This window comes from Colletotrichum jinshuiense, chromosome 9 (genome assembly GCF_051148585.1).
Source record: "Colletotrichum jinshuiense chromosome 9, complete sequence".
NCBI lineage: Eukaryota > Fungi > Ascomycota > Sordariomycetes > Glomerellales > Glomerellaceae > Colletotrichum > Colletotrichum jinshuiense.
This window is the reverse complement of record NC_139316.1, coordinates 3,956,013-4,175,588: the sequence shown is the minus strand read 5'-3', so window position 1 is coordinate 4,175,588 and position 219,576 is coordinate 3,956,013. Positions and strand designations below refer to the sequence as shown.

At 50.3% G+C, this 219,576-nt stretch overlaps 41 protein-coding genes across 41 annotated transcripts; 16 read left to right on the top strand and 25 right to left on the bottom strand.

Annotated features, from left to right (window-relative positions):
- Window positions 1-16,451: 16,451 nt before the first annotated feature.
- EsH8_IX_001077 (uncharacterized protein) lies at window positions 16,452-17,634 on the bottom strand (the record flags this gene model as incomplete). Its single annotated transcript, XM_083267413.1, has 2 exons — window positions 16,452-17,209; window positions 17,268-17,634. 2 exons carry the CDS (start codon window positions 17,632-17,634, stop codon window positions 16,452-16,454), a joined length of 1,125 nt encoding a protein of 374 aa, XP_083130978.1.
- A 2,384-nt stretch (window positions 17,635-20,018) lies between these two features.
- On the top strand, window positions 20,019-20,998 carry EsH8_IX_001076 (SDR family oxidoreductase; the record flags this gene model as incomplete). Its single annotated transcript, XM_083267412.1, has 3 exons — window positions 20,019-20,302; window positions 20,379-20,560; window positions 20,619-20,998. 3 exons carry the CDS (start codon window positions 20,019-20,021, stop codon window positions 20,996-20,998), a joined length of 846 nt encoding a protein of 281 aa, XP_083130977.1.
- Window positions 20,999-23,937: 2,939 nt separating this feature from the next.
- EsH8_IX_001075 (uncharacterized protein) lies at window positions 23,938-25,638 on the top strand (the record flags this gene model as incomplete). Its single annotated transcript, XM_083267411.1, has 4 exons — window positions 23,938-23,968; window positions 24,027-24,374; window positions 24,430-24,835; window positions 24,912-25,638. 4 exons carry the CDS (start codon window positions 23,938-23,940, stop codon window positions 25,636-25,638), a joined length of 1,512 nt encoding a protein of 503 aa, XP_083130976.1.
- Window positions 25,639-29,127: 3,489 nt separating this feature from the next.
- On the bottom strand, window positions 29,128-29,541 carry EsH8_IX_001074 (uncharacterized protein; the record flags this gene model as incomplete). The annotated part of the gene is made up of 1 exon (XM_083267410.1): window positions 29,128-29,541. The coding sequence occupies one exon, from the start codon at window positions 29,539-29,541 to the stop codon at window positions 29,128-29,130; it is 414 nt and encodes a 137-aa protein (XP_083130975.1).
- A 3,711-nt stretch (window positions 29,542-33,252) lies between these two features.
- On the top strand, window positions 33,253-33,989 carry EsH8_IX_001073 (uncharacterized protein; the record flags this gene model as incomplete). Its single annotated transcript, XM_083267409.1, has 3 exons — window positions 33,253-33,497; window positions 33,563-33,633; window positions 33,922-33,989. The coding sequence occupies 3 exons, from the start codon at window positions 33,253-33,255 to the stop codon at window positions 33,987-33,989; spliced, it is 384 nt and encodes a 127-aa protein (XP_083130974.1).
- A 9,624-nt stretch (window positions 33,990-43,613) lies between these two features.
- On the bottom strand, window positions 43,614-44,164 carry EsH8_IX_001072 (uncharacterized protein; the record flags this gene model as incomplete). Its single annotated transcript, XM_083267408.1, has 4 exons — window positions 43,614-43,655; window positions 43,732-43,879; window positions 43,950-43,987; window positions 44,066-44,164. 4 exons carry the CDS (start codon window positions 44,162-44,164, stop codon window positions 43,614-43,616), a joined length of 327 nt encoding a protein of 108 aa, XP_083130973.1.
- Window positions 44,165-55,175: 11,011 nt separating this feature from the next.
- EsH8_IX_001071 (uncharacterized protein) lies at window positions 55,176-55,919 on the top strand (the record flags this gene model as incomplete). Its single annotated transcript, XM_083267407.1, has 1 exon — window positions 55,176-55,919. One exon carries the CDS (start codon window positions 55,176-55,178, stop codon window positions 55,917-55,919), a length of 744 nt encoding a protein of 247 aa, XP_083130972.1.
- An 18,294-nt stretch (window positions 55,920-74,213) lies between these two features.
- EsH8_IX_001070 (uncharacterized protein) lies at window positions 74,214-78,100 on the bottom strand (the record flags this gene model as incomplete). Its single annotated transcript, XM_083267406.1, has 7 exons — window positions 74,214-74,446; window positions 74,502-74,627; window positions 74,683-74,860; window positions 74,916-75,313; window positions 75,373-75,511; window positions 75,559-77,760; window positions 77,810-78,100. 7 exons carry the CDS (start codon window positions 78,098-78,100, stop codon window positions 74,214-74,216), a joined length of 3,567 nt encoding a protein of 1,188 aa, XP_083130971.1.
- A 4,983-nt stretch (window positions 78,101-83,083) lies between these two features.
- EsH8_IX_001069 (alpha/beta hydrolase) lies at window positions 83,084-85,972 on the top strand (the record flags this gene model as incomplete). Its single annotated transcript, XM_083267405.1, has 4 exons — window positions 83,084-83,801; window positions 83,854-83,976; window positions 85,096-85,619; window positions 85,940-85,972. The coding sequence occupies 4 exons, from the start codon at window positions 83,084-83,086 to the stop codon at window positions 85,970-85,972; spliced, it is 1,398 nt and encodes a 465-aa protein (XP_083130970.1).
- Window positions 85,973-87,137: 1,165 nt separating this feature from the next.
- EsH8_IX_001068 (alpha/beta hydrolase) lies at window positions 87,138-88,550 on the top strand (the record flags this gene model as incomplete). The annotated part of the gene is made up of 1 exon (XM_083267404.1): window positions 87,138-88,550. One exon carries the CDS (start codon window positions 87,138-87,140, stop codon window positions 88,548-88,550), a length of 1,413 nt encoding a protein of 470 aa, XP_083130969.1.
- Window positions 88,551-90,092: 1,542 nt separating this feature from the next.
- Window positions 90,093-91,464, top strand: EsH8_IX_001067 (phosphatidylserine decarboxylase-domain-containing protein; the record flags this gene model as incomplete). The annotated part of the gene is made up of 2 exons (XM_083267403.1): window positions 90,093-91,371; window positions 91,415-91,464. The coding sequence occupies 2 exons, from the start codon at window positions 90,093-90,095 to the stop codon at window positions 91,462-91,464; spliced, it is 1,329 nt and encodes a 442-aa protein (XP_083130968.1).
- Window positions 91,465-95,783: 4,319 nt separating this feature from the next.
- Window positions 95,784-97,364, bottom strand: EsH8_IX_001066 (uncharacterized protein; the record flags this gene model as incomplete). The annotated part of the gene is made up of 6 exons (XM_083267402.1): window positions 95,784-96,326; window positions 96,379-96,822; window positions 96,875-96,942; window positions 96,995-97,031; window positions 97,082-97,101; window positions 97,157-97,364. The coding sequence occupies 6 exons, from the start codon at window positions 97,362-97,364 to the stop codon at window positions 95,784-95,786; spliced, it is 1,320 nt and encodes a 439-aa protein (XP_083130967.1).
- A 3,114-nt stretch (window positions 97,365-100,478) lies between these two features.
- Window positions 100,479-104,240, bottom strand: EsH8_IX_001065 (uncharacterized protein; the record flags this gene model as incomplete). The annotated part of the gene is made up of 4 exons (XM_083267401.1): window positions 100,479-100,835; window positions 100,894-102,281; window positions 102,368-102,994; window positions 103,325-104,240. 4 exons carry the CDS (start codon window positions 104,238-104,240, stop codon window positions 100,479-100,481), a joined length of 3,288 nt encoding a protein of 1,095 aa, XP_083130966.1.
- A 1,353-nt stretch (window positions 104,241-105,593) lies between these two features.
- On the top strand, window positions 105,594-106,964 carry EsH8_IX_001064 (uncharacterized protein; the record flags this gene model as incomplete). The annotated part of the gene is made up of 2 exons (XM_083267400.1): window positions 105,594-106,645; window positions 106,715-106,964. 2 exons carry the CDS (start codon window positions 105,594-105,596, stop codon window positions 106,962-106,964), a joined length of 1,302 nt encoding a protein of 433 aa, XP_083130965.1.
- Window positions 106,965-107,544: 580 nt separating this feature from the next.
- On the bottom strand, window positions 107,545-108,945 carry EsH8_IX_001063 (cytochrome P450; the record flags this gene model as incomplete). The annotated part of the gene is made up of 1 exon (XM_083267399.1): window positions 107,545-108,945. One exon carries the CDS (start codon window positions 108,943-108,945, stop codon window positions 107,545-107,547), a length of 1,401 nt encoding a protein of 466 aa, XP_083130964.1.
- A 2,234-nt stretch (window positions 108,946-111,179) lies between these two features.
- EsH8_IX_001062 (cytochrome P450) lies at window positions 111,180-113,040 on the bottom strand (the record flags this gene model as incomplete). The annotated part of the gene is made up of 4 exons (XM_083267398.1): window positions 111,180-111,553; window positions 111,614-112,456; window positions 112,527-112,775; window positions 112,851-113,040. The coding sequence occupies 4 exons, from the start codon at window positions 113,038-113,040 to the stop codon at window positions 111,180-111,182; spliced, it is 1,656 nt and encodes a 551-aa protein (XP_083130963.1).
- Window positions 113,041-113,817: 777 nt separating this feature from the next.
- On the bottom strand, window positions 113,818-115,535 carry EsH8_IX_001061 (uncharacterized protein; the record flags this gene model as incomplete). The annotated part of the gene is made up of 4 exons (XM_083267397.1): window positions 113,818-114,009; window positions 114,062-114,170; window positions 114,230-115,353; window positions 115,410-115,535. The coding sequence occupies 4 exons, from the start codon at window positions 115,533-115,535 to the stop codon at window positions 113,818-113,820; spliced, it is 1,551 nt and encodes a 516-aa protein (XP_083130962.1).
- Window positions 115,536-121,134: 5,599 nt separating this feature from the next.
- On the top strand, window positions 121,135-129,405 carry EsH8_IX_001060 (uncharacterized protein; the record flags this gene model as incomplete). Its single annotated transcript, XM_083267396.1, has 12 exons — window positions 121,135-121,811; window positions 121,868-122,315; window positions 122,372-122,440; window positions 122,499-122,622; window positions 122,676-122,788; window positions 122,859-123,315; window positions 123,381-123,836; window positions 123,909-127,042; window positions 127,100-127,399; window positions 127,456-127,530; window positions 127,593-128,420; window positions 128,476-129,405. 12 exons carry the CDS (start codon window positions 121,135-121,137, stop codon window positions 129,403-129,405), a joined length of 7,611 nt encoding a protein of 2,536 aa, XP_083130961.1.
- Window positions 129,406-132,501: 3,096 nt separating this feature from the next.
- On the bottom strand, window positions 132,502-134,018 carry EsH8_IX_001059 (beta-glucosidase; the record flags this gene model as incomplete). The annotated part of the gene is made up of 2 exons (XM_083267395.1): window positions 132,502-133,873; window positions 133,921-134,018. 2 exons carry the CDS (start codon window positions 134,016-134,018, stop codon window positions 132,502-132,504), a joined length of 1,470 nt encoding a protein of 489 aa, XP_083130960.1.
- Window positions 134,019-136,703: 2,685 nt separating this feature from the next.
- Window positions 136,704-138,487, top strand: EsH8_IX_001058 (major facilitator superfamily domain-containing protein; the record flags this gene model as incomplete). Its single annotated transcript, XM_083267394.1, has 2 exons — window positions 136,704-136,970; window positions 137,036-138,487. The coding sequence occupies 2 exons, from the start codon at window positions 136,704-136,706 to the stop codon at window positions 138,485-138,487; spliced, it is 1,719 nt and encodes a 572-aa protein (XP_083130959.1).
- Window positions 138,488-139,028: 541 nt separating this feature from the next.
- EsH8_IX_001057 (amino acid permease-domain-containing protein) lies at window positions 139,029-142,501 on the bottom strand (the record flags this gene model as incomplete). Its single annotated transcript, XM_083267393.1, has 4 exons — window positions 139,029-139,575; window positions 139,643-139,936; window positions 140,923-141,320; window positions 141,374-142,501. 4 exons carry the CDS (start codon window positions 142,499-142,501, stop codon window positions 139,029-139,031), a joined length of 2,367 nt encoding a protein of 788 aa, XP_083130958.1.
- A 1,056-nt stretch (window positions 142,502-143,557) lies between these two features.
- Window positions 143,558-147,764, bottom strand: EsH8_IX_001056 (uncharacterized protein; the record flags this gene model as incomplete). Its single annotated transcript, XM_083267392.1, has 3 exons — window positions 143,558-145,960; window positions 146,014-146,059; window positions 146,131-147,764. 3 exons carry the CDS (start codon window positions 147,762-147,764, stop codon window positions 143,558-143,560), a joined length of 4,083 nt encoding a protein of 1,360 aa, XP_083130957.1.
- Window positions 147,765-153,817: 6,053 nt separating this feature from the next.
- Window positions 153,818-154,660, bottom strand: EsH8_IX_001055 (SDR family NAD(P)-dependent oxidoreductase; the record flags this gene model as incomplete). Its single annotated transcript, XM_083267391.1, has 2 exons — window positions 153,818-154,013; window positions 154,083-154,660. 2 exons carry the CDS (start codon window positions 154,658-154,660, stop codon window positions 153,818-153,820), a joined length of 774 nt encoding a protein of 257 aa, XP_083130956.1.
- Window positions 154,661-155,912: 1,252 nt separating this feature from the next.
- Window positions 155,913-157,200, bottom strand: EsH8_IX_001054 (fasciclin domain-containing protein; the record flags this gene model as incomplete). Its single annotated transcript, XM_083267390.1, has 3 exons — window positions 155,913-156,192; window positions 156,264-157,032; window positions 157,089-157,200. The coding sequence occupies 3 exons, from the start codon at window positions 157,198-157,200 to the stop codon at window positions 155,913-155,915; spliced, it is 1,161 nt and encodes a 386-aa protein (XP_083130955.1).
- A 1,942-nt stretch (window positions 157,201-159,142) lies between these two features.
- EsH8_IX_001053 (FAS1 domain-containing protein) lies at window positions 159,143-160,388 on the bottom strand (the record flags this gene model as incomplete). The annotated part of the gene is made up of 3 exons (XM_083267389.1): window positions 159,143-159,397; window positions 159,461-159,778; window positions 159,834-160,388. 3 exons carry the CDS (start codon window positions 160,386-160,388, stop codon window positions 159,143-159,145), a joined length of 1,128 nt encoding a protein of 375 aa, XP_083130954.1.
- Window positions 160,389-161,435: 1,047 nt separating this feature from the next.
- EsH8_IX_001052 (BAR domain-containing protein) lies at window positions 161,436-162,885 on the bottom strand (the record flags this gene model as incomplete). Its single annotated transcript, XM_083267388.1, has 4 exons — window positions 161,436-162,275; window positions 162,344-162,459; window positions 162,527-162,697; window positions 162,759-162,885. 4 exons carry the CDS (start codon window positions 162,883-162,885, stop codon window positions 161,436-161,438), a joined length of 1,254 nt encoding a protein of 417 aa, XP_083130953.1.
- A 5,439-nt stretch (window positions 162,886-168,324) lies between these two features.
- On the top strand, window positions 168,325-169,818 carry EsH8_IX_001051 (phospholipase D-like domain-containing protein; the record flags this gene model as incomplete). The annotated part of the gene is made up of 1 exon (XM_083267387.1): window positions 168,325-169,818. One exon carries the CDS (start codon window positions 168,325-168,327, stop codon window positions 169,816-169,818), a length of 1,494 nt encoding a protein of 497 aa, XP_083130952.1.
- Window positions 169,819-169,905: 87 nt separating this feature from the next.
- On the bottom strand, window positions 169,906-170,661 carry EsH8_IX_001050 (ThuA domain-containing protein; the record flags this gene model as incomplete). The annotated part of the gene is made up of 1 exon (XM_083267386.1): window positions 169,906-170,661. One exon carries the CDS (start codon window positions 170,659-170,661, stop codon window positions 169,906-169,908), a length of 756 nt encoding a protein of 251 aa, XP_083130951.1.
- A 683-nt stretch (window positions 170,662-171,344) lies between these two features.
- EsH8_IX_001049 (uncharacterized protein) lies at window positions 171,345-172,808 on the bottom strand (the record flags this gene model as incomplete). Its single annotated transcript, XM_083267385.1, has 1 exon — window positions 171,345-172,808. One exon carries the CDS (start codon window positions 172,806-172,808, stop codon window positions 171,345-171,347), a length of 1,464 nt encoding a protein of 487 aa, XP_083130950.1.
- A 2,051-nt stretch (window positions 172,809-174,859) lies between these two features.
- Window positions 174,860-176,558, bottom strand: EsH8_IX_001048 (uncharacterized protein; the record flags this gene model as incomplete). Its single annotated transcript, XM_083267384.1, has 4 exons — window positions 174,860-175,210; window positions 175,268-176,033; window positions 176,088-176,192; window positions 176,248-176,558. 4 exons carry the CDS (start codon window positions 176,556-176,558, stop codon window positions 174,860-174,862), a joined length of 1,533 nt encoding a protein of 510 aa, XP_083130949.1.
- A 982-nt stretch (window positions 176,559-177,540) lies between these two features.
- EsH8_IX_001047 (M20 family metallopeptidase) lies at window positions 177,541-178,755 on the top strand (the record flags this gene model as incomplete). Its single annotated transcript, XM_083267383.1, has 1 exon — window positions 177,541-178,755. One exon carries the CDS (start codon window positions 177,541-177,543, stop codon window positions 178,753-178,755), a length of 1,215 nt encoding a protein of 404 aa, XP_083130948.1.
- Window positions 178,756-179,037: 282 nt separating this feature from the next.
- EsH8_IX_001046 (M28 family metallopeptidase) lies at window positions 179,038-181,329 on the top strand (the record flags this gene model as incomplete). The annotated part of the gene is made up of 4 exons (XM_083267382.1): window positions 179,038-179,941; window positions 179,999-180,197; window positions 180,265-181,111; window positions 181,165-181,329. The coding sequence occupies 4 exons, from the start codon at window positions 179,038-179,040 to the stop codon at window positions 181,327-181,329; spliced, it is 2,115 nt and encodes a 704-aa protein (XP_083130947.1).
- A 6,547-nt stretch (window positions 181,330-187,876) lies between these two features.
- Window positions 187,877-189,569, top strand: EsH8_IX_001045 (ammonium permease MEP2; the record flags this gene model as incomplete). The annotated part of the gene is made up of 4 exons (XM_083267381.1): window positions 187,877-187,975; window positions 188,046-188,365; window positions 188,499-189,176; window positions 189,230-189,569. The coding sequence occupies 4 exons, from the start codon at window positions 187,877-187,879 to the stop codon at window positions 189,567-189,569; spliced, it is 1,437 nt and encodes a 478-aa protein (XP_083130946.1).
- Window positions 189,570-190,406: 837 nt separating this feature from the next.
- EsH8_IX_001044 (3-oxoacyl-reductase) lies at window positions 190,407-191,354 on the bottom strand (the record flags this gene model as incomplete). Its single annotated transcript, XM_083267380.1, has 2 exons — window positions 190,407-190,599; window positions 190,780-191,354. 2 exons carry the CDS (start codon window positions 191,352-191,354, stop codon window positions 190,407-190,409), a joined length of 768 nt encoding a protein of 255 aa, XP_083130945.1.
- Window positions 191,355-192,938: 1,584 nt separating this feature from the next.
- Window positions 192,939-193,876, bottom strand: EsH8_IX_001043 (sterol desaturase family protein; the record flags this gene model as incomplete). Its single annotated transcript, XM_083267379.1, has 2 exons — window positions 192,939-193,491; window positions 193,563-193,876. The coding sequence occupies 2 exons, from the start codon at window positions 193,874-193,876 to the stop codon at window positions 192,939-192,941; spliced, it is 867 nt and encodes a 288-aa protein (XP_083130944.1).
- Window positions 193,877-195,681: 1,805 nt separating this feature from the next.
- On the top strand, window positions 195,682-197,133 carry EsH8_IX_001042 (metal-dependent hydrolase family protein; the record flags this gene model as incomplete). Its single annotated transcript, XM_083267378.1, has 1 exon — window positions 195,682-197,133. One exon carries the CDS (start codon window positions 195,682-195,684, stop codon window positions 197,131-197,133), a length of 1,452 nt encoding a protein of 483 aa, XP_083130943.1.
- A 645-nt stretch (window positions 197,134-197,778) lies between these two features.
- EsH8_IX_001041 (uncharacterized protein) lies at window positions 197,779-198,861 on the top strand (the record flags this gene model as incomplete). The annotated part of the gene is made up of 1 exon (XM_083267377.1): window positions 197,779-198,861. One exon carries the CDS (start codon window positions 197,779-197,781, stop codon window positions 198,859-198,861), a length of 1,083 nt encoding a protein of 360 aa, XP_083130942.1.
- A 536-nt stretch (window positions 198,862-199,397) lies between these two features.
- Window positions 199,398-199,815, bottom strand: EsH8_IX_001040 (uncharacterized protein; the record flags this gene model as incomplete). Its single annotated transcript, XM_083267376.1, has 2 exons — window positions 199,398-199,462; window positions 199,548-199,815. The coding sequence occupies 2 exons, from the start codon at window positions 199,813-199,815 to the stop codon at window positions 199,398-199,400; spliced, it is 333 nt and encodes a 110-aa protein (XP_083130941.1).
- A 598-nt stretch (window positions 199,816-200,413) lies between these two features.
- On the bottom strand, window positions 200,414-202,120 carry EsH8_IX_001039 (Ytp1 family protein; the record flags this gene model as incomplete). The annotated part of the gene is made up of 4 exons (XM_083267375.1): window positions 200,414-200,812; window positions 200,866-201,711; window positions 201,793-201,870; window positions 201,962-202,120. The coding sequence occupies 4 exons, from the start codon at window positions 202,118-202,120 to the stop codon at window positions 200,414-200,416; spliced, it is 1,482 nt and encodes a 493-aa protein (XP_083130940.1).
- Window positions 202,121-205,124: 3,004 nt separating this feature from the next.
- Window positions 205,125-206,829, bottom strand: EsH8_IX_001038 (major facilitator superfamily domain-containing protein; the record flags this gene model as incomplete). Its single annotated transcript, XM_083267374.1, has 4 exons — window positions 205,125-205,160; window positions 205,220-206,148; window positions 206,214-206,460; window positions 206,560-206,829. The coding sequence occupies 4 exons, from the start codon at window positions 206,827-206,829 to the stop codon at window positions 205,125-205,127; spliced, it is 1,482 nt and encodes a 493-aa protein (XP_083130939.1).
- A 7,226-nt stretch (window positions 206,830-214,055) lies between these two features.
- On the bottom strand, window positions 214,056-215,807 carry EsH8_IX_001037 (1,3-beta-glucanosyltransferase GAS1; the record flags this gene model as incomplete). Its single annotated transcript, XM_083267373.1, has 3 exons — window positions 214,056-214,750; window positions 214,810-215,641; window positions 215,727-215,807. The coding sequence occupies 3 exons, from the start codon at window positions 215,805-215,807 to the stop codon at window positions 214,056-214,058; spliced, it is 1,608 nt and encodes a 535-aa protein (XP_083130938.1).
- Window positions 215,808-219,576: the final 3,769 nt, after the last annotated feature.

Here is a 219,576-nt window from a genome sequence, read left to right as displayed (position 1 = left end):
CCCTAACCCTAACCCTAACCCTAACCCTAACCCTAACCCTAACCCTAACCCTAACCCTAACCCTAACCCTAACCCTAACCCTAACCCTAACCCTAACCCTAACCCTAACCCTAACCCTAACCCTGGTGTAACCCTGAATGGCCTTAGGTCGGCCTTGGGCTGGCCCTGGGTTACCCCTTAGGCTGGGGTTGGACCTAGCTTTAGGCTCCTTCTGGTTAAACCTAGGGTTGATGTCGTTCCTATAGGGATGGCGTTCCTATAAGGATGCCAGATGGCGTTCCTATAGGGATGCTAGAGAGGCCTAGGTTTAGCCTAGGTTTTTAGGAAAAAAGAGTAAGAGACCTAGGGTTAGCCTAGGTTTTCTAGAAAAAAGATAGCCTAGGGTTGGCCTTAGGCTGGCCTAGGTTTTTAGAGAAAAAGTAGAAAAAAAGGCAGGTTGACCTTAGGTTAACCTTAGGCTAGCCTTAGGTCTTAGAGAAAAGAGAGAAAGAGGGGAAGACGTCTAGAAAGGGAGGCTGGAACCTAGGGTTGACCTTAGGCCACCCTTAGGTTAACTAGTTTCTACTAGTTCTCCCTTTATTAAGACACCCCCCCCTTATTCCAACTAGTACCTACTAGTTCTCCCTTTAGTAAGACACCCTCCCTTTATTAAGACACCCCTTTTAAACAGCCTTAGGCTGGCCTTAGGCTAGCCTTAAGTTGACCTTAGGTTGGATTTCTCTTTTTATTTAACCTACCTTTTATCTCTTATTATTCTACCTTTCTAACCTACCTTCTTCTCTTTATCTCTTTACACCTTACACCTTCCCTTTATACCTTCCCCTTCCTCTTCCCCTTCCCCTTCCCCTTCCCCTCCCTCTTCCCCTTACTACTTACCTTGTTTTTCCTTTATCTCTACTATTTATCTTGGTTTTCCCTCCCCCCTTTCTACTACCTTATCTTTCCCCCCTTATTTATCTACACCAACCCAACCTGTTTAAGTCTAGGTTGAAATATATAAAAGCTGCCTATAAGGTTGCCTATATAAATCTCAAACTAGGCTAGTTAGTCTCCTATTACCCCCTCTATTCAACCTACCTTTTATTATACTGTTTTCCACCAACTAAGGCAACTACCGCCTTTCAACCAGCCCGTTAAGGGCCTTACAACCATAACTTATACCTGCCCTACTTGTAACGGCAGCTATACAGCTATATACGAGCATATCCGGAAAAAACACCCAACCGAAAGGTATACAGCCTTACAGCTGCAGCCACTAGGCCTCCAACCGTGCCCTACGTGCGGTGTAGCCTGTAAAAGCAACCACGGTGTTAAAACCCACCTCACGTTGGTCCACAGCGTCCAAGGCGCCAGCCAGACCTCTACTTTACCTAGAAGGGGCTCTAGAAGGCCTACCTTACCACCACGCTTCCAACCAGCCCTCCAACAACAAATACAACAACTACCAAGACCTCTAACCTCCTCTATACACCCAAGAGGCATAAGGAGCAGCTATTGGAGTCCCGATTCGATTCGACAAGGTCTACCACAAAAGAGACCAGCAAGAACCCCCTCACCAGGCGTAGAAAGGAGTACGAGACGGCCTAGAGATCTCTCCAGCTTGCCTAGAGAGATACCTAGTTCGCCTATAAGCTCTTTTCCATCACTAGACGCTCTTATACAGTCTTCTAGACCACAGAGGACCGTTACACCGCCTATACTCTCACCTAGAGGTCTAGGCGGCGTAGCTTCACCTACACCTCCACCATGTGGCCAAGGGGACTTTACAGACCCTATAGAGCTTAGTGATTCAACTGAGACGCCTATAGGGTCCCCACAGAGCCAGGACAGCTGCCAGGACACCCAAGAATCAACAACCAACCAACAAGATAAAACCCAGCCCTCTATAGAGCCTATAGAACCAATAGAGCCTATAGTTTCTATAGAGCCTCTAGATTCTATAGACCCTATAGACCTAACAGGCCTAATAGGCCAACCCAACCAACCGGAAGAGCTAGAAGAGATCCTAGAAAAGGCGGCAGTTAAACAGCTGTTAGCCTTCTCTAGAGTACCTATTCCGGAAAAACGCCTACACGCCAAACAGGCCGTCCTTTTCACTAAGGCAGCAGAAAGGCTGGCTGCAGCCTACCTTAGGCAGCCTAGAGAAACCCCTCTACTACACCTACTTATTCTACCTAGAGTATTAGGTATAGGCCTAATAAACGGCAAGCTGGCCCAGACGTTAGCGAATTTTCCAGCTATAATACCGGATATACCAACAGACTTCCAGCTGCAACTACAACAACGACAGCAGCAGCAACACCCAACCCAACAACAACAAGAGTCTAACCAACCACAACGGGCTAAAATCCTATTAGAAAGGGGGGTTATAAGTAGGGCCTCTAGTGCTCTACTAGACTCTACGCCGCTAGCTGCTATCAACTAGGATACAATTCAACAGCTTAGAGATAAACACCCACAAGGCCAGCCTAACCCCTTTTTACGCCGTACGCAGCCAACAGCAGGCAAAGCCATCACACTAGACGACCTCTATAAGGCGGTTAAGTCTATAGGCTGGGAAAAGGCCCCAGGCTTATCCGGCTGGACTAGAACCCTTATAGATACAGCAAGGGGTAGGCCTAGCTCGCCAGTCGATAAAGCACTACTTCACCTCGCCAACTCTATACGCCAAGGGACAGCCTAAGGGTCCCACCTGCTGTATGCCTCTAGACTTATAGCTCTAGAGAAGAAAGGAGGCGGCGTACGCCCTATTGCTGTAGGCGAGCTACTATATAGGATAGCCCAGAAGGCGAATCTTATAGCCAACTTCAACGACACAATGCTTCTACCTAACCAACTAGGGGTACAAACCCCAGGCGGTGTAGAACCAGCTGTATTTATACTAGAAGAGGCTATAGTAGGAAGAAACAACCGGAATTTCAAGAGGGTCGCCTCTCTAGACCTCTACAACGCCTTTAACGCTATACAACGCCCGGCAATAGCAGCAGCTGTAGCCCGTTACGCACCAGACCTCTATAGGGCAGCAGCTTGAAGCTATAATAACCCTTCTATATTAGCTCTAGAAGACGGTACTATACTAGCTTCGTCTGAAGGCGTACGACAAGGGGACCCTTTAGCCCCTCTACTATTCTCACTAGCCTACCGCCCTACATTAGAGCAACTACAACAAGACCTTCCAACAGCTACTATAATAAGCTATCTAGACGACACCTACATCCTTACGCCGGATGACGACAACCTTATTATACCTATAGTGGAAAGAACCTTCTAACAGTCACCATGCCAGCTTAATACTACTAAAAGTAAAGAATACACAATGTGGGACCTACAACAGGTGGGCCTAGAGATTCTAGGCACCTTTATAGGCCTACTAGATAGTAGAAGGGCCTTTCTACAACAGAAGTTAACAAGGCTGCTAGAAGCTCTAGACAGCCTAATAGACCTCCCAAGACAACACGCCTTTCTACTACTACAAGGTAGTATACACCTGCTACTACGCCACCTACTACGCCAACTACAGCCAGACGGCCTAACCGACTTGTGGCGGTTAGCAGACGCTAGGATCCAGGCGGCAGTTACTAGAATAGCCTCTAGAGGGCCTAGCCAGACGCCGTCTCCACACGCAGCAGTAATAATAAGCCTACCTATACGGATGGGTGGCTTAGGCCTACCTCACCACGCTAGTCTAGCTAAGGAGCTATATATAGCAGCTAAAGAGGCAGCTAGAAGGCAGATTAATAAGATCTCACCCAGCCTAGCGCCTCCAGCCAACGCTACAACCCTTACAGCAAAAGGGGTCCTACAGGCAGCCTACACCAGGAACCTACAGCAACTACAAGCAAGACTTAGTCAAGTAGAAGAGTCTACTAGACTAGAAAACGCTAGCTACTTAGGTAGAAAGTGGATTCTAATACTTCCAACCCAACAGCAGTTTAAACTATCGGATCGAGAGGTTGTAGAAGCTATAAGAAACCGCCTGCTGCTGCCTATACAGCCTATACAGCAGCCATGCTCCTTTTGTGGGGCCCTACCGAAGCTAGGGCATCAAGACGTCTGTCGTGCAGCCCAACGAGGGTGGATCCAACGCCACAACCTAGTAACCCAAGCCTTATATAAAGCAACATCTAGTAAAGGTCTACTAGGCGCGGAATTAGAACCATTCATCCAGGTGGCTACTGCTACAACCACCAGCCTAAGGGCTGATTTTGCTTGCGACGTAGGCGGCGGAAAGAGATTCTACGACATACAAATAGTAGCTGTTAATAAGGATTCAGCTAAGGAAGACCCCTTTTCAACCCTATCGGAAGCAGCACAAGATAAGCAGCGTAAATATAGGGTCCTAAGGGACTTCTTTACCCCACTTATCTTTTCAGCTGGAGGGCTGATGGAAAAGGATACAGCAGTTGCCTATAAGGCTATACAGAAGCTAGTAGGGCCGATAGCTGCCTCTTGGATGGACTGCTCTATTAGTAGGGCCCTCCTAAAGGCAAGAACAGCATCAGCAGCCTCTATTAGTGAAATTAGACCCTATAGGGCTATAAGTAACTAACCTACCTACTACACCTACCAACCTACCCCTACTACTACCCCTATTTAAACTATTACACCTACATCTTGTTAAAACACTACCCTATACTATAAACCTATATAAGGAGGATTAAATTAGCCTAGCGAATAAGCTCCAGATAGTCAATCTAACCCTAATCTAACCCTAACCCTTTAACCGCCTAGATATCGTTTATCTTATACTAAGTACTAATGTATATAGAGGGGATAAGGTTGGATTTACTATACTTAGCGTACTACTGCTCTATAATAAGAAGGAGATTAGCTTAATGAATCTAAATCAAGTTAACTAAGGGGATGTTGTATAGAAGAGCTAAAGGAACTCTACTACTGTTAGTACGACGAGTGCTATTAGGAAGGCAGGCTCTATAGCTAAAGCGGTAGTAGAAGTTGTCGTTACGGAAGCAACAGTTAGCAGTAGTCTCGTAATACAGGCAGTTAGAGTAGGTATTACTAAATTCATTTAGAAGGGAGACGTATTCCTAGAAAGAAGCTATAACTCAGCTCTAATCAGGCTTAGCTGGATTAACTAAGAGAGTTTGCTAGTAGTCCTTACAGTAGTAGTAAGGAACGGAGTTGCAGCTGCTAAAGGCGTAAGTAAGAAGAGTATAAGAAGCTTGCTGGCAACCGTTAAGCTTCCAAGCAAGCAGGCTGAATCCACCCTTATAAGTAACGCTAATAAAGATGCAACGCTTAAACGTGCCTGATTAGGAGTATTTCTTAACGATAGACTAAGCGTACTAACCACCTGGAAGAGCCTGCTAAAATGCAGATGCAACGTCTGTATAAGTCTGCTTCTTAAGAACGATATTAGCAAACTAGACCTTAGTATAGAGCTTACTGTATAGATCTTCCAGCTTACACTAGATGAGGGAAGTAGTAATCTAGACCTAATTAGCTCTATCTAAGTCGAATAGTATAAAGGGAACTTACTAGAGTTATAGTGGGACTAATAGGGATAAAGGTTGTATTAATAGGCTTATTACAAAAGAACTACAGGAAGGCTGCTTCTTTAGGAATACGTTAGTAATAAACAACCTTACTAGTCTTATAGGGATGAGATATATTTACAGTTGTATATCTAATTAGGCCTGAAGTTAAGGAAGATGTAAGAATTTCAGCTAGCTGCTAAAGAAAGGTCGTTTAGAGTAGTTAGTAGAAGAAGGAAAAGTTGGAATTAAGAATTAAGGAAAGAATCTACCCTTTTATTCTCTAGCTGGAGAAGAGAGTAAATTATAGGGAAGATTTAAGATGGTAAGGGAGTTGCTTCCTTTATTACCTAGTGACTTTACTTTTAACCTATTTACTATAGATGCCTATAATTAGATAAAAAAGAGGAATAATTTATAGGCTCCTTCTGCCTAGTTACTAAATTACAACCCTTTTTAAGATCTATATAAGTAGGGACCTTTTACTCTAGTCAACCTATCCCTCTTTTTAACTATATAATAATTCAACTAACTAATAGAGCAACTAACAACTAACAACCGCTTAATACCTACAACTATTACACTTCACCCTCTTAACTTTTTCTTCTCTTTTCTTTATTTTACACCTAATTAGACCTCCCTTATTACCTCCTAATAGTAATTAGTAATAATTACTCCTTTCTAGAAATAATACTACTTTCCCTATCTTATACAACTTACACCTACCTACCTATTATATCTTAACAACCCTCTAGTAGAGACAGTACTCCCTAGGATTATAGAGTTACTCCAGGCGTCTTCTCGTCTTATAGAACCCCTACTATTCCTAATCCTACTACACTTAGCTTTATAAGAGGTAAGCCTAAGCTAGGTAATAAATTAAGTAATAACGAACTTTTACCTCTACTAGACGTTATAGTTACGCCTAATTACCTTAAAGCAAGCCTAAAGCTACTAGTTTAGTAAGAGAACGCCCCTCCTACTATAGAATAATGTTAGATACCTAGTTAGGATGGCTGTATAAACTTCTAGAATGTAGGATATTTAGAGAGACTTATCTAGTTTTACTGTAATACTAGACGTAATAGTAATTATACTTTCCAGCCTAATTAAAACAAGCTGCAGCTAAAGGACCTAAAGAAATTGTAATATCTCTTACTGAAAGAGACTAACCTATTAGCTGGACTTCTAAAGCCTGTTAGTATACCTATAGATCTCTATATGCCTTAGAGGAATCCCAACCCTAGGGAGAATAGTAATGCTCCTGCAGCCCCCTAGGTGATTCTTAATAACAGCAATAGCATAGTATAACTTAAGACCCGCTTCCTACATGCATCTATACCCAACCTGCATCAAGCTGCCCTCTACAACATGTAGGGACACCTGATTAGGTGTAAATAGCTGTAGATAGACAACCTAGAGGCGGCTGTATACTTAAGCTTAGCTAATAGAGATATATTCTTTTTAACTGTAGTTACTAGCACCTAGTTAAATAATCCTACCAACCTATTTCTATAAGTATACGTAGCTAATAGGAAGATAGTCTAGAAGAGCAATATAGTTGTATTTATTACAACCTATAGCAACTATTTTACTAGGCTGGTGGTTAACTAGTTAAGTAGAGGGGTTTTCTAGTATAACAGCTAGTAGAGCTCTAAACGGTCTAAAATAAGATTCTACTTTAATATAAACAACCTATTTAAGTAGTATAAGTAGATTAACGCTCCTTTTAACCTAATTAGGTGTATACAAGCAACTGCTAGCATTATAGCAGGACCTTAGCAGCGAGATAAATAGTCCTGTAGCCTCTATATAGTTGAGTAGGTTTAGGCTCTAGGCTGAGAAGGCATACTAGACTTTACAGACTCGCCTATCTAGGCTATAGTGTAAAACATTAAGCCTATACGACAGCAATAGATTAACTAGATTATATTAGAGTTCTATACTAACGTTAACTAGAGATAAAGACTACGCCTAGAGCCCTATATAAAGATTAACCCCTATACTTAGAAGTTCCTTAGGGACGCTGCAAAAAGAGCTATAGAATTAAGCTAACCTAATCAGGCAGACGATAAACTCGTTATTTAGAAAGACATCTATAAATCGTCTCTACAACTTAAGCAGTAAGGACCTTTTAGACTAGTGAATCCTCTAGCTCCTCTACAACTATAGAGCTAATCCCCAGGCCCACCTCAGCCTCTAGTTCAGCTGCCGGCTCTAGTACACCTGACGTACCCTGCCTGCCCTATCAACCTAGGCGATCTTACTAACGTATCTTCTAGTGCGTATATAGTTAATAAAGGAAAGCACAGGGTGCTTGTAGAGGAGTATATACGCCTGATTAGGGTTAGAAAGGATAGAGAGGATTACGGTATAGTCTGAATCAGTTAGTACTCTAAGGAAGAATAGGTAGAGAGATTTAACAACCTATTTAAGGTTGTAGCCTCTAAAACAGCTGTATAGGCGCCCTTCTTGCTGCCTACACGTCGGGAGGATTAGGAAGAATTAAAGCGATAGGAGGAAGGTCTTAAATAGAATAATTATATAGACTAGCTTCAGCGCGAGGAGGAACGCAGAATGCAGCAGGAGCAGCCTACTAGCCGGTATTCTCTACGCTAATATTGAATTAGGTTTAATTAGATATAGTAGGATTAGTTTCTTTAGTTATTTAGTAATTGTTTTAGGCGTTTAGGAAAATAAATTAGGGGACGATTAGAATAGGGCGGGGTTTAACCCACGCAGCCCATGCAGACATGTAGACAGTAGGGCTACTTTACCCCTAACTGCATTACCATCCTGTCTTTTCCTTAGTTATTAGCAGGTATTTAGACCTAATTAAAGCAGATTAAGCCTGATTAGATATTAGCAGACACTATTACACTAATACTCCTTTCTTTATGTAATCTAGAGATCTTCTATAAATTTACTTGTATGTGCGTGCGACTGTAGTAGAGGTAACCACTAAGCAATAAGGTAAACTCTCGACCCTCCCCGTACAGCCTAGAAAGTGTGATTATCTGCTTAGAATAGGCCTGATCAGGCCTATCTCTAACAGACAATTAATACTTCTGTTGCTCTGCGGACGGGAAGTCACTCTATGGTAGGCGGAACCTAGGGTGTGTAGTAGTCGCTGGGTGTGTTGTGGTGTTTTGCATCCATCCATCCCTACTATTCCACTTTAATATCTATATAGGCCATATGGGTTAAACCCCGCCTTATTCTACTATTAGCTATTAAAAGTATTTAGCTATTACTAGACTATCTAGTTTAAGTTGCTAATAGCAACTAAAAGAATCCAGCTATTAGCTATTAGGAGTATTTAGCTATTACTAGGCTGTCTAGTTTAAGTTGCTAATAACAACTAAAAGAATTTAACTATTACCTATTAAGCACTTAGCTATTAAGCACTTAGCTATTAAGTATTTAGCTATTAAGCATCTAGCTATTAAGTACTTAGCTATTAAGCACTTAGCTATTAAGCACTTAGCTATAAAGCACTTAGCTATTAAGTAATTAGCTGTTATTAGGCTGTCTAGTGTGTGTTGCTAATAGCGACTTAAGAAATTTAAGAAATCTCTAAGTCTTAACCCTTTCTACCTGTATTAATAGGTACTATAGTATATAGCTTTATCTATTTTATCTATTTATCTATTTATCTACTTATATCTATTTATTTTATTAATCTAGACTAGAGGAAGAGGAGGGGGGATTAACGTTACTTATAGGTAAGAGACGACGGTTGGCTGGCTTCTACCTTTACTTAGTCTATACGTGTTAGGGATATAGGTGGATGATATAGGGTAAGGCGCGTTAACCCCCTACGGTAATCAGCCGAAAAATAAGTCGGCAAAACGTATAGACCATCATCACCATTTAGCGGGCAACCCTAGACCCCAACCCTAGTATTCGGCTAGAATACCACCGCCAATAGCGCTTAGCCTAGGTTGACCCTTTACAGCTATAAGATAGTGATAAGGAGTTGACCCTTTACGGCCATGAGATGGAGATGGGGGGGGCAACCCTTCACGGTTATAGGATGGAGATAGGGTACCAACGGCTTTCACGGCCGTAAAGGACCGCTCCTTACCGGTTGTAGTCGCGCGCGCGCGTCGGTCCCCCCCCCCCCCGCCCCTTTACGGTTGTAGGACGGGAAAAGTAGGGTGGGGCGCGCGGGCTCTCGTCTCATCAGACGATAAGGGGCAAATTGATTACGTTATAGCCCTGATTCGTGGGGTAGACGCCGCTAAATGTGATAGGCTCGGTGAGGATGTAATCACGGAGGATGAGAAACCTGGCGGTTTTCCAGATGAAAATTCCCTTTGATTCGTGAATGCTGTTAGAGCAACATAGTTCGGCGGGTAGTTGGATGGATTGACTTCTAACCAACTGAAGGGGCTCGGCAGTCTTTCAGCCAGCGTCTTGAACCGCTCGTTCGCTATACCGTCGTCATCGACGATTCGGGCATCGTACCCGGTGTCACCGCCCCAGACGTCAATCTCCTTATAGTCGCACCTTCGAAGACGCCGATTCACTGCAGGCTCGGGCCCCATGATCGCTAGTCACTCAGTCGCCGGGCTCGTAGGTGATGAGGCTGAAGCTCAGGAAGTTGTTTAGGGGCTAAAAAAAGGGTTTCCTCCTTGCTGGTGTGGTGATGGCGTAGGCCGAGAACACCACGCCCGCGATTCACGAATGGCGGGCTTTCTCTCAAAGGACATTACATGGGGTACCGTAACCGCCGGGACTCCACACGAGTCTATTGCACATACGGTGCGTGCTACGTGTAACCCGAGATCAGGCGTAGCTTCACCAATGCTTGATTCGTTGCCACCGTTCTCGTGGTCACGTCTTGTGGAGATTGCGAAGGACCATATGGCGACGTACATCCCGGTTCCAGCGAGATGCGGATGAATATACCAATAAGGGAATGCTACATCCCCACGTTGCGAGGGCCCCGTTTTCAAGGACAGATGGGCAGGCGTTGCGATAGTCAATCAGGCTGCGCTGTCTAAATATAGATCAGGCTGCGGCTTTCCAGTATAAGAAGCTTGTCGCCCCCCACCAACAAGATTTGAGGCTTTTTCATAGCCATTCTAGCAGTCTTTTCTTTCGCCGGTGCCGGCGTGCCCCCCTTTCCAATATGCGTGGCTCTACCCTCAGCCGCTGGCATTGGTTGATTGCCCTCATCATCGTCGCAAACGTCTCCTTGGCTCCCGCACAGAGTCTATTATTTCAACAGTTCTTCCCAGGATGGGATGGTCTCATAAAAGATGCCCTCAAAGGAGTTTGTTCCGGGCAAATGCACAATTACACACAAAACCCCAACGATCAACCGAAATGGGACGTGGTTGACTGTATACTTGAGGACTTCACGGAGACACGAAAAGGAGAAGCGGCAGCCGCTGCACTCACGCTGGGTCTCGCTCCAACGGTTCTCCAAAACATTGGGCCTAGCACATCCGAGACGAGCCTCTTGTTCACGCGTCGGCCTCTTCTTGCTTTGCTGCTCGCCATCTCGTCACCCTGGCCGCGCAACCCGGACGACACCATCTTCACAACTGCAGTAGACCCACCGATCCCGGTGGAAGTTTTCAGGGGATCTCTTCGTTGGTCTGAACCCATGGTGTTATTAGTTGAGTATGCTTTGGCGCTGGGTGCGGCTGCAAATGTGGCGTTACTTGCATACCAGCTCGGCCACTGGGCATTCTTCATGTCGGCGAACAATGTCAATGACCCAGTGTGGTGGACGTACTGCTCATTTCTCATTCATTTGATTGGTATTCTCGGAATATTTCTACGATTCAAGTTGCATGAGTCAAAAGGAGACCATGATTTGAAGGACAACTGGTTCCAAAGATGGTGTTCTCACGAGTGGCGTTCAGCGGCTTACAAGGAAGAAAACAAGAAAACTGCCGAGTACAACGACAAATGCAGCAGCTGCTGCAACAAAAACAAAAACAAAAACATTAACCACAGCAACGACAACAATTGCTGCTGCAGCTACTGCAACAGAAACAACAGCAAGGCCGGATTGCAACTCAAGGAGAGGGAGGGGAAATTTTGCATACTGTTATCAGTGCTTGCAACGTGGGTTCTGTCAATTGCACCGACGTTGCAGGTCATCATGGGAACAATCATGTTGTCTGGGTCGCTGCTTACCAACCAGGCTGATGCCCGCAACTGTCTATTCAGATACGTTTGCAGTGCAATCGTTGCTCGCGCTCTGCTCTCATTCGAACTCGCGTATTTGACGCGCAACGTGGAAACTCGAGATCCAAGGAAGAGCTGGAAGATTGAAGCGCAACATGGAACGCTGGAACTCGAAGAACTGAGAAATCACGGAAAACCCGGGACAGGACTTTCAGATTCACTCTTCCACAGATCAAGATGAGCAAAGGTTTTGGTCCAAGCAGACTTTTCTGTCTCCTAGGAAGAGTTCGGGGTTATTGTAGAAGCAACGGTATTTAGTGAACGGCTAGGTGGGTTGGCTAGTCTTGGAGCGACTGAAGAAGTCTGACAGCTTGTCTACCTGCTCCTTGAGCGGCTGACCTATGGTTTTCGGCGTTTAAGATTCTCTGGTGCCGCCATGAGCTTGTGGTGGCATGGAGCATATTTCTTGGGTGGCTATGATCATGTCGTTGGTCTAGGAGGGAACAGGAAAGAGTTTAAACCCGGTATTACCTACAATATAATGCAGGCTTAGTTCAACTACGGCCGCAAATTTTGTTATATATACCATACCAGGTGCGTGCGAGATGCTCACTCCTCGATTGTTCAGTCAGTGAGGGTGGTCTGATATGGGTGGAGATCAATAATTATCTTCACCTTTCTGCGGCGAGGCAGGGCTGTGTAAGAGGATCACTACGCAGACGCCTACATTCATTGGCTATGACCCATTTTTCTTGCCTCTCCTCCCCTCCTTTCCCTCCTTCCCTTCCGCTTCTTCTGCCCTCTTCTCCGTTCTCGGTATTTCACAATCTTACAATCTTCCCGGCACCACAAGCAAAGTGTTGAGCCGAAGCGAATCTATTGTCAATTTTGGAGCATCTTTTACTACTTGTTATCCTCTCTCGCATTGAGTTGAGGCATGTTATGCTGCCGGCCTGATTCTGCGGCGACCGTCACCGGTCATCATGGAAGCTTTAGGCGTCGTCGCTAACGTCATAGCCGTTGTCGATTTGTCGTTCAAGCTCGGGGTTCTGTGCGGCGATTACATTAATAAGGCCCGCAACGCGAAAGACGACATACAGAAGCTGAAGGCTGAAAGTGTCGCCTTGAGTCGGAACATCTCACAAGTCAAATACCTCTTAGATAGAGGGAACATAGATATAAGCCAGAAGCGTCAGCTAATAGCATCGGAGAAGTTCAGAGACGATATAAAGCAATGCGAGCAGCGACTTCAAAGGCTAGTAGCGAAGCTTGATACTAAGTCAAACACTAGCCGACTAAGGGTCATTAGCGAATCCCTCAAGTGGCCTTTTACAAGCAAAGAGGTTGAGCAGACGATCATTGACTTGCAAGGATGGCGTCAGTCATTCGCATCAGCACTACAGGTTGACCACTTGTGAGTCATTCTTTATACGAGCTACTTAGGCGTACAGCCAAAGGTTTCGCTTGTCCATTCAAGTAACAAGACTCCTACTGACGTGTACTATCTAGGCATATTACATTACGAGTAGAAGACAAGTTAGACTTCAATGGTCTTCCTGCCGCAAAAGGAGCAGCCTTTGATGATTATGACAACGAGCCAAAGCCACTTTGCCACCCCGAGACAAGAAGAGACTTGCTGCAACAAATCATAGACTGGGCTAATGATCCAGATGGTAAATGCGTTTTCTGGCTGAGGGGCTTTGCGGGTACTGGAAAATCTACGATCTCTCGGACCGTCGCACGATACTTCGCCGAGCAGGAACAGCTCGCCGGGAGCTTTTTCTTTGACAGGACTAGCAATGAACGCAACAGGGCCGACCTTTTCGTCACTACAGTTGCTAGGCAACTCATTTGAAGAATACCTAAGCTAAGGGATCCGATCATGAAGGCTATACAAAAGGAGCCTGATATACCTGGGAAAAAACTTCAAACACAGTTTGATGGACTGATCTCGAGACCGCTGAAAGAACTGAAGTTTGATGGACTCTTAGTCCCAACGCTTGTCTTCGTTATAGACGCGCTAGATGAATGTTACACCGAAAACATTCAATCCCCTGGACAGGATAGAAGCCGGATGCTCCTTAAGGAGCTTACCAAGTTAGCAGCCATTACGGAAGTGAGTCCGAGTTTTCCTCACCAGTCGGCTAGAGGTTCCGATTCGCTTTGGGTTCCGGGAAGATGTATCTGAGGGCTTGCATCAAGACGTGGCGCTTCACGAAATGCCACGCTCCATTATCGATCACGATATTAGAGTCTTTATAAAGACTCAGCTTGAAGAGATACAAAATTCCTACGGGATTTCGCAGGACTGGCCAGGAGAAAGTATCGTCAAACATCTTGTTGACACTTCTACTCCTCTCTATAAAGCTCCAAGCTCAAATATGGCCCAGCAGTGCGCCTACAATACGTTCGTCCCTCTATTTTCGGCCTTAGTGTACATGGTTAACTGGCACCAGCAGCTATCCTCAGATACTTGCCATGATTCCGGAAACTCCACTAACGGATTGCAAGGGGGAAGCCACTCCAACTCGGACAGCCAACGCCAGAGCCAGAGCCTTCACTCCAGCAGTCATCACGTCTGTACAGTCAACCTTATGCCTCTACCACGTATTTCAACAAGCAGAGTGACTGTATTAGTGGGTGCTTGTTTACTTGTAGTGTTTCTTTACTAAGTGGCTTTACTCTATATTAAGTCTGGTTGGGCTTTGATGCGTGAATGTCTCACTTTCCCATCAAAAGACAAATTTTCTACAGTCATTAGCTTGAGCAAAAAACCCTTAACCAGAAAGACAGTGCGAGTCCTAAATGGCTCGGGATTAGAGCTACAGACTGGATTAGGCCTTACCAATACAGACCTTACCATTAGGAGACTCGGTGCTATCCCACACATTGCTCATGTGACGTATATTTACTTTATTGGTAAGAGGTCACTTCAAAGTTCAACATGTATATTCACGTTCACTAACATAGAGTGGGCAGCCTACAACCGGTCACAACACCAGTGAGGAGAATCTAGTGAAGACCAACTCGGCATTCGTTAGCAATGCTCTAGTGGCACCCGAAAAGCTATACCCAAATCTGGAATTCGGCAACTTGCAGCCAGGCGGCAAAGTAGGCAAATACTTCAATATATATGTGAAGCTTCTGCTAACTTCATATAGGGTCACGGTACTGTTGGCTACGGCTGGGCTCCAGCGCCTTGGAAAGAAGACCTCCCTCGCATGCTGAAACTGTTGGATTACTCAGACAGAATACAGGGAGCTGGCTAGCAGCAGCAGCCGGCCGCGGCAGCGGAACCTGGAGATCCAACCTCCGGGCTGCCAATAGTGATATCTTCACTACTGCTGCTGCTGCCAACCTACCTACTCTTCTACACACAAGATATACAGAGAAGAATACAGTACCAGTTTGACCCTTTGATTACGTTCGATACTCCCGTACGGGTAACCTGTGATTCCAACAGAAACCATTTGCATTCAAGATTTTCTACTACGCACAGTATGACGTGGTGGCCAAACACGCAGCAACTAGCAAGTGGAAGTGGGCTGAGATTAGACCATCCTTCCTTGTAAGTGTCCGGTTGAGTTGCGCTTCTCGTTGACTAACACCAGTTGGTCCTAGCCCGGGTATGTATCTCAATTCAACGCAATGAATGTGGCACAGTCACTGGGGCCATACCTGTCATTTTATCGGTCCTTTAATGGTGACAGTGCTACTTGCCCCTTTCCTGAAACCCAGCAGTCTTGGGTGGCACTGCACACCGATTCTTCTTAAGATCTGATTGCGCGTTTTCACATCCATATCTCCTTGGATCCAGATGAAACTAACGGGCGTTCATTCAGTATAGGTGACGGCGACCCAGTTTCCTGGGAGATGAAATGGCCACTAGTTTATGAATGCTTTAGCCTTGAAGGTGTTGGACCGTCAGACCGAGTTTCTGGTCAGCTTTATAGTAAAGATTGGCTAATGGCCTAAAAGAATTTATGGCCGAGTTGGGTTGTAGAGAACGACCTAAACAAAAGCGCCCTAGAAGATTTCTAGTGGGTACCCTTGCCACCACCCTCTCAATGCCAATTAGAATTGATTATGATTTGATGTCATCTCGCGATATTGGTTTTAAGGAGACACTTGAGCCGGGAAAGGGTTATATTATAGCGTTTAACCGACTTCAGGAGGCTAAGCTTTTGCTATACAGATAGTTTGTAAATCTCTACTGAGACTTATTATTTATTATAGTCGTCTTTAATAATGTTTTAGTTTGCTGTTTAGGTGACTATACCTTTTATTTAGAAACGACACTGTTTCATTCGCCATCTAAAAGATTTCTATGTATGTTGACCCCAAGCAAGAAACCAGCCTTAGCAAAAATATACAACACTAGGTATTCCATGATCGTCATAAGAGAGCAGACAGGATCCCTAATTCTCTAGTAGGTATAGTTGTGTGTATTATTGGTGGTAGCAAATGTAACTTAAGTACTGATATAAGGGATTTGTACTGCCATAGGTCTAGCCTTCAGCTAAGTTAGATAGCACCCAGGCTAGACAAGTCATTTCTAGATCACCCTAAAAGCTTTCAAGGCCCTTTTTAAACTATAATAAGACAAGATTAGTACCAGCCACGAGATGAGGTATAGCTCATCTTTAGATAGTTACATGCTACCTAAAAGGTGAACTGTAATGTTTTTGTATCCGTTCGACTATAATTCAAGTTAAGTAAGGATTACACAAGTGTTGCTTAAAACCCGAGACAATTAGTGGCTTAGCACATTCACACTATGCTATTTGAGATTCTCTAGATCAAATCGAATCAGAACCGAATAACAACCTTTGTTTCCTCCCTTCTTGTAAATCTTTGGTACGCATCTGGGGCCTCCTCGATCCCAACCACACTACTGACGATGAAGCTTGGTCTTGCGACTCCCTCTTCAATAAGCCTTACAAGCTCTGGTGCCACCAATTTAACATCAACTGGACCATTTCTCCAAGAAAGTCCCTTGTAAAAGAATTCTGAGATGGGAAAGTCAATAGAGGAAGGAATGTCTATCCCTGTACGGCTTTCGCTAAGCCCATCCAGGTTCTCATAAACTCCCACTCCACCCATTCCACCGTTATATCCGGTAACAGAAATCATGTTTCGTATGACAATGTCAGTCTGAATATGAAGGGTCGCATTCATGGCCTCATAGCCCACTGCATCTACTGATCTTCGAACGCCGTTTGGCTCCAAAGCTAGAATTTGTTCCACAGGATCAGATGCAGTGAAATCGATAGGTACAGCACCAATAGAGGCTGCTAGTTCCAAACGTTCTGCAACATAGTCGACGACGTAAACTTTGGAGGCACCGCGAATCATGGCGGAGTGGGCAGCGAGTAGTCCAACAGGACCGGCGCCGAAAATTGCAACTGTGTCGCCAGTTTCGAACCCAGCAAAGTTGAGAGCCGTCCAGCCGGTAGCAAAAATATCACCGACAAACAGGTAATCGATTTCGCGGGTGGCGTTGAGGGTATCTGAGTTCGGGATTGGGATCAAATTATAGTCCGCATGTGGGACACGCACGTACTCGGCTAGAGATGAGCTTCAGCTTGATGTGTGTCCTATAGATTAAAGAATCGCAAGACTTACACTGAGCGCCGCCTAACTGTGTGGCGTACCATTCCATCTCTGCAGGTGTCATTTTGAAGGTGGCATTGTGAACTCCGTCGGGAACCACAACGTAGTCACCGACAGATATATCGCCGACGGCATTGCCGATGTACTCGACAATACCCATGGCCTCATGACCAAGACTCCAGGCAGTATCTTGTCTCGCGGAGTACCCATTGGTGATATGGAGGTCTGTTCCGCAGATACCAGCGTAACGGACGCGCACAAGAGCGTCCGTGGGGGCTTCGATGTTAGGGATAGGAATATCCCGAATCGCAACATTTTGCAACACTCCTTCCCACATGACACCACGCATAGTGGAATTAATCAGTGAAATAATCGACATGATGATGTAAGCGATGATAATCAAATGATAGACGTAAGATATATAGTGGTGTTTAGCGGTTGGCGTAATTTGAATTCGCCAACTCGGGGGGCAACTGGGAGCATTTTTTATATTCTGTAACTCGCATGCACTGTGACCTACAGTGTCTCTTTTTACTCGTGCTTGCACTTGCCGAAATTGGATTGAAGTTGATCGTCAAGTGACACAAAGTGCCAAGTAGGATTAATTAGATATGCAGTTTAGACAATAATTGACATTTAGCGTTACTATGCAGTGGGGCTCATGTTCAAGGCGGCAGAAGCGTCAATCTTTCCAAGTTATCATTAGGAGCACTGCTTTCTGCCAACTCCCCTTATCTCATTAAGCATGGTTTGGTACACTAATTTCAGGGTGGTGACGCCAAGAACTAAGTAGTAAATCCTTACACGACCTCAGCTTTGTGAGGGACAAGCTAGAAGTTTATTGAACTTGGCATCTCAACGCCATTTGAAGGACGAAGGGAAATGGAGTATATGCCGCAATTGCGAGCACACTGTTCATTTAATCCACACAACGAGTCTCTTTGGGGGGCTTAGGCTTAGAACTTTCAAGGTACAAGTCACCTTGAGAATTTTCGTGATATCGAGGTTGGGTTTGTGCCTCTACATGGGCCCTGGGAGCTCAGGCCGTCGTTGACGAATGAGGTTTCTGCTTGGCTTAAGTGCTTTACTTGTTTCTTTTTTGCTAACGACCTGAGCTGACGCTTAAGCCCGCTATCTCCTTATGCTCCCAAGCCCCAGCATCGCACTCGGTGGTAATAGTGCGTAATAGCAGCCAAATATGACGTCAATAACTAGCACACATGAGATAATCAGCCCATGTACGCCAATGAACCACACGATTATGTTCAAACAGGGCAACAGGGCATGCCTAGTCACATATAAACCTTAATGTCCCAATTAATTGATCCCCGTACGTGTGTCCGTAAGTTCCGGTTCCGTTGTAAAGCACCACGTATCTAGTTGGTGTACCCACAGTCCTCCCCCGGTGCGCTCGGCTTCGTTTGTTTGACTGACCATTCTCCACCACTGGAGTTCAATGTTTCATAAATCATGTTTGTGTGGTTCTAGTTGCATTCTGCTGGGTTTCTATGTGGCTGTGTGTCTCTCTATCTGTCTACCATTGTTGCCGTCCCCAAAATTGACCCACGCCTAACTCAGAAAAGTCTCTTGTTTCCTAAGCCCTTGCATTGCATCATTCATACACCTCGTCCACCTGAATTTGGTGTCTTGTCTGTTCTGCATCAATTCAGAAGTGATCTAGACAATGAAGAAATTGAAAGATTCATGTTTTATCATGTGTAAGTTTCAGCTAGATGGAGACAGTTCTTCACTCAGAAAATAGCAAATGCAGTCGTAGAAGGCATGGGTAGTCGATGTTTGCAACACAACACATTAGTAAATTTGGTATGAGTTCACTTGGCGACAGACAGTTTGATCACAAGATAGACCTTAGTAAGGTACGTTCTTGTTGACGGCTACGTTTGGGCTTGATTTAAAGGCCTCTTTCTGGATGGGGACAGCGTAAATGAACCTGATCACTTTCGTAACTGTTCTGGGTTGTTAGTCACATCGGCTCTGATAGCGTCTACTTCGTCCACGGCCCAGGCCAGAGCCTAAGATTAGCACTATGTCACAGAATCAAGACAGTGCACTATTCCCTAATACGCAAAGATGTGACCAGGGCCGCTGACGGGGGGGGGTTCGGCTTGAGAGTTTCGATACTAGGGCGGAGTTAATAGATTGTCCACTTTAAGTATCAAGCAGTGGTTTTTATTGCGGTATCTCCGACTATCGGACTACATGAGCGTAAAAGGCCATGTTTGCAGCTGTCCCTGGTCCCTGAGATACATGCAGTTGAAAGTTTACGATGGTCATTGTGTATTCCACTGTTGTTATAATTTTCTGAATTTCTGAAAAAAGCTAAATTGACAAGGGGAAAGTCCATGAACGCAATTACCAAATCTTAGTGACTGGGGACGAAACCCGTTTCTTATCAGATAATTCTGGAAAAGCACCAACCAAGTGGCTACATATCCCCTCGTCTACCACAAGTACCCAGGTCACTAGTTCTGCATAAACTAGACAAACCCTGCATGCAGAAAACTTCGCATAATTGCTGTTCCTATTCATATCTCCGTTATTTCCATGATTTGTCCTAAATCCGCCGACTAACCTTTTTTTGTGTTTGTGAAGAGAAGCTCGTTTCTGAGTGACAAATCAGGTATTGAACTTGAGCTGCCGTTGATATAAATTAAATGTAACGTCGTTAAGCCTTCTCCTTTGCACCATATTAGACACTCATTTGTTACCTCGCATTACGGCTAACGTTTACAATCATATATCATGGCACCTCTCGTCTGGTTGATCACTGGAAGCACTTCCGGCTTCGGTGCGGAATTTGTTAAAGCTCTTCTAGCTAGAGGAGAAAAGGTCATCGCTACAGCCCGTGACACTTCAAAGATTAAACACTTCGAAAAGGACGGAGCTGCTGTGTTGAAGCTGGATCTCATCGCCAGTCAGACTGATTTCAACAGAGTTGCAGAGGAAGCCATCAACATCTACGGCGGAGTTGATGTTTTGGTAAACAACGCGGGATACTCTCACTTTGGGACCATTGAAGATGATAGGTACGACTCCTTCTATGGAGCAGCTGGCTGATAAATTTGAAGTCTCAACTGACATGGGCGTTTGGGAATTGTATAGCCACGAGGATTGGTCCAGGGTTTTTCAGACTCATGTTTTTGGTCCCCTTGGGGTTACACGCGCTTTTCTTCCCCACTTCCGAGAGAAAAAGTCAGGCACACTGGTTTTCATTGGGTCTACCGCTGCCTGGGGAGGAATCCCGACCCTTGGAGCTTATTGCGCGTCCAAGAGTGCTCTCAGAGGTAAGAGTTCACCTACACTTCATCCACGCCAGGGTGGGGACATACTAACCGCTGCCAGGCGCTGTCGAAACACTTGACCTTGAAGTTCAGCCACTAGGAATTAAGACCATCCTAGTTGAGCCTGGTTTCTTCCGAACCGAACTTCTCAATGCGAATAATACGGTCTACGTCGATACCAAGATTGACGAGTACAAACCAATCGTCAACAAGCTTTATGCTCAATTTAAGGGGGCGCACCATCAGCAGCCTGGGGATCCTGCCAAGGGTGTTGCGCGAATTATTGAGGTCGTTAACTCTGAAGGGGCTCTGTCGAGCAAATCGTTTCCTTCCAGTCTTGCATTAGGGCCCGATGCTGTCATTCAAATTCGGAAGAAATGCACTGACACGGTGGAGCTTGTGGACAACTGGAAGGATGTCTCTGCAGATACGACCCTCTGAATGATTTAGTTGCAGCTGGCCTTGGCATTTGAGTTTTGTTTGAAAATTCCAGATATAGCAAAACAGGTTGCCCCAATGTCACATGTCGTAGATGAGAAATGCTAGTAAAGCAGCTTGACGGGGAATAGTCGGAATATTCTTACAGCAGGAGTTAGTTGGTTCGTTCAAGACATAGTAACCCTATCAAGTGCCAGATGACATCAGCACATTACCTCTATCTTCTGGGTGAAATATTTACTCTTGTTATTGAGAAAGGAGTCTACTCCGATGCATTTGTGGGTCGGTCCGATGGAAACTCGGAATCTAATCCGTATGGGGAGAACTGGATCACTTAGTGGAACTCGATGAATTGATGCCATTCAGCAGCCTATGATATAAGTGCTACCCCAACACAGGAACAAACTGTGCTTGCAGGTTCTGATGAGGACCTGGTATTTGCCAATCTTGGTGATGGATTTGACTAAATTAGTCTTGTTGGGAGATTGCGCGCCGCCATGACGGCCGCAAGCTCCTTCACGTGTTCAGCAACGAATTCGAGACCGAAGCTTGTGGAGCTCCTTATAATCAACCAGACGAGAAGTACTATGTCGTGGGTGAAATGACAAAAATAAAAATTTGTGATCTCCGATTGGACTCGTAATATTAGGTGAGCAGGCAACGTCTGGAGAACGTCGAGGGAGGGAAGTATAACTCTCCTGAGTGTAAAAGATAAGCCCTGATAAAACCTGGTTGCATGTTTTGCTCTATTCCAGATTAGGAAAACAATCAAGCCATGCCGCTAATTACTAGCGTCGCGTGTTAGAGCATCCTATCTTTGTAATGTGGGGCAAGGAAGGTTACGGGACGACCCTATCTACCCCTACCCTGGATGCATCGGTTACAGAATGACCTTCCAAGCATTTGATTGTTTCCCTAAAGTAGTAAAATGTGGGTAGTGGCCTATCGCATCATAAGAGTTGCGCTTAACATTCTTGGAAATCACCTAATTATGACGTGTGCTGGGGACACGAAGTTAGAGGTTGGATGGAGGCAAACACGTAAGCGCGAAGCTTGTTGCATTACCTTAATAATAGCAACTTGTCGTAAGCTGCTAAGATGAAAGTAAATGGTACTTTCACCATGGTGTTGCTTTTAGCCAAGGGATGTAGTGAGAATCATACACTAAAATGACGAGAACTCTTTAAGCGTGTGTTTAACTAAGTGAACCTTGGTGCAGTTGTCTATTCCAAGCCAGCATACATAAAGTCAGCTAAAGCGGCGAACGTGTTCACCCATTGTCCGTGGGGATATGAAACAGAGTTTTTAAAATGTGTCCGAGACAGTTATGGAAGTTAATTGCCAAGATAACAGAACCTTTTACCTTTCTAGGAAGCGGCAACGAATTTATTTTTCGACTTCGTTGAATTCTCTTAAAAAGAAGGTCATTTTCATGAATCTTGTTGTAAAGTTCGACAGAGGGTACTCTCTTTGACCCATCAAGACTTTTTGAAATGAAATGTTTTAGGATTATGTCTGCTGGCCTTATAATTAAAATGGCCCAAGCAATCAGCATGGCAGACTATGCACCAGCCTGCAGTGTAGACCAAGATTTCAAGCTCTGGTACAGAGAGTACGTCAGTATCAATTCAAATGTAGTACTAATACTTACATGTTGTTTTGCGCAGACTACTCAGCGCTTTTGAAGATCCGGCCGCAACAGACCGTGCCACCGACTTTTTTGCACCCGGCGGCGCCTTGGTCATTCTCGGTACGAGTCATACGGGCAGTCAGGACATCTTGGCTGCTCGTGGAGCCTTGCTGCCTGCTGACGGCTCCGTCCATTGGAATGTAAGTATCCGTCATTCCCAATCATAAACACCAGCGGATCCAGGCAACTGACGTCGTAAAGCATTTTCCAAATAAAACCGTGGTAGCTTCAGAGACGCCGGCGAACAAGTCGTTCGAAGTCTCAGGTGTCTTGGAGATAACTCTCCCCGCAAATGCCAGCTGCTCAACGACGTAGTAAGATTCACGACGCTTAAAAAGACCTCAGAAATTCTAAAAGCGTATACGGACGTACTGACACTTGCTCTGTAGTTTCCAAACGCTCTTCACCGTCGAGAAGAACTTAGCCACTGGGAAAGCGAATCTCGCCCCACAAGGTGGCAGCCTTGTCATCTACAATGGATTTTCTATCAACGCCACCGACGACCCGTGTATCAAAGAGCTGGACAATAATTCTTTTTTACTTTCAGTTCAGTCTGAGTAGGGTAACATGTACTTAGTCTTTAAAATCATGATAATCCTGTGTATATGATGAATTTAAGGGTGTTTTTCACGAACAATCTCGAATCCATCCGCCAGCATCAATAGCCGCTGTCTGACACTGGCGTCGTGAAAGCGTAATATTATCATTTTGTTGATTGCTTACTAAAGCGCTTTTCTTTGACGCTTACCTCTTCAAATCTGTCCGGGTCGTGAGACATTCTTGTGCCAGGATGGATTCAGAGCTGCTAGTGCGGTACACCTCTAAGTTTATCGATGAAGGGATCGTGCCGCGAGTATTGCAACATTGTGATTTCCTCAAAAAAAAAAAAAAAAAAAAAAGAGTGACAACAGCTTTTACGTGGCAGAGAGGTGATGGTGGGGCCAACATGGCGAGAGTTTGCACTAGGCCGCAAAAGGTAAACAATTAGATTCTTGGTAAAACTCTAGCGCGGGGTCAATGCTTCATGTTCGGGCTTTAAAAGGAAATATCCTTTTCGTCCGGGTCCCGCATATCCACGTATGTCATCTCTTCCTCGATTGTTTTCCTAATCTGGTTATTGAGGCAGTGTGCCCCATCTTAACCACTACCTACTCCTCTAGTAACAAGTTGTGACTTCTGGACAGACCAATCGTTCTGAAGGCTTCAAAGTTGTTCTAACTAGCGTTTCGCTGGCCCATGTGCTGCAAACCCCATGTCTGCGTCATCAGCGCCCCCGCTTACAGGTAGAACCTCATTCAGGAACATAATGCATAGCAAAGAATGACACTGACTGGACCAAAGCGGGAAAGGGTTTTGCTTTTGTGGCAACAAGCGCTGATGGTCAACCGGCTGCTGAAGACCGTAAGCTTATACGAAGTCATGTCATGAGGGGAAAGAATACCGGTAAACGAACCGTTCCAAGTCGACCAAGGTGGCATAATCCTGCAATGCCCATTTTTAAAGATCGTTCACATTACCTCGGTATTGGTAAAGTGCAGCCTGAACATTCTTGGGAAGATCAGACAAGATGCGAGTATGTTATTGCCGGAACCAGATACCCAGTCCCCGTTCCTCACGGCACCAGCTTCTTCGCCTTCGTTAAGTTCCCTGAAGAAATCGATGGCAGTGCGCGCAACATGCTATGCACATGTGAGTCTCTTACCTTACCTAGCAGCTACTTTAGTTAACGGGTTCTTGTTCTTAGATTTTACCTTTCTGAAAACCAACATGTACCCGATTGCGAAACACTCCCGCCCTGAGGTTACCAACACCTATTGGTTTCACTGGACCCAGCTCGATGTAGCCTATCTTCACGCCATTCTCTACACAACCTCCTTCTTTCTAGATAGTATAGTAGGAATAAGGAGTGAAAGAACAAATTACCACTTATACAGAACAGTCAGCGAGCTTAACAAGCAGCTCAGTAACCCGGAGACTGCATTGAGCGACTCAACAACAACCGTAGTCATGTTTATGGTCTTCATCGCCGAGTGCTTTGGAGATATGGAGTGTGCTCATATGCATATGATGGGCCTTAAGCGAATCCTTGAGCTACGCGGCGGCTTAAATTCGTATTTCAACAAGCCACTCCTTCAAGAAAAGCTTCGCCGGTAAGTAATCAGCCTTGCATGCGCCGCCTTCTTCAACAGTATATATAAATAGGGTCGCTGACGCTTATGTCTGAAGGGCAGATTTGATATACAGCATGTGCACCGGCTATAAGCCGGCATACTCCCAAGACACTTCATCCTTCGGGTCTGCTGTTTGTGAATCGGACGAGCTTATTACGGTCAGGTCAGCGGACATATCCCGCTTTTCCTACTCACGCACTCTTCTCCGCACCTTGGACAGAAGATTATACAACATCGTCAAAGATATCCAAGGTCTCTCACAGGTGATCAACGGTAGTAATAACTCTGGTCAAAAAATATCAGAGATGACCCTCGAGGAGCTTTTAACGTCTGTCCAGTCACGGCTTCTCATGCTTGACTTCAGTGTGGGGAATGTTCTTGCAGAGATTATCCGACTATCACTCCACGCTTACTTGACAACCATATTCTGGAGTTTCCCTGGTCTAAAATTTAATTACCCACATCTGGCCACCCAATTCCGACAAGCTTGTCTGGCCTTTTCGCCTACGACTGCAGGAGATAACTTTCTTTTCGCCTGGGCCTTGATGGTCGGCGCAATCTCTGTGTTCCACGGCCATGATCAAGACTGGCTTCTGGAAAGATTATACCCCCTCATAGGAAATAGTCTAGGAACTATGTGGCTTGAAGTAAAGCTCAGTCTAAGTCAAGTCATGTGGATTGGAAGTATTCATGATGGCCCAGGAGTAGAGGTCTTTAGTCAGTATCTTAGAAATAACAGAGGAGGCACAGCCATCTCGTCAGAGGGAAGCTGTAAGGTTTAACAACTGGCTAATACATAATTGAAGCATCCAATATTATAATTTTCGCGTTAATAAGATACAGAGCAATGGCCATGAACGCATGGCGGCTCTTATACAATCCGGTTGACTACCCATAATGACCTACGGTGCGGCAGCAGTGAATATTGTGCATACTATGATTCGAAATATCAAGGTCAACGTAACATACGTGTGCATGTAGATCATCTCTAACTGTACCTAACATTTGCTGTTGGCGACCTCACTAAACTCAAATATTGATTCCAACGCCGAGGCGAATCCACATAGGTCTAGGCAATGTTAGAGTATCTAGAGACGGTTTCTAACATATGTCACAAAAAACATGTTGATGCCTAGATTGATCGAAACACACTACTAATGACATCTTTTTGCCTAAGGGGCAATAACACCAAGGCCGCCGAGTCTTGGTTTTATGATTGCAATGCGGATTGGAAGTGTGCAAGCTCCTAAGGCAACTGCATTGATAACATGCGCAGGCTAGATAATCAGAAGTCGTGTCACGAACTACTATTTAACAAGTGTACTGAGGTTAGTGGTTACAGACACAAGCAGTCCTTGTGTGGTGGTTCAGAGTTAGACCGCGGAATTTTTTAATGGAGCGGATACAATTTGACTTGCAGTTGAATGAATTTAATTAAACTGAGGTCTAATGTACGTTAAAAGTAACATCTATTTTCCCCAATTAATCCACTATCTTACTGGTATTTGTATTATTTAGTTAGGTTGGGTTGTTTCCTTTTCATTCTCCCGACTTCTCCTTGAAATCTGTCTCGGTCAGGTCGGCCGCCTCAAACGGCGGCATACCTGTGCGAACAGGAATGTCTTCGACCGCCCTCTGGGCTAGCATAAATGTCTTTGGTGTGCCCTCCATGCAACTTGTTGTGGCAGTGTTTGGCACGGATTAGCGATGTGTTGAGAAGACGGCCATTGTAGAGTTGCTCTAGCTGGCGATTCGGGTTACATCCGGGCTCCGTCGGTCCCGTCCACAACTAAGACTGACTGTGGTGGCACCGCACTATCCAACACGTGTCGACCTTACTCTAAGCTGAGAATGAAGCATCTTTTATCCCTCTCCCTGTTCTATTCTTGCTTCTCTGCTTCGTTGTGTGAAGCTGTGGCCTGGCACAACTCCTTAACTCGTAGGGCATCGCGTGTGGAGTCTATATTGGCTAGGCGAGGGACCCGGTCAGCCGTTGATAATAATACCGAGCAAGAGAGCAGCCGCAAGAGGTCGTCAGGGTGTGAGTTGCGGTTGCTAGTATGCTGGCTCCCGATGGTAATCACAGCTGTTCTTCATGTCGCACTAAAAATGCGAAATTGTGTAAGTCTCTGCTCGGACGCATGAAGACACGCATCTCCTGCCCCCTGGGTCGGTCGGCCAGGTTGCGTTACTAAACCGAGTCAGACAAAGGGATTCTAAAACGCAGCACAATCAAAATCCGCCACAACTATTAAAGAAGAAAAGCACTTGACTCCGGGGCCCTATATCATATTAATACGTTCTAACTCCTCAGATTCAATCTTTTCCTAATCATTTTGCGGACCTAATCATCGTCCTGGCCTGTAGCTAGCAATAATCCATTTCATACTCACAGCCGTTAAAACCAAGCGATTTCTATCAACTATGCATCCTCCCATGCTTCGTCGCCCGCCGGTGCAAGTCGTGATGATAAAATAAAAACAATAAACACATACAACACCAGGTATTCGCTGGTCGTCACCGACCCAACTACTAATCCGGCCCTCACTGGCTTATCTATGGGAGAGCGGACGGGATCCCGAGTTCTCCAGTGGGTATGGTCGTATGTGGTAATATCGCATCACAAACTTGATTATACCCCTAGATTCCAACAACCGTTTCAGGCAGATCAGATACCATTGAATGAACATGTGCAAAGATGCTCATTTCTTCCTACAACATCGTTCATATTAGGCCCATGTTGGAGAAGAAACCGCCTGGTAAGCACCAGGGTTACCTACAAACACGACTGGCCGCATCCTCCCCTAATGATCACGAAATGGTACATCACGATGTAGTACATGCTGCCCGCTGCGACCTTTATCTTCCGGCTCAGCAGGGTGGCCATCCAGCTAAAATTGATCAGCAGGGTTACATACACCCGACCCCTCGACCTTAGTCACGTCCAGCTCTCCATGCCTACGACAACACCAACTATGGTCAACCCTTTTTTGCTGCTTTTTGACATCTCGCCGACGCCAGCTAAGTAGACAAAGTTCCACCCGAAGGCGTCATTGATACAACTCTTCGGTAATGCGATGCCATTGTCGAAAACCCGAGCTTACTCGTCAATGATGGCGACGCGGAATCCCCAGAAAAGGGTATAGACTATTTGGCCGACGATGTTATGAACCCGACATCACCGCTTCAGTCGCTTATATAAACTAAGACTTATCCGTTAGCTCTTTCCTTTCAGTTCCGTTTGATTCAGTTAACGATAGTAACAGTCATTCTTGGTATTTTTGTCAACCACGACGATAACTTCCTGCCTCGGCCTCGCCGCGAGCGACTATCAGTCGTCGGATCCTCAGCCGTGCCCCATCATCCCTGCGTCACACATCGTCTAGTCAAGCGGCTCCTCGACGGGGCTAGGTTTAGACAAGAGCGGAGACTCCGGATCTTACTCTCGAAGCAGCACAGCATCCGTGCCAGGCCTTTTCGGCGATGTGTGACGCTATGACGACATGACGGGAAATAAACTAGCCGGTGCTGCTCAATCAGATCATATATATACGACAGCTACGGAGTTAGTGCAAAAGTGTGTTGCGTTGGCGGTCAACGTGTTGGTCCGTCTCAGCCACGCAGCCTACGACAGAGTCGCAGTACTTCAAGCCGAACTGATATATGTTCGAGAACAGCTAGCCTACACCAAGACTTCAGAAAGGGTAGTATCCCAATGACCACAATAAGATTAGCAGCATGTGCCATGAGAAATCGCAAGGCAAGCCTATGGACGACATAAGAAGGGTCAAGGGTACAGCAGTGGGTGCAACGGTTTTCTAGCCTACAATCATGACTTCACTATGAGACCCGTAGTAAAAACAGTAACAAGTCCCGAAAGCGCATGCTACCGCGCCGCCACGTGGCTCGCTGGTCGGATGATATCACAATATTGGCGCGAAATATTTTTGTGGGTGCATGTTGGGCACAGCACAAAATGTGAATCAAGGCTGACTGCCGTGACGTCCAAAGCAAAAGACTCAAATCCAACGGCGATGGGATGTCCGAGACTCAGCTGGCATTTGTATTTTTCTGTCCGGTTTATAGCAACCTGGTGTCTTTCCTGTAACCTCTCCGATCTTCGGCATCATTCGTGACCTTTTGTTGACCATGTTAATTAAATAGTCAGTGTTGTAGTATTCTCAATCGTTTGAAAGCCCTCACAAATAATCTCCATCATCCCTGCCTGCCAAGCTAAATGACATTTTGTAGACGATTTGCTATTTCCCTACTCAAAGTTCCTGGTTCTCGCCGGCCGCCTCGGTAATAGTGATGTCGTCATCCTGCACATCATCGCCCTGCATCTGCTGGGCGGGGGCTTCCTCCACAGAATCGGCCTTGACCTTGGCCTTGGCCTGGATGGCGCTGGGCTTCTTCTTCAAGGGAGTCTCGGTCTCGTCGTGCTGGCGCTCGTCGCCTCGAGCCTTGTTCTTTTGGCCGCTGATGGGACCGGCTCCCTTCCTGCGAAGAGGTATCACTGGGGTGCCGCTGTCGCCCGTAATTGCTGCGTGGGAGAACCAGCCGTGCTTGTTAGTGGCAGCACTGATGCGCATTCGTGCAGCGTTTGCAGAGGCAGCGCCAATGTCCTCGGCGAGCGCGCCCATGTCGATGACAGGACGGTCGATTTGACGCAAAATGGCGAGCATCAGGTTGACCTCGGAGGTGTTGCAGCTGTGGGCAGTGCCGGTGGCGTCCGTGACTGCGAGTCTTCTTGGGAGGCATCACGATCGTCCGCTTTGGGTAGTGAATAGTAATGTCAGTGGGTACCCGGAGAGGGAGCATAAATCCCTTGATGAAAAGATATTGAGATCAGATAATTATGATCCCAAACATGTACTTACATTGAGTACTGATGAGTTGTAATGGAACGTGGTAAGGCAGGACTCGGAGTGTAGGGTCGCGTATGGTATTGAAAAAGTTGAAGTGAAAGAATCAGGTTGAGGTTGAACTAAAATAGAGGATCAAGGTGAACCGAAGTGGAAGAGACAAGTTGCTTCAGGAAAAAGCCAGAAATATTGTTCGTCTATTCTCAAGGAAAGAAGTAAAATAAGGAAAAAGGGCAGGTACAGACCACAAGGCTCAAATAAAAGCGGTTGGTCTCAGTATTATACGACTTGTGCATCAGCACGACATGTGAAGATTCGGTGCTGGGTGCATCACAGTCTCACGCAGGGACTTTCTGCTGTGAAACGACTCCGTTAGAGGTTCTATACCAAATGGCCTAGGCAGTCTGAAAAACCTGATGACACCGAAGTCACAAAACTGAATTGAATAGGTGTGGTTACAATACAGTAGAAGTCAATGAGAGTGATTTCCTTGAGAAGGTCTTTCAAGTACCTCAGGTATCAGTAACAACCGGATCAAAGACATTTTCAGCTTTAATGGCAGCGCTCAAGTGCATGGCAAACAAAAATAGACAGCTACCTTATCAGCATGGAAAACGCTTCTGGTCCTTAGAGATTGAAGGGGTTTCAGACATCACTGCCATCATACAAGAATGTGTTGCGTTGCCCGCCAACCTCGTGGGCCCGACTTATGCAGCATCTTCCGCCATAACGGCAGCCAGTGGAACGTCAAGTTATATTTTTACAGGTAGAAAGCTCTATAGCATGCTATTCTCGTACGGCACCTACCGCTGGCCCACATATTCAGCGCTTCCACCAGCAACTCCCAACCCTATTTATAAGAACCGAGGTAGGCTTTACATTCCAGGGATGGTAGCCGGAATCTCTCTATTTATACTCTGAACTTTCTAATAAGAGGAATATCAGACACTGGCAAGCCCCAATCTTTAGAATGTGAAAACTCAGCCACAAATGGTGGGATGCAGGGTTGGCAGGGTATCCCATCTTAGGGTACAGTCTCTAAAGGTAAGATTCAAGCTTACAGAATGCTGTTTTTAGGATTCCACTCCGAAGAAACCCCGCTGGCGGGATTTTAGGGACCTGAAGCCATCTCCAATCTAGTAGAGAATTCCCACGGCCAACACGGCGAAATGGACGTAATTCTACAGAACGAACACTCAATGTGTTGCTGTCTGGCAATCATTACATCCATCCCGTAATTTCATCCTTCAAGAATTCTAAGTGGATATTAACGAGAAAGCAATCGTCGACTTCTCTAGATAGTCAGGACTTTGAACAAAATTTCTCGCTAACGAATTTTATATAATTGTCGAACTTTTCTGGAGATGTTAGTGGTGAATGCTTTTCTGCACTATAGGTCGCACACGCCTGTTGGTATCATCCTTCACATGATTAATACTAAATAAGACTATCAGGTGACTCAATCGTTGGATGTAGGTAGTCCGAAAACGACTCACGCCCCTTCAGCTCTTCTTTAGTAAAAAATTGCAAGGAGCCCCAGCTGAGGAGGAAAACTGGTTTTGTTGTAGGTGAAATCATTTTTTCCATGACCTTGCGAAGTCTGTCTTGATTAGCAGAGCAAAAGTATTCTTATTCTGAGAAATCTAGCCCAGTCTTTTTTTTGTCATCGATCAGCCCTTGTTGCTTCGAGGGGGTTTTTATTTTCGCTGTGGGGCTGTTCAAAAACGGACGAGTGATTACACGACTACAGTTTCCACTCGTCAACTACCCGAAGAAAGTAAAAGTTGAAAGGGAATATAAGCTAAGTGAAACAAAGATTCTTATGCTGATCTTATTTGCCTCCGTTGGAATTGTGTGCGAAATTTGCGAGGTCAACCAAGCGGCGACATGCAAGGCAATGGAAGGACCATATTTTACCGTGTCCCGCGCCTGGCGGCGGACGGCGCCCTGATTGGATGGACGCGCATAAGTGCGCGGCCGTCGCCTTTTCCATATGAGACACACTCTTCATTCGCAACACTTATCAATCACTCAACCAGTGAGACCAGGCTCAATCCGGCCACAAACTGTGTTAGCACTGCTTATCTGGCCACCAACCACGCCCAGTTTTCTGGGCGACGTAGAATCCTACTGAGACTATTCCCGAAACCGGATCATGGCGGCCGACATTACCTACCGGGCTTGGCGGGAACGTCTTCTGCAAGCGACCGAGTTGGAGCCTTTGACAGAAAAGGAAACGCTTCAAAGGCATCTTTGGGATTTTTAGGTGTTCTAAGAATGCCCCCAGGCAGATGATTCAAGGCGAAAGTCTTTTCCCTCTTCATACTACTTCACCTCAATTTGCGAAATTTTGCACAGGTTCAATCTCCAGGTATCACGGCAAGTCGTCCTATACCGAACGCCGGCTTATTGACTCGATTATCTTGGCCTCGCTACTGGAATCTCATGCGATATTCAACTTGATAAGGCCATCCGGTTGCCCCTGTCGGTGTCGCTTGGCTTGAGCCTACTCCAGCTCCGTTGATCACCGCCATGCGTTCGACCCATCTGGTCCCTCTCCTCCTTGCTACCTGCACGACGACGATCATCGCGCAACAGCCCTCTCTCCCCAACATTCCAGGGCTTTCTCTCGACGACAACCCGCCATGCGCTGTAAGAAGAGCCGCCATATCATTGACCTACAACTTTGATCGTTGACATGCAGCGAAGATTCCATGCCTCCTGGCTGGCCTCAATCAAGCGAACTGTCCTACGAACGACCAGTCATGTCTATGTCAGGACAGCAAGTTTATCGATTATGTAGATGATTGCATCCTTGTGAGCTGCCCGCTCAAGTACGCGCTGGGTAATGATTTGTTAGACGCTCGATACCAGAGACCTTTGGCTGACAATTCATTTCTAGTTACCAAAAATATCACCTGGACAGTGTGTGACTTTTCCCTGCATAACGAGGGAAAAGAAATAAAAGTTGCACGCATCGTTCTATTCGCCTTACTACCAACCCTTGCGATCATCCTTCGTCTTTCAACCAAGTTCGCTCAATTATCTACTTGGGGTCCCGATGACTACACTATACTTACAGCCTACGTAAGTAAAAAATGGCTTGAAAGCGAAGTTATCCAACATGCTGAATTAGCAGCAAAGTTTATTCTTTTACCTTATGTATCTTTACATATATATTGTAAGGTTATCATCCGATGCTTGATTTCGATTTGGCCGTGAACTGACAGCATTATCAAGTGGGAGAGAACGGAGCTGGGAAAGACCTCTGGACTCTCACTGAACAGCAAATCACCACTTTCTTCAAGGTAGGCTGTAAATCCCATGTTATGGCGACTAATCGTTGCCCTTTCTTCTCCGGTTATAGTTAACTCTTCTGCTAAACAGTCCTTTTACGCCTTGCAAACATTGTACCACGCCTGCATTGATATCACCAAGACATCCATCCTCTTTACGTACCTTCGAATATTCCATCTCCCCGATGAAAAGATCCTCCTGGTGTTGTGGGTTACTCTAGGGGTCAACACCCTGATGGGGCTAGTCTTCATCTTTGTCGGTCTGTTCCAATGCAGTCCTGTCAATCTAGCCTGGACCTTTTGGACAGGCGAAACGACTGGAACGTGTATCAACATCGTCCATATAGCCTTGGCGCACGCAAGTATCAATATTGCCTTGGATATATGGATGCTTATCCTGCCTATTACCCAAATATGGGGCATGAACCTAGGGCGACGCAAGAAGATTGCTGTTATGTTCATGTTCAGCCTCGGCTTTTTGTAAGTGGTTGCCTACCTAATACCTTTTACCTAATAAGCGCCCATGGCTGATTTTATTGTCTCAGTCTCACTATCGTGAGTTGCATTCGTGTCCCCGCTGTTGCGCACTTCAGGGATGATCGACTGAACCCTACTGGTACGTCTACAAGTGCCTAGACTAAAGCAAGTCGTTTAAAAACTGACCGCGTCGATAGTGAGCATGATACCAGCCGTTATGTGGTCAAATATTGAGCTGTATGTGGGTATCTTTACGGCATGTATACCGAACATCCGGCAGTTCTTCGTCAGATTCATTCTCCAGCGATCAGAAAAGAAGATCCGCCTTAGATCGGTTATAACAGGCGGGAAAAGCTCAAATGCCTCTCGAAAGGCAACGTTACCTTCACAGCAACTAAGCGAGCTGGATACAATTGACGAAACTCAGTTTGGGTCGCCCTCACCGCCGGCCAAATCTTTGCAAGTATAGAGCAAAAGGAAAAGGATATTATCTAAGAGTTTTATATCAATCGCAGTTAAGGTGCAGCCCTAAAACTCGGCCACTGTGATTGGTATGCTCACTGGGTGCTGTTGGATTAAATCCCCCCAGGGCTCTGTATTGTTCCGGCCCAAGAATTACCCTGCGGTTTTGGTGCAAGAGTAATGCAATCAGATAGGGGGAGTGACATGTAGCGGCACGGGCGGTTGCAGGAAATAGACCGCCTGCACTGGACCTACGGAACGGAATAACTACAGCGCAAGCCACGTGATGATAAGTCATTGCTGATAAGACGACGCTGGCAAGATCTAAAGCAGCGGAAACACTGGGTTAGCAATTTCCCGTTTTCCTAACAGTAATCGATTTTGACTGGCCAAAAGGATTGAGGACTGGCCATGTTCGTTCAATGAGTTGTGCACACCGAAACTGGAAGGTTTCTGTCGGATCTTGGATTACCGTCGGTGGCGGAGTTAACTATCAGCTAAGACTGGCTGCAAGCGGGTGTGGCTTAAAGTGTCACGCAGGTCGGGGTGGGTCGTCCGCCGGCATCGTAAAGCGACTCTGGGTTTCTTGACGGTGACATGTTTGGGCTGCGACGCGAGTAAGGAAGTTGACACAACTGGAAAAAATCGAGATATATATCTTACACTCAAATATTTTATCAAACAGTCTCGTTTTAACAACGAATGGTGAGACTCTTTTCCGATGGCTCAGGTAAACAATCATGTTGTTTTCTCAAGTTCTCAAGCTACATCTTTAAAGTAACATTACTGCCGTCGTCCAATTGACATCCCCGAATGTCTTCTATAACTAGACTCATTCATTCATATGAATCTTGTCTAAATGAATGACACATGGGAAACTCTGCATACGTTCCTGCAGAACGCGCCGTTGCCTTGGGCGGCCAGTTGGAGAAGGACTGGTCATTAGCTGCTCAGCCGATTCCTATCATGGGGCACACGCACGTTCCTTGTATAGCGCCCAATCCCTGATGTTCTGACAAGATATCCCACAGCCAAATTCCGCCCATGGGTTACTCCGTGTGTACTTCGTTGACAGCGCTCCTGATTCCTTGGCAGAAAACGGTCGAGGTCAATATTCCCACCAGAAGACCGCGTCATTCAGGCCCCCTGAAGCTAATTAAACGCCTCCCCATCGGGTCCCCTGCCCTTCAAGATTGCAGACCAGTTGCAAACCAATCAATGTCGAGGGTTGCATTGTCGCTACTGCCGCCAAGAAATAGAACCATTCTGCAGGGGTTTAGCCAAGAGGCGATGGGTACGAATAGACCGCAAGGCCTCGGTCGCGGTGCGCGGATGCGTCTCTCCGTAGTGGAGACAGGCGTTGGACAAAAGGTCCGGATTTCAAATTGGCAGTTCCGGCGCGCCAACATCCTCGCCGCCAAATGTACACAGACAACGGCTAACGCGGCTGATCCCGAGAGCCCGGTAATAATCAGGGTGTTAGCGGCCCCGCACTATGATGGTTTTGGGAGGTGGGTGTGATCAAACAGTGCAGGGGAATGCCGCACCCTTACGAACTTCGTAAGGCAGCGAATGGGGTTTTCAAATGCGTTTGGTTCAGATGATGCAAAGCACTTCTAGGACTGAGCAGCACGCTGACCTAGATGAAGTAATCCGGCATCATTTAGGTGCGGGAAATGGTTAACTGATCAGAAGCGCAATTCTTCGACTTTCTTGTTTTTACGCATCACTCTACTTCATGATTGAACCTTTTCGGCGTCCCACGTTGTACCTGGATGCATTGTTTTTGATCTTTTCCCCAGTTGGGTGGTGTTGATAACTCCTGCTGCCTGCGTCGCTGGTGAAAATACCACGCGATGACTTGGAGTCGTTTCCAGGTCAATTCAGGCTACACATCCTCAACCACACATATAAAACAAATCATACATGGCCATTCTTTGTGTCAAACCAGCGAGCCCAGACAAGAATTCCGTTTATGGCTGCAATGTGGCATCGCGTATTATCAGCAAGGAAATAGCTTATAGAATATAGAATCCCCCCCCCCCCCCCCCCAAAAAAAAAAAAAAAAAACCAAGCGGAAGTCCAGAATCATGCCATATTCACTTCATAGTTAGGCGCAATATCAGTACCATCACCATTCAAAGTAAAAGTAGCCTTCAGAAAACTACATATGTTGAATATCGCAAGTATGCCTTTCATCCATTAAATTCGAAGCTGCGCTAGGCGACATGAACACAAACCAAAGTTGGTTCGTTTTCCGCATTTCCCGCCAGCAGTTACCATCTTAACCGCTTAGGATTAAGACAAAATTGGTGTGCACAACAATATCGTAGCGGGTTAGGAGAAAATAAAATCGAAGGAGTAAATGCAATCGTCGAAATAAGAAGTAAAGGTTGCTTTCATTAGGATCACTGAACCATCGGACACAATCGTGCTGTTGCGCAGAGTAAATGCTTCCTCCCTACGAGCAACGTAGTGAAATCTGGCTGCGTTAAAACAAGAATCATCTTTCAGCAAATCAGTTCTGTTGTGTTTAATAAATATAAGATTACAAGATACCAAAATCTTAACACTGAGAATAATCGCAACGATACTACGCAATATATCCAAGGACACCCACCGCTCGACTCCACGCGAGTTTGGTGGCTTTGAATCAAAACCTGGAAGCTCCTTGACACTAAATATTCTCCACCGACATCTTACTCTTTATCAACTCCCATTCCCCTTTGACCTTGTGTCCGGATAACCAGTAGTTCCCGTGGCTATCTTTCCCCACAATGATGATTCCATCGGTAAAATTGTACGGCCCCTGAACATTTTGCGCGTAGGACGGAAACAATGGTGTGTCTCGTGGCTGGATAGCAGCAGCTGATAAATCGAACTCAAACATCTTTGCCTTTTGCCAGTTAGAGAACATCATCAACTGCATAGAGCTATCGCCAAAAAAGGGCGGAGCTTTGTTTTTAGTGTCTTGCCGCACTAGAGCACTGTAGGCTTCGACCTGCTCACGAGAGCCTTGCTCCTTAATCGAACGACGAATCTGTGAGGCCAGGTAGCCGAGTGGTTTCTTGAAGATATCTTTTGCAGGCATCAGCGTAACTAGGAAGCCGACACAATTGCAGAGGAAAGGTCTGTTGTGTGGCACAAGATCTCCCAGAACAGGACGCCATTGGTACGCCTGCTGTACAGCAACCTTCAAGAGACATTTGTCAGCATAAAAACTCAAACCCGTAGCGTAAATCACTCACCAATGTCTCAGAGTCTTCTGAAAGGTTTGATAAAGCTAAGCGTGTAAACCAAGCGACAAGAACATCACCCTCACTCAAAAACGGTGTTTCTTCTGTCCCCACAGCTTGACTGCAAAGCTCTGCCAAAGCCTTTTTTCTCAGCTTTGCAAGAAATTCAGCCGGTACGCAGACCATGCGATGTTCTTTTTTACAGATTGCGAGGCGATATGCGTTCTGGAACACCCACGAGACGAGGCCAAGAAGAGCCACACGTCGGTCAGCAAGGACATGAGGAACCGTAGGATTCTTGCCAAGATCATCCAATACATAGTTATCAGGTGCAAGGGGTTCCAAAATGTCATCGCCTTTTCCTCTCAGAGACAGCATCCAGGCTTCTAGAAGAGACCTCTTGGCAAATGCGTCGAAAGCCAAATGAATCCAATGCAGTACAATGACTGTGGAGTTTTTGAAAGACACAACACGAAGACCAAGTTGTGGTCGGTCAGTATACAGATAGTCGTCAAGCTTTGTCGGGATGTTGGGACCGTGGATAAGGTCATGCAAGTCGTTAGGGTTTCCCACAACTGCAGGTCTGCCATCAGACGGCGGTCGGGGGATTTTTGATCCAGTTGGGTGATCTTCAATGATCCAGTTGCTATGATCTACATGATCGTAACCAATTGCTGGACGCGCTTCAGAGAATCTTTCAGGAATGTGGTGTTCAAGCTCTCCCCGACCCTATAAACATTACTGTTAAGCATCGAATTCTTGGTGACACACCGTTAGGAGTGTATCTCACATTTATCCGTAGTCTGGCTCCCAATTTGTTCCAGCCAGGGCGGCTAACAACGCTCTCGAGAGAACTGCGGAGCTTCTTCGCATCCAGTGCTTCGGGGAATACAAACGCCGTGTACATAACGAACGTTTTAAAAATAATTGTGTCATCGAAGCAACCAACTGTAGTGATATGATCGGTCGGCACGCGCTCCGGTGCTTGCGGTGTACTAGCGAAAATGCCAAACATGGTCGTTGCTCTAACTTGCTCCGCAAACTTTGCTGTGAAATATGAGGTCGAATGCGCGATGAGTGCCGGGAACCAGGAAAAGTTATCAAACGGGACTGCAACCACCTTTTTGCAACACTGGGTCATAACGAAGGAGCCTGATTACGGGGCAAACTCCCGATGCGGCCTCTGAAAATGACAGATTGTTGGACGGTCTGAATACCCCTGGTGACCCAAGAGCAAGGTTATGAAAATACTCCACCACAGGTGTGACAGGGCTCCAAACAACCGAGTTGCGCGCTGTTACCGTTGCTCCCTTGTTTACCAACATCCTTGTGGGCAGTTTTAACTGGCTGGTCCATAAAGACTTTTCCCGAGAATGCTTTTCGGCTGCGCAGACAGACCAGCAGGTGCAGAATCCAATAAGCCTACCGGTAGGTCATACGACGTAGCATGCTGACTAGTGCTGCAAAAGAAGGGGGTCACAAGGATTTTTACCCTGCAATCTGTTTATTGTAGGTTCATAGTCTGGCCAAGACTGAAGCATGGAGTCCAGGAATCCTCGATAAATGTTCAACCATTGAGCGTCCCTGGTAGTAACGGGGCTTTACCTCCATTCAAGGTCTTAAAACTCCAATCCTGGCTCATTTTTCGTCTTCAATTTATCCGTTTGTTACTCTATATGTGTTTGAACCAGGTCCTATTAATATGGCGCATTGAGCCATATAGCAGATCACAATATGTTATTCCCGTAACGTCGATCTACATTGTTTTGTGCCTTGTTCTTCGCTTGTGATGCGGATAGGGAGTGCATCCGCAATCTTTTGTCATACTTAAAGTTTTTACTTTCCTCTGAAGCACGCCAGCTTTCGTTGCGGAATGAAGCCACATTCATCTCCAATCGATCTGTCGACAATTTTTGCGCCCGATCTTCATCTGCTGCAGCTATCGCAGGCGGCGGACATGAAACCACCCGTTATTAGAAGCGAAGAGGGCGAGCGCATGTCAGAAATTGCCCATAAAATCCCACAGCTTCCAGTCGGGGATTTTTCTAGAGCCATTCAAGTAGTAGCGTATACTTTGTCGGCTCTATCTACACTTGTTGTTGCCCTTCGAGTTTACGTAAGGCTCAAGCTGTCCGAGTCAAAAGTGGTGTGGGGCTGGGATGACACTTTCGCTGTTATTGGATGGGTACGTCGCCATAATCCTAGGTTTCTATATTTCCATCTAACAGGAAGATGAGATTCCCCTTTGGCCATCAGTTGCTTTTCTAATTATTGCAACGAATTGGGGACTCGGGGCACACGATGCTGAAGTACCCAAAGGAATGCTTATCTACTATCAAATCATGGTCAAGGAGCATATGTTTTACTTTGAAATCATCTATTTCGCCTCGTCAGTAATCACAAAGCTAGCTATGGCTATCATGATTGTGCGACTTAGCTCTGTCCGAGTCTATGCTTATATTATTTGGGGGAACATAGCTGTACTGGGCATCAATACGGCGATCTGCATGGTTATTATGTTCGTAAGCTGCTCCCCCATACAAGCTTTATGGAATGAAAAGTTGTATGTATTCTCCATCCCAGATGTATTGATTGGTTTGCTGACAATATTATAGAGGTTACTGTCGTATTCCCAACGGATGGATGTACGTCAGTTACGCCGGCTCTGTCATCCTGGCTATAGTAGACTGGACATGTGCAATCACACCATTCTTTATAATTCAGGGTCTGCAAATGCCAAAACGTCGTAAGATATCGCTGCAAATCATCCTCAGTCTAGGCATCTTTGGGAGTGCTGCCGGTCTAGTCCGCATGGGATACTACTATGCTTATGATACAACGAAACACCCAAACGAGGCCCTCTGTAAGTACTGTTCTTCATGTTACTCTTCATTACACAACCTCCATTCAAGTATTTACATTAGGATACAGATAACTGGGGCCATACTGTTCTTTGGTCCGTCCTCGAGGCTTGCTTTGGAGTCATTGCTTGCTCCCTACCACCGCTGCGTAAACTTTTCAGCACTTACTTTCGAGGTTCAAAAAACAGGGCTCGTAGTTCATCAAGAGGACTTACCACAGATGTAAGTCGTGTTTAAAAAATCCGGTTTTGTTCACTATTCAACGTTATGCTAATCAGACATTTGCATTTCAGCAAGATCACATTCAGCTTAGCTCACTAGGAGGACAATATAAAGGAGCAATACTAAATATTCGTGGAGCAGAGGGCTCTCAGTGGGATCGACTGGCTGATGAACAATCGACATCTAGCCAAGGAGCAATATTGAGATCAGATTAGTTACTATTGTAGGATGCTAAAAATCCGAACCCACTGTGTATATGCGTGGGCCTTGTCGTATCCCCTGAAAGTCACCTACTTTTCCTTGGTAGCACTATACCATCAGTCACTTCCAGTAGATATAGACGTGTTTAGTCGAAGATTCCTGGAAGTAAAGCCTTTGATGGTGATTTGGTTGATATTAAGGTACACCAATCATTGGAGTTTTAGGTTTGAGTAAACACCAGCGTAGTACAGCCAAACTCTTTTAGTGTCTTGTTGGTGGCGGTATACAGCACACTTTGACTTTTCTTGCACAAGATGCGTCACGGTATCCAGACGGTAGCTGTTTCACCTGGATGCAAGCCACAGGCTCATTTACTTCGGGGTTCAATTCACACTCAATACACATTTCGTGTCTGCCCAGTCAGTGCCAAATATCACTCTCGAAACAGTGATAATCGCTGAATTCATGTGCAGTAGTATAATTAGATCCTTCGGATTATCCCAAACTACAGCTAAGAGAATACAGAAACCACCGACGACAACGGCCGAATCAGCCTCATTAAACATGTCTATTCATTAGATATATTGTCGGCCCGCCCTTCATTGGCCTTGGCGCCGAATTCAGTTACACACTACTATCGCTCACCGAGAACCGCCCCCCGACTACGGAGAGATTGCACTGGGCACCGGGTTTTGTGGTGTCATTTACGCGTTAATAGAAACTCAAAATTTTCCACTCGCAAGTGAGTTTCCCACCTCTGTGGCGCCCAGAGCAGCGGTCATCAGCAGATTTAGGTCTTGTAAGCTGAGGAAGTTCCGATGATGTACTTTGATAAATGATATCATCTCTAACAAGATGAAAATTCGGAGCAGCTAGAGTTTTGAAAATTTACCAATCTATTGCTTTAACTAAAGACAGCTATTAATTCAGGCAGTTGCTTGGCAACAGAATACTATACCAGCAAGTACAAGCCCACAAACGCGAGCAGTACCTCCGTGAGCAACCTGGAAAGATCACGGATCCCATCCGCCAGTGAATCCACCACCAAGAAACGTAGTCTCTGCTTAGCCAGCTGACGCTTCATTCTCTCGCGATCTTGGCTGTTTCCTAGACACAGACAGGAAATTCAGCTCCATCAAATTCACCGTCACCTCACAAAGACAACAGTTGAATCAATCTACTGTTTAAAAAAAAAATGACAACTTATGGAATAACTGACTAGAGAAGGGACTATAAAGTGCGTAGGGTTGGAAAAGCTGTCTTGGAAATAAATGTCACAAAGCAGGATTCCCCAGCGGAAGCAATTCAGGGTTGAAAGTGGCCAAATTAACTAAACTAGGTGGGCTGCGCGAAGCTGGCTTATATACGCCGGCTTCGCGTGGGGCGGCCGGCCGCCCGGCCGGGCGGTCTGGCGGGGCAGAATAATGCACCGCGATCCCGCGCTGCGTTGCGACAATAAACGTACAGAGTTGGTTGACTTACCATTTTTTGATTGTTTTCACTGTTTATAGAGAAGGTTTAAAGCTCTTTAACTCGCTAAAATTCCCTTCAATGACACCGGCGGAGAGAAATAGGACGAATCTAACTGCACAATCACGGCAACGGACAAGGATTTTAGAACAACTAGTGTAAGGGTTCATAAAAGAAAAGTTTAAACAATTACTCTCAGTAAGATATTTTGTAACTGGTACTCAGTCTATTTGAAATGAAGGTCTTCTTAGTATACTTCAGACCTCATGCAAGTCGTGTGAAGCAGCTGCTTTTCAAACAGCTTGGGAGGGCATCGAACAGCTTCAGTCTATTTGAAATTCTTCCCAAAGTTCAAAATCTCGAGTAAATAATTTAAAAATATCTAGCATTAGCCCATCACCATGATCCACTATATCATCAACTGCTGATGGCCGGTGGTAGAAAGCCAGGACTGGAGAAAAGATGATAGCCCTGTTTGAGTCAAAGATAGCAGATTTTGGAGATGAACCCCGCTGAAAGGGCATTCACGCTGTTTGATCACGACTTCAGCAGCATGCGAAATTATAGCTTATCACAGATGCCCGTGTTGGCCGCAGCAAGTGTCACCCTGCTGCACGGGACGACAATCATGCCATTCCTCAGATTTGATCTACTCGCAATCGGGGTCATCATATCGTGGTTACTGTAGACATGCTCTGCTAGTGCGCTGGAGTTGGTGACTGTATTGTCCGTTTCGCACTTCAGCGTGTCTTCTACCCACTTGCTGATGATGAGGTGCGTTTCGATGTTGAGGCAGCGGAGAGGGCCAGTGCTTTAATGCCAAGTATCGAACCGTTTGCGCTAGTGAGTGCAAGGATCATTCGTTGTCGCCTCCGTTATGGTATTTGTGTGCTGTTTTCTCTGCTCTCGGATACCAGCGAACGTCAAGACAGTAACACCAGTGACATGGAATATATCTATAAATATCCCCACCGAAGATCCCAGTATTCAGCTCCAAGCCCGGCTTTACATACCCAGGTATACCTTGTTGGGGAGGATATTGATCCAACCAACCTCATTGAAGATATCTGGCCGAAGCTACTAGGTTTCGCCCTGAGGTCAATGAGTTCTTTTACAATGACTACGGAAACATTCCTCTGCTTCCGTACGTTAGCCATGGCATGAAGCTGCTGCTCAATTATTCTGCCCCGGCAGACCGCCCGCCCGGGCGTCCGGCCGGACCACACGAAGTCGGCGGTCGCCCCACGCGTGTAGATTATCAGAAGGGTGAGGGAAAAGGTGCGAACAAGTAGCGACATCTGCAATGACACATGTACGAGAACTGACTATCAAACGACGGACCTACTTCAATTTGGAAGGACCGTGCTCATTCACTCAGCTCGAAATACGGGTGTGGCTTCGCGTCAAACTTTTCCGGATTTTAGGTTACCAGCGTGTACTCTATATAATACTCCAGCCTGCTCTAATCTGGAAGCACTACTGAGTCTATGAGACTGTATGAAAATAGGAACTCATTGCCAAGCCCTTTTATTTTTTCTAGTTGCAGAATCGAAATATCTCCTCTATCCCCATTCCAATTCTCACAGAAGCTGAAGCTACCACAATTTTCAGGAGAAGCCGGCATATCTGGATTTTTGGTGGTCCCTATGGCATGTAGTTTTCAACTTTCAGTAGATTCTGCAGCGAACGCTCTTGAATCCACTGCCCCACTGTATTGGTAATGTTTATCAGCGTCCTTCTGCCGCATGACACCTCGGCTGGGATTGGAAAGTGAGGAAAGCTTACGTTGGACGCGCAGTTGTCGTAGACGCCATCAATAGAGGTGATCTTGCTAGTACCGGAGCAGTCCCTGTTTGCGTAGAAAGTGCACGTGCAGTCATCGGTATCGCAGCCAGCAATGTTGCCACTGTTGCTGTTGGTCCAGTCATAGTTGCTACAAATCACCCGGTGTGTCAGTATCACAGAGAAGTAAATCATACAAATGGGTAAAGGGCGAGACATACATGCAGGTAAAAGCATCGACGTTGAACTCGACCGCGTACTAATTTCAGACATTAGCCGGTTAGCTTTTCTTGATACTTTGAGATTACCACGTTAGCACTAGTGCTATGCAACTTACGTTAGAGCAGCCACCATCGTAGTAGTACTGGATCTTTGCGCTCTTGGCGGCAACAGAACCAACGGTCGCGAGGACAGTGAGGAAGGTGGGAAGCTGCATCTTGAAGATTGGGTGATTTTATGTAAGTTGTTGAGATCTGAGGATTCTATAGTTCTGGTGTCTATTTTATCTCCAGATCAAGGCGTCGTTCAAGACTTCTTATAGTTATCTGCGAAAACGCTGAGCTACTGCCAAAATCTTACTATTCTGCTTAGAGCAGAAGTTCTACTACAACCCAGCTTCTACCCAGCTTCTATCAGCCCATACAGCAATATTGGTTCTAGACTAGTTCGCTGAGTAACGCCCAGATAAACAAGCGGGTCGCTTGAACAGGTTTTGTAATGACATTACTAGGGAGGGGTTATTAATGGGACATGGATATTATATTGACAGCACAGTCCTATGGCCCGGGCCGTGTCTAAAAATGAAAATGCGCTAATGAGTCAGTCCATCACCTGCAATACTCTATGCCTTATTGGGCCATAGCTTCAATGCAATGAATTAACAACTAGTAATTAATTAAACTGTAGCAATTATCATTAGTGCCGGGAACAACAGATAACCATAAAGGCTGTATAGTTCACTCTTACCCACGACGTATAGTTAATTTTGCATGTAGTAAGAGTTTATCTAATTGATCAAGATTGGTGAATGCCTATATAATTTATTTTGTCACGGCTTACAATTCATGAATGCGGCTCTAGCTGAAACTTTCTGAATGAATTAGAGATCTCTACAAAGGACGTTGCACTAAAGGCTCTCAAAATCGTATATGTGATCAATGGTATTCGCCCTAAGCATTGCTACAAACAGGATCAAGTGTGTATGAGTGGGTATAGGTAGTATCGTGCCATGCTATGTTGTTGAATTTATTACAGGGGCTTAAAAGGTGGAGCCTCTCGATCCCTATCTGCAATTCGCTATCACTACGTAGCAGTCGCTTACTAAATCCAAACTGTTCAAACCCTCGTATATTGGGAGGTATGTGTCAGCGACTTGCGGCCTTCATCAGAGAGTATGAGATGCCAAGGCTAAGAAAATAAATCACCCAATCTCCACCTAACTTTTGATTGGTGTGGAAGGTTGACATATGCCTTGTCATACAAAATAGAAGGCACAAATCAATATGGCAGCCAAGTTGTAGCTGGCACACTAAGAATATGACGCGGTGTCGCCGTTGGGAAGCAAGGGGGGTTGGTTGCATTCTTACTAAGAGCCTTGGTGCGGGAGAATTCTATGAACATGGATATGCTAGGCGCACCTCACTCTAGCTACCTTCCAGGCGGGGCCGCGTTCCTGATACGTTGTAGTTCATGACGTGGTCGTCGGGCTCTTCAGGGATGAACCCCCCCCTGGCACCCTAGTTCCTCTTCCCCCTTGGCCGAGGCGCTGCTTCAAATGGTGATCCATCTTCTGAAATATAATCTCACAATCCCATATTGACACATATTTTCTCAATGCGGCGGTAAAAGTTTACGCCGGGGGAAGGTTTGTGCCCGTTAAGATGGTCAGCCCACCACCATTCTTCACTCATCAAGTGACTAGACGAGTTTAAGATATCCGTGTCCCGAATCATATCATCAGACGCTAAAAAGCTGAAAGTCTGGTTCATTTATCGGATACAGTTCTTGCACTGTTACATCATCAAAATTTTCAAAGATTACCACCACGAAACCAAACTCGTCTTGTCCTATCTACTACACATTTTATCTGACCTGGCGCACTTGTTCAAGCCTCTGTGAAGCTTGCGGAATGCGTTTACGGATCCTGACCAAAACGCAACTTGCACTGGTTTTGATATACAGGTAGAAGCTCGCCGGATATCAACATGGTGTATTTGGGAGCTATCAGTCAGTGTGTCGAAGATAATGAAAATAAGTCGGCGGCGGCAGCAGCAGTAGTGAAGATAATGCTGCGGGCAGCCTGTAGGTGGAATCTCCAGGCTCCGCTGTTGCGGCCACTAAATGATTGCCCGTATTCTGGCCGAGTAATCCTACAGAAACAACACTAGGGCTTTCTCAGAGAGCAAATTTTCGACGACAACAGTGTGGTGGATAGCAGGGGATGGGACTATTGATTGAACTAGGGAGGTAAAAGGAGCGGTGTGGTCACTGTCTTAGCCAGCTAAATTTACATCCATCTAAATAACAGATATGAAACTCATGGACGGAAATGGAGCAGCATGCCATGCTTAAGGCCTAAAAGCCCTCCCCCTTTTCTGACAATTAGAAACTTTTACATCATGGCCAATAAAATTGTGGCCACCGCAAAGGAAAATTAATTATGCGCACCAACCAACATGCTGCGGGCAAAGTAGGTAAGGGAGTGCTCATTAAACCTGGCCTACTAGTCAACCCCGTGGAACCCAGGCAAAAACTGTAGCTGAGGTACGGTCGAGCTACGGCTATTGTGTTTTACAAGCAAGGGAACTCTATAGCTTCCAATTAAAGACATAATTTCAGCCAATTCTGCCGTCACCCGGGGTGGTGGGTAGGTGATTCGGACGGTTCGCCGGTCGGCTTTGGCTGTCTGCTTTGGTATTGCCCAGAGGCAGCCTAGTGATTCGAATGTGTTAAAATGGCACGCTTTCTATTTGTGACAGTTATCTTGATTAAAGTTGGCTGGGCGGTGAAGGCAGCGTATGATTGCCGGCCTTCTCAGCCTGAGTATCCTCAAAATTGTGTAGTCCGTCAATATTTGTGCAGCATCAGCTTAATCCGTAATAGGAAATTAGCTGGGCGGCCCTGAAAATTTATCTGCTATTAGTGTGTTACTCAATCTGTCGGGAAGATTCGGACGAGTAACGTCAACCAAGTCCCAGTCAGGGCCATACAAATGGGGCAAGGTTGCCAATTATTGGACCATTGGAGGAGAAACGTAGCAGTTGATACCTGTATCAAGCTCGCACGAAACCGATCATGATTTGCCGCCTTATCAATCTAATCCTACTGAATACAATCTGCCCAACGAGAGACCAACCCCTTTCACGGTGCCTGCAAAATTTTCCGATGGACCTGGTAGAGGACCTTCACCATTCAAATCCATCTTCTTGCACGACTCTGGCGTCGAGCCTTGCTCTACCTGTGCAGCCTCGCTAGACAGTGGCTTCATGATAAGCTTAGGAGAATGAGAGCGCCTACATCACACACTGCCCCGTGCCAGGTATCTGCCATGAGGTGGTGGAAGTTGGGCTATCCCCAACGAACTGGAAATTCCAAATGTCTAGTGACCTCGATGCAGACCCTTCACAGAATATGCCAGAATATTCACACAAAGTCTAAAAGTAATCACAAAGAATCAAGAATCATGGGAGATAGATATATGTGGGCATAATATAGGTACCCGGACACCTTGACTCCTTGGTCTGTCTGCGAACATGAGCGCTGCGCCAAACTCAAAGCACAGTGGGATTTGGGTTCTTTTAACGACCAGGATAATTCCGTCCTGACATCTATCTGCAACGGCCCACTGGTAATCATGGCATAAGTGCGAGGTCTTGCAGGGGAACTTGACAGCCAGATAACTGAGTTGACAGCAGCTCTTGGAGGTGGCCTTGGCGCCCTAGTCAGAGAGCTGGGAGCCACTTCCCAACCTGTAACACAGAGGTTCTTGGATTATCTTAAAGCCCGTGTGCAGCGCCCTCCCAAAGAGGCCCAACTAAATGAGATCTTAGAAAAGAAATACAGAAAATAGACTTGAGAATTGTCTTGATTCTTTTGATAATGTGACTTTAAAACCAGCAGCAAAAACGCAAACTGCATCAAACCTGCACCCGAAAAAAATCAGGGAATGTTCGCAAAACGCCGCATCCCCAAGGGCATGCGTGGACTTTCAGAAGCCCCGATAGTCAAGGTTCCGAGGGATTATGCTAGTCTGAAAAACATGGAACGCGTCATTCCTCGAAACATGAAACGTTTAAGCAGGGCACAACACGAGACTTTAATCGCTTTACACATCGTTCACGGGGACCGTCACAGTCAGGCACTGGGGATCGCTGGAACAAGTGTGTTCCCGCTTGGCTCCAGCGCATCTGAAGCTGAAATCTTCCTGAAGGCGTCTAATTATTAACCATTCGTGCAGATGGAATGCCCAGAGTAGATGAAATGCGAATATAGGCCGACTCACGATTTACGTGTTCAGAGATGTTGAGGAGGTGAAGAAATCACAGTTTCCTACCTTGCCGCATCAGAGAATTACGCCTATAGGCAGACATACTTGGGGGCGTCTTTCGGGTTTATTGTACCTTTGAGCAGTGCTCACTCCTAGTGGTGCTCCGTAGGCAGATTGATGACCGACTCGACAAGATTACACGTCTCGACGACCGCCTGGGAGACGGGATGGGTATTTTGTCCACGATTCTCGTATTTTCCCGCAACGTGGATGAAACGAGATGTTTCATGGAGAAGAAGTGATTCATTGACGCGGGAATACCATTGTTCTATTACGATGCATTACAATTTGCGATCGCCAACATTGGAGACACCAGGTAGCGTCTTTGCTGAAAGGGCATACCCTGGCCGAGCCATTTTGGAAGGATGTGACAGCCCTGAGGTGCTAAGACTGAAAGTATCTGCCAGACAACGGTTTACCCATCAACTGTACGGTACAACGACGAAGTGGAAGTAGAGGCCAAAAAAGTATGTCAAGGACTAAGCGAGCAAAGATTAGAAGAAAAAAAAAAGTATTGAAGATTGCTAAGTTCCTCGTCTACTTGAATTATTAAGTATCATTGAATTCACAAATCTTTTACCCTGGTATTTGAAACCTCCATTCGTTTAAATCTCGCCTCGTCGTCCTAAACATAACTAGAATGGGATTCCGGAACCTTCCCGACCAGAATCTTGCCTTTTCAATAGCTGTCCTCCTAAATGCCGCCTCTTGTATCGCCGTTCCTCAGAACTTTCCCCATCATAATCTTGCCTTCTTGACGGTTCTCCCCCAGACCGCTGCCCCTTAGATCGCCGCTCCTCAGAAGTTTGTCCAGTGTTGGCTTTAGGCTTATGTTGAGATGTCATAGTCCCCGTCTCCAGGTTGGACTGTAGAGGACGTGGCGTTAAGAGCACCAGAGGAGGATTCATGTCGTCATAGGTCGTAAACCCTGCGTCGGTCTCTCTATGTTGATTCGGTAAAGTCGACTCCCTGACTCCTATGTTCAAATCCATGTATCCCTCAAACACGTTCATTTTAAGGACCTCCATCAGCGGGGCAGCTGCTGGGGGAGGCTTGACAGCGCCCGAAAGCAGCTGCTTTGCAGAATACGGCCAGCCATATAGCTTGTCGTTGGCCCCTTTTCGCTCGGCCATGACGGATCCTTCGAGCGATATTCCGGCAAAGAAACCTTTAGACTTAGAGTAGCTATATATAGCCGCCGTACCGTGCTTGTTGGCTGCGCCTGCAGCCTCCACTGTCCTCCCAAATGGGCCCGCAGCCAAGGAAAGACTACCACCAAAGGCCAGAGACCCTGCCTGTGTAAAATTATTGACCGCCTCGTGACTATTAAGCACGAAGACGAAATCGGTAAGTTCAAAGCCGACTTGGCTTCCAATACCGGTGCCGGCTATGGCTACAGCAGAAGGGGTGCTCCAGGAACCATCTGGCAAACGAGCCACCACGACGCCGCTGCCAAACCTGCCAGATCCGAAAAGACCGGCTTTGAAAACGGTGATAATAGCTAGGCCCTAGGATTTGGTTAGAGCCAATGACACGGTTGATTCTGATGTCATGTACCCTGGCTGTGGACAAAACCTTGGCGGGAATGACCCTGTCTGGACCGAATCGCCTAGCATCGACAAAAGATGTCAAAATCTTGCCGCACTTCTTGCACTCGGCTTAGTGATATTAGCACTTGGTTCAAATGTTCTAATAGCGACTTACAGTCCATAGAAGAAGGAAGAGGGCTGTGAAAACCCATCGCGATTTACGTATGGTCGAGAACTTGAGTATTGAGGCAGTAGGGGTTAAGAATTTGTATGGTGGATGTAATGAATGACTTGAGAAGATCAGGGTTAGTAATTTATGATGGGCGACAGAGCTAACTGTATTTGTAGTTGGTTTCAATATTTCCGTTCCTCTTTCATCATCATGAAGTGATTTCCCTTTCGGAAGTCTAATCGTCCTCTCTTTTGGGAAAGATACAGCGAGCTGTTAAACCAGTCACCCCAGTTATTTGTTACGATGTGAATTCCGTTTTTATAAAGTTGATGATACTTTCTGCATGCTCAGCCACGGAAAAGTTTTGCATAAATCCACAGATACCCCCGAGGTGTCAACCGGGACGATGTAATTGGCGTGCATCTGTCTGTGTGTGTGATGGGCAGACCTAACGAACTGGGCAGGAACAGATTTGGAAACAATAGATTAAACTAAAACAAGATTATCCTTGGGCACAAAGAAATGTGCCAATGAGCAGTGTGGGGGGGGGGGAATCGTTCGCAAAACTAGTTTTTAAGGTTTGAAACGCCGCCAAAAGCGGATTGGAAATCGCGACGACAAGATGACAACCCATCATCCCAACGTTTTTAAGAATTTGACGTCAATGCCTAATGAGATGCCGACGAGCCTTGACACGAAATTTCTTTTTCTTCCCGTGTAACACATACATTTTGGATCATTCTGGTGTAGACACGATGTTTTTTGCGCCCGGTGCATTGAGTCAGTGCCCAATGAGATGCTTTCAATGATCTCTGTACTCTCGAGAGCATGGAACGCCGAGTTTGAGATTTTAGGAAGCCTAACTTAGATTGCGCCTAAACAATTGTCCTTAACCTTAAGCCTGCGCCCGCCCCCTTTAACACTACTTGATTATTGGATCTTGAATGAACACAGTCATTCACGTTTTTGTTGCATTTACAAAGTCTTCAACAATGTTTAACCCACCTAGTACTAATCCCGTGATGCCGTGGCACTTCTGGCGATCAAACTTGATACCGGCCGCTCTAGCCATCATATCTTTTAGTTTGACCTTGGTTCTAGTTCTCTCTGGTCGGCAGGCCGACCAAATGACCGACCTTTATTTTCTCTCGGTACTTCTTCCCAGAGATAGTGGTATCAGTAGAGATATACTAACATGTTCTGCGAAGGTTAATTTACCATCGTTAGTCACGCCCGATACAAATTCGAAAATAGCCCGGTCATTTCTCCCGGATCCACCGGCTGGCATTCCAAATCCATTGGAAGTGCTTAACAACCCTCTATCTGCCATTGGGGGCATTGCGACATCTCTACCAAATCCCGTGGCTGCCCCTAAAAATCCTGCGTCATCGGTTGCAGCCGCAGCCTCTGCCGTACCCGGGCTTGCAGCAGCTCTTCCCGACCCCGCCAAAATACCCGGAGCGATAGTTTCGGGTATTGCGGGGCTGGAAGGGCTGATTCCGAATCCGTCGCAAATCGTCAGCAGTCTGGAATCTGCTGTCCCGGGAGCTGCGGATGTCATTGTCTCCTTGGTTAAGAACCTCACGCGTGACATTGAAGGCGAGTTTAAGGTGCTCGAAAAAGTATGGATAAACGAGATAAGCTCGATATTTAGCATCAAAAACCACTACAGCTTCTACGTGGCCAACGTGTGCATGGGAATGCCGTTAAACCAGACGTCGAGAGGGGCTTCTGGGCCTGTATCAGGCTGTCCAAGATACAGTGACCCTGGAACTGGTAACCATCCTCCTTTCTCCAATCGATCTTCCATTAGACCGTGGGATTGGCCTAACTAGAGAACTAGGGATTGACGGTCTTGTCTCCAAGATACCTACTGAGATATCCCTCGGTGTGGCGAATGTTACGATTCCCTTTACGGGACAGATTGTGGACATGCTGTGCCACTTTGATGATATTATATCAGCGCTTGGGAACATACTAGTTACCCTCTACATCATCGGTCTCGTCTTAAATGGGTTTCTGATCGTCAGCTCGCTCTCGGGCTTTGTCTTCAAGCCTAGAAAATTCAGCATGCTAGCGAACATTTTCATTTCTGTATTTGCGGCTGGATGGCAGACTGGGATTGCAGTAATAACTATCGTTTTAGTGCTTGTGGTTGGAGGCATAATCGGAATGCTTGGGAGGAACTTAGGAATACGTGTTGACTACGGTTCAAAGGCTTTAGCGTTTATTTTGCTCAGTGCCGTCTTCACCACTGGTGCAGGTACATACCGTTTTGCCACTTCCACGAAGACTCTCTTGACTATAATCAATCGCCGGCGAAAGGAAAAAAGTTCGAGTAGAGAGAAGCTGGAAAAGGAGGGAGACATGACTTAATGTTATGGTAAATCTTTTAACACTTAGCTGATTTTCGATGGCGGTTCTGATGAAATACTTGCATTATGTGCAGGAGACATGTTTTGGCGTATTGTATGTAAGAATAGGAGGGTTTGAAGTTGTTAAATTAAGCCTGAGTTTTAATTATGTTGATCGTACTTCGGTTCGTTAATATTGGAAATACTCAAAACATATTCCCAAATTACTCCCTCGAGGCCCTAGCCTGCTTTCCGGTCTTTCACCTGCATTCATGAATGAAATGCAAGAGTAACTACACGAATCTTCACCGTGAGAGGATACAACGACTGGCGTAATGGATATGTCACTCAAAGAAAGACCAAATACATATATGAGTAAAACCTTTGTGCTCTGGTTCCAGCGGTTGACAATTGTCCATGTCTGTCTCTTTAGCGTGAGTGGTGCACGCAGAACGCCCTTGATTTGAAAGGCTTCCCCTGCTAATATTTGACGGTGCTACTGAAGTTGAAGCAATTGGTCGAATTATGTCATTGATGGGCAGAGTTAGCAGGAGTAATGATGGCCAAATCTACCAATGCCGTCCCGCTAGCAAACGCGCCCAATCTAAGCTTCTCTGTTGTAACTGAACCCATTCAACTTCATCCAGTCATCGAAACTGCATCAATCATACACAGAAGGTTGGAAATTAGGTTTTTGTGCACAGGACAGGTCTGGGCCGTGACCTTACGACAGGCTGGAAAAACAGGTTTCGCCCTTTGCCGCTATCTGCGCCTCCCTCCTCTCCCAGGCAAAACCGTCCACCCGCCCACAGACATCCTTTCTCCGCCCTTTAATTTTGCAACCACACTCACACGCGTCATCGTGACAACTTTCAGACCGCTACGTGGTCGAGACATCGCCGGGATATCTTCGTGCTGAAGTGGAGCCTTTCACATTGGCGAGTACGAAGTCTAGCTGACGCTGCCTGGGAAGGCAGGCTGGACTTGAACACCTATAAACAACGGTCGAAAGCCCCCTAAGACATGCTGCAGGAAAGTGCAAAGACATACAGCGGCTGAACTTATTCGTCATCCGTATATGATAAGCAGAATGATTGGCTTTCCTTGGGCTTATCTGTGGTTCAGCGCTTATGCTACTAATTGCGGGGTTGTCGGCCTCCTGCAGTTGTGGCGACAAATAAACGTGTTTCCAGACACACCAAGAGCTCAAGGGAAATTATTTGACGTAATGATCACGTCAGCTCCTAGAGCAAAGTAACACGCTGGTATATTGATCCATGCCATCTTGAATTATCCTCCTATCATCAGTCCCAAGTGTTGACGCAATAATCTGGTGTGTTGCTCTATACGATCAGCCGGACACTGTTGGTCACACAGATAGCAGTAAATGGTTGCTTCAAATCCATGCTACTTCCTGAGAGATTGCAGAATCCATTGCTTTGTTTCTATTGATGAGCTGGGACTCCCTTACAACAGCGTAGGTCTACAAAGGAATTGCCAAGCCATACTGTGTGTGGACATGCAATTCAGCAAGCCTGACCTAACTGTCTAAGCATATTTCAGATCAACTATGGGTTCAAAATTAGCCATTTAATTCAGTGTTGAGTTGGATGACATACAGATAGATTGATGGATTTAATTATGCACATTTCATGTTATTGGTGTTAGGCATCCCAAGATACCAACCTCGCTTTCAGCTTCATGATGTGCCCCAACACAGCTTACTTCAAGGTTGGCCTCGATTTTCAACCAATGAAGTGGCAAGAGCACTGAAACCCCCAACCTCAGCGAGGATCTTCACTACAGATTTCCTTGCCATGATAATCTACCCTCCAAGGCAACAAATATGTCTTATCGACAGGACCCTCCAGTAGGTACGCATGCGCTTGAATTCCATAATGTCTGCTATCACTTCCGGATCTTGCGGCTGGAGAAATTAGGCGGCCTCCAGCATAACCCCGCCTCTGGACTACGTTACATGTGACTGGCCGGTGAGACATGTCAAACATGTTCCGCTGTACCATATACACACAAAAGTGAGGATCCCTACACTTGCCTTTGAGGCACTTTGGGCTTATATCAGATTCTGACAAGACATGTATTGACCTGTGTGACTAATGTATGCTTGTCGTGGACCACCAGATACCCATCGATTAGACCAGGGCGAACAAAACGTAGTTAGCTTATTCACATGCTGCAAGCTTACAGCACATTAGCCATACAAAGAATCTGTTATGATCTATCATCGTTGGATTGCTGATGAGTACCTAAAGTATTAGTCGTTGTTGGCTACAGGGAAACGTATACACTCGTGTGAGGCACCTCATTCACGTGCATACAAGTTTGTTTTGTTTCATCAGGCGCTTTGAATCCGCAGATGGAGGCTGTGACAAGGGAATAAAATCTAGCAGCGCGCGTTGAATGGGTACAAATAAGTACCTTGATTAATTGTGTCAAACAGTTTGACTCTTGAAGCACATCAGCCTTAATAACGATACTCAAAAAGAAACAAATCGGGCAGCAATTATTCCACATTAAGTTATGTCATCAAGGAAATTCAGTGCTTTATTATCCTCAAATCATTGACCAAACCTTTCCTCTTCTGGTTAATGATGTCTAACAATGAGGAGGCTGTACTTCGATTCCTCGCCAAATGAGACATCTCGGCAATTATGTGACGACGAGAATTCGCTGCCGAGGGGATTTAGCCGAATGCAGGAGGCTTCCCAGGAGGGCAGGATAGGCGCCTGCTATATAGGACTTAACTATATATGCCTGCCCAGATCGTTGCTCAGATAACATGACACTTTCTTCATGTCATCAAGTTTACCTCTTGGATCATCACAATGAATGGATCCAACGTCTCCCACAGCCTCGTCAACTCGACAGAGTCAATGTTGAGCCTCCTCAAGGTACTCCAGACTCTCCCAGCCAGTACACCTTCCCTTTTCTTAGACTTGGAAGGGGTGAGCCTATCTCGGCACGGCAGCATCTCCCTTATTACCATATTTGTTCAGCCGCAGAAGCATGTGTATCTTGTCGACGTTCACGTACTACAATCTGCAACCTTCTCAATCGCTACAGTCGATGGGACGAGCCTCAAGAGCATTCTTGAATCACCAACGATCTCCAAGGTCTTCTTCGATGTCCGCAATGACTCCGATGCCATGTACAGTCACTTCGGCGTGAGTCTCCGCGGGATTGAGGATGTTCAGCTGATGGAGTATGCGGCTCGACCGGGCCACCCGCGGTTTGTCACCGGTTTAGAGAAGTGCATTCTAAACTACGCACCGCTTTCACCAACTGAAAAGTACCGCTGGAAGTCAGCCAAGGAGGCTGGGCTCCAGCTTTTCCACCCCAGCAAGGGCGGATCGTACGAAGTGTTCAACTCGCGGCCGATGAATGCAGCCATCGAACTCTACTGCATCAACGATGTACAGTACCTCCCACAGCTTAGGGAGGTATTTTGGAGACGCTTGGACACTGCTTGGCGTAGAAAGGTGACGGATGAGACCGAGAAGCGTGTCTTGTCATCGCAGAGTGTGCTTTACGAACCCCAGTCCGAGAGCAAGAAGTTTGGCCCGTGGTAGCCAAGCCTGGCGGTTGGGTTTCTGGACGCCATCCGCGGTAGACCAAAGTCTGATCTGGCCGCAGATATGAATACTGTGTGTAATTCAGGGCTAGCTTGGTATGGGAACCAGTATTTCTTCAGAAACCCGCACTGGGGTGAGCCTCCTTCTTTTGTACCTTTATTTTCGAATAGTGGCTTCTCGCAATTCATAGACGCAGGAGATAAAGTCAGGTTCACTTTTTGAATGAGATTATGCAGGCCCTCCGCATTCTGGGATAATTACACCGATGGTAGAAGGTCTGAGACTACGATGAACGTTAACAATATGTGGTCTGGCAGGGCCTGGGTCCAACCAACCATGGCGACTTCGCGACATAGGCCCCGCAATATTGATTACGTAATTACCATCGCCTATTCCGACTCCCATCCCCCTGCATCCACACCCGCGTCATAACAGTGCACGACCGAACCATACACCACATCTGAGTATGGTTGTCTCGGAAATTCTACTACGTACTGCTTGATATCGGGAGCTAGTTAATTAGAACCATTCTGCTTTCGGGCATTCGCTGATGAAACTAAAAATTGTATTTGCATGCCGCCCGAAGGCGCTCTGAGAAAGTGTGACCGTACGCGACGACATGCGAGTAGACTGTCTACGGCGGACCGCAATGTGTTGCGGTAAACAGTCTTAAACAACTTCATTGGTATCTCATATTAGCTGTTGTTTGTTTAATTTTACGTGTATTGTCTTGCTCTGCGTAGAGGGCAACATAGAAAAGGTGTGAGTCTCATTTTTATCGCAAAAGCTAGCAGGAGATCTACGCAGGGAGACCCGAGGTATGGCTTTTTATCAGGTCAATCGGTGGTGACTGAAGTCCATTTGTTTATACGAGCGAGGTCGGAAAGAAGTAAGTGCTTGGATGGGCATTTGCTTGGGTGGTGGTGTGGGAAGGTACATATAAATTGGTCAGGGACCCCAGTTACCTCCATTGTCGGCGAGGTTACTTACAACGAGACACCTGAACCTAATCTCAAGCCATTCAAGTTGGGCACGGGCGTGGTGGTACTTTTGTTCATGACGGAAGCTGTGGCATTCTATCTTGCCATGTCCAGGGACGTTGCATGCCTAAGAGCCGCCCTCGTCGCCGTCAGGCAGTTTGGCGGATGAGTCAAGAGGGTCTAGGAGCTGTATTTAAGTCTTTACGCCCTAAGACTTGCGGCTTTCTCGTCGTTACAGACCGAACTCCCGAAAAGTCGACTAAATCCATTCCGCGCCGCATTCCTCTTTAGTCGGTGAGTGTGACTGCTGATAGATGCTGTTGGAGCATGCTGCTTGAGGTGCAGAATTCTGGCCTTATCAAAGCTTAACGGTACAAATCCTGCCGGGCTCACATTTCTGTTCTAAATCTCGCATTTTATCTCCTCAGAGGTTCTGTCATTAGAACCATCTGCGTTTAACGGCCATTGCCCCATGCATGCAAAAGCTGCGTTATAGCTGACGCCTGGCGTCAAGTCCTGACGGCAGCAGCTTTCGGAATCGTCTGTTTTACAACCGTCAGTACGCAACGCCACGCGAATTATCGGCCTGTTACCGCGAGTTATTGCTACGGGGTATATTCCACGACTTTCGGAACCTGGTGTGCGTGCGCTCCTTGTTAACCATTGACTCCTTTAGTCGGTTTCCATCGGCACTCCACGCATCCGCCCTCATCTTCCTTCATTGTATGACCCGCCGCGCAACCTGTTTATAAAGGTGGGGCCACGCTACCCGTTAACTCCTAGTGCGTCCCGTTTGCCCGTCGGTGTTTTACCTGCTCTGGGTCGGCGATCCTGTTTTTTGTTATTTTCTCTTACCAATTACCTGGCTTCCGCCGTGCTCGGAGCCGTTTTTTGCTTCACAGGATGACCTGGATCGGTTTCGCCAGAATTATGCATGCCCGCTATAAAGCGCGGCTTCGCGTCCAGCTCTTTCCATCGTGGGGAACCGTTGGCAAGCTAGATTGGCGCTAGTTACCAGACTCTCGGGACCAGCCGCTCTGGACGTGTTCGTGCTGCGAAATGACTTTTGTATTTCACTAATGTGGACAACGGATATCAGGTGCTACTTAACTGCAGGTACTTAACGTGCGGGGTTCTAATGAATTAGAGAAGATCGACGCTTATTTGTGGTTGAGAAAAATGGGAGAAAATGGGGCTCTTTATACTCTCTTGTAGTCCAGTGGCACCTAATACCCGTCTCCACTCTGACGGGATGCATTATTTGTCTAACAAACGGTTGTTGGAATGCTGCACTACTGACATGTTATACATTTATTAGTAAACTCAATCACTACAGAGCTTTATAGGTTGGACTTATTAGAAAGTCTATAATCGCTAGTAGCGTTATATCTAGATCTATACTAAATAAAGTATCTACTATAAGTGTAGTATTTATTAAAGAGTCTTCTATAGGGCAAGAATACAAGCATCTTGCTTACCTGCTTTCTAATAGGGACTCTCAACCTTGCAACATTCTAATTCCCTACAACACTCAACGTTTAATAAGTTGTATTAATATAGATTTAGAGCTATAGCTACCGTTTTTAACTGCTTTCTAGAAATCAGCATTTATAAAGTTTCCACTTTATTATCTGCAGCTATATCCTTCTAGTATATAGTCTTAGATAAGACTAAGGTGTTTATTTCTTAGTAGTAGTAGCAGCACTATAGCAGCAAGAAATTTAACTGCAACCTTGTAAGGGGCTTAGAACTCTATTAAAATGCAAAGGCTAGGTGCTCCTTAAAAGAGCCTAGATAACTCTTTTACTATCTGCCTCGGCTTCCTTAGTGTCAACCTAATATAGGGAAGGTAACAATAAGGCTACTAACAGTAATTAATGCATGCTGATAAATAGTGTTTTTATATTTATTTAAATCTACAGCTTACCTAGTACCTGCTTTGGCGGCTCTTGGTCGGTGGGTGCAACTATCCCATTGAGTGCGAACTAGCCCCATTTTCGCCAAGGGCGGGGTAGAGCCAATAAGGGTGTAGTCAACCAGTAAGTTAACTAATAGATATCCAGTACCTCTATTACCTATAGATTTTGGGTATGCTAGAGGTACCAGCAATCTCTGTTGATACAAAGAGCTACATTATAATCTAAACAGCCCTTTTGAGTCTTCCGCTGCAGCGGCTGTGTGAGGTTATTTCTAGATATCTCGCCTAGCGTCTTATACGACCTTATTGCCTTTGTATTACTATAATAGACATAAGGTGAATTAACCTTTCTTGATCCTTTATGGTGGTCTTGCTAGGTAATAGAGGAATTCCTCTTGTCTGTAGCCTGTTGTGGCTGTGAAATCTTTTGACTTTTTCCTGCCTGCCTATACTCTTGGATAAGTGTAGCTGCAAGCAGCCTCTGCTACTTATACTAGGTTTTCACCTTCTTCTACGTAGGGTTACCCTAAAGCTGTAGTAGGAAGCTATTTATAACTACTACTTCTAGTAGGAAATTCCAGGTAATTGCCTGCTAACCTCCTTGACGAATAGGGCGGCTGTATTAATAATAGGACCTTATCTGGTCCCCTATATTAATACCGTTTATTCTATAGTTGTATATATTAATTGCTCTAGGTATTAGAAGGTCCTTCTAGACGTCTGGACTAAAGACCTGCCGGGCAGCCCGCTTTGCAGTAGAATCCCCAGCTGGCTGGCGGCAGGCGCGTATAACCTCTTTACTACTCTGGAAGACAGTTGTAAGGAAGAGCATAAGAGCGTTATCCTTCCATGTGAATTAGTTAACCTATAGTATAGTTAGTAGGTAGGTAGGTAAGTAGGTAAGTAGGTAAGTAGGTAAGTAGGTAAGTAGGTAAGTAGGTAAGTAGGTAAGTAGGTAAGTAGGTAAGTAAGTAGGTGTAATACCTGCCCGTCTGATGTAGGGATATAGTGTATCTCACCCTATAGAATTCCCCGTCCTTTAGTCTCTTTCTCAGCAACTAGGATCTTATCTATACCACTATCCTTCCGGCAGGTTCTAGAAGCTCCAACCTGTTGTATACGTAAGGCCCGAAATAGTCGTATAGAAGCAAACAGGTTGTCTAGAAAGATGTAGTAGATTGCAGCTGGCAATAAGGCAATAAGTGTAGTAACTACCTGCTGTGTTGGTGTTAATGCAACTAGCTGGGCTGGCTGGGCTGGCTGGGCTGGCTGTGTTGGCTGTGCCTAGGCGACCAACCCGTATAGGCTCTTTCCATGTACGTGCTACAACCACTATAGACAGTAGCCTACCTAGGCCAGCACCTAGATCTTATACCTAGTTAGAATAGGCTTTGTTGGAATCGTTGTTGTCTCAAGAGATCGGCCTGTAAATCGGACTATAGCTTCGTTAACTGTAAGGTTAGACCTAGGTATATAGAAGGAATCTCTAGTCTCTTGGATGTAGGCAGACTACTCGTTAACCTTCCGGTATACAGCTGGCATTAGGTCTTAGGCCTGGCCTCGTCTCTATCCTCGTCCTCGCCTACTTGACTGCGTAGTTGACTATGTAGTTGACTACGTAGTTGACTATGTAGTTGACTGTGTAGTTGACTATGTAGTTAACTGCCTAGTTGACTGCCTAGTTGACTGCCTACTAGACTGTCTAGTAGCTGACTGCCTAGTGGTTGACTGCTTAGTGGTTGACTGCCTAGTGGTTAACTGCCTAGTGGTTGACTGCCTAGTGGTTGACTGGCTGGGTTGGAACTTAGTAGTGTTAAAGATCCACAGCTGCTGGTAGAGTAGTTGGAAACGATCCTGCTGCATAAGCCTAGTAAATAAATAAATAGGATCCTCTTGCTGCTGCTTAGTTGACTAGTAGCTTGATATCTTAGATTTACTATAAATCCCTATATAAAGTAGGATTCCCAAGAAGAGGTAGATCTCTGCTATAGAGGTCTTATTCTCCTCCTACATGTTGGCTCTTGACCGTCTAGCCTGCAGGCCCTCCTTAGAGGGTAGTGCTGTATTTGTCTATTAGGCCTACTGCTCTATAAGGCTATGTGGGACGTACTGTAGGAATAGGTTAAGCTGGCTTGCTGGCAGCTGCTGTATCTGTTGCGGCCGGGCTGGTACATTAAAAGGTGTAAAAGAGCCTGGAGGTCCACGGTCAACAGTAGGAGGTTCGTGGGGCCGGACTGTTGCAGCGTCACAACGTTCCGGCGTACAGTCAGCAGTACAGGCAGCAGAAAGGTCCTCTGGAAGGACCTCTACTACTATACAGCTGCGTACAGAGGTAACAGAAGCATCAGAATCATTAGAATCACTAGAAGACATCGCAGCATTGGTTAAGATGGTGGATTTGGTGGTGATGCCAGGTAAAAGAGCATAGTAGTAAATGACTGTATCGTCATGTATCCCTTTGAATGCGGGGTAATAATGGGTCATAAGTGGGTATTTCTGGTCTTGGCAAAAATGGGGCTAGTTCGCACTCAATGGGATACTACAGGATGAGACAACCCAGTACAACATAAGGTTTGCTGAGGCTTGCTAGGGTGTTACAACCCAGTTGACTTGTGCGTCTAACCGGTGTGTAACTATATAATGTAGAACAGGAGATAATAAGAGAGGGTTCTCATTACTAAAGCTTTTGCTTTATAGTGCAGTTGGTTGTCCTGACCTGCCCGCCCCTAACACATAACTATATATTCTCTTCCAGACTCCCTTAGCAAAAGGTCTACCTGCAGTGCAAGCCTAACCTTGCAACTAGCGAGTTACGCCATGTTGACCTGCTAGCTGTTTTCAAGTTTTAATGGCTTCCGTTTCTAGCATATTTAAGAGATGCTAAAGCCGGAAAACATAGCTAATGTACTACACTACACTGTTTTGCTAGTTACTAATAGAAACAAGCCGATTAAGCTAGTGTATCTACCAGCTTTACAAGCAAGTATAGTTTCCTACATATATAATACTTATAGTGTAGTGCTGCTAGCAAATCATGTAGAGTAGCGGGACTAATGTAGAGTAGCGGGACTAGAACTTAATATACAAAAAAAATTAAAAAAAAACAGGTATACTCTTAAGTAGATTAAATACACCTATACTAAGTTTAAAGTAGTTTTTACCGGAGGATGAGAGATTGTTGCTAAGTAGAGCTAGGCGATTAACCTTAAGAACTATATAGTGAGTATACAAGCTTATGTAGCCGAACTGCCTATTAGTAAGTACTAATACTTACAACATACTTAATATCTGTTTTTATTACCTTCTTGCTATATTATATAGCTAAAGCTTGTTAAGTTGATTTTATAGAACCTTCTAGGTGTACTTCTATATAGATACATTAATAGACCTCTAGTATAATACTAATAGCAGCCTATAAAATCAGCTCTATTAAGGAGACAATATATAGTAGTACAGCTTTTACAAGCTGTCTAATTTAGGTGCTAAAAGTCACCTATAATTATATATACTACTGCCAGCAGTTTCTAACTAATTAAATTGCTTTTCTTTACCCTAACGTTTTCCTAGCGTTGAAATTAACGCAATCAGCTAATTAAAGCCGACCTATAACCATCCGTTTTATATATTGATGTAATAGGGAATAAGGGGATATATCCAGATTTAGTTACCAACAAGACATAATGAGTACAGTAGAGCACCCCCTCTTCTGCTGTTTACATTATCTTTTCTTCTTTCCTGTATCCTCTTGTCCTACGGTCCATTGCTAAGACCCAGTCAATAATACCCAACTTCAGGGTTCTTCAAGCCTCCGCCCTCAATCATCTTACACTTCATCACCAGAGGTAAGTGAATGTATGTTTGATTCTGAGCATTTAAGGTGGCATGAACACCCCGTCTTCGCCATGACACCAGCACATTATCTACCTCCTTTCGTTGTCAAGTACGTTAACATGGCTCCTACAGCTCTTCGGCTCGTTTCCTTGGTGGCTTTGCTGAGCCCCCTTCCAACACTCGCAAACGATCTCGTCTTCTTCAAGGGAACTTGCAACTACAATCTTGCTCACGTGCAGTGCGGAAACACTGCCGCGGGATTCTGTTGCTTAGCTGGCAGCCCCTTCTGTGGCTCGTTCGCCTGTGCAAGTTGTGCGACTAGAAACGACTTGTACGCACTCAATCAAGGGGCCTGCAGAGGGCCAACAGGTATTTGCCGTGAGCCCAGCGGCGGCTCTTGTTGTTTGAGCCTTGGCAATAGCAACAACTGTGCTGGTCAGTGGTATATTGGCGGGCCAGCGAAAATGGAGGTCGCCATGACGGGCGACGAGATCATCGAGGGAGCCGAGCAGGCATCGGAAGATTGCAAGATGGTCGTGGAACCGAACAAAATGGTCTATTACGACGCGAAGGGAAATCGACAGGAGATTTACATGCCTGGAGGTAAGCGGACTTCTCGAGGCACAGAATTGGGAAGAACTCGCCAAATCTCCTTCATGGGGTAAGTATTTCATTTTATCAATCTTGGTGTGCGTCATTAGATCTAACGGGTTGCTCTCACGGAAAACCAGACCTACACCCCAGCGGATGATGTCCGTCGGAAGTGAACAACTGGGGCTATAAGGCTGACTACGGGCTATTAATTTGGGACATATTGGTCATGCTTGTGTTGATGCTTATGTTTCTTAAGTGGTAGTATAAGATTGATATAACAAAGGTTGCGCTCTTTTGGGCCATACATTGTATGAGATTATACGCAGGCTTTCCAAATGCCCTGTCACGTGAACTGTTCATAGTTCTTCCGTTCCGACCCTGGTCCGTCAGCACCGTATTCCACATGACTGCCCTGGTCCCCTGCGCCTGAATGAAGGGCGGCCCCCAGGTTGTTTTGCTAACCAACGGATTTTGGATCTTAACACATTGATGTCTAGCCTAATACGCAGGAACAACATAAATAAGTCTAAAATGCTTTCGTTTAACGGCGGTTTGACAACAAAAGTTCAACATAAATCTTGGATATCGAGGTTGGTTGATGTATTACAGTACGCCCTGGTGTGTAGATGGATCGAGCATACCACTGAGGCAAAAATGCGACTGGCTGAATCATGGGACCCGCAATAGCCAACCCCATTGGTCAGAACTGCTTATATAATCACACAGAGCAACTTAGCCAAGTCAAATCGGGCCTTATTTGCTTCCTTGGTTCGCGGCGATGACTTCATTGGGTTGGTTTGTTGGCACTGCTTTGAAGATAACGCTGCTAGCAGCGGTGTTAGGACCCGCCATGGATAGTTGCCCGCGCCTAACGGTGGCCTGCAAGTTTCTCGGAATATGCATACGGAATAATTGGACCGAGAAACTCTACGAAACGGGAGAGCTATGAAAAGACTATGTAAGAGAATATTAATGCAACCAGCCAATGTATTTAACCATGTTATCGAGAACTGAAAGTGTCTTCTGTTTTGTATGAATCTATGCCCACACTGAACGCAAAAAGACGCAAAACGGGCGAGTCTCGTGGCTTGGAGCCCCGCTTTCCTAGTGTTGGTCCTGCCAAAGCAGCCCCACCACTCATCCACGCGCCCGCTGCCAAGCCGGGACCGAAACCCCAAGTATATAACCAGTCTGACGGCCGCCAGTCTCTTGGTTCATCGGCCCGCTAGAAAGTCTGGAATTTGGAAGGACCAACTTTGCAGAAAGCTCAATACATAACGCAGCAACAAATCCAGACGCTTGGTCTTTCTTTTGCTTTTCATCATCGCACCGCTCACAATGTCAACTCCGATTCAGTACTCAGTTGACCTCTCAACCAACCCAGCCACATGGCCTGGCCCTGATCAAGCATCCGGATACATCAACATCAGCAAAGTTGATGTGATTTTCCTTAATACAAATGGCGACTCCGACTTTCATACGCTCCGCACGGGCACCAACGAGCATATTCATCATGCATTGAAGCAGGTGACCAAACATGTAGCTTGCGGTCTTTATCGCATAGTCAGCTTAAACATGAGCGAATACTCGTGCGTGGTGGTCATTTCTACAGAGAAGCAGAGGAGCGAGTTGCTGTGGAAGAACGGGTTCCCATGGGACATTGAGGGGGATCTCCAGCCTGAGATCGCACCGCTCACAATGTCAACTCCGATTCAGTACTCAGTTGACCTCTCAACCAACCCAGCCACATCGCCTGACCCTAATCAAGCATCCGGATACATCAACATCAGCAAAGTTGATGTAATTTTCCTTAATATAAATGGCGACTCCGACTTTCATACGCTCCGTACAGGCACCAACGAGCATATTCATCATGTATTGAAGCAGGTGACCAAACATGTAGCTTGCGGTCTTTATCGCATAGTCAGCTTAAACATGAGCGAATACTCGTGTGTGGTGGTCATTTCTACGGAGAAGAAGAGGAGCGAGTTGCTGTGGAAGAACGGGTTCCCATGGGACATTGAGGGGGATCTCCAGCCTGAGATTGTACTGAAATAGTTAGTACTGTACGGCAGGGGAGAAAACTGGGCGGTTCCAAGTTTGGTCACGGCCCTCGGAGACGATGAGATATGAGGGGATAAACTGAGCTTGTGACAAAAGAGGGGTAGAATGGGCGAGAGTGAAGCGCGAGTGAGGAACCTATGCGAATACTTATTTACTTCTCATTTGTCCCAATCGCATGACGTATGGCAGGCAGGTTGGCACACAAAAGAATGAACAATGGAGAAGGAAGTGGCTTTCGGCTAAGCAAGATCCCATTGAGTGCTGATTGACCCCATTTTTTGCCAAGTCTAAAAGTACCCAGTTTTACTCCAAAAAATGCCCGTATATAAGCATTTAATTGGGCAAATGTGTACTTGCAGTCCAGGCAATGATTTGAATTGGTATTACCCCGCCCTTGGCAAAACCGAGGTCCATGAGCACCCTATGTGATATTGGTTATGTTATTTTGGTAGAGTCTTCTCTTTCCGCTGGGATTGGGAAGCCGGAACTTTTGCTTGCTTTATCGATAGCCAGTTCACCTAACTAGGTAAGATTTGCGAAAGAGACATATAACGTAACAAATAACCCTATTCGCTTTGCCGTGAGTCATGGTCCTGGTTACAGGCGAACTGACGAAGGTAAGATCGGCTGTGGAAAGGTGACCAATCGACATGTGCATGTACATTCTCCCAGGAGCCTGATGTGGCTTTGGCGCACGTGAATAACCAGCACTACTTTCGTAAGGAAAATGGGTCTTTCTGTGCGACTTCTCTAACAGATGGGTACCCTTTGTGAAGGGCTGGGCGAGAATCCGTTTCGACGAATCGGTGAAGCCACCTCTCCACCACTTCATTTCACAAGAGATGACCACAAGAGCGAATACAGCAGTATTGTCATCTTGCTTGTTCCGTCCAGATGGTCAGTGTGTGCTGCTCACATAAGATGTAGGAAGGAAGCTCCACTTTCGTACGTACGTACGATCTCGGCTTCACAGGTGTAACGGGCTGGGACTGTGTGAGGCCTGGCTGGACATCGCGGCCAGAATCATACAATGCGATACACACAGTTCAACCCTGATCGGGCCCACCGCGGAACTTACAACCCGTTGGACAGTGCGGCATGACCCTGATCAGGCCAGCAGCTAGGTACACTAGTTGCAAATATACTTGCCTTGGTCCGTTGCAACAGGCCATATGTCGCCCCGTCAGAATCAATAAGAGGCTCTCGCTAGAAAAGGAAGGTAGTAGTTCATAAAAGCCCACTGTATCCACTACCATTCATCGTCCCGTCAGAACCAACAAAAGTATTTCGCTGAAATGGCCGGAGCTGTGCCGTTACCCCATGATCCCTGTTGAGCTGATGTTAGGGTTCTCCCCGATTTCATTATTCTTGTTGTTAATTGAGTGTACATACCGTACATTTCAGGTCACGAGTCGCAGGCAGATATCTTTCCAACAGGGATAACGAGTTTGCCGTTTCCCCGAGATGTTCCTTTGCTGAGCGAGCAGCGGAGATGGAAAACTGCACTGAACCACATGTAAAGCTACGGCTGTTGGTGATCAGAAGTCAATCGGATAGGGGTAATGAGCAGTGGTGCTCATGCTGGGCCCATGCGATATACAGGTTAAAACTGTGTAAAATTCATAAAATCATTAGTGCCATTTCTGTAGTATCTTCCTGGTCAATTTTGAGTACCCTTGTTTGGAAGAAAACACGTTGGTAATTAATGGACGCAACTCCTTGCCTGTATGTCAACGCAACGAATGAGCCAAACGAAAATATTTATAAGACTCATCTCTTCCCCTCATTCTGTACATCTTTCTCTCGTCAAAGACATCTAAAATCTTGCAAAGAATCTGTTCTTCTTCAACCAAAATTCTTTCTCACGTGGCTGCTCTTACTAGAGGCTTTGCTTGACGCAATGAAGATATCCATCCAAGGTATTCAGCATATCTATTTTCCAGCATATTTCATCCACAAGTTGCTCACTATCATAGTACTCATGCTCTTCCTGAGCGCCAACATGGCTGCCACCAACCCCATCCCGGAAGCCAACGAAACGGAACCAGATGTCGTCCTGGCGAAAGCTAGACAGATATTCGTCTGCAACGATAATGATCTTTACAAGACATGCTCGGGCAACCCATACAATTTTCGCTGCACCATTGATGGCAATATTCAATACGACGTTCCGGAAAGTCGGTGCAGGGATTTAACAAGGTGCTCTTGCGAGGCGCAGTGTAATGGTCCAAGGACTTGCTGAGAATGTGCAGTTGTATGGTCTGGGTCGAGAGTCAAGGTAGTCCTTCAGCAGGAGAAGAATGCAACCTGGTGGTTATTGAACTACGCCTTACGGCGTCCTGTACTCGTAGCAACGTTGGCTGTATTCTAGCCAGGTATAACCTTGCACAATACTATCTTCGCGTTACCCACTTGGCCTCTCGAACATTAACGGAGTTTCGCGTACATAGTGACAAAAGACATACGAATTAACTACCAAGTGGCGTTATTTATGTCTAAACTAGCTAGCCTTCGGTCTGGCAGCTTAAATATGACGATCAGCATTTTGGACTAACAGCTCAAGAAGGGGCAGTTCGAGAGCGAACTGATGCTTGTGCTGAGGTTTGTGATTCGTGATAAGGGGTGATGTCGTTGCAATCAATAACTCGCTCGTAGGGTTTAATGCACTTGCCATGAAACAGTCACAATGATACGTGCAAAGGTGTAAAACAACGCTATGGATGGCCTGTCGGTCTGTGGATACAAGCGAGTGTTTTATGGTGCTATTTGCTGCTAAATCCTTGCTGTGATACGATATTCTCCGGATGGCAGTAGAATCTGGCAGTCATACCCGTATCTTTTTCCGATTTCCGGCCTCAGATGAGAATCCCGCGAGTTACATTGATGTCCACCAATGATCGGCTTTGATCAGCCTCACCGCTGCGGAACGGTGAGCTGAATACGCACTCAATTCCCGCCCCCTTGGTTCAATGATACCCTGATTGTACATCGCCTGCTAACAAATGATCAATGTAGCATCCAGACTTTGAGTCAAAGATATCGTTACCAAATGGCTATCCCGTGCCTTATATTCATTTGCAATATCTTCCTACATCCCTAGTTTTACAGGACAAGGTTATCTCTGGACAATGTTCCCCAGTGTGCGGTGTGCTAAGGGGGCTCTCCAACAAACTTGAATCGATATGTGTGATAAGCATTGTTCTAGAGAAGAATTAACGAACCATGTTAGCTATCGTGAGTTACTATAAAATTAGGTCAAGTACCCTGTCCCATCAGTTTTGGCCTACAACTGTGCTGATATAAAAACAGATAACTGGCGCAGCTAGTTGACCTCGCAGCCATTAAGTTGTGATTTCGGCCTGTATTAGGGTCACAAACTAAGAACAACCTGACGTGGGGGGTCAGTTGGCACCCGATGGGATAAGCTGTATCCGTACATAACCTCTACTTCGCTCTCTTCGCACTGTAGGAATACTGAAGTTCCACACTCAGCCACTTCTCCTTTCGCATGTCCGGCAGATTCCGGTTACCAACGGGCATACCTCTACTTTTGGTTCGGTGCAGTTTTCTATCGTCATAGCTTTGCCCCTCGCTAAGTAAAGATTGCAACTGAGCTAACGCATCTCTGGAATAACTTCGGGAAAACAGCAAGTTCACTATCCCTGTTGAAGAGGTCTTCTGCATGACGACTCATGGCCTGACAAGTACCATCAATTAGCAGCAAAAATAAGAAAAGAGGACTCTAGCATCAGATTAACAAGGATCATGGGATACCGGCACAGCTCCGACAGGCTCAGCGAAATACTTTGTTGGTTCTAACGGGACGACGGATGGTAGTGGGTACAGTAAGCTTTTCTGAACTACTACCTTCCTTTTCTAGCGAGAGCCTCTTGTTGGTTCTGACGGGGCGACATATGGTACTTTGTATTATCTTGTACGTGTCTCACAACCATTTCTTTTAAATGGCTGGAAAATACAGAGCTCCATTGTGGATATGGGGCCTGAGTGGATCTTTTGTAGGGGCGAACCCAAGATATACTGCATGGGCGCTGCCAGGCGCACACCACTGGGCGCAGGTGGATGTGGCGGTTACCGGTATAGTGGACGTTCTGCACTGCTACCTTCCCTTTCTAGCGAAAACCTCTTGTTGCCGCCGCTGCCAACGTAATTACAGGTTCCACCTTAAGCAAGCTAGTTTAGCGCTAGCTACCAGACTCTCGGGACCAGCCGCTCTAGACATGGTCTAGTTATTCTCTTTGGGCTTAGACCGTGGTGTTGGTGCTGCGAAATTGCAAATTCGGTTTGTCTATCAGTCACCCACGTGCACCAACGAGTATCACTCACCCACATATGTCCCCGCTTCAAAGGGACCTCACAGGAGTGCCTTGACAGATCTTCTGGAACGATGGATTGGACCTCTTGAAAAGGCAACAGAGCGGTGGGATAAGTCAAGACTTGCGGGTCTCACTTCTTGCGGCGCGTTGTTGAAAAGCAGGCTTTCGGTTGGTCGTAAAAGCTGTAAGAGTGGGTACGTGCCGAGGTCATTCGGGCTATTCACCTAAAGAATGAATACGTCATGTGGGTCTAACCAGTAGTGGCTGAGATACGTGACGCCAATGCGTTTGTTTCGCAGCAGCCAGACCCTTTTGGGTATCCATAGTCAGTAAAAGAGAACCTCGAGATTGGTCGCAGTTTACCTCCGGTGAAGGCAGCCCTCTACGCGGACCAACTTAATGTCTTCCGCTTGTCTAACCCTCTTCTTCGGTTTTCGTGGCATAGGTAGAGGTTGATCTAGGTCGGGTCACTTTTGTCACCACCTTTTGTCTGGCGCTTTTGTTGTCTGTAATAAGCGGGACGGTCTGCAATGAGATGGCATATGTTGGAATGGAGAACTTGATATGATCAACTATTCCGGGTAGGAGATCCTGATTGTTTTTGAGACCCAAGTGGCCGAGGATATCTGCTGACGCAAATGCGCAACTGGTTTGATGCTCCTTAGTCATTGTCGTTTGTCCATGGACGTTAAAGTGATCTCAGATCAGTAGCGTACCGCTTCAGTGAGCCTGTCCCTGGCTTTTCCTGCATTTGGTGGTTGTGGAAAGTGGTAGTTGATAGATGTTTGAGACCGTGTTTAGAGAAGCCCAACTATGATTCGTTAGTAATGAGTGGATTCATGAGTGAGGGGTCTGGCAAGTTCCAAACTGATGATTAGGCTTACTTTGGTTCGGTTTCATGGTGTTTACCCGTCTGTTTGTATGAGGTGAAAGAATGCATAGCAAAGGCGGTTGCAACGCAAAATTTTGAGTGTTCCCTACCTCAGGATTGAGTGCATTATTCGTCATCGGTTGTTCTTTTCGTGTTCTTTGACAAACGTGTTGGTTGTCTTCTCCTAGTACCCCAAGGATCATAGATCAGCCTTCCTCTCAAACAACGCAAACCGCTTCAATTGATTTGGGGGATGTAACCTTGAGAATCAAAGAGACTCCTTCGCCAATCAACCGTTCAAAGCGCTGGGATCGTCAAGACTGCCTCTCACGGTCATGTTGCTGTACCTGCCACCGCAGGGTGAGCATGTCCGGGCGCTTTTGGGCTATCGAATATACTAGACTGGGAATTTTTCAGCAGACCTGCGATGTAAAAACCTGCAACATGGCCAAATACGGAGGGAGGTTTAGACTAGCTCTATCGCAGCTCGGGATCCAACGATCAGTGGTTGTTCAATTTCACTTTCTCATGGGGTTGGGAACATTTTCGCTACGCCCATGCTTGGCCATAGAGTGTACGGTTCCCTATACCTCTCCTGGGTTCGAGATAATATGGAAGTGTGAGAAGGGGCTGGTAACATTTGAGGACGCTCGAAACACACTCGCCAGTCTTTATGACACCGACCCAAACTTCCGTTACCATACCAACCCAGGAGGGAAGTCATATATTGAGGTATGTGCACCAATATTTCTTTTTAAATGTGTTAACAATCTATATAGGAGCTTCTACGGGTGCCGTGGTGGCATAGCCCCGGAATGACACAGTTCAAATTGCTAGAGCTTTTTATTAACACCTTTGAAATGACTTACGGTACTGCGAATCCGGGGTGAGTGAAATTTGACTAGTATTTAAGAATTTAGCATGCTTTTAAGTACAGAATGTGTATCTGATCCTAATTTTGCACACCTACAGATTTCTACCACAATGCGCAAGGTGGATAGGGGAAGGCCCGCATCTAGACTTACTGGAAAAGCTCATAGATCTTGGCTTTGACGCATTTGAAGTTGATGCGCATGCTTGGCCAGAACCATCCTCCCCAAATTGGATATCGGAATGTATGACCCCGGACCCTTTCTTCGTTGAGTATATTGGTATTCTCTGTAAAAAGAGCCAAGGTTAGTCTTTGACGAGTTTCTCAACACTTTCTTGTGATAACTTATATAACCAGGATTCGCTGCCATGACACCACTTCACGAGGCCGTGCTGTTCGGCTCGCCAGGCTCGGTCAAGAAATGGATACCTCGATCCGCCAAAGACGAAAAGAATGCTCTGGGACAAACACCACTTCATCTTGCCGTATACAGACCTCAGTATTTACATGACCTCATACAATCGGGCCACGACTTAGATGCTCTCGACAACTACGGAATAACTCCCCTTATGTATGCTGCAGCGGAGAATCAAGAGGCGGCTCTAAACATACTCATTGATGCCGGCGCCAATCCAGTCATTGTGGATAGTCGATATCAACGCGATTTCATTGAATACGCCGCTATCCGGAGACATTGGAAATTGATTTATAACGTTCTTTTGCGTATTAAGTCGTTTGCTGGGAAAGAAACCGCCGGTGTTTGGGCCCGAAAGGCGACACTGCTCTATCACGTTTATTACCCAGACTATCTGGCGAGCGACAACGAATTATTTCGACAGTTTCTAGCCGAGTGTGGTACTTTAAATTTCACGTACAGCAGTATGACAGGGAGCGTTCGGGACAACTGCTTACTACACGACGCCAAATCAGCCTCCGATTTGAAGGCTTTGCTTGACAACGGGTGTAGCCTGATCAATCATATCAACAGCGCTGGGCAGCATCCTCTGCTGGCTGCTATCAAACGATTCGATCCAGCTTTGATCAGCGGGCTGCTCGAAGCAGGGGCTGATTTCGACCTCAAAGATAATCGGCAATGTACGTCACTCGGCCACGCACTTCGTTGCCTGCATGCTAGCTATGCCAGCAACGCCTGGTCAGCGTTGCAAACCCTGCGAATCTTAATTACTGCTGGTGCGGACGTCATGACAAGAGATGACTGCAGATGCTCCTGTTCACCTAATGGTTGCCTTACAGCCACAGTAACTAAGGGTTCCCCATGGGCTTCATGGTTCAAACATGGCCCAATTTGGACACTAGAGTGGCTTACCCTTCTCTCTGAACACCGAGGCGTCAAAGTGGCAACGGAGTTCCTTCAATGCTTTATAAGAAAAGAGAAGCATCGGGAGATGGGGATGACGCACGTGTGTTGTCAGCACTGGTCGGATGACGACTCTATGCGTTGGACGACCAAGAATATGAGTATATCCGAAGAGGATATCAACGATATCCTCGACGAAGAGTCCGAGTTTGTTGAAACTTTGAACATTGAGATGAAGCAATGCGCAGATAAACAGTATCATGCACTACTTCAGGACTGGCTTCGTCAGATTCAAAATCGACTGGATATGGAATGCAAAGAGGCCACGGAGGAAAAAAACCTTCGAGGAAACGAATCCGGTATAAAAGTAATCAAAATAAGGCTAACTTAAGACTGGATAAAAGAGCTGACTAATTCGATAGTCTGACTACGGAGTTGACTACAAACGGGATTGTTTCACGATGAGCTTTGTCATGAACACTAGAAGAGATCCTTTGATGGACTTCAAATCCTCAATAGTTCTGTACCTTCTCTTGTTGGAACAAGAATACCACAGGGGATGCACATCTTATCGGGAGGAATCTAGACGGGAGGCTTGGTACTTAAGAAGGGTTTGGTGGCTTCATCAACTGTGTAGCATCATGGAGATACCGGTGTCTGAACTTATTCAAGGAATGAGGAGTGTGGACCTTTCAACTATAGAAAGCCCACATGGGTCTATGGATGTGAGTAAGTACGTTGAACATTTTTGTTCTTCGATGGTAGATGGGCAGACGGGCAGCTTCCCCGAAGAAGTGGTGGAACCTGATAGTACCTGTTCTTAAAATTCACTTGTTTTCTCGTCCGCTGGTCAAAGTAAAACGTTACTATACATTGTTCTGACCTACCCGCATATAATAATATTGAGTCCTGTGAAGGCTTTGTGATCTAAACGCAACTTTCAATGCTGCTAGTTTATGTAGTTCTGTGGCGATCACGGCTGCAGCGGAGCAGATGGAATGTGTGGTTGACTATAGAAAGTCTAGATACAATAGATCGGTGGATATATATACCCCTGACAAGTGGATCCAACGCGAAGCCGGCCGGGCGCAGTCGGCCCGCACGAAGTCGTCCCGTACGAAGTCGGCCCCGGCGAACGTCGGCTCGCGACAAGTTCTGTATGTCTACTCCAAGTGATTGTGCAACTGTTTGTAGTTAATCGTGTCTTTATATGAATGTGTTCCATTTCGTTCTTTTGGTACATCTTAGACAGATAAAAGCAGTCTAATGAACATTTGGAGTTTACTTATAACGGTTTTGAGAAATATTTCAGACAGGGCGAAGAATACATGCTGATATAAATTGCCCTTGGAGTTATTTATAGCCGTCAGATCGTCATTCCGGGTAACGGCAGTTCTCAAACTTCAGGTTTCGACGTATCTGTACTGAAGTACCTACATAGAACCTCGCCAGCCACGCTGTTCTATGTACTTTTTTCACTGTGTTGCAGGCCAGAAATCTCCCGTCCGTCCTATATGTCATCAGGCAGCCTGATTCCACCCGTGGTTCGCCCGCATGCCCAAAGCAAAGCCCAAATGATGATCTGACCCAGGAACAATGGTAGTTGCACAACAAGCGTTGGAATCTTGTCAGATGTAGCAAGTAGAATTATCTGCCCGACTTCCACAGCGATCCAAGACATGGAAATCGTGCCCAAGGCCTCTGCCCATGTGTGTGTTTGACGCACTGCAGTCGCCCAAAGAACTAGAAGTGACGTCAGTTGGAGACAAGCCAAGACAATCTTTTCCCGGTGACTTACGCGGCGGTATGAGCTCGTTCAATCTTTGGATGAAAAGGAGAAGAGGCACTGGTTGACTTCTCGGAATGAATGTGGCGAGAAGAGATGAGGTTGACGACATCATTGAGTACGCCACGATTACTTGGACTAGCGATCCAGAGTCAGCACATCTAAGTTTCTGGCTGCTATTATTTTCACTCACAAGACTTTGATGGGAATATGTAACACACTAGCCCAAAGATAACGGCAGCAAAGGCGATTCCAGCATCAGATACGTCTCCGGGAACGTCTTGGTTGGTGTATGAGTCTTGGTGGTTGATGGAAGCCAACAGAGATAAAAAAAATACCAGCAGAGGTCGTAAGAGTCCAATGACCTGTTGCTGACAAGAATACATTAGCGAGGCTGAAGGAGGGAAACGTTCGAGTATAACCTACCTGACGATTTCGCCTCGTGGCGTCCCCAATGCTGGTCCCAAAGTCAGATGCAGCCGCCTGGTTTGAATAGTACAGCATCTGATGCGGAGAAAGCCAGCTAACATCCTTGGGCCCCCCAATAAGGTCCATGAAGTCTGTCATCCAAAGGACGCAGAGAGCTATAATCTGCAAGACAAAAAGCATGCCTCTGGCAAAACCCAATCCCAGTGTATCAAGCAGCTTTGTTGCAACGACGTTCCAAAGGAGAAAGCGCACAGGGAGCTCATTTACCGGATACCAACAAATCATGCACTTTATCAGTGTCAGGGCGAGAAATCCCTTGACAAAGTCTTGAGCCACGATAATACCACCATGGAAAGCTTTTTCAGAGGAAGCATCCCCAAGGACTCCCAGAACGACTACAGACAACAGTTAGTACTCGGCTTCCATTATTTGTCCTCTGAAGGGTTCGACCCACCGCTTCCTGCGAATGTGTACATGGTAGCTTGGTTAAGTGGCATGTATAGCAGCACGAGAAGACCTGATAGCAGGCCCGGAATGAAGTAGATGCTGTAATCAACAGTATTGTTGCTGGACCCGACAGTGTTGAGACCGACCTAAAAGGCTTTAGCGTTTGTCTCTTACAAAAGGGTGTGAAACCCACAATACAAATTGCCACGAATAGCACTTCTGTCTTCCATGTGCGATAGGCATTTTTGGGTGGCGCATATTGATTGGCTACATGGCTGGGTTGAGCCTCTTGTGGGTTGCGGCTGGTCGGAGAGCTCGGTTGCGGATTAACGTCGTTCTCAGAAGCGTCACTGTTAACACTTGGATGAGAAGCCAGCGAGAGCCGTACTCCGTTAAGGAGATGAAATTGATCGAGGCCGTGACGCATAACTCGGAACACAGCCTGGCGATGGAACGTCCGCGATCGCCAGTCGTACGAGCAAAGCAGCGAACGCTGCGCGCCGCCCTCGGAGCCACAGACAAACATGGCAACTGGAGCCTGGCTGCTGTAGAAATGCGACACCGTCATCAGGTTGGTGTCCACCAGTGTAAAGCTATACTCTTCTCCGTGTTTGGGTGGAGATGACCTCGGTAGTGCGGGTGACGGTCCGGGGCCTTCGGTATCGGTGAACGGTTGATGAACGACGGTCGTCAAGTCGCCATGATCAAAACCCCAAAGGTGCTTCGCGATCTTGCTGGCGTTCACAATCCCCTCGATCCCAATAAGGCGGGGCTTCATGGTTCGCTTGGAGTGACACCGGGAAGCCATGAGCACGACTGGGACAAGCAAGGCCATCAACCCGATCATGGGCAATGTCCAGAAGTATAGGGTCAAGAAAACGTTCGTTCCCAACCTTGGAGATGGATGCCGAGCGTATGTCCTTATCATGCTCTCGAGATAGGTGATAAAAATAAGAGCCAAGGGGAACATTATGCAAAACACACAGACCACAAGGAAGAAATAGGAAAAGGCCAAATTCGAGTTTTGGTCCAAAAGAGGCTCTGCGTAAATCTTATCCCAGTGGATCGTTGCAGCATAGACCTCATCCAACACAATCGACTCCGCGCCGGCTACGCCGGAGACTTTACAGCTCGGGTAGACGTCGCTTAGCTCAACGCCCCAGCGGTCTTCAATCTGATGCCACGGAGCACCCTGTCGCGGAGCTAGACAGATTAGGCGACTCAGGAACGCACCGCTGTCGTTGACGAGGGAGAGCTTAGCAAACGCCTGAAAGCCGGTGTCCTCCTTATCGACACGGGGCCGGTGGCGGTTAGGGAAGAGCCCCATTGTGGCGTAGGCGATATCTCCCTGGCTGAACTGGTCCGTCTGGCGCCTTGAGAAACAGGCAAGGGCCGCCTCAATAAGGCGGAGATCGGTGAGAATTGCTGAACCCTCAAAGTGATTAACAAGCTCCTTGACGGCCTCAGCGTCGTCCCACGCGCGCTCAGCAAAATTACGCTTTGCTATGGCCTTAGGCTCCAGCGGATCCCCTAACACGTAGAGCTTGATGCGGTATTCGCTGGGGCACAACAAAAGTTCTGGGAGCGTCCACAGCCGCGACCCCCACTGGCGTAGCCAGGGCGTCACCTGCTCGCGCCTGTACTCTACTATCTTGCAGTCGCCGCTGCCAAGTAGTGCTGCGACTTTATCGCTGGCTGGGGGCCCGATGGCGATAATCATGGAGTGTGCAGCCCGGACGATGTCACAGATGCGGTAGACGTCCTTGCTGCTGCTTGAGGACCGTGCGACGCCGTCGTCATTACGAACGCACTCGAAGTCAAGCCAGAACGCCCTCTTCCCCACACGCTTCGCCGCATCTATGCCCCAGCGGGCCAAGGTCTGACGGTCCTGTCGTGCGGTCTTCCTATTAGCCTCCCTAGTGGCCTCGTTCGGGTACTGGTGCTTGTTGATCTCTTCCTCGGTTGCAACCCGAAATTGCATACGTGTATACGAAACGAAAACGAACTCCAAGTCAGTGTCGTCCCCATACTGTTCCAGGTACTCTGAGACTTTGACGGTCTCGTAGGTCATCTTGTCGAAGTCCTTCACGAAGCAAAGGTACCTCGGACGGAGGGAGATGGGCGAACTGTCACTCCGTCTCGGTCTTGTAGAAGGCAAGGTCTCGCTTAATCTGATGTTGCTGGTGTACTGCTGCTCGGATGAGACAGGATCCACGGGGCCCGTAGAAGCTGCACCTTCACCATGGTCTTGTCCTGATGCCGACTGATGGCGATCAGACGATAAATCTTTGTCAGTTGCCTGAGGGACGCGGACAGCGTCGTATCTCGAATCAATGAAAGCCGGGTGGTAACTGAGCCGACCCATTATCGAGTTCATGTTCCCAGTCCAACATACCTACGAGAACCCATTAGCAATGGTCGGCGGTCGGAAGATGGCCTCGTACTAGAATGCAAAAGATGGGCCATGCGGCGATCAGCTTCAGTGCTGTCAACAGGATTGGTCGGATGCGAAGATTGTATGTCCGTGTGCCTGGGATGAACATGGATGACCCAACCCAGTACGAGGCTCGGAGGAGAGGGCTGACCCGCGAGGTTATTGGTCCCAGACGAGACCATCTCGAGGATTCGACCAGAATTCGGGGTTCTTCGACGCTTTGCAGCACCAAAGGCACCAAAAAGCCGTCAGATGGCCGCAGCCACCATTCGTGGTTGGGGTGCGTGAAGTCGACTCCCATTGCCATCCTCCATTCGCTGTGTCTTTTTTGATATGTAGGCGACCAGTGAGCCCCATCAAAAAGCACAGGAACGAGCTGTCGTCGAGATGGAGTCAAATGGAAATCGATGGGGACTTCGCGTAAATCTGTTTCAGTGGCTGGCGCGTCGGTATTTTTGGTCATCTAAGTAGCGAACCGTATCCTGTTGCCTGCCTGCATAATGCTGGGCACAGCCACAGCGGCAAGGCGCATTCAACAACCCCTGCCGATCATCGGTCGAGATCATTGGTCAATGAAACATGCAGCGGGAGTCAACCATCCTCGTCAACGCATCGTTGTCAAAAGTACTAGTTCGCCTCTGGCGACAACAGAAAACCAGAAATTCTCAGGAAATCAATCTTCGATTTCGTGAATTCATGCTATCCCGTCACATCTTTGCATCCCGGATCTCCTCTTCCCCTAGGCTGCCCTAGAGTCCAAAACCCTGTAGTGGCTTCGCTTCACATGTCAAAACTGATTCTTTTGTCGGGTTTGATGGGCGTGAGCAACTCGTCGAGAGGAGGACGAAGCAGGGAAGGGCATGTTTTTTCAATGTTCATTTTTTCAAAGTGTATGTTCACTGTTGCAGACTCAAAATTGTATGTAATCTAGCACCTCTTCTCACCGACTCTAGCAACTAATTTTCAATTCGCTTTGTAACTCATAACAGTCTGTCCGCCGTCCCTGGTTAGTCGGGACCGAACCTTGACTCGGAGGACTCGATGAGCCAGTCTTTGAATGAAGGACGTTGAATCTTCATCACCCACGCCGATAACCGCACTGGGCGCAAACACAAGAGCTTGACCCGTCTTTAGAGACACGATCATAGCAAACAGTTCGCCAGCCACATCTTTTGTCCCAAAAATGATGGGGCTGACGCTATCTACTGGTTCATTCTGGTCTGATGGGGTGAGCGGCATGGATGAAACCCCCGCGAGATGACCGCGCAGCGTGCGTAGCCAATCCGGCGATGTGAATCGATGGACTACTGTTACTGAGCACAAGTCAAGGAGTTTTGTTGACACAGTGGGCTCTTGGGTCGAGATAAGTACACGGACGCCGAGATGTCGCTGCAAGCGGATGGTGTCTAGCAACGAGTTTGTGAGAGTCTTACTCTCGTCCGATTCTTGCATGTACTTGTGTGCCTCGTCGAGTGCAATGACCCTGCCAATAGACGACTTTGGTTCCAAAAAAAGCGAAAGGCAGATGTTGAAGAGTAAGCACGCCATCTCCGCTGTAACACAAGGACAGGAGAGGTCAACAACTGTAAGTTGTCCAGCCTTGCGAATTATGTCAGTTGGTACGGGACGAATCAATAACTGCAGCTGGAAGCGTGGACCATACCTTCGGTTTCCAATCAATCTTTTCGGCTATCGCTTTGGCTTTCACCATAAAGCTCTCAAGCGTGTCGAGGCGCTGGCTCAGGGGGCCCCGTTGCGCCGGTGTAAGATCTGCCATGGCCAACTGCTTCTTGAAGGAGGAGTATCTGAATCCTAGCCCGCTATTTTGCTGTTCAATTCGCATATCACGGAGAATGCGGTTTATTATGTGCATATATAGCGGCATACTACCGTCCCCTACTGCCATGAGGTCGAACATTCGTTTGGTATTGAGGTCCTGGTCACTCAACGTGAGAGGCTCAACAGTGACTTCGGGGATAGAACCGTAAATACTCTGTAAAATCGATGAAAATGTATTAAAATATAGCCCGAGGTAGGATTGGAAGGTAGAAGGATCCGGGGTACCTTAATGGTGCGGATGTTCGTTGCAGCACACAGAACCCGAACAGAAGCCTTTTGGTGGGACGCGAGGAACGCCGCCTCACATGGAAGACCACCAGTATCCGAAACAAAGCTGTCATAATGAAAGACGATGCCGGCAAGAGGCTGCGGTAAGTTTCCAAGGCTACTGGGTATGAGGCAGTTCTCCAAGAGACATGCAAGCGTATTGCTTTTACCAGAGCCCTGACTCCCGCATATAAAAACACTGGAGGGACAGGTGACATTGTAAAAAAGACGTGACGCTTGCGAAAGCGAGAATCCATCAGGAATGCAACCGCCTAGGAGGCCGAACTGAGAATGGTCCGAAATGTTAATGAAGGGGACGGTGAGAAGGGGGCTAGATACGATCTCGTCCTGTTTCTCTGGAGCGGCTCCCAGGCCGAGATACGTCATCTGAATTGCAATATCAGCTGCATCTTCATCTTTCGATCTTCCGAAAGTTTCTTTAGCATTAAATGGCATCGGCAGCAGCACTTGGGGTGAATTGAGAATCAAATCCTTGGCAGATTGTTCGGTGGTGTGGGAATCGTTGGAGCTGTTGCCGCTTTCGTCCTCGGACTCCCCAGGTGATGTCGATGTCGATACCGTCCAGTGTCCGAGTGAATCCTTGTGTTGGTCTACGGCTTGACTGCTTTTCAAGCAGTGGCCGCAACTATCGCATTCGAATTTGGGAAATTCATGACCCTTGGCGATTACATGCTGGTTTCGAGGCCCATAACGAGCCCACGCCACTCCGCATGAACCACACTTGAAAGCCATTCTATGAGCGTTAACATCTAAAGAGTCAATTCAATTAGTAGGGATTGTTGCAGAGACCCTGGAAGTCTTACATAAGATTTGATAATGACGGTTCATAAGAATTGCAAAGACGAACATGCCGTTTCCTCAAGATGTGGGCAACAGCCCTTTTTAAATCCGTTGATGGGTGTCATCGAATGCACTCAACTGCGGGCTCGGCTGGCCGAGACTCTTTGCACCGCACCAACCAACTTTGCCACTGCTGAATACTGGTTGCAGGGATTGAACATAACGGTAAGGCGACTATTTCACAAACCAACACGTGGCGAGTAATACACTTCGCGTTAGATGCAGACAGAGATTATTTGTCCAGATACTTAGTTACTGTGGTGTGGTAGCACCAAATTCTCGGCTTGTGCCAGAACACAACATCCATTCTTGAGTTTTGATTTCCACGAAGTAGTTGCGCCGCCAGAGGCATTCTGGACTCGAGCAAGACATCATTTAATATGGGGCATCTCTGAAGTTAATATTCTCGTCAAGGATGGTCCTGTACAACGGTTCGGAATCCAATTGGACTCTGGATGGGCGTCTGGTCGGCCTCCCGCAGACTTGTCTTGACAAGCTGAGTCGCATTACGGCTCAAAGCACGGCTGGTCTCTACGTGGGTCACTAGCCGACGGCCTCCGGCAGTCTCCTCTCGACGAACAGGGTCGCTATGGATCAGTAAAAAGTCGCCATTGGAGTAGCGACTCCTTGGCAAAAAAAAAAAAAAAAAAAAAACCCCTAACTGCCCGCTTCGCGATGCATGCCCGCAACTCCAGGGCAGATCAGATCTCCTTGGTCTGGTCAGGAGCTCCTGATGAGTTGCTCAGAATGACAGCAGTAGACGATGAATTGGTTTAGGGTTCACGGTGAAGAGCAAATACAGCCTATTCCGATAACTTTTGCTAAGAGCTTACCATAAAACGACTACGGCAGTTCGTTAATCATCACCATAAGTATGTACCGAGTGGTGGCTGATGGCATTGAAGTTGGATAATTGGGTCGTCGTTCCGCATCGGTACAAGTGTAATTTGCCTCATTTCTACACTTTTTATTTTATGCTTCTGCATGAATGAATAAGTGACGGAATACTAACGAGAAAGATAAGAATGTGGTTTCCAGAACTGGCTGTGATGACACTCAATGGTCGCGCAAGCGGGGGCGGCTCGCATCCCTTGCAGCCGGGAAGGCACAAAACAGGCGTCCGCAGGGGGGGCGCCACGGCGCATAACCCGAGCATCGCCCCAAGGGCGAATCGCTCTCTATTCTTACTGGGTTGGATTCCCTTTTCCCCCCGACTGAGTCGGCCGGGCTCCCACTGTCCCGACCAACATCTACTGACCAACATCGAAAGGCATTCTTGGACATTTATACACTTTTGAGAGGCTCACCAGATGTTGGTTAAACAGGATATCACTTCAGCTTATTCCATTTATATGATTCTGCCTCTTTATTGGCTTTGCCTATAAAAATTCGAGACTTCTAATATGGCGCGAGGGGGCGCAGCGACCGCTTCGAAATCGAGCAACCAGATTGAATTTGTGTACCACAAGCAAGGACACATTGACGCTTCTTCGGGGGTTGGCTATGCACAAACATGCAGCTTACACACAGCCTCCGGCCCGCGGATAATTGGCCGCCAACGGTATCTGGCATTCACGGGGTCGCTTGTCATCGTGCGAAAAAGCAAATGTCCAGAATCTGCCTTATCGATAGCGCAGTAGCGGTGGTATGAGTGGACAGCCAACTTAGGAGTGGATATCTTAGTGACGTATCTGACAAGATTGGCAGATTAGATAAATTGTGCCTGTGTGCAGTGGCCTGAATACCCAAATTCGTTCAGTGACCGACCACCTCCATACTGGTCCTACGGCGGCGTAACGGATATCTCGGCCGACACCTCATGTGGCGGTGTTGTCGCACAGCCCAACATGACATGCAAGTGGCCAGGATAACTACAGAGGGTATATATGCCTTATTCTTGCAATAGCATAGGCGAGCCGTCCAGCTGAATCTTTCTGTCGAGTACCCGACACGTCGCTTCCGCGTTTTTTAAATGCACTCATATTCTCCTGTGGTAGATCCCTTTGAGACTGTACCCGGCCAACACCATTGATCGGCTACTTCGAGAACAACTTCACCTAAGAACAGGGAAAGAAAAAAACCCCAGAATACTTAGCCAACCCAGCAAAAATTACTACGTCAGATATTAAAAATAACCAAAGTCCTAACACGCTACAACAAACACTCAATGTACAGAGAATTTCAACTTGCGATTGGGCCCATATCGCTGACAAACTGCAGTTTCAGGCATCGAGCGAAACAGCAATTCTTAAACTTGTTCGTGGTGACGCTGTTGTCTTGGTCAAAGTAAGCCGGCCTGATTTTTGTAGTGATCACCATGGAGGTGGTTGATGAAAAGTCTTTGGCCGTCGATGGCAAGGTGCATTCAGACAGACCCTCTACCAACTCCGAGCTTGCCGAAAGCATCGAACGTAGAATTGATTTCGATAATGGTTGCGGCGATGTTATGGTTATCGTTGAAGACTACAGCAAAGATAAACCAGACTTGCACGGGCTCCTCGTGTCTTCGAACATGATGTCTCGAGCCTCCGATGTCTGGAAGCGCATGTTTGCAGGCGAATGGTCAGAGACGCGGACCGACCGACCTGTCATCCTCGATTACAGAGAAGATGGCTATGTGGCCGTTACAATCATTATGAACATTATCCACTTGCGATTTGGTGATGTTCCCACGGTCGTCAGCCTGGCTGAACTTAAGGAGATCGCAATGTTTACGGACAAATGGATGGTTACAGCTCTCATTGTACCTTGGGTCCAAGGTTGGTTAGAGTATCTCTCAGGGTCTGTAGATAATGTGGGGTGTGAGGTTGAGTGGCTTTGGATTGCCTGGGAGTTCGGTCTGACCGATGTGTTCAATCGCGTCGGCTGCAGACTTGCATTTGGGGGGGCCATTCCGGCAGCAGAACCCTCTCAACTCATAAGGTTTTCTTTCGGCGTTTCTGATGCCCAGATCGGCTTTCCAACATCAAATGTGTCTGAAGAGGAGGGTACCTTCTATCTCGACAATTCCGATACGCTTCCCCCGGAAGTCGAAGGTACGCAATGTAGCCTCAGAGTGAACTGCTAGGAGGCTGACCACTTTCGCAGAAGTCATTACAGAGGCTAGAAAAGCGATGGTGGATCGCATGCTAACAGAGCTATATGGCTACTTCGATGCGCTATTAGACTGGCCTACTTACCTGGAGGAGGCTTGCGATGGCATTCCTGCAGGTAGGTCGCTTTGTGCACGTTCAGAACGGGATTGCATTCGACTACAGACAGGATCGCTGTTGCCCGTACTCAAATCACTTGGCCTATGGCCGAAACCCACCCTTGAAAATATTTCAATAAGCCCAGCTCAGCTGCGTACCGCAATTCTTGGGATTCGGCTGTCAGACTGTCACAACAACGCTTTCGGGGACTCAAGCAGGAACTTTCACCCCAAGTACAAGTTGCCAGCACTGACGTCATGCGGCGATTTTGATCAGACTTTAAAATCCGTCAGAAACGTCCCTCTTCAGCATGAACAATTGGCTAACAAAACGCATTTGAACCATTTAAAGGCACAACATGCCAAGGTTGGTATACAATGCAACTTTGTGCCGCATGCGACTTTTAAACGATGGATTCCAGTCGCCTGAGTTGTGGTAACATACTTTTAGTATTGTAAGAAAATTTCTTCTGCATCATGAGTCATAGAAAACTGAAGTTTTTTCGCAGTTATAGAAGAGCTTGGCCATGACCTGGGATCAAGGTGCGGATGCGTTATGATGACCAGTACATATGTCCTATACAAAACTGTAGGATATCTTCATTCATCTTAGCTTTCCTTTGCCCAAAGCTCATATGTCGTCATTCTGATTGCATGTTCATGACATAGAAGCAGAAGGTGACGGTATTATACTGACCCCCAGCCTGCCCCGCTCAGTCTCTGAGACATTGGGTCGCCAAAAGTTTGGCAAGTCCAAGACTGGTCAGGCGCAGCCCCTTGCATTTCAACGGTAGTGTTCGAAGGGAGCGTGTGTTGGTACGGGTATCTATATCCAGGGGGCCACCACTTTACTCCTCTGCTACCAACTTCTCTTCGTATCTTGGATCTTCCTTAGCTTAGCCTTCCTACACTGCCAACAATGTCCGTCACCCCATCCGGAACGCATCCAAAAGGGTCGTCAGGTATAGTAATTCGCCCACCTTACGATCCTCTTCTGATCCCCGAACTTGAGGAGATTAAGTCCCCAACGCCGGAGGTCCTAGATCTCGTGTCAATACGCAAAGCGCTTGATGCTTCCACGTATGAGACTGTGCTGAAGAATTACCCTAACATGGATCATGTCGAGTACTCCGTCCCAGGCCCCGAGGACAGCAACAATCCGGTCATTCTCTCTGTCTTCAAAGACAAGGACTCGTCCAGCACCAACCGGCCCGCTGTGTATTATATCCACGGCGGAGGCCAGATCGCCGGCAACAGATTCGGGGCTCTAGACATTTGTATGCAGTATGCAGCGGGCATCGACATCGTTTTCGTCTCCGTCGAGTACCGTGTTGCACCAGAGAACCCAGCCCTAGCCGCCCTCAAAGACTCGTACGCCGGTCTCGTTTGGACGGCGGAGCACGCTACAGAGCTGGGCATTGACGCCAACAGAATTCTGCTCATAGGCGGCTCAGGGGGCGCCCCCATCACGGCGGGGTGCGCGATGCTGTGCCGCAATGAAACTAAGCCATACCCTGCCGCGCAGATGCTTTTAACTCCCATGCTGGACGACCGCGACCAAACTGTGTCGACTAAGCAGTTCGCACGAGATGGGCCTTGGTGTGGCACGTTGAACCGAAAGGCATGGGACCATGTCTTGGGCAGCGCACGAGGCAAGCCAGGGGTTAGCGAACTGGTCTCCCCAGCCCGGGCGACTGACCTTAGCGGACTCCCTCGGACTTTCATTGACGTTGGTGAATGCGAAGTCTTTCGCGACGAAGCTGTAGCCTTTGCGTCGCAGCTCTGGGCTTGCGGTGTCTCCACTGAGCTCCATGTTTGGCCTGGGGCGTATCACGGATTTGATCTGCTTTACCAAAGAGCCCCGGTGGCGAAGGCAGCAAGAGATGCTAAAATAAACTGGGTCAGTCGGGTCTTCGGAGCTGGCGAGGCATAGCTTAGATTACAGTATATGCCCATGTATCCCGTTCCTCTGAATACATACAGGTAACTGAAGAACTAGCATACAGCTTCAGATAATGCACCATGAGCCTTTTTAACATGCATGTGTAAACTAGTAAAACAGCATTGTAGACAAAGGACATCCCAGGTGGCCAGATGTACTCGCAGGCAAATTCCATATTTGTAGTTGCTGTGGGGAGTGTGTAGTATTAGAACTTGTATTAGCAAAGCGGAATGCCACCATCGCTCTAGATGTTTTATCCGCAATGTGTAATAACGTCCATTCAAGGTGTGCATGTTGATTTATCTGATGAAGTCATATCATCTTCTGTGACCGGTAGTCTACCATCGATGTATCGTGTACCTGGGACGTTCTTTCTGCACAATATACCTGTTGGTATCAGAGGATACCCGTACAGGTGGTAAATCGAACGAAGAGCAAAACTGGTACTGTATTCTGTAGATGTGTGTGTGTAAGGAAGAAAAGAGACAGCCAGCGGAAGCAGCAGTTGTAAAGATATAGCCGTTGGCAGGCCGGAGGTAGAATCTCCGGGCCCGACTGTTGCCGCTTCCCGCGGCCTGACCGCCTGCCCGTATACTGGCTGGGTAATCCAACAATACCCGGTAAAAGTCTGCCAATAAACGATGCGTCTGGTCGAGGAACATTCCCGTGACAGCAACATCGTCCGCTGTCGGCCGAAATGATTCGGAAGAGAAATAACACAAACGGAAGTCAAGATCGTTTACGGAACCTCTCGGAAGCATTCCGAAATCATGCATATTGATTCATCACAGCGAAATCAATCACCTCCACGGCGATTACATCATCAGCAATAGTTAGCTGAATAAAATAGACCCGAAGAAGTCCTTCACGAACGATTCGATTCAACGCGCTACGACCATAAGCGGATGATCTAGCCCAAAGTGGAAGTTATATGCGCCGCCACGCGGGAGATGTACAATGACTCTCTTAGCACCATGCACATTTAATATAACGGTTTGTCGACGACGAAGAGTAGTATTCCACAGTTAATCAATTAAAATAGAGTTTCATACTCGACTGTTTGTAGCCCTGTAGTCATGGTCATGCGCTGATTGTTGATAGGTATGGCACAACCTGATTCCGCGTGAATCCAGCAATAGTTCCTATATAAACTAGCGTTGTGAAGTGTCGTGGCCAATTCTTTTGATCATTATCTCACAGAAAATAACCATTTATTCAACTCTTTGATCATAACTCAAGATGCAGTTACTTGTTGGCCTTGCCGTCATTCTTATTGGCGCCGCCAATGCCCTCGACCCCATCTGCGATAGCGATTGCCAAAAAGGATGCGACGAGGCTTGCCAGGCAACCATCCAGACGACTTATGAAGCCGAAGCGGCGCTCTGGGTCAATGACATTGTGTCGGACCCCTTTTACTCGACTCCGTCTAACTTCACCAACGCCAAGCCTGGAGATATTCTGCGGTGGGAGAACGTGCCTTCGGCGCAGCTCACTTCCAATTGGACTATTCCCGCCAGTCTTTCGCTCTCCCGTGTCCTCTATGTCACAGAGGATATTGATCGCAAACCTATTCCTGCTTCTGCATGGGTTCTCTTGCCTTTCACCAATCCTTTTGCCAATCCAAACGGTACCGCTGAGGAAAACAAGTTGCGCACCATCGTCTGGACCCATGGAACCGCCGGCCGCAGCCGGTTGTGTGCGCCAACTAATAGCAAGGGCCTATATTATGACTGGAAGGCTCCCTTTGTTCTTGCTGAGTCTGGTTACGCTATAGTTGCTCCTGACTATGCTGGACAGGGGTCTGATATTCCCCAGGGTTTCATGTATGAGTCTGGCTTCCTCCATGCTGCTGATGTCGCCTACTCTCTAGTCGCTGCTAGGAAGGTTATTGGCGACCTCTTAGGTAAAAGATGGCTCGTCTACGGACATAGCGAGGGCGGCATGACTGCGTGGCGCACTAATGAGCGTCTTGCTCGAGCCGAGCAAGAAGGCCTCTTAGAAGCTGGAGAGTTTATTGGCTCTGTCGCCGCTGCACCAGCATTGCGGCCGCAGAAGTTGATCTCGTCGAAACTAGAGCTTTCCAAAGGCCAGGCAGCTCATGATCCGTTCTCAGTCTACTTTCTACAGTCACTATCAAAGCTTTACCCAGAGCAGATAAAAGTGGAGGACTACCTTGGCGAAATCCCCCTACAACGTTTAGGAGCTCTTGACAAGTCGTGCTTTCAATCAGGATTTGCTATTGTTGGCGACTTGACGCCATCAGAACTTTACAAAAACACCACCTGGTTGACGCATCCAGCAACAGACGACTGGGCGATTCGCTACAACGGCCAAGGCCCGCATCCTATTGCCGCTCCCATGCTCGTAATCTCAGGCGAGACTGATACCATCACGCCGAACGACTTGACCCTAGATGACTTCAACAAAACTTGTTCGTCTTTTCCTGAGAGTGCAGTCCATGCTCGGGTTTACCCTAACATGGGCCATGGGCAAGTTTTGGAGGCGGCTCGGGCTGATATCGCAGCTTGGATTTCGGCGAGGTTTGAAGGCGTTCCTGTCTCAAAAACATGCGTCAAGGAGGATGTTAAGACGATTACAGACCGATATTCCACTGGGGACACTTTCTGGCACGGCACTGTCGTACTTTTCTAAAAAGGATTTGTGGCAGAACAGAGGGTTTGATGTTGATCCAGTAACTATTTGGTCTTTAGAAGTTGTGGCAGTTATCAGATTTGCCTAGCTAATGCTAAGTGGACTCTATAGCTCTAATAATTAGGAAACAAATAAAGCGACTGGTCATCAGTGTTCCATCAAATTTAGAACAAATTCAGCTGCTTTCCTCGTAAGCATTCGCTTCAATTAATAATATTTCAACAGTAGCCCGTGTGGCAATTAAAAGATAAGGGAAGAGAAAAGTACCAATAGCATAAAGAATGAAGTCAACACACTTCCTTAGAACATTTTATCTCATTGACAAGCGAGTTTTCTCTTGCAACTGATCTGGTGGACAACGTAACGATGAGAGGAGTCGCAACCCAGGTTGAGATCGGTTCGTGCGATTCCTTTGAAGTCCACTCATGTCAGAATCTCCCTCGTTCATTGTTTTTCTCCTTATCTTAGTGACTGTACGTAATTGAATTAAGCCCTGTTCTGTTTCTTGTTCTGCACAGCTCCATCTTCAGGTTGGGTCCTAAGGCCTTGAGAATGAGGCTGGCAGTAATATGACACTGACGCCCGGTCCAGGGTAACCCAAGACAGAACGACCCAGCCTCACCAGATCTTGAAAAATCTCGGTTCAGGAATTATTGGGCAACTTAGTAACGGCATTGTACCTTTTTAATGTTGGTTAAGGTCTGGTCGGGAATGCAGAACTCAGGAATGGCATTTTAGTGTCGCATGCGGGGCTTTGGCTTGAGAGTGCAACGATAATGTGTGCATATTGGGCCGAGTGCAGAGCAAATTGGGTCAGGTGAATCCACTGCCGCGCGTAATGTTTCATATAGTGAAAGTGAAGCAAGGCTGCCACTTGAATACTTATTTTAATGGTTTGTGGGAGCATCGGTGTTGCCGGAGCGAAATCCTGATGGGATACGTCGTAATACGAATACCTGAATGCTGGTGTGGTCCGTGGCCATCGTGCCCGGAACATATTTGACGATTTGGTGCACTTGTCTTGGATCCGGGGCTGAGCCACCGTGTTGACACGACAATCCACCTTGACGGAATCGGTCCAACGGCCTGCGGGCCGTTCCAGATAACGCCATGAGATATATTGCCCATTCCTCGTTATGTCGCTAATGACAAACGCCGAGAGTCCCAGCCGCGGCTCTGCATTCTGCTTGCGGCCCAGAGCACGTTTTTAGGGTTCGTGGGCTTTTCAGCTTTTGTCTTGAAGTGGTCCGATGACAAGTCTGATGGTGAGGGCAGCGGCTCCGTGCATCTCACAGTTGGGACGAAAACGATTATTGGCCAGGATTCGAAGGCTTCAGCTAGAAACTTGCCGAAATCTAGCCATTGCCACTTGCTATGAGGTTGTCGACGCCAATGACCTTATAAATATTATTTGGGTATAAAGGATCACCTCCTTCCGTGATTCAAACTACTGCCTACCTCTTATCTCATCCAACACGGATCTCAATTTGCCAACAAAAACCGCTACAATCTGACGCAAAATCCCCGAACATATCTGCAATCATGTCATCAAAGACTTCACAACCCGACCGCGCTCCCTTCCCTCTACCAGGTGTAGTGGACCCATGGATCATAGACACCCTCGTGAAAGGCGTCTTCAATGACGACCTCGCCCCCCTAGCCACAGCCGTCCAGTCTGCCATGACATATGACATCCCACAAATGAAGGACTGGGGCGTCACTGACGTCCAAAGCTTTCTCCTCTTCCTAAGCGGAATGCTTAACTGGGTCCCGACGGAGACCTGCAACGGCAAGCTCATCTACAACACACAGTGCCTGCTCTACTTTATCCTTGACCAGCCCCCCATCAGCAATCCCCCATTCTCCACCCTCATCAATCCCAGCTCCGTCGGCCAGCGCCTGGAGCCCCTGAGCAAGTGGACTGTCGACTTTGCCAACAAAGTCGGCAGCTGGATGAGCACCAGCGGCTCCATCAACTGTGACGCCGTTAAGTCCTTCCAGAACTCGCCATTGTACAACTACGACGAGGCCATTGCTCCGCCATACAACGACTGGAAGAATTTCAACCAGCTCTTCGCCCGTCACCTCAAGCCCGGTATGCGCCCTGTCAGCGCTGGCGAACCGACCGACCCAGACTACGACCGCGTCGTCGTGTATCCGGCTGACAGCACCTTCGATGGTGCCTGGCACATTGACGACAAGGCTGAGGTCAACATCAAGGATCTCCCCTGGAAGATCAGCGACCTCCTGGATGGCAGCCAGTACGCGAGCCTCTTCGAGGGCGGGACCTGGATGCACGCGTTCTTAAACACCTTTGACTATCACCGCCAGCATGCACCCGTCGCCGGTACTGTCGTCGAGGCCAACGTCATCCAGGGTCTCGCGTACCTGCAAGTCCGGTCGGACCCTGATACGGGCGAGCTGAAGCCGCACCGTAGCTACATCTGCCCGGACGTGGAGGAGAGGAACGAAGGAAACGGTCTGGCGGGCACCCTTGATGCTCCCGACGACGCTGGGTACCAGTTCCTTCAGGCCCGCGGCTGCGTCATCATTAAAAACCCCTTACTAGGCTATGTAGCCGTGCTGCCCATTGGTATGTGTCAGGTCTCGTCTGTCAAGTTGGCCTGGGAGCCTGAGCCGGGCCAGAAGTACCCGATTCATCCCAACGTGGACATCAAAAAGGGAGATGAGATTTCGCACTTTGAATTTGGCGGTTCCGACATTGTCCTCGTCTTCCAAAAGGAGGCCGATGTCAAGATTCTCGGAGCGCAGGGCATTGACGCAAAAGGCGGCGTCACAAGCAAGCAAAAGTATTTGGTGGGTATGCCATTGGGATACTCAACCAAGGGGTTGTTACCAACTAGCAATGGACACACCAATGGGCATCACTGACGACAAGGCACTGTGGCAGTAGTATTACTTTTATAGAGAAGTGATTCAGGAAGCTGGTGAGCCTAGATGCGGGACTCGAGCAAAATCACTAATTAGTAATAAAGAGCCCAGGAAGTGCTACTTGAACCGAGAATGGGGGCAGACATAATGTATTCGCATGGTTTTGTGACCTAAATCTAGGTACCGTATGACTTTCCTGCTTAATTAAACGTTTTCAGGCTCATTATGTGGAATGAGCGTTAGGCTTATTGGGGTAACTTGTGTTTGTGAGCTTTCTGTGTAAGGTGGTTTCATGGCTTGTTGTGGGCAATGGGACCCGGAACGGAAAATTCCTTGACGTTATAGCCAGATAACACTTTTCAATATGTTCCGTTAGGGAAAAACTGTCTTTAATACGTAAAGCCTCCGGAAAAGAAGGCTTACAGCAAGGAATCCTTGCTAAATTTCAATTTATAGGACGTATGTGCTCTGTTTTTATCAGTATTCAAGAACCTTTGATCATGTTGTTTATACTATAATAAAAACTATAACCTAACCGTGTATTTTCCAATATGAAATGGTCAGGTTTAACAACGGGCGGTTTGTATTGATATCAGAGGCAGAAGGATATGTTTGGTCTATTGAGGCGCTAGGGGTGTTTATCAGTAATGGGGAAGTTTAGGTGTCGATAGACGACGCCTGCTGCTGTTGCCACCGCCGCTACTACCGCTATTGATTCTCTTAACCTCCTACATGCTGACCACACACTATATTCTACCTTATGTCACTACGTAAGTGTCTCGTTACGGTTATTAATAGCCTCATCAAGTATAGGAGGCTTTATTACTTTCTTCATCACGTCTAATGCGTCTAGACTATCTAGGTTGATATATTCCTATGGGTCATATTGCAGAGCCTAGAATCGTAGCTATAAAGATCGCTTTAGCTAATTCCTTCGCTCTTTTTTTCGTTTATAAATCCTGGTCATCTAGGCTGCCATCGTGTAGGAATCCCAAAGGTCAGTTGTTAATGGTGAACGCACACACTGCTTGCAGCCGCTAATCCACAATAGTAGGGGTATAGAGTTGTCTCGAAAGAGTAAATCAGAGCTAGGCTTATAACGGTCGCGCTCACGGTTATAGCGGAGCGGGAATCAAAATGAGTGGTTGTGTGTAGTGAACTATAGAAAGTCTAGATACAATAGACCGGTGGTTATATGTGCCCCAGGCAAGTGGATGCAACGCAAAGTCGGCCGGGGCGAAGTCGGCTGCGATATTTTTGTTATCAATACTCTAGTACCATGCCCTTAAAGTCTTCATATTGACGACCCTAAATCTGAACGTATTCAGTATTCACCCAATCCGGTCGTTTCCCACTGACTGTATTCACCACGGAGTCATATGCGGTAAGCGAAAGCACCATTGTTGCATCACGCTTTGGGGCTTTGGAGACCGCTGTAACCGCCCGGTCAACCACCCTCACATCGATTGTCCCGCCTTTGCAACTGCCTTTGATTGGGCCGCTAAGGCATCTCAGTCTGTATCTCCGGCCACAAGCCGCGCCATTGTCCCAGAGTCCCTCACCGGCAGCGATGAACAGGTCGCCTGGAGGGAACTGGTCTTGCCGGTTGCCGTTACAAGCCGTCGGTAAATATGGCGGGCTGTATGGCGACATGGTTCCGATGTCAGCGCTAACGAGCGCTGTCAGCGCCCCCAGCATAAGTAAACGTAGCTTCATGATTGTAAGACTGGTTACAACTTTAGTATATGTATATGGAAGAGAAAATTCAAAGTAGGCGATGAACCAACCTGTATTTCTGTGATTGACAATGCTGCTCCTTGCGTTGGATGTAGTTTGTGGCTTCTATACGGGGGTTTTGGCAGGTGAAGACCTTGATACTTATATCAAGCGAGATATACGCTGCAGCTGAATCATCGCATACATATCAAACTAATACACAAAGACGAATTCAGTAGGTTTCGGCTTTTTCACATCTCTGTTTCCCAACTCAAATAAACTACATACGGTTATATATAAGATTGTAATAAAGGCTTTTCGAACTAGCGGTGCCACAGTTGTACATAATAGCGCAAGCTCATTTATGCACAGCCAACACTGCCAGGGGTGGATGACCTTAAAGGAACATACAAAACAAAAGTATAACAGGATAGATTCCTAAACTTTAATTTACCGACTTCCACCAGCGGGATTTAATGCTATAAATTCTAGGATCGGCTATTCGATAGCATTATTTCTGTTGACAAAGATAGGGGTCTGGCGCGAAGGCACTGTAATAATGTCGCCGGGCAAACATATGTCGCCGGGTAGAGCCTGCATGTTGGCCTCGTGAGGCACGGGCGTAGCTGCCATTGACAAGGGGGGGCGTTGTTTTCAGATAGTGTAGAGTTTTTGCAGCTAACTTGCACTTGCAATCCCTATTCCATGCGCCCGAGACCCCTGGGCGCCGATGTCATTTGTCCTAATTCCCGGCATCCCGCATTCAACCGCTGCCGCATCTCTTCACGCTGAGTCAAAAACTCAAAATCAAAATATGTTTAGAGGGTTGGTGGCCTGGATTTTGTAAGTAGATGAGGGTCCAAAGTCGTTCAGGTCAGAATCATCATGCAGTAAACAAGCAGGTAATACCAGACCAAAGTCGAGAGGAACAGTGGCATCGGTTCCACTAGGAGAACGATGAGATAATGTGGTATATTTTGAGATCCTGAATCCACATCCCTTCCTTGAGGATGTATTACGATGAGAGGAAATCTGATCAACAAGGATAGGCTGCTGACCAGGCGTAGCAATGATAAAGTCGAGCTACGGTCGGAATGTCGGTCGATGGACTATTCATGAAACGAAAAGAAACAAGAAAGCCTTCAATGATAAATAATATACACCAGTCTCCTCTTGACATATTATCTCATCAAAAACATAGTTAACCTGATAAGGAATGGAGAACAACACCCAATACTGACACACAATCTTTCACTTTGGTTATACTGAGTATATGCGTTCTTCTACAGTCTGATGCCCCTATTCTTCATTGAGTTTTACCAGGAGCAGAATACGTCCTTTTGAACCCCCAGATTTGTTCTATGTTGGCGCATTCGGTTCAGCTCCAGCACAGCCTTCTGTGCCTCTTTGTATATCGTACCGCCGGTGGGATTCAGACCGAACCACGCCTGATACCGATCATGTTCTTCCTATGTCATCCACAACTGCAGGCGGCTGCTAGCCTAAACCTACTTGATGACCCATTGCTGCCAACTACCCAGTAACCATTTTTAGTTCAAAAGAGCCAGTAGAACCAGTCTGCAGGGACTTTGACGAAAAATATTCTTCGGGGAGACTGGTGGTCCAGAGCTGTAGGGCCCTAAGACGCATGCGTCAGGAGTAGAAACACCTCTCTGTTTGTTAATAACGGGGATGGCCAACATAAATATGACAGGGTGATTTGCATGTAAAGTTTTCAATCTGGCCGCCACAGTGATACAGTGATAGCAGCGGTTTCTGCGAGCAGTCCTGCTCATGAAACCAGAAGCTGGGATTTGAGAATTCAAATTGTATAGCGATGTGTGACTTGGTGGACGAGCTGTAAAAACAATGAACCCTGCAACACCAAGTTGGACAATCAGACCAACCCCTTCAACATGCGAAGCACAGGAAAAGTCCCGTGCCTACACTAGTAAGTATGTGAAATAATTTGTCGTCTCAGTGGACCCGAAAAAAGCCCCCTGTCAGATCCACAATCAGGGTCCAACTAGCACCTCCACTTACGAAGTTCCCCAACAGGACCACTGGAGCCACACATGAAGCTATTCGCCTTGCACTGAATAACAATCCAACATGGTCTGGTGGTGTAGTTGGTTATCACGTCAGTCTAACAGCTCGGGATGGCTTCACGTCTTCTCCCCTGTTCCACTGAAGGTCTCCGGTTCAAGTCCGGGCTAGATCATCCATTGGGCGATTGGTTTAGTGGTATAATGACCGCTTAGCATGCGGTAGGTCCTGGGTTCGATTCCCAGATCGTCCACTTTTTGCAGCAGCGGGTGTTTTTGGAGTAGCACAAGTAGAGACTTTTTCGGTCTCAGTTTCATGTAATTATGTCGTATACGGAGTACGATGCATATATATGTGTCTACTAGGGGGCTATAAACCTATAACTATAGATACGCACGCTCCGAGTGAAGAAACCCTTATAAGGGTACAGAAACTTACATATCTATTAACTGATAACGTGAAGAAGCGTACAATGATTTCTAACTATTAGTTTCAAGGCCTCACTTAGCCTGAAAAGTGGACGCAAATGTAAATAACCCAACGCCGTACTATGTATGCAATAGGCAAAATGCAGTGTACTCATGCTTGCGGGATATCGGTACTGCGCCCATCCCATATTGTACTCCATATCCTCGTCCCCGCAACATTGCGTTGTGCTCGCTCAACATCCCCCTCCGTCCGAGGCGAAAGCCAGCCGTCCGACCGACCGTCCGTAGAATTGACCCTCGAGTCTAGTTTCATTACCCCGGTCCCGGGATTCTCATCGACAAGCTGCCCCGTGGAGGAGTTGAGATCATGGCTGAATGATGTAAGCGGAGGCTGCCCTATCTGCCCGCGTGCCACCTCCACCATAGACGATTGTGGCGGTGTTTCCGGCTCGAGTACAGCAACGGCCGCGGTATCGACTGTTCGCGTCTTTCCCGTCACGGTGTCCCACAAGTTGGAGAACTCCTTCTTATGTGTGCTGCCGAATTGACGGGTACGTGGGACATTGAACTCCCTGGCGCGTTCGCGGACAGTCTGATGGCGTTTGAACAGAACGTTGACGGATGGGAGGCAGGCGCAGACCAAGCCAATGGTGAGTTCGATGCATCTTGGGCCTCTGTCAGCATGCGCGTTAGACTGTGGGAGGGGTAAGAACGAACGCTGTTAGGTCAATGCTCACAAAGCTAACCGTTAGGTCCGGCGAGTTGACAAACCTGATCGCCGTCACGAGGCGGAACAGTGTCGCCGCTGTCGCTCCACCGCCGGCACCGAGCATCAACATGATTTTGAGCTTCTTCTTCGGCGACATACTCAACGACCAGGTCATGAAGATTGGGAGGAACAGGATGACGAGATCCACAAAGACGGCAATCGACGTGTCGACAATAAAGATCTTGCGTTGGTTGATGCACCGCGGTGCGACGGAGGGGACCCAGTAATCTTCAATGGGCACGCAGATGGTCGTCTTGATGGTCTGGATGGGGGTGTACATGAAGAGTAGCACCCAAATGAAGTAGTGGATGGCCTTGGCGATACGCTCATTGACGGCGAATACGTGAGCAATGAGCAGGAGAAGAGTCACTTTGGTGAAGTATGCCGCTGGGATGTAGACGATGGAGCTGGCGTAGAGCCACTTGGATTCGGTCAGTGGGTGTTGGTGCGAGAAGGTCCGGTCGGCGACATACCTTTAGTACTTGGGAGTAATCCTCAACCGTGACTTCCCATGCGTGATATCCAAGACCATAGTGTGCCACTGAAATAGGTCAGCAACGGCGAGGAGTACGGGCGAGGGCAAGTTCACATACTAGCAAAAAGGGTCCCCGAGTACAATACAATCATCACCTGTCGCTGTCAGTAATCAGCAAATACTGTAGGGGACGACGGCATCGTACCCATGCTATCAAACAAGTATCTTGGTGCCAGGTTAGCCATGCTTCGACTGTACACGCAGCTGTGCCTATACGTACAATCTGCCACTAGGATACGGCGGTTGACGAACAACTTGACATAACATCGAAGGAAGAAAGATAAAGTAGCGAGGACGTTGCAAACAATCAGTACGGCGACGTTGAGCGTCCAATTGATATCTTCCGGGTTGTCAAAGTTCGGCGTCACGCCAGGAGGCGGCGGGAGGAAACCGATTCGCCCTTTGGGATCATTGTTCGATGCCGCCATGTTCCCCGGCCCGTGTCAGGAAGAAATCAGCCGCGTCCAAAGAGCCAAAGGTTATCCATTCTCATTCCTGTTCGACCTCTGTAAGAATTGATCGTTTGCCGAACAAAAGACGCTGATCGAAATCGTCGCGGCGGGGGGAGGGGAAGGGATGAGGGGACAAGTCTGCGGGGTGAAATAAATCTGCCCCCGTTTCCGGCGAAGCTGACGGCAGGTCCATATTCATATATGGACTCGGACGGTTGGGAACTGATCAGCAACGAGAAGTCTGGAACACAAGCGACTAGCTTTATCTCCTTTGGCATCTTTCAGACGGGCTTGTGGAGACGCTGGTTCGGGTCAAGCGGGGCCAGCCAGATGTTTTCGTCGGTGTAAGGTTTAACACCTCGACAGCGCTGCCAATGGGGGTCGCGGTAGCTATCCTGGCAGCACGGGAAATCCCGCGCTAAAAGTTAGCAAACTTAAAAGTGGCCGCATCGAGGTGAGTAGCTGGGGGAGGCGACTGCACTTGAATAAGAGAACTGCACTTAAAAAAGAAAGTGCGGTGTCTCTACATTGGATGTGTTAGCTTTTCTTTCTTTTCTAGGCGAAGCGATTCAAAGAAACCCAGTATTAAAGGCAGCAACCCTATTAGGTATACATGGTTCTAGAAGCACAGCAATGGCACTACGCCCTAAGTGGTGTCTCTATATACCAATTGAGAGTGCTAGTACTCTTACCATCTCCTGAATTTCTAGAATAGAGGTGCCGTTGACTTTACTACATCATTCAATGTCCAATAGACTTAAAAGCGATAATTGCCTTTACGCAATTCAATTGGACATTACAATGTTTGTGTCGAGAACCACAATTGAGGGGCGGCTGTGATTTTGCGGACGCGGGATAATTTTTACTGCGCCTACCGTATCTGCATCAGGAACTCTACAATTTCTGAGCCTTTACAGGCGTTCAATTCTGTCTGAGACTATCACTAACAGTGCAGTGCCACACAAGGTCTCCTATTATAACTCTTGCTGCGCACGCTGCGCGCGCTGCGCCACTTAAAACACAGCATAATGCTGACCGGATGACTCAGTCAGCTTGGTTCCCTCACAATCCAAGTAGAAACTTGCAACACTGAAAAGGACGCTGTTAAATCTCAATTCAGAATTGCACTTGTCTTTCAACCTATCAATTCTTCCTCTAGCTCTTTCAAAAAACGTACAATCCGGATAGCACCCCCGTAATGGCTAAGCACCGGAGGACACGCGCCGCTAAGAGCGCCAACAAACAGGCAGCCAAATGCATCCATCCATCAGGGACCTACACAAATCCAGAACGTCCACAGCCAGCATCCCTATCCACAACACAACCTAACGCTAAACCTCAAAGCGTCCCGCCGTTGACTTTAGGCGATCGTTTCCACCGGCTTCTGCCAGAGCTCCGCGCCGAGATCTTCGCATGCCTCCTAGTCCGATGCGTGAAATGGGACGTCAAGCACCGCACAAGTCTATCGAACAGACCGTGCCAGGCAGACGAATTTGGTGGCTCGACAAGCCTCATGTGCAAGGGCACTTGCGCTGAGGACTTCCATCACCCGCCAAAGTGGCGCACGAACACGAAACCCATCCACACGGCTCCTTGGCGCAGCACATGGGCACCGGAGCGCCTCAACCCATATATCTGCAGCGAATGCTACGAGCGCAGATTCCGCCCGCAGCCATCCCCGCGGATGCATAGCCTGCCCTGCCTCTGCGCGCGACGGCGTCACTTGCAGGTTCTGCTTGTATGCAGGCAGTGGTACGAAGAGGCCGGTCACGTACTATATACGCGGAATACCTGGGCCTTTGCGCATCCTTCGGAACTGGTCGGCTTTGTCTCGACACTAACACCACGATGGAAGCTCGTAGTGAGTAAGGTCAGTCTCATGATCACTACGGGGACCGGGTATGAGCCCGAGTCTGCCTCCGAGGAACTGGAGATGGCCAAAGAGCATGTGCAGTGCAAGCTATTACGTTCAGCATGGACGCAGCTCCAGCAGTTGCCCGCACTGAGCCATCTCGAGCTTGATGCGATATTACTTACGCGGCCCGAGTCTGCGCGAGTGTTGCGGACTGTGCCCTTGAAGAATCTAAGAAGTGTGGTTTTCATGCAGGGATGTCCTGATTGGCCTAGTCCTGATTGGAAGAGAACTGAAATCTATGTGTGGCCACGAATAGCTTGGAGGAGGAATATCAAGGACCACGAAGCTGACTTCGCGGTCGAAGTTGCCAGGACGATCCGCGGATTGCGCTATGGGTGGATGAAAAACTCGACACTCGCGGTGCAGTCTGCCATGGCAAAAGAGGAAAGCAAATACCTGGGACGGTTCAAACTGGTTCCCGTGAATTAGTGATTTCCATGAACCGAACCCACAGGCCACTCAACGATAACATACGGCAGTTTGGGTGGTAGATCGGATCATTAGAATAAAAAAGGGGCTCCTAGTGAACTATTGGTGCCATTCCATGGGTGTTACATTGATAACTTCTTCGGCTCGCTACAGGTCAGTGGTCATGAGCGCCGTGATTAGTCTGACATCCCGACATGCCGTCTTGTCCAAAATGTGCCATCAAATCCACTTTTTCTGCCCAACAGATATGCCCACATAGACTCTCGTGAATACATCGAAAGCTCTCTGTTTCGGTTATTCTAGGAGTTCATTGACCGGCTCCAGCTCCATGACATTCTTGTCCCGGCCGTTGAAAGTCTGAGGCAGGCATCGTATCGGCCGGCTCTTCTTTGTAGCACACAGGTCGGACCATCTGTCGTCCAAATTGAACTTCAGGTTGCGAATCACTGCGCCATCGGTGTTGTCGTAATGCCAACCGTCGCCGCGAAGTCTCTCTTCCAGCTAGCCCTTGGCAGATATATTGTCTCCGCAGCTCATTTCCCACCCCGTCTTGTCCAAGTGGCTTGGAGATCTTTATACATCAACCCTGCCCTACCTTAATCAAGGGGACATTCGTGCTTGGGATGGTCCTCATATGATTGATGTTCTTATACTGCAAGTCCCGGCCTCCAACATGAATCGACAGATAATCAACACTGCCATCGACAATCCATGTCCCTTGTCTGAACGCGCGCACAAGTCAGTACTCAATGAATGAAATCGGAAGCACGAATGAGATTTACTGGAATCTTGCCATCCTGGCGCATAATAGCCTTAATGAAATCGTTTAAAATCTCGTTTGGGTCCCAAGTGCCATGGTTGTCCCAGTTGCCAACCTCACACCTCGGCACCATTTGCCTAGCGTCGTCCTCGTCCATGGTGCTCCAAACTGTGTCACCCGCCGTGATCCTAACGCTGTAGGTCTGATACCTGAGGGGATCGGGACCGGTAGAGCCCGGTGGAGGTCGGTCGCGTTTCTTGGTGCTGCCAAGCCACTTGTCGAGGAACTCATACTTAAGTGGGTAGGGAAGCTTGCCGGTGTTTAATGTGATGGTTTCACCCCACTATGTATCACAACTTTATCAGTGTCTCTCTGAGCAACATATTTCGCAGTTTGCTTACCGAGTGCTCCGTGTTGAGATCAGGATTCCTGTAAAGCTCTGTCCCAGAGCCGTCGTATGCGATTACACTGGCAGCAAAGCGCTTCTCGCTGCCGCGTATCCTGATGTGAGTGTTGCAAAGGCCGGGAACGAACGCCGGCGCCGGTTTGTCTTTGCAGCTGCATCTGCCGTCGGTACAAGCCTTCTCTTGGGTATCAGAGCAGCTGAGGAACTCGCAGGCATCAACGTTCGAGCATGTCTTCTCCACGCACTTGCACCTTCCGCCGGTGCAGGCTTTATCTTGTCCCGAGTTGCAATCTAGGTAGCTGCACGTGTCCGCGGTTGTGCAGATACTGGGATCCTCGGGTACCTTGCAGACGCAGAAGCCCTCCTCGCACAAGTACTGGGACATGCCCCCCGTACACTCGGGGCCGGAGCAGTCTGAGCCGGAAGAGCACTGCTTTCTAGGAGGAGGAGGAGGCGTCTTTGATGTTTGGCAGCCGCACACACCAGCATCACAGAAGCTGGTCATACCGCCCCCTGCACACTCAGGGCCAGAGCAATCTGCGGAGGAGGAGCAAGTCTTCTTGGGTGGTGGTGTAGTGCCGTCATCTCCGCCTTCTTCGCCATCCAGATCACCAGAATTATCGCCGTCTGGGCTGTCGTCGACTGGACAGCTCTCTTGCCGCTTCGAAAGGGTCCTGATCTGTTCCTTGCCGGAAGGCTTCCAGTTCTTCTCACCATCTCCGAGTTTCTCTGCCTCCAACCAAACTCGATACCCAGCTTCTCTTGCGATCTTGGTCGAGCCGCTCCCACCGCAGGCGATAGCTGGCTGATACTGGACCATGGCCTTTCCGCGGAACAAGAAAAACTCCGGGTCTCCGGGGTACCGGGGATCATCCGGCACGTGTCCCTCTGGGATGAGTGGGTCGTAGGTTATCTCCCGCTGCGGTCCACGATTCGATCCTTTCTGCCACCACACATCAAGCTCAGCCCTGATGAGTGCCAAGAGCGCGACATCGCCCGGCGCACCTTGAAAAAACATGTCGGTGGGCCGCTCTTTTCGAGTAACAATGAAGACCTGTGGCTCAGCGTCATCATTAAACATGTTCCCTTGAGGACCGGCCTTGCCACGGAACATGCCAAGTCCTTTGTCGATGTAGGTGGGGAAGCCGTTTGTAAAATCTCCGAGTGTGGACAGCACTAGATCAGTCCGGCCTTCCCAGAAATGGGAAACCCATACGCCCCTTTTAGAAACAGCAATGACTGATGTACAGCCCCAGAGTCCTGCGACGGCCACTGTCTTTAGATCTTCGCCAAACTCTGCCCACTTTCCAGTGGATATTTCTTCGTTTAGTTCCATATGAAGATTCACGCTAGAGGAGGGATCCTGATATGCCTTGTAGACCTCTGAGATGGGTTAGTAGATTGTCTGTATCAAGATAACCGTAGAATAACGGAGAAGGGAGAGTAGGAAGCTGACGCGCAAGACTCACCTCTTCTCATGAATTCAAATTTGTTGGTATAATGCTCTGGTCCGAACCAAGAATACGCGTTGGGTTGACTCTTGGGCCCGGGCGGCGCTCTCTTTGCAAGTCCCCTCTTCTCAACCGCACAGGTACCCCCGCCGCAGGTTCTTGGAGAGCAAGTAGTTGGCTCTGGCTTCACGGTAGTAGTTGTTGTTATCGTGGCCCCCGTGATCGTTTCGCAGGCGGTCTTGGTTTCGTACTCGAGCCTTGAGCAACCCTCGTCCCGCTTGCGCCTCTCAGGCTGGCCTGGATCACGTGTGACTGTGCAGAAGACACTGGCATAGGTAGCTGTGACGGTTGTGGAGCAGGTTGTTGTTGTTGTTGTTGTTGTTGTTGTTGTCTTTTCTTCACTTTCGTTTTCATTTTCGTTCTCGTTCTCATTCTCGTTCTCATTCTTGTTGTCACTGGGACAGTTGCCAATTTCGAAGCCCAAGATTTGTATACAAAACTCGGGAAGCTTGAGCTGGATGTTTGCGGGAAATGGTACACAGCCCCAGCAGATGACAGGAGGCTTGCCGATGGGCACAATGATGGGGACAATCGTGGGATCATCGCTGCCAGAGGAAGTCGTTGTAGTGACCATGTTTTCAGTAACTTGAGCCGTGATAGTCTCGATCGACGCTCCGGAGGGAAGGGCCGTAATGGTGGTGATCACGATGGCCTCCCCCTCGGTTTTGCAGACACAAGCAGCATCCTGACAGGTCTTCTTTTTTCCTGCGCCTTCGCAGTCGGGCAGAGATTCACACTCCTCACTCGCAGAGCACACGAGAGGTGAGTCCGGCATCTTGCAGAGACACTTGCCTTCCTGGCAGATCTTTTGCCTTCCGGCTCCCTCGCAGTCGCTCATTGAAGCACACTCCGTATCAGTAGAGCAGGTGGCTAGTGGTGGGGTACCAGTCCTGCCTTCGTTGCAGACACACCTACCCTCTTGACAGGCCACTGTCTTTCCAGCTCCTGTGCATTCGGAGAGCTGGCACTCCTCAACTGCAGCGCATGTTTGAGGGGAAGGAGTCGTGCCTGCTAGGATGCCATCAAGAGCATCCCAGTCAGATCTAATCGTGTCTCCACCAGCCCGAACATCCTCCTGTGCGGGCTCAACGACGGCAGGATCGGTTGAGCTCTGCCCTTTCTCTAGGCCTCCAAGGATCTTCAGAAGCTCGCAGTTGATCTTCTGCAGCAGCTTGGTGACCTCTTGAGCGTTCTGCCTTTTTGCTTGGGCAGCCATCGCTGGGCATTCAAAGATCTTCTGGCCATCAGGTAGTCCGTTGGCGACCTCGCCAATGGTGGGAAGCAGGGTCTCGATAGCTTGGACGGCTGCAGTGGCCTTTGCTGGGTCGGGGGTGTCGGCCCAAGCGGTCGCGAGGGGGAGAATGCCGGTTTCTACTTGCGAAGAGATAGAAGCGAGAACGCTGTGGAATATGTCTCTAGTAACGTCTGTAGTCGGCTCGGGTACCGAGGTGAGGCTGATGGGAGAGGTAATCGGCCCGCCTTGGATGAGGATGACAGTCACCACAGCCCCCCCTTCTTGCGTGACCTGCGTGGGAACAAATGCTGGAGTTGGAGGGAGCTGGCTGCCAGCTGTCGTGTTGCATTTGCACGAACCTGCCTCGCAAGCAACAGTCTTGCCCGCTCCAATGCAGTCGGGAAGGGAGCACTCTTCAGGAGCGTTGCAAGTAGCAGCAGGAGGAGGTTGGCCCTCAGCCCGGTTCTTGCATTGGCACGTGCCGTTCTCGCAGACGCCATACTGGCCACCTCCAGTACAAGCAGCACCGGTCGAGCACTCCTGATCGGATGTGCAGAGCGGATGGATGGACTTTTGAAAGTCGGGAGATTTGAACATGACAGGTCTGGTCGGTCTGCCATGCAACATCCGCCTGATTCGTACTGTGCAAGGTCCTGGCAAGCAGGCAAGTCCTGCGCGATGGCGACGAGACCTTGAGTGACGAGCACCCAGATCAAGGCTCTGAGAGGCCTGGAAAGAATCATAGTAGCGAAAGGGCCATGGGGGCTGCTTGATTTGGCTCTTCGCTGTGAGTAATAGACTTGGCTTGATCAAGCTGATGTAATGTGATGTGAGGGTGAAACACGGTTCCGTTGAATGAGACCAAGTGAGAAGGGATGCTGAGTGTCTTGATTATTCTGATGAGAGTTTGGAAATCAATATCATCAAGATCACAGAAGGTGGCTCTTAGCCATCTTTATATCATACCCTAGCCACCCACGTACTGGTGTTCCAAGACCACCTTGCCTTCCGCGGTGCAATAGATGGAAAGCTTCAAATAGTAACATGGAATTCGTATCATAGCGATGGTATCATAGCATTATGGTTCACGCCCTCATTATCCTCGACCCATGATCCTGCATTGAAAAGGAGAAAAAGACGGCCCCCAGCGTGACACCTTTGGCATATTGACATGGCAGACAAGGTTTGTGAGCTGCCAGGCTGGTCTGGAACTTGGCCCCCATTACTTGCGAGGCTAATTTCAGCTGGGGCCAAAGTCTGGATATCTTGTGTAGTCATCGTCCTCCTTGAAACACGGAGTATAGCCTCCAAATCCAACATTGCACAGAATAGTCAGACAAACCAAGTATGCGTAGTCTGAGGAGATCCGAAGATAACATCAGCGGACTATTCTGCGGCCCCGGCCCCCGATTGTTGGTGTTAGACGCCGGCCCCCGCCCCCGCCCGTTGGTGCCGCAATGAAGAAAATGCAGCGAAGTCTTGATAAGGCAGCAATTACGACCTCAGACTTGTCATTTCGCCAGGATATATCCTGGCCACAGGTAGCGCCACTCGAGACCAAAGAATAAATCCGCCAAGTCCAAGGCAGCAGTCGACAAAAAAGACTACCTCCGTACTTGGCTGGAAGACGGACCAACGGCGCCTGACCCTGCCGTTTCCCATCCCCATGATAGAACCCAGCAAAATGATGCTTTTTGAATTATGTGATTGGACGGAAAAAGGAACCCCACAACTCTGCACTGGCTTACGAATACTCCGCATGTACGTATCTTTTGGCGTTGGTTGGCAGTCGATAATAAGAGCCCGAGATCATCCTCTGCCCCTATTGCCAGCGCTCCGTAACATATCAGAACCAAAGTCATTTCACGCATTACATACCGTCAGCTGCCCGTCACTCCAGACTATTTCAACTCACCCACATAAACTCCCAGATTCAGTCGGTACGACACCATGTCAGACCAGCGACCACGGCCCTCTCAAATAGTTGGGGTGCCCCATTCGCCAGCCTGGGTGCAGGCCATGAAGGACCTGGAAGAGAAGCGCGCCGCGAACGTAATCGAAGGGGTCCGCGCAAGGCTCCAGCAGATCGAGCTCTTGTATCAAAACCTGCCGCCTCTTCCGCCTCAGCTGCCCAGTCCTCTGTACGTGATGCAGGGTGACGATGCACCTGGCTACCACGACGATGATGCTTCGAGGTCATTCTACAGGTCCTGCGCAGAAGGCGACCTGGGCCGCGTTCGTACATTCGTCGACCAGTTTACACCGACACCCGCGGATCTTTCCTACGCCCTGGAGGAGGCATGCCAGAACCTACAGCTCGAGGTCGTGCGATTTCTGTTACAGCAGTCAGAGACGCAATTGCATTATCGATGCTTCCGCAGGTGCATCGAGTTCTCCGAGGATGACCTCATTGACAACTTCGATTTCAGACCGTCCAACTCGTCGTCGCAAAGCATTTTCACGAGCGGGAGTCCCGAGCTTCTCAACCTCCTGAGAATTCTCGTTGATTTTGGATGGCACCCGAACCAGCTGCTCGGCCCCAAGCAGAGAGGCAAACGGCCACCCTTCTTTCCCCCGATGCAGGAGGTTGCGCTGCATTATCCACGCTGCATCCTGGATACGGACATCCTGCGGTTTCTCCTGGACGCCGGAGCAGATCCGACCATAGAAAGGAATACAATGGGTGACATGTATTTCAGCGTCATCGAACAGCCTGTGGTGAGGCTCAGGGGGCATATCCTGGAAATGGCTGTCAATCTCGGTGCCACGGAAGCCGTGACTCTACTAGTATCGCGTGGAGCCAAGCTCGAATACGGTATTCCGTTGCACAGCCTTGCCCGGCGAAGGCCTCATCCAGCGGCTATCAAGGTGATGGACGAAGAATACCTGAAGGAGCTGTACAAAGAAACACCTGAGCTGGAGTATCCCACTCTCTCCACTCGGTTCGCCATGGCACAACATTTAATTGCTCTTGGAGAGGATATCAACAGGGTGGCAAATGTGTAAGTACCTTCCACTCTGTCACACACCATTGGTCTATCTTGAATTCAGATACTGATGCAAAGGAATAGATACCGCCTAATTGCGCCTTGGGTTGCGATGCCCGTCCGACTGCACGAGGCCACTGCATTATCACATTCAAAAAACTCCATGGATTGGGATTTTGTTAGATGGTTGCTGAAGAACGGTGCGGACCCGGCTGCCAGTCCCAGGGCCACATCCTTTGCACAGATGTTTTATACTATTGGGGCCAGTCGTGAGGAAGTCGAAGGGACGTATGAGGATATTATACGACAGTCTCAGCAGCCGGATAGCGTGTGACGGCAGCAACTTGGACCCGTATGTTGATTTATTACGATGCATGAAAGCCACCAAGTTCTCATGTTACTCCAGTCCTGGGACTCTCTCCCCTTGATATTAGAGGAGAGATAATCTATTTATCCTCCACCTAATATACGGTTACGTGAAGAGATCTTCCTCGGGAGAAATAGTGACCCTATCGGGCTGCTCCCATGCTTCCTATATCCTCAAAATGACGCCTCTAATTTCCTGAAGAAAGACATAAAGGACCTGCCAAACATCACCCGAAACTGCAATACCCGAGGGAAATCTCCCTACAGGATTTTGTAGGCGTGAGTCCTTTGAGTGGCAACCGAGGATATCTCAGGGACTGTGTTATGTATGAAGAATCCTTCTGCAAGCGGAAAGAGTGATAAGGAAATCTCCTTCGGCAAGTTCTATATTTTCAGGCTGAGGCAGTCTGTCATTGAACTTTGTGAGTAGAATCTAGCTTCCTTCTGTTTTCTTCCTGCAATCGCAAGTGTGCAACTGAAGGAATCCCGAAGGTACGTCATATAAATCAAATAGCTACGTAGAGTCTGTGATATTTGAGCCAACATCTTTAACTGACCTCCCTTCGACGAACTCGGAAGCGAGGCTTCAACCCGGAAACCTGCGATGCCACTCGCCATAAGTTCTGTGACGGTGGAGCCAATGCTTGAATATCATAGTTGAATATCAGGTATGCCAGAAGAATCTTGAGCCCCGTCGAGGCAAAGAAACGGCCCGGGCACGCATATCGGCCGTGGCCGAATGTTGTATATTCCGGGCTGGTTGTAACCCAACTATGCCTAGTTTTCCTGCCCATGGATTTCTCCACATTATCGTAACCTCCTTCATCAATTGGTAAGTTCTGTGTTACTCCCATCTCACTGAATCGAAATGGATGATAATCGTCTGGATCGGGGTAGATATTCTCGTCGTGATGAACAGCGTAGCCAGGAACGCCAACGATAGTCCCATATGGTAGATGAAGCCCGGTGGGAGTGGTGATACCATCTGCGTGGACCACCTTTCGGATGACGGTGATAAAATTGCCGTTGTTCAGTCGCTGCGACTCACGCATAGCAGAATCCAACTTGGCCAGATCGGCAACAGCACTCTTATTCCAGACCCCACCATGGCGTTCAAGGACCTCGGCGATCTCACGCCGAAGCTCGTCAATGTGTTTCGGATTTTTTGCGAGATCATTAAGAGCATTTGTAACAACAATGGAGCTTGTGTGGATGCTGGAGAAATTTACTACCATCAGGCGACGAGCGAGTGCGTAGGGGTGAGAATGTTGTGGATCGTCCAGCACCTTGGCCTGTTGAATGGACCACTGAAGAAAGTCGTTGGGTTCCTCTAGGTTTACTTCATGGTCCTTTTGCCGTGAATCGTAAAGTGTCAAACGGCTGGCAAGCTCTGTTTGCAGGATATTGTAGAACTTCGCCAAATGAATCCTATTCGGGATCGTCACGATTGGGGCCACAATTGGTCGCAGTGGCCTCCATGTCAACCGGAGCAACAAGGCCGAGAGCGGGACATCCTGTGTGAACGCAAGGCTTAAATCCTGCAGTCTTTTATTTCGACACAGCGGGGCTCCAAAAAACACGCGCCCAACAACCTGGGCAATCATATGCTGCACTGTTGGCATCGCATCGATCTCATTCCATTCGTGACTGTCCATCCCCCAGAGTCCGTCAACACTGCGCTGATTTTCATCGTACATAATCGGGATAAGATTTCCCGTCTCGCGCGTTAATTTTGTTGATATCAGATGCACATGCAGGCTGTCGTGTGCAAGCTTGGATCCTGGAATGGTGTAGTCGGTCTCCAAGAAGTCTGCGAATAGTTCGTGGGCGCTGACCGTTGAGCCGGGTTGGTCGGCGAGCCATTGTATTTCTCGAACAGGTAAAAACACGAGATCTCCCAGTCCAAGTACGGGTAAAAGTGTGGTAGTATCCTTCTGAGACTTGTACATCGATGCAAGACTATTCTTAAGCCTCAAAGTGTTGCGCCAGCGAGCGCGTGTCCTGGGGAATAGCCATTGTCCTGGCTTAACCCCAAAAACTGGAATGCTTTTAGAGAGACCTGAGGATGACGATACTAAAGAGGCTTGAACGGCGGCTGAAAAGAGGAGAATAAAAATTCCTGCGATAATGATCCAGGCCAGATGCCGAGATTCAGTAAGAGTGTCTGGAAATTGGTGCGCAAACATGACTGGAAGGGCTGTTCCAAGGGAGTGTTGTTTCAAGATGAGCTAGAGAACAGAGTTGACGATTATGGATATTAACGAAATTTCTCCATGCCTCGAGAGCGGGTTATTCAAGTGAAGACACATGGTCATGAGACGACAAAGGTAATCATCCATTCTGACATTAATTTACGACACACCCACGCGCCATTTGATCGCTTCAGATGGCAACCGTAAGTTTGTGGCTCGTCTAGTTGCTTGCCAAAGACACCAAGCTGCATGGATTGGTCTTGGCAACTCTTAGCATGCAGGACTCTTTCCGTTTGAGCTACACTGTCTCTGTGAATCTCACTATGTCAGTGGACACCACGACTGCAGGTAAGGTGCATAGGATTCATCAAATCGGTGTTAGTCGGTGTAATACTCTAATTGGTTCCCAAGTAAGGTTGCGATCTGCTCTGCCAAGCGCTATTGATGACCGCTGCACTCCTTCTGGGCTGAATTCTGCAAAATATCATCCTCTTTCGATATTCGGTAGGATAACCATAGCAACCTTTGACAAAGTGGATACCGTACGCATGAATGTTACATTGCTATGTCCGGTGAAATTCCGTAGGTTCTTTAGATGCCACTGCAAAATGCGACCTCCTTGTTTGCTAATAAATGACCATTTGTACACGGAGAAAGGCTGACGATCTGACTTCTTTATTCCATTTAAAATTCCTGATATCAATTTTCTTCCAAATCTGGCAAATTCACGAACCTACTATGACGCAAATTCAAGACATTCGTAATAAACTTATCGGCTCATGGTCTCTCATTTCTAGCCGAACAGAACTTCGCGATAGTCCAGATGACGAACCAACCATCTTATACACCATCGGGAAGGATGCAAAAGGAATCATCATGTTCTCTTCAGATGGATACGTCTCCACGCAACTCATGAGACCTGGTGCCGTCAAATGGGAGAGTAACAGTTTGCTTGGCGGAACGGACGAAGAACTGGCGGATGCAACCCGGCATTTCTTAGCTTATGCCGGCACTTTTGATGTTGAATCCAGACAAGACGAAACATTGGTCTACGTCAGTGTGGACCTCTGTTCTTTCCCAAATTGGCTGGGCGACAGACAAGAAAGGGTTGTGCAATTAGACGGCGAAGTCTTGAAACTTACACCGCCATCCTTTACAATGCAAGTAAGTTTTGTGATCACAAAGTGACAACGTAGCATATTAAGCTGATTCATTCATTCTTCTACCTTACCTAGGGCAAGATAGCTCAGCCAATATTTGAATGGAAGAAGATGCAGGATAGGACTTAGACATCGTGATGAAACTTATAAAGCGAAGGCTAGCACCCCAAATCGCCATATTTTATTTGCTAGTTATGTAATCTGTCTTTTGAATCAAATTTGGAGGCCTTTATTGCCAGATAATATGGGATTTGGATGGCCATAGTGAATATACACAGTATAGCGTCTCATAGTTTTCACTATTTGGACAGTGGAATCTTGGGTTCAAGTTTCGTAGTGAACATCTGGAGAACACAATATGTCGACTGTGGTCGGTCTATCCATCGCGGATTGCTTAACCCCATTTTGCCAAGTCCTGAAATACTTATTCTTATTACAAACCCCCGATGCACAAGTGTTTAATAGTGAAGTATTTATAGGTACTTTGAGATATCAAGTCTAATTGGTTCCACTGCCCTTGGTGAAAATGGGGTCTAGCAGTCACTCGATGAGAGTAAGAGCATAGATACGTTGTTCTTTGTCGGGTGGTTTCTCCAAACGTGAGAACCCACAGCATTTCACTAGATGCCGCATGTTTGTACTCGCAGTATTTTTGAGGGGGGTTTTTTTTTTTCGGGGGGTTAGGTTTCAACGAAACTTTGTACGCGGGATGACAATGGCCAAAACAGATTCATGTGCCAAACTCTTTGCGAATTTTCTTTTCTTTTCTTTTCAAAAATACAAGCTTGTATACCTATGCTAGACTCATATTCTCCGCTTCGTGTAGCCTCGCTATCTAAGAAACACTAAGTTCACTTCTCCCCTGGGAAACAAGGTTATCTCGGTCACCATTCGGGGTCGATTTTGCATGTACCGCTCCACAAGCTCGGGTTCGGTGGCCCTTCTGAGCCACGGGTTGTTTTGATTCTCAACCGTCCCGGCTTCAGTCATACGCAGCTCTAGTCGGCTAAAACGTTGGAAGATCCGGACCAAAGTATAGCTCATTTCTACCATTACCAGCTGCTGGCCAAGGCAAAAGCGCGGGCCACCGTGGAAGGGCACAAATGCCCACGGTTTCGGGAACCAATTGTCCCATCTTTGTGGACACCATTCGTCGGCTGGAGGGAAATTCTTTGGAACCGGGGAGTATGCTTCTGGGTTTATATCTGTTTTTACTTTTGTGTTAGTTTTGGTTGGAACAGCCAAATATAGATGGTTTTACTGACGTAATAAGTGATTAGAGTAGATGATACCCGTGCCTTTGAGTACGCCAATAGGGTCGTTTCCGTCAGGTCCTCCTCCTCGCGGTAGTGTCGTATCCTTGAGACAAGCGCGAGTATTGAGAGGAACGGGAGGATAGAGGCGGAGTGTTTCATTTATGACGTTGGACAGTATTTTCATATCCTTCAGAGTCCCGTATCCGGGTTCGCTATCAAGGCCGATTTGGGAGACGATTTCCCGTCGCAAATCCCTAACAACCTCTGGGTGCCGGGCCAACTCGTAAAACATCCAGGTGAATGCCATTGCTGTGTTGTCTCTGCCAGCAAACAAAGCTGTAATGAGCTCGTCCCGAAGGAAGCGCGGATCGGTGGAAACCTCGGCGGACGCACGAAGCAAGTTGAAGCCAGGGTCTTTCTTGCGAGGCGCTTCTCCAGCTTCCTCAGCTTTGATCTGGTTGACGGTTTCCATGATGATAGGGTCCATGAAAGATTCGATGTAGTCCAGGTCTGCCTGGTATCTACTTCTTGGTACGAGAAACTTGAATGGCTTCGACCTCTCCCTCTGTATCTTCCAGTGACGTAGGCGCTCGAAACTCTCGGCAAACTTGTTCAGAGGCCGCTTAAGTGTATCAAGGCCTACGCCAAGCGTGAAGTCGGCGGACACGTCCAAGGTGAATCTAAGAAACAAGTCTTTCACCTCTACTGTTTGACCATCTGTGTCCAGTAGTGGTAGAAGGTTTTGGACATGGCGTTCGAAACACTCCAGGTCACTGATGCGCTCTCGATGAAAGACTGGCCGCAGACGTGTTCGAGCTTCATGCCAGGCCGGACCATCCGAGTTGAAGATGCCTGATTCCCACAAATACGTTATCGGATGCCACTAGTGAGCAAGCCATGAGAGAAAGAAGGTAGACCATACTGTGCCCGAGCATGTCAACCCAGTCGTCTCTGAATTTCTTTCCCTTCCCGAAATCATCGAATTGCGTTGCGAGTATTGCCTTGACGTTTTCTTGGTCCGCCGTCATTATTATCCGTTGACCTGCGACAGTAGCCTCTGCTGTGTAAGGACTCTCATGGTCTTTGCACAAACGCATGAAAGTGTCGTTCCAGAACTTTAGAGTCTCGTCGTTGGTCACGGCATCACGGAAGTCGACGAGGAATGACAGGCCTACACTTCCATATCAGTGACTCGTACAAGTGATGTCAAGCTCGCAATTTTGGGGGGATGGTTGCCTGTACATACCAAATGGGAGCCATCCTCCGAATTCAGGTGCTCGACCTCCGTATTGTTTGATTTTCTTTTCGTTACGAACATGAAGAACTTGTCGCCAAATGCCTCGTCCCAGCAACAGGCCTGCCACACCCAAACAAAGAAACCACCAAGGCGAGCGTGAAAACAAGTCAATTGTACCAGGAAACACCAGGGACGCCATATTTACGTAGTGCGATATTCACGGTACTCGGTTGTAGAGAGAGTTCTGTACTAACTTGGGATGACCATATAGACATGCAACAGACGCGACTTGCAAGATCAGCTTCTACATTGAGGGCAAAGACGAACGGTCAACAGACCCGAGGATCTATGTCACATCACGGCTTCATTTTCATTATCTTTTCGCCTCACCAATCTAGAAAAGATCTTTTGATCGAATCCTCTCCAGCTTACAAGATGGAACCGGAACCGTCTGAACCGTCTGAGTGCACTGCCTTTCAGATGCAGAAATGCAGTACTTAGTCGGTGTTAGTCGGTGCCACACGATGATTGGTCTGAATTACGAAGACCATGCGCGCATATGTGGGCGGGCTGGGGGTTACATTCCGGGGTATCCCCTGTCCTATCTCCGGCTTCCCTTGCGATTAATCCCTCATAGTAATGCTATTTTGGTGGATCAATCTTGCGGAAGACTTTAGGGTCAAAGAATGCGGGGAGAGCTCCTTGATGTTGTATAGCAAATATTGGGTTCGTGGTGGCGTGGTGGTTTCCGGACTTTGCTGGCATGAATAGATAAAGTTTCACTGAGGTTTTAAAATTCCGACTGGAAGTGTGGTCTTATTGAGTAAGATGATGGCAGACAGAACTAGTAGAAGAATCGTGTCAAACAACAGTGTAGAGGGGAGCCACGTCAAGTCGAGGCGGTGCGCTATACGCTGTCCGCGGTTCCTTGAAAGCTGGAATAACTCCCACAAACGCCACCCAGTGCCATTCAACCTCACTTATCCGCTGGAAACAGTGCCCTGCCGGCCTTCTTGCTTGCCTCAAGTGCAGCTGAGAGTGCGAATTGTGTAGGAACTCCATCGATACGGTGAACGCTGTTGATATTTTTGACCAGAGTGATCTGGTAGCAGGTAGCGGAGCCTTGGCGAGAAGAGATGGTGGCTGATGCGAGGAAATATTTCCAGATCTTAGGATCCAGTTAGCTGCAGCTGTCATGAGGGAAAACAGACCGAACTCACCTTGAACCATCTCAGTCCGTACTTGGCAGTGACGTCAGCTTCGTTTGCCAACCAGTTCCGGTACCAACGCCAAATTGTAGCCGAGTAGTGAACACCAATAGTATCCACGCTGAGCTTCATTAGCACATATGCCCCGGCATTTGATTCATGAATGGAGTTCCGACTCACCCTTTGACTTCCCAGCCAGCGCTTTCGCAAAAGCCGATGTAATAAGCAAGTGGTGTGGATGCGTCAGCGCCAGGGAAAACATATCGGTTCATGAACAAGCCCCAAACCAGGTCCTCGTACTGCCAAGCTCGTCGAATGCCTGCGATCTGGAGATGCATAACACCATCATCCTCCAGCATACCACGGCACTGTCGAAGAAAGTTGGTGATCTTGAAGATCCCGACATGCTCGGCCATTTCCAGGCAAGTGATTTTGTCGTATTTGGCTTTGGGAATATCGCGGTAGTCCATGCAGTGGATTTGACTCTGGGATTCGGGAACACCAGCTCTGCGCAAGGCTTCGTTGCCCCACTTGGTCTGGTTGCGCCCAAGAGTGATGCCCGTTACCTCGGCGCCATAGTTGACGCTGGCGAACTTCGCAAGCGTGCCCCAGCCGCAACCGATATCCAACATGCGTTCGCCAGGCTTCAGGGCGATCTTTTCACATACGATAGCCAGCTTGTTATCCTGCAGTTGCTCGAGAGACTCCTCCTTGGTCACATCAGAGATGATGCCTGATGTATAGACCATTCGCGGACCCAAAAACCAAGCGTAGAAGTCGTCGCCACGGTCATAGTGCTCACGAACTTGGTCTTCATCCTGGGACCGGCTATGGACGAGGACATCGGTAGCAAAGTTGACGAAGACAAATCGGAAGAGCTCCCAAGTGAAGCGGAAATTGGCCCAATCGTGACGGTACTCGAGCACTTCAAGGAGGTCGCCGTTGAAGTCCGCATCGCCGTCGAAGTATTTGCGCATGAACGTCTCCATCGGGACCTTGTTCCGTCCCCGGTACTTGAGGCGATCTGCTTCTTTGTGAAATGTCACGTAGTGTTCCACAGGAAGACCTGGGCACTTGACTCTCTCGTTCATTCGCGGGGACATGGTGGAGGTGACAGCCCAGAAGGCGATCAAAACCGGAACGGTCGTGATGAGGCCGAAGAAGATTGTGGTCTTGAACCCACCGCCCAATTTCCATGCCGTGTATGTCGGGACAAGAACCAGAAGGGAAATCAAGAGTACGTTCGAAAAGCTCTCGTTTCCAGGGCCATCCGCAGGCAGGGGAGGATTGTTGATCGCGGGAGACTTGGACAGATGAGCATTTAACCAGAAATAGGGAACGCGACGGAAACTGGACTGACTGTTGTGATTTTGACGCCGCAGTCATGGTCGATCTTGAGTGTCGGCGGTGCGGCCTTCGGCGTGGGCTTGAATGGGAAGTCTGGCCCTATTTCGTCCATAATTGGCTTCTCGTGCTCGGAACTCATGTCGATGATGATCCCTTCCTTGATGTGATCAAGAAGTGAAGATTGGTGTTTGACCGTGGCAGAAGCGAAAACAAGTGCTTGATTTTTATCATTTTCGCCCGGGGAAAAGATAACAACGAAAATGTGCGTGTGCGCGTGCGTGTGGGCAATGTCAACTTTGGTTGGACGTGTCTCCCTGTGCCTCTGCACACAGGCCTCAGAAACACAAACAGGGCCTGTGCCGCTTTCCTGCTGGGAAAATACGATGCTATTTGCGCTTGGCGTGATGACATCTGATGTAGAGCATGTACGTACATGAAAGGCGGTCTGCCCCTGAATTTTGGACGCTTGGGCCACGGCCACAATACCTACTCTTCCAACGGTAGGCTGCGCGCCACGCAACGAAATAGGAAAAAGTCCTGGTAGGGTAGGGGCTACAACGATACATATATCTACGGTGTTGATGTTGGCACTTGGGGGTGCCTTGGCCAGCTGGCGGTTGCCAAGGGCCACGCCCACCCGTAGGGTAGCTCAACGCCCGCACCTCTTACACATGGTAATAATTTCAATCCAGTCGGAGCTGGTGCTTAGCGACGCCGCAAACATCGACCTGGGCGGGAAGGAGGGAGGTAGAAGTGCTATCAACATCCATAGCTACCCCATGAAAGGGTTGAGTGGATCACCGGTCTGAGAGCGGGACAGGGTTACATGGGCACAATATATGCAGCTAAAACGTTGGGTTGTTGGCTCCCGTGTGGCACCAACGTCAACCGGATTTCTGCTAAGCCGTTTTTGGGATTTTATGGCCGTCAGGTACGTCGCGCAATAGCTTCTTCTGGCTTTGCTGACCACATCTGAAAGTGCATCCTTCGGCATTTAAAGCCGACAGACAGTACTGCTATCAGGAATGTCTTCGTCTAGTAAGGCAGTAAACAAGTCAACTAAGCGGCACTTGGTGATAGGTGTAACAAATAGTAGTCAATTCTGGCGTGCCCTGATGTGGCCTGAATAGGGGATTTTATCCCCCATCCCCCCTGATTGATAGGCTGATAGGGACCCACCAGCATACCCGTGGTGAGCAGCCGCCAGACAGCCATGCAGCAATGCTAGTGGTCAACTGGATAAAATTGGTGACTACGTTAAAAGAATTACTGGGCATGTAACCAATTACATTATAATGTATTGAAGGCCCGTATACAGGCATAGCTTGGGTTGACCTAGCCACTCTCATTTTAGACCATATGTCTATCTGATGAGCATAGTGCGATGCATTGCTGTAACGAGTGTGCCAGCGAGGTCTGATAATGAGAATCAGACCATAATATCACCAAACACCACCCTGGCTGATACTGATGTGACGCGGTAAGAGGTAATCCGTCGTAAGACATTCTCAGCAGATGCATATGCTCCTGCATCGCATTGCGTGGCCTATCCTGGACAACCCTGCGGCACTGCCACCTGCTGCTATTTCCTTGCATATGCGGCAAAGTCTTAGGATGTGCCAATAACGGCACACCGGATGGACGCATGGCAAATGTGACTCCAGCTTTTGATACATCATAATGCTCATATTAAATCCTGACTCAGATACGACCCCTTCCACACGCCCGGTCAGCAACCCAATTGGATATGGGGACTGGATAGATATGAATGAGCAAAGATGGGGGCCTAGACTTCCTTACTGGAAGGGCTGGCTGCAATATTCACTCCGGACCATCTTCTTGATATGGTTCGACCTGCGCGTAAGTAAATTGTGGAGCCGATGGCGGGGAGAATTGGTGTTGGAAGCTGGAGGTCAGCCCGGCACGTTGTGGCATTTTCAACTGGTTGAATCAGTTGGAGTAGAAAACCGGGTCGGAACGGCGCGGCTGCTCCCATCGCTGCAGCCCAGTGGCGTAGTATGGAAGATGACGCTGAAGATTCAACCCATTGAGTCTAAGCTCACCGGGAATCTTGCTGTTTGGATACAGCCAAGGGTCTTCCGCGACGTGGCAGGGAGGGTAGCCCCCACGGGGTGCGTGAGCATACATACTGCGCCGTAAAGGTTTCCTAATTGACGGCCCGCCACGTCCCGGAATGTGATATATCAGTACCTTGAGACCTCAGCTTACGAAAAAGAACCTCCTGCAATGGTCGAGTTAAAGCGCGAAGGCAGACTTGTATTCGCATTTACATCATGTCAACACGCAGGGCAACTGAATCTCGCAGATGGACGCCCGAGGAAGACCAACTTCTCAGTGAACAGGTCTCCAAATATACGAGTAAGTACACGGACACATGTGAATTATCCGATGTGTTATATAACAGCCCCTGGCTGCAGGAACCATCAATTGGGTCGTAATAGCTCAATTTCACCGAGGCCGAAGTAACAAGGACTGTAGGAACCGATGGATGAAGATAAAAAGTAATTGGAACCGGGGAGCCTGGACAAGCGAAGAGAATCAACGACTGGCCGATGCCGTTACCACTCATGGTTATAGGTACGTATTCTTTCACGTTACGTTTATGCAATCATGTACCACCAACTGACACTGACACACCTTGGGCAGCTGGACATCTGTCTCTGAGGCTGTTGGTAATCGAAGCCCTGACCGTACGTTTACCATCAATTTCCTTTCAAACTTTTAAAGGAGCCAATTGACTTCATACAATCTTAGAATGTGCCAAGCATTGGACAAGCTCGCTTGATCCCGATTTAACTCACGGCGGATGGACCGATCAGGAGGTATGCCGACCATGTTTCCGATCATACATAGAGTCCAGTAACCAATTGAAAAACTCTCACAGGATCGACTTTTAATGGATGCAGTTCATCTTTATGGCCGATCCTGGAAACGAATCACCGGGCGGTATTTTCCCAACAGATCGACTATCGAAATCGCCAACAGGTAAGTCTATCGTTTGCATGCTTTACATGCTTGGATCTCTCGTGTTTCCAAATTAGACCAGGCACTAAAAAGGGCTGTGAGACAGATACAATCTCAATATCCGTAAACTAGAGCAATCACATTCGTCGGGCTTCAATACCCCTGAGATTCTTAATGGTGGCGGCATACTAGACGAAGTTGAACATAGCCTCACTCATAGAAACACCTTTCCGCCTTTGTCAATTGCGCGGTCTGCGGCCGAAGTAGAGCCAAACGAGTCGAGGCCGGACTTCTCACAATTTCCCATTCACCTAAATCCGTCGGACGACTTGTCCGTCTCGACTTTGATGAACTGGGATACTGACTTCGGTCCGTCTGACATTGGATTCGGAAATCCCGATTTTGACACCTTCAATTCTTTAAATGCTTCTTACAACCTCATTGGCGACAACTCTACCGCCGAGAGAGACAGTCCCTTCAGTACACCAGAGGTCGTTTCAGCTCCGTCCGGGTTTGACATGGAGCACATCGAGTGTCAAAGTTTGACAGGCAGCTCTGATAACAGCACTTCAAATCAGCCAGTTCGGACACAGAAGACCTCATTTATCATGGAGAATCTAGATGCTGACACTAGAAACGAGATTTTGGACATATTGTGTGAGAGAAAGGTGTCTACTACGATAGATGTGTCATAATTATACAACTAGTTGGGTTCCATAGAAACTTGACCTAATAACCCCATGTAATTTAGTTAAATTTTCGAGTTTCTCATTCTCTGTATGGTCCTAAGGCAACCATCTCAACGCATATTCCCGGTCCAAATGAGCAAGCGACAATGTTGTCCCTCAACTCCCCCATCTTCCTCAATCTGTCAAGAACGATAAGCACAGTTGGACCGGCGGAGTTTCCTTTATTCTCAAATACATCGAATGACGCTCTCATCTGCCCGTCTTGGAGATTCAAGTTTTCTTTCACTTGATCCAAAACAGCGAGGCCTGCGGGATGCACTACCCAATCAAAATCTGTTGCTTCTAGCTGCTTTTGATCTTTTGGAAGTTGCCATGCGTTCCTGGCGGTCATCCTTTCTAAAAGGGGTACAACGGCACTGCTTGTGACCGTCGGTAAATTTGGGCTCATGAACGACCGAAAACCTAGAGCAACGTCAGTCAATATCTGAATCACCAGAATAAATTTACAGCATGCCGGCCAACTATTCGAAGGACCCAGTCTTACCAAGAGGATCTACGAGGCACTTTTCGTCAGATTGCGTTCCACGTAACACGCCGCTCTCCCAGTCAAGCACTGAATATGTTGCTTTTTCGTCGTCCTCGAGACCCAGAGAGTTACAAATCACAAAGGCTGCCGAGGCATCCGAGAATAATGCCATCGAGGCCCTGGTTTCCTCAGGATTGTCTGAAAGTATCTTCAAGTCGCAGCGAATATTAGTACTGGTTACATCACAAGCAAACCCCAGGACGCAGGCCGGACGGCCTCTCAGAGTTGCGTCGTTGGCGATTGTAGCTGCGGTGCGAATAGTGGCCAACCCTCCTGCACATCCTATACCACTTAATAATATTCGCTGAGCCTCGGGACGGACGCCTAAGCGTTCATTGACGAGCAGGTCATAGCCTGGGCTACCAGCATTTGTGCCAGTAGCGGCCACAGTGTGAGTAATCTGTGATACTTTCCCTCCCCACTCGACAATAGCCTTCCTACACGCCCTAGCGGCCAGGTCGACTGCTCGAGTGCGGAAGACGTGATCAAGTTCCGAGATTGTTGGAGGCTCCGAACGATTGAAGAGAGGGTCGTCGCGGGGGATGATATTGGGGCGTTCTTTGATTCCAGTGTTTCGGTTGACCTGCAACAATTTTCTCACGCTGGGATGAATCATGTAGTTAGTCACAGTTTACAAATGCTGGTGGTATAATATGGCCAACCCACGGGAACCATGGAAAACCTACGCAGGAGTTTGCGTGTCGCAGAACTTGGCTAGATATTCTTCGATATCCTCCAATCCATTAACGTATGGCGGATAGTGATGGCCTAAGCCGACGATGTAAACACCGGCCTGATTAGATCCCATTTTCCCACTCTATCTGTCACCACAATTATTGTAAGGGAGATATTTTGTGCTGGGCGATAAGGAAGCTAAATTAGGAAGACTGAACTTTGGCTGGAGCTATGATTTGGTAGAACGACGTTGTACCTAAAGTGGTTGGCTCGCCCGAGTTGATAAACTTCCGAGTCAGCAGCCCGGTGGGAGCTTGGCGGCCCACTTCTGCAGTAAGCTACAGCTGGATGAAAGGAATGCCCTCGTCCGCTTCTATTAATCTTGTCTGGAACCGACTAAAGAACCGATCGCTGCTTCTAAGCGTGTATTGTGATAACCCACAATGCTGGCTTGAATGGATGCCAAGTAAACTCTGCAGCAATTCTCTTCAACATTGTTGTAAATGTCATCTGATCGACGTCAAGCTTAGTCGGTGCTTCGGATGAACTGCGATTGTGTTCAGGCGAAAAGAAGATTGAACCAAAAGGCCCATGTTCTTAGTCCTCTTAGCAACATCTTGGTGACTTGACCTCGAATTTGTATGGTGCCATATGGGGGTTTTCATGATCTATAAGCGAACACAACACTGCCTCTGTATATGGAAGCGTCTCACAATAGCGCCTCTTCAACGAGATTCGTGCATCTATTGATCACATCGAACTAAAATTGCACTCAACGTACCATTTCAACGTTCCAACATACGATGACCACCACAGTGACCAATGGCCACGCCAACGGCGACGTTGATGGTCATACCAACGGCCATACCAACGGCCATGCCAATGGCCATGCCAACGGCCATACCAATTATCATACCAATGAAGCTCCACGGATGAATGACCAAACCAATGGGCTTTCCGGTGACGATTCTATTGATCAAGAAGATGTACACGAACCAATTGCTATCATTGGTATGGGCATGCGACTTCCCGGAGGTGTTCATAACGCCGAGGCGTACTGGGACCTCCTGGTCAACGGCAAAGATGGCCGATGCCAGGTACCCAAGGACCGCTACAACATCGATACATGGTACGGTCCCGGGCGCGTGACACATGTGGGTACCAAGTATGGACACTTTTTAGAGGAACTGAATCTGGCCAACATCGACCCCAACTTCTGGTCCTTTACGAAACAGGAAGCCGAGCTACTAGATCCGCAGCAGCGTCTCTTTCTCGAAGTCGTCTACGAAGCCTTTGAGAGCTCCGGTACCACGCAATGGAGAGGCAAAGATGTGGGTGTCTACGTGGGTGCCCTAGGCGATGACTGGGGTGAAATGGAGATGCAGGACGGACAAGACCTGAACCCTACTCGAACATATGTCTACGGCGATTACATCATCGCAAACAGAGCCTCATACGAGTTCGATCTCAAGGGTCCCAGGTATGTATATCTACGCAGAGCACTTTTAATTCAATGCCGTTACTAACTTTAGCCAGCATGGTGGTTCGGACTGCGTGCTCCTCCTCCATGATAGCCCTGCATCTGGCATGTCAGGATATTCTCGGCGGCGACTGCGCTGACGGTGCCATTGTTGGCGGTATCAACCTTATCATTACGCCAAGAACTACCGTCGCGTTGACTGAACAGGGCGTTCTTTCAGAAGATGGCCGTTGTAAAACATTTGATGCTGACGCTGACGGCTATGCCCGAGGAGAAGGAGTTTCGGCCATTTACATCAAGAAACTATCAGATGCAGTTCGTGATGGAGACCCCATAAGAGCCGTCATTCGATCAACATGTGCAGCTGCTGATGGCAAGACTGCCGGCTTCACACTACCGAACCCAGAAAGTCACGAAAAGTTGATGAGACGAGGGCATCGGCTAGCGGGTATTTCCGACTTTTCCAAGACAGCCATGGTGGAATGCCACGGAACGGGCACCGCAGTAAGTGAGGCAGTGTTTAGAAGATGATAAATGCTGACTGGTTTTCCAATAAAAAGGTCGGCGATCCCCGAGAAGTAAGTGCCGTAGCTAACGTATGGGGAAACCACGGCATCTACATTGGATCAGTAAGTCAAGAACCACAGTCTAGCATCTGCAAAAAGTCGATCGCTTACATCGACTCAGGTCAAACCAAACATCGGTCATGGTGAAGGTGCATCTGGATTGTCAAGCATCATGAAGATGACTTTGGCGCTCGAGAACAAGATTATCCCACCAAACATCAACTTCAAGACCCCTAATCCAAAAAGTAACTGTTTTAGTATTCCACATAGAAGACCTGAATAATGCTAACAGTCACAGTCCCATGGGAGGAAGCAAAACTCAAAGTTCCGATCAAAGCTACACCATGGCCTGCTGACCGGTTGGAACGAGTCGCCGTGAACAGCTTTGGAATCGGCGGTGCTAATGCTCATGTAAGCCAAAAATGACATCGATGAGGCTTAAACTTTTTCCTCCATGAATCTGACAAGTGCGTTTCTCCAGGTTATACTTGAATCTGCCGCCTCTTTTGGGCTTGGACAGAAACCCGAGTCTATTTCAGAGGGTGCAGACAACGACAAGCTCAGACCGCATCTTCTTACCTTCTCTGCCAAGCATCCAAAGGCCCTAGAGATGTCGGCACAGAAACACGAGGAGTACATGACAACACACCCAGACTCACTTACCGACATGGCATATACATTGAACACTAAGCGTACAGTACACTCTCATCGTGCCTTCTGTGTTACAGATGGATTGGATTCTTTCGAAATCTCGAAAATTACGAAGCCAGCCCTCGGGTCTAAGAGCGATCTTGTCTTCGTTTTTACGGGACAGGGGGCTCAGTGGGCCAGAATGGGTCGTGAACTTCTTGAAAGTGAACCAGTATTTAAGCATACAGTGGAATCACTTGATGCTGCGCTCTCGCAACTGTCTGATGGCCCAACATGGAAAATGCGAGGTAAATATTGACTGCCATTCTTCCAAAGCCCCATATGCTCACCTACTAATCGTGCTTGATTTCAGATGAGATCCTCGCCCCCAAGAAGACGAGCCGTTTATCGGAAGCGGAAATCTCCCAGCCCTGCTGCACGGCAATCCAAGTTGCGCTCATGGACCTACTTCAAAGCTGGGGGGTTTCACCCGACGCTGTTGTTGGTCACTCTTCGGGCGAGATCGCTGCTGCATATGCCTGCGGCGCCATTTCAGCCGAAGATGCAATCCGCATCGCTTACTATAGAGGAAACTCTACCATTGCGCTGAAATCTACCTACAAGGGTGGTATGGCGGCTATAGGCCTTGGCAGAGAAGGTGTCGAGCAGTACCTTCAGCCAGGGGTTACGATCGGCTGCGAGAACTCACCAGCAAGTGTCACCCTGACGGGGGAGGCCGATGTTCTGGAAAGGGTAATGGAAGACATCCGCACTGCAGACCCATCTGTTCTGGTCCGGGCCCTTCGCGTCGAATGTGCTTACCACTCGGGTTAGTACCTTTTGAGGAACTACTTAGGGAAGTTTCTAATTGAGAAACATCACTAACACGCTGTGTATCTAGAACACATGAAGGTTGTTGCCGATGACTACGCTGCCCGACTGGGAACCATCGAAGCAAACCAGCCCCGAATTCCTTTCTACTCTTCGGTTACCAAAGGAGTCAACAGTGACCTGTCTACCTCATACTGGACAGAAAACCTGGTGTCTCCTGTGCTTTTCAAGGGCGCTGTAGAAACCGCGCTCCAGTCTCACGACAACCTCACGTTCGTGGAAATTGGGCCGCATTCGGCTCTTGCGGGACCCATCAGACAGACCATTCAAAGCGAGAGCAAGTCAAATGCAGGGTATATCGCGACACTTGTACGCAATACAGATGCCTATCAGTCGATTCTCAGCACGGCAGGAAATCTTTGGCTGGCTGCTACCCCTGGTCTTGACCTGAACGCCGTGAACGGCAAGCCCGAAGGCGGCAAGTTATTAACCGATCTCCCCACATACTCATGGCACTATGATGGCGAGTACTGGTTGGAGAATCGTCTATCCCGAGACTGGCGTTTCCGCAAATTTGATCACCACGAACTACTTGGCGCTCGAGTACTCGAGAGTGCAGATGCTGGGCCAGCATGGCGCTGCAAGCTACGAGTACAAGATGCTCCGTGGCTCAGTGACCATGACATCCTGGGTGACATTATCTTTCCCGGTGCAGCGTATCTCTGCATGGCCGGTGAAGCCGTCAAACAACTTCGCCCGGGATCGCAAGACTACTCTCTGAGACGCGTTACACTAACTTCGGCGCTTGTTTTACATGGTGACCCTGTGGAGCTAGTTACGACATTGGTTCCCGTTCGGCTGACCAACGCTATCGATTCGGACTGGTACAGCTTCACTATCTCATCTGTTAGTGAAACGACCAACGTATGGACCAAGCACGTCTCAGGCCAAGTCAGGTCTGGGCGAACATTCGTTCCTGACACCCCAAACATCGAGCCTTTCCCTCGCAAGGTTCCCACGTCAATGATGTACAACGTGTGGCGCCGATTTGGTATGAACTATGGCGGACGCTTCCGCGGCTTGGACGACATCAGCGCGCACACAACTGAGAAGAGAGCTGCGGGCACCATATATGAGAAGTGCCTCCCTGAAGAGACTGCTCTGTATTCAGTTCATCCGGCTGGCATCGACGCTGCTTTCCATCTTTCCAATGTCTGCCTATGCCATGGGCTTGGGAGGAACTTCAGGACGCCGTCAGTACCCAAGTATATTGAAGAAATGTACGTGGGTACACCTGAGGGACCCATTCAAGTGGTTGGAGACGCCGTGAATAAGGGCCGCGGTGGGTCGACAAGCAATCTGGTGGGTGTTTCCAATGGGAAAGTAGTTCTTAGTTGGACGGGTCTTGAACTTTCGCCTTTGAGTGATGGTTCAGATGTTGTTGACGACGACCCGCACGCTGCTGCTGTTCTTGAGTGGAAGACCGATGCTGACTTCATCGATGCTGGACGTCTCTTACGATCATTGAAGAAGGACCCCGATGATGAGCAACATAGGCTGGTTGATACCATGGGTCTGGCCTGCATCATCGAGTCTAGACAGCAGCTCGCTGGACTCGAAACCTCTCAGTGGCATCTCATCAAGTTCCGTGACTGGATGGATATCCCCTACCAGGAAGCAGTTGAAGGGAGATACCCCCACGTTCCGAACTGTACCGAGATCGCAACAATGCCTTCTGAGGAGAGGCAAAAGCTCATACGAGATCACCTTGCAGCCTCCGAGGGCACCGATGCGAATGCCGTGGCCATTTCTCTATTTCGCATTTATGACAACAGCGTGCGGTTTTTTACTGGCGAAGCAGATCCACTTGAGGTACTTATGGCCGACAACATCTTGATGCGCATGTACGACTTCACCAACAACGCAGACCATCTTCATTTCCTCGCTCTGCTCGGCCATAAGAAGCCCACTATGCGCGTTCTGGAGATCGGCGCCGGAACGGGTGGCACCACCGCCACAATCCTTCCCGCCTTGAGATCCGACCAAGGGGAACGCATGTATGGCACCTATGTGTACAGCGACATATCAGCTGGTTTCTTTCTAGGCGCTAAGGAGCGTTTCCGCGATTACCAGGCTATCGAGTACTCAGTGCTTGATATCACTCAGGACCCGATTAGCCAAGGATTTGAGGAGGGTTCATTCGACCTCATCGTCTCTTCTAACTGTCTGCACGCTACCCCTGACCTCGTCAAAACATTGACGAACGTACGGAAGCTCCTTCATCCTGAAGGTCGACTGTTTCTCATGGAGCTCAGTCCTGAGTCATCCAAATCTGTCAATTATGTTATGGGACCGCTGGTCGGCTGGTGGCTCAGCGAGGACGGCCGAGAGAATGAGCCTTACGTCAGTGCAGAAGTATGGCACGAGAGGCTTTTGCAGTCAGGGTTCTCCGGCGTCGAGGCATACGCTTTCGATGGCAACATGAGCAACAGCATCATCGCCAGACCCGTTCCACCTCCCATCGAGAAACCGAAGAAGATAAGCATCGTCTCCAATAAAGCAGATGACCCGACAGTGATAGAAGCCACCAAATATCTGCAAGGAACGGGCCTGGAATTGGATATTTTCTCCATTGGGCAAGAAATCACTCCAGGGCAGCCTGCAGTCTTCCTAATGGATTTGGAAGCTCCGTTTCTTGCCAATATCACCGAAGAGCAGTTTAACTCCTTCAAACACACTCTTTTCTCGGTTCAGGATATTCCTTTTTGTTGGGTTACTGGGGCCTGCCAGATTGACTGCCAAAACCCCAACTACGCTCTTGTCAACGGAATGGCCAGGAGCATCCGCCAAGAGACTGGTATTGACTTTGTAACTTTTGAGTTGGAGAGCTTTGATGAAAGTGCATGGAGAGCATTGTCTGAGCTCATTGGGACGTTCAATTCGCGAGTGACTGACGGTGAGGTTGAGACTGATTTCGAGTCGGAGTACGCTTTCCATGCCGGCACCATCCAGGTCGGCCGAATGCACTGGATCAAAGTCAACAACGAACTTCAAGACCGGAAGCGTGAGGACCGAATCGAGACTTTGGTCATTGACAAACCTGGAATCATTCAAACTCTGCACTGGAAACAGAAAACGTCGCCGACACTAGAGGCAGAGGATTGGGTAAAGGTTGAAACTCGATCAGTTGGCCTCAATTTCAAGGTTAGAGACTGCCACCGAACTAACTACGAGATGCACTGTTTTCTGACATGACAATAGGATGTCTTGATTGCCATGGGCATAGTCGAGGCCAGTACTGACGGTTTAGCAGCTGGCGACTTTGGTTTCGAGGGCGCTGGCGTTGTCACTCAAATTGGACCAAGTGTCCAACGGCTTGCCGTTGGTGATCGGGTTGCTTTCAGTTCCACTGGCTGCTTCTCTACGTCACAGACCATGCCCGAGATCTACTGCTCCAAAATTCCAGACTCGCTCAATTTCGAAGAGGCAGCGACAATGCCATGCGTCTTTGGTACCGCCATGTATGGATTGGTGGACTTGGCAAGGTTGGAGGCTGAACAGGTATGCCTCCGAGATCTGATGCATCAATACCTGAAATCGACGCTGACTTTCGATAGTCTGTTTTGATTCATTCGGCATGTGGCGGTGTTGGACAAGCAGCCATCCAAATAGCCAAGATGATTGGATCAAAGGTTTGTGATGTCTTCGTTTTACATGGGATTCCAAGAGTGGCTTACTAACTTGTTGGTTTCAGATCTTCTGTACTGTGGGCAGCGAGGAGAAGATCGAATACCTGATGACTGTTTTCGGCATTCCCAGGGACCACATCTTTAACTCTAGAGACAGTTCTTTCCTGCCAGGGATTCTAAAAGCAACTAATGGCCGGGGTGTCGACGTGGTTCTCAACTCACTCTCAGGGGAGTTACTTCACGAATCATGGAACTGCGTTGCCAAGTTTGGCACTATGGTTGAGATCGGAAAGAGGGACTTCATCGGCAAGGCAGAATTGGCGATGGATCGCTTTGAGAACAACCGTACATTCGTGGGTCTCGATCACACGGAGCTTTGGGCACACAAACCCAAGGTAGCCAGCAGGGTCTTGAACAAGGTCATGGATCTTTGCGAGCAGGGAACACTTAAGCCCATCGGGCCGATCAAGACATTCGAGGCTGCCAAAGTGGAGGAAGCGTTCCGATACATGCAAAAGGGACAGCATATCGGCAAGATCGTCGTCACGGTGCCGGGGAGCCGGGAGACCCATGCTTTGGAGCCGGAACCAGCACGCCGAGAATTGGTTCTTCGAAACGACCGGACCTACGTGTTTGCTGGTGGGCTTGGTGGACTGGGCCAGTCGATTGCTACGTATCTGGCAGAGAAGGGAGCGCGCCATCTCATATTCTTCTCCAGATCAGCCACCAAGTTCTCTGAATCCAACCCAGAGTTCTTTGAAGAGCTGCAAAGTTTGGGATGCACGACACAAGTCATTAGCGGAAGCATCAACAACCAGACGGACGTTGAGAAGGTTGTAGCCTCAGCCACCAACCCCATTGCCGGAGTCTTGCAGGCTGCCATGGTTTTGCAGGTGAGTCACCATCTCCATTAATCCCTCGCTCTAATAGATGTTAATATCAAGACAGGATGCAAACTTCGTAGATATGAAGTTCGAGGCGTGGCAGACTGCGGTCCTCCCCAAGGTGCTGGGCACATGGAATTTCGAGGAGGCTTTGAAGAAGCAAGAGGAGCCACTTGACTTCTTCTTCCTCTTTAGTTCTGTGTCGGGGACAGCGGGACAAATCGGACAAGCCAATTACGCGGCAGGTAACACATTCATGGACGCCTATGTTCAATATCGACAAGCACAAGGTCTGGCCTGCTCAACTCTAGCAATCGGCATCATGGAGGATGTCGGCTTCCTTGCCAGAGAGAGACATCTTCTCGAGGCGCTGCGCGCCACGTCGCTGCACTTCTTGCATGAGCAGGACCTCCTTGATTCCCTGGAGCTGATGTTGGGACCTCGGGCTTCTCCCACAGACAAGACAACTGAAAAGGACACGGCTGCCGCACAGGAGTTGGATGAGTACACCAAACTCACCAAAGGCTACGTCAACGATAGTCATGTCGTCGTTGGCCTGCGCTCAAAGCTGCCTCTCCTTTCGCCGATGAACCGCACCGGCTGGAAGAAGAACCCGCGTCTGCTGGTGTACCGCAATATTGAGAACCGGGACGAGATCGAATCCGGCCCCGCCACAGACGGTGGTCTGAAAGAGTTCCTGTCGTCGTGCGGGAAGACACCGGAAATGTTAGAGACTCAGGCCACGGCTGACTTTCTGGCGCACGAGATCGGGGCCACTCTGTTTAACTTTATGATGCGAAGCGATGAGGAACCCGACCTGACGGTGCCGCTGGCGAGTGCCGGCGTCGACTCACTAGTCAGTATCGAACTGAGGAACTGGTTCAGGCAAAAAGTCGGGGTGCCATTCACAGTTGTGGAGATCGTGGGCGCTGCCAGCATCGCTGATTTGGGAAGAATGACGGCTGAGAAGCTGGCCGAGAAACACAAGCGATAAGATATAAATCCTGCTGAGCTTGCATGTATTTCAGATTATAGAAGGTTCATATTATCAATCGTTTTGGCATCTGGTAATACTCAATCTTGCGTGTGGGTAACCTCTACGGAGGCCATCGAGCATAGTTACCACTGATTAACACCACATAGGCGAAGATTTACCTCCAAAGCGGCTTAGTTAGACATACATGACGGTCATAGTGTCTATAAAGACCCAAACCCGCGCTCCGATCCCTCGAGGCGTCGTGATTAAATATCACCAACTGAATTGCGCTGGAATCGAAAGCTTCGTTGCTTGTTCCGAATATCGAATACCGTCTCTCGAGCAGATACTGTCCAGCAGCACACTAAGCCCACGGTCACGAACCGGACTCGTTCATTCTGTGCATTCGTCGGTATCTGCTGTCGGCAGACCAAATGAATCGAAACCATGCATATGCGACATATATAGATCGGATCGGGCGGGGTATGTGAATGACGGCGATATTGTAATGAAATTTTCTTTATTTAGAAATTGTTTTTGCAATTCCTGCGCGGCAACCAAAGTCAGTGATTGCCAAGTGGAGAACGGAGGGGCAGCGCTTCAGAGGGTGGTGTCTCGTAGGCGCATGGGAAATGACTGTTGAATAACCGCCATACAAAAGCCGTCAGGGCAGGTGTAAGTACTGCGAAGCCGGTGTCTTTTTATCGTCTATTAAATGCGGTAGAGTGGAAAATAGGTCGATGCATCCTACTTGTCGTGGTATGTGTGCTATCCAGGTTTGTCCAGGTTGGTTCCGGACAAGAGGAATTGGTTCAAAGCGTTCTTAAGATGGCACTTCTATTGATAGTTATTCCTCCTTCTTAAGGTGCTAGTAATGTGAGGTTCTCAGCGGGACAGCGGGAAAGTATTACAAATAAGCAGGAAATTGGACTGGACATATACAAATGAGCAACAACGAGGTCTTATTTGCCTCGGTCACGAAGCCTGGTCCGCCACATCGCCTGGCGTCGCCTCCACATGGGCTATGCAAAAGTGTGGATTTGCCATCATGAGCGCTCGACTGAGAACAATAACCTATTTGTGGGCCCGTTTTTAGGACATGAGCGCAAAAGGAAATCTAGATCAGTCGCGACTGATGGTGGCTTGGGCTGGTGCCGACACCAGGGGCGGCCGGGCTGCATGCGTCACATACTTGACCCCCTTATCAACTAGCGGCTTCCGTGCCTGTGGGTATTGTCCTCTTGGGAGCAGTCAGGAGCAATTGTTAGGCTTAAGCGGTCGAAAGCTTGATATGCTTACCTTGACAAATGCGGAAATGTCTTACTCGCCCACGAGAGCATCAAATGAGAGACAATCAATGACATTTTCATAGCTGTTTGTCCCTCAGCGGGCTGCTAACCCTTGCCGTATCATTCATTCCTAACCAAGTACTAAAAACTGGCTTTTCCTTTATATCCCACTCTGTACATATTCCTTGGCCCCTCCGCCCCAGATTGAATCCTGAAGAATATTCTGATTCCCTTCTTACCGTTTGCCAATATTTTCACATATTGTCTGGGCAATCACTATTCGGCTACTGCAGTCAGCATCGCATCGCCCGTGGCCACGGGGCTACCAATTTTAGCCATTCGGCAATACAGTTATGGACAAGGCCGGCAGAGACTTCTTCGTACGCTATTTACTTGTGCACCTGCACCGACAAGTATTGACATCGCTTTTAGATCAAGGAGTGGGTTCTTTGGGTCATTTGCCTCCTCATTGTACTCGCTCGACTCGCAGTACGCACATGGCATAGGGTGTGGTCCTTTTGGCTATCCGAGATCTTTCTTCTGATCTCTCTCCTATTCTTCCTTATACTTGTTGTCGGAGATACCTATACAATATCTATAGGTTTAGACGCTTTCAAAGAGGGTTATTACGATGAAGGATTTGCAAAAGTATGTACGCACCTGTTTTACGTACTACTCTAGAGTACATGCTGATTCGTTGAGTAGTGGAAATTTGCCAGTTCAGTCACCTTTGATCTGGGCTTTTACTTCCCAAGATTCAGTCTACTAGCATTTTATAACGAGCTTTTCCCTCAGTCCGAGAAGACATTGCGGCTTTGTCTCCGACTTGTTACAATCTACACCATTTGCGCGTTTAGTACGACCTTCTTCGTGGATATATTCTGGTGTGGCAGCGATGTGTACCAAAACTGGTGGGTTGCTCCTGGTGGTGGTATCCCCGATGGCTTTACGAATAATTGTTTCTGGACATCTCTAACCCCTCTCTAGGGTCGAGGCTGATGCCACTTGTTCCCTAGCAAACAGTCCGCAGCCTATGTACATTAACTGGACATTAGGCATTGCATCAGAATTGCTAGGTAGGTCATAACGCTCATTAAACGTATTCAATACTAATTAGAGAACCGTGGCAAGTATTTGCACTTCCGTTTGGAATACTGAGGTTAAAAGCTCTCCAAACAAAAGATAGGAGAGCTTTGTTGTGCATCTTCCTCCTTGGCATCGCTACACTCTGTACCAGCATTGCACGCTTTGTCCTAACCGTGCAATCTATATGGAGCTTATCTACATGTAACTATTGCCCTCGCATGTTTCTACCTGTTCCAGATAGACTAATGCGTTATAGACCTCGTTGGTTCCGTGGAAATTGCCACCCAAATTATCGTCATTTCGCTACCAGCATTACGCCCATTGCTTGGTGGTGTGTCGCGTAGTTGGACCAAATATTCTCAATCCAAGATAGAATCCCGCAATGAGCAACCATTCCATAACATCAAGGAGAATCAACAAGGATCTGCCACTGTTGGTAGCGTCCGAGGCAACAAAGGGGCTGAATTTACTCGAGACGTCACGTCTGTTACACCGTGAGGTTCTGTTTTTATAGCAATACTTATTTGCCTATATTTGGAGGAATTCCTGGGAGGCTATGCCGCAGGGTTGCTTACTTCAATGTTCGCTTAAATTACTCCCAAGGCGAGTAGGTGTTTCTCAGGTTGCGTCGGTCATCACCCGATTGGGGGTCGCAGCAGTAAATAGATAAAAAAAGAATATAGATAAGAAAATATATTTTCTAATAAAACCTATATACACGTTACGTTTTGACTTCTCCCTAGAAGCCGATTGAAAACTGCTGCCTGAGTGGTAAATCACGACTACTGGAGCCTACAAACACGGTATAGTTCCCTTCCTGCAGTATCCAAGCCTGACTTTCGACATCCCAAACACTTAAGTCCCGCCTCGTTAAATCAAAATCCACAGTTGCATCGTCTCCTCTCTCAAGCGCCACCTTCTCAAACCCACGCAGCTGTTTCGGTGGACCATTTGGAATTGCCACATAGAGTTGCATGACCTCCGCGCCCACGCGAGAGCCCGTGTTTTTAAGTACCGCTGTAGCGGTTACAACAGTTTTCCAGAGGGAGTCGGCATTTGTCGCAATACCTGGTATGGCCCCCTGCGCTTTGACACTCAAAAGCGAGTATTTAAATTGGGTATAACTCAATCCATACCCAAATTCAAATCTAGGGGAGATGTTCCTTTCGTCAAAAGCACGATAATCAACATAAACGCCTTCTGTGAAATCGCATTGCGGACTGGTGGTGTTTGCTTCCCTTCCACAAGGGGCGTAGGCTGAATAGTCGCTCTCGTTCTTCGCCAGAGTGTATGGCAATTTCCCTGAAAACGAAGCTTCGCCATAGAGAAGTTTGACAAGAGCAGCTCCACTGTCTTGGCCAGGCAAGTGAGCGATGATGGTGGCGGTGACGTTGGCGTGCTCGATCCATTGGTCAACAAGACGAATACCAGCTGCATGAATGATGACGATTGTGTTGGCGCATTTGGATGCTACGTTTAGAACAAGACCGTCGCTGAAATCATCGTGCAACCCATCTCGGTCCCAACCTTCTGTTGCCATGGCATTGATGAAGACAAGACAGACATTACTGGCAGCGTTAACATCGGGGTTGGGTGATGATAAATCCCAGTTCACCCAACTGCCGTCCTTGGCCGCTCTGTGTTGAATTGAGCTTAGAGGCTGCACATTATTAGCCAGCGCACGTACTCCATCAAGGCGTACACTCACATCAAGGATGTATGAAGGCGCATTTGCTGCAGCGCGTCCCCCGCTCACGATAGTTCCTCCCTTGGCCGCCTGATCGAAATGCCTTTCCGTACCTAGGACTGCCTGTCCCATTTCTGGCGACGAGTAGTACCCGAGTTCAAAAAGCTTATCGGTGTTTTTCGTTTTTGGTACCGTCGCATCATAACCAAAAACCGAGATCATGGTAGGAGAATTTCGGAAAGGGAGGGTGTTATTCTCATTCTTCACAAGGACGTGGCCGGCGATGGCTCCTTCTAGGATAGATGGCCTTGAGTTCGGGTCGCGAGCATCAATCTGAACGTGGGGTTCCGTAAGGTTTTTCATGCCAATTCCCGGAGTGGGAAAGTCGGCGTCTTGACCTACGAGGTACCAAGCTGCAAGAATTCTGGGCTGTGTCAATACATTATAGTGATGATTTGGTTCAGAACTTACCTTGTAGCCATGTCATTTAGTCTCGACTCATCGACCGTCCCATTTCGAACCGCATCTGTTAAGTTGTTACCCCAGTTGCCCCCAAGGGGCATAACCATGTCTAGACCAGCATTGGCACTTTGAAGACTATGTTGTGCGTTCCAGTCGAGGAGTACAAATCCGTCGTACTCTAATTCTGTTTTTAAAATGCCGTTTATGAGTTTGCTATTTTCGCAGCCATATGTATTATTGATCCTGTTGTACGAGCACATGATTGATGCCGCTCCAGCTCTGACACCATCCACGAATGGCCAGAGATAGAATTCGTGCAGAGTCTTGTCGTCAATGTTGGATGAGACTGCCTCGACCCCAAAGTAAGGTCTTCTATAGGTCTCTTGTTCATTTCCGATGAAATGCTGAGAATTGGCTGTTAGTGGGGGGCTTCCGGTGATGGTAAACAAGTCGAGGACTTGCCTTGAGATTTGCAATGACACCAGCCTCTTGATGGCCAATGATGGTCTCGGCATTCAGCTGTCCGGATAAGTATGGATCAACGGAAAACCCCTCCCAGTTTCGGCCACCAAGAGGTATCCTGCCAAGAGGCCCCGCGTTGGGTCCAAGTAGGACATTTACTGGTGCTTGCTTAGTCGTAAGCCTAGGGTGAACCTCAAACGGATACACTCACCTCCCTTAGCCTTGAACTCCTTGCCCATATAATAACCACGCTGATATGTCAGATTCTTGTCCCAACTTGCACCCACATGAATTGCTGATGGATAAGAATTCACGAGGTCTGTCGCCCGAACGCCATTGCCGGCATCATGCAAGCATAATCCAGGCCATCCAAGACGCGGGATGGATCCAGTGTTACCGGCGCAGACATTGTCGCTAGCATAGCCACGCGTGATGTTGACCTTTTCTTCCAGCGTCAACTGGCTGACCAATTTTCGTGCACTAACATATGCCTCCTTCCAAGGCCCCTTCCCTTGGCCAAATGCTTCTCCGTTGCCATGTTAGATCTGGTTTGTTATTGTTATCATTTGCGCTTGGACTCACGCGATGGGTAAACCTCAGGCGATTGCACGAGTGCCGTGGCACCTACCGAAAGTGCAATCACCTGAGAAAATACATATAGACCTGATGTTGGCCTCATTTCGCAATCACAAATTGATTTTCAAGCTTGACTTCGGGTGTGGTTGCTGTTTTACCACGGTGTCGTGGGTTATATCCAGTGTCTCGGGAGTATATAATTCCCCGAAGTCTACCCGCTTCACCGCCAGTGAATATTAATGGAGGGTGCCATTCGGCTGAGATTGTGCTCCTATCCAAGACTGCAACCGTCATACAACCGACAGTTGCATCCGTCGTCCCACATAGTACATACAGAATCCAGATTTCCCCCTGAAATGCGGAGTTACACCCCGCAACATCCATCAAATGCAAGGCAGAAATCAGCATGACGCCACTTTTCATGATCGTGAGCCTTGCAACCATTGGCAAGCAGTTTATAAACAAATATGGGAATGGCTTTCTATCTCCCATCAATTACTATGAGAATTCGCCAGCTGTGCGGCAGGTTGAGTTTGACAGCCTATGGATTTGTATATCATAGACGCATGCCTCTATTACAAAGGTGCGAAGAGCCAGAAACATAGGGACAAGGCATTATAATTGGTTGGGTATTTCCTATGAGGATTCATTGACAAGATTGTGCAGCGCGCAGCGGGATATTATGTACCGGCCAATGTGCCTAGTACCATGTTTGATAAACCTAGACCACGGCCACGTGTACGCCACACCGCCTCGCTGCTAACGTGTCAAAAGACGTTACACATTTGTTCCTGCGGAACTGACAGGCCATTTAATAGATCGGGGAATTAACACCTGTATCAATGGATCGGTCTACTATGGTAAACCAAACCTTGAATGGTGGGACTGAACCGCTGGCCCTTGACAATACGATGTCATGGTTTAGACTTATATCATTCTTGGCAGTTGAAAAACACAACAACCAGCTTACTACAGCGACGACGATTCCAAGTCCACTGGTCTTCCCTCGGCATAGTTTTTAACAAAGCTTTTGACTAGACAATATCTCTAGCAAGTGCAACTGCTTTATCTTACCCTGATGACTTTACGTCAAAATACTCGTCAAGGCACTGACTAGTGACATGCAGCTGGAGGAACACTGAGTGGATTATAACGGTCTAACTGCTATATTGACACCGCTTCGACCGGGTCCGAACTCAATACGGTGTTGGGGCGATAATTCAACCAATACATATATTTCATGAGGGGCCTATTGCAAATTGTTACAGGACGAAGGCACCCAAATAATCCAAAACAAACTGAACCTTTTGTGCCTGTCTGGCAAAATTACCTTTATCCTATAGACACACAACTATCCACGCCATATCTCGTGTGCGATGCCGGCGGTGGGGTCTTCGGCTCCCTCCCCTTTCACGTTGAATGCAAGAACGGCAAGAACAACAACGATCAGCACCCTGTAGTGAGATCTCCCGGAAGCCCCGGAACGCCGTGAGCCCAATGACTATGCACGAGGACGCAAGCGAGGAAACAAGGATAACGGAAATAGACCTGATGGGAAATTAAGACCCCTAACTTGACGCGCGGCGGGTGGATTGAATGCAGGCTAGGCCCCACCTGGCTGCTGGTGCCTAGGACAGGCACGTGACCTGTCTCCAGCCGAAAATAACATATTACATCCTCCAACCCTTGCGCACCTCGTCAGGCTCAATCGCGGCCAGTTAGCGCGATTGGAGATACGAATCCCATACTTCATTATGGGCAACATCGAGGAAGGCAATGGCACAGGTACCACGATCCCTGTGGCCAACATTGGAGAAGATTTAGGGGTGCAATCGCAGCCAAAAACCACTGAATTGGTGACGCTTACTGGAGAGCACCATTCTTCAAAAGGGGGTAACATAGAAGATACCCCCCAATCAACACCAAAGAAGTCTCTGTCTTTCAAGCTTGCTTTCACGGGGCTTGCGTTGGTCCTTCTTGTTTTTCAAGTGGATGCCACCTGTCTGAGCATTGCTCTTCCGGTGAGCAAGAACATCCTTTCTGATGATGTGCACGCTACTCAAACCATACTAATTTCCATCCGTAGACCATTTCTAGTGATTTAAAGGGCTCCAGTCTTGAATCGTTCTGGGCAAATCTGGCCTACAGCCTTTGCGGTCTGGTCATGCAGCCGGTTTGGGCCAGCCTTTCACAAGCGTTTGGTCGAAAATACCCTCTTTATGCCTCGGTTGCATTATTTTTCGTCGGTTCCATCATTTTCGCTATTGCGCAAAATATGAAGACTGTCATTTCCGGACGGGTCCTTCAAGGCCTTGGAGGTGGCGGGATTGATATCCTCACAACGGTCATCCTCGCTGATATGACGACCCTAGAGGAACGCTCAAAATATATCGGCTTCATGGCCATCCCGACGGCTGTTGGCAATATTATGGGTCCCTTTGTCGGGGCCCTTTTTACCACATATACTACCTGGAGATGGATTGGTTGGATCAATCTACCGTTGTTAGGAATCGGAACACTACTGCTGTTCTTTTTCCTCAAACTTCGGCCCGTACCGCTCGACGCAACGCTCGTCAGCAATCTGAAACGCTTGGACTGGATTGGCATGCCGCTCGTCGTTGTCGGAACTACCGTTTTCTGCGTACCTATCAGCTGGGCCGGGTCTTTGTTCTCATGGGCCTCCTGGCAGACTCTCCTTCCATTGTTCTTGGGAGCTGCAATACTCGTGGCATTTGCCTTCTATGAAGCCAAGCCTGCAGCACCCATTATACCTCATCGGCTCTTCAAGACAAAGACCGGAAACATGGCCCTGATAGGAGGCTTCATCCACGGAATGATTCTCATCTCCCTGTTGCAGTACCTGCCTTTGTTTTATCAAGCAGTGGGCCGCAAGACAGCAATCTCATCAGCCATCTACCTATTGCCCACTGTCATTGTCAGCGTGGTGGTTGCAGTCGTCTCAATGATGATGGTGCCGCTGTTCGGAGGATACGTATGGCTTCTACGAATTTCATGGTTCATCACTGTGCTTGGGACTGGCTTGCTGGCCCTGTTCAACATCCACTCAGCGACATCTATGCTCTACGGGCTTCCGATTCTCTGGGGGCAAGGCGTCTCGTTATTACGTATTGCTCTTCTTCCAGTACAAGCGAGTGTCAAGCACGTCGAGGACGAAGGCTTAGCGACCGCCAACTTTCTTACCATTCGTATGTTTGGGGCTCTTGTCGGCCTCGCCATCTCTTCGTCGATTTTCAACATGGTTTTCTCTACTTCCCTCTCTGAGACTACCGTCCAATTAACGGGGTCTTTGGCGTCCCTGAAAGACGCCTCCAATGCCATCAGCTTCATCGAGGAGTTGAGATCGCTAGACGTCCCTGCTACAATCCTGGAGCAGATTTTACGGGTCTACCTCAAGTCATTTCAGGCAATCTTTTACACGATGACCGGCCTGGGTGCATTGGGTTTGGTGACTTCGGTGTTCCTAGATGAGATTGAACTGAAGAGACAGGATCGTGGGAACCAGCGCTTTGAGGATTAATCAATCGCGGCGAAAAAAGCCTCCCTGTGTCGAAGTTTCCGCATCTACAGAGCCAGAAAAACTAGTTATAATTATGTATTTTAATCTGCACATAGTGCATTCTCATCAAGATTCAATGCTGTCAAGTCGCTCAAAACGCTTAACTGCTAAACTTGACTCTCTCGGATGCAACCTTACCCAGCTTCAAGATTGGGTATTAAGAGTGAGTTCGTCAAAATTGTTTTCATATTTTTTAAAATAAAAAAAACTTGAAGAAAAAAGGAAGCAATTAGGAGATCAGTGGCTACACCGGTGTGTCCGCTAGCTGATCCAGCAGGATATTGACTCAAGAAACAAATACTTGATTACTGAGGTCTGTCGAAGACATATGAAATCCGGGTAGCGCCCGTATACACATTCGACCTATCCCAGGTATCTCTAAATATAGATTTATGAAAGTATCACACCTTTAAAAGGAGGCGGTCTCCATCATTTTATACAGCTACGATAAGTTTTCTTATTGCTACACTGCACTATTGGAGAAAACAGTTGAAAGTTTAATCTACTCCTGGTCATCTGGGTGGAACACAAGAGCTCGGACCTCAATACTCTCTCGCGGAGGCGCGTCGTCGGCAGCTGAAGGATCAACAAAGGCGGTATGTGGCACCCTTCGGGCCCGTCCGTCAGTTTTGCTGTCAAAGCACTTGATGAGAATGACTTCCTCTGGCGTGAGGCCTGCCTTGTAATACCACTGGTGCCCCTCGTTGTGTCTGACCGCATATGTTTCCCCGCGGCGGTTTGGGTAGATCAAATCCGTTACCACCAGGTCCGAGTCAGAGACAGAGCCGGCCTCTGCGACTGCAAGTGGATCTCGCTGTACTGTTTTGATGGGCCGCCATACGTTGATAATCTGCACGCGGCCTTTGAGTAGCTCATCAGAATCTTCCGGCAGATGGTACGGCACACGCGAGAGCGCCGCCTTGTAAGATTGATCAATGTGAACGCGCTGCACTGGCCCACGGGCGGCTCGCGCCCCGTCCTTGGTCGCTGCGTCCGGCGTCTGGCGTCGAATGGTGTGGTCGAAAATGAAGATGCGGCTGGCTCCGGTTCTGGTTCAGGTGTCAACAACCTTCTTGAGATGTGGGAAGAATTATCTGGAGAGTGCGTGGCACTCACATCTTCTTTAGTAGCTCTTCAGTCTCAGAGTAGTATGAGGCTTTGATTTGAGCGTCGTCAAGAAAGTCCTTCTCCGTGGCTTTATGGCGGTAGATCTGAAAGCCATTCTTGTCTAGCGTGTACTTGTCTTCATCACCACTAATGTCATTGATCTTGACGGAGTGAGTCTCAAATGGCCGCTCATAGGTTTCCGGCCTATCGACATAGGTAGGATGAGGCGGCGATCCATCTTCGTTGTCCTTGTGATAATGCAAATTTGTTTGCAGGTCCTTTTTCCCAGCTGACTGCAAAGATCTAGATAAACTAATCTGGGGCTGAGTGTCTTTGAATGATCCCAGAGTTTCGGAAGGAAGAATATGTTGAATGGTTGCGGTCGCCATTTTTGTTGATGTATGGAATGTCGTCGACAAATTGATGGTACAAGACTGGTATGGGTTTCGAGGGTAGTATCGATATCTGTGTTATAGACTGAGGCGCCCATTTGTTTATTATACCCGTGGTCTGCATACTACTCTCCAGCACGCAATCCTCGTCTGGCAGTTGATAATTTTGGATTGATAAGCATCTCCAATTGTGTCCGTCCATGTGTCCGCATAACGCATAACACCTCCGCACTTTTCAACGGTGCAACGAGTTGGGGTCATGATTTCAAATCCAGTTTGTGTTCTCTGGGGGGGCACTAATCTGCAAAAGGTGAGTTTATGGCTCCCCGGGTGTCGTAGATCATTGGTAAGCTTTACCGAGTTGGTGCCAATCCAGCCCCTCAGGCTTTCATGACGGCCAAAAACGTGTTATGGCGACATTCCTGTGAAACATCCTGATTATTAATGGCACACCAATCACTACGCGTCAATTTGATGAAGGATTAAAGAGGGTTTGTTAGTTTTGTAGAATAATCGTCGGGCTGCCGATCAAGCCTCAGCTGCGTAGTGTATCAAAAACGTTCGGATTCGAATCAAGTGTAATGTCATGCAGGGAGTCTTTCAAATTTGATTTGTCTCCTACGACTTTATCTAATCAATACTTTTCTTTCTACGGCGTAGCTTCAAATTGCCGACAAAGATATTTAACATCATCTTCTCACTTTCCCAGTCATATTTTGACATGTATAAGCTTGGTGATTGTCGTGCCATCTTTCAATGTCTCTTCACGCTCCTCTATCTTGTAACCTCGCCACTTTGGAATCAAGATGGTCCAGATGTACCAGTACACAGTGCCACCGATTAAGCTTTCGTTACAGATTAGCGGCGATATCCGTGTGGTTTGAAGGTTTAACTTACATGCTGATTCCAACAATTGCGTAAGTCGCGTAGAACAACCCGTTTGTTGGTTTGGTGTCAGGTGGGAAAAAGGGAGCGGCGAGGAGGGCCAAGCTCAAGGTAATCCGTAAAACCACGGCTGGAATCCAGGCCTTGAAAGGTCTCTTCAGGTCGGGCCTCTTGAAACGTAGCCACAGAAGACCAAATCCGACGGCCAAAGCAAGAAACTGCCCCGGATATCCTTCGACTTCCAAGATAAATGAGTAGACTTCGCCTGAAGGAGGAAGAGTGATTACTAGGAAGGATGGAATATAATGCACAAGCAACCCTCCCAAGGGGGAGTTGAATGGCCTTGTCGAGGAAAGGATGTCGGAGAAGGGGAGGAAACCTTGTCTGGCGATCTCTTGTTTAGTTCGGGCCTAGATACACGTGAGCAGTCAATACGAGGTGATGGTATCCAGTGACTCCTTACCGCAGAAAAGGCAACGACGAGGACATTCGCTCCAGCGCTCAATGCAACAGCAAGAGGGAGAATTATCTTGCCAAACCCTTCCCCAAAAACACGCGTGAAGAATAAAGCCGCGATTAGTTCACCGCTTTGCTTGATTTCTTCAACCGGCACAACGAGAAAATACGCCACGTTGATCAGCGCGTACAGCCCACATGCCGTGGTCAGCGCAGCCATCGTCACCGACCGCAAGGTTCGAACCGGATCCTTGACCTCATTGAGGACGTAGTTGGCGTTGTCGAGGCCAGCGTAGGAGTAAAACACCTTGAACAGCGAAGTTGCAATCACACCCCAATTCCAGTTTGAGTCCTCCCATAGGTCTGCCCATCTGAGACTGCCGGCAGTTATCTCGGTGGATTCGGATGTTGGCCGAAAAAGAACCACATAAAGACCGGAGAATATCATAAACACAACTAAGCACACCTTAATCCAGCCGAGAAAGTTCTGGAGCTTGATACCGAATCGTGGGAGGCACCCGTGAATGAGCGTTACGGCCGTAAGAAGTGCAACAGCAATCCCTTTCCGAACGAAGCCGCTCGGGTTCTCGCCGCCCAAGGCAAACAGGAGATACTCGCTGAAGACGATGCAGTTACTGGCTGTAAAGCCAAGAAGAACGACTTGAATCGCAATCAGTGTCGATGCCAAGAAGCGCGGCCGGCGATAGGTAAATTCCAGGTAGACCTTGTCTCCTCCAGACCGGGGCAACATTGACCCAAACTCGAGCGAAACCATCAGGCCGCATGCCGCAACGATGGCTCCAACAATCCACAGAAGCAGCGAAAGTCCGGGGCTACCGACTGATCGAAGAATAGCTCCAGGAGTAGCGAAGATGCCGCTGCCGATGACCCTCGATATGACGAGAATATACGCGCTCTGCCAAGTCAACGTGCGCCCGAGTGTTGAAGTTTCCGGGAGGACATCATCCTCAATAGAGCGCGATGGGTGAACATTTCCAGCCGCAACATCCTCCTCGGCTGAAGCGCCTCTGGTAGATAATACTCGCTTGTCATCGGGAGGGAGTGTTGTAGAAGATGACGGAGACGACGTGGCAGAGAGCAGAGGTCGCCGCTCTGGGTCGTCGAGGTTGCTCATGATCGCTTGTAATGCCGGTGACTTTGGATGTTGCGTCGAAGCGCGTTGTGAAAGACGCGACTATGAACTGCAGAAGTAAACGAGTTCAGAGGGCTCGCACATAGTTGATGCGGCGGTGGTTATCGAGGCGGCAAGACCTAGGATGGCATTTGTCACCAGCCGAGCAAAGCGACATCGAGAGCTGGGTCGACATGGATGCGTAGGCCGGCCCTACGGGACACATACGCGCTGGCTCGAAAGAGGATCCAAGGGAGTGTCAGCGGCAAGTGGCGCGTGTCCACGGACGTTGTTGCTTGATAAGAATGTGGAGACACCATCTCATCCCTCTTGTCCCGTGAGGAGTGTCTCGAATGGCGTAATTCTGTTTCAAGAAGGTGAGTTTTGGGGGGCAGAGCACGGAATATACTTGTTTTGTACTCGGTGCGGATTCGCACGCCATCATGGCGCAAGGTGACGAAACTTGGGGGCGGGCGTTCGTCTTAGCTTAGCAAATCCCCGAATGCTTAAATACGGAGTCCCGGGGGTAAATCAGTGCGGCGTGGTGCCGCGGGAGCCCCCCACAACGGGCGCATCAATCACATGTGGGGCAATCGGCAAGGAACGGCGCGCCGGGGTTTAGACTTCAGCATACTATCTGATCATGGCTTACATGCCGCATCGGGACCCTGTCAGACATGGGAGGTTACGTTGCCGGCTCATCCGGGAGGGAGTTCAATCAAAAACAACAGTGTTTGAGGATGCCTAATCCCTTCAACTCAACTCCACAGATGTCCATCTACAAGGCCAGGTCGTAAAGGCGCGTTACCTCACTCACAGCCAGCAGGAATCTGCAAAGTTTCTTGCACTTGCCCATGACTTTTGTACATATTAATCGGCAGAGCACAAAACGCGCTAGCTGGAGCTAAGCAGGCTGAAATTCAACGACGTCCTTTGATTTCTCGAATCTCTGACTTTATACATAGTGTTGCGGGGCTTGGAGTTGAAGGTCTTTGGGCCATATCGTGGCTTTTATGACATCCGTCGCTACAACCAGCTGTGCGAAGATGAAATTTGACCCTAGATCGACAGGTGCTCCAGATTCCCTGGACCTGCAGCATCTGTGAGTATCAAATTCCCAAGACTCCGGTTTACATCAGCGTCCCGTATGTCTGTTTCGTCCTTCATTGTCTCTGTTTCCGTCGCCTTCAGAACTATCGACTCCATGGTCACGAACCCGGCTTCGCCGCGGAACCAGCTAGAAATTTCGCAATTATCATCCGCCGTGCCGTACGATACCAGGAGGTTTACAAGCTCAACTGTGTTCTCGTTTACCATCCTTAGTTGTTTTTCGAAGGCGTGAGCATCTGAATTGACTGAAAGAAGCTTGGTCATCAATGGCGTCTTTTCGGGCTGGCAGTACCTCTCTTGAGCAATGTCCAGAGGTGTTCGTCCAAACTTATCTCGCGCCTGGATACTTGCCCCTTTCTCCAACAGCCGTTTTGCCAACCTATGGGCGCCCACCTCTACTGCCATGGCCAAAGGCGTCATTCCGTCTGATTCTCTGCCGGCATTGAGATGGTGCTCGCTGTCGTACTTCTCTAGCAACTGGGCTAGCACGATATCCCCAATTTCATCCTGCTTTCCGAAAAGGCCTGACTCGGACATGTGAAAAATAGTGTAATGCAACGCCGATAACTGTCCTTTGGGTTCGTAGAAGACAGTGAAACCATCGGACTCCTCTCGGTCGGGTAGACTCAAGATAAACTTGATTCTCTCAACAGCATTTCTTGTTTGTAGGTGAATCATTTGTCCCAGTGTTGTTCGCTGAAGATCGTTAACTCGATCACGGTCAGCGCCATGATCAAATAGATAACGAGCCACGGTCAAGTTACCGCAGTAGACGGCGGTCTCAAAGGCAGATGCTTGTCCTGGGTTGCAGTCATTTACTGGAACACCGGTTTCCAAGATGCTGCGCACAAAAAATACGTCATCTGACTCCTTAGCGGCGCGCTCTAGAACACCACAACCAATGCCGTCGACGACAGTGGTATCAGCTCCTGCATCGAGCAAAGCTCGGACCATTGCCTGATCGCCATGGTTTATGGCCATGAGAAGAGCATTGTCTTTGTCGAAAAAGACATCAATCTCGTTCTCAAACCCATATTGTAGTCCAGAAATCATAACGTCAGCAGGGCATTGATGAAAGGCGACGGCATAGACTGCAGGCATTTTGACGGTACCGACTTTCAAGACAACATCGGTGGGGGCCCCATTCTTGACCAAAGTCGCAATTGTCTTGTTCATTTCCTCCTCAAACCCTTCTCCAATGAAAGTGAGTCTAGCCCACCTTGAGAAACCTTTAAGGGGACAAAATAGTGGTAAAGTCTCGACAGGCTTCCCCAGCACCATAGGCGTCGCCTTTGAGAGTGCCTCGGACGCTGCAGGCTCTTGCAAGATACGAGAAACAATGGAAGAGTGGCAGAGCATGCAAGCTAGTTGCAATGGATTGGTGGGAATCGATTCTCCCACTTCGCAGCCTGCGCGGAATAGGGGGTCTGCTCCGTTTTTCAGAAGAGCATCGACAGCGGTGAGGCTATTTGCCAGAATAGCCCAATGCAGAGGAGTCCAAGTGCGTGGCTCGCTTGCTGCTGTTGGCTTAATTATGTTGCCATCTCGGACAATGGCCACTGCAAGTGTGTTTATATCCGCACCCTTCTGACAGACGCTTCGAGCTACCGCATCAATGTCTTCGACGGGAAATTTGAAAAGCCAGTGCAACGGGCTGATGTTTGAATTGTCTGCATATGCGATATCAGGACAGATTTTGAGTATTGACTTTACCATGCTGGTCCTTGATAGTCGGCAGGCAAGTAGCAGGGGATTTTCGTTGCGGCAATTAAGGGCTTCCTTCAGCATTTCTGGGTGTTCGAGGATGATAGTGTCCATAACGTCTCTTCGATCTTCAATGATGGCCCAATGAAGTTTTTTGGATGCCGATACCGCCCCAGCAACCTTATCTGGATTAGTTAGAACTAGCTCAAGTTCAGACTCGGAGAATCCAGCTTCCTCCAACTCTGTGATCTGGTTTTTTTTGACGATGTGTCTCCAGAGGACAGGGGAGCTTGATTCCAGATTGTTAAGTGCGGTCGGGTTTCCGGCTTCAGCAGAATGTACCAGCCACTCGGTCCAGATATCTGCATCTAACTCTTGAGCGGATGGTTTCGAGGACGCAAATATACGGATGAATAGTAGTTGCGCTTTTTTGTGGCCAAGCTTTGCCGCCTCAAGGAGGTAGTCTCGGGCTATAGCCAAGTTAAAGTCTACGCCAACACCATTCACGTAAGCTTGAGACAGACTGAACGATGCCGCAGCCTTGATGCTTGTCTCTTCGGTTCTGCCAAAGACAGCTTTCAGACTTTTTGTTGCGTCTACTTGCACTAGCCATGGCATCTTTCGAATAACGGCAGAGTATTCTTGCAGCTGGAAGAAAATGTCGTTAGAAGTGGTCCTTGAGATTCGGCAGGTGCACTTACATCGGGAATAAAATCGAGATGGCGAGAGAAATGAAGATGACTGTAACTAAATACTCAGGTGAATATGTCAATACCGTACTTTTTTCTTCATCTACAGATCTTTTTCGACTATCTTACCTTGTTGCCTCGATGTCAGAGACCTGACTTTGATTTTGACTTGGCTGCGGCTCAGGAAGAAGACCCATCAAGTCAACTAGAAACGAGAGAATTTTCTTGATAGAGAGGTCATTATGATCTGTTGCTTCGTCGGGCCTTCCGCAGACTTCGAAGAGCTTTGCTATGGCCCTCGTCTGGATAAGATCATGTAGCTGCTCACCAAGTGGCAACTGTTGTGAAACAACCATGGACTTGTGCAGCCAGAGAGACATCTGCACCACTTTTGCAAACTTGTCTCGGAATTCTTTTAATGCGATTGGTGACATTTGAATGGTCTCTTGGCCAAGCGGGAGTCCTTCCATTAATTCTTGGGCAAATCCAATGCAAGTGGCCGTAATTGAATCCTCAGGGGGCGTTGAAGTATGGGTATTTCCAGTCTCAGCGCCATCTTTCATAGTTTGGATTGCAGCAAAAGACCTCTGCAACTTATCTATGTCGAATTCTGAAGCAGTGTGGCTTTGTGAAGATCCTGTTGTATGTTGCAGGATATCCAGGAGGAGCATGATCCGATCCATGTCCCGGAACCGGTCAGCGGGCGAAGCCTGAAGGCAGTGGACCCATATCTTGCAAAGTATGAAGAGTGGTAGGCCATTGTTGCTGCGGCTCATCAACACCCTTATGGGTATCAATGTTGAAATAAAGTTCGACTTCTTTGCTTTCCTCATGTTCTCATCCAAGTTTTCGACAGGGAGACTGTCATAAAAGTACGAGCCGGACTCGAATATAGACAATAGCGTCAAGCCGTAACCATAAATATCAACTTGTTTGACGTATCCTCGTTGAAGTATGCCTTCGTATGATTCTGGCGCACAAAACCTCTGTGAATGGCCAATTGGACTGATGTCTTCCAGTGAAATCGAGAATCCAAAATCGCATAGCTTGACGATGAACATTTTTGTTGGGTGTTTGCATACAAGAAGATTCGAGGGTTTGACATCACCGTGTATCACCCCACAGTCATGTAGCGCCTTCAAACCCTTCGCAGTGTCCATGGCAATTTGAATCTGGTCTGAAAACGATTGACCACCTCCAGCTTCCTGGTATGCCTTTAAGCTCCCGTACTCAGCGTATTCGAGCACAAGGGCTGGCAAAATTCGAAGCCCAGTGGTTGTGTCCTCTTTCGTATCGTGGTACATCACAGCTAGCAATTTGATGATGTTCTCGTGTCGTTTAAGAGGTGGATGTCGGAGAATTTGTAGTTCAGTAGCAGCGTCAGCGAAAGAGTTGGTGTCGTATCCCCATCCCTCCACGTTAGCTCTAGGGTGTTTGACCACAACATAGTCACGGCCTTTGAGAATGTCGACGCCCAGCCCGGTTGGGAAGGATGATGACTTGACTTGTCGTACGTCAAAAGAGCCACCGCCGAGAGTCACATCTTGAAAATCCGGCAGGACGTTGGTGACAAATGGATGAAGTCCAAGGTCGTTCTCGGTGGCAAGACATACGCTGAGGAAACCTGCAAAGTGGGGGCATCGAGAGCTTTGTGGTGATGTGTGAACGTTTGTGGCCTCATTCTGTGACTCGAGGGTACTATGGTCGGTGCTTGTGATTGGAGTTTGGCGAAAAGTAGGAATAGATGATGTGGACCACTCCATTGTTGTTCTTTTCACTTCATCAGTTGGATACTGCAATCATGAATATAGACACCGAGTCTGTAGATGGATGTTTCTTGGTCACACCAGACAATGCATCAGGCTCCAGTCGCCCCCCGCACCTAACCCCTGTCAAATGATGTCCAGCGCAATTCGGGCAGCCGGTCTCATCACGTGAAAAAGATGGCACTGATTCTATGCAAGTCACCTGCTTTCTGTGGGGTAATGAGGGACTTATTGATGCGTCACCCTTTCTGTCTACGTTTTTGTAGGGCCGAGAGAAATCTCTACCATAGCGCTGTATTTTTCATCATACCACGGCAGGCCATTCTGATCACAACATGTCCCTAGAATTGCAGCTAGGAATTGCTGGCCTGGGCATCGGGGCCTTCAGCGGACTCTTGGATGTGATGTCCACTTGCACAAAGCTCTATGGCATGTGGCGGTCACTCCGCGACCTTGACGGCCAGTTGAGTCTGCTACGGACAAAGCTTCTCTTGCAAAGTGCTCTCTTAGACCAGTGGCAGCGAGACTGGTTTTCTTTTCCCACCGATTCTAACATGAAAATACGTCAAATGAAACGATCTTGGATCAAACAACACGATGTAGCAATTATCGAAACACTACACGCTATACGAAAACTCCTTGAGGAACTGGAACCACTTCGGCAGGCTTCGATAACCGGGGCCAAGGGTAAATCTGCAGCAATGGCAGCTGTAGATCGCTTGGCTTGGGTGGGCAGCAAGGCTCCTGATAGCGAAAAGGCACTTGACCACCTTGACTCCCTCCTAGCTGGTCTCTATCGTCTTCTTCCCCCACGGACACCGAATGTCTATGCATCCCAGGTGATCCTAACCATGGAGGATCTTGATGATGAAAGCAAGGATATCAACGTAACCTCGGGCGCTTTGCTCCCAAGGTCTCATTCCTCGTGGGATCCAGCGACTCTAGATAAAACTTTAGGGCTTCGTTCTCTAGGACAACAACTCAACAAGGACCTCGAGCAGCGTGTACAAAACTTTGTTCACCGTTTGCCAACGGCAAACCTCGCTATCAAGACATCTCGGGTTCAAATCAAACAACATGACGAAACCACTTCCGGCCTTCGAAGTTTCGGCGTACTTGATAACGACGAAACTGTTATAATTGAGTGGAAGAAATACGATGCCAGTTGGCAAGGCCAGAAAGGAATTCAGCTCACCGGGCGAATTTTCAACATTGCTCAGTTGCTCAATACGGATACGAAGCCTGAAGAGTTACTCACTCTCAAATGTCTTGGCTTCTTCGATAATGTTGAGCGCAGTGCATATGGTTTTGTGTTCCGCTTACCACACGGTACAACTTCTGGATCGGGAATAGGCGCAAAGCATCCTATGGTGTCGCTCAAGTCACTTCTTGATACACCTACGCCGGAGAACCTGCCCACGCTAGAGGAACGATACCAGGCAGCCTATGCTCTCGCTCTGTCCCTCTCTATTATTCATGCTGTTTCTTGGCTGCACAAAAGTATTCGGAGTCAGAATATCCTTTTTCCCATGCTGAATGGCCGACCAGTTTGGTCTCACCCCTATATTGTGGGTTTTGAGTTTTCCCGTCCAGATGCTGTTGATGAGTCTTCCGAAAAGCCCGAGCAGAGCGCTCGATTCAATATCTACCGGCACCCTTTAGCTCAGGGTGCCCCTGGCCAAGGTTATCAGCGATCTTTCGATATATACAGTCTTGGGGTTGTGCTGGTAGAGCTTGCACTCTGGCGTCCTGCTTGGAAGTTATACAAAGATGGCATGAGCTCGGACAACCTGAGAGAAATTTTGATACGCAAAGGTCAAGAATGGCTAGGGCATTTCATGGGAGTTGAATATCAAGATGCCGCACTAAAATGTCTGCAAGGAGATCTAGCAAAAGATCAAAGCAGTCTAGTTCATTCATTTCATGTGGAGGTTGTTGAGGTTCTTGGCCGTTTACAAGGCGTTATCTTGTAGGTACTTTGATTATTCGTACTAACCGCAATTATAAAACCTTTGCTCGTCCTCAATGCTTTGAACTCGTGAAGTCATATCGTCATGTTGGAGTATTCGTCGTCTTTTTCACCCGAAATGCCAGACCAGGCCAACGTATGAATATTTACTTTTTGCTTTCCCAAAGAATCCCTATCTACACCGTGAAATGACTACTGTAGCCATCCATGAGCGGACTTGCCGGCAGGTTCTGCAACTCAGGCAACTTCGGAGCGTATCTCAGGGAAATTTTTGTTCCTGATTTTCCGTCGATATCTCCCGAGTCAGTAACCGAAGGGAGCTTATCCGTCGACTGTGATGTTGGCCTGCGATCTCCAAGCTGACCCCACGACATATTTGTGAAAGCCAACGTCGAGATCATATTGCTATTTTCCCGCCTCTTTGTTCTCCTTGCAGTCCGGAGTCCCCAATTTGGACCCACATGACTTTCTCTGGCAGATGCACTACTATCCTGGGATGCTTTCCCACTGCGACGTGTCTCGATGTACGCTCTCATCCGAGGTTGCACTCTCTGCGTGTAGTAGTTGGACAATGCAGGTAAACTTGTGACGAGGAATGAAATTGCCAGCTCGACAAGTGACCATAACATCGCCGGCTCATAGTCCCAAAAAGGATTAGGGGAGTAAGCCACGTTGATAAACCTCAACCTCACACAGCTAGCCACTGTAATGAGGAGACCCAAAATGAATAATGTTGAAATTCCCACTTTTTCTTTGATAGAGATTCGAGTTTTGAGAAGGGGTGGTATTGGCAGAGTGATCATAATGATATCTTCGAGGATGGAGAGCCCTGCAGAGCCAAACGCTCCCAGAGTCAAGTTGAAGCATTTCTTGGAATGGACCAAGTATTCCGTTTCCCATGCTTCCCAAAAGTAGCCGACTGGCAAACATTCGAAAATAGCCATGAAAACAAGACCCGCCGTAGACACAGCGATAAATGCCATGAATGTATATGTAATCAGTCGAAACCGTCGGCTTGGAAATATGCGAAGATAGAGAAAGAGAACTGAGATTTTCGTAAGAGCTAACTGAGTGAAGTAAAGCGGTTCTTGGACGTAGAAAAGCTGTAATTTGTCAGCTTGAATCGTTGTAGTCATTCCATTACTTGAGCTCTACCTTGAGGCCCAACATGATCTGATCCCACTCCAGATTCCAAATGTCCCGGCCGAAGGCGTTGTCGTCCACTACAATTTCTGTCAGCAACCCTAGCCTAGTGGCAATCAACCGCTATCTACATTTACTCACTCAGTTGACTAACGATAAGTTGCGGGATGTATGTGATCTTTCTGCGTTAGCAGCCCGAACTCTGGGACCGTATTTCGAGAGAGCATACCGCCACTGCCATCATCACATAATCATCCCAGCCAAAGGAGTGGAGGGTAACCCATCGGGCGTAGAACCTAAGCAGTACCAGGAACCACGCAGCGATCTCAAAAGATCGTAATGCATATAGAAACCGGACCTGTGACCGCACAGGGTCATGGCAAAGATCGGCTTTTACCTTCTGGGCGGCTTTAGAAAGCAAACGTCAGTAACATAAGTCTAACGAGGCAACACCGAAGTCTTACATATTCCTTCCCTCGGGGTGCAGCTTGCCATCACACACACTTCAACATGATTGTAGAATCCCTGATCGTTGCAGGCGCATGTTTCGTTTGTGATTGTTTGACAAGGAGATTTGACAATTTCGTTGAAGATGCATTCAAGCTACTTTGTGTCAGACAAACATAATTTCTTCCCAGATTGGAAAATGATATCATTTGTTACCGCACACGTTGGAAAGCTCAATATCGTACTGTTTGATGACTCTGAGGGTACCATGGTGCCGTCAGCTGACATGGCCTCGGCAATATAAGCGCTAATTGCAAACAAAAACCAAACTACCCATGTTTTGAGCGACATTGTCGTTCAACCCAATACTGGGTGGGCGAGTGAATTGAGGAGGGACTGGACCATGCTCTGCACATGGTTTCCCACATACCTAGGATAGGCGAGCACAAGTACATTTATGTTGAGTTCCGGGAAACAAAGTAATACAAATCGCAGGGCTTCGATTCTGTATTTGCCTCGCCAGGGGTATGCGTGAAGAAGCACATTCATCGGACGAAAGTCGACCAATTACTTACCTCGCCAGCCGGATTTGCGCTGATCATCGGTCATATACTCGCAAGGGTCGTAAACTGCGCGGTCTTATGAGTCGTGGCATCCTACGCTCTGTGATTTTCTAGTCATCATTCCTGTTTTTAGCTTGGCCAAATTGGACCATACGTTTCAAGTGGCGGGGAACCCTTTGATTCCGTGCGTTTGGAGGGTTGCGAAAACACTTCAACTTTGACCATTATCTGTCCTCAATCACGCTTCGTCATAACTTCGGATGGCTTTAAAGTGGCCCGGAAGGTCCTTCTTTTCGGGGAGCAATAGCATGTTGGGGAACATTGGAGAACAAGAAGAGTTTTTCTTTCTTTCCCTTTCTCGAACTTATTGACCCAGCTCTCAGGCTGTTTTAGCTTTTAATAATGAGGATTTGCTTTTTTCTTCTTCGTCAATAGCTAAAATTGCCTTGCGTGAGCGATAAATAACACCTGTATCATAATGCGATAACTGGGAACAACAAAGTAGTCGGTTTATACCTGGCGCCGTCGTCTTGTCTTTCACGAAGGATGTGCAGTTGAGCGTATTGCAAACATTAGGTGACAAGTACAAGGGAAAAGAGAGATAGCAAGGCACCTCTTCAACAGCAACGTAGTCAGAAAGAACCCCTGAATGGATTTGATTTCGGACAAAGGGTCCAAGCAGGGGCATTGTCAAAGCGATTTGAAGTCAACAGATGATTTAGCCTTACACTAAGACGCTTATAGAATTAGTGATTAAGTGTTTCAACTAGCAGAATATGTCACTATAGATGTTTCGTCTTCTAAAAGCCAACTATTGTTGTGGCTGATAGCTGCAAATTCTCGCTTAGCCCATGCATTGTCCTGTTTATTGACAAAGTCAGAATTACGCAGTAACCAGTGTAACACTACTTCGTCGGGTATTATCATGGTGTCCTTTTGAAGTCTTAGCTTCAACTTCTTACTCTGTGGCATTTCTCTTATGGCGTATTAGCGTGAGTCCATGGTGTTGTTGGAACTTCACCTTATCGCCGGCTACGTCCAGACTGTCAGCTCAGCACCTGTTCAGAATAGAACACAAAATGGACTTGGTTTACGTCCACTTTGATAACTAAAGCAGTGGCTATTACTCCACAACTGCGGGTATTTGCATCTCCTTCAGTGGGCATCAAAACTCATCACTAAGTAACAGCAGCTCCCAGTGGGTGTATTTTCCTACTATGACTTGGAAATAGATATTTGGCTTCTAAGAATTGGCAATGCCAACAGCCCAGAACAAGGGGAAAACATGGACGTGCTGTCGCCAGTCGTAGGACCTTAATAAGCGAATACACCACTAACACACGGTCTATGATAAGATGAGGAGTGGCTGGCGATCATTAAGGCAGTCAATCTCGGCCAGATAACCCCTCGGCAAATCACACCAATCACGCTGGTCACGCCTAACCAACAACAGTTGTTTACAGCTCGGAGAATTCGTGGGGCTTCGCCAAAGCCAAACTCAAGGCCCACCAACCCCGCAGCGCTTCCGCCGCGTGCTCAACTACCTTCCTGTTTGCACATAGCTTGCTGGTCGAAGCAGTGACCCCATCGGATTTTGATGCTTCGGTGTGCTCCAGGTGTACATGGCGCAAACTGTTGCAAAGACCAGAGGACTCGACTTTGCCAATGTGGAGGGGAAACGAATCCACCCTCGCAAGTCCGTATCCTTGTTACCGATGTCGGCTAATTCAACGTGCGTTGGTCAGGAGCTCGCATCGATAAAGGAAACTTAGTACCGTATAGCACCGAGGCCATTCATGGATAATATTGCCTGACGCACAGGTTCAAGATTTTGCCTAACTACGCACCCAGCATGGAACCTGATAACAAGTGCCGACACTTAAGAAAACTGCTTCAACTGCCCTGTCATTGGCCAACCCCCGATGGCTTCAAATTTGACTTCCTCCATCAGCCGTCCAGGCGGCCCCAGTCACAAAGCTGCTCTTCTCGCTCAGCAGAAACAAGATGATTTCTGCTATTTCCCGCGGATGGGCGGGTCGTCCAACTGGACGGCGCACGGTGGAGTCGAGTCCGGGCGGGAGTGTCGCCATAAGAGCCCGGCGATTTGCAGTGTCAGTTGGGCCCCTGCATCACGGTTTTGTCAGCTGTTCGGTTTCGGTAATCGAGGTAAGTTCAAGTATGGGGCATGCGTACGGCAAAACAGCGTTGACGCGGACGCCATCAGGGCCGCGACTCTCCAGCGATGCGCTCTTCACCATGCCCAACGCGCCATGCTTGCTGGCCGAGTAGACCGCTCCGCCCCGGCACCCCCTGAACGAGTACTCGCTCCCCACGTGAACGATCGAGCCGGGTCGTCTAATCACGCCGGGCTTCAGAGACTCCGCCAACACGTTGAACAGCCCTTTGACGTTGACGCCCATGATAAACTCGTACGACTCATCGTCAGTCTCCCAGATATCCTGAGCCCCGAATTTGGTCCCCCCAACACCAGCTACATTTGCCACCCCGTCCAGAGCGCCAAAATGGCCGGTGGTCTTTTCCAGAAAGGCGGCAACTGCGGGTCTTTTGGAAATATCCGCAACCCCCGTCATTGTCCGTGCCTTCTCATCAGGGCTCAGGCCTGATGTAAAGGCGTCGAGTGATGTCTCGTTGGCGTCGCATACGGCCACTTTGGCGCCCGATGCTAGAAGTAGTTTGGCCGTCTCAAGTCCAATGCCGCTGCCGCCGCCGGTGACCATGAAGACTTTTCCGGCAAGGGTTGGTTCAGGCATGGCTAACAAGGGATCGGGGTTTGGTGTTTAACTAAAATGGGTTTGAACTCAGGTGAGAATGAGGATTTGCTTTGGTATGAGTGTACATCATTCAAAAATCTGGACGGGCTTTCTCTATATAATGAGGAGTATTGGATCCCATGTTCTGGAGTTTCAATGGAGTTAAGATAATGCCGATGTGGCCGATGAGAGTACGCACACAAGCTGGTCTTCACAACCCCATCTCAACCTGATTGCACTGTGTGACATGTGCAGAGTTCACCTATTGGTATCTGGAGCAGCTGATAAGCTCGATAAGCTAATGGTATTTCGCCCGCTGCCGTTTGTGTATAATCTTCCAGATGTTTAGAGAATAACCGCTACTTACACCCCAACATACTTATACTAACCCTTTTATATATATTTATTGTGCTGTGCTTGATTTTATACCGTCACCGGCACCGGTTAGATGGCGGAATATCCAAACCCCAGGCCCAACAGAATTTTTGGGTTTTCTTGTGAGTTAAGTCTGCGGGTTTATTGATTTGGGAGAAAATGCTGACATGTCGCGACGTACGCAACCTTTTGGAAAGTGCCCCCACATTCAACCAGGTCAACTCCGCACAGATCACAGTGCACAGATCCCGTCAGATTGACATGGGGGATCAAACGTCAGCTGGTTGCATTACTCGGCCGACGATCCCCTCACGACAGCCCCTGCTCACCCCACTAACCCAGGGCGCGCGGTCATGGGGCCGCGGGTGATTTGATCGCATCTGAGTAGCATTCATGGTTACACTGAATAGTGGCCATGTGAACACGAATAGTTCTCAACTCGAGCGGCTTACTACGGAGGAGCGGGGTTCAACGCGCCTATGTATTGGTTGTGTGAGAAGAAGCCCATCTCCATGTTAAAGAACTGCTTCAATGCAAACAAATCAACACAATTCGAAAAGCCCCTGTTAAAACAACTCGAAAGATCGTTTTTCTCTCATTAAATACCGCGCGTCGGCCCAGACGGGGAACGCAACCACATGACGTGGGACATTAAAGTACAGTTTCCTCCCATCTCAACACCCTAGACACATTGATTTATCAAAAGAATGAATAAAGGCACCTAGCCTGTTGGTATCAACATCGCATCGTGAACAATCCTCCTCACTCATCTCGTTACAAGTTTCATATCCGCATTTTTTCCCCCTCCATATTCTGCATCTTCTTCAATTGCTGTAAAGAAATAGAGCAAGTATGATCCCCGAATCCCCGTGAGATTTTACACGTTCATGTAAGCGGCCATGCCGCCAAATAGGGCAGCGGCGCCGACAGCGGCCGTGCGCATGGGCGCCGCCTGTGTGCTGCTCGAAGTCGTACGGACACCGCCGCCGGCTCCAGCGTCAGTCTCGGTGGCGATGGGGGCGGTGGACGTGGGGCCGTCGATGCCGCTGGTGAAGGGGTTGCTGCCGTCGGTGGCGGTGCCGGCGCTGGTGAACGCGGCGGGGCGGCTGGTGGCGGTCGTGTCGGGTTCGGCGGCAGTGTTGTTGGGGTTCAGGACGCTGGGGAAAACGTGTTAGTTGGCCTACCTAGGCTCGGTCTCCCGAAGCGGCGGCGGTTGAGTGGAACTTACTTGTCGATGACGTGGACGACGCCGTTGGCAACGAGGATGTTGGGGATCACGACCTTGGCGTTGTTCACGTAGACTGTTTCGTTGATGACGTTGATGGTGACGTTGCCACCGTTGAGCGTCGTCAGTGACGTGTTGGTAAGGTCGGGGCTGTACAGCACCGAGCCGGCGACGACGTGGTACTGGAGGATGCTAGGAAGCAGGGAGCCGAGGCTGCCGACAAGGTTGCCGATGGAGCGGAAGGCCTCGTTGTTGGGCACAAAGATGGTCAGGTCTTCGGCCGAGGCAAGCACGCTGGAGACGTTGGCGGCCTGGATGGCTCCCACGGCAGCAGTGAGGTTGGCGGCGCGGAGGGTGTCGTTGATGCTCTGGGGCACGCTCAGAACTCGGTCAATGATATGGATGGTGCCGGCGGTGAAGTTGACGTTGCCGGTGGTGACGGTCGAGTTCTCCCTTAGGGCGGAGTAGAAGGTGACGTTGCCGCCGACCAACTGGCCCTGGACGCGCTGGCCGTCGGTGATGTTGGTGTACGTCTCGTTTTGGAGCAGCGTGGGGATGAACTGGGGCTCCTCGGTGAAATTGGAGGCGTAGTATGTGCCGTTCAGGACGTGATACTGCAGGATGGCAGCGATCAGACCGGCGTTTGTGGCGGCACCGGCAGCAGCAGGAGTCTTCAAGAATGCTTCGAGGGCCTCGTTGCTCGGAGCCAGGATGGTGATGTCTTGTGCCTGCGACAGGGCCTGGACGAGACCGGGCTGAGTTCCAAGGAGACCTATGATCTGGTCAATAACCATACCTGGCATATATGGCGCATTGATGGCTACTTACCCGCAAGTGTAGACAGGCTTGAGTTCTGGGAGATCAAAGCCTCGGTCAGGTTCTGCGCTTGAGCAAAGGCGGCCCCGGCCAAAGCCAACGAGAGAATGTTCTTGACCTGCATGATGTTCCTTTGTCGTACAGAAAAGTTTCTTTGGGTATATTGAAGGTAGTATCAAGGGAGCAAACGAATACTGAACTTGTCGAACCAGATATATCGGGAAGAAGAGGGGCAGAAGGGGCCGACCTTTAATACAGCAAGGTGCAACCACCTCGCTGAGCCACAACGCGAATCATGACAAACTCCTTGGTGAGCTCCAGGCCGGAGCCCAGTACGCCCAATGGGTCACTGCCGTCGTCGTAGGTTACCAAATCAAGATTTTTGCCCAGCCTGGCGAAGAATAAGTAAGCCTGTCACGGTTCCCGGTCCCAGACAAGGGTCTTGGTCGACATCACGACGACGCCGGGGTAGGACCGGCGGGGGCGGAGAAGACTCCCTAGCTTGCGAGACAACACGACGCTGCTGGTAGCTGGCAAGCGGTTCGATGGGATCGTCCGCCAGGTGCCAAGTCGTTCGTATAACAGTTTTCGGCATGGTGTGCTGGTGGAGGATGCACATCGCATTGGTCTGTGGTGATCGAATCCCAACAGTAACATGCCTGCGTGGCTGCTGGCCCACCAACTACTCCATGTCCTGCACGGGGAAAGCTTGGAAAGCTCGGAAGCTCTAGGGAGCTTTGGCTAGTCTAAAGCAGACAGCTCAGTGGCCCTTAACTTGCTGGGACCTCTCCCTCCGAACATGCAAATCTTGGGATCCCCATTGCAATCGAATGAGCATTTCCAACGCCAGGGCCGTGAAGCAATCAGAAAATCCGGAATGCCAACAGACGGCCTAACAACTAGAAGCATGGGGATTACACGCCATTGACACATAGGATGCTATGTCTTGGAAGCTGCGTAATCCCGCACCAGTCGGGCGTAGCTTTCAAAAAGTCAATGTCGTCAGGATAGACCCTTTAGCGCCATCAAGCGGGAGGGGCTCCGACAGCGCCGGCGACGGGCTGCGCTGGCGTGCTAGGCAAACATGGATGATGGAATTCAGTATTAGTCATGTCTTGTCCGCGAATCCGAAGACTTCAATGTACTACAACCAAAGAAGAGTAACCGCTTATGCACCTCTCAATTCGGCTTGCCGTAGTCTGCAAACCAAACCCTTGACCGGGGTTTTAGATGTTGTCTTGTTGTCTGTCGTCCTCCTGCGTGGTCTACGAAGTAATTAAGGGGTGCAGAGCCACAGGTCGTCTGCTTCCCCGCATTGTCCAACTCCCACTTCTCCACTCGATTCATTCACGGCCAGTCGGGCCATTCCTGTTCTTCCTTGGTTTCGCCCCAAGTGCCTCGTCTCCAAGGTGGGTAAAGGCGTTGCCAGTGAACCAGCTCGCCGAGACATACTGCCGCAACTCGTCTAGCCCCGCGATGGAAGCGAGGCCAAGCAATTGACATTGGGAAGGCTTCTTGGAACCCAAGAGCTCCAGAGGCCGACTTTGCCGACCGCTCCCACATTTTGGCGATAATTTTCGAGTGAATGCGTCATCGATACAGCTTGTCGATCGCGACTTTGGCGCTTGTTCCATCTAGCGAGCCAATGACACATTCCCCCTTACGCCGACGGTTACTTGGCGGCAGTGTTCTGGCTCCGAAAGCAATAAAGTTCAACCCGGTGAGGCCTCCGGTTAAATGTAGACGAACCTCCTGCGAGGCATCTCTTTCGACCGACCAACAACGAAGGACGCACGTTTCGAATTAGGTTGACTAGGGAGACCCGATCATCGCCACGTCGTCGTGATTCACCATCCAGGACCGAATGAACAGTAAGCGGTGGAAGGAATTATGGGGTATCGTTTCTCGTATGTATGAATTGGGGAATTCGTCCGCCTCGTCGATGTTCCTTAGCCGTGGTGATATTCGCGCGCCTGCTTCGGCTTAATCACGCCATATGGCCTTTTGGCGCAATCATATCGTCCGATGGCATAACAATGCGGTCTCGTCAAAACCTCACCACTCTATCACAACGCTCCACCAAAGACATCGTCGCTTTCAGTGACTTTCCTTCGCTTGGCATCGCGCGCATCATTCCCGCCGAGAACTCCGATATCCGCGCCGAATGTGGTGCCGTCACTCTCGGCCTTCGGCCGCCGTGTTTCCTTTTGCGACGCCAATTCGCGCCGAGCTTTTTGCAGTGCCACGAGATCTGCACGATCGGGATCTCTGCACCTCTTGAGCTTTCGTAGAAGAGGTTTGATGAGCTTCGTGCTTTCGGGCTACACTCGTATTAGTCTCGCTCTAGCCGTAACTCGTCCCGGATGCAACAAAGGATGACCTACAGTTCCCCAATACTCATCCAGTCTTTCCGGGGGTTCAGTCGCCAACAGCTCTCGACATGCCTCTATCGCTCCCATCACCTTATCCCGTAGATCATGTCGCGGAGTAGTATCTTGTGCCTGTCCGTCTTCATTCGCTGCGCCATGCTGGCCAGGGGCGAAGGCTGCCTGTACCAGTCGTTCAGCTAGTCCTCGATCGGCCAGAGAGAGCGCAGCCAGCATTATCTGACTGGGGGTGTAGTGAAAATATGCGTCGGTGACAAGAGAGCTAAACTTCAAAACCGCTCGGGCGCGGAAGTGGGCCGCGTCGATTCGAGCTTTCTGCCCCCTCATTAGCACGTCTATTGATGGTATCATCCCGCAAAGCTCAACTAACCTCAAGGTCAGCATGTCGCCGAAGTTCTAGTATGGCCCCTTCCAGTGCACGAAACGGGTGCCTGACGTCGAACGCGAATCGAACCCCTTGGCAAAGGAGGAACTCTCCAGCCAAAATCTCTTCCTCGGTGGTGTTGGGGAACTTTTCTGCCAGCTTGGCAAGCCGCGTGTAGAGTCCCTCGGCCTTGCTTCCGAAAAACAAGCATGTTTTGAGGACGTCTTGGGGCGGGTACGTCATGATGGAGTTGGTGACATAGAATCGGCGCAGGAAGACGGTCGCGGTAGCTCTGACCTCGGTCGGCAACCCACAGAAGTCGGCGGCGCGGATAAGATCAACGGTGAAGACCTTGAGCAACTGGGTCTCTTCGGCAGGTGTCAGAAATTCGGGCAGAGACTCGGCGTCCGACTCTACACGCTTCGTTTCGATAAGGCGACTGGTGATGTGAGTTCTCGCAAGCGAGTTCGTCTGTTCGCGGAGCTCTGCCAGCTTGGACGGGGAGAAGGACCACAGCCGATACTGTGTCGACAATCGATATCGCGCATCTTCGGTTGCCATGTTGGCAGACTTGGGGGCGGGGAACAATCGATCGAGACTGGAACCCACTGCGATTTGGGGGGTGGATGGATGTGTAAAGAGGAAGGGGGACGACCTCGATGCTTGTCGATTGGAATGAATGAAACCCTGCGCCGAGGTGCTTCGTCGAGATCGTCGAGAAGCTGGCGGTAAATCTGGCGGAGGAAGGTCAAGGTTCCGACCAGTAGTAGAACCAAGAGGGACGTTGGTGGTCGTTCAAACACACCAAAGAGAAAGAACGACGAGATCTTATCGGGGTTAGATAGGCAAGGCCAGAGCAAGGAAAACGGGAAGCTCGAGCCACACGCGTGCTCACGTGAGCCGCTGGTAAGCCACGCCCATCCGTGCGCCTGTGGCTTGAGCCGGTCACCACGGCCGAGTCCGGAACCGGGAACTGTTCAGTCTCAAATCATTGTGTAACAATCCTTCGCAGTGGCACCATACACAGAGGACAGTATTGAGTGCGTACATGACATATGCAATTCCCACACCTGATTCTTCGAAGCGAAAGCCAACACGATTCTACACACTGAAAACCCCGGGGGGGTATGGAGATATGGCTCCTACAATGCCTAGCAGGGGGTGCATGGCCCAATCTTGCTTCCTTTTTCTAGGTATACATGCACGGTAAAAACAGTGGCTTACTTGAGGAAAGCTTGTCAATTCAGCCCGTCTAAATATGCCGGTATAGCAAACCACTCTCCAGCGACAGGCCGACCAATCAAGCAGACTTGGTTGAGCCCCTTTGCTAAACTAATTGTAGAGGATCGTATCCACGGTGAGAACCCATGAGCCCGGCCATCTCTCGTCAACACCTTCCGCGGGTGAAGCTATGCGACGAGTGAGCCAACAATTGCGGATCCAGCCCACGAATATCAATGCGCCCCAACGCCATGCTCCCGTCGGGAACCCTACCCCGACTCGGAATGAACAGTCTATTGATGCAACAAGACAGAAAACAAGCATCGCGCATCGGTACAACCACACGTTGCCCGCCTCGATGAAGCAGGGTCAGAAAGCGGTGTATATCTAGTACCCAACCTCACGCTTGGCGGGAATTGGGGGTGCCGGCTTCTTGGCTCGACTTGGGGGAGGCGGCGGCGGCGCCTTCTTCGACTGGAGGTTGCTCGTGCTTCTAGTCAAGCTGCTTCCCATACTGGTCGCGGGGCTGGCGCTACGGTCGTTCCATTCTGGGCTTCCGCTGCCGCTCACAGTCGTCTGGTCGTCGTCACGGTCGGCAAAAACGTCGCTGACCATCGGCCTGCCCGTTGGTCTCAGGTTCCCACGCAGAGAACCAATGTGGGAGACACTGGGCATCGGAGGAGTGGCGGCGACGGAGCGGCGTTCAGAACTAGCTGGGCCCTGGAACGTCTGCGACCTACTGATGGACGGTCTCGGGGTCGTATCTGCTGAGGCGCCATACTTGGCCTCGGATCGGTTGGAGCGAATAGGCATACGGACGGGCATCGGTTCGGGTTCTTCTTCGACTGGGGGAGCGCTGCGACCCGAGTAGTCGTTGAACGAACGAGCCGTGTTGGACCTGACGCGTCCGCCACCGTTACGGCGGTCTGTGGGCGAAGGGGGCGCACCGCCCACCCAGTTCTGGCGCAGGCGGCGAAGCTCCTCGGTGCAACGCTCGTGGTAGTTCAATTCGGCATCGAGCAGGCCGGTAAGATCGCGGACGTTGTCGGTCTCGGCGTCCTTGATGTCCTGCATGCGTCGCATGACGTCCTCGCCGGCTTCCTCGTATTTGGCGCGGGCAGTACGGAGCTCCTCTTCCAGACGGAAATCCTCGCGCTTGGCTTTTTGCATCTTACTGATACTCGCATCGTATGCCAATCGGCGCGACTCGAGCTTCTTCCGTGCGGCCTGCGAAGAGTGTGTCAGATGGGATGGGCTGAAACCACGATTGGGCGAGCAATGACGTCGGTACGTACCTGATACTCTTTCATCATGGCGAGAGATCTCTCAACGGACACGAGCCAGTTGTCAGTGACTTCCGAGGCATAGCTCTCCTGAATGCCTGCGAGGCGTTCGTTTGTTCGACCGAGGGCTGGACAATTATCTGATTAGAGTTGGGTTGGGGATGGACGCAGGGAACGGTAACAGGGTACACGTACAGAGCAAGCAGGCGCCAAATTCCGAGTCGGGCTCGAATTCCTCGCCATGGGAAATCATCATGCGGCCGACGAAGGCAATTGGCAGTCCCTTTTCCTTGTCGTCAAAGGCCTCGCCGCGGCGAGCAATCCACTTGACGTAGGTGTTTGTGGATCTCTGGAGTCTCTCCATTCCTAGTAGGCCACCGTGTTAGCATTTGTGGTTGGCGAAGCTGGGGGGGACGTGATGTCGTACCGTCAAATCGCAGAGCCATCTCCATCTCCAAGTTCTTGAACTCGTCTGTCTGGCCCGTCTTGGACTCGGAGCCCATCTTCTCGCCGGCCCATTGGAAGGCGCGGTCGAATTTCTTGGTGAAGTTCATGGTTGCGGTCTTGATCCGGACAATCGATTGAGCGAAGGTAGTGAGGGTCGGTTCAGGTAGTCGGTTGTTCGACGGGGTTTGTTAGGAGGGACGACAGATCGAGGACGGGTTCGGTCGATGCCAGCATTCAACGTGTAGTGTATGTAGAGAAGAGGCGACGAATTGGGGTTTTGGTAGGTATCGTTGGGGTTGCCAGTCGCGGGTGAAGACAGAGGGAGAAAGAGTGGATGACGAAGGGCGATTGACGGATGGAAGCAGGAGATGCTGTAGCAGTAAAAGAGAGGGATCGGTGGCGAAAGATATCACACACGGCCAGGCAATGGTGGACAAGGCATGGACCAGGGACGGGATGGGGGGGGGGAGGGGGGTGATTTGTACGAATTTGCCGTGAGGTGAGGTAGATAGATAGGCAGAGCAGGCGGAGGAGGGCCGTGGAAGGGGTGGGAGGGATGGCAGATGATTTTAAAAAATGAGAGGAGCGAACGGAGCTGGAAACTGGGACGGTACGGCCAGGTTGGTTGAATTTGATGGATGGGGAAACCTCCGTCACAATGGACAAGGCAGGACAGGACAGGACGAGGACGGGACAGGCCAGGCCCAAGTTTGTTACACAGCTGCACAAGTGACAGACAGAGGCAGAGCAGATGCGTGCGGGTGCGATTGTTGGCCCAGGCGACGTAGCAAAAGGCAAAAATAAAATAAAAAGGCCAGGTAGGTACTCTGATCCGTCCTCTGATCCGTACCAGAATATCCGTAACTGAGGTCGGGTGTGTGAGTGTCCAATGCTTTGGTGGAGTGTGGTGCTGTTCTGTTGCGGGAGGTGGGTTTTGGAGGCAAGCTAAGGCATGAGCTAAGGCATGCAGGTACGTACCAGGTGGGGGAGGGAGGGGGGTGTGTCGGGTGTCACTCCCTGAGAGAGGAAGGGAAAAGGGAAAGGAGACTGGGCCTAGTGTAGGTACGTACACACATACATACCTACCTACCATACCGTAGCAGAGGGGGGTGGGGTGAGGGAAGGGTGGGAGGAGAGAGACAGACAGCGCGTGTGTGAGAAAAAGACAGAAGGGTAGGAGGGAGTTGACACATTCAGAGTTCAGGCTCAGAGTTTGAAGATGAGGTGAGGTGAGGTGAGGTCGGGCCAGGCCAGGTACGTACAGGCAAGCCGGGACGTTTTCCCAACGGGCTGTTGGTGTGTTGCTGTTGGTACTGGACCGCGGTGTTTGCTGGTCCTGCTGTCAATGGTGCCGGCCATTGCTGTCGCTGTCGCTGTCGCCGCCGGTGTCTTATCGAGACATGCTATGCACGCACGCCACCCAGACAAGGTACTTTATCGTCGGCCCATTCACTTCCACATTTCACCACAGTGATGGGCAGCCTTGGGATTGGAGGGGAGGGTCTCAAATCTCAAGGTAAGGTGTCCGCATCCGCAAAGCTCCTTCCTTTCATCACCGTCTCCCAGTTCCCAGTTTCCCATCCAAGCAGCAACGGCCGGCTGGTCCAAATTGGCTGGACCTGCTGAGCCGCTGGGAAGCATCGGTGGAAGAGAGGGAGGGGACCAACCGTTGACTCTCGAGAGACGCAGCGCCCCACTCCCTCAGGTTCGAGAATGCAAAGAGATTGGAGGCGGGGTACGAACCGGGGGTTGCGTACCGAGGAAGGGGGACTACCTTGGCCGCGGTGGGCCGGTTGCCGTGACACCAAGTACCTCTTCTTCAGCAGTACAACCGGCGAAAAAGAGGCAGCAGGAGGAAGGGTCCAGCCCACCGTGCTTTCTGGGTTCTGCAATAACTTGCTTGATCAGATTGGCCATGCAGCATCGGGCAGGGCCTGGATCGTGGCAGCGGCAACCCGCACTTGGAATCTGCTGCCCCAACCTGCTCGTGCTGGCTGTGCCGGGGGGGTGGCCAGCGCCAGTTTGTCATGTCGGCTTGCAGCTAGCAGCAGAAAAGAAATGGTTGGAGGGATGTGGTGGAGGGATTTAGCCGTATTCGACGGTGTCCGGCGGTACGGACCCCTCTAGGGAATGGATGGGGGGGGCACAGAACAAGACGACATGCACGGGCAGGCAAATGATATGAAGGGAGCCAAGAGGAGGAGCCCGTTTATAGTGTACACCACATAGTACTGGCAAGCAAATGTGGAGGGGCTCCGAATTGGACATTGAGGGGGGCAGGGGGAGAGAAAGCGGATGGGCCAAATAAAGCATCACAGTGAAATACGCGTTTCCTCGGTTTCTGCTCTGCTTCTGTTGTGCTGTGGCTGCTGTGCTGTGCTATGTATGCTCTGCTCTGCTATGCTCAACCCGTCGACATCACCTCTGAAATTCAGAGACGGACACGAATACGGACCATGGTTCGCAACGACGTCCTTCCCCTACGCGCTGGTCGTGGTCCTCTAGGGACGAACGAAGGAAGGGAAACACGATTTCTCGGGATGGTTGGGTGGCCACCCCAGGAACGTTGAGCCAACAGACAGCGACCAATCAACCGCCGCAAGCCGCCCCGTCATCAACGGCCTTTTTTTTCCTTCCTTCTTTCCCCCAATGCTTGTGTGTTCTGGCCGTGTTCGACGCATATTCTATTCCCTCACTGTCCCTTGAACGCCGCCACGGCATAAGCAGCGACAGCTGAACAGGACCAGTCGCCGTCGTTGCCTCCCGCCCACAGCCCATGCCTGGTCTTCTTCATTCCAGCAAGCTCTGTGTCCCCTCCTTCCCTGAGGCATGTACGTTTATATCGACCGTCGGCTATCGTCCCACTGGCTGGTGGTCGATGGCCAATGATTCTGTCCCCAATGGACCAATGGCAACCATGCTGCGTCTGCCGTTTCTCCGCCTGGCTTGTTTCTCCAGGTCTGCTCCAGTGAATGCCCGCCTCCAGCCGTGGACCTCGTCTCATACACTTGTCGTTACACCGATTGCCTTCCGACGGTTGATGAACAGTCTCGTTGCAGTCGCCGGCGACATGTCCGGCGCCATGTCGCGGGGGACGTGGATTGGGATTGGGCACCACTCACGTTTGATGGTGGCGGCGGCGGCGGCGCTAGCGGGCTAGCGCTGGCTTGTCCTGCGCTGCTTTTCTAGCGCCCCCCGGTCGTTCAATGACGAGTCTGGCACTGCAAACACGAGAGCCAGTCGAAATGTCGAGACTGCTCACAAGACACACACACCACACAACCATCAAGCCTGGGATCCAGGAACACGACCGATCTTGTCCACCCGTCGCCCACACACGGAGCAAAGGGCTGTGCTAGGTTGAGACGGGGTCCTTGGGGGAGTCGGTTGGACCCGCTGGCCCTCTCTCCGCTCTGTCCCTTTGAGCGTTACGGTTCGGCATAGTGTCCTATGTGCGGGATTCTCAGTACGGATACGTTGAGGGTCTAGGGAGGTCTCGTCCGGGCCCCATGTTTCCCTTTGGCTCCCCAGCCTCGTGGCCGACTCTCCCAGGTGCGCGGTGCATGGATGCATGGATGCATGGGTGGAAGGCTGTGAAGTGCGACCTGAGACGATGAGGCGGGAATCGAGGGACGGGGAAGCCGCAGAAGCCAAGATGGTACGGGCAGACCCCAGCTTTCCCGGACTTGGCTTTCACATCCACGGCGGGTGGCCAGGAGGCTCTCGTATCCGACTTTTGAACCTGTTCGCTTTCACAGCCCCAGGCACTGTTCTGTAACCATTGCCCTCCCTCTCTGGTGGTAGGTTGAGGTTGGTTGTTGGCGTATGAGCCGACCGGCTTGGCCTCTAGCCTTTGCCTCGCATGGCCGTAGTCATGATCATGGTCATGGTTCAAGAGGGAACCACGGACACCAAGAAGACCGGTCGACATCAGACAACCCTTCCACCTGTCAAAAGTAAAAAACGGAGGAGCGGAGCACCAGTGAATGAACGAATGGACTCTGTCTGCCGGTAGAGGTGGCATCACGTGAGGGGGCCCAGGCCATTCATTGCGACCGACGCCTAAGCAGCTAGAGACAAGCGCAGGTGCAAGTGCAAGTGCAAGTGCAAGTGCGAATGCCGGACAGGCTCGACAGGTGTCACTTGCCACGGGTCACAGTCGCTTCGCTTCGTCGGCGACGCAGGCAAGATCAAGTCAAGTGCCCGTCGGGCCTGCTCTTACTCTGACACGCGCCTGCTAATTGCGACCGGCCGTCGATGCCGACCCGGCTCCATGGAAAGCAGCAACGACTGGCAGGCGTCTTTCCCTTCTCGAGTGGCACCGCCCGCATATGGCATCTGACCCAGTCAAGCAACCGCAACACCAGTCTTGCCTCAGTTTAAGCGGCCAACGCCAACCACGACATGACTCCGTTTCCATTACTCCTCAAAACGTCGCTCTCCCTCCCACTAGGTAGCCCAGTCCAAACTTTGTTTTCGCCCTATTCCACACACACACACGCACACGCACACGCACACATCACTTGACACACGATACACAGCTGTCGAGATCCGGCAGTTATCCCCGCTGGCATCCCCAGTGACCTGGAATATGACTAACCATCAGCCTATCGATAGCTGGCAGGACAGAGCCACTCCGCGCTGCTTCAGCAGGACGAGGACGCATGCTCTGAATAGCGTCGCCGTCGCACAGCAGGAGGTGTCCCGGTGACACGCCGACTATCAAACCGGCTCGCTTCCTTTTCGCATGGTTCTGCCTCTCCTCGGGTGCTTGCTTGCTTGGCGCCAAAGCTGCCAAGCTCCGATTCGTCTTGGCTCCTGTACCAAAGTCGACTTTAACATTCGCCAGCACGAAACAACTCTCCCCTCCCCTTACGAACCGCTTCCCAGAGAGAGACCTTCGGGGATATTCGTGTTGCCCACAGCAGGTGCTTTATCTCATGCATGGCTGGTTTCCCTGGGCGGGTCGTTGGCCTGGGATAATGCCACTCGCTGCGTTCGCGTTAGCGCTGCAGATCCCCAGCACCTCACACGCTGGACACTGATGCGCAACCCTTGGTGATTAGGTATTGCCAGTGCAGGTCTCGGTTGTCCCGCACTGGGACCGCTGCTGCATCGCTGAAGCTTCCCGGCGCTGCGCCTCACTCGCCCGCCCAAATTTGGCCCACGCTGCTGGGATCAAGCCCGCGTCTCGGCAGTAATCTCACCCCCAAGTATTCTCGCGCCGTCTACTTTCCCTGCTGTTTGGCAGTGGCATAAACATTTCTCAGTCAGAGGCCTATGCGAATCGAGTCGCTGTCCGCGTATCAGACAACCCCCGCCCCTCCCCCTCAAATCCGCGCTGCTCTGCGACCCTTGACAGCCGCTGCTTCCACCGCATCCGACGAATCGGCTGCGTCGGGCCCTCGACCACCATCGTATGACGGCATTGGGCCTTCGAATCAGTCCTTCGTCCGACGTATGAATCTGAGAGCTCGGAAACCACACCCCCTGATCCTCACCATCAGCAACAGCATCGCAACCACACACCAATCACCGCCCCGGACATGACATCACAGTCTTTTCCCTCGTCTTTTCTCGACCATTGGATTCACTCTCTCAAGTCTGACCGCGGCGAACAGCTGAATGACTTTCCAAACTATCATGTGTCCGACCCCGGAAGCTTGGTGACGACATGTAGTCCAAAGTCGCTCACCGTCGGTAACGGCGCCTCCATCTACAGAACTGCCCTCCTCCCCGCCATACTGTCGGCGAAACATGAGGTCATATTGGTGACCTGCTTCTGGGCTCCGTCCGATACCCTGACTGCCATCAAAGAGGCACTCGATGTCCTAGCTCAGCAACGGCTCGCCGCGCTTCAGACGGCCGGCCAAGCCACAATCGCCCCATTACGCGTCCGCATTTGCTTCTCATCGCGTAGTTTCTTCCAAAAGATATTCCATCCGTGGTCGAGAGACGGATATGCGTACCCGACTTCCGCATGGCCCAAGCTGGGGCTGCCATCGGACAGCACCCTCAAGGCCGCCCGCATCGACCTTTCCGTCAAGACCCTATTCTTTCTCCCCTTCAGCGTCATGCATCCGAAGTTCGTCATCGTGGATCGTAAGTGCGCCTGGATGCCCAGCTGCAACGTGAGCTGGGAGACGTGGTTCGAAGGCTGCATCGAATTCGAAGGGCCAGCAGTCGCTCAGCTTGTAAGGTTCTACACCGACGTGTGGGAGCGCAGTGGTGGGCGGGAACTCCCCGACGACGACACCAGCAACGAGTCGGCGAGCCAGGGGCTAGGCCATGTCAATGGAGACGCTAACCTAGCTAATTCTGGCCCACCATCGGACGACGAGACCGCGTATCGGAGGCTCAACCTCGAGGGTCTGCCGCCGTGTCCAACAATCATCCTGCCTTCATCTCATCACTGGTATCCTGGCTTCCGCTACATTCCCCTGTGGCGGCGGACCACGGCGCCAACAACGCCATTGAACGCAGCCTTGCTGTCGTTGTTTGCCATTGCCCGAACTGATATTGACATTGTGACGCCGAATCTGACCTGCCGGGCAGTTGTCGACGCGCTTCTGGAGGCTCTGCGCCGCGGCGTCAACATCCGCATCAGGACAAGTCGAAACATGATGTTGATGGAGCAGCTCGTGACGGCTTGCACGACTACGGAATGGACACTCAAATCGCTCATCAGCCGATACAGCCAGGCCTGCGAGGAGTGGGGTCGCAAACGATCGGTGGATGCCGAGTCCCAGTCTATACGGCCCGGCCGTCTCGACATCTACTACTACCGCCCGAACCTCCAGGCGTCGGCGGCGCGGGATCCAGAAGAGCCGGTCGTGTCTCACTTGAAGATGACGCTGGTCGACAGGGAGTATCTCTTGCTCGGCTCTGGTAACCTGGACCGGGCAAGCTGGTACACGAGTCAGGAGCTGGGCATTCTACTGCACATTCCCGGCTTTCATCACGACATTTGGTCCGAATCTCTCGAGTCTAGAATAGAGGTTAGATTCAGCGGGGGCCCCGGCGACGGGATGGCGGGCTAGTCAGTCGCATGTGCGATTTGTAGAGTCGTCTTTTTATATACCCAATGCTGCTCTAGTGTGTGTTATTGATTGAATCATGGTTCCCGTTCAGTCTTCAGATGAAGTGTGTAACGGCGGGCTCGCCCCCTCGATACGGGCAGTCCAGACAATAGCCTTGAGAATCTGGTCCATGAACCACTCATCCCCGTACGCCTCATCATAGTGGCCCAGGGCCGTGTAAAAGGACCTGCCACCGTCGAATTCCTGACACCATGCAAGCGGGTGATCGTCCCCCATGGCACCGCCCTGGTAGCTCTTCGGGTCGCCCCGAACCAGGATGTGGAGGTTCTTGTTGTCCCTGGGATGCGACATGAAGTTGTACCACTCGTCTACCCACTGTTTCCGGACCTCGCCCGCCGCCGGGGGCGGTGCCTTTCCTCTGTCGTGTCTCATGATGAAATGCTCCGGGTCCTCCACAACGCAACACCCATCCTCAGGTGGCGGGTGCGCGTCAAAATGCACGCCTACCAGCTTGCCGTACCACTCATCCGTCCTCAGCCCCGACGCGGCGGCGTGCACGCCCACGAACCCGCCTCCGGACTGCACGTAGCCTCTGAGGGCCGCGACCTGGTCGCTCTCGAGGAACACGCCGGTGCAATGCAAAAAGACGACGGTAGAGTACGTGGCGAGGGAGCGCGGGGCGATGGCGGCGGAGGCGTCCTCGCTTGCATCTACGGTGAAGAGCCCCGTACGGGCGCCGAGGGCCCGGATGGCGGACACGGCGGCGGGGATGCAGTCGTGGCGGTAGCCCGAGGTTTTGCTGAAGACGAGAACCTGGAAGGGCGGTTTGCGATCCGTCATCATATCGGGCGGGCGGGCGGCGGCGATGGAGTTGCTTCCCCCCGGGGGTTGGCCCGCAGTGGCAGGCTCCGATAGTATTGGGGATTGTTGGAGTTGCTCTTGGAGAGAGAGGGGGGGAGGGGTGATTGTGGGGTTATGATGGACGGCGACGGGGGGGTTCTGCAGCTCGTGGATGTTAGTCAACCTATCCTTCTCGAATTCCCAATCACCGGCTGTGTGTTCTAGTGGATTATGATTTCTCGTTCACAAGTATGTGCACTTGATCCCGAGAAGGTCGCAGGTTCGAGCCCTGCCACGGTCATAGCTTAAATCTTTTTGCCTTTTGTTCTCTTTCTTTCCTTTTCTTTTCTTTTGAGACGAGACGGGTGGTTGTTATCGTGAGATTGTGCCAGCCACTTACGTTTGCTCGAGAATGCCTTCGTGTCGGATTACGAGGACGGGCGTGTCTTGGGCAAGTTTCACTCTTTGCATAGTGGGACGGGCCTCGTTCACTCATTACATTAACATGTACCTGTCCCTTGGCTATTTTATAAGCATCGGACCCTGTTTTGCTTATTACAAATACACCGGGGATCACTCCGGGAATCTTCCCGGGCCCCGGATAATGTACACCGATTTCCCCTCAACGTCCACCCTCCAACTCGTCGACGAACACCGCCTCGCCCATCACGTCACTGGATGCCTGTTCATGCTTCGCAGGTGGCCGGCTCGCCAACGCCAATCTCGGACGCCGCGAGCAGGTACTCCATGAAGCCGGCGCTGGTCTCGAGCAGGTTCTGGTGGTACTGGTCCGGGGTCGGGTAGAATGGGCAGTCGACCTCGTCGTTGCCGAAGCCGAACTCGACGGTGTAGCCGTGGATCTTGCCGAGCGACGGGTCGGCAAAGTGGCGCGAGTAGGCGTAGTCGTCGCTGGCGCCCGACGTCGGGTACAGGTAGGCGCTCTGGGTGACCTCGTAGTGGCGGCCGACGGCGGCGTCCATGGCGTTGCCCATGCGCATGGCCGCGAAGACCTTGTCGGACCAGTCGCCGGTGGGGATGTACTCGCCGTAGACGCCGTTCTCGGCGACGGCGTCGGGCATCAGGCCCCTCGCGGCGTCGTACGTCTCGTTGAGGAAGTTCATGTACGGCTTGCGCAGCTGGTTCTCGTCGCTGCCCCAGTTGTACAGCACGACGCCGATGAAGCTGTGGATGTCCATGAACCAGCGCACCGCCTTGTGCTCGTCCATGACCCACTTGATGCTCTTGGTCTCGGGCTCGGAGAAGGCGGCGGCGCCGTGGTACGTCTCGTCGGCCGGGTTCTCGGAGGCGACGTTGGGGCCGACCGAGGGGGCGAAGTCCTCGAGGAAGTCGAAGAGGAAGTCGAAGTTGCGGTTCAGGTCGACGCCGACGGCGTCTGGGTCGCCGCCCGAGGCGGCCGGGTTGCGGTTCTTGCGCCAGCAGCTGTGGGTGGCCTGGTCGTAGGCGACGCCGTCGGGGTTGCTCAGGGGCGTGAAGACGATGCCGGTCGACAGGGCGCGGCGGACGTCGCAGTTGGTGTAGGAGCGGCCGCCGTAGACGAGGCCCTCGCCGTGCCTGTCGGCGTACAGCAGGTCCGAGACGAAGTAGATGATGTTGTCCGAGGCGCCGCGCTCGCGGGCGTGGATGGCGGCGTTGAAGTAGACGCGGTAGGCGTCGGTGCAGTTGCCGCCGGCGCCGCCGACCTTTGCGCCGAAGACGGACGCGTTGTGGTGCGTCTTGTACGGCGACTCGAAGTACTCGATGCCGTACTCGTTGACGAGGCCGCGCACGGCGCTCTTGATCTCGTTGACGTTGAGGAGGGACTCGAGGTCGGTGCCGGCGGCCTGGGAGCCGAGGCCGCGGGGGAACTTCTTGCCGCCCTCGAAGCGGTCGCCGGTGCCGATGGCCACGCCCGTGTTGGCGGGGTCGGCGACCTGGCGGCGGGCGATGCGGCCGCCGGTGGCCTCGCCGGGGAGGAGGCAGGCCTCACCCAGGAGGGCGAGGGAGAGGAGGGCGCAGGCTCGTGGGGTCTTCATGTCCGGGTCCTGTTGGTGTGATGGGTGGCAGGCGAGCAGGCGAGCAAGCAGACACGAGTTTGGAGGAAGACCTTGTCGAAGGGAACCTGAAGGGGGGAAGCGGAGGAGACGAATCATCAGGGATATTCGGCGGTGCGCGTTATATATCAGAATCGCCAAGTAGACCGCGTCATTTTCCCTGCTCCGTCCGGATCACACCCTAGGCAGGTGCAGATGCATGGCAATGGCGATGATCGCTGCTGGGCTCATCGGCTCAGACCCGGCCCCTGCCTGCCCTGCAGGCTGCAGCTTGTAGCTTGAAGCCTTCCCATTTGTCGGGCAATGTACTCTGTAGACATGGGCAGGGCGAGTTTATGGGAATCATCAGGCAAGGGGGGCGAACACTTGATGGCTCGCTTGCCCGTTTCGCGAGGACCTTCTCCGGCGACCCGGCGCCCATCTACGTTGTCAACGCCTCAACCCGGAGAAGATGAATGGGACAATCGGGGGAGATTTGATCCAATCTGGCACAATTTACGGAATATTGACGCAGAGCTCGATCAGGCAGCTCACAGCCGGGCGAGTATTTGTCCCAAACTCACAGTCGGATGATGGGCCAATTGATGCGATGCGCGAGAGGGGGGGTGATTGCTTATCTGGACACAGCATTAGCATCAGCGACAAGCCGGGCGTACGAAAGGATCCAGCCGGGCAAACTGGTTGGTTTTTTTCCGCCAATTTTCTTTTTCGGCGGTGGCCTGGGAGATTTCTCTTGGCCAAGGACCTTTTGCAGAGTCGGACGCGAATCAAAGCCTGGAGCTTCGGAACCCAAGCGCGTGTAGTCCCCATCTCGCAGAGTCGCAGTGGGCGGTGGTGTAACATTGGGGGTTGATTGCAGGGGGCCCCCCCTCGCGGCAGGTCCGGTGAAATGCGGGGGATCCTGTCCCGATTCGGCAGGTCGCCGCAAATCCCCCCTTGAAATTACCGGCCAACCGACGGCCCGTTTAAATGTTTATTGTTTGTCAATGCTGTCGAAACGAGTGCTGGGTGGTCCGATGGTTTTGTTTGCTGCAGCGTGGCCGGTACTTGAGAAGTCGTGCTTCGTCTGGGGAATTCGGCCATGTCATGGGTTGAGCGATGCCACATTGATTGACCTACGCGAATAGAGATTTGGCTCGTGGCCGTCAACCTCTGGTCGATGGCTCCCGGTTTGCACCGACCGTTGCCCGGTAGAATCTTGGCGTTCATTTAGGGTCTTCAAAAGTACCCGACCCGTTTCTTGCACCTGCCTCTCCCGAAAGCATAACAACACCCCATTTAAGCTTAGATTTGCCTTGGCGACCTCGATAACCATTTGCTCGCCCTTCTCTGCCACTGGCCACAAGATCTCGCTTCTCGCTGACCACTATCAGTTGCTAATTGAATTGTGCCGCTTACGTATGCTTGAGACTCGGGACTTATTGTTGTGTATGTTTATACGTCTCACTTGCCTGGTGATTTGAAGTTTGGCAATGGTTCCGTCAGTGAAAGCGACATGCTCCGGGACATTTGCCAAGCCCCTGACCTTCAAGGGTATCGCTGGACGTTGTCCCTTATCCAACGTGTGTACGAGAAAGCTTAACATTCTCCAATCTGCAATGCTACCCAAGACCGCGCTGTCTACGGAGCGCTCCGGCTCACTCTGCTACCTTGCCACTTCCCGGGCGTCTTTACCGAACGGACGGGTCCATGGCTTGAACTCAATATGGAGGACTACAGGTCTGACCATGCCAATGTTGCAATCGCTCTCGGTCCCGGATGTCCCGCGTTGCCCATGTTAAGGAATCATCTGGGCGTTTATCGTGTGATGGGCCCTCCGGATTGAGGATATAGCATTCTAATCTGCCAGTCCTCTCGTGAAGATCCAGGCTTGCCATTTCAGTTGCGAAAGTATATAAGCCGATTCGCAAGTGTTGCAGCATCTGCTTGTTGAAGTACACCCTCGTCACGTTAACATTCTTAGCTGTCATACCCCTCGGTGGCAACATTGTCATCTATTGCTCATTCATTTCCCATAATTAACACACAGCTATTTATTAGACTTTAATTGCTACTGCGTAAAGTTTCTTGGTTGTGATATCCGCACTTTTCATGTAATCGCATTACACAGTCACGCCGCGCTGTGCCCCTGAACCAACATTACCACAAGTCTAGAGAACATATCTGAAGTCCAAATTCTCCAGATCCGTCTTATCATGCATTCCAAGTCTCATGCCGTCCACCTTCTCCTCCGTTCCATCGACGTTGCCGTACTTGCTGTCCCGACGCCGGTTTTGCCAAGCCATGTAAATCCTCAGTGCGATGGCAGTCAAAAGAGCAGCGCAGAAACACACCAAGATGACGGCAATGGCGAGGACGTATCTCGGGGCATCCTGGCTGCGGAAGAAGAACGGCCCCGCAATGTTGCCTGCGGCGAATACCATCAGGAGCAAAGTGTTTGTGAAGGCGCGCTTGGTGTGGCCGGCGACGTTTTGGCCGACAATTGTCAAGACGAATGGCCACTGTAGACAACTTGGTAAGCTTCAAATGCACTCGTTCAATGATTGAGAGGTACTCACTGTCACCGCATACGAGTTGATCAACCAATATGCCACCACGCGACCATATTTGTTTGCTCCGGTATCCATGGTGGCGTAGACTGCAGCAATACCAGCAATCGCGGGAAGGAGGGGAATAATCATTCCCCAGGTCCTCAAGTTCCCGTACTTTATCGAGATCGTTCCCCATACGATCATGCTGCCGGCACTCACCACGGATGATGGGAGGCCAATCAACAGAGTCCTGAAAGCGTCGAACCCAAAGCCGGATATGACGAGACTTCCGAAGGATGTCAATCCGCCATTGGGAAGCTGGGTGAACAACACGAATGCCAGAATCAACCAAGTCTTGACGTCAATCAGAACGTGCCACATTTGGTAGTACTTCCACTCGTAGCCCTTGATGCCCATCATGTTTTGGGCGACACGCTGCACTGCAATAACCTGTTCGTCGTGGGTGAGGAACTTGGCTTTGTTTGGGGTGTCTGGCATGAACAGAATCCAGAGAACACCAACCGCGATGCTCAGAATGCCGAGGACGAGGAAGATGTACATCCAGGGCTTCAGCGCCGTGTTGGTGATGTGGCCCAACCCGAAAGAGAGCAAGCTGCAGACGATCGAGAACGCCCCCTGCATGGCCGCCCACAGCATGGTTCGCATGACTTGCTCCTTTCTGGTGTACCAGGTTGAAGTGTACAGAACGATGCCGGGGGTGACGACGGACTCGGCCACTCCGAGGAGGAAGCGAACTACCATGAGGCCGGCAAAGTTCTTCAGCCCGAGATGCCTAGATCTCACAGTCAGAGGGGGTGCGCGAGGGTCCAAGAATGAATGCACTCACGCAAGCATCAGAATACCCCAGATAATGACTGCACTGCTGAGGATCCTGACAGTCTTGTAACGTTGGAGCATGTAGTTCGCAGGGTACTGCGCAGCGAGATAACCACTGAAAACTGTCAGCAGTCTTTTCTCCGCCATCGGCACTATTCAGTTTCACTAACAAGTAGAACATTGAGCTCGCCCAGGAGTACTCGTTTCCTACGAGACCGAGGTCCTTCCGAAAATCGAACAGAACGGCCCATCCCATGGCAACCTTGTCGACGTAGTTGAGACCATACAACAGGCACATCAATACGAGGAGATGTCGGTCGATCTTCCGCCGGACAGCGTCGGACACATCTTGGGGAATGGACTGCGAAATGCCCTCTTCAAAGATTTCGTAACCTTCATCGGCGGTCTGCCCTTTGAGCGCGGTTTCATTGTCAATGCCGGCATCCTGCGCCTCCGGGGCCGCTTCGATGTTGTCCCTCATTGTCACCGAAGAAGAAATCAATTACCGTATACCTCTTTTGACGTCTTGAAAATTAGAAAAGACTGAATTGAGTTGCAGGTCTAATATCCATCCCTAATACGGAGTTTAGCGGTATTGTCCGTGGTATCTAATTGCTTGTCCATGCCTTTCATCCACTGTCGGCTTCTCAATGCCGACGCCGCTTATCAATTATGGTACCGCTAACTAAGCTTGTATTCAGACTTTATACACTGGAGCCAATAGATTTGTTTGGTCATCGTTCTTGAAGTTGGGATCTAATCTCCCTTTGCACTTTGGTGCCGAACAGCCGGTTTCGGGATATCAGTTGGTCGATCACCGTCGGTTAATTGCTGATAAGGATGTCGTTATCTGTAGCGTCGGTCAACCACCCCGATCTCATAATCTTTCCGCCTGGTTAAAACTCCTCCGACTTAGGATCAAAAGGTGATAGCCACGCTTTGCTACCGTATCATTGAAAGCGGAGAGGCCCCAGCCGGGGACTTTACCACTCTTTCGCAACCCACATCCTCTGACCCAACAAAGCTTTTAGGATTTCGACTCTCCGCTTTCCTGGTTTCTGGAGCAGTTTATGTGGACTGCCATGAAACCGGGGAATTCTTATTTTACAAATCCCCAAGTTGATAAGGCCCCGGCCAATAGAAAGCGGAAACGGTAGAGTTTCATTCGGGAAATGCTCGATAGGTTGCGTGGTAGACATCGGAGAACTACTCCGATCTACCAGTGGATCTGGGTGACATTATCGAATCCTACCACTGTTCGCATAGATTGCGCTTCCAGATCTCATCTGACTCCAGCAAAGCTCGTTCAACAGTAACCCCAACGTCCGTGGCGGTTTTCTTTGTGGTTCGCACGTGAGCTGGTTTCCATCTCTTTGACCAAGTAATCATCAAACTTGCTGCCCACGCGACGTAGCGGCCCTTCGACCAATCCCACAAGCTAGTCCGCTTTAACCGAAAGAAATATGCAGATACCGGATATCAATCAGGACCACTGTTTGGACTTCCTGTCCAGGCTTGTTCAAATCAAGAGCTACTCGCAAACCGATGGCGAGCTGGAGGCAACAAGTTTTATGGCGGAGCAAATGAGGAGAATTGGGCTCGAATCCGACATTTGTAAATTTGACGATGGTCGCCGCCAAAACGCCATTGGTGTATGGAAGGGCACCGGCGCTTTGAAGCCGAACGCAACCCCCAAAACGCTTCTTTTTAACGGCCACCTGGACACCAACCCCGTCTCCGAAGGCTGGACCGTGGACCCGTGGGAGGGAAAGGTGGACGAGAGCTTCATCTACGGCATCGGGGTCAGTAACATGAAATCTGGGTGTGCGGCGTATTTCTGTGCTGTCGAGGCGCTTCTGCAGAGCGGCTGGCGGCCCAAGGGCGACGTCGTCTTGACTTATGTGGTCGGGGAGCTTCAAGGAGGAGTTGGCACAATGGCTTTGATCGAGCAGGGGAGGATCAAGGCCGACTACTTTGTCAACTGCGAGCCATCGGACATAAAAGCCGTGACCATGCACGCCGAGGCTTTGGTGTTCGAGATTGAGATCGTCGGCGTTACCCGGCACATGTCGGCAAAGGAGGAGGCGTCGGATGCGATACTCGCGGCTTGCGAGCTGATCCCGCAGATGGCCAAGATGAAGTTCCGTGGGGCCAAAAGCAGCGAGCATGAAAAGTGCAACCGCTGTTCAGTCGGCGTGGTTCACGGTGCACTAGGAAAAGACCTGGTGGAATGGAGACCAGCCCAAGTGGCCGATGTGTGCAGGCTTGCTGGGAGTGCACGATATGCTCCTGGACAAACTCAAGAGGCGGTCATGACCGACATTCGGGAGCTCGTGGATACCGTCATTGAGAAATACCCTGGGATGTCGGCTACAGTCAAACAACGATTCGAGCCAACGATGCCGGCCTTTGAGGTTGCGCCAGACTCGCGGATCGTGAGATCTTTGAACAAGGCCTATTACGATGTGCGCAACTCGGAGCAGCCGACGGGTGTTCTGGCGCCGACTTGCTTCTACGGATCAGACGCCGGCCATCTATTCAAAACCATGGGAATGGAAGGCATAGTTTGTGGCCCTGGAGGGAAGTACAACACCCGGCCGGATGAGAAGGTCGATATTCCAGACTACCTAGACTGCATCCGAATGTTCATGCGATTGATGGTTGATATATGTGGCTAGATACACCCATAAACTCAGAATTCAAACATGTACACCTCCCGTTTGATTTTACATTGCATCTACACACTGTTAAACTTCGCAAAACGCATTAAGATTCATTTTCCTTATCTCTGTCTTGGGTCTCCAACTGCCCCGCACTTATGTGGGACAAGAATCCCCAGAGCCGGGAGTGCTTGACTACATATACCGCCGGCTTCCGTCGTTTCATGAGCGTTGCTCCGTCGTCGGAGAGGATGCCAACAGCCTAAGAACACACCACGTCGCCAACACCATCCTGACACCATGGAGATCAAGGTCGCGCAAAAAGAGGCCGAGCAGTTCATGGTGGAAACACCCGAAACCGAAAACCTCCGTCACTGGTCAAAGGAGTACAGCGCAGAGCCCCATCTTGCCGGCGATCTTGCTCATGCGGAGCGCATTCGGGATCTGTGGAGGTCGTACGGTATCCCGACAGAGCTGGAAGAATACGAAGTGCTGCAGAACTTTCCAACTTCACAGACTCTACAACTCCTCACTCCAGACGGGCGAGTCTCATTCGAAGCCTCCCTGACCGAGGACGAGGTACCAGAGGACCCGACATCATCGCCTCAGAACGGGCTCCCCGCATTTCACGGCTTCAGCGCCAATGGCGAAGTTTGTGCTGAGCTGGTGTACGCAAACTTTGGGGAGCTGAAGGACTTTGAGCTCCTCGAGTCCAACGGAATATCTGTCAAGGACAAAATTGTCATCTGCAAGTACGCCAAGGTCTTTCGAGGTCTGAAGATCCGCGCAGCAGAGCAATTCGGCGCCGCCGCCGTCATCTTGTACAATGACCCGCAAGAGGACGGGGAATACACCGTCAAGAATGGATATCAGCATTTCCCCCATGGGCCTGCGAGACATCCCAAGACAATCCAGCGTGGCAGCGTCGATTTCTTCTCCGTGGCAGTTGGGGACCCTACGACCCCCGGATATCCCAGCTTGCCCGGAACCGACGTAGAAAGGCAAGATCCCGGACATGCAACGCCGAAGATACCGTCACTTCCCATCTCATATGCCGATGCAAAAAGTCTACTTCAAGCCTTAAATGGGCAGGGGCTCAGCCCGGCTCAGATTGGCGGTGCCGACAATGATTGGAAAGGATGTCTCGACGACGTAGACTATTACACCGGACCGAGCCAGGCGAAAGTGTTTTTGTCTAATCAGAGTGAGACACAACACCCGGCTTTGCATTGTCGAAAAGAATCGTTAACGAGTTGATTAGGCACGTACAAATATGCCCCGATTTACAATGTCATTGGGACTATCCCAGGGACGACTGAGGAGAGCATCGTTCTCGGAAACCACCACGACTCGTGGTGCTGCGGTGCCATCGACCCTGTGAGCGGGACTGCTGCAATGAACGAGGTCGCCCGAGCTCTTGGTGGTTTGTGCACTAGAGGTTGGAAGCCGTACCGAAAGATGTAAGCGTTGAAAGAGCACCATCGATACCTATGAATCACGTAACAACGCTGCTGACCCTGCTTCTAGAATACTAGCAAACTGGGACAACGAAGAGTACGGCCTGGTTGGCTCCACTGAATGGGGCGAACACCACCAGGAAGAGCTAAGCAAGAACTGTGTGGCTTGTGAGTCTAGAACCCCGAATCGCCTTATACGGAGACTCTATGCTGACTTTAGTTTGGACCTCAACGTCGACGAGTCCACAAACGGCGGGACAATTCTCGGCGCGACAGGAAGCCCGCTCCTGGCCAGCGTTCTAAGGGATGTGACGCGAATGATAAAATCACCCATCAACGAAACCAAGACAGTCTACGATGACTGGCTTAGTGACCAGCAGCGGACCGACCCTGGGCGCTCGGCTCCGGTTCTCGATCTCATGGGGACGGGGAGTGACTACACGGTCTTCTTTGACCATCTCGGCATACCGTCCGTCGACTTGCTTTTCAACCGCCAGGGGAAAGGGGTGTACCCCTATCACTCAAACTATGACAGCTACTACTGGGTTGACAAGTTTGGAGACGTCGGTTTCAAGAAACACCTGGCTATGGCTCAGCTTTGGGGCTTGCTTACCGTCCGCCTTGCTGGCGTCAGCAACATTGCGTTCGAAGCTTCGGAATACCCCAAGGTACTCGCGCATCATTCAGAACTGCTTCAGGCCAAGTACGGCAAGGTGCTTGATTTCTCAGGTCTCAACCAGGCTATTGGCCAATTCGAAAAGGCAGCCTCCAGTCTAGACTTGAGGTCACCAATTAAAAAGTCACCAACGGTCCTGCAGCCTGACGTCGAGATCAACAAAGCGTATCTCAACCTGGAGCGTCAATTCCTTCTGCCAAAGGGGGCTGGACTACCTGGTCGGGAGTGGTATCGCCACGTTGTAAGTCCACTTATTCTTCACTCAGCGTGGTGTATTATCTGACCTTTTGACAGATCTTTGCGCCTGGGCTGTGGTTTGGATATGACGGGGTTATCTTCCCTGGAGTAGTGGAGTGCATGGAGGGGCAAGACGTCGAAGGCGCGGCCGACTGGCTTGTGAAAATTGCTGCCGCTATTGATAAGGGCACAAATCTTCTGCGTGAGAGCGACACTGAATAAACCTGCGACTGTTGTATCTTCGATGCTAGAGATGCTGGAGATATAGCTGGCCATGGACATGACGGGCAGCTTCGGGCATGTCTTGACGATGTGTGCGGTGGCCGCACCAAATCCAACATTGGCATTTCCCCTCTTTGGTCTTTGGAGAGTCTGATATACATCGGTATTGTTCCTTTCATTTGCGACAATAGAGAGGTGTGCGTTTCTGGCTGAACGTTCCCGTAACGGGGTGGAGCTCCTTCCGGAGGTACTTGAGGCGCCGTGGACGCGGCCGAGATGTGGAGCTACATGAGGACCCACTATAGGTCAAATACGGCCGGAGACTCACCCCGAGTCTGCTCAAAACCCGTTCACAGGTCCGCGGTCTATCATTCGGCTGGAGCTCGGAGACAATGAATGGATTAGCAAAGAAATGAGGGTGTTTTCATATACCACAAGAGTCAGCTTGCGAGACTTGAGATGGGGTGCTCTCATCATGGTTGGAGCTTAAAGGTAGTTTTGCGAGTGACCAAAGAAAGCTTCTTTGGCCTCAAACGATTGTCCTCGAATTAAAACACAAATATGTAGGAGGTGGGCATCTTTTCATAAAGTATGGTAGATAAACCCACTTCCCCGAGCCCATATTCTTTCGCCAAATCGCTGGCCATGAAGTGTTCACCTCAATGCTTTTGAGTGCGATTTTCACTCTTTAACATTTATTTTACTGCTTTTGTTTTTCAATGAATACACTTTGGACATGGAAGAAGAAGCCTGGCCTCGCCTCATTGGAAAGCTTCCACATGGATCGTCCAGCCTTCGCATGAAAACCATTCACCTTTTCACATCCCTTCCCCTTAGGTTTCATTTTCATCTTCAAATCAAATAATTACCTCGTATCATCGCGAAGGTCAGAACACTGCCTCGTCTATTGTATGGAGTCTGGAAATCAAATCGCCGTTGGAAGGAGCGCTGGGAGCAGACTCGACATCGCCGTAGGATCCGATGTTTTGCGAACCGCGCGCAAGTCTCTCGTAATCGACTAATACCATGGGTTTTCGATAGGTGATGTCGGCTGCAGATCAAACAATCATGTAGGCCATGGCAGGGCCGGGAGCCTCCGTTTTCTTTTTCGTCATCATCGATGGCCCCTCGTGACCTCACATCATCGTGATTCGCTCGAGTATGCACCAATCTCGTGTTTGTACCAGGGCTCATGCCATCCGTCTCGCGTGAAAAGGGTAGTTTGCGTTGAACTTTCGAAATCGTTGCCGCTCAGTGACGCTTGCACCATCGCGCATCTCGGATCAAGGGCAGCAGAGGGGGGACCAAGAGGGAGACGGAGTGGCAGTTTATGGACATATATATATGCAAGGTACGGCGATTGCGCCCGCAAACACGTGAATCCCGGGCGCGCATCAAGACAGCGAAAAAAAAAGGGCAGTGCGTCGACATGGATGCGCTTGGGGGCCAACCAAGACATGGACGGGTGAGAAAACGCCCGCAAGGACGCAAAGCAGCGGGACAGGACCAGGTTCACGGGGCATCAGGAACAGGAACAGACGTGATCTAACAACTCTAAAACCTTCCCGTGCGGCCGCTGTGTAACGAAGCGCGACATTTCAAGACACCATTCTCAACGACATGTCAAGATCTGGGTTGACTAGGAAGACTCTCCGGACATCGCAGCCGACCTCTTGCCGGTCTGTAGTAAGAGAACACGGTAGGGTATTGTCTGAGGGACTATGACATGAAATTGTCTGTACAAGGTGCGATTGATGGAGGCAGGATGAAGGAGAAGAGCGGCAGAGGGAGAATCAGACGGCGGGACGTGGTAAACCCTGAGAATGAGTGAAGGGCGACCGCCATTCCAAGTCGGAGGGGCAGAGTCATGTATGGTTATCAGCGACGGGCCACCCATATCTTTTGATATCGACGTTGGTTCGGAACCACCAGAACCACGGCTGCAGCTTCCGTCTTAACCGGCTGGTCTTGGCCGATGCAGTTGGTAGTGTGGTTGGTGCTAGGCGGACGATAGCTCGAATCAGGACGCAGATGGGGACACCGGATATGAGTTGTTAGGGGTGGGTTTTGTGCAGCGCCGGTCCTGGGCATTGATAAGTCGGCCGGTCAGCAATCAGCCCGCCCACCTTCGGCTTACTGAGGAGAGAGTGTTGGGCGGACTATTGGACGGACGGTGTGGGTTGTCGGCTGTGATAAGATATTTCAGTGAGAGCAATGAGTGAGTATCAAGCCTCCCCCCCAAGCTGGCTTGCCTGAACTCCAAGCATGCATGGCGTCACTGTCAGCGAAGAGCAGCATGGATGAGAGAGATGAAGGAGGCTGCAGTACCAGTGGGAGACGCAAGAAAGAGGCCGACGTTCCTGTGGTTCTCGTGCGAGACGAGATAGAAGTCACCTCGGCGGGCTGGAACACATCCTTGAGGAAGGAAGGTCGTCAACCGTCGTTGCCCCGTCTCAGTCGATCAAGAAGGGAAATCCCATGGGGGGACCCCTGCATGGCGGACAAGGGTAGAGCCCGTTCCACTGGTCCCTGCCGCGCCTTATCAGGGCCAAGACGACGCTAGACGTGTGGCCCCGCCGTGCCGAGAGATAAGAAGCTCCGGCCAATGGCAGGCGCACTGTTGCTGCAGCTTCTCCAAATGGCTTCGTGGCAGTGGACTTGAGCTTGGCCATTTCATTCCCACAAGGCAGGCAGATGCAAGAGCAAATGGAGCAAATGGAGCAAGTGCAACAATGGAGCAGGCTCCCTCTTAATTAGGTCTTGACTAGCGTTCCCTACTCTTGGACACGCACAAGCGCACGAACTCCGCCGTGCCTGCCTCTCCTCGTGGCCGTGGCCGGCTCCGGGAATGCCATGGAAAAAGGCCACCGACGAGCTCTTGTCATGTAGGCATTCCCACTGCACCACCATGTACACTGCCATGTACCATGTAGTGCACGTGTACCCGTACTCTCTCCCCCCCTTCCCCCTTTGCACCGTCTCCCCTCCCGGCCCACGATGCATCCACCATCACCTCCCATCCCATCCCACCTGATTCCCGTCCGTCCAGCCGCAACGCCAAAAAGACGACGCACATACCAGACGCAAACAAATAAAAAATCTCCATCCGTGTCTTGGCTGGACCATCCTGTTCTCCATCGGGTGACCATGACGACATGCTGGGCTCCCTACGACAATCCGGGGCAGTTGGCTTATGAACTCAACCACCTGGCGTTCGTCGTTCCCCGCAAACCTCCCTTTGAGAACGCCCACGCGCCACGACAATCTTTTGATAAGAGACATAGGCCGTATGATGGCTTCGCGTAACATGCTTCACCATCTCAGCCGTCGATAAGGACAGCTGTTGACAGCCATGATATCATGCCCGGCTTAGCTCCGCCAATAACACACACACCCAGCAAGCCCCGGCCAACGACCATGTTGCTTGGCTCTCTCAAAGTTGTCTGCACATGCACCGCTAGATTCCAGCTGTCCGACACACAGCTCCTTTTCATGGTGGTGCTTTTCATGGTGCATCGGATACGTGGTAATTATCGGTCGAAATTCAACTCCCCCTTTAAACATTCCGTGTACCTACCATAGACAGTCTCTTCCTCCGCTCCCCGTACCTCGGTCCTGTTGGCCCATCCTCGCCGCTGTCTTATCTATTGGTGGATCTGAAGGATTCCCGGCTCTTCCCCTACGGCGCAGCACAGCGAAAAGGAGGAGAACAAGTTTTTTTTCTTATTCTTCCTCGAGCCGTCTTTCCAACGGCTATGCAAGAAATTAATCGCGAGGCCAAGCGCTGCAATTAAACCGGCCGAGGAGAGGCGTGTGCCCGGGTCATCATGCTCGCCCACCTTCGCCCACTTTACTGCTTTTGGAGCCGGCATCGTCTAGACTCTAGGATTCGCCCCCCCTTCCATTCAACAACACCCTCCGATGCGAGCTCAGATTAGCGATTCGGCCAACGCTCACCGACGACGGGGACCTAACCATCCACTTGACTTCTGGACTCTCTTGGAATCCCACGAACTGCATGTGTCCACAACCAACACCACCACCCGGTTCACGCTCGCGTAGTGGGGGTTTCGGGGTCGTCCATCGCAGCTCTCTAGCGTTACCGGTGTGCCGTTCAAGCCTGAGACCACCTTTGGGCGGTTTGACGCCCGAGACGCGGCTGACGATCCGACAAACATTTGCGACATCGGGGCTTTCTTTTCTCGAGGCCTTCCTATTGTCTATGTGTCATCATAGTGCCGACCTGCCATCCAGCGCTCGTCCAATATCTTTCCCCGCGCATACGGAAAAGACGTTTTCCACGGGGAAGACACCGTTCACCGATAATCATCACCGTTCCCCTTATGGATCGGGCGTTCCAATAGCGACGCAGACGGCGCCAAGCTAGTCCTGTCAAACCCCAACGGCGGGTCGCTGAGGATCTTCACGCCTAACCAAGCACCAAGGCGTTTGGCTGCGCCAATAGGTTCCGGATTTAAACTTCTGGCTCCAAGCGCAATGAAGGTATTGGATGCAACTGACACAAGCTGCTGTTGCTGCTGCTACTCCTGCGCCCTGCTTGCCCGGTGGCTCATTTGTGCGACCAACTCAAGGCCGGCAATCATCATCCACGATCCTCCCTTCACAATGAGGATTTTGCGTGGCACAGCCTGCAAGCCAGCCCTGCCCTATGGAATGGACGCACACAAACCGCGACTAGGTTGCATGCATCCTTTACACCCAAGCGCTCCTTGAAATGGCATTGGTATGATGACGGGCATCCATGCCATCCACGGCCCGTCGCAATCGAGCGTCCGTCCGCGTCTCTATCGGAAGGAAACCTTCTGGAATATGCACTACCAGAGCTTTGCTATACACCCAACCTGATACCCGACAAATGCCTCCATTCTCCTCTAGGCAGTGACTTTCATCCTAAACAGAGCACCGAATTTAGCCCGGCGGCGTCCCGATAGACGTTCGAAATAATGTCCGGCATGATACCCCGTGAAAAGCCCTCTTGTTTGAGGCAATGAGCTGTTCTCGCGGCCAGAACACGTACTGATCAACAAAAGGGGACATATATCCCGTTCCGCAGCCATGCCTGTATGCACCGAAATAGCCCCCACAAGGCCGCGCCCAGACAAAACGGGAGACCACGGACAAGACACAAGGAAGGGGAAATGAAACGTCTATCATTGGCCGCGCCTCAGGAATGCGTGTCTGCCGTTACGTTGTTGAGGTACAACATGCCTCTTCGCCAATGACCCTCATCTTGAAATACCCTGATCGCCTATTTCTTGCAGCCTTGGCTGTCTCGGTTCCAGAGGTTTCAGAGACGCCTGCACCAACATATGCCTGGAAAGTGTCGCAATACGGGCGCTGCAAGAAATTTGGAAGACTCTTGCCCACGACGACAATGTTGCATCCAATGTCAACAGACGCAGGGTGGAGGGGCTACCCTGCTGTCCAGCTGCCTGTCCAGCAGACAGGTAAATAAGCTAAGCCGGGCGATGCGGTACCGGGCCGCCGAGTCCATTTTCAAGAGGCGCGTCGAATTCGTCCGTACGAATACTTGAAGTGATCAACAAAGCACAAGCCATGTCTTGGCACAACCCTCTAATGCGTCTGCTGCGCAGCTCTTCAAGCTCCGCGTTCAGCACATGAAGCCCATCTCCCAGACGGTTCGAAGAAACGTTTAGTGGACAGGTCTGCCAAGAGACATGGCTCTTTCGAATGGCTCGGGTTAGCTCCCAGTTGAATCCCCCGACCACCCACCCCGGCCTGTCTCCAATTCCTTATCAGTGTCCACATATTCCGACGACCCACACGATGCTGGAAAGCATGGGACGCCGACATGGGTCGGGAAGCATGTGGTGTGGTGTACAGGTACGTATCCTATTGACGTGGGTTGGACCTTTTGATGAAGCTCTCGCGACCAGACGCCCTCGTACCACCACCATGCAGCCACGCCGGCAGAGAGACATGACCCTCTTGTCTCCCGGAGACGGAGGAGGGATTGGGAAGTCGTTCCAAATACCCCCCCCTTCCATGTCCTGCAGCTCAATCCATCTCGCGCTTTTTTTATGCTTTCCTCCCCACCCCTTGGCTCTGCACTATTGGTGTTCCCGGTGTAGAGGACGGGGGCAATGAGCTCTCTCCCAGTCCCAGCTCTTCACTCGTCGAATCCCCTTCCTTCATTTCACCCGCGCCAACTGCCTGGGCTGCGCATCCCTACCCTGTTTTGGATCCATCCATATCCAGACAAGTTGTAGGTACAATAATTATCGGCCGGCTTACCACGAGGACCGACGGTAACGCCCCGGCCTGACTGATATTACCCTTTGATTATTTAGCCTGTCAATCCCCGGCGCGACTTCATATTTGTGTCTCTCCCCCCCTCCTCCCTTCCGGCTCTCCCTGAAGCACCGCACTTCATTCCACCTTTCTTCGACGTCTGTTCGCCGTTCACAAGGACAAGTGTCCCGGCGAAAGTTGAAGCTTCACAAAGGTCCTATCCCACCCAAAACACCACCATTGACAGCATACGCGCCGGCGCACAACCGTCAACATGTCTGCTGGTCTCTACACCCCCGAGTACAATGGCACCACCGGGGAGGCCGACGCCGGCTACTCTACCGGGGTGAATGACCTCAACATCTTCTACGAGGTAAGCGTTCCCTTCGACGAGGCTCTCCTGCGCCGCAGTTTTGCACCCGGATCCGACTAACATGATCTAGTCCGGTGACCTGGCCTGGATCATGGTCTGCTCAGCACTCGTGCTGCTCATGATCCCCGGTGTCGGCTTTTTCTACTCGGGTCTCGCCCGCCGCAAGTCAGCATTGTCCCTAATATTGATTACAATGGTTTCTGTGGGAGTAGCGGGCTTCCAATGGTTCTTCTGGGGTTACACCTTGACCTTCTCCCACACCGGCTCCGTCTTCCTCGGCGACATGTCCAACTTTGGCCTCAAGGACGTCCTTGCCCAGACCTCTGTCGGTTCCACCAAGCTTCCGGATATTCTCTTTTGTTTGTACCAGGGCATGTTCGCTGCCATTACGTGAGTCGAGCCCTTCCTTTCCCAGCGTCCTTGCTGCATCACTGAAGCACCTGGTGATTCTCGTCATGTTCAAGACGACGCGCAACGAAATGTAAAATGCACCCTCGAGGAGAAGCATCTAACCAGTCTCCAGTCCCGCCCTCGCTCTTGGCGCCATTGCTGACCGCGGTCGCATTCTTCCCGCCATGGTCTTCATCTTCATCTGGGCCACCATTGTGTACGACCCCATTGCCTACTGGACCTGGAACGGCAACGGCTGGCTGTACACTCTCGGCTCCCTCGACTTTGCCGGAGGTACTCCCGTCCACATCTCCTCCGGTGCCGCCGCCCTCGCCTACTCTCTCATGCTCGGCAAGCGCACTGGCTACAACAAGGTCCACGGCCTTCCTTACCGTCCTCACAACGTCACCCACGTCGTCCTCGGAACCGTGTTCCTCTGGGTCGGCTGGTTTGGTTTCAACGGTGGCTCTGCGCTCGCCTCCAACCTCCGCGCTGTCATGGCCTGCTTCAACACTAACCTCGCTGCTGGTGTTGGCGGCGTGACCTGGATGCTGCTTGACTACCGCCTCGAGAAGAAGTGGTCCACCATCGGCTTCTGCTCTGGTGCCATTGCCGGTCTTGTCGCCATCACCCCTGGCGCCGGTTTCGTCACCCCCTGGGCCTCGGTCATCTTCGGCATCGTCGGTGCCCTTGCTTGCAACTTTGGTACCAAGCTCAAGTTTGTTCTCGGCATTGACGATGGTCTCGACGTCTTCGCCGTCCACGGCATTGGCGGTATTGTCGGCAACATTCTTACCGGTATCTTTGCTGCGTAAGTTGCTCTCCGTGTCCTTCTTTTCACCCATGTACTAACATGAACCCCAGCTCCTACATTGCCGCTCTCGATGGCGCCCTTGTGATTGACGGTGGCTGGATCGAGCACAACTACGTCCAGCTCGGCTACCAGCTTGCTGGTTCCGTTGCCGGTTTTGCCTGGTCCTTCGGCGTGACCTGCCTCATCCTCTTCCTGATGAACTTCATCCCCGGCATGAGCCTCCGCGTCAACGCCGACGACGAGGAGCTCGGTCTCGACGACTGCCAGCTCGGCGAGTTCGCCTATGACTACGTCGAGGTCACCCGCCACGTCTCCGACATTGTGCCCAGCAGCCACGAGAACGTTCCCGGCAGCTCCGCCCACAGCTCCCTTCCCGAGAAGGTCGTTTAGAGTCTTAGTTAAGAAGCTCTGTAATTACTGGACATTCGCGTGAAATTGCGATTGGCTGTCGATGGTTCTATCGGCAGCCGGAAAAGGAGACGGATATCATCTATAATACTCTTGTTCATATCTTTGCTTTGATACCACCTAGGCACTCGCTGCTAGATTTACTATTAGTCCTTACTGTGAATCAATTCACAAGATCATTATAGCAGACGGCCCCTTTAGTGACATGATCTCTTCGCAAAGACAGTGTTCCGCGGGCCGCAGCTTGCTGCGAAGCGCAGTCTCAATACAGATGTGAGACCTTGGCTTGTTACGAGGCCCCCTGGGAACCTAGCACGGCTTGACTCCTGGCGCGATTCTCCCCGCATGGCCGTCCGACCCAAATCACACAGGACTTATGACTGCGCCCCTCTACGGCATCTAAAACGCCCGTCAGCGTCTGCTCATCAATCATCCGCAAACGGGAGATTCGACGCACCGCAATGCTAAAAGGAAGCAAGTTGATAACACCCGAATCCTTTGCATCCTTCGCGAATACACGGAGCCAATGACACTTCCATATCAACAACCCCACGCCCCGGCAGCACAGTCAGCACTCAAAAGTCATCCGTCACCAATGTACGGCATTTGAAAACGAGATTCCATAATCGGTTCCTGTCAATTACCCCGGCTCCGATGCTTCATCCGAGATGGCCCTACCAAATCCTTATCCTTCTCGGTCTCGATGTCGGGGGCATTTCGTTTCAACGCCGCCGTGCTACCGACTAGACAGGACTCTCTCGTAAATTAAGCTCATTTTTCTTTCCTTCACCATCCGACGTGTCAAATCCCAGCTCTTATTCACGGCAAAGACCCTCCGTCGACAACCAACACCTGGCCCGTAATGTACGACGAACCGTCCCCCAACAAAAACGCAATCGACGGCGCCACCTCCTCAGGCTGCCCAACCCGACCCAACACCGGCGGCAGCACATCAGCCCCAGTCTCCGTCGTCTCCAATGCCTTTCTCAAAATCGGGGTATCGATCGCGCCGCTGCCCAGGAGTCAGTGAAACCTTACCCCGCTCATGATCATCCTTGGACTGGGAAAGTAGATGGGAAAAGCAAGGAGAGAAGACCCCTGATGCCCTAAACCGGAAATGACCCAAAATGAAGAAGGAATCAAAAAGCAACTAAAAAAAGGGCGAAGGTAGGAAGGGAGAGGGGAGACTTACGGACAAACGACATTGATCCTCACGCCCTTCCTCCCAAACTCCCTCGCCGCGCTCTTGCTCAGCCCGACGACGGCATGCTTACTCGCAGTATACGCTCCGTGGAACTCCAGCCCGTACAGCCCCGCCACGCTCGAAACGTTGACAATGGCAGCGCCCTTGCCGCCGTCCCTCAGCGCCGGGATCTGAGCCCTCATGGCGTTCAGGATGCCCCGCGCGTTGACGCCCATGACGAAGTCCCACTCGCCGTCCTCCAGCTCCGGCACGGTCGCGATGTTTCCCTGCCGGCCCAGCACGCCGGCGACGTTCGCCGCGCCATCGAGGGGCCCCAGCTTCTCCACCGTCTCGGCGACCCACGTATCCACCGCCCCTCGGTCGCTCACGTCCACGGTCTTTGAGAAGACGTTTTCCGCACCGTGGAGGCTGACGAGTTCCGCCGCCGCCGAGGAGAGGAGCGCCTCGTTGACGTCGGCTATCGACACCCGCGCGCCGAGGGCCGCGAGATGCTTTGCCGTCGCGAGCCCGATGCCCGACGCCGCGCCGGTGATGGCGATGACTTTGCCTTCGAAGCTACTCATGGCTGGTGCGTGTACGGAGTATCTCTCTCGGAATGCCGTTGTGGCAAAGGTATCATCAAATCAAGGTTTCGCGAAAGGTGGCGAAGGGAGGAAACCCCCCCTCACTCGAGCGGGCGCGCTCTTTTTTTTTATAAACCCAAAATATTAGGCGATGCGACACTCCTCCACCTTTTGTCCATGCTAAGTAAGGTTGTTAGGGCCGCTCCACCTATCACGATATTCTTGCCGAGGCTTTTGCTCACCTGCTTCTGGCGGCCTGCAGCTATCTCGGTGAAGGCCAATAGGGGCCAGATACACAAGCGCCGGGCGAAGTGGAGCCGCCCCGGGGCATCGGATGCCGGATTCTGCAGAGGCAGCCCGCCCTCGCCAACCCACCTTCTCCACCCAAAAGAATGCAGTGATACAGATGTTTTGACAGGTTGTAGAACGCAAGGGGGAGATTTCCGGGTCCATATGATCCCAAAATGCGGTCCCGCGGGCACCAAAAGCAAAAGAATTGCGCCGAGGGGGAATCGAACCCCCGGCTCCCCGACGCTGCTGGATGGCAACGGAGAATTTTACCACTAAACCATCGGCGCGGCGTTGTTGATGGAACCCATCAGACGGCTGGTCTGAGGTGTTTGGTCGGTCCTGCCAGATGGAGTCTTTATTCTCTCGCGGTTGTGGGCTGGAGTGGGTATCCGAGTGGGCTTCGTGACGACGGCAATAACCCCACATGGGAGTCAATGTCACGAGGTGTCAGAGGCTGGGTATGAAGTGAGGGATCGATTGGTGTTAACTCGACACGAGAACCTCATGTTGAGGGTTGTGTGGGAGCTACCAGGGCTGCCCAAATGATGTCAGATGCCAAAGATGATCAAACAGAACCAATGGAAACAAAAACAGCGAGAAACAGCTTTTACTGCAAAATGCGTGTTTCCAATGCAGATGTTATTGTTGAAAGAAGGGAAAGCGCTGTGAAGAAAGGCGCAAGGAGAAGCAAGGAGGCTGTAGGCTGATGGATGTTGGCTAGATGTCAACCCGCAAGATACGAACCATTCTACTTAGAGAGCAAGCTCAAGGTTTTTGAGGAGGGTCCCAGTCAGGAGGAACTTCCCACAACGTCCTCAGTTACATACCTTGCGTTGGTCGTTTTTGCTGAGCGCCTGCAATCTTAAATGGGGGCTGAAGTTTTGTTGGCTTTCAAACTTCTTCGCCATTGTGGTAGTCTCTGACTACAAGCAGTTGTTTCCAAGATCCTATCCAGGATACACGACGACTCAAAATTGTGAAACCCATCATTTACTTCAGTAGCGAGTGCCTTATCAGTAATTGTGTCGCAAATACCACATCCTCTTTGCGATGACTTGAAGGCTAATGCTTGATACGTAGTAATGATTTCTAGTTTGCTACGGGTTTACTTAGCACCTATCCTATCAAGCTGCACTGAAGCCCATTGATATCATCTCTATCAAACATACTTGTCTAAGCAGCCGTCACTCTCCTCGTGGTGAACCAACCGCCAGGCTGTAGTATTGGTAACCTTGTGTCATGCGGTCATGCAAGCACAACTAGCCAGCCGGCTCCAGTTCACCGCGTAGTTGATCATTCAGTCTTTTCCATCTTTTCAACCTGGCTATGTCCCCTAGAAGTCTTGGATTCTGTTCCCATCAAGTAATCCCACCACCGGAAGCTGCTGGCATAATTCCCCACAAACTTTTCGTGGTGCACATCATGGTGCTCCGCCCCGGCCCAGACTGGCAAGAACCGATGCAGGCTCCACGGGAAATCATATCCCGAGTGCGCATCTACAGCCTGCAGCAGGCGCGCTGTAATCCAGACGTACATGGTTATGATGTGCAGATCGCTCGTGACAGCTGCCCAGGCGAGCGGAGCACCGATCGTACCGGCTCCGAGTATCATGACCTCGAACGGCGAGGCATAAAGCGCCGTCAGGCCAAATGGCGTCGCGTAGCGGTGGTGTGTCTTGTGGATCGTGCGGTAGAGGAACGGAGAGGCGTGGAGGGCTCGGTGCGTCCAGTAGTGCCAGGCGTCTTCAATTATGAAAAACACGACAACCTGGAGTATCATCTTCGTCGCGGGTGGGAAGGGAACGGCGATGGACATGTTGAAGTATGTTGCCAACGGGTGGAATAGCCTGTTCGGAATCCATGCTTAGCACCAAGTCCCGCTACTTTCCCTGTGTAAGAGGGCTGAAGTGATTTTTACCAGATCTCGGGCAGCTCAACAGTGAAGTGGCTTAGCAGCACCAAGCAGAAGCATCTCCACTGCTCTTTGGATGAAGCTGACTTTTCTTGCTGGATCTTGTACTTCCGGAACCGCGGCAAAAGGTCGACGACTGTCCAAACAAGGCATCGCCCAAAGTAAACCGCTTCGTGCATCACGAACGTCATGATTCCGGTGGCGAGCACATCGTTCTGCATGTATTCGAACCAAGCCGCCCAAAGCTTTTCGAAATGGTTAAGAGAACTGTCCAACACGATGTCTCCCTCCTTCGCATGCGAGAAGAGGTCTTCCGTCATTATCACGGTGGAGATTTTAGTGTATGAAGAAATAATGATGTTAGGAGAGGTTTCTATCGAAAAAAGATACTAATTCATCATTTTTGTATTTTATGGTCAATTTCTGAAGAACTCATGCTCCCTTGAGATCGTAGGCCGGTTCGCACTTTCCCGGGTGAGCTGATACTAGCAATCGCTCTAGACGATGAGATGCGTCAGTCGAAATCCGAATACGAACCTTGGGGTCTCTCAGAGGCCGGAAGACTGCTTCCCGAATCTGCTCATAGTTATCATAAGCCATTTTAGGAAATATGCAGAAGCTGCAGATAGGATTTCCATCCAATAGCGACCCTGGTCTGCCCAAAGTCCCGGCCATGTATCTTGTTTAGTCAACTTACAGCCTTGGCTGTTCTCGTCCACCATCGGCGTCAGGCGGGAGTGCAAATTATATGACCCTAGAGCCTGGCTCAGCTTTTGCGGAGAGGTTGTGCTCTTCTTGTTTTGAAATTAAGCGTACTGATCTGGTGAGCGAGGTTGTCTCCTGGCTTGTAAGGAAAATGGAGTTCCACGCAGACAGTCTTGGGACTGGTTCAGTGTTCCGATCAGCATCACATTCTGAAAATCGCATGTTTTAAGGGAACCGCTACCAGATCTGTCACAGCCTATTCATAAGAAAGATACTTGCAAGCCGTGGTCCAAGGCCCTAACCACAACTCGCCTTAGGGGGTTTCACGACCCAACCTTTATGACCTGCCCTGAATACGGCCTAATATGTGCAACTCTATCGGTTTGGAGGATTTCAATTATACGTATGTGTCAAAATACCAAGCGGTTATCAAGAATTGTTCAATAAGACCAAGTTTGTTGTAGAGACCAGCGCGGCTTGGAGCTGCCCAGGGAAAACCAAACGCCGGCTGGTGCCCGAGCCCACTCAACATCTCGGCGCTCCTAGACGCATCCGGTCACATTTTAATACGCTGGGGACAAGCATCCTATACCAGGGCGCTCCCGCAGTCTTTTAGATTAAGAGGTACATCGCTTTATCCTTTAGATGCTCGCTCCTACGCCCTCGCTCGTTACAAAGCTTGATACTTTTCTACCACGATCAGGTTACAGATAATGTTATTTTCTACTAAAAGAAGTTGTGCACTTCCTCTGAAAGATTATCTTTGTCAACTGCAGAACAAGGAGAAAAAAAAAATTATTGTGAGAGCACCTTCCAAAACATTCTGTTGTCTATCGTTGCGGTGTTACGGGATCCTAGCTTTCCCGACAGGAAGTATTTCTGGTGAGTTAGGCTTGGCCAAGGACAGCAACTCTACTATTAGATATTGACCGTCTTACTACTTTCATATATAGTGAATCTATTCAATTAACATGGCGTTCTATCATTTCGAAGAAATGTGTACGCAAGTCAGCACAAATATCGTCAACGTGTGTGTAATCCCGGCTAAATGCACCAAAACGCCAAAAGTAAAATATGAACTTCCCTGATCCTAGCCTATCTTACTGTCTAATCTCTTCAATAGAGCACCGGGGCGTCCACTTTTGTTATCGACAACACGCTGTTCTAGCGGTAGTTATGCTACGACGCAGTGGGTCGGTCACCGAAGGCCCCGGCTAAACGGACGTCGTCTCTCTAATTCTGGCGGGGATGGCAGGCGAATATGACCTTCCAAATCGGGACCACGGTACAATTGGTCGTCGTCCCGCAACGCGCGGCCAAGGATCACATAACGGCTCATAAAAGCCGGCTGTGGCCAAGGCCGGAGCCACCTCAATCCATTGAGAGACGTGGGAAAGACAATTGGACAAGCGCAATCACAATGACCAGACGTCTCATCGAAAGGCCCGCCCAGATCTACTCATCGACCCTGGGCGGCTCATTCAGGCCGAAATACACAACCCCGGAATCTCCCCTCGGCGCCGATAAGAAAGTCACCATCACCATCATCAAAACCGGCCTCCTCATCCCCGGCGACGGCGAACCGCTCAAAGATGCGGCCCTCGTGATCTCCGACAAGCTCATCGCCTGGGTCGGCGCCCAGTCCTCGCTGCCCCCCAAATACACCGAATCCCCCCACAAACTCCACACCGTCCCCTACCTCATGCCGGGCCTCTGGGACTGCCACGCCCACTTTGCCGGCGACAGCCTCGACCCCGAGAGCGGCGCTGACGGCTACATGAGCTTCATCACCGAGCACCCGGCCTCCTCCGGCGCCCGCCTCACGCGCGGCTGCTGGCTGGCCCTGCAGCGCGGGTACACGTCGCTGCGCGACGTGGGGGGCCTGGGCTGCGAGGTCTCGCGCGCCATCGACGACGGCTCCATCGTGGGCCCCAACATCTACAGCTCCGGATCGTGCCTCAGCCAGCTGGCGGGCCACGGCGACATTTTCCCGCTCCCGGCCGGCGACTTGCTGCTCAATTTTGGCGTGTCGCAGATCAAGCCGGGGCATTTTGGCACGTCCATGACCATGATCGTGGACGGCGTCGACGAGTGCCGCCGCGGGGTGCGCCTGCAGATCCGGCGCGGCGCAAAGTGCATCAAGGTCATGGCCTCGGGCGGCGTCATGTCCCGCGACGACAACCCGCTCTACGCGCAGTTCAGCGCGTCGGAGCTGGAGACCATCGTCGAGGAGGCGACGAGGCAGAACCGGGTCGTTGCGGCCCACGTCCACGGCAAGCCCGGCATCCTGGCCGCTGTCAGGGCGGGCGTCACGACGGTCGAGCACGTCTCCTTCGCGGACCGCGAGTGCATCGACTTGATCAAGGAGAAGGGCGTCCTCTACATCGCCACGCGCATTGTCATAAAAATGCTCCTGGACACCGGCGGCGAGGGGATCTCCCGCTCATCGTGGGAGAAGGTGCAGCTGTGCGCCACGAACCACATGACGGCGTACAAGATGGCGATCGAGTCCGGTCTAAAGATCGCCCTTGGCTCGGACGCGGGGCCCGGCTTCAACATGGCCACGGAGCTGGAGTGCGCCACCGAGGCCGGGATGAGCAATTTGGAGGCCATCAAGGCGGCGACGGCGAGCGGGCCGCTGAGCGTGGGCGGGCAGGCGCCCAAGACGGGCCAGCTCAAGGTCGGCTACGAGGCGGATGTCATCGGGTTGCTGGAGAACCCGGTGGAAGACGTCAGGGTGCTTCAAAAGATTGAGAATGTCGGATGGGTCTGGAAGGGAGGCAAGATCTTCAAGGGGCCGGGGGTTGGGCCATGGGGCGAAGACCCGAGCCCCTGGGATGAAATGTCAACGGCCTCTTTCAGCCGTTGTTAACTTGTACACTTGTGCCTTTTTTTCATTTCTTAATCTTGAGCGGTGACTAGAAATTCATCGACAAAAAGGGGTTTGTGGTCCGAAAACGTTGGCCCCTATGCATAGGCCAGGCACGGCTGAACCGGCATAAGGCCTTGTCATTCCAAGGTTCGACAAGGCCGGCCTTTGCGATCCTGTGGTTTATTAAGCCACTGTCCGGTATATAAAGACACTTGAATGAAAGATGCAAGGCGGTCCGACCCTATTATATTGACGAACAGAGAATAAATTAGCTATCGCATGTTGCTCCTTTAAAAAAACGGCCAGTTTGTGGTGTATCATGCTTTGACGTCGACGGTTTGAAGCATCAGGGGCAAAGGAGTTTACACATGGGCATGTACAGACTGTCTCGCAGATGGACAAACGACGCAAAAACCTTCATTCCGTACCCAATCACATCTCAAATGCTTTGTAGAAACCATAACTTCTATCTACTTCTCCCAGCTGCAAAGTGCTACTTGATCTGCCTAAACCCCCATCTCAGCGTAGTCCCAACTCTTATCTTTATACATAGTGGTCTCTTCATATTGAGCAGTAAGATCTTGACCGTCCTCGAGGAACTGACCAATCGTCCACACCAGTCTGAAAACAACTCCAACCACCAACATGAGGGCGTCATTTCCTAACCATCCGCCGACATTCTTCGAGGACCACCACCTCACCATCCGCCTCAATAGACCCCCAGTCATAATCCCGGCCGCGGTCCTCGGCTCCCTCTCCCAACACGGCGTCCGCGCTCATGACGTCCTCCAAGACATCTGCAAGGTCTTCCGCGAGGAGATCGCCACCCGCGAGGCCAGCAGCACGCTTCCCCGAACGCGGGAGGACCACAAGTACCTGGACGGCTGGCGTGACGCCTTGTACACGGTCCGCTGGATGGCGGCGACGTGCCGCCGCCAGAACTGCACATTGGCTGAGGAGCAGGACCCCGACCTCCCTAGTCAGCCGTCGTCCCCAAACGGACTGACGGCTAAAGAAGCGGACGATGGCTTCAGCTGTTACTACCCACTGTTCTTGAACAACACGGATGCCGCCTGGCACGCCGACCGAGCCCCAGGATGCCACACGTTCACCGAACAGCCCATGTTTAGCGAACTTTTCCAGAAGTTCGAATCCCTTCCGTGCCAGGACCCTATCACAACCAACGAGGACTATGCCTCACCATCCTCCAGCAGCGCGGCCGACACCCCATCAACCTCCAGCATCCGGTCCCTTTCCGCAACGGACACGTCCGACGGCGACGACGGCCTCCACAAATCCGACGCCATCCGCGGCATTGACACCGCCCGCCTCCTCCTGCTCTTCGAACACCAGTCACGGCTCGCGGAGCACAGAATCACCGCGGAGCACAGAATCACCGCGGAGCTCGCCAGAACGAGCCTCATCCGGCAGGCCATCCTCCAGGACCGCTTCTTCGGCCTCGTCCCCTCGTTTGTGGGTTCCGCGCGCGACGAAGCGGACGACGCCTCACTGGGCGCCGTGCCCGCCGAGTTCGAAAACGACATCAACGATGCCTTCTTCGGCGAGGCGCAGCAGGACCACGCCGTGAGGCAGGTCAAGAGCCTGTTTCGGAGTTGGCGTGCGACGGCGGGGGAGTCCTTTTTCGACACGGAGCGCTGGGCGAGGCGTGAGCGCGAGGCGGCGGAGTTCAATGCCAGCTCCCGTGGGAAAGGGCCGCTGGGAGAGTGAAGGCAGTTGTTCCTCGTGAGTGCCGGAAACTCCGAGGTCTCTTGTCTGTGATCGCGTCATTTGACATTACTGCTCGTGAGCGGCCGCCCCTACCCATTAACCAGCGGAGTTCTCTAAGGTAACAACCTCAACGCCCGCACACTTTGGGCACTGGCTCCCCACGCGCGACCCAACAGCTACTCTGGACCAAGAGCAGAACGAGGGAGCGCTGCTGGGGCATTTCGAGTACATTGGCACGGTGAGCAAGGCGATGTGTGAGCTGGAAAATATGCTGCTAATCTTTGGGGTATCAATTCGTGTGTATTTTTGGGCTAGGTTCGTGTGCGCACTGCAATTCTATGTAGACTTTTTTCGGTTTCTGTTAGCTCGGAAAGGACCGCCGGAAGGAAACCAGAACATGTTACTCACGAAGCATGACCATGACTGCTCCCCCTCTGAACCCGTTCATCTCTCCATGCCCACGCCCAAGAGCCTCAGCGGGAACCTCGGGACCAATCTCCTCCTCAACCGCCCTCGCCTCCCCAAGTCCCACCGCCTTACTCGATCTTCTCCATCTCCAAGTCGCCCTCCTCGGGCTTCGACTCCTCGACGACCTCAACGTCTGCCCGAAAATCGTTAGTCCCGGCCTCCAGAAACGCTCCCCCGCCTCCCAGAGGCCAAAGGGGCAGCAGGCGGAAAATACTCACCCTCCATGGCAACCACGCCCTCGGCCGCCATCTTCCTCCTCAGCGCGTGCGCCATCAGCTTCTCGACCTTCTTCGCCTTCTTCTTGCTCAGCGGCGCGTTGGGTCCGCTGTTGGGCGCCAGTCCGGGCCTCGCGCCGCGCATCGCATCCGTCTTGGAGATCTTGTTCTTGTTGGCCTCGGACTTCTTCTGGCGCGCCTTCTTGGCACCGAGGGCCCGGTTCGCCAGGCGGTTCTTGGACGGGCCGTTGGGGTTTCTGACGGAGGGCATCGTGGCGGTTTTGGCGGTACGATTTGAGAGTGTGGGATGTCGAGTGAGGTGGAGGGAGAGAGAAAGAGAGAGAGTGAGGGAAGGGAAAGAATTGGTCCAGGGCGGCAATGGCAGGATCAAATGCGATCAAAAGCTCGACCGCTCTGGGATTTTTTTTAGTGGAGCCTGGTGGGATGGCCGGGGTCCAGACATGCCCCGCATGCCCCTCGCCCGGCCCCGTAGCCTCACCGACCACCGATCTACACCGAGGTGAAGCAAGGTGTGGCAACCCACCGACGGACAGGGAAACACCAAGATCGAACGGCAAAGTCTAGAACGTGCATGTCTGCCCAACGTGGCTTATTTATAACACATCTCTACCGGCACATCGGCAAACATCTAGTTCTCCGATAAGGTTTGTGTCACGATGGGCAGTTGGATCTTGGAGAAATAAGGCTTGAATTTTTAACTCGATAAAACCAGCAAGGCTCGTTGTTCATTTAGATGCTTCCCAGCCCATTAAAAGTATGCGGCAACCCGAACCAAACGCCAGCCCTGAATGCTATATGCCACCCCTGTCTATTCATCCACTGCCGCCGAGAGTGGTCATTCACTCCCCTCACCGCGCCACTCGGTCGCTGTTCTTGCCGATGGTGCTGGGGCTGCTGGGGCTCGCAATACCTTGATCGTCATCGGTGTCGTCTCTCAGGTCTTTCCGAGGCTCGTCGTCATCGTCGCTCATGAGGCCCTCAAGTTCGAACTCCTCGGCGTCGCGGACTTGGCGGGCCTCACCAGGGCGGCCGTTGGCAACCGGCACGCCGTTGGTCAAGGTGACTTTGCCGCCGACATTGGTGTCCCGGTCGAAGAGGTGGATGAGCATCATGGTGAAGAGGAAGAGCAAGAATGCGAAAGAGTACAGGATGAGAATGTAGGAGACGTGGTCGAGGCCGGAGTTGGCAACGAGCTCCATTTGCTCTTCGGTCGCGCCCATGAATAGGAATCCAGAAGCATACAGAAGCTGTTCGATGTTAGAGGGCGCACTTTGACGGGACTGACAAGACGAGAACTTACGAAGACGGGGATGAACTGCCAGCTGTTGGTCTGGCGCCCATCCTCCGAAACACCGACGGCGTCCTTCACCACAAAGGCCACCTCGATGATTCGAGTGATGCCGACCGCCATCAGGGTCTTGCCGAACATGGCGTGGGTCATGGCGCTAATGGGGAGCTCCTGGGGGTGGGCAGACATGCCCCAGCCGGTCATGAAGATGACGAAGCCAGGGACGAAGTTTCGCTTGGGGTTTCCATCGCGGTCGCGGCTGAGCCAGATACCAACAAGGCCGGCGCACCACCAAATGATGCCCATGGTCGTGTGCTGCCAGTCGTTCCTGACCCATGCAGTGCCCCATCGGTGCTCGGTGAAGGTGTTGACGCAACCCCATGCTGCAATGACGATGCTGTCGAAGAACTCTTGGGACCGGCCGGAGCGTCGGATCCACAGCTGTCCGACGAGGAGCAGCAAGGTCAGAATAATACCGTAGGCAATGAAGGCGCTGCCCATGATGAAATGCGCCAGGCACTGGCCGAGATGGTCGCCCTGGCAGAAGCCCAGCGAGGTGATGCCGCCGAACAAGAACTGCGTCCAGGCCAGGACGGGGGAGGCCTTGCCGAGGATGCCGTGGGCGGGCCTGATGAACTTGCGGATCTTGCCGTTGATGCCCTTCTCAAGATGCAGCTTCAAGTAGATGCCCAGACCGACCTGGGCCCCCATGATGATCATGAGCCAGTTGGCAAACGTGGCGTGGACGTTGTGGGCGACGAACTGTCGTCCGTGGTGCATATGGCCGAGGAAGTAGCCAAGGATGGCAAGAGCGCTACCGAGGACCTGAGTCGGGACGTGCCAGCGGTTCTTGGTCATCTAGAGAGAGAGAAAAGAGACATGGTCAGCAACTGCGCGAGGCTCCCAGAGCTATCAATATCGGATCGAGCATTGACTTACTCCCAGCACCATGCCGATGGGGAAGATGACCCCGAAGGCCAGCATCATGATGAAGATGTGTATCCATAACGTGGTGTCCTGCGAAGAGGATGGTCAGCTTGTCTGTCGGTCAAAGTCGCCCAGCCGGTGGATTGGCGATGGACAAAAAATGAGCATCGGGTTCGCTTACGATGGGCTCCTGCGAGACTGTCTCGCCCTCCTGGATGTGGCTGACGCCGTGATCGTGACTGGATGCCATGGGTAGAGATGTGAGGATGATTGCAGCAGCAGCAGTAAAGGAGAAGGATTTGGACGGCGACGAGGCCGCGAAAGAGGTTGCTCGCGCCATGACGGGCGTCGTTTCGAAAAGCAAAGGCGTCCCCTGTTGCTCCTTGCCGGGCGCTGGACCAAGACGTGTCACAGACTTGAGCCTGGAGAGCGGGGCGGCGTCACGGCGGCGCAACGCAATTGGCGACGTTCGGACGAGCGTGAGGAAATGGTGGGCGACTTTGGTGTTTGGTGGCTAACCGTGGTGGTGTACGGCGCGGTTGGGCGGTAGAGCAAGCGAATGCCTACGTGCCGGCGTGCGTGGGGACGGTCGCGGGAAGGGGTCTGAGAGTTTGGGTCGCCTTTGTATCTTGGGACGATACCTGGCCGCAGGGGAGAGAGGAGGGGCGGGAGGGCGCGCGCGCGCGACTGGTCGATTGGCGAGGGTTGTCGGGAGGCGACGTGGGTAGGCGGAGGACGGCGAGGAGGAGGAGGAAGAGGGAGAAAAAAAAATTAGGAGGGAGGAAGAGAGTGGGAAAAGTGCCCTACAAGAATGACAAAAGATGAGGTTCCCGGCGGAGAGAAAGGAGAGACCACGACATTGATTGGCATTGTGGCTTCGCCGCTGGACGAGCCGGAGCCTTCGGTAACGCCCATATTGCTAGTGGGACGGGTCAGGTACCTCGCCGCAAGGGTTTGTATGCAAGGTACCTCGCTGGAGAAATCAGAAACCACCACGCTGCTTGCCTGCTCTGGTAAGTGCCCGTCGGCCGTGAAGTGGAAGGGACGGGAGGGACGACTAACCCAACTGCCTTCCTGGCACTACTAGCGCACGATACGTTGCCCACCGGACACAGATTGCGCGGTGTCCATGTACACGCCCGCCAGAAATAGCTGCTTGGGTACTTAGCACACGGCGGTCAGGATCGGCATCTGCACCAGCCAGCAGCACCTGCACGTCTATTCCTGCTCGTTCCTCCATGCCTCATCCCTCCTTCCTCTCTCTTTCTGTCCCCTCCCATCCAGGTCCCCCCCATTCGTCAGCCAGGTACGTACCCGTCTCAATGTGGCATAACCGCATTGAGTCTATTTTCATTGGTCGTCGCTGTGCCGGTCCCTTGTCTTGGACATGGGGGCCCCCCGAGTCCCGCCACGCTTTGCTCAGTCCAATGCCCACCGCAAAGTCATTCGCCCATTTTGCCGTCTCCCGAGTCCCCTTCTGTGTCCTCTGTGCTCTCATCTCCCACCTTCAAATTTACCTTGCACCCCCGGTCACGGCGAGTCGCCAACACGCGTGCGTCCACGACATCCACAGCCTCAGTGCCAATTGCCAAATATCCCACTCGGTCCCTGCCAAGAGGTCTCATTCTACTCGCTGCGTCGCAACGGGCCTTGCAAACCCAGTTATGCCATACACTGAACTGAACCACTGACAGCATTCGCTCATTCTTTCCGCCCTCCCTTTCAATATCAACATGTCCCCCTTTGTGGCAAGCCAAGCTGCACTGAGGTACTCGCGTCTTGGCCCCAAGCCGGCCAGGCTTGACTTTGTCGCCTTGGCCGATGTTGGTTGTCGCTGCCATCAAGTCCCGCCTACGCCCGCCATGTTATCTGTCAGGTTTGCCCCCCTCCCCATCGAGTTTGAGCACGAGAGATCCTTCATACTTGACGCAGCTCGCATAGCTGCCCCGGATTGATGAAGTATCAATTTTTGAGACGTCGCTGCCACGTTAGCTCTCGCACAGTTCCAAAAGCTAAAATGCGTCGCCCTACTTACTCACCTGTTCCATGGCCGGCGTTCAATGTCATGTGATGCACGGTGCGGCAAGAAGAGTGTGCAGCAATGGCAACACGGCTGCATCGTCCGTTGTCTGCACTCCGGGAACGGGACAGGGTTCGAGCGTTGGATATCAAAGATTTTCAGTTGAAACGGCGCGAACGCCTACCACGACCACGTCCCATCAACTGTGAACGGCCTTGCTGGACGTGTCTTTAATGCCGTCGTGTCTTCGTTCCCCCAATAACTACCCGAAGCTTTTATCCAACTGCTCAGGAGCAAGGTTAAGCTCGGCGATGCTCGGTTCCTCCGTGAATGAACCCAAGAGGAAACAACATGAGCTAAGGAGGTGTCACGAGCAACAGCCACACGGGTGCTCCGGCAAGCCGTTGATCTCCAACTGTCAAACCAGCGTTTGTGGAGGACAATGGAGGGTCGCTCGGGACATGGCGTCTGCGAGACACACTACTGGCTTTGGCTTCCAGTGCTCCGACCTCACATCACCGCAGACTTCGGGCTTCCTCGCACAGCTTTCCAAGGCTCTACGTCAAGGTGGACACAAGGTTGACGACGATGATGATGGCACTTTGCTTCAGCCTGTGATACTCTTGCCCAAGAACCCCCGGACAAGCATCTGGTAAACGCCACCGACCGCCGCTCTTCATGCAAAGACTGTGAGATGATCTTGAAGGAAACCGTATGGTAGCCATCGTCCATAGGACACACAATGCCGTCGCTTATGCACATAATCGCAGGAAAGCCTCGGCGGGAATTGACCCAAGGCCCTGCTCGCCAGAAATACTCGCGTCGTGATGCTACTTCCTGCACATTAGCAGTACCTACACCGAGACATGTTCCGCCCGACCATGTCAGTGGACGGGGCCGATGCCGACGCCGAGACCTGGACGGAATAATCCATCCACTCGGACGCCGTAATCCAACCACCATCGCCGAAAACGCCTAGCGCGGGCGTTTGCTACACGGGTCTCGCAGCTGCAACCATGCACCTCTCGTCTACCGCGGTCACAAGCCTCGGCATTCAGGAAGATCACTAAACGATCACTAAACGATTACTCTTCCGCCGGACCACATAAACACGCTCACGCACGCACACACAAGGGAGACGGACTCGCGTGGATTTCTCCGGGTTTCTCTCGCTCATTATAGTTCATTGGTACGGTAGCCTTGGTATTGGGTATGCTATATTCTCATTGCGTCGCTCCAATGCCTTCCAAACCGCAGGCACGTTCTCGAGATTTCCAACATCTCGCTCATTAATCGTCAAAAACTACAAACCCGTCCTCCAACCCTAGTAGGTATACCGGAAGCCGGGCTGGGCACCCTCCTGAGAATCAAAGTCAGCAACCGCTCGTTAATGTGCACCCCGAGTGGAAATGGACTTACATCATCAGCCTCGAGCTCCTTCTCGCCCCTGTCGGCCTTCTTGTTCTTGGAGTGGGCGTCGAGCGTCAACAGACCGACCAGAATCACGGTCAACAAGCTGCAGGCGATGCAGGCGTACATGCCGGGCCGGTAGTGGGGCTTGTCCTGCTCGCGGAACAGCAAGCTGCCGGCGATACCGCCGATGCCGCCGAACGAGACCAGGGTCGCGCTACAGAACGCTCTCTTCCACTGACCGCGGATGTTGTTCGCCTGGTACGCCATGACGGCGGGGATGTTGGAGTTGGCGCCCGCTGTCGTCAGGAAGACGCCAAAGTAACGCGCCCCGGTGCTCGAGGTAAAGCCCATGATGGGCAGGCCGACGATGCAGAAGAGCATGTTGATGAGGATGACGGGGCCGCGGAACTTCTTCTTGTCGCCGAGCCAGGCCGTGCCGTACATGACGATGCCGGCGAAGGCGTACGGCGGGGCCACAAGGCACTGCGCGGCGCCGACGTCGAAGCCCATGTTGACCTGGAGGATGATGGGCAGGAAGTAGGCGAGCGCGTACGAGACGGTGGTGGTGTTGAAGAAGATCATGGCGTACGCCCAGATTCTCCAGTCGGCACCGGCGCCGAGGAACCGCTTGAGGTTGAAGGCGGGCATGTGGGCGTCGCCACGGTCGCGGTTCACGCGGGCAACCACCCAGGCGCGCTCGCGCTCGCCGAGGAAGCTCCACGACTGGCGCTTGGAGTCGGGGAAGTCGACCAGGAGCCAGTAACCCGCCAGGCCGAGGAAGCAGGTGAGGACTCCCTCGATGATGAAGATCCAGCGCCAGCCCGTCAGGCCCTCGCGGCCGTTGAGCTGCATGAGGCCGTAGGCGAGGATGCCGGCGAACGCGGAAGCAACGCAGCCGAGGAGGTAGAAGACGGAGTACCGCTTGCCGACCTCGTCTGATATGGGGTCAGTCGACTGAGACACGAATGGCCGGGAAGGCGGAAAGTGGGGGATAACTCACATCTAGTGTACCACGTGCTGAGGAGGTAGACACAGCTGGGGAAGAAACCGGCCTCGAGAACACCAAGAAGGATTCTGCACGCATAGAGGTGGGTGTATTCGCGCGCAAATCCCATACCAATCATGACACCACCCCACAGAACGGTGAGTCCACCGAGGTGGATGCGAGGACCAATCTTGCGGACAATGATGGTCGAGGGCGGCTGGAAGATGATGTACGGGATGAAGAAGAGGAGGGAAGCAATGTTCTGTTTGGGGGTTCGATGGTCAGCCATCCATGCATCCATGCATCCATCCACCTGTTCACCGTCGCCTGCGAGCCTTTCTTCAACATCAGGTTAACTCACATATCGGTTGTAGAGGTACAGAGACAGCTCCTTGGTCATGCCGGCAATGGCAGCAGCAGACAAGTTCGTCCGGTCCATCAACGACACACAGTACATGGCGCCGACAGTGACGACAAGCCGGCGATCAACGCGACGGATGATGGCGCGCTGCTCCTCGGGCGTGAAGCCATGGTCGATATCGACCTCGTGAGAGCCGTTGACAGAGCCGTTGACGACGTCGTCGGCGTGCTCGAAGCCCACCTTTTCGGGGTCCTGGGCAGGTCGGTCCATGTTGGCGGCGGCTGCTTGTTGTGTCGTCGTCGTCGCTGTTATTACTGTCGAATGATTCGTCGGCAGTCGGAGTCGTCGCACTCAACAACACCAAACCAAAGACGAGGGATGGCTGTCAAGAATCTCGAGGCGGGAAAATCCACGGAAGCTGCAAGATGTGCGTCACTTCTGAGCTGGGGCCGAGAGAGGGGGTGGCCGGGGTATGGGGGCCTCTGGTAACACCGCACAGGAATGCCGTTTCGGTTTTTATGAAAAGTGTGGGACAACGAAAGGCAAATTGAAACCGTGGTTCGGGGAGGAGATGAGAGAAGCTTTATCTACTCGGGGACGAGGATCCTGAGAGTAGCATCGGATGGGGATGGGCAATTCGATAACGATTCCCACGCAGCCCTTTTGTATCTGTAGGTCCCAACCCCAGTTTCCTCTCAAACCCCTTCCCCGCCCCCTTCAGAGACAAGTCCCAAGGCCAGGCCTTGAAGCCATCCGAATCACCGGGCATGTCCTACTTTCCCCAGTTCCCCAGAAAAAACAAAACGCACATACGGAATAGTACGACAAGCAGACATCCCCGCCTCCGAATGGGAGGGTACCACCTCCAATGCTGCCCTCCTCTACTGCGGGGGGGCCAATCAAACTCAAAGAAAGGCAGGAAGATACCGAGGGTGGCGGCAAGCAACACCAGGGAAAACCATGCCTCGACTCGACGGTGAGGGCGTGGCCGCAACAAGAATGGGGGGTGGACATGCAGCATCATCGTCTTCCTCTAGGCGTCAGAGACATGGACGCGGGCATTCACGCGACCGGCAGAGACAGAGACAGCGACGCCCGCGTTGCCAGATACGAAGTGGTGGTAATTTCCCGCGTTCTTCTCCTCTCTCGGTCTCTCACTCTCTCCCTCGTTCTGTCCCGCTCTGTCTCTCTCCCAACCCCAACCAAGCAGAAAACCAGACCCAGCGTCAAATCCGGGGTACGAAAGTGGGTTCGTCCCGGCCTCTGGCTGCGGGGTAGCGCGCGATGGGTGTGTGGAGGTGCTGGAGCCTCCCCGTGTCCCGTGTGGGTGGTGAGGAGAAAAAAACCGCCTTAGGACGGGGCCTAGCAAGAACCAATTTTGGGCGCGAAATAAGCCGGGGAAAGGGGAGACGAGGGGGACGTGTGGCCAGTCACCAGTCAAGCAAATTGACATACTATGCTATAGTTCGAATGAACTGTCATGGCCCGGCTGGTAGACTCGGTACTCTGCGCCAGAGCGGCTTGGCAGACATGCGATTGGACAGTCTGCCGGCGGATTGCCTGTTTCGGTTCTAGACGCGAAGCTGACACTAGGTATGCAAGCCCACGCGATGAGACCCGAGAACGTACTAGACACTCTTGGGACTTTGAATGCCTTTCATGACCTTGATACGCGGCCCCGGGGGGCAGCAGAAGCAGAAGCAACGACAGCAAATACGGAGAAGGGGGGTGGGGAGGAGGGAGGAGGGAAGAAGAGGATCGACGGGGCAGACGAGAAGAAGACAGGGTGTTGGAAGCATGACAAGGGAATGATCCGCCCCGTACTTCGCACCCGATGACACACCCACGGAGTAGGCATCTCGCAGGAGTGACATAACCTTGTGGGGATAGATGCTCCATCTCATGTCAATCAGGCATGGCATTTCGGAGCAAATGACACCCGCCATTCTCTCGACGGATTACCTTACTTTCTCCCCGGCGACTGGACGTGACTGGAATGATAGGAACGGCTGACGGAACGAGTGGCTTCGCTCGGCGGCCAACAGTCGGCACGGAAGCGCAACTGGAACTTTGCCACGGCGTCCGAGACTAGTATACACGCCTGTCAAACCTTCACATTGTCTTTCGCTTCCGCGCTTAGTGAATCATGTCGCCCCCAGGGGGGGGGGGGGGGGGAGCCGGCTCGCATGGCTTCGAGACCTCATGCCTCATTAAACGCAGGCTCGTCGGCCTTGAACCACCAACGCGGCCTTCCGCTTGTGCCAAGATGCCCCCATCGATCTTGGCAGAGCCGTGTCACACTCTCTGCACCCCAAAATGAGCTCGATTCTTCGTCGACGGTCGTCGAATGCGTCGGGCGGCATTGCCAATCACATTGGCGGCGAGCTGAGATGGCCCTGTTCCCGGTGCGGCGGTCATTTCGTTGGACCTTGTCTCATGGGCCCTTCTGGTCCTAGCGTAAATCATCCCAACAACGTGCAATTCCACTACCGTGACCACGGTTCAGACAATCATCTTCACCCTCCCTTGCATCGTCGTTGGGAGGGATGGGGAGGCGAGGGACGGACCCTTGAGGTCCAGGCGGTTGATGCCACCATCTTTAATCCGCCCTGCATGCCTATTATTGTCTTACCGTCAACAGAAGAGCAAACCATTGGCACCGCCGCGCATCATGTACAGATCACGCACCCTCCAACTCGTCCTTCGCCGGGAGGATGCACACACACCACCCTCCACGACCAACCATGATAGATCCCAAACTAATTAGAGACCAGTAAACTTTGCGCTCTTGTTCCCCCCAAGTCATCCTTCCAACCCCCCTTCCCCTCATCGAACCTCGGCAACCTCGTCCGCTCTACAGCGTTCCATTGGCCGACGATCAGTCTGTCCGCGACCGATTGAACGAGACCTGAAGCTAATTTCAACGACACAAGTTCCAATAGCAAAGTGTGTGACCTGTTCTTTTGTCCGCCGCCGTGCCCACGCCGCCGGTTTCTTGGCCGTCCGAGGGGTTGCGGCCTTCCTCGTGTCACCCTCCCGCACACCCCGTCCATCTTGGACGAACCACGGCAGATTCGCAAACCAAGCCCAAAGCGTACAGCAAGCGCCCAGCCCCCATCGCCCAATCCTTCACGTCACCGGAACGCACTCCGGCCTCTCTGCATGCCCAGGTCTCTCTGCATGTCCAGGAGGGCGCGCCGCCTGCCTGCCTGCTGTGCCATGCAGATGAATAGGGTATTCTTGCGAGGAGCCCGAAAAATAGGGCTGCATATCCTGCGCCGCACGACTGCTCGCCAAACCGAGCAGGGGAGGAGAGGCAACGAGATGCTGAGAACCGAGGGAGGATCACCGCCGTGCAACTACGTACCGTGAATGTTGGCAACCGGCGAACCAGAGGCCGCAGAGCGATTTGAGATCCTCGGTTGTTTCGGAGGCCGTCCCTTTCAGCTCTTTTTGAGGGTCTCGAGGGCCGCCGGTTGATATTGGACCTTTTCTTCTTTTTCTTCGACAGCACAGTGTTGTTAATCTATCGAGGCCGTACAATTGGCCCGGGTGGGTGTCCCTGTGCATTGCAGTAGTGAGGATCTGCCTCCGCGATGGTACTGTAATTCGTTAAAGTAGGTCTTGCATGCGGATCTCTCCCCAGTTACCAGCTATGGCGTTTTCTTTTTCCCAGCAGCCACGACTCTTAGCCAGGCACCATGTTGGCCGAAGAATCTGTCGTAGAAGGTTGCATCTTTAGCATTCGGGTGGCTTGCTTGCTCAAATCGATTTGCTCCCAAACTTGGTCCTCCCAGCCTCGTTGAAGGGATATCTACCAAGAATCATGACTGGCAGCGGCTAACTAACGCGTCGACCAATATGAAGTGCACGGTGGTAAAATCAGCAGTAAGACTGACTCTGTTTAAGAAGAGCAACGATATTGACGTGCAGGTGGGCGGCAGCCCGATCTTCGGACCATGCACATGTGTGTTCATTCCATCCTCGATCTGCGGCACAAGTTCGGACGAAACAAAGTCTATCCGAATCCCACGTTCAATGAAACGGGACGGAAGGGGCAGTGGGACGACGATGCCGTTGTCTGACGTCTTATCGCAATTCCAAGACACCAAGGGTTGTTCTGACCGTTCCCGTCTCTGTTTCAATAGGAACCATCGCGTGCCGGAACCAAACCCCGGGTCCAACGAGGCATCAGCCGCGCCAGCTACGTCCGTACGCTGCGGGTTTCGAACCCACGAGTCCGCGACTCATCCGAGACCTCCACGAGATTCGAAAAGACTAGGCTTCCGCCATTTCGGAGTTTCACCGCTCTGCCGTTTCGCAAACGGGGATAATCGATACTTGCCGGGTGAGGTGCTCAGCCAGCCAGCTTTTGGTGGATGATAACGAGACGCCTCGTAGCGACGTAGACAATGGTCGGGGTCTTCCTCCAAGTCGAGTTCTTGGACTCCTGTCCGGCAAGAATGGATAGGCCATGACCTCCCATCAACCTGGTCCACGGTGGCAATCCAAATTGCCGTCGCTCTCTGAAATCTTGACCGTCCCCATCGTCGTAAGCCTTTCCCATCTCGTCTCCCCCCTTGCCTCCAAACAGTATACTACAACAAGGCCCGGACAGAGACACGGGCAGTTGACAAACCCCTACCACACACAGCTTGGCCACGGCATCAAACGACGTGCACATCACCATTACGCCGACGCGGACGATTTTATGCAGACAGAACAACCAGGTGGTGTTTGATGTCCCGCTGCCTCGAGGCTTCTCCCCAAAGAGAGACCAAGAGCCGTTTCACAGGAAGACCATCGGCACGACGCCTCTCTCTCTCGAGCTTGGCACAAGAGCCGGGAGTCAGTATGAGGTGGGTTACCTACATCGCCGAGTACAAGTGTAAAGTGTGTCTGCGGACGACGGCCCCGACCCCTTCTCCCAACCGGGCCAAAACACCACGGCCAACCTCCACCCTGGGTCATCGTCTCATTGCGGTGCAAATGTATTGGAAGTTTCCAAGCTCCAAGAGTCTTGACTCCTAGTCTAGTACGTGTCTGTGGTACACATAATCCGGTGTCTGATTCGACATGGGCGCGCCAAACTCCATGTACCACACACAATCACGCTAGCAAGGGCACAACCCCGTCCGGAGTTGATCCCGGGAGTGGGAATATAAATAGGATAAAATAAAAGCACGCCTGATCACCTCCCCTGCGTAGAAGACAGAATAATCGCGGCGAAGCAAGATCGAAGAAACTCCCAACACACTACAAGTCCCTAGTGTGCCCTCTCTCGACGTCCTCGTCGCTGCTGCCCTGTCAAAAACCATGGGCACCCATCCCGTCCCCCCTTTCCCATCCACCCACCAACCTTCCGCTGCCGGAATACAAGGAATTGGAAATCACCAGGGCAAGGCAGAGGGGGAAAGAAAGCAGGACGGCGACAGCGACACAAAAGACACAAAAGAGAACGCTTGCCCGTGTGTGTCATCCCGTCCCGCCTGAAGTATGAGCCGCTACTGCAGTAAGTGATATCCGGTGGGAGCCCAAGAAGGCCAGCATAGCACCGAAACAAATGCTTCCCAAGAAAATACCTTGCCCACCAAGACACACAAATAGACCCGTCCTCTGCGAGTGGATCTATCTCGTCCATGAAACCCATCGCCACCATGCCCATCGGATCGAGCAACGTAGTCCTCCTGGGTGCTGTGGATGACACTTGGGGTCTCTGGCACGATCGGATGGCGTGGACAACCTGGGAGACGCGGGCGCAGAAGATATCTTTATCACCGACCAGGACGGACGTCCTGGAGGGATAGGTCTGTTGCACGCTCCCGCCGACCGTATCGATGATGGCGAAGAGTAGAGAGAAGACATTAGGGATGTATGCACCCGGCGTGCTAGAGCAGTGAATCACAAGCTGGAAGTGGGACGGACACTTAACTTCGGGGATGTGGTATACGAAAAACAAAAACAAAAAAGTGGGAAAGCCGAGTCGAAGTTCGAGCCATCATGGGAGGGGCCACACCGGGCGACACGCAAGGTATCAGACGTCTCATACGACACCAAAGACACGACAGACTGGGAGACCACCGCCAGTAGAAAACTCGGCCGTCCCAGTAATGCAGGCCACAATCTGTTGCGGGAAGGTGGCTAAGACTGATGTTGCATATTACATCAGACGGGGATATCAGCCGCAACCACAAGCATCTTAGACTTTGGATAATCGAGAGCAATTACACCAGGCTTGTGTTCCAGGGAATTCACCCTCCTAAGTCTCCAATGCCCTCCATGCCACCGACATGCTCAGGTTAACCCGTTATACAAACCATCTCTCCTACTAACAACCACAACCTCTTTCCAACAACACGACCCTACGTTGCCACCTCATTCAATACCGACGTACAGGACGACAAGGTGTTTAGCCAGATCCAGTCTACTTTGAATGGCCGAGTGTCCCTGGTGAAGTGTTCCTGATGGACAGCAAACTACTGGTCGAGGTATGCAAATCCCAGCATCCTGAACATGGTGGATCCAATCAAACGTCCGGTCAGCACCGTCTTATAGAAATCTTCCGCCAGAAAGATGCCGTGTCGCTATCGGAACCGCGACGGCCCTCTTTGCAATGGTATGAGATCCTTCAATATAGGACCGTCTGCGAGTCTCACGACACAAGCCATTCTCGAGGCAGAAAAAGTTGTCAGCAATATAGAGAAAAAAAAAAGACGCAATCCGAGACTGGGACTCGCAGTCTTGGCTGGGAGTGACTGCGCCACTGTTGCAAAGTTTGGCGGGCGCGAGGGTCAGGCGCGATCGTCGAAACCATGACTCTGCTACGGCGTCGGGGCTACGGCCGCCGATACGAACTTGATCTACACCAAGTATGGAAGAAGATGTGCGTGTGCAAGGGAATGAAGAACTGCACTGCCATCAAGCCAGCCCCCCTTCCCCCCCGCTTGGCCGCCGTACTTCGTGCCTTCACCGCCGGGACGATTTGTTTGCCAAAAAGAAAAGGGGGCCGCAACACAGACTTGGTAGGTATCCAAAACGGCCAAGCCAAGCGCTGGGCAAGGAGCGAAAGAGAATGGCGCCCAGGTTGCCAAGCTCAAGGGCGAGATTGAAGGCAGGCGAAAAATACTACTCGCCAAGACAACAAAAACACACATTCACTCCGAAACACTGTGGACAGCATTATGAACATAAAAAAGAACTTCTATTCAACGAAGCAATAAAAGACAACTAGAAAACAATGTGACCTTTCTTCGGTCAGAGTCATGAAGCAGAATAGCTGCTGCCGGTGAGGACCCAACGCCATGTAATGGTGACAAAACACACAAAAGAGCCTCATGCCAATAGTAAAACCTGTGGAGCCGTGACTATATTAAACATGGCACCGTGGGGTGGTGGTGTCTGCTTGGATATCCTACACGCTCGCATAAAGTATATCGCCCGCTTCTCGGGCCCCTCCAATTTTCCTCCTCGATTCATCGTCGGACGACGGGCGTCGCTTACAAGGCAACCATGGCGGCACCAACGGCACCGGCGGCGACCAGGTAGGCGCCGACGGCGAAGCCACCGAAGTTGAAGATGGGCTGGAAGGGGTTGCCGGCAGCAGCGTTGCCGGAGGCGCTAGCGCTGGCAGAGTTGGTGCTGGAAACGGGGGCAGTGGCGGTGGCGGCAGCGCTGTTGGCGGCGCTGGCGGAGGCGAGGGCGCTGCTGCAGGAGCTGTCGCTGGAGGGGGAGACAACCTGGGCCTGGCCGTCGTGGTCGCAAGCGGTGCTGGCGGACTTCTGGGCCTTGTAGTAAGAGTCCATAACGAAGGCGAGCTTCTCCTCGTCAGTGCACATGCTGTAGGCGCCGTAGACACCGGTGGTGGTGTTGGTGTTGATGCCGTTGCAGGAGGCGGGGTCGGCGCCGCAGATGAAGCCGAAGATCTCGCCGATGGCGCTGGCCTTCAGGCCAGACTTGGGAGTGCAAGAAAGGCTGTTGACCATGCACTCGCAGAGAGACTTGTCGGGGGTGGGGGGGAGGGAGTCACCGTGGACCTCCCAGTTGGCAGCGACGCCGGGGCAGGTAGCAGCCGAGTTGGTGGGCTGGTAGGAGTCCATCTGGACGGCGGAGGGGGTGGCGGAAAGGACACGGCTGGCGAGCTTCTTGTAGTTGTCCATGGGGGTGGCGACACCGTTCTTGATCTCAACGAGACCTGGGAATCACATTAGTCAGGAGCACGTCAGGGGGAAAAAGCAGAAGTGGCAGACGTACCGTAGTCGTTGGCCTCCTGGTGGTACATGTAGACGATACCGCCGGAGAAGACGTCGGTCATCTCCTTCTCGTACAGAGCAGTGGTCTCCTCGAAGATACGGCCATCGGCACCGTCGGGGATGTTGCAGCCGTACTCGGCGAAGAAGACGGGGACGGAGTAGTTCTTGAAGAAGTCGATCTGGGTGGTGTAACCGGCGCCAGCGAGGGTGTTCTCACCGCACCACGAGTAGATGTTGTAGCCCCAGAAGTCAATGGCGGAGTCCTGGTCACCGCAGTTGAAGTAGTGGGCCGAGTTGGTGCGGATATCGGCGTCGTCGTTGGCGGCGTAGCCGACACCCATCCAGCGGTAGCCCTTGTCCTTGATGTGCTTCTTGGAGTCACGGACGGCGGCCTTGACGAAGGCGGAGGCCTCGGTGTTGGTCTTGTTGTTGGAGACCTCGTTACCGGCGAAGAAGCCGATGGTGTTGTCGTACTTGGCGAGGGCGTCAATGACGCCAATGTAGCGGTCCAGGAGGGCCGTGTTCCACTGGGCGTTGTCACGGTTGATGGACAGCTTGGGCTCGCCGAGATCGGAGACGACGTAGATGCCGTTGTCGCTGAGGAGCTTCATGCAGGCGTCGTGGTTCTTGGTGGGGTCAATGGCGTAGGTACGGATGGTGTTGGTGCCGGCCTTGACGAGGATGGGGACGTCGCGCTTGCAGGCGGTCTCGTCGGCGAGGGGGTCGTTGTAGTCGCCCGTCTTGGACTCACCACCGGCGGCGGCGGTGTCCTGCTGGTAGGCAATACCCTTCATGTAGAACTGGGTGCCGTTCTCGTAGAAGAACTTGGTACCCTGGGAAGGAGTGTTAGCGGGCTGTGGACGGGGAGAGGGGCGGCCGAAGCGCCATTGGGGACAGCGGAATGAGGTTGGCGCGTACCTTCATGACGATGGGGTCGAGGGCAGCGGCGTTGCTGGCGAGCAGCAGAGCTGCCGAGACAGCGGCGGAAAGCTTGCCCATTGTGAAAATGTGGTGGTTTGTTGGATGTTTTGGGGAAGGGTGTGTTCGCAACGTAGAGCGATCGGGATGTCGTCGAGATTTGTTGTCGGCGTTGTTGGCTTAGACTCCGATATTGTTCCAATGTCTTTGACTGTCTTTTCTTGCGTTGACGAATAAATCTCCAAAAGCGAACCTGGTTGGGGGAAAAAAAGAAAATTGTAGATGTAACGGGTTATGCAAACGAGAGTGCGAAATCGACGTTGATGTCGGATTAAAAGAAGACGGGTTTAGAAACAACGACACATTCAGAGGCGAACAATGTCTATTTTTTCTCGGGATCCCCTAAAAGAAGAAACGATTGCGGATAGCAAGTGAGGGAGTGGACGGGTTAGAGGAAACACGGAGAGAAAAGGAGGAAGTCGAGAAGCAAGCATCTGCGACGAGAGGGGAGCAGGTAGTAGAAAAGCAGAAACAAGCCCCCGGAATGGCGGGCCAGCGCCTGGTGGATCCTGGCTGGAGCGAGTGACTTTGCAAATGGGATCGACTGGTGAAGCAGGCTAGACCAGCTCGACGTGGAATTAACGGCGGGTTGAGGCAACCTTGGTCGCCAGGGAAAGAGCCAGGGGCATGGGCATGGGCATGGGGCGGCATGGGGCATGCATGGGGCAAGGGGTGTTGGAGGGGGGGGGAGGGGAAGGGGCTGCCCTGGTCGGTTTATCCTTACTGGCAAGCTTCTTTACATAGTACGGTACCTTGATCAGTAGCGTACACTACGGATACAGAGCAGCTGCTGCCCTCTCGTGCCTCCTCTTGCCTCTCATGCCACTCATGCCACTCATGCCACTTCCCTGCTTCCCTTGCGGCGCCCCGCTCTTTCTCTCTCTCTCTCGCTCATTCAATCATTCATTCTCCTTGGTTCATACCTTGCCTTGCTATCCATCCGTACCTCCTTTTTGTTCCAAATGGCCGTCACTACGGAGTACTTGCTCGTAGTACACTTCCTCTCACCGGTGGACGTGCTTGCCTCTCTGCTTATCCGTAGACTACCTGCTTACATTGCATTGCACTGCTTGCATAAGTCTGGCAGTAGTGCACCTACCATTTGCCGTGTACTCTACTACATTAGCATTCGTGTCCTGGTATTGTGTGCACTACGAAATTCTGCTGGTCGTTGGTCGTAGGGCCCCTTGTCCCGTAATGGTGGTGAGGTCGTTGCTCGGTACCAGCCAGTGGGAACGACACCTGCGGCCGCGCCGCCCATTGGCAGACAGCGGCGCATTAGCAGACATTGGCACACATTGGCATACATTTGATTGACAAGACAGCCGGCGCACAAGCGAGGCGCAGCATGCTTAGCCTAACCTCATCCTGCCCCAGCTTTCCGCATTGGGAGAAGCCCGCAAGATGAAGATGAAGAAGAAGATGAAGATGAAGACGAAGAACAGACAATACGATGCAGAAGCGAAAAAAGGGAGACCGGGGGACGGGGCACCGACACCAGACGAGACGAGACGAGACGAGAGATGCGACGGTACCCGAGGCCACTGCGCCGCACTATTGAATCGCGAGGTACCGGCGGTGGCACGGTGGCTGCCAGCTGGACGACAACCGAATGAACAAGTCAATGCCTTAGGTAAGAAAAGAAGCCTCTCTCGCTTTCTCTCTCTCAGTCTGTCTCTCTCTCTGGTTCTCTGCCACTGGCGCATGCCACACGAGGGTACGTACCCTGTGTGTCCCGGCACAACCCTGGGAGCCGCCCGGGCCTGGTTCATCTCGTTTCAAGGTTGTGAGAGATCTGGCACAGTGTGCACCACGTCAATGACGTCCGGTAGTTGCATAAAACCAAGTATCCGCGTTGCACACATAGTGCACTACCTTTAGTTATGTTGCATTGCCAAATCTGCCATCGGCACATCGTCATCTTGCCTCGACCCGCCATCTGCAGCACATACAATACATACAACACATACAGCACATACAGCACCCACAAACACATCCAGACACTCAACTCACTAATACATACGTACGACAGCGTATAGAGCATCTACACTATACATAGCACGCACCCACGCATCATACATACAAACAATACGGAGACAGACTGACCCTCCATCATCTCCTCGCACTGTAGCCTCCTGCTCCACCGCTGCCCGTCCACCAAAACCAAGAGGCTGTCGGTCGGTGAATTGGCGAGAAATAGGGGCAATCTCCACAACCCACTCGAGGTAAGCTTCGGCCTGGAGGAGCGGCTGATTTTCCCAGACCGGGACTTGCGGACGCCGGCCCTTCGCCTTCTCAGATCCTCCTCCTTCTCACCCCCCCGTCGCTGCCCCCCTCGTGTCCTCCCCCCCCGTCGGTCCCCGTTCGACATGGTACTGCTGCCCTTCCTTGCCAAGGCACCGTGGCACCGCGGCTGCAACTATCACGACCAGCATCAAACAGTAGTCTAGCTAGCTAGTTAGTGTAAGCGGCCCTTCCCCCCTCCCGAGCCAGATGCCAGATCGAAAATGAATTGGTCTGCCAAGAGATCAATTGCCTCTCCCACAGCATTGGCGTTTCTTGTCGTCCCGCCTCTGCGCCTCAAGACATTACAGAATAAAAAAACCCTCACCTCCCGCCGTCGACCCAAGCCTGTATCACCAAGAAAAGTCAAATTTATTTTGGCCCCTTTGGTCGCTTTGCCCAGCCGCCGCCGAGCGCAACTCATTCATCCCCCTCCCTCCTATGGCTGTCCGCCTTTCTGTGCCCAGTCCAGTCCAAGATCTTGGAAGAGGTACACAAGCCGCGAGAAATAAAAACTCATTTCACTGCTCCTTGCAATCAATCGTTATTACAATCAACATCCGGCGCTCATCTTCTGCTCCACCCCGTCCGGCCATCCATTCTGGTTCCCCTTTCGCCGGCCAAATCTCCAGCGAACCACACTCAATGGTAATGTAACCATAAACAAAGAACCACAACGGGCGACAGTGCCAGCCAGGAGCACCACGCACGTCTGTCTGTCCAATGTACCCAGTCCGCGGTCCAGATCTCTCTTTTTTCCCTCTCTCTCCCCCCTCCAGACCAGATCAGACCTCACAGCCACCTAGCAAGTACCCCCTTCAGTCCACCAGAGGGAGCGAGGGCCACTGGCTGGCACACGGCCCAGTCGCTGGCTGCCAATCATCCATCCGCCGCCCGACTGTCCGTCCGCTCGGGGGGCCACATGCATCAAGGAATCAACCCTGCGCAAAACGGTCCGATGTATGTCTTCATGTCTGCCTGTCTTTGCGTCTGTCATTGTCTCGTCTTGCCTTGCCTTGTCTTGCCTTGGTCTTCAGCGCGTTCCTGGGCACTGCCCGATGACGATGCTCGCCAGCGCTAAGCAGGTCGTCCATGCTTTAGACTTTTCCTTTCCTTCTTCTTCATCTTCAGCTTCTTCTGGCTCCTTCGTATTCGTCGCCTCTGGCATGCATGTGCCCACTGACGACGGACTCGCCAGCGTGCATCCGGAGCCAGTAACTTGTTAGCTCGAAGGTTGACCCGGGAGACCGAACGATCCGTTCTTGTCGGATTCAGGCGGCGCATCGGAAAGCGGAACCGCAGAGTCGCGCCGCCGCCACCGCTGCCGATACGAGGCGTGCACACCGTTGACACGACGAACGTGAACCACCATGTTCCCTGACTCGAACGTCCTTTTTTTATTTTTATTTTTACTGTTTTCTTCATTTCCTTGCTTCTCAGGTACAGTGCCTCAACCAGCACCACCCATACTGGCCTGGTCAGCCTCAGCTGGGTGTGTGTGTCACAC